The 250,411-nt window shown below is 39.0% G+C and overlaps 2 protein-coding genes, 2 long non-coding RNA genes and 1 pseudogene across 7 annotated transcripts; 3 read left to right on the top strand and 2 right to left on the bottom strand.

Moving 5' to 3' along the window:
- The first annotated feature begins 727 nt into the window (after window positions 1–727).
- Window positions 728–194,718, top strand: LOC137244027 (zinc finger protein 737-like). Of its 4 annotated transcripts, XM_067772455.1 has the most exons (8): window positions 728–1,512; window positions 93,053–93,214; window positions 101,935–102,243; window positions 109,725–109,868; window positions 109,947–110,246; window positions 135,597–135,707; window positions 142,921–143,208; window positions 194,294–194,718. In XM_067772455.1, the coding sequence occupies exons 1-8, from the start codon at window positions 821–823 to the stop codon at window positions 194,295–194,297; spliced, it is 2,010 nt and encodes a 669-aa protein (XP_067628556.1). In that variant the 5' UTR covers window positions 728–820; the 3' UTR covers window positions 194,298–194,718. The 4 variants fall into 4 exon arrangements, with proteins under 4 accessions (XP_067628556.1, XP_067628557.1, XP_067628558.1 ...); XM_067772456.1 differs by lacking the exon at window positions 142,921–143,208; XM_067772457.1 differs by lacking the exon at window positions 101,935–102,243.
- On the top strand, window positions 117,939–120,522 carry LOC137246476 (uncharacterized). Its single transcript, XR_010951513.1, has 3 exons — window positions 117,939–119,287; window positions 119,346–119,748; window positions 119,816–120,522. It is a non-coding gene; the product is annotated as an uncharacterized lncRNA (long non-coding RNA).
- On the top strand, window positions 121,683–124,826 carry LOC137247270 (gamma-tubulin complex component 6-like; annotated as a pseudogene).
- An 11,986-nt stretch (window positions 194,719–206,704) lies between the features above and the next one.
- On the bottom strand, window positions 206,705–207,535 carry mago (mago, exon junction complex subunit). Its single transcript, XM_067777571.1, has 2 exons — window positions 207,197–207,535; window positions 206,705–206,989 (listed from the first exon to the last, which is right to left on the bottom strand). The coding sequence occupies exons 1-2, from the start codon at window positions 207,455–207,457 to the stop codon at window positions 206,807–206,809; spliced, it is 444 nt and encodes a 147-aa protein (XP_067633672.1). The 5' UTR covers window positions 207,458–207,535; the 3' UTR covers window positions 206,705–206,806.
- Window positions 207,536–235,698: 28,163 nt separating this feature from the next.
- On the bottom strand, window positions 235,699–237,762 carry LOC137246478 (uncharacterized). Its single transcript, XR_010951514.1, has 3 exons — window positions 237,641–237,762; window positions 236,424–237,076; window positions 235,699–236,309 (listed from the first exon to the last, which is right to left on the bottom strand). It is a non-coding gene; the product is annotated as an uncharacterized lncRNA (long non-coding RNA).
- Window positions 237,763–250,411: the final 12,649 nt, after the last annotated feature.

Below are 250,411 nucleotides of genomic sequence, written 5' to 3' on the forward strand. Positions count from 1 at the left end.
TATTCGGATAATTTTTATTCGGATAGTCCCACCCCTACAAAATACCAAAGTGATTGGATCACCTGATTTGTAATTGTCTATCGCTGTCTCAGTCTGTATCTCTTTCTATCACCCGCTGAAGATAGGCGCCGCCATATTGAACACCTTGTCAAAACGTTAAAAAGTAGCCATATTGAACATCCTGTCAGGCAGTTGACAGATAAGATATCACACTTATGGCATCATCCGGTGGCTAAATCCTGAGCCAGATAATAAATAAATGCAACAACAAGGATTTGAGACAGTAAATCTAAATAGAAGTCTGGTTCAATTTGCGAGCCAAATAATTTGTTAATTACTTGTCTTTAGTTTGGCAACGCTGCCTTTAATAAACCTACTTTTCCAAAAATAGTTGTCGCTGCTTGGCCTTTCGCCGTATGAGTTAAATGAAAAACAGCGGCGGCATCTGCCTATCACATTTCACGTGTGCGAAAATTTCACGACATCTGCTTCTCAAATCTCTCAATGATCCAGAGCATTCCTGTGAGAATTGAGCGTGAGCCGGAGCTGTAAAACTCACGGGAAGACGGGATTAGTTTCATTCACAATGGTATCGTGTGTTTGTCGATACTGCCACTTTTTCCGATACCTAAGTAGTCGATGCAAAATACCGAGTACTCTATGCAAAAGTATCGACTACAAATTTTCTTGGTATCGGTGTGTGAAGTGTGAATACCTAATTGTATTTTCTAGTATCGTTTCATCCCTAAGTCTCTTCACTGGTTTTTCTGTGGTTTTTTTTTTTATAATTTTGCACTGACTGAAGCAGATACACGCTGAAATGGATACAGATGATCTACATATCGATTACCTGTGTCGGACCTGTATGTTTAAACTGGAAGCATTCACATCTGAAGGCAGCGCTGAACCACAACACCAATCTATCTTTGAAATAATTGAGGAATGCGATGAATTACGAATAGCTGACTTGTTATCCAGCACAATACCCCAAATAATGGAAGTGCAGCTAAGTGACGACCTACCAAAAAAAATTTGTTGTAAATGCTTGCACCAATTGATAAGTGCATATCGGTTCCAAAAATTGTGCGTGCAATCCGAACATAAGATGCGAGAAATGGTTTCTAAAAAATGGGATTATTTAAACATGTCGATGATGGAGGCAGCAATTGTAGATGAAGTATTACCAAACGACACAGATTCATATCCGTTGAGCAGTTGCCAGCCCAAATGCACTGCTCAAAACTCACTTCTTCGAGAAACAGAAACGGCTCTTGAAGGCAGACAGCAAGCAATTGAGTCGGAATCAGCACAATGGAGTACTGCTGAGCATTTACTAAAAAACGAAAAATTGCTGGATTATTGTGAAAATTCGCAAGACGAGTTAAGCGAATTTATCAAAAACGAGCCCATTGAATATGATGAAGAAAATACTGAATATAGCGACACAATTCATTCAACAACCTTTGTGACCAAAGAAGAATTTACAACGGAAGAGCAAAAAGTAACTGTGCCGTAAGTATGATAAGAATTACATTGCTAACTTTTTGTTTTATGTATGTATATCGCGCCTATTAGCTCGACCCCAGCCAACATAGGATACCATAAGGAGCTGCGTTGGTGCTTCCCAAGGCAGTCGGTTCTATGTACCGGAGCGACGGGATTTTTCCCGACCAAGGATTGTCATTTCAGTGTGACCCCATCTAATTTGTTTCGTTCCTCCCACAAATTGTCATCCTCCCAACAGCTCCTTGCAGCAGGACTGCTCCATATTCTCTTACTCCGGGAAGGCATCGAATCCAATCCGGGTCCGTCTCCTGACGCCGGTCCTGAGAAATGGTTTTGCTGCATCTGCCGGAAAAGAATCTTTTTAGGACGGTCATACTCTGTTCAGTGCGTCTCGTGCCAGGGATGGTTGCATCGGACAGGTTGTTCTGGGCTTGATCCCAAAACCCGACGTCCACCTAACTTTTATAAATCTTTTGTGGCTCCTTGCTGTTCACGACCAATGGCGTCCCGTAGTCTACGCCTAAGCGCCCCCCACTACCTTCCAGCAGCCCCGCTGCTCAGCAAGCCACAACAAGTAGCCGCTGCTGCTCGCGCCCCACGGCGCCAACAACTCAAACAGCTGATACCACTCATAACTACTACCTTCGTAGTAGAGTTGGTAGCAATGCTGAGCATCAGCCCCTGCCCCCGCCTGCCCCCCCCCCCCTCTTTTCCGCCAGCAATCGTGCAGGTCAGGGAAACAGACTCTTAGTCCCTACCTCCGTTTGCACCGTCTGCCAGCACTGAATATATAGGTTTGCGACATCCGCCCAATGCAGCTCCTGCCTTGGGTGGTGCCACTTTCCTAGATGTTCTGGTCTCCGCGACGGCAACCCCCCGACGGGTTTCATCGCGCCATGTTGCCAGGTCGCAAACCCAAATCATCCGGGTACCCCAATGCTTGCCCAAGGACGCCCAGCCCCGGGGCCACAACAGCAATTTTTCATTTCATTTATTTATTACGGCAAAAAAGCCTAATTCATAAATTATATTACAATTTACTATCTTATTGCTAAGGTTTTACAATATTCATAAAGTTTTGCTTTAAAAGCTACGATTTCATTACAACTTTTTATATCTATAGGCAGTTCATTGAAACTTTTTAAACCTTTATAAAAAATATTTTGCTGATCTATTTCAGTTCTGAATAAAGGCAGTTTGAAATTGTGTTTATTCCTTGTATTAATGTTATGTGTTTGCTTAACTAATACTACGTTTTTACTTAGATATTCAGGTACATTTCACTTTTAATATTAAATATAAACTTCATAGCGTGAAAAAAAATCTTTTGCTTGACACTTAACCAGTTCAAACTTCTCAGCATATCAGCCGTACGAGTATCTCTAGGTTTTTTAAGAATAAATCTCATACATCTGTTTTGCATCTTTTGAAGTTATCTATTTCTTTGTCTGACACAATGAATATAATAGATGGGCAGTTTACAAAGTGCGGTTCTATAATCGACTTATATATAATTATTTTGTACTTTTTTTGAATATATTTGGATGTTCTCTGCATAACCCCAATTTTTGTCGCAACTTTCTGGACTGTGTAGTTTATATGTTCTTCAAACTTGAGTTTGTTATCAATTATAATTCCCAAATATTTTATACTGTCAACTTTTTGTATGCTTTCATCATTTATTTTTAAACCAATTATATCCTCATTAACGTTCCTCCTTGTTATTATCATAAATTTCGTTTTATTTATATTAAGTTTCAGTCTATTTCCGCACAACCATTTATACAGCTTATTCAGTTCATGTTGTATTTTAGAAAGTGCAGAATTAATATTATTCTCACTAATCATTATTAATGCATCATCAGCGAATAGTTTAATTTCACAACCTTCAATAGCGTTAACTATATCATTAATATAAATTAAGAACAGTATCGGTGCCAAAACTGAGCCTTGTGTAACCCTATGGGTACTTCCAATTCATCAGACATCACGGTATTTATAGCCGTTTTCTATCTCCTCTGCTTCAAATAGCTGCGAAACCAGTCAGTTTCTATACCAGTTATACCAATACGTTGCATTTTTTTGATTAAGATATCCCTATCCACTGTTTCAAAAGCTCGTTTGAGGTCTAGGAAGACTGAAACAACCACTTTTTTATTATTTAACTCTTCTTTCCAGTCATGTATCACCAAATTAAGAGCTGTCTCACATGAATGTTTCTTTCTAAAGCCTGACTGTTGGTGGGCTAGTATATTATTATCTTCAAGGTATTTCGTTAACTGGTTCTTAACATAAGCTTTAAGTATTTTACAATCACTAGGCAGGGTGTATGGGTCTAAGTTCTTCAGGTTTTACTGTCTTTTTAACTTTTTCCACTGGTATCACCGTTGACGTTTTCCACTTTTCTGGTACGAGACCCTCTTCTAGGCTGTTATTGATTATTTGTGCGTAGAAATATCCTGTATACGATATACAGTCTTTAAGTACTCCATCAGATAAAAGTTTTCTGCCGTCTATTTTATATTTGAACTCTTTCAGAATATTAATAACTTCATCTGTTGTTATTTTGGCAAACTTTAATCTAGAATTGACTTGTACATCACTTAGTGCTACACGGCAAGGTTTTATGATGTTATTAATTTCTATTACGCTATTTATAAAGAACCTATTTAGACCATTTGCCAGATCAGTTTCATTTTCTACCATCATACCATCTATTATCGCCTTTTTAATCCATTCGTTATCTCTCGTTAAGCAAACCACTTGCTTAAGATGTTTCCACATTTCTTTGGCGTTATTTTCATTCATTTCGACTTCATTTTCCATATATTTAACTTTCTTTATTTTTACTAGCTTTTTGTAGATACGATTTATATTTTTATATTCGTTCCAATCACCTGTTTGTATGCGTACCGCCGACTTCATCGTCACTGAAAAACGCACTTTCATAAACTTCAAAAAAGGAAAGTGGGAAGAATATAAATCCTTTACAGACAGCCGCTTTGCTGCCCTCCCTATCCCGACTGATGCCCGCCAAGGGGAGCGTGCCTTCCGTAAGGTCATTAAATCCGCCTCGGCACATTTCATTCCCGCCGGGAGAATTCCCGAAATCCGGCCCACTTCCCGGCGGAGGCCGCAAACTTAGCGAGAGAACGTGACCTTATAAGACAGCTTGATCCAGGCGACCCCCAAATAAGGGATATAAACCAACGCATCAGATTGCTTGTGGATGAACACAAGCGGGCGAAATGGGAAGACCACCTAAGAGGTTGTACCTCTCTACCGGTGTGGGTAAACTTTGGTCCACCGTAAAGCCCCTATCGAATCCGACTAAGCACAAAGACAAAGTTTCCATCGCCTTTGGCGACAAAGTGCTGTCGGACGCGGAAAAATGCGCGAGCGCTTTCTGCCGACAATATATAATGCATCCTACGGTCGACAAAGATAGACGGAGAGCCAATAGACACGCACATAAACACAAATTCAGCGCGTCACCAATCACCATCACCGCTAAAGAGGTGGAGGACGCCATTGGTCGTGCTAAACCATCCAAAGCAGTGGGCCCAGACGGCATAGCCATGCCGATGCTTAAAAGCCTAGGGAAAGAGGGTTTCTTCTTGTCTCTTTCCACCTTTGTCATACCTGAGAAATGGAAAATGGCCAAGGTGGTCCCGCTACTAAAGCCTGGGAAACCAGCTAACATAGGTGAGTCGTATCGTCCGATATCTCTCCCATCGCCAGTGGCAAAGACGCTTGAAGCCCATTTGCTCCCTTATTTCCAAGCAAATTTGCAGCTAGCCCCTCATCAACATGGCTTCAGAAAACTCCATAGCACTACCACCGCGCTAAATGCCATTAGCACCCAGATAAATTGCGGTTTAAATCAATACCCCCACCATAGAACAGTACTCGTAGCGCTAGACCTATCAAAAGCTTTTGATACGGTCAACCATGGCTCGTTACTGCAAGACCTGGAAGGGTCTACCCTTCCCCCATGTCTTAAAAGGTGGACCGCAAATTATCTGGTTGGTCGGCAGGCATCGGTGCAATTTAGAAACGAAACATCAAAACCAAGGAGAATTAAACAAGGGGTGCCACAGGGTGGTGTCCTATCCCCACTTTTGTTTAATTTCTACATATCTCAGCTACCTTCACCACCGGAAGGAGTCGCAATCGTTTCCTACGCCGATGACTGCACAATAATGGTCACAGGCCCAGGTCCAAAGATCGATGCGCTATGCAATAAAATAAACGGCTTCCTCCCTGATCTCTACAGTTTTTTCGCCTCACGAAACCACCTGGCATTATCACCGACTAAATCTTCCGCGACATCCACGTCGATGGCACTACGCTACCGACTGTCCTACACCCCAAAATCTTGGGTGTGACGTTTGATCAGGATCTACATTTTGGTGAGCACGCAGCCGCAATTGTTCCGAGAATTCAGAGCCGTAACAATTTCCTCAAATCCCTCGCTGACAGTACTTGGGGAAAAGATAAAGAAACGCTCATGACTACATACAAAGCAATTAGCCAGCCGATTACGTGCTACGCGTCACCCATATGGTCGCCAAGCCTAAAAATCACCCACTGGAAGAAACTACAGGCCTGCCAAAATACTGCTCTCAGAATCGCCACCAGCTGTCTTCTTATGTCCCCAGAACACCATCTGCATAATGAGGCGAGAATACTCCCCATCAGGGAGAGAAATGAGATGCTGACCAAACAGTTCCTGTTGAATACCCAGAAACCTGGGCATCCCAACAGACATCTGATTGATGAACCAGCACCGCCTAGAGGCTTAAGGAGTCATCTCCGTAAGCATTTTGAGGAAATACGGCACCTGAGAACCCAGCCGTATGAAGTGAAAAAACACAAGCAGGTCCTTGGTGAACTCCATAAACAGTCGTCGGACCTTTATGCCGGGAATTGCCCAGTGAATCCAGTACTTAACGAAAATTATCAAAAACTCGCGGAAGAGTAACGCATACTCCCCAGGGAAACGCGTGTCACTCTTGCTCAACTTCGTTCTGGATACTAGGTTAAACTCTTACCTATCCAGAATCAACCCCGACATACAAAATGTATGCCCCGCTTGCAATGTGTCCCCACATGACACCAACCATCTCTTCAATTGTAATGTGGAACCAACGCCTCTAACATCCCTTTCCTTATGGTCCACCCCTGTTGAAACGGCAAGTTTCCTTGGACTCCCGTTAGAGGATATTGATGACAATTTGTGATCGGTCGCGGCTATTAGGTGGGGCGAGCATTGCTACAACAACAACAACAGGAGCTGCGTTAGGATGCCCAGCGTAATGTCCGCATCATCTTAGGGTGGCTCGGAAAATGCTTGTTGTTCTTGTTGTAGCGATAAGGACAGTCTCCAATGCGTTGTGGGCGGCGAATCCTGCTTCATTAACAGACGGGGCTCTGGCGACCCCAAGTTCCTCATGGAACTAGGGGGTGGGGAGGGTGGGATGGCCTGAAGGTTTATGTGGTCATACAAATCGTTCCCGCGATGGTCGGGCTAGTACCTTAAGGGTGCTTTGTTACCGGAGCGTGCCGGATCTATATGCGGCAAAGGACCATCACATCGATAACACTCCCTAAAGCCTTCGGGGAGCGTCTTTATCGTTAATACAACAACACCATCTCGGGAACGATTTGTTATGACCACATGCGACCTTCTACGCCATACCCCCCTCCCACCCCCTAGATCCTTGAGGAGTTCGGGGTCGCCTAAGCCTCGGCTGTTAATGGAACAGGATTCGCCACGGATTGGTGAAGTTGACAATTGGATTTGGAGAAGCTACACAAACCCCTTGAATCCTGTACTTTAATCGCCTCTTACCACAGGCATACCTACCGCGGGTATATTCTAACCCCCTAACCCGGTGTGGGTCTTGGAAAATGCTCGAATTGGAGCGTATTCGACGTAGAAAATATTCTTTGAAAATGTAAGAAAAAGGTGCACCTTTATAGAGACTCATTACTTGTACTTTGATAGACTAAAATTGAGTGGACTACAAAACTGGGTAATTCTTTAATTTAGCTTACAACTGCTAAAACTCGTCCAAAAATATCGGGTGATGTTTGGACCCAGGATCACGAATCCGAAAGCGGAAATTGGAAATTTTACTACATTTCGGAGATATTTCCAAACAAAATAGAAAATTTTCATGTGGTTGTTGTAATTTTGATAATTTTGAAGTACCCACAAGAAAAACTGTGGATAAAAGTGTTTTGCGTGGATTTAGTTTGGGTCTCCGGCCGCCCTTATTTAAATAACCCTGAGCTACGCCATGCCAAGTCCGGGTGGTTGCCTGAACCGTGGCAACATGCCACGGTACGCACTCTTTTGCGCGTTTTTAGGTACAGCCTAATAAAATTACCACAACCATGTTTTGAAAATGGCAATAAGGCCATACTGGCTTTATTTCCATTAGCAATTGGAAATAAGGCCATATGGCTTTATTTCTCAATCTGATTGGAAATAAAGCCGTATGGCGTTATTGCGTATGGCTTTATTGCACCCCACCGTCATCCACAGTATTTCTGCGCAGAATACTTTCATACTTTCCCAGCCATTTTAAAAAATGTTTTTAAAGGGTCAATATTAGTAGCCTTGCAATGCCGCAAAAAATTAAATTTTGCCAAATAGCCGCAAAAGAATTGCTTTTTGCGGTGGAATTGGGGCATAAAGACGTTGGCATGCCTCCATAACCCTTCGATCGTATTTGTATGCTGGCCAGTTTCGGGGTCTTTAAAGTTGAGCGAGTGGTTCACTTTAAAATGTACATAACCCTCATCCTGCAAGCAATCATATGCCTTTAAACGATATACATAAATGTATATTTATAAATGAATGAAATATATAATTATCAAATCAACGTACCTTCCAGAAATCGGACACAACTATGTAACCGGGTAAAATCCATTCTTTTATGATTTGCAGCAAAGTATCTTTGTCCCTTTTCTCCACAGGTACCATAAAACATCTGTTAGTTCCCCTCTCCACCCCACCGAACACCCATTGCCCTTCTACACGATGACCGCGGTGGTACTTCCAACGAACAAACTTACTTTCGTCGATTTAAACAATCACCCCGTCCCCGCCAATCTTAGTCTTATTTATGATCATACCATCAAACACCACCTCGCGACAACAGCTGCTCCAATCGACCGCCGTATGTTTTGCTATCGTGAGCTCATCCATAATGAAATCGAGGGTAGTGTTTTTAATCCATAAATACGCGAAAGCTACCATTTTGAAAATGGGAAGCTTTGATTTATCGAAAAATGTATTCTTTCTTAACGAGACTTTTAACGTTACATCTACGTTTGCCCTTGCCCTTCTTGAGAGCACAACACCTAAATAATTTTAAAAATTAACACATAATCACATGCTAGCATATATAACCTAACCTCCAAGAGTAACCGTCACCGCTATCAGCATTTTCAATTAACTTGAGAACATGGCCTGCACTACACAAATACTCGCCCTCGCTGGGAATCAATCCCCACTCTTGCAGTGTATGCAGGGCTGACTCACTTATGGGACCACTTTCACAGCACTCAAATATTTGATAAATTTGCAACAACTTTATATTTGCCATAATAATTTGCACTTGTATTTAACAGTTTAAATTAACACTTTTCAATAAATTGAAATAACGGTTATTTTCCAAACATCTGTTAAGGTATATGCGTAATTTACTTAGTAAATATAGCACTTTTAAACATCGAATTTTTTAAGTATTTTACGGGATAGGAATACAAACAGCATATCAAATGAAAGGTAATTTTACTACTATACAATGAAAAAAAAATTTTTTGAAAATCGGTTCGATACTTAAGGAGAAATTTAGATTTAAAAAAATGCTTTATATGAACTTTCACCCTTAATAACTCCTGTTATTGTCATTTGCCCACAAAAAAATTGTGTAGTTATACTCACCTTGACCATGTCTATCAATCCTTATACTTCTTTTTTTGATTTTGGAATTGTCCGTATACTGCACTTAAGCCTTACCCAAAACTGCATACTTCGAGACTTTTCTGCAAGTTTGGATACTTCTCGATTATTGAATTTTTTCGAAACCTTTTTTGGTTCGCGTAGTTTCGGCTAATAATTGAGCAATACACGCCAAAAGGGCTGGACAATGTTATGTTTGTATTTCTGTTTGTGATAGAAACCGACAGGGCAAATATCGTCGTATGTTTAATTGTAAATTGATTAGACTCAAAATTTTGAATTTTTTTGATCCTCCGATATACTAACAAAACCAACTATTATGTCGAAATATGGTATTTCTTTATTCGGTATTAACAAATATGCACAATCATGCTCAAAGAATAATTAAAGCTGATACCTAGCCATTCACATAAAGATGATCGAATTATATCGAATACATTGATGTTACCATATCGTTCTACATTACCTAACCTAATTGAAATAGATATATAATATTCTCCCACGCTAATAAAGGACATGGTCTTTAAGTCGGACTGGTTGCTTCCATTGCCTTCCCGAACGTCTAACCTGTTCGTTCCTTGGTTCGGGTTCTTGTTCTTCATTCGGTTCTATTGACTCGTCTCTTTCGGTTTGCTGCTGTGGCCCCTCGTATGGAGCTCTCCGAGTTTCGATCATTACCTCATTTGACTGCTTTGGCTTTTTCTCCCTTTCCACAACCTCTTCTCGTTCTTCTCTGTTAGACACGCTTTACTTATGGAGTTGGTTAACGTGTCGCTTAAGACTATAGCCATTATCCAGTCGCACTTGGTAATGTAGTTTACCGTACTTTTCCGTCACTATGCCGAAATTCCATGTTGCTTTATTTTTGTTAAACCATTTTACCTGTACCCGATCTCCCACGCTAAAATGAAAATCGGTTCGATACTTAAGGAGAAATTTAGATTTAAAAAAATGCTTTATATGAACTTTCACCCTTAATAACTCCTGTTATTGTCATTTGCCCACAAAAAAATTGTGTAGTTATACTCACCTTGACCATGTCTATCAATCCTTATACTTCTTTTTTTGATTTTGGAATTGTCCGTATACTGCACTTAAGCCTTACCCAAAACTGCATACTTCGAGACTTTTCTGCAAGTTGGGATACTTCTCGAATATTGAATTTTTTCGAAACCTTTTTTGGTTCGCGTAGTTTCGGCTAATAATTGAGCAATACACGCCAAAAGGGCTGGACAATGTTATGTTTGTATTTCTGTTTGTGATAGAAACCGACAGGGCAAATATCGTCGTATGTTTAATTGTAAATTGATTAGACTCAAAATTTTGAATTTTTTTGATCCTCCGATATACTAACAAAACCAACTATTATGTCGAAATATGGTATTTCTTTATTCGGTATTAACAAATATGCACAATCATGCTCAAAGAATAATTAAAGCTGATACCTAGCCATTCACATAAAGATGATCGAATTATATCGAATACATTGATGTTACCATATCGTTCTACATTACCTAACCTAATTGAAATAGATATATAATATTCTCCCACGCTAATAAAGGACATGGTCTTTAAGTCGGACTGGTTGCTTCCATTGCCTTCCCGAACGTCTAACCTGTTCGTTCCTTGGTCCGGGTTCTTGTTCTTCATTCGGTTCTATTGACTCGTCTCTTTCGGTTTGCTGCTGTGGCCCCTCGTATGGAGCTCTCCGAGTTTCGATCATTACCTCATTTGACTGCTTTGGCTTTTTCTCCCTTTCCACAACCTCTTCTCGTTCTTCTCTGTTAGACACGCTTTACTTATGGAGTTGGTTAACGTGTCGCTTAAGACTATAGCCATTATCCAGTCGCACTTGGTAATGTAGTTTACCGTACTTTTCCGTCACTATGCCGAAATTCCATGTTGCTTTATTTTTGTTAAACCATTTTACCTGTACCCGATCTCCCACGCTAAAATGGCGGACGCGCTTTGAGAACGTATCTGATGGTGTGGAATGGCTATGTTGTACGGCCTTAATGGCATATAGCTTGCTTCGAATTTTCCGACCTACATAAATTTCCGCCGGAGTCTTGTTATTTTCTAACGGAAATTCTGTAGCGGCTGACAATTTCTTGTACCTTCTTACGCATTGGCGCGTTGATGTTTTGCATTGCTTGGAGTTTGTTCTTCAACGTTTGAATGTGTCTTTTCGCTAACCCGTTCGTAGCAGGGTGGCCTGGTGTAATAAATTTTTGAACGATACCATTACTTTGGCAGAAGGACAGGAATGTTTTACTATGAAAAATAGTAGCGTTGTCGGACACGAGCACTTGTTGAAGCCCGTGTATTGAAAATATATCTTGCAATAACTCGATCGTGCTCTCGGAAGTGGGTGCGTTTCCTATTACTTTTACTTCTGGCCATTTTGACTTTGCGTCAACGAGAACGAAAAAATAATGATTTTGAAATGGGCCCGCGTAGTCAATATGAACCCTTTCAAAGTTTTCTTGCGGCTTCTCCCAACAATATTGTTTAATTTTTACTATTCCTAAATGAGTGAAGTGTAACTCCTTTAGGATTTCGTCACGCAAGGTTTTCGGAATCATTACCCGTTGTCCTTTCAATATAATACCATTTTGTAAGGTGTATTCTGGATCATGAATTTTACCATTTATTAACCCTGTTTTCACTTCAGCTAACTCTGGATCCCTTTCAGTTTCTTTCGCAATTGATATCGCTGTAACTGTGTTAGTGGATATTGTATTGACTGTTTGAGTTTGAATTGCAGTTACCTCATCGTCCAGAAAATGTGTCAACCTATTCGACGTATCTTTTGCAGGTGCTCTAGACAAGCAATCAGTGTGTGCAATTAGTTCGGATTTTCGGTGCTTCATCTTATAGCTAAACCCTTGTAGGAACGAGGCATAACGCAGAAGTTGAGCCGATGTCATTGCCGGGATTTTTTCGTTCTGGTGCAAGATTCGTGATAGGGGCCGGTTATCCGTTACCAGCGTAAACTATCTTCCATACAAGTATTGAAAAAATTTGTGGACTGCGAATATTATTGCTAGTGCTTCGCGATCTAACTGGCTATAATTTTGCTCTGCTTTAGTTAAGGCTCGTGATATGAAGGAAATGGGGTGTTCAACCCCTTTTATTTCATGGGCAAGTACTGCCACAACGCCCGTAGGACTCGCATCGCACGTCAAAACTACCGGCAATTTGTCATCGTAAGGCATTAATACTCGGTCAGTTAAAATTTCGCTTTTAAGTCTTTCGAAAGAAGATTGACATTCATCAGACCATTTGAATTTTGTACTTTTCGTTAATAGCGTCCTTAATGGGGACGTAATGGTCGATAAATTTGGGATGAAACGTGAGTAATAGGTTATCATTCCCAGAAATCTCCTTAGATCATCTGGACTCTTTGGGGTAGGCATTTTTTGAATGGCCCTTAATTTTTCCGGACACTTTGTAATTTTGTTGTATTCTACCATGTACCCCAGGTACTGTATCTTCTCTTCGTAAAACTGACTTTTTTCTCTGTTAACGTGCAAATTATATTCTTTTAACTTATCTAAACACTTGGTTGGCCTTTCCTCGTACTCTTCCTTTGTTTTTGCGCACACAATAATATCATTGAAGTAGGACGACGTTCCTGGTAAGCCACGCAAAATCTGGTCTAAAATACGATTGAATTCACTTGGAGCTGTCTTAACTCCGAACGCAAGCCGGTTCATGCGATATGTAGCTCTGTGTGTCGATATTGTTTGCATATGCTTACTTTCCTCATCGACACTCACGTGCAGATATGCCTTATACAAGTCAAGCTTACAGAAATATGTACAATCTTTAAGTGTATTCAGTATTTCGGCAACTCTTTTAATAGGGTAGTGAGCTGGCTCCAATTGTGGATTAACTGCTATTTTGTAGTCGACGCATAACCGAACTTTCCCATTCGGTTTCGGAATAACTACTAATGGTGACCCCCAATTGCTTGTGTTTACTTTTCTAATAATGCCATCGCGCTCCCACACGTCGAGCTCGTCTTCTACTTTTTCTCTCAATGCAAAGGGCACTTGGCGCTCTTTCAGGAATATTGGTTTCGCTGCTGGTACTAGCTTCAGTGGCACGACAAGTTTGGAATGCACCCTACTTTTTCTTCAAATACTTCCGGGTATTTTGTTATTAAGCTTTCAACGGAATTTATGTTGCATAGGGTTTTGTCTTTTGTATGTTTATCAACATCTTCTAGCTTTATACCTAGCCTGCGAATCCAAACTCGACCTAAGAGGGGAGAATGCTTAGAAGATACGACATGATTTGTTATTTTTGCATTGTACATTAACTTTAGTAACTCCCTTTGGCAGAAATATTTCTCCCGTATACGAACGGAACGCAACGTTAGATTTCTGTAGCTTTACATTTAGATTCAGTTTATTAAAATCACTTCCTGGCAACAACGTGTACCCGGCGTAATTTCGTAATCTTTCCCTTTAGCTGTGATTTATTTAACATCGTTGGCAGCGGTTCCTGATGCTATTTCCTGACTATCGCTTTTCGCTGCTTCCAGCGTAGATGCCCGCTCAACTAACTTTGCAAAAGTATCCCCAGGATTTTGTAGTGGTTGTTCTCGAATGTAACTATTGTATAGCCCCCTTATGAATTGCGCGCGTATAAATAAGTTCGCCACTGACTTGCAACATTCGTATGAGAACTCGCAGTCTGTTGCCTTTCTTTGAAGTTGGGCTGAAAACTCTGCGATTGTCGTTCTCGTTCTGAACTTCAGACAAAAATCTATGCTGCTCTACCAGTACATTCTTTTTGACATTGAAATGATCCTCGAGGAGTTTTATGACTTCGGCATATTGCAATTCGATCACTACACGTGGCGTTGCCAACGTCACTAAGAGTGCATAGTTGGATGCACCTATATATTGCAATAACAATTTAGTGCATTATTCTTTATTGTCGAAAATACCTTTAGTTTGAAAGTGCAGCTCCAGACGACTCTTGTAGTTCCTGATCGACTCCGACTTTGGGTTAAATTCTTCAAATGAGGTTAGAATGGTAACACTCTGGGTATTTGCCCCACTATTTGATTGCTGTTGTTGCATCGCCGTCGCCATCGATGATAATGCGGTTATGAGGTTATTTAGTTGCTGGGGATCCATCTTGGTACGCCAATTTTTTCTCGTCGCCAACGATTATGTTGAAATATGGTATTTCTTTATTCGGTATTAACAAATATGCACAATCATGCTCAAAGAATAATTTAAGCTGATACCTAGACATTGTATTGTATTGTATTGTATATTCTTTATTTTCTTATAGAAATGATCGAAATATATCGAATACATTGATGTTACCATATCGTTCTACATTACCTAACCTAATTATAATAGAGGTATAATACCAACTAAGAAGATTATGCTAATATTTCTAGAATACTCGAATATCAATTATATTATGAAAGTCTATGAAAAAACAAGTAAGGAAGACTAAGTTTGGGTGTAACCGAACATAACATAGTTGAGAGCTTTGGAGAAAAAATAAGGGAAAATCACCATGTAGGAAAATGAACCTATGGTAGCCCTGGAATGTGTTTGTATGACATGTGTATCAAATGGAAGGTATTAAAGAGTATTTTAAAAGGGATTTTGCCATAGTTCTATAGGTGGACGCCTTTTCTAGATATCGCCATAAAGGTGGACCAGGGGTGACTCTATAATGTGTTTGTACGATATGGGTATCAAATTAAAGGTATTAATAAGTGTTTTAAAAGGGAGTGACCCTTAGTTGTATATGTGAAGGCGTTTTCGAGATATCGACCAAAATGTGGACCAGGGTGACCCAGAACATCATCTGTCGGGTACCGCTAATTTATTTATATATGTAATACCACGAACAGTATTCCTGACATGATTCCAAGGGCTTTTGATTTCGCCCTGCAGAACTTTTTCATTTTCTTCTACCTAATATGGTAGGTGTCACACCCATTTTACTAAGTTTTTTCTAAAGTTATATTTTGCGTCAAAAAACCATTCCTAAGTTTAGTAAACATACATCGATTTTTGCTCAAGTTATCGTCTTAACGGCCGAGCGGAAGAACAGACGGTCGACTGTGTATAAAAACTGGGCGTGGCTTTACCCGATTTCGCCCATTTTCACAGAAAACTGTTATGATCATAGAAGCTATGCCCTTACCACATTTCACAAGGATTGGTAAATTTTTGGACGACTTATGATTTTAAAAGTATTGGGTCGGCTATACATTAAGGGACCAATTGGTTTTATTCGTAAACGAAAGCGGTTTGACCCTTGCAATTTTGCACATAGGTTCTCAGGGAGTTCCCCAACGAGAATCAGTGAGTAATTTTTAATTGTTATTAACAATTTTACTAGTAATTAGTTGTTAAAGTTACCATGGTATAACTATCACTTTTTATCTACGTACGAACACTTTCACAAGAATTTTATACATAAGTACACTTTATAATGTTTATAAAACCACAAACAACTATTTTCATTTATTTAAATTTACGTATTATTGTAAAATTTAATAATTTATTTGTTTACTTTCCGCGAACACAAGCATACAGCCATTTTATCTAATTCACTGCTTGCATGGTGCTAACAGATACTTTAAATTGTTCCAACGAATGAACAATTTTTAAATAGTACCAACGAGGAAAATGGACCTTTTTCATTCAACTCCGTCTATTTATTTTATGAAAGAATAGAAAATTTGGAATAATAAATCTCGCGATGTTTTATTCCAAATTTTCGCCTGCGGCGCTTTTTATTTTTTAAATAATTGTTTTTGTTTTTATCGGCCTATTGATAAATGATTCAAGGTTCGATTCGAGCTCAAGGCCAGAACAATACTTTTTTTCTAATGATAATTATTGTTATTTTTAACATCCGCTGTATAGCTAAATGGTTAGCGCAGCATGCCTAAAGCGTACTGATGATGAAGGCTTAGCACCCTTCGAAATGGATCTATCTGAGCAGCTATGGCAGGTTGTCTGAAAAATTTTCTACTTACTATTCCAAAAACAAAATACAATTTTTCAAATTTAGAAAAATTAAAAAATAACAATAATTATCATTAGAAAAAAATTATTGTTCTGGCCTTGAGCTCGAATCGAACCTTGAATTATTTTTTAAATATTTTACGTATATTTTATAAATACTTTTAAATTTGAAATAAAAAATTGCGCGAGTTTTTATTCCACATTTTTCGCCTGCGGCGCCTTTTATTTTTTTTTTAATAAATTATGTTTATTTCATAAAAAAATAGAATATTTGTAATTAAAAGAAGCGATTTTTTAAAATAAATTACGTTTACTTCATAAAAAAAAAAATAGAAAATCTGCCTTCTGCCTTTCTGCGGGTGGGGTGGTGTTTTTAGGAAGGGGGAGTTGCCCCCTTCTTTTAAAAGTGGGCCGTGCCACGCCCATTGTTCAAAATTACACTAATTTTCTATTCTGCGTCATGAGGTCAACCCACCTACCAAGTTTTGTTTCGGTTTTTCGATATTTTCGATATCGAAAAAGTGGGCGTGGTTATATTCCGATTTCGTCATTTTAAATAGCGATCTGAGATGAGTGCCGAGGAACTTACATACCATCATTAAGATACCTCAAAATTTACTCAAGTTATAGTGTTTACGGACGGACGGGCATGGCTAAATGAATTTCTTTTTTCGCCCAGATCATTTTGATATATAGAAGTACTAGCAGATCCGTCAGACGTTGTTCTGCCCTAAATTTGATCTATCTGCATACATTTTAATAAGCTTTTTCCGTCTAAATCTGACCCCCCGCCCCCTACCCCTCCTCACTTTTTCTTAATCCTTTTATTCACTCCCCCCTCCGTCTTTTCGCTTCATCTATCTATATCTTCGTCTCGCTCTGTCTCTTTCTCAGTCTCCTTTCCTCTTTTCTCTTCTCTCAAGTTTTTCCCATTCTTCTTCATCCATTATTGCCAGGCAAATCGAATAGGACGTATGTAAATAGTTATGTGGGTATTATTAATTCATGTCTTTATTTCGGCTTCGCATGCATATTTATCAGTTTTGCCAGGTTGATGCGACTAAAACGAATATCACAATGAAAATTACTTTAAAGCTCTCAGCAAAAGCTTTCATTTGATATCCATATTACACACATATTCTAGGGGTATCCGGGTCCAGGTTTTGGCCTATATCTTGAGGCCCTAGTCACCCAGCGGTATAAAAATTACTCTGTACTAAAGCACTCATCAACAGCTTCAATTTGATACCCATAATGTAAAAACACATCCTAGTGTTACCCTGATCCACATTTTGGCCTTTATCTCGAGACCCTAGTAACAAATTGGTATGAAAACTCCCCTGTTGTTGGTAAAACATTAATAGTAATTAAAATTTTCGTTACCTCGTTTTCAGGTTAAGTAAAAACGCGTGCGTAAGTTTCAGTATCCAGAATCCAAGAGAGTTAATTTTATTACATGTATAAAAGTTTCGTATATGTCACAGGGTTGCAGAATAATAAAGTAAATTGGTAGTATAATGAACAGAGTTGCATCAGAAGGAAAAAATGTTAAAAAATAATTAAAATATTGTACATTCTCCCACACGAAAACGAAAGTTTTTTTTTTGTTTAAGATGTCAACCGAAAGCAAGCTGTTTATGTTAGCAAAACATTGCTAGTAGTTTCATTGTTGTCTTTGATAGGTAGCAAACAGACTTTGGAAATTGGCCTCTTCAGCATTTTTCCATTGCAGTACAGCGTCACGACCCTTACAAGACCATCTGCGCCCGGATGCACCTCTTGCACTCTTGCCAAAGGCCAATGGCCTGGAGCACTTCGTTCATGGAATAGTAAAACGATATCGTTGACTCGAAGATTTCGATGAGATTCCATCCACTTAGATCGAGTTTGCAGGGTATGCAAATATTCATTAGACCACCGATGCCAGAAATGTTGTTTTAGGCGCTCAACTAGTTTCCAGCGCGTAAGTCTCTCAATAGTGGAGTCGAGTATACCTGCCTCCGAAATGCAGGTTGTGGGTTCCCCAACCAGAAAGTGTGCGGACGTGAGTTCAAGCAACTCTCAATTTTTGCAAGAAGAGTACTAAGCTCTTCAAATGTAAGTATTCTATCTCGTATTATTCGTATTAAGTGATGTTTAGTCGACTTGACTGCCGCTTCCCATAAGCCCCCAAAATTCGGCGAAGCTGGCGGAATGAAATGCCAGGTCGTACCTTCATTTGCCAAAGTAGCAGCCAAATGTTCAGGTACCGATGCCGTTTGACGCTCAAAATTAATGTTTAGTTCTTTGTTTGCTCCTACGAAGGTAGTACCGAAATCAGAGTACAAGTCGGAGCATCGACCTCTCCTTGATATAAATCGCTGGAATGCAGCTATAAAGGCATCCGTGTTTAAAATAGAAACTAATTCAAGGTGTATGGCTTTCGTGCACATACAGATGAATAAACATATATAGCCTTTCGTTGTTAGTGCTTTCCGCAGTGTTGACAACTTTATAGTTATTGGGCCAACGTAGTCGAGCCCACTGTGCTGAAACGGTTTAGAAGGTCGAAGACGAACTGCTGGTAAATTACCCATTTGCTGTTGCTGCGGCTTCGCTTTGTATTTAAAACAGATTACACATTTACGAAGCACTCTTTTCGCCAATATGCGGGCTGAAGAAATCCAATAATGTTGTGATACAAACGATAGCATCTGCTGAACGCCACCGTGTAGTGTTTGGTGATGAGCGTCTGTGAATATAAGAAACGATAAAGGTGATTCTTTTGACAATAAAAGTGGATGTTTCACATCAAATGTAGCTTTTGCCTTCGAAATTCTTCCACCTACTCGTAGCAACTGTTGGTTATCCAGAATAGGAGCTAACTGAAGAATTTTACTGCCTTTGTTAATAACTTCTTTATTTTTCAGCGAATTTATTTCTTGAGCAAAGTCAACACCTTGCACTTGCTTTATTGTTACAATGAGCGCATTCCTAATCTCATGTGACTTTAAACAACCTATTTCGAGTAAATTATTTTCCTTGTTTTGTTGCTGCAGTTTTGCTCTTAAGCTATAATAAAATCGTAGAATATAATTTGTTTGCATCTTCTGCCAATGTAGTTAAGTGAGTAGCGACATATGACTTTCGTTCTTCCAAACACGGTTTGAGTGCAATGTTCTGAGTCGGCCAGTTAGATATGGACTCAGTTATAAATGTCGGACCGAACCACCACAATGAATGAGACTTAAGCTCTCTTGGAGTCAATCCACGCGTTAAGCAATCTGCCGGGTTATCACTAGTTGGCACATGCCTCCATTGACTTACATTAGATTGGCGTTGTATTTCCGCTACTCGATTGGCGACGAATACGGCCCAGCGTGCGGAATGGCATCGTATCCAGCTCAAGACAACAGTGCTGTCAGTCCAGTAGAAAATAAGGGAATCTTTGTGGAAATAGGTTTTCACTCTCGCCATTAGTTTCACCAGTAAAGCCGCCGCACATAACTCTAACCTTGGGATGGACACAGTCTTGAGAGGTGCTACCTTTGTTTTCGCTTGTATGAGTGATGTTACAATAGATGAGTTGTTGTAAACGACGGCATATATAACCGCACCATATGCAGCCTGTGAAGCGTCGCTGAAACCATGCAACTCAATTTTGTCAAACTTTTCGCATCCAAACCATCGTGAAATATTTATACCTTCGAGTTCATGAAGAGAATCTCTGTACAGTAGCCATTCAGCATTTAATTTAGTTGGAAGGGGGTCGTTCCAGTCTAATCCTTCAATCCACAAATTCTGAAACATGATCTTGGCGATAATAGTTGTAGGCGCCAGCCAGCCAAGGGGATCGAACAATTTAGATGCATCAGACAGCATACTGCTTTTTGTTTTGGTGGAAAAACTAAAATTGATTTTAAATGAGAATTCATCTTCTTTAGGACTCCAAAATAGACCCAATGCCTTTGCAAAATTCTCGGATTTGAGTTCAATTCGATCTGTGTTCTCTTTATTCTCAGAGGGAATTGTTTGTAGCAGCACATCAGAATTCGAGTGCCACTTTCTGAGATTAAACCCACCACTATTTGAGAGCTTAATGAGTTGTTTTTTGTAGCTCCATTGCTTCTATCTCCGCGTCTGCGCCTGAGATGATATCATCAACGTAAGTGTCGTTTAAGTACACTTTACTCGCGAGAGGATATTTTGTTTGCTCGTATATGGCCAATTGACGCAAAGTACGGATCGCCAAATATGGAGCCGATGTCGTTCCGTAAGTAACAGTGCAAAGTCTATATAACTTAATTCTCTGTTTAGAATTCTTTCTCCAGAGAATGCATTGATAATCTTGATGCTCTTTACAGATATTGATTTGCCTAAACATTTTCTCTAAATCAGATGTAAACGCTATTTTGTGTGATCTCCATCGAGAAATAATACTTGGCAAATCGTTTTGTAATGCCGGACCTGCGGCTAATTCCTCGTTTAAAGAGGTTTGTGGAGAACAACGATGCCCCCCATCGAATACAACACGTAATTTGGTTGTAGTGCTGTGCTGGCAAATGACTCCATGATGACAAAAAAAGTATGAATTATCTGGCAAATTTTCAGGGTAGCAGCCAATTTCTTGCTTGTGGCCTAAATCTCCATATTCTGCCATAAAATTTTTATAAAACTTTGCGAATTCATGTTGCTTTTCGAACCGCACTTCTAGCTGTCTTAGTCGCTTAACAGCGTTGTAGTCAGTACCACTAAAGGTTGGCAACTTTCCTTGTGCGATTAGGCTTTTAAAAGGTAAACAAAGAGTGTATCTTCGGCTTCATCTCTTTTGTGAGATTGCAGAAAGTGATTTTTGCAAGCTATTTCATCTGCGGAGAAAAGTCGTTCCTCGCGCAACTCCTGCTCCCAGAATAAACGCAGCTGATCATTGAGTGTACATAAATTTGCTTGCAAATGGTGTTGGGAAGAACATGCAGCAGTTGGGCCGGAAATCATCCAACCAAAGTGTGTTTCTTGCAGGAAAATGCTACGTTCATATTTTTTCATACCAAAGAGTAATATATCGCCATAGACATCTCCGCCTAAAACTAAGTCGATCTTGACGGGTAATGCAAATATAGGGTCGGCAAGAAAGATGTCAGATAAATTTGGCATACCCCGCCATGTATGAGGTGATGGCTTGTAAGAAGTTAATTTTGGTAAAATAAACGTAGTACACTCCATTTTAAAATCTTTCTCGTAATTAGAGCGCAAGCAAGGATATGGACTTTCTGACTATAAAATCTTTAGCCCCACCAATTCCCGCTACCACAACGTCGGTGTGTCGTTTTGGCAAGTTGAGAAGTTGAGCGGCATCCTCAGTAATGAAGGAGGCTTGAGCGCCTTGATCAACTAGAGCTTTCATTGATATCGTCGCTCAGGTAATTCAACAATCACCTGCACAGTAGCGAGAAGGATTTGTCCGTTGTTTGTTGCAGAGGGTATTTCAGCAGTGTTTTGGGTATTAATTGCAAGATTTACAGAGAGTTTTTCTTCATTAGTTTTGTTGTTGTGAATAGCGTATGCATTGTGTAGAACCGTATGATGAGGTTGTTTGCACGCCTGGCAGCGTGAATTTATTTTGCACTCACCATAGGTATGACCCTTACCTAAACAATTTAGACATAGTTTATGTTGTAGAACAAAGTTTTGTTTTTCAGCAGCAGGTAGTGCAGAAAACTTAAAGCATTTATATAGAAGATGATGCTTTTGACAACAGGGACAGACAGAACTGGAAGGTGTGGAATTAGCGGCAGTAGCGGCGGCGTTAGCATGTACAGGTTTGCGAAAGGCTTGTTGCTGTTTTTGTTTGTCGCTATAGCAGCGGTGTACAACCTTTTTTGAGGTGTCCTCTTCTTCGATAAATTCAAGGGAACGGTAGGTAGTTTCGTGAAACTTGAGCAAAGTTTTTACTGAAGGAATGGCACTGGAACCGCCTAGAGATTTTTCCCATTCCTTTCTGGTTTGTTTGTCAAGCTTTTGGGTAAGTAAAAATATTAGAATCGGATCCCAATTAAGAGTGCATATGTCTAAAATTTTCGAAAGTGCGAGGCTGTTTCGAGTGAGATCGAGCAATAATTTTACGCTTTGCAAGCCCCCGTCAGTAGTTTGGCTATTGATAAGCCTTTTAAGAATTTGATCCACTAATTTCCTTTTATTGTGAAACCTACTTACCAGGGCTGCCCAGGCAGGTTCATAGCTAGCATCTGTTGCTGAATATTCATTCAGCATTTCCTTAGGTGTACCGGTGCAAGATCCCTTTAGGTAAAAATACTTATGTGCGTAAATTTGTTCGTGACCGCGCTTAAAGTCCTGAAATACATTGTCAATCTCTGTGAGCAGGCTCTGAACGTAGCCTCTCGTTATTTCAGACGACTGCTTTGTCTCGAACGTAGTCTTGATTCGAATTAGATGGGCTTGAGTTCTGCGCTGGTCCTCAATAGCGCCACTTAGAGAATCCACCATTTCTTTTATGTTTTCAAGTGAAGTTTGCAGAAAGGAAATTCTTCAACAAGCTAAGCGTAGAAATAGCTTGTAATTGCTTGTGTTTGTTTTCCTTCCCGGGTTTCGGCACCAATTTAATGTTGGTAAAACATTAATAGTAATTAAAATTTTCGTTACCTCGTTTTCAGGTTAAGTAAAAACGCGTGCGTAAGTTTCAGTATCCAGAATCCAAGAGAGTTAATTTTATTACATGTATAAAAGTTTCGTATATGTTACAGGGTTGCAGAATAATAAAGTAAATTGGTAGTATAATGAACAGAGTTGCATCAGAAGGAAAAAATGTTAAAAAATAATTAAAATATTGTACACCTGTACTAAAGCACTTATCAACAGCTTCAATTTGATACCCATAATGTAAAAACACTATCTAGGCGTTCACGGGCCCACGTTTTGGCCTATATCTCAAGACCCTAGTCACCAAGGGGTATGAAAGTTACCCTCCACTAAAGCACTCATCAACAGCTTTCATTTGTTATCTATATTCTATAAACACATTCTAGGTGTACCCGGGTCCACATTTTGGCCTATATAGGTGTTACGTACCTTCGGTTGCCTGCTTGTGTCCTTCGGACGAACGCCATGTGGCGCTCCCTGCTCGGATATGGCTATCTTGGAGGGCGCCGCCTCCAAATTCGTCGCCATGGCATATATTGCCGTTAAACCACTAAAATTTTGCCTATGTGTCGTGGTGGCCGTCTCCGCCACACTTTCACTTCCATTCAAACAAAAGCTAAACCGAATTTACTACGATTTTAAACAATTACTTTATTTTTAGGTTACTTGAAATTAAAGAGTACCTCGTTTGTCAAAGCTGCCGAAAATTATAATGGCCGTGAAACATAAAAATGCCGATGGCACTGTTGCCATTCGTGATTTTTATATTTCATTTTACACAACATACTTTGCCTACTGTCTTACACATTGTATTACAATAGCTGACTACTTATTAGAATATGATTGAACATGTTTCTTACTCTTTCTTACAGAGTGCACCATTCACAATGACACATCTTGTATTGTCAGCAATGGCGTTGCCAGATGTGTCGCTATGTATTAAATTGGGGAATTTTATCATTTGTATTAAATTGGGGAATTTTATATGGGAAAAAGAAAAATTGACAAAGTGATCAGTTTTGTCACATTCTTCTTGCCCATAGACTTGTAAAAATTGTTGCGAACAAACGAATATATTTATATTAGGGTGTACCACGCATTTTCGAATTCGTTGGTTCGGAACCATTTTTGCTACTGATTATTACAAATGAATGAATTTGATTTTAATTTAGTAAAGTATGTTGTTTGTTCTTTTTTTTCTCTTGTAAATATTTACATTTTAATATATATTCAACTTAAATTTGTTAAAGTTTTACATTTTTAATCTTTGCTGCTTTTGAAATATGTTTTTTTTTTTGTTTTGTTTTTTTTTTTCTTTTTTGTATTTGTAACTTAAGAAATACAATTTTGTTATAAGTTATGAACAATTTTTATGAAATAGGTTTTTTTTCTCTTTGAATATACAACATTTTGTGTTATTTTCTTCTTTTTTGTTTTAACAGTTTTTGAGCCTTCGCGGCTGCTTAAATGCTAGTACTAAAAATATTTTGGATTTATTTTTCGATCAAATTTAAAGTTTAATCAAAATATTAAAGTAATGTTAATTTACTTTACTTAGGCAATTTTTGTGTACAACGTGTTTTTTATTTTTGATTTCATCGAAAATAGTTACATTAGGTTCGTTAATTTCAGTTATAGTAAACGGACCTTCATAAATATTTTCATGTTTGTGTTGTGGGTCTTTTCGTAAAAGAACTTTATCACCGATTTTGACAATTAAAGCACCTGCCGTTTTATCATATATATTTTTACTTTGTAATTTATTTTTATTAATTAGGTTTTGTGCCATTTTGGGTGCTTTCTGCATCCTAAACTTAACTTCTTTGGCATAGTTTTCGACATTATAAATTGGGTAAATTTTTTCGTTTGTCAATTCATTAGGAAAAATTACCTTTTTCCCAAAGACTAACTCGAAAGGCGAAAATTGGTTGTCGAAAACTGTGCTACTCGTAGTATTGTGTAGGAAAGTAAAGTATTTTAAATAAACATCCCAATCAAAAAAAGTGTCTTTCAAATATGCACGTAAGTATTCATTAAAAACTCTATGATTGCGTTCAATACAGTTTCGTGATGGTATACAGTTGAAAAGTTATGTTTAATATTTAAAAGTTTTGTTAATTCTTCGAATAATTCATTTTTAAATTCTGTACCTAAATCTGATTTTGTGGCATTCATTGCGCCGTATGTTAAAGCGAATCCTTCAAAAATTGCTGAAGCGATTGTTTTTGCCGATTTGTCTGGCACAGCGACTCTTACCAGGTATTTAGTCATGTCGCAAATCATGGTAAGTGCGAACTTGTTACCACATTTGGACTCAGGTAGGGGTCCTATTGTGTCGATTACTAGTATATGGAATGGTTTACAAGGAGTTGGTGTTAAAACAAGTTTTTCTTTTGTTTTAGGTTTAACCTTGTTTAAAAGACAATCATTACAACTTTTGATATATTTCGATATATCACGAGTCATATCTTTCCAATAAAATTTTGTTCGTAGTTTTGCGTAAAGTCTTTTCATTCCGCAATGTCCACCAGAAATGGGATCGTTATGGTAAATTTTCATTAGCTTTAATTTTGTATCCTCGGATCTGTTTGTTCGATTCCTTAATCTCATCGATAGTAATGCGCGGTAGTGCATCAGCACCAACGTTTGATTTACCCTTAATATATACAATAGTAAAATTATATTCAGCTAGTTCCAGCCTTATTCTTGAAAGTTTTGAAGATGGGTCTTTCATATTGAAAAGGTATAATAGAGGTCTATGATCTGACTTTACAATAAAATGTGTGCCATAAACGTATGGTCGAAATTGCTTTATTGCGAAGTAAATAGCTAAGAGTTCCAATTCTATAATTGGTTTTTCTGCTCTGCTTTATTAAATGCTTTAGAAGCGTAACAAATTGGTAAATCACTACCTCGCTGTTCTTGACTCAAAATAGCGCCACATCCAGTTGTTGAAGCATCAACGGTAATAATGAATTGTTTAGTAAAATCTGGATATTGAAGTAATTTTGGTGAAAGTAACGCTGCTTTCACAGATAAAAATGCCCTTTCGCACTCTACATCCCATACAAATTCAACTCTTTTTCTGCTAAATCGATTTAGAGGCGCTGCCAGAGACGCAAAATTAGGTATAAACCGTCTGTAATAGTTTGCGAACGCGACGAATCGTCGTACCGCGTCTTTGTCAGTCGGCTTTGTATACTTTTAAAATAAAATTTGTATACTTTTGGTTGCGTTTATTTTGGAGTCGTCTGGCAACAAACCGTTGGCTGAACATTTGTAACCTAAAAATGTGACTTCTGGTCGTAAAAAGTTGCATTTATTTGGGTTAAGTTTGAGATTGAAAGACCTACAAGTATTGAAAACTTTTGAAAGATTTTTAATATGGTGTGCTTCACTACAACCTATGACGATAATATCGTCGACGTACAAAAATGCGACATTGGGTGGTATGCCCGAAAAAGCTATTGTCATCATTCGTGAGAATGAATTAGGTGCTATATTTAAACCGAATGGAAGCACTTTCCATCAAAATGCACCGACCGAGGTGCTGAAAGAAGTAATGTCACGTGAGTCAGGATGCAAGGGGATTTGATGAAATCCCGAAAAAAGATCTAATGTGGAAAAATACTTTGCCCTGCCAAGATTGTCTAAAATATCGTCAACTCTAGCTAATGGAAATTTATCAGCAATGAGTTTCTTGTTTACTGCGCGAAAATCTACGCACATACGATAAGCTTTTTGACCATTAGTATCCTTCTTTGGGACTACAATCAAAGGACTATTGTAATTGGAGTAAGTGGGTTCAATCAAATCGTTGTCTAACAATTTATTTACTTGGCGATTTATTTCTTCGCTTTGAGAGTATGGCAATCGATAATTTTTAACATATACCGGTTCGTTGTCTGTCAATCTTAATTTTTGCTCGTAGAAGTTGTTTAAAGTCATTTTGTCCGTGTCAAGAGCGAAAATGTCGGCATAATCTATGCAAAGGTCAATTAATTTACTACGAGCATGTTAAGGTATTTGATTTTAAAATTTAAGTTAGTTTTTTCTTACGTTTATCTTCTGTTTCTGTCTTGTTAATTGTATAAACATTGTAGTTTGAAAGTTTTTCTGTCCGAATACTTTTTCTTTTCACATACTTGAAATCATCCGTGGTGTTTATGACTTTAATTATTGGGTTACTGGAATTAACAATGAACCTAGCTGTGAAAACACCTTTTTCAATTTACTGCGAGTCCGCGAAAAGTGGCTCGGGTGAATCTCCTATATCAAAAAGTCTGAATATTTCACATCTGGGAGGAATGATACAACTGTCGCTTTCTGTTCCGTGCAGGATTGGTATCGCGAATTTTTCTTTACCTACCCAAAAGGAAATACTATTTCTTTCATAATTAATAAGCATTTGTTAATTTTCAGAAAATCTTTACCCAGTATGCCATCGGATGGAATATTAAAGTCTTCATTTACTACATGTAAAGTATGTTTAATAGAAAAGTTTGAAAAATTTAAATTTGCTGTAATTTTACCTAAAGTGGAAACTGAATTGGAAGTAACACCGGTAATGTTGATAATATCGTTTGTATTTAAGAAAATATTACTGTCTAAACATGATATCTTTACTAAAGAAATGTCTGCTTGAGTGTCTACTAGGAAAGAACAAAATTTTTGTGACGCGTTAAGTTGTAATTCTATGAAATCTGAATAATTTAGGTTTAAACAATAGATGCCTATTGGTGGGGGAAATTCGCTTACTCGGTTAGTTCGTCCTCCCCCAGTGTTCGCTCCTGAGGGGCACTCGCGTTTAAATCGCGAACGTTTGCGTTTCTACCTCTACCGCTTGACGATCTAGAATTGTTACCTCTGTTGTTATATTATTTGTATTTGGATTGGAATTTGGACGTGTATTAGTATTGTTGCTATTCGGATATCTATTTCCGTTATAATTCTCATATCTTTGAATATTGTTACAAACCTCGATAACTACCACGTGAATTTCTGAATGTATTGTTACCACGCGTTCGAAAAGCTAAAACCTGACGCTCAGTTACTTCGTTGTTTTGTTCTACAATTAATTTCGCTACTACGTCTTTCGGATCAGTAAATGCCGTTGAGGCTAAAATGGTTTTGACTAAATTGGATTTTGCGTTTAAACGACACACGTTAACAGTTTGTTCGACTGCCATTTCATGAGCTTTCGCTTGAGTGATCCCTTCAATAATAAGAGACCGCTCAAGTGAGTCAGCTAAAGCTTCAACTTTTTTTTGCAAAATCTGTGTAATTGTTATTGCTAACGTGCAACGCTGCAATTCTCCCTGCTACAACTTTCAAGTTGTCCGCTTTGATCCTGCTACGTATGTAGAGCTACTTTGATTTCGTTGACTGAAGTTACTTGTCTTGGTATTGCTTCACGGGCTTTACCCTCAAGTTTTGATTTTAAAAACGCTATAAAGGTATTAGTTAAATCTGCAGTAGCGAACTGTTCAAGTAATTCAATTTTGTCTATGAAAGTTTCAAGTGCTAGAGGATCACCACTGTAGTTTTCTCTAATAGAATTAGCACATGTGTTAATGAAAATTCTCTTTTCCTCAGGTGTTGCCATGATTTGATCGTTAAGATCTGAAGATGAATTAGAAGGAGGTGAGGCCACGTTTGCACTAATTGGATCGTTAAGATCTGGGTTTATGTTAGAAGAAGGGTTAACTAAGGTTGTACTATTTGAGTCGTTAAGATCTAATTTATTTTAAAGTATAAGAAGTTGAAGTTAATTTTGCACTGTTTGAATCGTTAAGTATTTGAAGCTAGATTAGAAGATAAATTTTTACTGGAAGAATCTTCGAAGCCTGGAAAATCTGTTGACAAAGAAAATCTATTTTCCTGGTTTGTGACTTCTTCGGTCGCAGATGAAGCTAAACTTTCGTAGCTTGAGGCTGAGTTATCGGAATTGGATTCTGAGTCTGAATTTTTTTGCACTTGCTTACCACTTCTTAGGTACATATGTAGTTATCAGAATAGTAAAACGAATTCAGTTCATACTATGAAATTAATGAAGTACTTGTTTGAATGTCTGAATTTTTTCGAAGCTGAAATGTTGAGGAAAAAGAAAAAAAAAATTTGTAAAAGGGAACTGATTTGCAGGTGAATAGTCGCTACAGAAATATTTAACACTTTATTGGAAGAATTAATTGAAACTGCAGTATACTTGTATGAAAAATCTGTAAAAAAAGTAATTGAATTCAAAATGGCTCAAAAGTATTTAAATATGAATTGGTAAAAATTTCAAAATGTGGCAATCACGGATGCACCGCTTTATTCAAAAAAATCTAGTTTGGTTTTTCACGGAACCACCGCATATATCAAAAAAATCTTAGTTGATTTTTCACGGAACCACCGCATATATCAAAAAAATCTTAGTTGGTTTTTCACGGAACTACTGCATATATCAAAAAAATCTTAGTTGGTTTTTAACGGAACCACCGCATATATCAAAAAAGTTAGTTGGTTTTAAACGGAACCACCGCATATATCAAAAAATTCAATTGGTTTTCCACAAACCACCGTTAAATCAAAAATCCAAAATTTATATGAAATGCGAAATTATTTTAATTGAAATGCGAAGGCACCGAATTTAATAAAAAATTTGAATTTTCAATATACATACTTATATACGTTTAAAGAAAAAATGTTAAATACATATATATATAATATACTTATTGTACTGCTTCGCTGCTGCTAAAAAAGATGGCTGCCGCTGATGTCGCCAATGCTACTGCTGCCGGAGTTGTTTCTGCTGCCGAAGTCGCTGCCGGTGTTGTTGCTGCTGCTGATGTTGCTGCTGGCGGTGGTGGTGGTGTTTAAAAATGGCGATGTTTTACAGTTGTCTAGTGGCGTAGGTACAAAATTGTCTGTTTTTGACTTTATATTACATTTGTATTATATCTGTACCGTTTATTTGTAGTTTTAGTACATTTTGTTATTTAAAAGAATTTTTGTATTATTTCTGTTTAATTTAGTATTAGAGTTAGTTACCTTGTTAATAATTGTCTTTTCCAAAAGTATTTATTGTAACGAATTTACTGCAATTCCCCTTATTTGGCAGAAGCAACGTTCGTATCGCTAAACTGTTGAATAAATAACTCCAATATTGAATAATGGAAAAATGGCCTTTATTAAAGTACTTTGCAACGAATAGCTTGCTTAATCAATAACTGATTGATAGCTCAAATGAAACTGACTCTCGCCTCCACTGTTGTCGCCCTTTTATACTGTCCGACCTCCTCGTTTCATATTTCTAGGCTTTTATAATTCGAGAATTTACTAGTTAGTTATAAATTTCTCAGCTACAACTACAGATGTATAATTTTTATAGCTTCTCTCATACCCCATGCGCTGGTATGTGTGAGCGACACTTCCACAATCACAATTGCATACCTGTAGGAGCATTTCAGATAAGATATCTGCATGTGCTTGTGCGTTGCTCTCAGCTGCGTGTACCTACATATGTGTAGACATAATGATTGATTCGTTTATGTAGATACATAATGATTGATTTATGGATGTGCATGCAAGGCGCTGCTTAGCATCGGCTTAGAGGTGGCAGCACCCCTTAGTTTTGCTAATATTCGTGACACTGCCCTCCACCTAAGTCTGATCGTCTCGATCAGACAAATCTCCCGATCTAAACGCCGCTAGCATCTCCAAATGTACCACTCTTCTACCAAGTGGTTTCCCAGTTGTTTGTATGCGGTAGATGGTATCACTGATCTTCTTCACAACTTTGTACGGGCCTTCCCAACTGCACCGAATCTTGGATGGAACACCTTTTCGCCGGTGAGGGTTGTATAACAGTACCAAATCTCCCTCCAAGAAACCTTCCGAATTATTGTTCTCATCGTACCTGCGTTTCATCTTACTACTCATTATCCTTGATCGTTCCCTCGCACTCTGTTGTTTGGCCGATGAACTACTTTGTAGAGCTAGCTCTTGACGGATTGGCTTCACATACTCAGTATCGTTCCGACGTTTCCCAACAGAAGTGCGCGATGGCTTGAAACCCCCTTGCATTCTTTCTGGAAAATTCGTTCAGTCGTTTTAGTGCGTCCATTAGGTTTTGTCAATGCCAGTGTTTCTCTCGCAGGTACTTTTGATTTCGCTTCATTTGGCCCATTCGATCCATCAACCTTTGCTCGATCTACTTTCCTTGACTTTCGTGGTCTCTGTCGAATCTTCTCCACCACTACCCGATTACTGCTGAACCCTTTCTCCAAACTAAAGTTAAGTGGTATATCCTGGTTCTTATAGCGCATAGTCTTTCTCCGCATATCGATCCTGATGTCATGGTAAACTAAGAAGTCCACTCCCAATATGACTTCATCAACAATCTCCGCCACAATGAATTTGTGTAGAACCATGACCTTTCCAATTAATACCTCACATACCACTTCTCCTTGGACTTGGTTATACTCGCCAGTGACCGTACGCAACCTTGCTCCAGGTAACGGTTTTACTCTCCTATTGACCAAGTCAGATCCGATTAAGGAATGAGATGCCCCCGTATCTACAGTCAGTACACGCTCCTTGCCATCCAGCTTTCCCTCGACGGCAAGACTGCTCGATTTTCTTCCAATTTACGACAGAGATATCACAGGACATTCAGTAGCTGGGGAAAGTTTTCGTTCTTTACATCTGACATGCTCTTGATCATCTCCTCCAGCTTTGCGTTTACGGCCACCCACATTGTTGGAACTATTAGGACCAAGATCGCAATGACGTGCAATGTGACCGGGCTTCCCGCATTTGATAACTCTTCCACTCCGCTTTTGCAATCCTTTCAGACCCTACAATATTGCGTCTACCCACTCTGGCCTTTCTACTTCCACGCGATAAGCTTTGTACGCTGGCTTACTCAAAAGTGAGGCTGTTTCCTGAGTCAGTGCATGCGATACCGTTTCAGCAAATGTTAGTTTTGGATTCGCAAATGTAGCCCGCTTCGTTTCCACATCTCGTATGCCATTTATGAAGCTCTGGATTTTTACCCTTTCAGTGTATTCCACGGGTGCGTGCTAATCTTTCAATATCTGAAGCAAACTCCTGCAATGTCTCATTTACTTTTTGGTAGCGGTTTTGCAACTCAATTTGGAATATCTGTTTTCTATGCTCGCTTCCATAACGTCGTTCTACAGCACCCATCAATGCTTCATAGTTGTTCCGCTCTCCTTCGGGAATGGTCTGTAGGATTTCGGCTGCTGGCCCCTTCAATGCCACGAACAGTGCAGCAACTTTATCTTCCGCATTCCAGCTGTTCACTGTTGCGGTCTTCTCAAACTGTAGCTTCAAGACCTGGAAAGGAACAGAACCGTCAAAGGATGGTGTCTTTACCTTCGGATTGCATGCTGAAACAGCTGGGCGATTTAGTTGTAACTGCTCCATACGACCTTTCAAATCATCGACTTCTGCCTGAAATTGAGCGATTTTTGCATCCTGCGCTTCCAGTTTTGATGATACCCTTGCTTCCTGTTCTGAAAGTTGCGAAGATATGCGAGATTCTTGTGCTTTCAACTGCTCAGCCATATATGTCTTCTGTTCTTCTAACTGTGTTTCCATCTTAGATGTTTTACGTGTCTCCTGTGATTCCAGTTGGGATGCTATACTTATCTTTTGTTCTTCCAGTTGAGATGTTATATCTGTCTTTTGCGATTTCAGTTGAGATGCCACTGTCGATGTTTGAGCAGATATTGCAGCCAAAATCATGTTCAAGTTTGTGCTCGTAACTGTCTGCGTAACTGTCTCTTCCATTTTTGTTGTTTCCTCGCCATCAAGATGAAAGTCATACTCTTCCACGTCATTTCCTTATAATTCCATTGCCTGGCGTAGTCGTTCCTGAAGTTCTAGTTTAATGCCGGTTGTATTCAATCTACAGCTCTCAAACTCGTTCTTCAGTTGCTGGATCTTCAAGTCACTTAACTTTGGCATGTCCAAGTTGTATTCGAAGTACTCGGAATTTATTCAACAATTCCTCTTCTGACACCAATTGTAACGAATTTACTGCAATTCCCCTTATTTGGCAGAAGCAACGTTCGTATCGCTAAACTGTTGAATAACTAACTCCAATATTGAATAATGGAAAAATGACCTTTATTAAAGTACTTCACAATAACACTTATACTTTGCAACGAATAGCTTGCTTAATCAAAAACTGATTGATAGCTCAAAGCTCCATTGTTGTCGCCCTTTTATACTCTCCGACCTCCCCGTTGCATATTTCTAGGCTTTTCTAATTCCAGAACTTACTAGTTAGTTATTCATTTCTCAGCTACAACTACAGATGTATAATTTTTATAGCTTCTCTCATACCCCATGCGCTTGTATGTGTGAGCGACACTTCCACAATCACAATTGCATACCTTTAGGAGCATTTCAGATAAGATATCTGCATGTGCTTGTGCGTTGCTCTCAGCTGCGTGTACCTACATATGTGTAGACATAATGATTGATTCGTTTATGTAGATACATAATGATTGGTTTATGGATGTGCATGCAAGGCGCTGCTTAGCATCGGCTTAGAGATGGCAGCACCCCTTAGTTTTGCTAATATTCGTAACATTATTTTTGTATTATTTCCCATATATTTATTTGTAGTTTTTAGGCAATTTTGTTATTTAAACGATTTCGTTCCTTTGTATTATCTCTGATTCATATCAACGTAGTATTAGTTGTCGTATTAGTTTTATTTTATTAATAATTTTCTCTTTGTATTATCTCTGCTTCATTTAAGCGTAGTATTATTTGTCGTATTAGTTTTATTTTATTAATAATTTTCTCTTTGTATTAAAAAATGTTTATTTCACTGCCACTGCCAATTTTCCACCACTCTACTCACCGCTGCTGCCAAAATTGAATTGACCGGGCTCCAGCGTCACGGTCGCCATGTTACGTACCTTCGGTTGCCTGCTTGTGTCCTTCGGACGAACGCCATGTGGCGTTCTCTGCTCGGATATGGCTATCTTGGAGGGCGCCGCCTTCAAATCGTCACCATGGCATATATTGCCGCTAAGCCACTAAAATTTTGCCTATGTGTCGTGGTGGCCGTCTGCGCCACACTTTCACTTCCATTCAAACAAAAGCAAACCCGAATTTACTACGATTTTAAACAATTACTTTATTTTTAGATTACTTGAAATTAAATAGTACCTCGTTTGTCAAAGCTGCCGAAAATTATAATGGCCGTGAAACATAAAAATGCCGATGGCACTGTTGCCATTCGTCATTTTTATATTTCATTTTACACAACATACTTTGCCTACTGTCTTACACATTGTATTACAATAGCTGACTACTTATTAGAATATGATTGAACATGTTTCTTACTCTTTCTTACAGAGTGCACCATTCACAATGACACATCTTGCATTGTCAGCAATGGCGTTGCCAGATGTGTCGCTATGTATTAAATTGGGTAATTTTATCACTACATTGGTATGAAAACTACCCTGTACTAAAGCACTCATCAACAGCTTTCATTTGTTATCAATATTCTATAAACGCATTCTAGGAGTACCCGCGTCCACGTGTTCGCCTATGTCTCGAGACCCTAGTCACCCGCGGGTACGAAAAATACCCCGTATTAAAGTACTCATAAACAGCTTCCATTTAATACCCACATTGTACAAACATATCCCAGGATTACCCAGGTTCACGTTTTGATCTCAAGACCCTAGCCAGAACGTGATAAAATGTCTGTCTCCTGGTTCTAACATTAGGTTAGGTTAGGTTAGGTGGTAGCTGCCCTGATAAGGATAACTCACTTGGACAACACGAAGGTCCGTTGTGATCACATACACCAAAAATAACGGTGACTTAGATCTAGCTACTTAGAGAATCCTTGGGTAGCAACGATAAAGCTCCGAATGATACCGATCTCAACTTTGGATAAATCCTCGGGAAATCCAAGTGAGTCGCGACCGTAGTACTTTCGCCTAGTTCTGGCAAAATCTGGGCAATCAAGCATAAAGTGATTTGGTGACTCCCCCTCATCATCCTCCATACAGCTGCAGCAGGATGGATTTTCCAGTATATTGAGACGTACCGCATGGATATCCATGGGACAGTGCCCTGTCAATACCTAAATTAACATTGATAGGTGAGCTTTAGTGAACGCAATTATTTCAGCAGACCTCCTGCCATCCACTTTCGGCCAGAAAGATCTTTCTACCCTGCAAGACGTGGTGTCCGCCCAACGTTTGCTGAGCTGACTCGAGGCCTAGTTATGGAGGAGCAATCCACAGGTGGCCAGCGGAATCCCGAAATCCCTACAGCCATCTTCATCCGGTTCAGTTGTACCGATGCGGGCGAAGAGACCCGCTTGACAGTTACCCGGGATATCACTATGGCCCGGGACCCAGATAATCTTAATTGTAAAATAATTTGATGCAATCGCAAGCGAGGTCAGGCACTCCCAGACCACCCTCGATTGCACTTTAGTTGAGCTCAAGGCCTTGATAGCCGCTTGGCTATCAGAGTAGATGTTAAATTCCCTAACCGTAGTAGCATTGGATAGCATTTCATCCACCACATCCTTAATGGCAGCAACTTCCGCTTAGAACACACTGTAGTGATCAGCCAACTTAAACTTGCGGCTTACATTTAGCTCTTGACAAAAGACCCCCCACCAACCTTTCCGTCCAGCTTCGACCCATCCGTGAACAAGTTAACCGGTCCCATGCCCCAGATAATTCCTCTTCCCCACTCCTCGGTGGAATGAATGGGGTGAAGGTTGTATAGGGAGCAGTTATCGGCATACCTGGTTCTAACATACCCCTCCAACAATCTTCAGCCAAATATCTTCATCCGTTCCTTCCTCTTCAGTCACTCTTTATCTATTAAAAAAAAGCGCATCAAAATCCGTTGCGTATTTTTAAAGGTTTAAGTATTCAAAGGGACATAGGGACAGAAAAAGCGACTTTGTTTTATACTATGTAGTGATGTACATCCATACAAACCTATAAACCTACGCCCGAAGTTAAATAGCACAGCGAATGCTATATATATATGTATGTGTCGCATCATGCCTCACTCAAAAGCAATTAGCGCACACAGTTGACAGCGAACAACCACCCACACGCATTTTTTGGTAAAAATGTTACTTTTATTTAAACAATTTGGCTGATATAAAAAAGGAATCAAGTATTTTTTTGATGCAGATCGAAGGTAAATATTTCAAAGGTTTACTGAAAAGTAGAATTTTTTAAATCCATCCCTCCGTTTATGAGTTATCGCTGTGTAAACAAAAATTTTATGATTTTTTACTACATTTTGGCAATTTGCCACGTCCCTATAATATATACATTCAAATTATATTAACTGTACCATCTCACGTAGCTAAGCTTTCAAATGCAAAAAACCGTTACCGTGTACATGGCATTTAGCGACTTTATTTTATAAGATTTATATATATTTATATATATTTATATATATATATATATAGATAGATATATCTATCTCGATTAGTTTTTGCCGTTACGGGGTACCGTTATGCGAACAAAATTAATATACTCTGTGAGCTCTGCTTTTGAATTACATCTGTTTACAATAGAATGGGCTACATATTGGAACGAAGTTATATATACAGCAGTTTTGAGTTAAGTGCACAACAAGGCTATTTGTTTATATTGTTACGAATATTAGCAAAACTATGGAGTGCTGCCAACTCTAAGCCGATGCTAAACAGTGATATCATGCACATCCATAGATCAATCATTATGTATCTACTACATAAACGAATCAATAATTGCATCTACACATATGTACGTATACGCGCAGCGGAGAAACAATGCACAAAAACATGCATATATCTTATCTGAGTTGTCACAAGAGAGGGCAATAATTTGTGCAAGTATTACTCAAATGAGAAATTATACATCTGTAGTTGTAGCTGAGAAATTTATAACTAACTAAGTAAAATTCTGGAAGCGCCTAGAAGATGCCAAGAGGAAATCACAGAGTATAAAAGCATCAGCGGTAGAGGCGCTATGGGCAGTTTCGATTAAGACGCTATCTAGCGAGCAATATCAGTATTATTTTGATAGTAGAGTTTCATTTAAGTTATCAGTTTGGTTATTAAACCACCTAGTTGCAAAGTATGTGTTATTGTGAAGTACTTTAATAAAGGCCATTTTTCCATTATTCAATATTGGAGTTATTTATTCAACAGTTTAGCGATACGAACGTGGCAGAAGATTGCAAATAAGGAGTTTTGCAGTAAATTCATTACAATTGGTGTCAGAAGAGGAATTGTGGAATAAATTCCAGAGGACAACAAGGACATGGCAAAGTTCAGTGAATTGAAGATCCAGCAACTGAAGAAGGAGTTGGAGAGCCGTGGATTGAATAAAAGCGGCGTTAAACTCGAACTTAAGGCACGGCTACGAGAGGCAATGGAAGCAGAAGGAATTGATGTGGAAGAGTATGTCTTTCATCTTGATGGCGATGAGACAACAAAATTGGAGGATAAAAATGAAACACCACAGACAACGGCGAACACAGACCTGAACATGATATTGGCTGCAATATCTGCACAAACATCGACAGTAAAAGAAATGTCGTCAGAAATAACATCCAAGATGGAAACTCAACTGGATGAACAGAAGACATATATGGCATCCCAACTGGAATCGCAGGAGACACGCATAACATCCAAGATGGAAGAAAAAGAGGAGCCCTTATCATTGCAGGTGGCACAAATGTCTTCACAGTTAGAAGCATAGGAAGCAAGGGTAACATCAAAGCTGGAAGCGCAGGATGCAAAAATCGCTCAATTTCAAGCAGAAGTCGATGATTTGAAGGGTCGTATGGAGCAGTTACAACTAAATCGCCCAGCTGTTTCAGCGAGTAATCCAAAGGTAAAAACACCATCCTTTGACGTAGGTGACACAACTCTGGTTCCACCACCGCAACCTGTAACCCCACCACCGCAACCTGTAACCCCATCACCGCCACAACCACCGAACATACCGCACCACTCGCCTCCAGGCAATCAGAGGTTCGACCCCAACAACGTATGTAAGAGATGTGCTGAACAAGGACACTACGCGTATAGATGCCGAAACCCACGGAAAATTTTTTGCTGGGAGTGTGGCCGCAGTGATATACGCACAATCGAATGCTGCCGTCGACGTCAGAGGTCTTCACAAAGAACAAGGCGCAGTGAGCCCAAGGAACCCAGCGCCGAATCGGCAGTAACCATGTACCAAGGGCACGGCCGCCTTTACGCCGTAGCCAGGCTCGGCGCGGAATCAGCCGAGGCAGTCATCGATACAGGGGCGTCTAGAAGTTTCGTTTCGAGCAGCCTTGCAGAACGTGTGGTAAACTCTGGGAGCGGAGAACTGGTGAGAGTGGCCATCAAAATAACGATGGCAAACGGGACTAGCACCACAATCATCTGAGGTACGCCTCGGAGAAGCGTCACACCACACGGTTTTACACGTCATGCCCGGAGCAATCGACGACATAATACTGGGCCTAGATACACTAGGGGGCATGGGAGCCACCATATCCTGCGGAGGAGGTCACCTCGCGCTATCCAGGCTAGTCACACAGCATACATTGCCATCAGCCGAGCCGACACAGATCACGGAGGAGGTATCGCCAACAGGTGAGAACAGCAATAACATAGATGATAGGATCAACAGGATCAATGGGGCCTACGATGAGGACGAGGCGGAACGAGTGCACAGTTTTCTGGCAGAAGAACTCCGAAAATTTGAGAGCATGAGTGGGGTGACGACAATAGCCGAGCACAGGATTATCCTGACGGACGACCGCCCTATCAAGCAACGTTACTTCCCACGCAACCCAGCTATGCAGACCATCATCAACAACGAAATTGACGAATTACTTCAGAAAGGATGCATCGAGCCATCCTGTAGCCCACACAGCGCACCAATCGTACTAGCCAAGAAGAAAAACGGGAAGTGGAGGTTATGCGTGGACTATCGGCAGCTTAACGCCCGATCCGTACCCGACGCGTACCCCTTACCCAGAATACAACATATATTGAACAAGCTACGACGGGCGAAGTATATCAGCCGTTTGGATTTGAAAAATGGCTACTGGCAAATACCACTGGAGCCCCAGAGCCGTCCCTACACAGCTTTCACGGTACCGGGACGCGGGTTATTCCAGTGCAGCGTTATGCCGTTCGGCCTACACTCCGCACCTGCAACGTTTCAAAGAGCACTAGATCAGGTTATTGGACCGGAGATGGAACCCTACGTTTTCGCTTACCTCGATGACATAATCATCATAGGATCCACCTTGGAGGAGCACATTCGCAACCTGAAAGAAGTGATGCTACGACTACAGCGCGCCAACCTCAGAATAAATCCGGAGAAATGCGAGTTTTTCAAGAAAGAAATTCCATACCTAGGACACGTAGTAAGCGACAGGGGAATTCACACCGACCCCGAGAAAGTTGCAGCCATCAAAGACCTGAAACCACCAACGAACGCGAAAGAGGTGCGTCAATATCTCGGTATAGCATCTTGGTACCGACGATTCGTGCCCGACTTCGCGACGATCAGCCAGCCACTCACAACCCTGCTGAAAAAGGGCAAACACTGGAAGTGGGGAGCCGAACAACAGGAAGCCTTCGAGGTTTAAAGCAAAAACTAACGGAAGCACCGATACTTGCCTGTCCGGACTTCACCAAGACCTGCACCTTGCAAACGGACGCAAGCAATTTCGGGCTAGGCGCCATATTGACACAGGATTTGGAAGGCGGGGAACGCGTGATCGCCTACGCCAGCAGGGAAATCAACAAGGCGGAAACCAACTACTCGCCTACCGAGAAGGAATGCCTCGCGATCGTCTGGGGAATACGCAAGATGAGGCCATACTTGGAAGGGTACCGATTCAGGGTAATCACGGACCATATGTCTCTAAAGTGGCTAAACTCCATCGAAAGCCCCTCCGGCCGTATAGCACGATGGGCCTTGGAACTTCAGCAGCACACCTTCGACATAGAGTACAGGAAAGGAAAGCTGAACCTGGTAGCGGATGCACTATCACGACAGCCACTGGAGACCCTACGACTGGCAACGACAACAGAGCGACCATGCAAGTGGTGGCACAAGCGCGTGAATGAAGTTTGCACTAACCCCGAGAAATATTCTGACTACATGATACAAGATGGACAACTGTACCGCCATATTCCCTGCCGGTCACAAGATGAGGAAGCGGTACCTTGGAAACTTTGTGTACCCACACCACTGCGACAACGAGTATTAGAAGAAAATCACAATATACCAAGCGCTGGGCACATGGGCATCCGCCGGACAGTAGCGCGGATTGCCAACCGGTACTACTGGCCCTGCAGGTTTCGGGACATCAGTCGATACGTACGACAGTGCGAGTCTTGCCAGAAGTACAAGGAAACACAGCAAAAGCCGGCCGGAAAGATGCTCACACAAGTGGACCAAGAACCATTCGCCACGGTATGCGTCGATTTCGTTGGACCACTCCCACGATCAACACACGGGAACACGATGCTACTAGTATTTTTCGACCGCTTCAGCAAATGGGTGGAACTGGTCCCCATGAGGCGTGCGACAGCAGAAGGCCTACGCCGTGCGTTCAGAGAACCATCCTCGCAAGATTTGGTGCTCCCAAGATACTGATATCGGACAACGGCGTCCAGTTCACCAGCACAATGTGGCAGCGTTACCTCAGGGAAATGGGGATACGACAACAATTCACGGCGCCCTACACCCCGCAAGAAAACCCGACGGAACGGGCGAACAGTACAATCAAGAGTATCATAGCACAACTCACCAGATCACAGCACAACAGATGGGACGACCGTCTCCCAGAAATCGAGCTGGCCATCAACACCAGTGTGACCGCGTCCACAGGATACAGTCCAGCCTTCCTCGTACAAGGACGGGAACCGCGACTACCAGGGGCATTGTTTGACGAGGTCAACCTGGGGACGGGCACAGCTACCACAACGGCAGAAGAGAAATCTGACAGAATGCAAGAGGCATTCAGAATAGTGAGGCAGAACATGGAACGAGCGGCGGCAGATCAAACACGGCACTACAATTTACGGCGGAGAAAATGAACCCCCGTAGTCGGCGAACTAGTGCTCGCAAAGGAACACCATCTCTCCAAGGCCGGCGAAAATTTCGCGGCAAAGTTGGCCCCCAAATATGACGGACCCTGCCGGATCCTAGGATATGTATCACCAGTGATACTCAAAGTACGAAAAACCAACGGCGAGAAGGAGAAAACGGTAAATATTGGGAAGCTAAAGCCATATCATGCAGCAGAGACCATCGCGGGAAATTAAAATAAATTCAGGGAAAATAATCTAATTAATATCAAGGATGAGAGGATAAGCAAGCACCGGTCATTCTATCGCAAACCACCGAGGTGACAACACGTTCTTTTGCTACGAATTTCTTTTCCAAAAAAAAAAAACCCACAACCTAAGATGGAGAGCCATAACGCCAAACTAAACAACAGCGTCAAGCGTATGCGCCAGCATTACGAGGAGGAGGAAGCAAATCGCCCCAGGGTAGTACTGCTGGAAGGAGCTACCGGCGCCGACGTCAGCAACACGCGTGGAACCACACGCACAAACACGTATGCTGACGTCGCACGCAACGTTACACCACCAAGCGCTACTGGCGCCGACGTCAGCAACACGCGTGGAACCACACGCACAAACACGTACGCTGACGTCGCACGTATCATCACACCAGCGAACACCACAGGCGGCGACGTCAACAACATGCGTGCAACTACACACGCAAACACGTACGCTGACGTCGCACGCACCATTACATCACCAAACACTGCAGACACCTACACCAACACCACGAACACCGAGTCAGCCGCAGCCGCAGCTTATGCCAACACCAACATCAGACGCGCGGCGGAAGCAGCCAGACGGGCAACGGAACTCGTGGCACGCACCACGCGCATATCTAAATGGGAGGAAGTCGCGGCCAAGGCCCACAACAAGACCAGCACATCACCACTAACAGCCACACTGGGTAGGATAGACGTGGACGCAGGGCGGTTGCCGGCAGCCATCGAGCTCTCCTCTGGCAAGGACACAGGCCCACCGGAACAACAACAGCAAGCGATCATTGAGCTCTCCTCGAATGAGGACACAGCCCCACCAGAGAGGGAAACAACCAAAACAATATTCCCGGCAGGACCAGGCGGCATAACACTCTACGCGACTGACCTCAACGCCCTCAAGGGATCTAGATGGCTAACCGATACCGTCATTGACGCTTGGGAAAAGGGACTGGAAGAGCAACACGGACAACACAATACGACTCTCAGCCCTTTCGTTATCTGGCAGCTGACCCAGAAGAGGAACACGGAGGAAAATTACCTGTTTGGCAAGAGCGTGATCCTTGCGCCCCACAACGTAGCCAAACACTGGTACCTACTCGGCCTGGCGAACGCAGCAGTCACACACCACATCACTGACACGGAATGCTGGCAGGAGCGGTACGTATGGATAGCGGACTCGATGCACAGGGCCAAAGTTCCGCACGCAACACAGGCTTGGGTGGATTTCCTTCAGTGGGAGTATGTACAGCGGTACGGGTATGACGGATTTAAGGCCCAGGAGCTAGTACTCGAGGTCCCTCAACAATGCAACAACAACGACTGTGGCGTATACGTAGCCGAGAACATGGAGAGGGTATTGCGATACACAGGGAGCGGAGAAGGAGTACCCGGACTGTGCAGACAGCCGTTCATCGAGGAAATGGCGAGCCAGAAGCGCACGGAAATGTTGAACTGATTTCTACGGGACGGTCGAGAGTCCACGAAGACTACGCAAACCATAACCACCACATACAATCCTTACACAGTCAAACAACCAATCCCGGAAGACAACACTGAACCGGTAGCACCAGACGCCGAAACAGAGCCACAACAAACAACAGCAGGCCACCAAGAGGTGATAATCGAGGCCCACGACGCGGATGGACCAACGCTAAACCAATTCCCGAAAATTGCAGAAGGCGTGCGAGACATTTTCCGACGCATCGCCGAAGGCAAAGGACGCTCCCGCGTAAGTTTTCGCACACGGGAATACACCGTCACGGTGGTAAAAGGCAGGGCCCGCATACGAATACTGGGCACCGAGGGCTAAATTTCTGAAGTGGGGGGGAGTGTGAGGACCAAATAAATCCTCATTAGTTTGGCCCACACAAAACGACCCCACAACATATTTGACACGACATTAACACAACAAGTGGCCACAAAAGGCTCTAGCAACACGATCAACCAACAAGTCTCAGCAACACAACGAGCGGTCGCAACATTCAACAGCAACACGGTGACCATGGCAACGCAACCATTTGAGCTAGCAACACCAAACACAACAGCCATAAAAGGAGCGACACAGCAGCACAGCAGTCAGTCAGCACGGAGCTGTGGTCGTGACCAGAGCTACTAGCGAAGTATATCCCTATTGCAGTTGACCTTCTCTATGCAATAGGAATCCACTTCATAGGAGCGAGTCGTGGAATGGTTGACCTTCTCTACGCATCACCCCCAGAGACCAAAGGCCCCGCCACAGTAACGCCCAACCGCGACAGGTGACACCCGCTCACCTCCGTCAGTAGAAGTACGCCGGCAGAGGCCGCAACAGAGCGGCAACGCACGTAAACCAGCGCAGAGCGCGACAGCAAAGCGTAGCAGAGGTCCGCCGACGCACAACGTAACCAGGGTAAGCCAGCGCGAACCACGGCAGCAGAGGTACGCCGACAGAGGTCACGTCAACGCGGCGACGCATAGCGCAGCCAGGCTAAGCCAGCGCCAAGCGCGGCGGCAGAGCGCACCAGAGGTACACCGACAGAGTAATACAAGTAAGCGCCGACGTAGGGCGCGACAGAGTATCGCCCAGCAAATACGAGTAGACGCAGACGCAAGGCGTGGCAGAGAATCACCCAGCAACCAGCAATACAAATAGACGCCGACGCAAGGCGCAGCAGAGTAATACAAGTGAACGCCGACGTAAGGCGCGTCAAGGCACCGACGCCACATACTAACGGTATCCGTCTAACGGAACACGGCGACAGAGCATCGCCTCAGCAATACAAGTAGACGCCGACGTAAGGCGCGACAGAGCACCGCAGCAGAGAGAGACGCCGTCATAAGGCGCGTCAAGGCACCGACGCCACATACTAACGGGACCCAGCTAACGGAATACGGCCGGACCGCTAAGGCCCGCCACCGCAATCAAGGATACCGCAAGATAATCCAAGTGAAATTGAAAATGAAGTATACAAACACGTTTTATTTTATATTATAGAATTTAGAACCAATAAAGAGAGTGAAGTTTTTTATATTAAATCGATTTGCAAGGTGCCCCTTTAATACAAATTTATTGTAAACGAACCCTGGGTACGGCGAGTATACCCCAGCAAATATCAAAGAAGCAACGGGGCACGAAAAAGCTTCGTCACAACATAAAAATAAAATATAAAAATTTCAAAATGTAGTTATATGAATGGATGACTTGAAAGCATCTCTCGACATGGAGAAATCAATATTTTGACTCTTAGAGAGCTTATTAAATTCAGACAGAGCACGGAAAATAGGGTTCGATTGAAGAAAATTGACTCTGCATGTACGCAAAAAAAGGTAAAAAGAGCGAAGGGATCTACTAGGTACGTTAAACAATATCGTTTCAAGGAGAGGTGGACAGTCAAGAGTGCCAGCGATAAGGTCATAAACAAACATGAGCAAACATGAAGAACCTTCCTTGTTTCGAGTGTAGATTGATAAGTTTATAGGGTTCGATTGAAGAAAATTGACTCTGCATGTACGCAAAAAAAGGTAAAAAGAGCGAAGGGATCTACTAGGTACGTTAAACAATATCGTTTCAAGGAGAGGTGGACAGTCAAGAGTGCCAGCGATAAGGTCATAAACAAACATGAGCAAACATGAAGAACCTTCCTTGTTTCGAGTGTAGATTGATAAGTTTACACCGATAAGAGGGAATTGGGTCAACAGGAACCCTTTCTATTCTCGCTGAGTGACAGCTATATAAGGGATTCCAAATGATAGAGGCATACTCCAATTTTGAGCGCACTAAAGAGATATATAGAGATTTTCTTGTATAAGGATCCACAAAGTTGTTTGCTTACCTACGAAGGAAAGTAAGATTACTATAAGCCCTTGGAAGCACATAACACATGTGGTGCGTGAAAGAGAAGTTGGTGCCGAAAACAACCCCTAAATAAGCATACTCATTAACTGAGACCAAATGGCCGCCTTAAATATCGTAGGAAGATGAAAGAGAGCTATGGGAATAAAGCAGCATTTTTTAACATTTAAAAACAGGTTATTGGCCTGACACCAGACAGCCAAATTATTAAGGTGGAATCAGATGGGCCATTAATTTTGCAAAAAGCTTAAGGTGATCAGCGTACAGAAGAAAACTAGAATACTTAAAGCAGGAACCTATATCATTTATGGCAGAGCAACCCTCAAAGGGTTAGGGGGTCAGAATATACCTGCGGTAGGTATGCCTGTCGTAAAAGGCGACTAAAATACCAGATTCAAGGGGCTGTGTAACGCAACCCTTTCAGGTTGCCAGCGCAATATATAGCTTATCCAAACCCATTTGTCAACCTCACCCATCCGTGGCGAATTCTGTTTCACTAACAGACGAGGCTCTGGCGACCCCAAGCTCCTCATGGAACCCATTCCAGAACTTGAAGAGTATGTCATCTCAACTGGAATCACAGGAGAACTGTATAACATCGAAGATTGAAGTACAAGAGGCACGAATATCTGATATGTTGACGCAAATTTCAGCACAGATATTATCGCAGATCTCTGCTCAATTGGAAGAACAAGAAAGACGTATTTCCTCGAAGTTGGAGGCGCAAGATACAAAAAATGTTCCAACTCGAAGACAAAATCGATGCCGAGATTGAAACATTGAGAGGTCGTATACAGGAGCTGCAACTAAATCACCCAGCAGTTTCAGCGAGTAATCCAGAGGTAAAAATATCATCCTTTGACGGGTCTGTTCCTTTCCAGGTCTTTAAGCTACAGTTTGGGAAGACCGCAGCAGTGAACAACTGGAATGCTGAAGATAAAGTTGCAGCTGCTATATTCGTAGCATTGAAGGGGCCAGCCACCGAAATCCTACAGACAATTCCCCAAGGAGAGCGGATCAACTATGAAGCACCGTTGGCTGCTGTCGAGAGACGATACGGAAGCGAGCACAGAAAACAGATATACCAAATAGAGTTGCAAAGCCTCTACCAAAAAGCTACTGAGACTTTGCAGGGGTTTGCGTCGGATGTTGAAAGGTTGGCTCATTTGGCAAATGCCGACGCACCCGTGGAATACACCGAAAGGGTAAAAGTTCATAGCTTTATAAATGGCATACGGGACGTCGAAACGAAGCGAGCTACGTACGCAAACCCAAAGCTAACATTTGCTGAAACGGTATCCCATGCACTGACTCAGGAAACTGCCTCTCTATTGAGTAAACCAGCGTACACAGCCCATCGGGTGGAAGTAGAAAGACCAGAGTGGGTAGACACAATTTTGGAAGCATTGAAGGGAACGCAGCAGAAAAATACTGGAGTTATGAAATGTTTCAAGTGCGGCAACCCAGGTCATATTGCACGTCAATGCAGCACCGGCCCTAATAGTTCCAACAATGTGGGTGGCCGTAAACGCAGAACTGAAGGAGATGAGCAAATCTCCAACACCACTCAATCGTTAAACTAAAGCGAGTCAGCCGCAAGGGGCGACAGCTAACTCCCGCAATTGAATGCCTCATAATCTCTATCTCGCATATTGTAAGAAGGTCAAGCAATCTTACTGTCGGAGGATATGTGGATGGGAAGGAATGTTTACTAACTGTAGATACGGGTCCACCTCATTCCATCATTCGATCAGATTTAGTCAACAAGAAGATAAGACCATTGCATGGAGCAAGATTACGTACAGCTACGGGAGAGGACACCCAGGTAATTGGAGAAGTAGCATATGAAGTAGCAATTGCGAACGTCACGGTACTACACAATTTTATAGTGGCAGGGATAGTTGATAAAATCATAATTGGAGTAGACTTCTTAATCGACCAAGGCATCAAGATCGATATCCAAAGACGATGAGATATAAGAACACTTAATTTCGGATATGAGAGAGGCTACAGCAGTAAACGAGTGTTGGTGGAAGAGAGTCAGCAAATACCACCGAAATCAGAAGCAGTCATCTGGGCAAAGGTTGATGGAGATTGTGGGACAAACAAATTGTGGGTTGTCGAAGCAGCAAACAAATCAACACCGAACGTACTTGTAGAGAAAACCCTGGCTATGATTAAACAAGATGGACGTATTCCGGTAAGAGTACTCAATGAGTTCAAGTCACCACTCAAACTGACCAAAGGAGCTATATTGGGAAGATGCCAAGAGGCTGAAGTAGTTATTAACTGTGAGCAGCTCCAGGAGCACGTTTCAACTAGCAAGACTAATCTTTCAAATGACATCACGGCATGGACGGAGGGGCTAGAGGAAGCCTATCAGAGTAAGGCAAAACAACTGCTCATAAAGTACGCGAACATATTTGACCAACATGGCTCCAAACCAGGCCGCACCAACATTGTGAAACATCAAATTGACACTGGAGATGCGAGGCCGATCCGTCAAGCTCCTGTTGTTGTTGTTGTTGTAGCGATAAAGTTGCTCCCCGAAGGCTTTGGGGAGTGTTATCGATGTGATGGTCCTTTGCCGGATACATATCCGGTACGCTCCAGTAACATAGCACCATTAAGGTGCTAGCCCGACCATCGCGGGAACGATTTATATGGCCACAATTAACCTTCAGGCCATCCCTTCCCGTCCCCAAGTTCCATGAGGAGCTTTGGGTCGCCAGAGCCTCGTCTGTTAGTGAAACTGGATTCGCCACGGATAGGTGAGCTTGACAATTGGATTTGGAGAAGCTATATATTGCGCTGGCAACCTGAAAGGGTTGCGCTACACAGCCCCTTGAATCTGGTATTTTAGTCGCCTCTTACGACAGGCATACCTTCCGTGGGTATATTCTGACTCCCTAACCCGCTGGGGACCGTCAAGCTCCTCATAGTGTTCCACTGGCGAAGCGGGAAGTTGTGAGTCAAATCCTACAAGAAATGAGCGACAGCGGCGTCATCGAACCATCAGCTAGTCCATGGAGCTCACCGTTGGTACTTGTGAAGAAGAAGGATGGAAAATAAGGTTTTGCGTGGACTACCGGAAGTTGAATGACGTCACGAAAAAGGATAGCTACCCATTGCCAAGGATTGACGATACTCTGGACTCGTTATCTGGTGAGAAATGGTTGAAAGCGGCTACTGGCAAGTGGAGGTGAAGGAGGAAGATAAAGAGAAAACAGCCTTCAGTGTCGGTGATGGTCTTTGGCAATTTACAGTGATGCCTTTTGGACTTTGTAATGCACCATCTACTTTTGAGAGACTCATGGACCAGGTACTGAAAGGACTACATTGGAAAACATGCTTGGTGTACCTGGACGACATCATCGTATTGGGGAAGAACTTTGATGAACATCTTAAGAATGTGGAGGAAGTTTTCCAGAGAATAGCTGGCGCTGGTCTGAAGCTAAGTCCCAAAAAGTGTTCGCTGTTTAAAGAAGAAGTAAATTATTTGGGTCACAAGGTAACGACAAAGGGCATCTGCACTGCGAACGAAAAGATAGCGGCTGTAAAGGATTGGCCAAGGTCACAGAACATACATGAATTGAGAAGTTTCCTTGGCCTGATATTACCGCCGGTTTGTACCAAACTTTGCCAGCGTAGCACATAGTCTCCACGAGCTTACAAGAAAAAATAAGGAGCAAGAAGTGGCTCTCCAAACATTGAAAGAGCGTTTGTGCACTGCCCCAATGTTGGCATATCCGATTCCAGGAGCAACGTTTATTCTAGATACAGATGCGAGTGGAACTATTGCGTTACACGGAGAGAGCTGTTGGCATTGGTGGAGTGCATTAAACATTTTCACAAGTACCTGTACGGCCAGAGATTCCGCGTCAGGACAGATCACGCAGCGTTGAAATGGCTCCTGCAGTTCCGTAATCCGGAAGGTCAATTGGCACGGTGGATCGATCGACTCCAAAGCTATGACTTTTTCCTTGAGCATCGAAAAGGCAATACCCATGGAAATGCTGATGCAATGTCACGAAGACCATCTAGTTTGGAATGCAAACACTGTTCAAAAACCGAGGCTAAAGAAGACATTATAGATATCCGGCTAATGACTATAACGTCTACGGATGAATGGGACAAGGAACAACTAAGGAAGTGTTAGCTAGAAGATACAGATCTGTCACATGTTATGCTAGGGCTCGAAAAAAAGGAAAAACCAAATAGAGAGATGTCAGCAGAGAGTCCCATTGCGAAGTCGTATTGGGCACAGTGGAACAGTTTAGAATTGATATCCGGTTGCTTGGATCGAGTATGGGAGAGTGAGGATGGTCAATATAAGAAGAAACTGATAGTTGTTCCCAGGAAAAGGATTCCTGACGTGCTCAGCGAGCTGCATAATGGTCCAAGCGGAGGTCATCTTGGAATCACGCATACGCTCGAGAAAATTAAGCAGAGATTCTATTGGGTTGGTTGCCGCCAATCGGTCACCGAATGGATTGCCAACTGCGAGGTTTGCAGCAGAACGAAAGGGCCCAAAACACGAAGTCACGGCCAGATGAAGCAGTATATTTCACGTGCACAATTTGAAAGGATCGCCATGGATGTCGCAGGTCCATTTCCTGCTAGCAACCGCGGAAACAAATACGTGCTGGTGGTTATGGATTATTTCAGTAAATGCCCAGAGGTATACCCAATCCCAAATCAAGAAGCGGAAACAGTAGCAGAAGTGGTTACAAATGATTGAGTTGCGAGGTATGGTGTACCAATGGAGTTACATTCTGACCAAAGTAGGAATTTCGAATCAGCGGTGTTTCAAGAAATGTGTAAGAATCACTTAAGGAGGAGCACTTAAGAAAAGTAGTCGACAAGTATACACATATATCATTATTCTAAATGGCTTACCGATCGGCAGTGCATGAAACAACGGGCCAAACTCCCGTAAAGGTAATTTTTGGGAATGACCTTCGACTGCCAGTTGATTTGAACTTTGGGATAGATGCCGATGAGGAGAGAAATACCAAGAAATCCATTGGTGTCTTGGAAGAAGAGATGAGAGAAATACACGCTCTTGTAAGGCAACGAACGAAGATTATGAGTGACAAGATGAAAGCCAGATACGATAAAGTAATTAATTCGGATGGTTTTCAGGAAGGAGATTTGGTGCTGTTATACAACCCACAACGGAAAAAGGTTTGTCCCGAAATTGCAGTGTAATTGGGAAGGCCCATACAAAGTTGTAAAACGGCTCAACGATGTAGTTTACCGCATACAAACCATTGGTAAACCACGAACCAAAATGAAAGTGGTTCATCTGGAAAGGCTGGCGGCGTTTAGATCGAGAGAGTTGTCTGACCGGACCGATCAGACTTGGGTGAAGGGCAGTGTGACGAATATTAGTAACACTAAGGGATAATATCATCTCTAAGCCGATACTAAGCAGTCACTTCTATGTACATAAACAAATCAATCATTATGTCTGCATATATCTACATACAAGCAGCGGAGAGATACGCACAAACACATGCATATATCGGAGATACTCACAAAAGTATGCAATCATCGGAGAGGTAGTACTCACTTATACACATGCGTATATGTATATGAGATACTCACAAAAGAATGCAATCATCGGAGAGTTAGTACTCACATAAAGGTACACATGCATATATCTGAGATACTCACAAAAGTATGCAATCGTCAGCTGAAGTACTCATATATACACATGCATATATCTGGTTACTAAGTAGTAAATTCTAGAAGAATAAACGCCTAGAAGTATGCGAACGAGACAGCAGAAAGTATAAAAGGAGCGGAAGCTGAGTAATCATGAATCAGTTTGATTTGAACACGCTATTAGTTGTGAAGTGCAGTATAATCGTTAAGTAGTCTAATAAAGTCAATTTTGGCATACAGAATATTGGAGTGTTTTATTCAACAGTTTAGCGATACGAACGTTAGTAGAAGGTGTAAAATAAGCAGGAATTCACTAAATTCGTTACAATATATAAAATTAACGATTTTATATGTATTTAAAGTCGATGACTAGAGATATTATTTCCTTGTTGAATAAAAGACGTGTTACGGTGTTCAATGTTCTTCCTCTTTTTCCTTTATTGCTCATCTCCATGTTTTGATAAGTTGGTTGTGGTTATTAATACTTATTATCTATAAAGATACTACAATATTCACCTCTAGGTATGTAAGCAGAGTTACAGTATGTTTACAGTACGTTTACAATTTGCATCTTTACAACTCAGCCAATCCTGATAACGGATCGACCTCGATCACAGAAAGGACTTAAAGTAACTAGTCAATCCGCAGGGGATCATGCTCTGGTTCGTTAGTACACTGTAATAAATTGGACCGAAAATGTTTTTAAACGCCGATGTATAGCGTTAAAATGCGATTGATTTTATTTTGGAATTGTCTTTCCTTTTATACAAAATTATCTATTCTACACATATGTACGTATTTACACTAATACTAATACATTACATTCTTAAGATTTACATACTGAGTCAGCATATTAGTTTGACCTACTTTAACAAATATAACTGTAGAAATATTTTGACAGGCGCATTGACGCGGTCACGCTATTAACAAACTCGTCAATGCGCCGCACAGTGTTTCGTGTAGAACAAGCTAGCTGGACAAGTGTAATGAGAAATGACAGAAAACAAACAAAATAACGGAATTTTTGCTTTTTTTTTTTTGATATTTTTGCTCATATATATTGAGTAGTTGAAGAAAGAAGGTGGGAGTGGCCGTAAAATGCATTGATTAATTTGCAAAATTCTTGTTGAATTTTAAGCTTCATATTTCTTTTAAGTGAACACTTTTATTTAATTTTTTTGATGGATTCTAAGCTCGAAGCTAAGTAAAATTTTTCAATAGTAATTCTTACACAATTAGAGTATTTTCAATATATTTAGCATTCCGTTATTAAGAAGAAAAGGTATTTTTTCTCTATATTTTTAAATTTAGGGACAAAAGAGTTACATACATCCGCAGACATCCGGGCTAAATTTTACATATGTTATAGTCGCAAGTGTTATCAAACATTCGAAAGAAACAACCATTGCGAATTCTTTGCATATCTATTTTTAATTTTTTTTTTTTGTAGATTTAGTTATCTCTACATATAAAATAGGATGTATGTACGTACCAGCTCCGACGAGATATTTGAACCTTTAAAGCTGATCTACAAACGGCAAAACCAATTCCCAGGTACAGGGAATAAACACGTAGCCATAAAACATACTAAAATAAACGAGTAAGGTCAAGAAGAGCACACCAAAAGCAAAAAGGCGAAGATCACTGACTTCAACCTGCCACAACCTACCGCACCAGTCACCAAGGCAAAAAAACAGGTACATACAAAGCAATCCTAATGCACAGGAACGCTACACAACACAACCCCATTTGGTAGCATATATATGTATTTATATTACATTGAGGTATTGTAATATAAATACTGCACAACTGATAACAAATCAGAACGATCAACAAAACTTAAGATGGCGGCACCACAATCATCAACTATTCACCCTGTCGGAAAATCAACAACACAAAGCAGTTTAGTTATAACCGTACCAAGAACGGAGGTTTTTGACATTTGGGTTCAACATTCGAAGTAAACCAGATATAAAGAATTATTGAGTTTTGTTTTACTTAAGTACGATTTAAGCGAAGGAGCCGGGTATTCGATAAAAAAGTTTAAGCTTACAAATATCGCCATATTCGTCGAAGCTGGATCAAAAGTGGAACACTTCTGGAAGACATAAGGAGCGATTTTTGAATTAAAACTCGGAGTGGCTTTCGGGTCCAGACTTCACATTTACAATAACGGTGGATTCAAAGTTGCCATCAGACCAACCAACCACTTCTTCAGGTAACCCCCGCCCCGGAAGACGAAATAAGAACTTTGTTAGCTGCAGTGAAAAAACCAAACGGCGTCGAGTGGATGACCTCTTGACGACTCATGGGTAAAAATCGACTCGGAAGTGGAGCATCAAGGCAGGCCATAAGGTTTATCCATCATTTTATAGTCTAAGAAAAGCTAAGGCAGAATGCTATCCAAATGAAATTGATGTGGGTGAAACACGTGCGGAAATTAAAGTACAGTCCGTATTAGATAAAACTGTTGAGCGTTTAGTTTTAGCAAATCAAGAAGTTTTTGTAAGTTTATTACCTACAAATTTGACGTATACTTTAATAAGCAAGTGGGGTTGCATTGGAAGTCTGGCCATAGCACATATAAGCAAAAGTTTACATGCAGTTCTGACACTGATGAGTTTTTGTTTATATTTTCTTTCGTTCCTCTTAAATTACAAGATGAAAAAGGTAACATTGTTTGGCAGAATCCTAGACCTTCTACCATGTATTGTCGTCCAATTAAATTTATTTTTTCTAAAGAAACAAAAGATTTTATTGATTTTGAAACGAACAAAGTTTTAGAGGAGATAAATGCGTTGTTGCCAACAAAGTACATGCTCGAAGAATACGAAGTTTCCGTAAATCACAATATGCTTCTAACAATGATTAACGGAAAAGTTTGCAATGCTTTGACTGAAACTTCTTCCGCCCAAAAGTGTTATATTTGTGGTGCCACTCCAAAAGATATGAATAATGAGTTACGGGACTTCACGCTAACCGAGACAATCTTGCTTTTGGTTTGTCTACTCTTTATGCATGGATAAAATGTTTTGAATGCTTGCTTCACATAAGTTATCGCCTTGAAGTAAAAAATGGCAGCTTAGGAATGAGGCAGATAAAGAGAGTGTATAGCTACGTTCCAACGAAATCCAGAATTAATTTAAAAGTGTACTTGGAGTGATAGTAGATAAACCAAAACCAACACTGCTCGTAGGTTTTTCGAAAATTCTGAGGCTAGTTCTGAGATTACGGGATTGGATGTAACGCTCATCAAAAGATTCGACACTCTCCTTCGCGAATTAGCATCTGGGTACAATATAAATATCCAAAGATTTGAAAAATTTGCGGTCGAGACTAAAAGACTATACATAGATCTCTATCCATGGTTTAATATGCCTGCTACAGTTCATAAAATGTTAGTGCATAGTACTGATATTATAAAATCAGCAATTTTACCTATTGGTGAACTTTCTGAGGAAGCACAGGAAGCCCGTAACAAAGATTTGAGACAATTCAGGGATGATAACACACAAAAGCAGTCGCATGAAGCCACGAATAGAGATCTTATGAATATGTTGCTTATAACATCGGATCCTTTAGTTAACAGTTTTAGGGAGATACCTAAGAAAAAATTTAAAAGTCTGACTTCAGAAGTCTTAAATTTACTGTCCCCCGATAATTTTGAGGAGTCAATAAATACCCCAGTTGTTTCAAGCTTTGATGCTCATGACTATTCCACAAGTGACTCATCGAATGAAAGTGATGATAGCGAATAATAACATAATTATAAAAGATAACCTACCCTATAACTTGTTGGATCAGGTTTTATTTAATTTAAATCTATTGTCTTTTCTACTTTGTATGATACTTTACTTTTAAGTTTTTGTAATAAGTAATTTTCACATAATTAATTTAATTATTTACATTGTTATTATTATTATTGTAATTCACTTTTACATTCCTGACTGGTACTATAAAATAATTTTGTAAAAATTGTAGTGCCAGGATAAATACTCAAATAGTTACAAAATATGTATGTACATATGTACAGTCACTTACATAAATAAGTAGACACCCCTTTTTGGACAATTCTTACAATTTTCGCTTTCGCAAATTTATTTTAACTAATTTCCCATAAGAAAATTCGTCAATAACAAAAACTAAATTATATTTAAAAATTGTTTGAAAAGTTCGACGAATTTTTAGAATTTTTTGGAGTATTGAGATTTGTAGTCCATTCAATTTAAGTAAAACAAAGTAACATTCTTAAGTCGTTTAAATTATTTTGGATCTATGTCACTTATTCACATGAGTTACTGTATATGAAATAAGCAAATGTATGCATATGAAGTAAAATTTTGGAAAAAAATAAAAAAAAGACCATATGGCTGAAAAAAATGACGTAGTTGTAATAAATGACTGCATATGAAACGGAAAATCTCATAAAATAATTTTGTCCAGCTGGCTTGTTCTACACGAAAGACTGTGCGCCGGTAGAAACGTAACCGTATACAGGTCTTGCTGTCGGCATTAGTAAGTGATGTTGAACTCCCGCTGCGTTGGGGTAAACGAAATGTATATAGGTCGATATTGCAATGTGAATGCAATATGGGGGTCTGCATAGAAAGTATATTGGCGTATTAGAGTATGCTGAATAATACTACAAACGTATTGACATGAGGAGGTACCGTGCATAATACTACACCATCCACCTTAAAAAGAAAAAGGCGTATATGACTTTCAGAGTCTTAATGACCCACTTTAGTTTTACTTGAATAAGAAAAGGATTTTAATTGCTTTTGGGTTATACTATAATTTATTGCATAGCGGTTACTTTATATGGGAAACAAAGAGTCTATTTACATTATTTTCTGTATACATTTGTTTCCAATATGCTGACCTTTGTTATTAACATTTTTTTTTGTATGTTTATAATTATGAGTAATGTTTCGCATCAAGTGTTATCTATTGAAATTTGTTGTTACATATCAGAATTTTAAGTGTGTCAATCCACTTAAAATCTGCTTATGTTTACAAATTTATTATTTAATATTTAGGAAGTAACGGTAACTTGATGCCAACATGAATTTTTATGTTTTTTTTTGTGCTTTTGTTTTTTAAATTTTCTTTCATATGTATCTATTGTGCTGATTTTTGTTTAGCGAGTAAAGTGGAATGCTTTGTGTAGGAAAAAAAATAGTTTGTTTTGATTTATGTGACTTACTAGCAGGTGTTTTATATTGGTTTTAGCCTATTCTTATAGACTATTATTTCCTTATTTTTATTATTCCTATCGCTATTAATGTGAAATTGTTATTTTTACAAATTTTTTTTTCCTTATACTGTCCCTTATATTTATTATCTAACTTATGACCCGGGTCATTTCTAACTAATACTAGGTCACCTATACTTATTTCCTTACTGTAGCTACTTCTATCATGGTTGGTTTTTTGTTTTTCTTTAGTCTATTGGACTAATTTCCTAGCTCGTTGTTGGGCTATTTGTAGTCTGTATTTTATTTCTTTATCATAAGTCTCGTGATTATACACTGGGCTTATTTTATTTTCATCTAGAAATTCGTAGGTCGGAGGGTTTTTCGCGAATATAAGCTCGTAAGGACAATACCCGTGTACGGTGGATGATGTCGTATTGTAACAGTACGCGAAATACCTGAGGTATTCATCCCAATCATCTTTGTCACTGGATATGTATGAACGTACATATTCATTAAACGTTCTGTGACTACGCTCTACAGTGCCCAAAGTTTGATGATGGTATGGTGTTGAGGCTTTATGCTCAATTTTCAGCAGTTTACCATGTCTGTTACGATTGTTTTCATGCAACCATAAGTCAGAATGAAGTGCTCGAAGCATGTTTGCTCGGGACTGGGATTGCTACCAAGTATTTGGTGAGATCGCATATAATGGTAACTGCATATTGTTGTTGTTGTTGTAGCGATAAGGTTGGTCCCCGAAGGCTTTGTGTTATCGATGTGATGGTCCTTTGCCGGATACAGATCCGGTACGCTCCGGTACCACATCACCATTAAGGTGCTAGCCCGACCATCTCGGGCACGATTTATGTGGCCACATTAAACCTGGAGGCCATCCCCTCCCTCCCCACCCCCAAGTTCCATGAGGAGCTTGGGGTCGCCAGAGCTTCGTCTGTTAGTGAAACAGGAATCGCCGCGGATAGGTGAGGTTGACAATTGGGTTTGGAGAAGCTATATATTGCGCTGGCAACCTGAAGGGTTGCGCTACATAGCCCCTTGAATCTGGTATTTTAGTCGCCTCATACGACAGGCATACCTACCGCGGGTATATTCTGACCCCCTAACCCGCTGGGGTGGTAACTGCAATTCGTTTCCATTTATCGATTTTGGTAATGGTCCGACCGTATCGATCTGTACTATATCCAAAGCCTTCGGAGGTGTCTCCGTTATTGTCATTGGTTCTTTTTACTTTTAAACAATTCTAATTACTTTTAAACAATTTGTCCCCTAAGGACAACTGTATTTGTACACAAGTCCTAAATTGGCGGCTTCTTTTTCAAACCTGATAAAGAATTGTCCTAAGTCAATTTTATCAAATTTTCTCTCCCTTTTTGAAATATAATTTCGGGGGATTGAAAACGAGCCTGACATGTCTTTTTATTTCAAATTTATTTAGCGCTTCTCTTGTGTGACTTTCTTCAATTTTAGCATTATTTTTAATATTTTTAGCTGTTGATCTTGTTGTGACTGTCATTATTTTGCATGCTTCCACTGACATTTCTTTTAAGTTTGTTATGTTTATGCGAGACAATGCGTCCGCGACGTGGTTTTCTTTTCCGGCAATGTACCTACTCCACTTCAAAATCATATTCCTCTAAATCGAGTCTTACTCGTGTTAATTTCGATGAAGGGCTCTTCATCGAGAAAAGGTATGTTAAAGGGCGATGGTCGGTTTTAATTAGGAATTTTCTGCCATAGACGTATGTATGGTCTGAAGAAAGTTATGGCCCAATGGATTGCGGCTAGTTCTTTTTCGATTGTGGCTTTATTGATTTCACCTTTTGTGAATGATCTAGAAGCGTAAGCAATTGGTAACTGTTTGCCATCGTGTTCTTGACTCAGGACTGCACCGCATACCCACTAGCGTCTGTTGTTATGCAGAATTCTTTATTGAAGTCTGGGTATTGCAAAAGTTTTGGACTAATTAATGCTTCCTTTAGGTCAGGCATGGACCTATTTTCGGCTCCCAAATCAGTTTCAGTGCCAGCGAGTGATAGGTGAGACGTTTGTGTGTTTTGGGGTGTTAGGGGAGCAAAAAAATACTGTAACGAATTTACTTGCAAATCCTCTTATTTGCCCTTCTGCTAAGTTCGAATCACTAAACTTTTGAATAAATAACTCCAAAATTGAATAATGGAAAAATGGCCTTTGTTAAAGTACTTCACAATAACACTTATACTTTGCAACTAGCTGGCTTAATAACCAAACTGATTGATAGCTCAAATGAAACTGATTTCTCACATCTACTGTCGCGCCTTTTATACTTTTTGATTTCTCATTGCATACTTCTAGGCTTTTCCATTCCAGAACTTACTAGTTAGTTATCAGCTACAAAATCGCCAGCCACAACTACGTTTATAACTTCTCATTTGAGTAATACTTGCACAAATTATTGCCCTCTCTTGTGAGCAATTCAGATAAGATATATGCACGTGTTTGTGCATTGCTTCTCCGCTTCTCGTTTACGTACATATGTGTAGACGCAATTATTGATTCGTTTATGTAGATACATAATGATTGATCTATGGATGTATATGATATCACTGTTCAGCATCGGCTTAGAGATGGCAGTACCCCTAAGTGTTGCTAATATTGTAACACTGCCCTCCACTTAAATCTCTCGATCTAAACGCTTCTAGCCTCTCCAACTGAACCACTTTCATTTTGGTTCGTGGTTTGCCAATGGTTTGTATGCGGTACACTACATCGTTGATCCATTTTACAACTTTGTATGGGCCTTCCCAGTTACACTGCAATTTCGGGGACAAACCTTTTTTTCGTTGTGGGTTTATAGCAGCACCAAATCTCCTTCCTGAAACCCTTCCGAATTAATTGCTTTATCGTACCTCGCTTTCATCTTGTCACTCATAATCTTTGCTCGTTGCCTTACCAAATCATGTATCTCTCTCATCTCTTCTTCCAAGACACCAGTGGATTTCTTGACATACCTCTCCGCATCGGCATCTATCCCATACTTCAAATCAGCTGGCAGTCGAAGGTCCTTGCCAAAAATTACCTTTGCGGGAGTTTGGCCCGTTGTCTCATGTACTGCCGATCGGTAGGCCATCAAGAATAATGATATGTAGCTAAGCGTGGGGCAGTTGAGGGCGAGCAGTTTAATATGAGTTATAAGGGAGTAATTTGATGCGCTTGTAGGCGTATGAGTCGTGGCACAGTGGATGACGTACTCGACTCACACGTTTGGGGTTGCGGGTTCAAAGCCCACTGCAAGCAAGCATTTTTTAAATTTATTATCTTTTTTTATTTTATAAATTATTATTTTAATGGACTGTATGTTATTTTACTTAGAGAGAGGTCACTATGTACCTGTTACACCTTGTATTTATTCATTGGGGGCGAGCACTGGGGGCTCCAAGGTATTGGCTGCGGGATGAGCCACCTTGTTTTGCTTTGAAAAACCCCTATTACACCGTGTATTTATTCATTGGGGGCTCCAAGGTATTGGCTGCGGGATGAGCCACCTTGTTTTGCTTTGAAAAACCCCTATTACACCTTGTATTTATTCATTGGGGGCGAGCACTGGCGGCTCCAAGGTATTGGCTGCGGGATGAGCCACCTTGTTTTGCTTTGAAAAACCCCTATTACACCTTGTATTTATTCATTCGGGCGGGCACTGGGGGCTCCAAGGTATTGGCTGCGGGATGAGCCACCTTGTCTTGCTTTGAAAAACCCCTATTACACCTTGTATTTATTCATTGGGGGCGAGCACTGGGGGCTCCAAGGTATTGGCTGCGGGATGAGCCACCTTGTTTTGCTTTGAAAAACCCCCACCTTGGGGTAAAAAATTTGAACTATGTCTTTAGAATATTTCACTAACAAGTTGAGGATTACAAGCACACTAAATGGCTAATGAAACAAACGAAAGAAAAAAAAGTCATAGTTTAAGTCGCTTAAACAATATGTGTGTATCCCAGTCCTTATGGTACTTGTTTACTACTTTCCTTAAATGCTCCTCCAATGTTCTATTGAAACGTTCCACCATACCATCGGACTGAAGATGCAATGCAGTTGTCCGTGTTTTTCAAATGCCCAACTTCTTGCAAATTTCCTGCCTTGGTCAGAATGTAACTCCATTGGTACACCATACCTTGCAACCCATTCGTTTGTAACCACTTCTGCTACTGTTCCTGCTTCTTGGTTTGGGATTGTGTATACCTCTGGCCATTTACTGAAATAATCCATAACCACCAGTACGTATTTATTTCCGTGGTTGCTAGTAAGAAATGGACCTGCGACATCCATGGCAATCCTTTCAAATGGTGAACCTGAAATATACTGCTTCATCTGGCCATGACTTCGTGTTTTGGGCCCTTTCGCTCTGTTGCAAACCTCGCAGTTGGCAATCCACTCGGTGACCGACTGACGGCAACCAACTCAATAGAATCTCTGCTTAATTTTATCGAGCGTCTTCGTGATTCCAAGATGACCTCCACTTGGACCATTATGCAGCTCGCTGAGCACGTCAGGAATCCTCTTTCTGGGAACAACTATCAGTTTCTTCTTGCATTTACCATCCTCATTCTTCCATACTCGATGAAGGCAACCGGATATCAATTCTAAGCTGTTCCACTGTGCCCAATATGACTTCGAATGTGACTCTCTGCTGACATCTCTTCTCTGTTTGGTCTTTCGTTTCGTTCGAGCCCTTGCATAACACGTGACAGATCTGTGTCTTCTAGCTGACACTTTCTTAGCTGTTCCTTGTCCCATTCATCTGTACATGTTATAGTCATTAGCCGGACGTCTATAATGTCTTCTTTAGCCTCGGCCTTTGAACAGTGCTTGCATTCCAAACTACATGGTCTTCGTGACATTGCATCAGCATTTCCATGGTTACTACCTTTTCGATGCTCAATGGAAAATTCATAGCTTTGTAGTCGCTCGATCCACCGTGCCAATTGTCCTTCCGGATTACGGAACTGCAGAAGCCATTTCAACGCTGCGTGATCTGTCCTGACGCGGAATCGCTGGCCGTAGAGGTATTTGTGGAAATGTTTAATGCACTCTACCAATGCCAACAGCTCTCTCCGTGTAACGCAATAGTTCCTCTCTGGTTTGCCAATTGAACGGCTGTAATATGCAACTACCTTCTCCGTTCCATCGACCAGTTGTGACAAAACGCCTCCTATAGCATGTCCGCTCGCGTCTGTATCTAGAATAAACGTTGCTCCTGGAATCGGATATGCCAACATTGGGGAAGTGCACAAACGCTCTTTCAATGTTTGGAAAGCTACTTCTTGCTCCTTCTTCCATTCAAAAGCTTTATTTTTTCTTGTTAGCTCATGGAGACTATGGGATACGCTGGCAAAATTTGGTACAAATTGGCGGTAATATGTGCACAGCCCAAGGAAACTTCTCAATTCATGCAGATTCTGTGGTCTTGGCCAATCCTTTACTTCCTCTATCTTTTCATTCGCTGTACAGATACCTTCTGTCGTTACCTTGTGACCCAAATAATTTACTTCCTTTTTAAACAGCGTACACTTTTTGGGACTTAACTTCAGACCAGCGCCAGCTATTTTCTGGAAAACTGCCCCCACATTTTTAAGATGTTCATCAAAGTTCTTCCCCAATACGATGATGTCGTCCAGGTACACCAAGCATGTTTTCCAATGTAGTCCTTTCAGTACCTGGTCCATGAGTCTCTCAAAAGTAGATGGTGCATTACAAAGTCCAAAAGGCATCACTGTAAATTGCCAAAGACCAATACCGACACTGAAGGCTGTTTTCTCTTTATCTTCCTCCTTCACCTCCACTTGCCAGTAGTAGCCGCAAGTCCAGCGTGGAAAACCATTTCGTACCAGATAGCGAGTCCAGAGTGTCGTCAATTCTTGGCAGTGGGTAGCTATCCTTTTTCGTTACGTCATTCAACTTCCGGTAGTTCACGCAAAACCTCATTTTTCCATCCTTCTTATTTACAAGTACTACCGGTGAGCTCCATGGACTAGCTGATGGTTCGATGACGCCGCTGTCGCTCATTGCTTGTATGATTTGACTCACAACTTCCCGCTTCGCCGGTGGAACACTACGTGGAGCTTGACGGATCGGCGTCGCATCTCCAGTGTCAATTTGATGTTTCACAACGTTGGTGCGGCCTGGTTTGGAACCATCCTGGTCAAATATGTTCGCGTACTTTAGGAGCAGTTGTTTTGCCTTACTCTGATATGCTTCCTCTAGCCCCTGCGTCCATGCCGTGATGTCATTTGAAAGATCAGTATTACTAGTATTACCGAAACGTGTTCCTGGAGCTGTTCACAGTTAATAACTACTTCAGCCACTTGGCATCTTCCCAAAATAGCTCCTTTAGCCAGTTTGAGTGGTGACTTGAACTCATTGAGTACTCTCAACGGAATACGTCCATCTTGTTTTGTCATAGCCAGGGTTTTTCCTACAAGTATGTTCAGTGCTGATTTGTTTGCTGCTTCGACAACCCACAATTTGTTTGTCCCACAATCTCCATCAACCTTTGCCTAGATGACTACTTCGGATTTTGGTGGTATTTGCTGACTCTCTTCCACCAGCACTCGTTTACTGCTGTAGCCTCTCTCGCAGCCGAAATTAAGTGGTACATCCATGTTCTTATATCGCATCGTCTTGCTTTGCATGTCGATCTTGATGCCCTGGTCGATTAAGAAGTCCACTCCAATTATGATTTCATCAACAATGTCTGCCACTATAAAATTGTGTACTACCGTGACGTTCCCAATTGCGACTTCACATGATACATGACCTTTATTAAAGTACTTCACAATAACACATACTTTGCAACTAGCTGGCTTCGCGCCTTTCATACTTTTTGATTTCTCATTGCATACTTCTAGGCTTTTCCATTCCAGAACTTACTAGTTAGTTATCAGCTACAAAATCGCCAGCCACAACTACGTTTATAACTTCTCATTTGAGTAATACTTGCACAAATTATTGCCCTCTCTTGTGAGCAATTCAGATAAGATATATGCATGTGTTTGTGCATTGCTTCTCTGCTGCTCGTATACGTAAATATGTGTAGACGCAATTATTGATTCGTTTATGTAGATACATAATGATTGATCTATGGATGTGCATGATATCACTGTTTAGCATCGGCTTAGAGATGGCAGTACCCCTTAGTGTTGCTTATATTGTAATAATAGATTGGAAATGTCGTACGCTCCGTCTCAAACGATATTCATCGCAAGAAGGTTGCGGAAACACTAAAAAACTGAAATGAAAATATTCTCTCTCAACCTCGAAAACCAATTCCCAAACTGTGTTGCAATAGTACGAAAACAAAAACATAAATTTTTTGGCAAGAAATACGCAAAACGAAATAACCATAGACTGAAGTCGACTTTATGTTAAGCAGCGTATTATTGACATTCATTTCGCCTTCACATACATTTAATTATATGCAAGCCGATTAATTTTGCAATATATACATAAAAGTGTAATTTATTAAATTTTGATGAGCTCGAGGCAGTTTAAAAAATTGAAACACAGTTTAAATGTTTATATTTCAATTTTATTTGGTCGATATTTCGATCTCATTCTGAGATCATCCTCAGGAAACAATTGAATATGTTTTACCGCACTTTTTAAAATACATAAAAGTGTTTAAAAAAGTATTTTTAAAGTCTTAGTATTAGAGGACGTAGTAGTAGAAAAATGTACTAATACACAATCGTGGGAAAACGAAAGCCTTTTCAGACCTGTTGGCAGTGTTGCCGTGAGCCTAGAAAGAGATGTACCAGTTTACAAATAAATAAAATAATTAAAAAAATTTAAGTTAAACGGTTTTATTTTAAACAATACTTACATTAAATAGTAATAATACTAAAAGATAAAAAATAATTAGGTAGGTCCTAGGTACTAGTCATCACACTCCTCATCAATCTAGGGCGTTGATCAGACAATTAAATAAAAGCGTTGGACGCGTAAAATTTCTATTGATAGTCATAAGTAAGACCAACTGAACCTTAATCAGGTTATGCTACGCCTCACATTTTCAGAAATTTCAGGCGCCCAACACTTATTTAATTGTCTGATCAACGCCCTAGAGGAGTGTGATGACTAGTACCGAGGACCTACCTAATTATTTTCTATCTTTTAGTATTATTACTACTTAATGCAAGTATTGTTTTCAATAAAACCGTTTAACTTAAAAATTTTTCTTTTATTATTTTATTTTCTATCTTTTAGTATTATTATTACTTAATGTAAGTATTGCTCACTAACAAAATTTGAACTTATGTGCTCCAAAATATTTTGATGTCACTTGCTACCGGACTGTATATAATATTTGTTCAAAGAGCCAAATCGGACAGACAAGTACGAGTTTTTTGAATATCTCAATTTTTGCGACGCCTAGCGTGAATTTTTTTTACTAAAGCGGTTTCTATTTCTGTATGTCAAATATGATTTCCAAATATCAGCCAAATCGGACCACAAATACGATTTTTGTGAATATCTCGATCCTTGTGCCACCTAGCGGCGATTTTTTTCTTTTTATTGCATTGTCCTCGGGTTCTGAACTATATTCCAAGTTTCAAGCTTGTAGCTTATCGGGAAGTTACTTAAATTTTAATTACAAAATTCGCGCTGGCCGGCCAGCCGTGCAGCCTGTCAAGTCAACCTAAATAAAACCGTTTAAAAAAGGTACCAATCGCATAAACAACGACTATTTTTACCAGTTTGATTATAAACATAACTGCTTTCATTTATAAATTTCAAATTATGGAGGAATTTTCAAATTTCTTCAGCTCACATACATATATCGTTAAATCCACACTGCAAAAATTGTTGGAGCATGTGTTGCATGTGCGTTGAATTTACGGCGACCATTTTTCTAATTTTAAAAATTGCTTTGTTTATGATTTGAATCATAAAAGAACTTTTCAAATAACAACTGAAAATTCAGCTCGAGTTGTGAATCACAAAAGCGACATTACATATTTGTGGCTTTTAAGGCGGTGCCACAATGACATTTTTCATATAGATGCCCTTAACACAAGCTTATGCATTCCAATAACATCGCCACAATCAACCAAGATGTTGCGTTTGTAAATATGAAGGAACTTCAGACGTGGCAATTGAAGTTTATTACGCCTTGCCCATTCACATACAAAATTTCGCGAAGCACTGGTATAAACATTATCCCCTTACAACAGAGATACTTGCTAACATATTTTGTGTCGTATTCATTTGTTATATTACAGTTTTTACCTTCGAAAAATGTTAGAAAATTTACCAACCAGTGGGAAAAATAATTTCAGTTGCAAAGTGTGTCAACATCCTTAACCAAAACAAATGTCACAATCTTCTTCTTATGCTTTGCTTGTAACAATATTTGGGAGATGGCTACTTTTCAATATCAGATGGCGCCAGTGTCGCTCATTCTACCGTTCTCCATAAAAATGCGTGCAATCTACTCATAATGCATAAGCTTGTGTTAAACTCATCTATATGAAAAAGTGCTTATGTGTCGGGGCTTTTAGTGCGAGCGAAGCCGCCGGTAAAGGCTAGTTTATCGTAAAACGCTTAAAAATTTGAACATAATAAGAGCGGTGGCAGCTCTATTTTCCACAAATACTCTCTCTTTATCAATCTTATGTGTGGGGTTTGTATATTTTTCTCTTCCTGTGTTCTTCGCCGCACATACCTGCACTTGATCGTCCCTCAGCTAGCACTTAAATGTGCAAAGCGTTCCCGTATGAGCAACAGGATCATACGAGCCGTTTTGCCCATCGCTGCTATAGGTAGACAAAAGCTTTTTGACATTCTTCCTTCCACTCAAAGGAAACGTTCTTTTTGCAAAGCCTACTTAGTTTTCTTGAGTATTCTGCGAAGTTCGGTACAAATCTACTGTAGTAATTGCAGAACGTTACGAACCTTTTAACTTCATCAGCTGTTTTTGGTGTTGGGTAGTTTTGCACTGTTTCAAATTTGCTTGGGTCTGGTAGTATTCTCGTGCTTGTACATTTATGCCCTAAATAGGTTACTTCTTGGCTGAAAAATAGACATTTATCTGGATGTAATTTTAGGTTGTACTTTCTAAGTTTTTTAACATATGTTTTTCAGAGCAACCTAATACAGCTAAGTCATCCATATAAAGGAACGTTTGAGATGGTTTGAGACCTGCAAATGCTAGTATCATCATTTTTTGGAATGAATTCGGTGCTACTTTCAATCCATAAGGTAGTCTTTTAAATCTATACGTGCCATTTTCAGCTGTGAATGAGGTTATATCCCTTGAATCTGGGTGTAATTCTACTTGATGAAAACCTGACATAAGGTCTAGGCATAAAAAATGTTTGCTCTTCCAAGTTGGTCTAAAATATCATCAATTCCTGGAAGTGGGAATTTATCAGCTGCTAATTTTTTGTTTACTTGTCTGTAGTCAACTACCAATCTCCATCTTTTTTCTGTGTTCCCTGGTAGTGATTTTTTAGGTACTAGTAAAATTGGACTATTGTACTCTGATATTGAAGGTTCTATAATGACATCTTCGATCAACTTATTAACCTGTTTGCTTATTTCCCCTTTTTGTGTCTCGGGCAATCTATAGTTTTTTATGTAAACTGGTGTGTCGTCTTTCATGTGTAGTTTTTGTTTGTAAAAATTATTAGAGGAAATTGATTCTGTCTCTAGTGCAAATATGTCTATGAATTCTGTGCATAATGATGTTAATTGAGAATTGACAAATTTTGGGAAATTTTTGGTTAATCTTTTTAATTTTTCTGTATCATTACTATTTTTATTGTGTGTACTTGTTTCAATTAGTGCGTAGTCATCCAAATTTTCAGTATAAATTTTGTAATTTTGAATAATTGAGTTTTTGTTTGTTATGTTAATAATTCTGACGAAAGTTTGATCTTTATTTGTGATGGTGTTTGCTATAAAAATGTCTTCAGATAATTGTTGATGGGGTATGAAGCTGTTTTTACTATCAGTGTTTACTGTTACTTGTCTAATTACTTCAGATCTAGCAGGGATCGTAATTGTATTGATGTACAGACAATTTGTTAGGTGCATTGTTATTGTTTTGGGGAAAATCGTATGGCCTTAGGATTAGTTTATCCTCTGTTTTGCCATAATCTAGAATGCAATTATATTTCTTAATAAAGTCTAAACCTATGATTCCATCGCATGGTATTGGAAAATCGTCTTCTACGACATGAAATTTATGATAAATTATAAGGTCATCACCTTTTAAGTCCGCTTTGACTGTGCCTATTGTGCTGGTGATGCCTTGACATATGCCCTTTAAATCTATTATTTGCGTTGTATTTTTTTTTTTGTATGATTCTCTATTTGATTCTTTTTTATGTTTGAAATATCTGCTCCTGTATATACTAGAAGGTTTAAAACTGAGCTACTTAGAGTCGTTTTAGTGGATATGTAGCTATTTAAGTGTAGGTTTAGTACACATAATTTTCGGCTTATTGCTCTTGAAGTGGAGTCTGCTGGTTTTCCTGGTGCGTAGAACTGCGTACATTACGTGTCTGGCTATAATTCATATTTCCATTTTGGGTTGCAACCCTTTGGGTATTATCACACTGAAAGAAATGGTGCTAGTAAAATCAACATATCGGTTCTGTTGTTCTTTACTTAACGGAGATTCGGTGAAATTGATCGAATTACGGTTAATTAGAGCGAGTTCTTTGTCAAACGAACAAATTAGTTTAGTCAATTCAACAGAAGAGAAATTGTCGCTCTTAAATTAACAAAATTCTGTAAAATTGACAGATTTCTGGTCAATCTAACTGATTTTTCTTAACGCAACTGATTTCACTGGTCATTTCAACAGCAATCAACAGTCAATACATGGGCAAATTTCAAAGAGAATTTTACGCTCACTGCGCTCTCTACTTTGTACTTATGACGATGGTGCCACTTGTTTAAAAAAAAAATACCAAAATAAGAAAACCACCAAATCGAAAAAACACACAAAATGGGAAAACAACAAAAAACTAGTTTTTCAGTAACGAAAAACCCTTTTTTGGATTCACTGTGCAAAAAATTATGAGATACCGGGACACCTATTTATCGGGTACAATACAAGAATTGAGAATCAGTTTTGTGACTACTATTTTCATTTCTATCTGCAAAGCGAAGTTCAAAACTATAAATTAAAGAAATTATAAAATATAAAATTTGGTGAAAGTGCGTTTAATAAAACAAAATAATAAAGTGTATAATGTTTAATGTGTGCCAGCATTTTTGATGTAAGCCCAATTGACGTTCTATTAGTAAGTGCCACCGTGGTGTGATGGTAGCGCGCTCCGCCTGCCACACCGTATGACCTGGAAAACTCATCTGCCTCGCAGATGCCTTTCGGAGTCGGCATAAAACATGTAGGTCCCGTCAGGCCAATTTGTAGGGAAAATCAAGAGGAGCACGACGCAAATTGGAAGAGAAGCTCGGCCTTAGATCTCTTCGGAGGTTATCGCTCCTTACATTTATTTATTTATATGGCAACATAGGTACTTTCGTACAAAGCTGTCGCAACAACTTTTTTTCTTCATTTGACTACTAAAACGGTCAATTACGAATTAACGATTTGTGCGCAGTTGATTCAACATCTTGTTGCAATGGATAAAAATTAACAGAAATTTCGGTTGAATTTACCCGTAGTTCGGTTGATTTTACCAGTCTTTTTCTTTCAGTGTTCTTGTGGTATTGTTATTGTTATACCTTGGTTGTGGTCTTAACCTTCTGCCTCTATAACTTCCGTAGTTGTTAGTTCGATAAACTCCACGGAAATTACTTCGATATTGATTTTGTTGCCGTATATTTAAAATTGTGTTCGAGCTGCCTGTGATTTCCGTGCAGCTGTTTGTGAACTTTGAAATTGCATCGTTCATTGTTGTGAACGTTCCCGCTTGCATGATCATTTTCACTTTCTTTTTGGAGCAGTTCTTACACATGGCTTTGACTGCTGCTTGGGTTGCATATCTGGTTGCCAAGTCTGGGTTTAAGCCATCCGAGATGTATGCTCCCTCCAATGACCTAGTTATCTTTTCTTTTTCTGCAGTGTATAGGTTTGCTGTTTTACTGCACTGTTGGATATTCAGGAGTTTTGCTGTCAAAACCTCCACTGATTCGCCTTTTATTGCAGTTCTTAATTTTAATTTTATTTGTGCAATTGTAGTTTCGTTGCTATAAAATTTCTTGCTGTGTCTTTTAATTTTGTTGTTATCAGCGTTATTGCTAAAGTTTCGTGATTATCATTGCTTTGGTCGAGGATATCAAGGGCGTCTAGGAAACTATGCAAATTTTCAGGCTTACCACCAAACTCTGATAGCACTGATGAGGCGGTTTTTATTAATTCTACTACGGTTTGTGCCATTGTGATATTAATGACTGGGATATTGAATGGTTTATTTTCTTCCACCGATGAAGTCTGGTCAAAGATGGTGATGGTGTGCGGTTACGGGAAAGTTCTATTAGAACTGAGCTAAAATCAACCTGGAATTTTTCTTCTACTGTGGTTGGTATAGATATTTCTATGTTGTATCTGGCTAGAGAAGATACTAATTTATCACGTACTTAGGAAAAGAATTGGTAAGCTTCTCTTTGGTGCTCTTTGGTGAGTATATTATTTACCTTATTGATCACCTGTCCTATATTATTTAGAGCTTCTACGATCGTGTTCAAATGTTTTATTATTGTTTCTGGTAACTTAAAACTTTTGCAAGCTGTAATTTGGCAGTCGTTGAAGATATCATGATGAAATTTGGCAGGAACGTTACTCCTATTACTATATGTATAAAAATAAATGTAAGGCGCGATAACCTCCGAAGAGATCTAAGGCCGAGCTTCTCTTCCAATTTGCGTCGTGCTCCTCTTGATTTTCCCTACAAATTGGCCGGACGGGATCTACATGTTTTATGCCGACTCCGAACGGCATCTGCAAGGCAGATGAGTTTTCACTGAGAGCTTCTCATGGCAGAAATACACCCGGAGCGCTTGCCAAACACTGCCGAGGGGCGACCCCGCTTAGAAAAATTTTCTTCTAATTTAAAAACCATATTTCTAAAATTTTGATGTTGCTTTGCCCGGGGTGCGAACCCAGGTCATACGGTGTGGTAGGCGGAGCACGCTACCATCACAACACGGTGGCCGCCGATGTATATGTATGCTTAATAAAAATTAGCAAAATCGGAGAACGACCACGCCCACTTTAAAAAAAAATTTTTTTTAAAGTCAAATTTTAACAAAAAATTTAATATCTTTACAGTATAAAAGTAAATTATGTCAACATTCAACTCCAGTAATTATATGGTGCAACAAAATGCAAAAATAAAAGAAAATTTCAAAATGGGCGTGGCTCCGCCCTTTTTCATTTAATTTGTCTAGGATACTTTTAATGCCATAAGTCGAACAAAAATTTACCAATCCTTGTGAAATTTGTTAGGGGCTTAGATTCTGGGACAATAACTTATTTCTGTGAAAAAGGGCGAAATCGGTTAAAGCCACGCCCAGTTTTTATACACAGTCGACCGTCTGTCCTTGCGCTCGGCCGTTAACACGATAACTTGAGCAAAAATCGATATATCTTTACTAAACTCAGTTCACGTACTTATCTGAACTAACTTTGTATTGGTATAAAAAATGGCCGAAATCCGACTATGACCACGCCCACTTTTTCGATATCGAAAATTACCAAAAACGAAAAAAATGCCATAATTCTATACCAGATACGAAAGAAGGGATGAAATATGGTATTTGGATTGGTTTATTGACGCAAAATATAACTTTAGAAAAAAACTTTGTAAAATGGGTGTGACACCTACCATATTAAGTAGAATGAAATGAAAAAGTGCTGCAGGGCGAAATAAAAAACCCTTGAAATCTTGGCAGGAATACTGTTCGTGGTATTATATATATAAATAAATTAGCGGTATCCAACAGATGATGTTCTGGGTCACACTGGTCCACATTTCGGTCGATATCTGGAAAACGCCTTCACATATACAACTACCACCACTCCCTTTTAAAAGCCTCATTAATACCTTTAATTTGATACCCATATCGTGCAAACACATTCTAGAGTCACCCCTGGTCCCCTTTATGGCGATATATCGAAAAGGCGTCCACCTATAGAACTAAGGCCCACTCCCTTTTAAAAAGACTCATTAACGCCTTTCATTTGATACCCATATCGTACAAACAAAGTCTAGAGTCACCCCTGGTCCACCTTTATGGCGATATCTCGAAAAGGCGACCACCTATACAACTACCACCACTCCCTTTTAAAACCCTCATTAATACCTTTAATTTGATACCCATATCGTACAAACACATTCTAGAGTCACCCCTGGTCCACCTTTATGGCGATATCTCGAAAAGGCGTCGACCTATAGTACTAAGGCCCACTCCCTTTTAAAATATTCATTAACACCTTTCGTTTGATACCCATATTGTACAAACGCATTCTAGAGTCACCCCTGGTCCACCTTTATGGCGATATCTCGAAAAGGCGACCACCTATACAACTACCACCACTCCCTTTTAAAACCCTCATTAATACCTTTAATTTGATACCCATATTGTACAAACGCGTTCTAGAGTCTCCCCTGGTCCACCTTAATGGCGATATCTCGAAAAGGCGTCGACCTATAGAACTAAGGCCCACTCCCTTTTAAAATATTCATTAACACCTTTCGTTTGATACCCATATTGTACAAACGCATTCTAGAGTCACCCCTGGTCCACCTTTATGGCGATATCTCGAAAAGGCGACCACCTATACAACTACCACCACTCCCTTTTGAAACCCTCATTAATACCTTTAATATGATACCCATATCGTACAAACACATTCTAGAGTCACCCCTGGTCCACCTTAATGGCGATATCTCGAAAAGGCGTCGACCTATAGAACTAAACCCCACGCCCTTTTGAAATACTCATTAGCACCTTTCGTTTGATACCCATATTGTACAAACGCATTCTAGAGTCACCCCTGGTCCACCTCTATGGCGATATCTCGAAAAGGCGTCCACCTATAGAACTAGGGCCACTCTCTTTTAAAATGTTCATTAACCCCTTTCATTTGATACCCATATCGTACAAACAAATTCTAGGATCACCCCTGGTCCACCTTTATGGCGATATCTCGAAACGGCGTCCACCAATAGAACTAAGGATTACTCCCTTTTAAAATACTCATTAACACCTTTCGTTTGATACCCATATTGTACAAACGCATTCTAGAGTCACCCCTGGTCCACCTTTATGCCGATATCTCGAAAAGGCGGCCACCTATACAACTACCACCACTCCCTTTAAAACCCTCATTAATACCTTTAATTTGATTCCCATATCGTACAAACATATTTTGGAGTCACCCCTGGTCCACCTTAATGGCGATATCTCGAAAAGGCGTCGACCTATAGAACTAAACCCCACGCCCTTTTGAAATACTCATTAGCACCTTTCGTTTGATACCCATATTGTACAAACGCATTCTAGGGTCACCCCTGGTCCCCCTTTATGGCGATATCTCGAAAAGCATCCACCTATAGAACTAAGACCCCCGCCCTTTTAAAATACTCATTAATACCTTTCCTTTGATACCCATATTGTACAAACGCATTCTAGAGTCACCCTTGGTCCACCTTTATGCCGATATCTCGAAAAGGCGGCCACCTATACAACTACCACCACTCCCTTTAAAACTCTCATTAATACCTTTAATTTGATACCCATATCGTACAAACACATTCTAGAGTCACCCCTGGTCCACCTTTATGGCGATATCTCGAAAAGCATCCACCTATAGAACTAAGACCCCCGCCCTTTTAAAATACTCATTAACACCTTTCGTTTGATACCCATATTGTACAAACGCATTCTAGAGTCACCCCTGGTCCACCTTTATGCCGATATCTCGAAAAGGCGACCACCTATACAACTACCACCACTCCTTTTTAAAACCCTCATTAATACTGTAACGAATTTACTTGCAAATCCTCTTATTTGCAACCCTCTGCTAAGTTCGTATCGCTAAACTGTTGAATAAATAACTCCAATATGTAATAATGCAAAATGGCCTTTATTCAAGTACTTCACAATAACACTTATACTTTGCAACGAATATCTTGCTTATTAAACAAACTGATTTACAGCTCAAATGAAACTCTACTATTCAAAATAATACTGCTATAGCTCGCTAGATAGCGCTTAATCCAAATCTCAAATCAAACTGAATTACTTCTTACTCGCCTGCACTGCTTTTATAGTTTACGCTGCATACTTCTAGGCTCTTCGATTTCCAGAAGTTACTAGTTGTTTCGGCTACAAAATCGCCAGCCACAACTACGGGCACAAATTATTGCCCTCTCTTGTGACCACTGAGATAAGATATATGCATGTGTTTGTGCATTGCCGCTCCGCTGCTCGTATACGTACATATGTGTAGACGCAATTATTTATTCGTTTATGTAAACACATAAAGATTGAATTATTGATGTGAATGTTTGTACTTTACAGTCTCTCGCGCGCACATAGCCGTATAAGTAAATGCATATGTGTGTGACATCTCTCTGGGCTGCCTTATATATGTGTATACTTGATTTGATTATTAACGTAAATACTGCTTGGCATGGCCTTAGCATCGCCTTAGTGATGGGATAACTTAGGGGTGGTAATATCCGTGACACTGCCCTCCACCTAAGTCTGATCGTCCCGATCAGACAAATCTCTCGATCTAAACGTTGCCAGCCTTTCCAAATGGACCACTTTCATTTTGGTTCGTGGTTTACCGATGGTTTGTATGCGGTACACTACATCGTTGATCCGTTTTACAACTTTGTATGGGCCTTCCCAATTACACTGCAATTTCGGGGACAAACCTTTTTTACGTTGTGGGTTGTATAACAGCACCAAATCTCCTTCCTGAAAACCTTCTGAATTAATTGCTTTATCGTATCTGGCTTTCATCTTGTCACTCATAATCTTTGTTCGTTGCCTTATCAGATCATGTATTTCTCTTAGCTCTTCTTCCAAATCACTAGTGGATTTCCTGACATTTCTCTCCGCATTGGCATCTATCCCAAACTTCAAATCAGCTGGCAGTCTAAGGTCATTGCCAAAAATTACTTTTGCAGGGGTTTGGCCCGTTGTCTCATGCACTGCTGATCGGTAAGCCATCAAGAATAATGGTATGCGGGTATCCCATTCTTTATGGTACTTGTCTACTACTTTCCTTAAGTGCTCCTCCAATGTTCTATTGAATCGTTCTACCATACCATCGGATTGAGGATGCAATGCAGTTGTCCGTGTTTTTCGAATGCCCAATGACTTACACATTTCCTGGAACACAGCTGATTCGAAATTCCTGCCTTGGTCAGAATGTAACTCCATTGGTACACCATACCTTGCAACCCATTCGTTTTTAACCACTTCTGCTACTGTTTCTGCTTCTTGGTTTGGGATTGGGTATACCTCTGGCCATTTACTGAAATAATCCATAACCACCAGTACGTATTTGTTTCCGCGGTTACTAGTAGGAAATGGACCTGCGACATCCATGGCGATCCTTTCAAATGGCGCACCTGAGTTATATTGCTTCATCTGGCCATGACTTCGTGTTCTGGGCCCTTTCGCTCTGCTGCAAACCTCGCAGTTCGCAATCCACTCAGTGACCGACTGACGGCAACCAACCCAATAGAATCTCTGTTTAATCTTCTCGAGCGTCTTCGTGATTCCAAGATGACCTCCGCTTGGACCATTATGCAGCTCGCTGAGCACGTCAGGAATCCTCTTTCTGGGAACAACTATCAGTTTATTCTTGTATTTACCATCCTCACTCTCCCATACTCGATGAAGGCAACCGGATATCAATTCTAAACTGTTCCACTGTGCCCAATATGACTTCGCAATGGGACTCTCTGCTGACATCTCTTCTCTGTTTGGTCTTTCATTTCGTTCGAGCCCTTGCATAACACGTGACAGATCTGCATCTTCTAGCTGGCACTTTCTTAGCTGTTCCTTGTCCCATTCATCTGTACATGTTATATTCATTAGCCGGACATCTATAATGTCTTCTTTAGCCTCGGCTTTTGAACAGTGCTTGCATTCCAAACTACATGGTCTTCGTGACATTGCATCAGCATTTCCATGGGTACTACCTTTTCGATGCTCAATGGAAAAGTCGTAGCTTTGTAGTCGCTCGATCCACCGTGCCAATTGTCCTTCCGGATTACGGAACTGCAGAAGCCATTTCAACGCTGCGTGATCTGTCCTGACACGGAATCGCTGGCCGTAGAGGTATTTGTGAAAATGTTTAATGCAGTCTACCAATGCCAACAGCTCTCTCCGCGTAACACAGTAGTTCCTCTCTGGTTTTCCAATCGAACGGCTGTAATATGCAACTACCTTCTCCTGTCCATCGACCAGTTGTGATAAAACGCCTCCTATAGCATATCCACTTGCATCTGTATCTAGAATAAATGTTGCTTCTGGAATCGGATATGCTAACATTGGGCAGTGCACAAACGCTCCTTCAATGTTTGGAAAGCCACTTCTTGCTCCTTCTTCCATTCAAAAGCTTTGTTTTTTCTTGTAAGCTCATGGAGGCTATGGGCTACGCTGGAAAAATTTGGTACAAATCGGCGGTAATATGTGCACAGCCCAAGAAAACTTCTCAATTCATGTAGGTTCTGTGGTCTTGGCCAATCCTGTACAGCCTCTATTTTTTCGTTCGCAGTGCAGATGCCCTCTGTCGTTACCTTTTGACCTAAATAATTGACTTCCTTTTTAAACAGCGCACACTTTTTGGGACTTAACTTCAGACCAGCGCCAGCTATTCTCTGGAAAACTTCCTCTAAGTTCTTAAGATGTTCATCAAAGTTCTTGCCCAATACGATGATGTCGTCCAGGTACACCAAGCATGTTTTCCAATGTAGTCCTTTCAGTACCTGGTCCATGAGTCTCTCAAAAGTAGCTGGTGCATTACAAAGTCCAAAAGGCATCACTGTAAATTGCCAAAGACCATCACCGACACTGAAGGCTGTTTTCTCTTTATCTTCCTCCTTCACCTCCACTTGCCAGTAGCCGCTTTTCAAGTCCAGCGTGGAAAACCATTTCGTACCAGATAGCGAGTCCAGAGTGTCGTCAATTCTTGGCAATGGGTAGCTATCCTTTTTCGTTACGTCATTCAACTTCCGGTAGTCCACGCAAAACCTCATTTTTCCATCCTTCTTTTTTACAAGTACTACCGGTGAGCTCCATGGACTAGCTGATGGTTCGATGACGCCGCTGTCGCTCATTTCTTGAATGATTTGACTCACAACTTCCCGCTTCGCCAGTGGAACACTACGTGGAGCTTGACGGATCGGCCTCGCATCTCCAGTGTCAATTTGATGCTTCACAACGTTGGTGCGGCCTGGTTTAGAATCATCCTGGTCAAATATGTTCGCGTACTTTAGGAGCAGTTGTTTTGCCTTACTCTGATGTGCTTCCTCTAGCCCATGCGTCCATGCCGTGATATCATTTGAAAGATCAGTATTACTAGATGAAACGTGTTCCTGGAGCTGTTCACAGTTAATAACTACTTCGGCCTCTTGGCACCTTCCCAAAATAGCTCCTTTGGTCAAATTGAATGGTGACTTGAACTCATTGAGTACTCTTACCGGAATACGTCCATCTTGTTTTGTCATAGCCAGGGTTTTTCCTACAAGTATGTTCAGTGCTGATTTATTTGCTGCTTCGACAACCCACAATTTGTTTGTCCCACAATCTCCATCAACCTTTGCCCAGATGACTGCTTCTGATTTTGGTGGTATTTGCTGACTCTCTTCCACCAGCACTCGTTTACTGCTGTAGCCTCTCTCGTAGCCGAAATTAAGTGGCACATCCATGTTCTTATATCGCATCGTCTTGCTTTGCATGTCGATCTTGATGCCCTGGTCGATTAAGAAGTCCACTCCAATTATGATTTCATCAACAATCTCTGCCACTATAAGATTGTGTACTACCTTGACGTTCCCAATTGCGACTTCACATGATACTTCTCCTAGAACCGTGCTGTCTTCTCCAGTGGCTGTACGCAATCTTGATCCATGCAATGGTGTTATCTTCTTGTTGACTAAATCCGCTCGAATGATGGAATGAGATGCACCCGTATCTACAGTCAGTAAACGTTCCTTTCCATCCACATGTCCTCCGACAGTAAGATTGTTTGACCTTCTTCCAATTTGTGAGATAGAGATTATGGGGCATTCAATTGAGGGAGCCAGCTGTCGCCCCTTGCGGCTGACTCGCTTTAGTTTAACGATTGAGTGGACTTGGAGATTTGCTCATCTCCTTCAGCTCTGCGTTTACGGCCACCCACATTGTTGGAGCTATTGGGACCGGTGCTGCAATGTCGTGCAATATGACCTGGGTTGCCGCACTTGAAACATTTAATAATTCCGGCATTTTTCTGTTGTGATCCCTTCAGTGCTTCCAAAATTGTTTCTACCCATTCTGGCCTTTCTACTTCTACACGATGAGCCTTATATGCTGGTTTACTTAATAGGGAGGCAGTTTCCTGAGTCAATGCATGTGATACCGTTTCAGCAAATGTCAGTTTTGGGTTCGCGTATGTAGCTCGCTTCGTTTCCACGTCTCGTATGCCATTTATAAAACTCTGGATTTTTACCCTCTCGGTGTATTCCACGGGTGCGTCCGCATTTGCGAGATGAGCCAACCTTTCAACATCTGAAGCAAACTCCTGCAATGTCTCATTTGCTTTTTGGTAGCGGTTTTGCAACTCAATTTGGAATATCTGTTTCCTATGCTCGCTTCCGTAACGTCTCTCGACAGCGGCCATCAACGCTTCATAGTTGTTCCGCTCTCCTTCGGGAATCGTCTGTAGGATTTCGGCTGCTGGCCCTTTCAATGCCACGAACAGAGCTGCAACTTTATCTTCATCATTCCAGTTGTTCGCTGTCGACGTCTTCTCAAATTGGAGCTTAAATACCTGGAATGGAACAGAACCATCAAACGTTGGGGATTTTACCTTCAGAGTAGACGTTGAAGTGATTGGACGGTTCAATTGTAACTCCTGAATCCGATCTTTCAAAGCATCCATCTCGGCCTCCACTTTATTTTGTCGTTCACTAACAGCCTCCAGCTGCGATGAGAATTTTGTTTCCTGTGCCTCCAGCTTTGTTGAGATACGTTCTTCTTGTGCTTCGAGCTGTAATGTTATGCGTGCCTCTTGTTCTTTTAATTGTTCTGCAATTTGTGACGCCATGTGTGTTTTCTGTTCTTCCAATTGTGATGCCATATATGTCTTCTGTTCTTCCAGTTGAGTTTCCATCTTGGATGTTATCTGTGTCGACATTTCTGAAATGCGTGCCTCCTGTGCTTCAATTTTCGATGTTACTGTCGACGTTTGTGCAGATATTGCAGCCAATATCACGTTCAAGTCTGTGCTGGTAACCGTTTGCGATGTTTCGTTTTTCTCTTCAATTTTTGTTGTCTCCTCGCCATCAAGATGAAAGACATACTCTTCCACATCAATTCCTTCTGCTTCCATTGCCTCTCGTAGCCGTGCCTGAAGTTCAAGTTTAACGCCGCTTGTATTCAATCCACGGCTCTCCAACTCCTTCTTTAGTTGCTGGATCTTTAATTCACTGAACTTTGCCATGTCCTGGTTGTCCTCTGGAATTTATTCAACAATTCCTCTTCTGACACCAATTGTAACGAATTTACTTGCAAATCCTCTTATTTGCAACCCTCTGCTAAGTTCGTATCGCTAAACTGTTGAATAAATAACTCCAATATGTAATAATGCAAAATGGCCTTTATTCAAGTACTTCACAATAACACTTATACTTTGCAACGAATATCTTGCTTATTAACCAAACTGATTTACAGCTCAAATGAAACTCTACTATTCAAAATAATACTGCTATAGCTCGCTAGATAGCGCTTAATCCAAATCTCAAATCAAACTGAATTACTTCTTACTCGCCTGCACTGCTTTTATAGTTTACGCTGCATACTTCTAGGCTCTTCGATTTCCAGAAGTTACTAGTTGTTTCGGCTACAAAATCGCCAGCCACAACTACGTGCACAAATTATTGCCCTCTCTTGTGACCACTGAGATAAGATATATGCATGTGTTTGTGCATTGCCGCTCCGCTGCTCGTATACGTACATATGTGTAGACGCAATTATTTATTCGTTTATGTAAACACATAAAGATTGAATTATTGATGTGAATGTTTGTAGTTTACAGTCTCTCGCGCGCACATAGCCGTATAAGTAAATGCATATGTGTGTGACATCTCTCTGGGCTGCCTTATATATGTGTATACTTGATTTGATTATTAACGTAAATACTGCTTGGCATGGCCTTAGCATCGTCTTAGTGATGGGATAACTTAGGGGTGGTAATATCCGTGACAATACCTTTAATTTGATTCCCATATCGTACAAACATATTTTAGAGTCACCCCTGGTCCACCTTAATGGCGATATCTCGAAAAGGCGTCGACCTATAGAACTAAACCCCACGCCCTTTTGAAATACTCATTAACACCTTTCGTTTGATACCCATATTGTACAAACGCATTCTAGAGTCACCCCTGGTCCACCACTATGGCGATATCTCGAAAAGGCGTCCACCTATACAACTAAGGCCCACTCCCTTTTAAAATGTTCATTAACCCCTTTCATTTGATACCCATATCGTACAAACAAATTCTAGAGTCAATCCTGATCCACCTTTATGGCGATATCCCTAAATGGCGTCCACCTATAGAACTATGGCCCACTCCCTCATAAAATACTCTTTAATGCCTTTCATTTGATACACATGTCATACAAACACATTCCAGGATTACCCTCGGTTCATTTTCCTACATGGTTATTTTCCCTTATGTTGTCACCATAGCTCTCAACTGAGTATGTAATGTTCGGTTACACCCGAACTTAACCTTCCTTACTTGTTATTTATGCATTTGTATGCTTTTTCTCCTTTAATTTTTTCTTCAGATAACGCCTCATAAATTTGTTCCCATTTGTAGTCCTACTGTGAAATGTTAATTGTAACCTAAATAAGAAAGAGAGAAAAAAAATTTCCTAATCAAACACGAAGTTTTAGCTCATAGTTTAACGTCCCTGAGGCCGCTCAATTCATTCTAAGGTTTGTTGTATACTTATAAATAATAGTCGCCATTCATGCTGCCCGTATCAGTTGTTCTGATTACAGCCGCCGGCCAAAATTATTATCCTTGTAATATTCCACTCCTTTTCATGCTGTGTCTACAATTTGATTTAATTTTTTCATCTCTATTCCTTTTCTTTGGTACGAAAAAGTGTCCTTGCAAATATAATTATGTAAAATGCTGAATTGCTGTATCGTATCTCCTTTAATGTCCAATCATTACTTGAAATGTCCTGCTTTTGTTGCATGGCAGAGTCCAGTTAGTATGTAGGAGGAGGACTTTTAGAAAAAGTTAGTCCGTTCTAATTAAAAAATTTTTAAAAATGTAGATTTCGAGGACTTTTAGAAAAAATTAGTCCTTTTTAATTTTAAAAATACTTCCGAGACCGACTTGGCAGGATCTCTGGTCAGCGAGATCTAGTGAATTTTGCTTATGAGAAAATTTTCAGCTAATTGAAGATCAGGCTGGCAGGATCGCCATGTAATGAATTGGAACGAAAATGTTTTTTAAACGCCGATGTATAGCGTTAAAATGCGATTGATTTTATTTTGGAATTGTTTCCCTTTTGTACAATATTATCTATTCTACACATACGCATTTACACTAACACTAATAAATTACATTCTTAACATTTACATACTGAGTCAGCATATAAGTTTGACCTACTTTAAAAAATTTTAACTGTAGAAATATTTTGGCAGGCGCATTGATGCGGTCACGCTATTAACGAACTCGTCAATGCGCCAGTAGAAATGTAACCGTATACAGGTCTTGCTGTCGGCATTAGTAAGTGATGTTGAACTCCCGCTGCGTTGGGGTAAACGAAATGTATTTAGGTCGATATTGTAATGTGAATGCAATATGGGTGGTCTGCATAGAAAGTACATTGGAGTATGAGTATGCTGCATAATACTACAAACGTATTGACATAAGGAGGTACCATGCATAATACTACAACACCCTCCGGGCACCTGCCGCCATCTCCTTGTCCGGTAAGCTTTAATTACCCCATCATAAGGTAGTTGGGTTAGCTCGCAATTATTTATGTCTCTAACGACATATCTATCGTTTCCTAATATTTTATGGATTACATAAGGGTTCTTATATAGTTTTTTATTACTCCAGACTGTTGTATAAACATTTCTCACGACAACGTAGTCACCTATATGTTTGTCTTAGCCCCGAAGTGGCCATTGCCGGAGCGTATGTTATCATATTCCTGCCTAGCTTGGATGGAATTCGATCTATCTTTGTGTATCTTCTCTAAATCCCGTCCACTATCTGGGCATATTTTGTTCTGAAAGAATTCAGTGAATTCGTCTACGACGACTCCTCTCTGCTCAACACCGAACAAAAGGTGACTGGGTGTACCCCGGCAGGTGCTATGGGTTGAGTTTATAGCATACTCAACCTCAAGCAATCTTTTAACCCAGTCATCGTGGTTTATTTCGTTTGTTAATTTCCCTAACATAGATTTTAATATTCTGTTTACTCTTTCCACTTGCCCGTTGGTCTGCGGAGAGGCAACAGCGACCTTGACATCAGCTATATTCTGCCTCGTCAAGAAAGCAACCACCTCCATGGATGTAAAATAGGTCCCTCTGTCACTTATGATCCGTCTCGGTCGTCTGTAATAGCTGAAGTATTTCTCAAGGGCGGCTATAACTTCTCGAATACTGGTGCAGTTGGTTGGGTAAAGTTTGACGAATTTCGTAAAGGCGTCAACTACTACTAAGGTATGTTTTCGTTATGTAAGGTTTTCTCCCTAGGAGGTGTAGCATACATGATGCATTTTAGGCAGTTTCTGATGAATTTTTCTGTTTTCGTTCAGATGTTCGGAAACCAATAATATAGGTTTCCCAAGGCAGCCGGTTCTATGTACCGGAGCGACTCGGGATTTTTCCCGACCAAGGACTGTCATTTCAGTGTAACCCCAACCCCATTTAATAGGCATAGTATATTAAGGGTTTTCGCAACCGATAGATGACCAGCTTCTCATGCATCAGTTGTATAATGTTATTCCCCATCTCGTAAGGTACGTAAAGCGCTCTCTTGCCATTTGGGTTTTTTCTATATACATATATGTCCGTCCACTAAATCATAATCTTTCAAATCTTCAATTTCTAAGCGACTTCTTATTGATTCAATTACTTTGTCGCGCTCTTGGTCAATCTGTAGTTGGAACTCAACGTCGTCTGCATTTATGACATAGGCGATTCGTCGTCTGCTCAGGGCGTCGACATGGCTCGTGGAGGCTCCCCGTCTTTGTAATTATAATTTTCAAGCTCAAGAGCCCATCTAGCGATTTGAGGGTTTAGTTGTTTTTTCTCCAGAGTCATTGTCAGTGAATTGCAGTCGATAAATATTGTGAAGGGTATGCCCTCCAAGTGCTAAATCATCTTAGTGCGTATATTATAGATAAGGTTTCCAGCTCGAAGCTATGGTACTTTGATTCGGCGCTGGAAGTAGTCTTGGAAAAGTATGAAATAGGGTGGAACTTCTTGTCATCTTGACGTTGCAGCAAAACAGAGCCAAAACCTATGCTACTGGCGTCGTAATAAAGTTCCGTTTCCCGTTCCGGAGAATATATTGCCAGGACTGGGCTTTTTACTTACGTAGACTTAAGATCGTGAAAGGCATCGATGCATTTTTCGTCAACGTCAAAATTTGAATTTCTTCTAAGCAGGTTTTGCAATGGTTTGGCGATCTGATAGAAGGCTTTCAATAAATCTTTGTGTTCTTCGAATTTTTCGGTTGCAAGAAGAATGTCGTCCATGTAAATGATGATATTTTTATCGTCAATCATATCTCGGAAAATGCTATTTATGAAACGTTGGAATACTGCGGCGAGTTTTTCAGGCCGAAAGGCATTTTTAGATACTCGTATTGGCCATTTGGAGTCACGAATGCGGTGAGCTTGATTGACGCAGGAGCCATCTGCACCTGGTGGAATCTACTCCAATCTCCAAGTAATCGATGCAGTCGTCTATCAGGGGTAATGAGTAGTTAAACCTCACGTTTACTATATTTAATGCCCGATAGTCCACACACAATAGCCGAATCCTACGACGAGTCACTGGGTCTTATTATCCCATCGTGCCGCAATTCGTCTACGATAGATTGCACTTGGCTTCGCTCGGCGTAAGAGAGCCTACTGGGGCGCAATGAAAGGGAACATCACTAGTGAAATGTATCTTCATTTCATAGTTGAGTGGCTCGGATATTAATTTATTGCTAAGTTAAGCATCGTCAATGATTTGTTTTAACTCGTCCCGCTTACATTTGGGCAGCTTGGGGTCTATGTCAACGTCGTTAGCATCGTGAGAAATGTCGATGCTGAAAATATCGGGCACTTCAAAAGCAGTGGAGTCAGTTGGCTCCTGAAGTTTATAGGATTTTTTTTACTTTGGTGGAGTTCATCGACAGGATGTATCGGCATAACGGCAGGGTTTACGTCGGAACTAATTACTGATTGAGTCATCATAGACTTACTAGGCTCATAGCTATCTCTTATGTCTAATAACTTTTCCTTAGTGTATTTCCTTACGCTATTTTTTAATTCAATATAGAAAATATGCAGAAAGTCAAACCCCAAAATAACTGGTATGTTCATATTCTCATTTGGTATAATATTTAATTCGATTTCGTTTGATTTATTTAAAAACTGTATTTTACGTTTCACTTTTTTTTAATATAACTAAATTATTTCCTCCAATGCCTTTGTAATTTGATACGACTACATTGGAATGCTCTCCTACCAAATTTTTTTGGGCCAAGTGACGCCTTTTTGAAGCTAACGGGACTGCTGGTGTCAAATAAAGAAAGTACTTTATCACATACTAGCCTTTACCCGCGGCCCGTCCGCAAGGAGAAAATAAGATATATGGGCTATTCACGCTAGCGTGCTTATCAAGTTATCTGTTAAAAATGTGTTTGCGTCTAATACATTTTATAGTTGTAATTGAGTAAAAAAAGAACTAAATGAGCTGATAACCTGATAGGATCTCCACATTATTCCGAAATTATCTATAAAAAGCCACGAAATGACCCCGACGCTATCGCTGACGGATCCCTAAACTCATCCAGAAATGCCCAGGAAGGGTCTCCAAAAGTTACCGGAATAGACCAAAAAAACACCGAAATGATAACGACACGATTCTAGACTTATCCAGAGAACTACACAGAAATGATCCCTGAAGGGTACTAAAATGATCCCGAAATACTCACGAAAAAGTTCCGAAATGACCCTGAAATGACGGGCTCCCGGACGGATCTCAAAAACAATCCAGAAAATATCCAGGAAGGGTTCACATAGTCCAGAAAAAGTTCCGAAATGACCCCGAGGGGATCCACGACGTATCGCGAAAACCACAAACAGAAATGATTCCGGAAGGGTCCCAAAATGATCCCGAAATAGTCCGGAAATAACTCCGATGGGATCTAGAAATGATCCCGGAAGGGTCCAAAACTATCCCGAAAAAGTAACAAAAGAATCTCGAAATTACTCCTATGGCATCTCGGATGAATCCAGAAATGACCTCGGAAGGTTCCCCAAATGATCCCCAAATTGTACCAAAATGACCCTGATGGATCTGGCAAGCCATCAAGAATTGATGCCGGAAGGATCCCCAAATGATCCCGAAATAATACAGAAAAAGTCATGAAATGACCCCTAAAGGGTCTCCAAATGATTCCGAAATAGTCCCGAAAAAGTCCCGAAATTACCCTGATGGGTTCCCGCACAGATCCCGAAATCCATCCAGAAGTGATGCCGAAAGGGTCCCCAAATCATCCCGTAATAGTCCCAAAAAAGACCCGGACGGGATCCGGAACGGATACCATCTAGACATGATGCCGGAAGGTACCCCAACTGATCCCGAAATAGTCCCGAAATCACCCCGACGGGATCCCGGACGATCCCGACAGCTATCCAGAAATGATGCCGGAAATGTCCTCAAATAATCTCCTTATAGTCCCGAAATGACCCCAACGGGATCCCGGACGTATCTCGAAAACCATCCAGAAATGATGCCGAAAGGGTCCCCAAATGACCCTGTATTAGTCGAGAAAAAGTGCCCTAATGACCCCGACAGGATCCCGGACGGATCACGAAGACCAACCAGAAATGATGCGGTAGGTACCCTAAATGATTCCGAAATAGTCCCGAAATGACTCCGTCGTGATCCCAGACGGATCCCGAAAACTATCCAGAAATGGTGACGGAAAGGTCCCTAAATGATCCCCTAATAGTCCCGAAATGACGCTGACGGAATCCCGGACGGATCCCGAAAACCATCCAGAAATGATGCCGAAAGGGTCCCCAAATGATCCCGTATTAGTCGCGAAAAAGAGGCGAAATGACCCCGACGGGATCTCGCACGGATCCCCAAAACCATCCAGAAATGATACCGGAATGGATCCCAAATGATCCCGAAAAAGTCCCGAAATGACCCCGATGGGGTCCCGGACGGATCCCGACAGCTATCCAGAAATTATACCGGAAGGTACCCCAAATTATCCTCTAATAATCCTGAAATGACCCCGACGGGATCCCGGACGAATCCCGAAAGCCATCCAGAAATGATGCCGAAATGGACCGCAAATGATCCCGAAAAAGTCCCGAAATGACCCCGATGGCATCCTGAACGGATACCGAAAACCATCCAGAAATGATGCCGGAAAGGTCCACAAATGATCACCTAATAGTCTCGAAATGACGCCGACGGAATCCCGGACATATCTCGAAAACCATCCAGAATGATGCCAAAAGGGTCCCCAAAAGATCCCGTATTAGTCGCGAAAATGTCCCGAAATGACCCCGACAGGATCCCGGACGGATCACGAAGACCAACCAGAAATGATGCCGGTAGGTACCCTAAATGATTCCGAAATAGTCCCGAAATGACTCCGTCGTGATCCCAGACGGATCCCGAAAACTATCCAGAAATGGTGCCGGAAAGGTCCCCAAATGATCCCCTAATAGTCTCGAAACGACCCCGACGGGATCCCGGACGGATCCCGAAAACCATCCAGAAATGATGCCGGAAGGGTCCCCAAATGATCGCGAAATGATCCCGGAATAGTCCCGAAAAAGTCCCAAAATAACCCCGAAAACTATACAGAAATTATCCCGGAAGGGTCCCAAAATGATCCCGAAATAGTCCCGAAAAAGTCCCGAAATGACCCCGGCGGGATCCCGGACGGATCCCGAAAGCCATCCACAAATAATCCCGGAAGGTTCTCGATATGACCCTAACGGGAGTACAAATAAGGTGAAGCTAATTATAAAACCATGTTAATAAGGCAGCAGGTGCGTTGGAGCGAATAAAAAGTTACAAAGAAACATACAGGTAAAGCTAATAAAAGCGTGCTAATAAAAACAATTGAAGGAGGGCGGATGGCGGGAGGAGACGGAGATCACCACCGACCGTTTTTCCAAAATTGTTTAGATCTCCATCTATATGAGCCAGATACCAGAAATTACTGATTTAGGAGAAAATTTATATTGAGTTATAACAATTTATAGATTTTACATCAGAGGTGGGAGAAGGGGGGAGGGGGACGGAGGGTGTCACTGCTCATTATGTAAGCCCTCGACATATTTGACCCATTGAGTCTGTAATATTGGTGAAGGCCCGTATAGGTAAAGTTATAATGTGTAAAAATTATTAAAAAGTATTTGTTCGAAGGGGGTCGTGGGTCCCTACCCCCTTTCTATGTTCGAAAAAAATTTCGCTAGTAGACTATTGTCTGTGTCCCAAATTTCATCAAAATCCGTGTAGCCGTTCTGGCGTAATTCAGTCGCAAAGACGAAAAAATACAATAATTAAATTATAACTGTTCCTAGGGGGCGGGGACCTCCCCCCTTTTCAAAAAAATATAGCTAGTAGATCCTTCTAGACTATTGGCTATATTTGTGCAAAATTTCATCCAAATCGGTCCAGCCGTTCTTGCGTGATTGAGTCACAAAGACAAACGTCTGGACAAACATCCAAACATCCAAACATCCAAACATCTAAACATCCAAACTTTGCCATTTATAATATACTAGCCTTTACCCGCGGCCCCGTCCGCAAGGAGAAAATTAAATATAAGGGATATTCACGTTAGCCTGCTTATCAAGTTATCTGTTTAAAAAGATGTTTCTGTCCAATTCATTTTATTTTCGTAATTGAGTAAAAAGAGAACTAAATGAGCTGATAACCTGACAGGATCCCCAAATGATCCCGAAATTATCCAGAAAAATCCACGAAATGACCCCGACGCTATCGCGGACAAATCCCGAAAACCATTTAGAAATGCCACGGGAGGGTCTCCAAAAGTTCCCGGAATAGTCCCAAAAAACCCGAAATGACAACGACACGATTCTAGACTTATCCAGAGAACCACAAAGAAATGATGCCTGAAGGGTACCAAAATGATCCCGAAATAGTCCCGAAAAAGTTCCGAAATGACCCTGACGGGCTCCCGGACGGTTCTCAAAAACCATCCAGAAAATATCCAGGAAGGGACTATAGGGGATCCACGACGGATCGCGAAAACCATACAGAAATGATTCCGGAAGGGTCCCAAAATGATCCCGTATTAGTTCCGAAAAAGTCCTGAAATGACCCCGACGGGATCCCAGACGGATTCCGAAAACTATCCAGAAATGATGCCGGAAAGGTCCTCAAATAATCCCCTAATAGTCCCGAAATGACCCTGACGGGATCTCGAACGACTCCTAAATGACCCTGACGGGATCCCGGACAGATCTCGAAATCCATCCAGAAATGATCTTGGAAACCCAAAATAATCCCGAAACAATATCTGAAAAGTCCAGAAATTACCCCGACGGGATCCCTCACGGATCCCAAAAACTATCCAGAAATGATGCCGGAATGTCCTCAAATGATCCCCTAATAGTTCCGAAATGACCGAAAACCATCCAGAAATTATGCCGGAAGGGACCCCAAATGATCCCGAATACCATACAGAAATGATACCGGAAAATACCCCAAATGATCCCCAAATAGTCCCAAAAAAGTTCCGAAATGACTCGGAAGGGATCCCGGACGGATCCCGAAAACCATCCAGAAATTATGCCGAAAGGGTCCCCTAATGATCAGATACCAGTCGATAAAAAGTCCCGAAATAACCCCGACGGGATCCCGGACGGATCCTCAAAATCATATAGAAATGATGCCGGAAGGTACCCCAAATGATCCCGAAATAGTCCCGAAATGACCCTGGCAGGATCCCGTACGGATCCCGAAAACCATCCAGAAATGATGCCGAAAGGCTCCCCTAATTAGCCCGTATTAGTCCCGAAAAAGTCCCGAAATGACCCCGACGGGATTCCTGACGGATCCCGAAAAGCATCCAGAAATAATGCCGAAAGGGTCCGCAAATCATCCCGTATTAGTAAAGAAAAAGTCCTGAATTGACCCCGTCGGGATCCCGGATGGATCCCGAAAACTATCTAGAAATGATGCCGGAAGGTACCCCAAATGATCCCGAAATAGTCCCGAAATGACCCCGACGGGATCCCGGACGGATCCCGAAAACTATCTAGAAATGATGCCGGAAGGTATCCCGAATTATTCCCGAAATGACCCTGACGGGATCTCGGACGGATCCCTAAAACCATCTAGAAATGGTGCCGGAAGGTACCTCAAATGATCCCGAAATAGTACCGAAATGACCCCGACGGGATCCCGGACGGATCCCGAAAACCATATAGAAATGATGCCGGAAGGTACCCCAAAGTATCCCGAAATAGTTCCGTAATAAACCTGACGGGATCACGGACGGATCCCGAAAACCATCTAGAAATGATGCCGGAAGGTACCTCAAATGATCCCGAAATGACCCCGACGGGATCCCGGACGGATCCCGAAAACCATCCAGAAATGATGCCGAAAGCGTCCCCAAATGATCCCGTATTAGTCGAGAAAAAGTCCCGAAATGACCCCGACTGGTTCCCGGACGGATCCCGAAAAGCATCCAGATATGATGCCGAAAGGGTCCCCAAATGATCCCGTATAAGTCGAGAAAAAGTCCCGAAATGACCAAGACGGGATCCCGGACGGATCCCGAAAACCATCCAGAAATGATGCCGAAAGCGTCCCCAAATGATCCCGCATTAGTCGAGAAAAAGTCCCGAAATTACCCCGACGGGTTCCCGGACGGATCCCGAAAAGCATCCAGATATGATGCCGAAAGGGTCGCCAAATGATCCCGTATTAGTCGAGAAAAAGTCCCGAAATAACCCCGACGGGATCCCGAACGGATCCTCAAAATCATATAGAAGTGATGCCGGAAGGTACCCCAAATGATCCCAAAATAGTCCCGAAATGACCCTGATTGGATCCTGGACGGATCCCGAAAACCATCTAGCAATGATGCCGGAAGGTACCTCAAATGAACCCGTATTAGTCAAGAAAAAGTCCCAAAATTACCCTGAAGGGATCCCGAACGGATCCCGAAAACCATACAGAAATGATGCCGAAAAGGTCCCCAAATGATCCCGTATAAGTCGAGAAAAAGTCCCGAAATGACCAAGACGGGATCCCGGACGGATCCCTAAAACCATCTAGCAATGATGCCGGAAGCTACCCCAAATCATCCCGTATTAGTCGAGAAAAAGTCCAGAAATGACCCCGACGGGATCCCTGATGGATCCCGAAAACCATCTAGAAATGATGCCGGAAGGTACCTCAAAGGAACCCGTATTAGTCGAGAAAAAGTCCCAAAATGACCCTGAAGGGATCCCGAACGGATCCCGAAAACCACACAGAAATGATGCCGAAAAGGTCCCCAAATTATCCCGTATTAGTCGAGAAAAAGTCCCGAAATTACCCCGACGGGATCCCGGACGGATCCCGAAAACCATCGAGAAATGATGCCGAAAGGGTCCCCAAATGATCCCGTATTAGTCGAGAAAGGGCCCCGAAATGACCCTGACGGGATCCGGACGGAACCCGAAAACCATCCAGAAATGATGCCGAAAGGGTCCTCACATGATCCCGTATCAGTCGAGAAAAAGTCCAGAAATGACCCCGGCGGGACCCGGACGGATCCCGAAAACCATCCAGAAATGATGCCGAAAGGCTCCCCAAATGATCCCGTCTTAGTCGAGAAAAAGTTCCGAAATGACCCCGACGGGATCCCGGACGGATCCCGAAAACCGTCCAGAAATGATGCCGGAAGGGTCCCCAAATGATCGCGAAATAGTCCCGAAATTATCCCGGAATAGTCCCGAAAATGTCCCAAAATAATCCCGACGGAATCCCGGACGGATCCCGAAAACTATACACAAATGATCCCGGAAGGGTCCCAAAATAATCCCGGAATAGTCCCGAAAAAGTCCAGAAATGACCCCGGCGGGATCGCGGACGGATCCCGAAAACCATCCAGAAATGATCCCTGAAGGGTCTCGATATGACCCAAACGGGATTACAAATAGGGTGAAGATAATTATAAAACCATGTTAATAAGGCAACAGGCGCGTTGGAGCGAATGAAGAATTACAAAGAAACATACAGGTAAAGCTAATAAAAGCGTGCTAATAAAAACAATTGAAGGAGGGCGGATGGCGGGAGGAGGAGAGTACCACTGATCGTTTTTCCAAAATTGTTTAGATCTCGATCTGTATGAGCCAGATACCAAAAATTATTGATTTTAGGACAAAATTTACATTGAGTTATAACAATTTATAGATTTTGCACGAGAGGGGAAAGGGGGAGGGGGGGGGGTGTATCACTGCTCACTTTGTAAGCCCTCGACTTATTTCTCCCATTGAGTTTGTAATATTGGTGAAGGTCAGTATACGTAAAGTTATAATGTGTAAAAATTGTTAAAAAGTAATTATTCGAAGGGGTCGTGGGACCCCCTTCCCCCTTTCCATGTTCGAAAAAAATTTCGCCAGTAGCCTATTATCTCTGTCCCAAATTTCATCAAAATCCGTGAAGCCGTTCTGGCGTGATCCTTCTAGACTATTGGCTATATGCATGCCAAATTTCATATAAATCCGTCCAGCCGTTCTTGCGTGATTGAGTCACAAAGACAAACGTCTGGACAAACATCCAAACATCCAAACTTTGCCATTTATAATATATATTAGATATTAGATTAGATATATTAGAGTCAAATAAAGAAAGTACTTTATCACATATTGTTTCCCTAGCCAATTTAAATGTTATACTTACAAAATTAAATGCGCCAATTGCAACTTCCATTAGGTCTGCTTCGTCTGCAACAAAGGCCACATCATCCCGTAGTTTCAAAACTTTAGCCGGATTCCGGCAAGAACGATGGTCATGGCCCATGCGCCAACTGCGGAAGCATGCTCCATCTGGGCGTAGTGGATACGGGCAGTTGGGCTTCATGTGCCCATGTGGCTAGCAATTAAAGCACAGCGTCGAATGTACTTCCGGTGTCGTTGTTCTTTGCCCAGTGTTTGTTGTTGTTGATTGTTGTTTTAAGTTTGTTGTGATGAGCTGCTTGGGAGCAATTCCAGTGACGTTGGTCGCAGTAAATTTTTGTTGGTAGCGAATTACCAATGTCTTCAATTCGTCGAGAGTGCGTGCCATCATGAAGAGTTGAATGCTCTGAACCGAGTTCCCCATACCGTCGATGATGAAATCTATTAGCTTAGTTTCGGCAATATTGGCACGCTTTGCGTTCGGCGGTCAGCGCCTTCTTTAGGGCGTCGTAATTTAGTGCGGTTGTTGTTGATAGAGACTCGTGCCATCCCTGTTAGCGAACGGCGGAAAGCAAGAAGCTTGAAGCTATCTCCGTTGAATTTCGGGAGAGCGTGCTCGATATATCCAAAGTCTAGACGGCGCTTGTTCTTGATGGAGACCCGACCGCCGAGATCCTCGGTTCTCTTGATTAGTGTCAAGATTTCAAGCCTCTTCTAGGATCGGCAGTGGCAGTATTAGCACTTAATAAATTGGAGACATCGGCAGCATTAGTGTCTATTATATTGGCGGCCACGGCAGTAGTAGTGGCATCAATATCGACGGCATCGCCAGTTTCGTCAGAAGCAGAGGCTATTGTATTTGCTACAGCTCCCACTACGCTCTGCAATAGGTTGCGTAACTGTTGCGTTGTGGTTGATGGAAGTTCCACCCCGGCCTCTTGTGGTGTATTCGTCAATTTTTGTTTTGGGTTGGCCATTTTAGTTATCCAATAAATATAAATTTTTCCAAATGGGGTATGTGGTTGTCTCCACACCTGAGTTATAAAATTAACGATTTTATATGTATTTAAAGTCAATTACTAGAGAAATTTGTTCCTTGTTGAATAAAAGACGTGTTACGGTGTTCAATGTTCTAGCGGAAGTAAGTTCTTCCTCTTTTTCCTTTATTGCTCATCTCCATGTTTTGATATGTTAGCTGTGGTTATAAATACCTATTATCTATGAATATACTACAATATTCAGCTTTTTGTATGTAAGCAGAGTTACAGTATGTTTACAATACGTTTACAATTTGCATCTTTACAAATAATTAAATTATGAATTGACTTTAATTCCATTGAGGTTATTGGACGTCATATTTTCATGATAATATGCATCTAACCTATTCTCATATCCTAAAACAACTTCGTTTCTTTGATTATCTGTGTTTTTTATTTATTCAGATGCAAAGAAAATCTTGAAGATGGCAAGCAACTTAAACATCAAGGCAACGAACTCGAGTGCGATATTTGTGGTAAATGTTATAGGCAAAAACGTAATTTAAAGTATCATAAACGACTTCATAGCGGCGAAAAGCTTTATAAATGTGATATTTGTGCAATGCGGTAAGTTTTTTTATGTAACATTTACACTGGACCAAAAGCGTCAGCTTGGGTTCCAAATTCCAAATGCGACGCTTTTTATAAATGATTTGATCGTATTTCATCGCATCTGGCCTGAAAGTACGATCCACCTATGCGATCTATTTCTTTATCGTATTTAAAGCTAGTGCATTTTCTTGCGATGCATTGATGTCCTGGCATTCGAGTGGGAAAGGTTAAATAAAATGCGAATGACGCCAATGTGAACGCTTTCAAATGGGGACTAACACAAACATTCCTAAAAAAATCACTAAAATCTTCCACCCCAACACGAAATCTGCGCACATTTTTAGGCAATGTCACAAGCTCGCAAACACAAAGTCCACGAAATGTTATAAATATTATTATATTTAAAAATCTCGCGTCACTTTGATTGTTTTGCATCCCGTGTGTAGTTTGATCTAACTTGAAAGATAGGATAGGTTATATCTCATAAATGTATGTAAAATTAAATAAGCACGTGCACAAACATATCCATACCAACTGAAAAGAGGTGCACCACTGCGTATACATAATATTTTATCTATATATATATAAAAGAAAGTGGCGTTAGTTACACTATTTATAACTCAAGAACGGATGAACCGATTTGGTTGAAAATTGGTGGAGAGGTAGCTTAGAACCAGGAGACGGACATAGGATACTGTTTATCCCGTTCTGGCTAGGGTATTGAGATCAAAACGTGGACCTGCGTAATCCTGGGATGAGTTTGTACAATATGTGACTAAGCCAAAACGTGAACCCGGGTACCCCTAGAATGTGTTTATAGAATATGGATAACAAATCAAAGCTGTTGATGAGTGCTTTAGTAGAGGGTAATTTTCATACCCTGGGTGACTAGGGTCTCGAGATATAAGCCAAAACGTGGACCCGTGTATGCCTAGACAGTGTTTATATTGGGATATAAAATTTTCTAACAAAATTAGGGAGGCTCGAAATTCATTTCAGACCTATGGTCCCATGGACAATATTACTCAGAATGACCCATAGATTCAGAAACTGGATGTGCCTTTTCAACAATAAATTTGCACCACCCTAATACATATGTATGTATTATAAAGGGTACATAGTAAAAAAATTCGAATAACGTACCGTACACGTTCTATTTACATTTTGTTTTCGAGGCTTGTTTCTATTCGATTGCAATGCTTATGTTATGTTATATTGCAAGTTTTATTTACAGCAGACACAGTGGTTTGGGTCTTCAAACACCATGCAAAGACGGTCGGTGCAATGCCAGATCTAGGTTTTCAATTTTTGATTCAAAAATATCGGGAGAGATGTCAAAAGACGCGTCTTGACCTCAGTATTAATAAGCCGAAGACGGAAAATGTTGAGTCGTTCAAAAGATATTAACGAAAAACCGAAAAATTAAGCCGGGTCCCTCCGAAACGGGGGTGAGATTCATAGTATTTTTGTGCACAACACTATTTTCTTATTTGGCGGCCTTCCGTGCAAAACCCCTCTGTACACACATTTTTTTCCTGTGTACAACAATATTACAAAAACCACATGAAAATTGCCAACTTTAACTGCAAATATCTCATTTATTTTCCGCCATCAGATTATTGTTGTCGATGTCAGTACGCGTCTTCTGACTCCTTTCCCGAAACGAGTATTAACAGTCGACCCCTGCTCTAGTCTTTTACCTTTTACTAACAAAGGCGAGTCATATCGACCGATATCACTCCTTTCGCCAGTAGCGAAGACATTTACGGCATCTTTGCCTCGCCACGCACCAATATGGCTTCCATAAAATACACAGCACCACCACCGCACTAAATGCCGTAAACACCCAGATTAATTACAGACTAAATCAGGAAAAAACCCATCATAGGACGATGCTCGTGGCACTTGACATGTCAAAAGCTTTTGACACAGTCAACCACGGCACGCTACTCCAAGACATAGAAGGCTCACACCTTCCCCCTTGTCTAAAAATATGTATCGCAAATTATATGAATGGTCGGCAAGCGTCGGTTCAATTTAGGAACGAAATCTCAAAGCCTAGGAAAATTAAACAAGGGGTACCACAGGATGGTGTCCTTTCCCCGCTTCTGTTTAATTTCTACATATGAAACCAACAAGAAGGAGTTACAATCATTTCCTATGCTGACGATTGCACGCTTATGGCAACAGGACCTAGCCCCTCACTTGGTGAATTAGTTTCTAAAATAAACAGCTATCTCCCCGATATTTCTAGTTTCTTGACCTCGCGCAGCGACGAAATCCACGCCCTCTGCTTACGACGTGGAAGGAACAGATGTCGCAAATATTGGACTTCATGCCGATGGTGTCACACTACCGACTGTCAATCACCCAAAGATTTTAGGAGTAACGTTCGATAATACTCTGAGCTTCAAGACGCATGTCATCGAAATTTTATTTAAAGTACAAAGCCGCAACAAAATCCTCAAGTCGCTTGCCGGCAGCACCTGAGGAAAAGATAAAAAAAAACGTTGGAAAGTGAAAGTAGTGAGGTCACAGAGCTCAACATTCAAGTGCACAACGAAATGCTGAGCAGGCAGTTTTTGTTAAATTTCCACGAACCTAGCAAACAACTGCTTGATCTAGCCCCGCCTCCACGGGTGATACGGAACATCTCTATAAGCTTTATGACGAGAACCGGCACCTGCCAACACAACCGTTTGATCTAGACAAGCATAAGCAGGCCCTCGTCATTTGTCGCTACTTTCAGGTATTGGTATATTCGGGGTTTGACGCTGCAGCATAATTAGCGTATCCTCCGACTTCAGCACATGTGATATTCAAGCATGGGCCTTTGGAATAGTGCTCAGTGCCAGTATCAGTGCTGTATTCACCACCTTCATTCATCGTCTTTTCGGTGGAAGTCGGTGTGTCAGCGTTGGATCCCTTTAGTATCATCGAGTAAGCTGCATCACCCGTTAGCTTACTAGTCTGTTCGTCTTTACCTTTAATTGCCACTATTGCCCTCCTATTTATGCATTGCAGCTTTTGAGGAATGTGGTATTTCAGTACTTAGACTTCCCTCTTCGCTCTGCTTTGCAGATTTAGAGGTGTGGTTCTTGTTTACCCTTCCTCGTCTGTCTCTTAAAATCAGGGTGTAAAGTTGAGAACTGCTCACAGCAAAGCCTTTGTGAGTGAACTGTCTTCGACATTCTTTCACTGTATCATGGGGCCATGCGAAACGCTCGCTTTCGTCGACAGTTGGGTCGATCACTGCAGTCAAGCGCTGCATATATCTTAATGCTGCCCCGTGTTGTGAGAGGGTTCTCCTAAACTCCCTGTATCGCTTCCATCCCAACATTAGTTCTGCTTCCGAGTTGGCACATCGCTACTTTACCGAGCGCACTGACTATACAATGTCATGTTGTTGTAAATGACACTACCCGAAGGGTTTTGGAATTGTAATCGATGTTGATGGTCCTTACCGGATATAGACCCGGTACTTTCCGGTGACAAGTACCATTAAGATACAAGCCCGACCATCTCGGGAACGATTTAATATGACCGCATTGCACCTTGTAGGCGATCCCGCCTCCATCACCGAGTTCCATGAAGAACTTGGGGTCGCAAGGACCTCGCCTTCTATGAAACACGATTCGCCACGGGTAGGTTAGGTTAGGTTGCAAGGGCTGAGCTGGGCACTATGGTAACAGCTCACTACTTAGGCCACCAATGGGCCCATTGTAATACCCTATACGGTCTCAAAGAGGACCCCTACCCTCCCTAAAGCGGATCAAACCACTTCGTGGAAATTATATATTTTGCTAGAGCCTTTACTTCATAGCTAGAGACCTCAGCAAGGTCATGTAGAAAAGTTTTACCAAGGATGGCCAACCTACGCCTACTAAGCGCTGGACAATGACAGATAAGGCGCTGGACACACTCCTCCTCTTCCGTACATCCAGGTACCCATATAAGGCAGATACTGAAGTGCTGAGCCATCTCGTTAAGAGATCTGCGGCATTCAGTGACCGACTTTGCGTTGTCGACGAATGAGTCCAGGGCCTTTAATGCGGCCTGGCTGTCTGAGAAAATAAACACCCGTTTACCATCCTTAGGCATAGACCCGAGATGGTTCACAGCCCTGTGTATTGCCAGCATTTCCGCTTGGTAAACAATACAGTGATCTGGTAGGCGAAAAGAGACCTCTAGACCCAGATCCGGTGAAAAGAGGCCAGCTCCCACCTTCCCGTCAAGCTTAGAACCATCCGTGAATATGTTGATGACTCCCGGTACCGTATGTTGTCTGGTATTCCAGTCTTGTCGCGATGGTATATATATACTATAGTTTTTAACGAAGACGTTCTTTGGCGTGTAGTGGTCAGTGCGCACCAGTATTGGGACTGGGGCGTTCGTGCCCAGGATTGTTGCGTGTCCACTAGATCCATTTGACCAGAGACCTGTTTCCCTTATGCGTAGAGCGGCGATGACCGCTATTTCCTTCGTCACCAGATCAAGAGATGGAAGATATAGCATTGTGTTGAGTGGTTCTGACGGAGTGGAGCCGAGAGCCCCGGTGATGCAGAGCTCCGAACTTCGTTGCACCTTTTGAAGCATTTTAAGATAGGTAGTTTTAGCTAGTGCAGGCCACCATACCAAAGCACCATAAAGAAGAATCGGGCGCACAATGGCTGTCTAAATCCAGTAGGCCACCTTAGGGGAGAATCCCCAGGAGGTGCCAATTGCCCTCTTGCAGGTGAACAGCGCTGCTGCTGCCTTCTTGGATCGCTCCACTATATGGCCACTCCATAATAGCTTCCTATCCAGAATGACTCCCAAATACTTGACTTGATCTCTAAACGCTAAAAACGTACCCCCAATTTTTGGTGGTGTTAGATTTGGTACTTGTACCTCCTCGTGAAGAGGACAAGCTGGGTTTTATCCGGGTTGACTTCCAAACCTGTGGCTGTGGCCCAGTGCGAAATTTTGGATAGTGCCCCATCCATTAGGTTGCAAAGAGTTTGCGGAAATTTCCCCCGCATGGTGACGCAGATGTCATATGCATACGCGATCACTTGGTGACCTTCTGATTCCATGAGGCGTAGTAGTTGGTTGACGGTAACCATCCAAAGTAGTGGAGAGAGAACGCCTCCCTGCGGAGTGCCTCTGCCGACGGGTCTGCGGATCACGCATCCACCTAGCTCAGTTTTAATCTGCCTACGCGTAAGCAGATTGTATATAAACTCCACCAGGCACGCGTCGACCCCCAGATCGGTCAGCGCCGAGGTGATGGCCTCCGGGAGAACGTTGTTGAAGGCACCCGCTATATATAGAAATGCCACCAATGTGTATTCCTTGAGGTCTAGTGACCTTTCGATAACGGATACTAGTGAGTGCAAGGCCGTGTCAGTTTTCCTGCCCTTAGTATAGGCATGTTGAGCTTGCGAAAGAAGCGACGGCTCAATCCTCCTCCTGATGTAGTCCTCTAGGATTCTTTCGAGTGCTTTAAGCAGAAAAGAAGATAAGCTTATAGGCCTATAATCATTTGGTTTGGAGTGGGAGGGTTTCCCTGCCTTGGGGATAAAGACCACGTTGACTTCCCTCCACGATACTGGTACGTAATTGAGCCTAAGACAACCTATAAACATCCCTTTTATCCTGGGCCTTATAAGTTCGGCAGTATACTGTGGCCCCGGCGATTTATAGAGCTTGAAGGTCTGTAAAGCCCAATCTATCCTTTTATCATCTGTGATTTCGCTTATTAGCTGATCATTAGGTGACCCTCCGCTGACAATATTTGAAGACACACCCGCGCTTGCTGGGAGGTGTGTATCCATAAGCAAGTTTATGGTTTCAGCGCTGGAGTCCATCCAGTGCCCATCCGGCTTTTGGACGTAACTTAGCTGGGTGGAGATTTCGATAGCACCTTCCTTAACCGGGAGGCCGCGGAAGTGGATTCAATCCTGCCGCAGAAATCCCTCCAGGAGGATCGCTTTCGAATTCGGATTGCTTTTTTTATATATATTTATTTTCGTTTTATAAGCAGCCCATAAGGATTCATGTCCATCATGCTTTGCTTTATTAAAGGCCGCCCTACATGACTTCCTAAGCTTATCAAGATCGGACGACCACCATGGTGGTTTGTGAGTTTCCATAACCTTTTTAGTCGGGCAAGCCCTATCTAAAGCATTCCTACATTTTTGGCTGACATTATTTACAAACACGTCCAGCTCCTCCTCGCTTTCTGGGGCTCGCACCTCTTCAGATAGCTTTTTACCTATTATCTTCTTATAGTAGCCCCATTTCGTTATTCTAATATTTTGTATGTACTTAGGACTTGTGTGCGCCTGTGATATAGAAAAGCCTATATCTCTATGGTCAGAAAAGGAGTGCTCGGCTCCTCGTAATGAAATTGGGGTAATTTCCCCTATTACATATACTTAGATTAGTGCCTAAAAGATAGTTAAATAAAGACAACTCGGTAATTTGTATCACTGCTGCCCCACTGGGCGCGATGAGCATTGGCATCGCCTCCGAGTAGGATGAAATAATTTTGTGGATTTGCTGCTCTCACGAACTCCCTGAAATTATCCGGTGGTAATGAGCCTTGGTGATCGTGCCCTAGGTAGAAGGAAGCAAGTTTAAAGCTCCTCCCTAACACCTCGACGCTAACCGCTGTCAGATCCTCGTCGCTAAAATTGGGTAGAAGAAAACCATTAAGAGTAGACTTAGCCAATATACATGTGCGAGGCTTACCCTTTTCCTGAGCGCTATAAAGCTTATACGCTGGTGTCCGCAGGCCACAGATCCTTTTGCCAGTTATCCACGGCTCCTGGACTAGTATGATGTCTACCGCACCTGAAGACAGGTGCAGTAGGAGTGCAGCTGATGCTGCTTTGCAGTGATGCAGGTTTATTTGGAGGACCCGAATCACTGTTTTTTGCGCTCTCCTCCGTCGCGTCCGAATCGCCATCCTCCAGAAGCTGACCCTCAGAGTACAACCCTCTGAGAGCCAAGCTTCCGCTCGAGCCTGACGAAGCGTAGCCACCAGTTTCTTCGCCCTCGTCTACCTCCATCTCGTCTTCACGGGGGGGGGGGGGGGGGGGGGGGGAGTTCAACCACCTCCGTACTAGACTCAAGGTTTACCAAGGCTTCAATGTCAGCCTTGAAGCCGTAGCTTACCAAGAAATCCTGCCATTTCAGCGCTTCGACGCTTGCTCTGTCGAGCAGCAGGACTATCTGCATTGTAGCCCGTTCAATCTTCTCCACGTTAACCACCTTCCAGTTTTGGGTCGGTAGACCCGGGTTGTACTCCTGGACCAGCTCCAGGATGTCAGCTGGGTCCGTTGGCGTCACTGGAACCCAGGCTCTCGCCCTTGGTCGTGAGGGGATATCACGCGCCTCCACTACCTTGAGGCGAGCGCCCGGATACACCTCACCTATCAGCGAGACGGTGGCGAGCGGTGAGACCGCTGGCGCTTCGAGACTTCATCGCTCTCGACCCAGTCCAGCCTGAAGTCCGGCAACATTTGTTTTGCCCAAGCAAGGTTACGCTGCGCCTTTGCCCAGTCCTCCGCAGAAACTTCCCCGAGGCATTCCTGCGCAGGATCCGGGCAGCCCAGTGCTTGTCCTGGTGACTGGGCTTTTTTAGTCCCTTGACCCTAGAGCCGGCCACCCCCACATCCCTGGAGCCCCAGCATCCAAACCGCCAGACGCTTGACGCTGAGTGGCAGCCTTGCTGGTGGCTACGAGTTGGGCGGCAGCCGCCCCAAAGGCCACCCGGTCGGTGGCGCCTCCCCGAGAGGTACCGGCCTTCGGAATACCCAGGCTGGATTTTCCCTCCGCCCTACTCTGCCTAGCTCGGCCCTTGGCCCTACAACCCACGAGTTCTATCAGCTAACTTAAGGCCCGGCTGAGCCGTAGCCTTTGCGGAGCAAGCTCCTGTCGACTTCTTAACAGGAGAGCCGCCCTCCTTATTATTTCTAAAAATGTTTCCTCCATACTAAAAACATCCCACGAGTAGCGGATAAGGGGAAAGGTCCACCCGGACAGAGATCTGCGATGTCCGGGTAAGGCTTAATAGCATCGAAGGTCGCCCGGTATTCGATGCACTCCGTTTGCGACTGGGCTATTTATGGGCCCCCAGCCAGGCTGATCCTCGGCACGGGTCGTAGAACACCTTGGTCCAGCCCATTAAGGAGGAAGGGAGAGAAAAAGGAAGCGAAAAAATAAAAAAAGATAGGGTTAAGGGGGGGAAGGAAGGTCGCCGTTCGAATTAGCCGCCGAAGCGTTACCAGGTGCCATCAGGAGGAGGCTCCGCCCCTACATGAGGGAGGGAGGGTGTAAAAACACCTACGAGTCGACGTTTTGGGCTGACGCCGGTGAGTGCAAGGCGCAACACCCCCATGAAAGGCACCCTTCGCCTCGGGTAAGTGAGGTTTATAATTGGGTTGGATAAGCTATAAATTGCGCTAGCAATCCCTTGAGAGGGTTGCGCTCCGCAACCTAATGAATCATTTGGTTATTTAGTCGTCTTCATTTGGGTATTTAGTCGTGAAAGTTTCCCATTTTCTGTGTGAATGTATTTCAGACAAGGAATAGGGATTTCGTGTTGGGTATTCTGATTATGGGGATCTTGATTTTGGTGATGAAGAGGGTAACCTCAACTCATTTTGCGGTACGTATTTGGAGCTAGTGTAAATGTAATATTAAAAACATCGTCATTATTACAACTTTTCATTCTGTCTTTAAAATAGCTTTACTCTCGTCCAAAATCTATCCGCCCACATGCGCACTCATACCGGTGAAAAGCCATACAAGTGCAAGTACTGCGAAAGCGCCTATAGGCAAATGAATGCACTACATAGCCATTTACGTATGCATCTGGGTGTAAATATTTATAGATGCAAGTTTTGCCCATTGGCGTTTCCTTTAGCTTCGAAGCTACGATTACACTTAACGTCTCATAAAAACGAAGATGCAGAAACGCGTGAACGAAATATGACAGCTTTAAAGGAAGAAGAGGCCAAATTAAAGCAGAAACTTTTTGAGAGAAAACCTAAAAGGTAAGAAAATAACGTGGCATTAACAGAATATTTGATCACCGTAATGTAGTGGTAGTCAAACAGTTTCAAATATGACCGCTTTTTTTGGGCGTGTTATTAGATATCGGACAAAAAAAAAAGTGAAGAATTTTATAATGTATTATTTTCCCTTCCCTTTTTTGCTAATAGAATATGCTCGCAATGTGTTTTGAATTCGAAATCATCAGATGGTTTTTTTTACCTATGAAAAGATCTAATTTAAATGAAACTATTTAGTTATATTTGATAACAATTTTATTAATAAGAAGGCATATTATTTACATATACACGGAAACGTATTAACATTATTGGTGTGGAAAAAAATTAATTTTGTCAATTTTTTTCGTACATATGTATGCTTTATCTTCGGTTTGCTTTGTACTTTCGTAAAAAAGGCGTGTGTCCATATACATTACTTGCAAAGTTGACATCGGTGATCGTTTAATAAGTCATTGCTGAAAAAGGTTTCAACTTCAACGTGATCTTCCATAAAATGGTTCACAAATACCTCCCCAATGCTGTTCATAACTTGAATAATTAAATACAATTTAATATTAGTTTTATCAAGCTTTCGTACGTTTTGTCTTATAATTTTTTCGCTTTGTAAACATAGACTTATAACATCGCTCGAAGGCGGAATATATGGGCCCTGATTTTATAAAGCCGATAACCTACGCCAATAAGCTGTTCACTGCAACTTAAGCATATTAATTTGTGCTATAACATCCAGGATACAAAACCGGCTATATAACGTACGACCTCGTCGACAAATGGAGAAAGTTGCCACAAGGTGTCAACAAATGCATAGTCAAATTCACCCGTCGTGTCAAATTGTAGTTTCGATTTTTTGCTTATGCCAAAAGAAACACTTAAAATTTCTAAATTATCAAAACTACAGTTTTCGTTTTGAAATTCCTTTAATTCATGTCGAACTAAAAGACGTTTATAGGCACTCTTGAATTGCTCGGAATTCAGGTTATTGTTAAAACCACCTCTTCCACGAATGGCGCCAAAAAAGATCTCTAGAAAATCCTGAGAGGGTTCATACGTCAACTATGCTAACCAGGGGGGGTTAAGATCGTGGCGTATGCCGACGACGTGGCGATCTTGGTCTCTGGTCCTTTCCCCTCCGTAATGAGCGAAATCATGGAAAGGGCCTTGGCTAAACTCAGCAGGTGGGCACAGGGATGTGGCCTTAGGTTAAATCCCCACAAGACGGACCTGCTTCTCTTCACGAGAAAGTACAAGCCACCTGCCTTCAGACTACCATTCTTAAACGGCCAGCAACTAACCCTGTCATCGAGTACCAAGTATCTGGGACTAACAATTGACTGCAAGTTGAATTGGGAAGTATGCATCGAAAAGCGGGTACGGAAGGCCTGCATCGCCTTCTATGCCTGCAAATCAATGTTTGCTAAGAAATGGGGACTCAAGGCAAGCATGGTACTTTGGGTGTACGAGGCGGTGGTGCGACCGTTGCTTACCTATGGTTCCATAGTCTGGTGGGAAGCTCTAAGTAAGAGCTACAATCTCACCAGCGTGCAAAAAGTCCAGCGCACTGCGTGCGTTGGTGCCATAGGTACCGGACGCTCTTGCCTCACAGCTGCTTTATACCCCATTTTGCACCGCCTTCCGATCGACTTGCATATACTTTGTACATCGTCACAAACCGCACTGAGGGGAGTCTGGGTGCTGGAAGATACTCAGCAAGGGCATAGTAGTATCCTAAAGAAACTTCCGCATGGTACATGTAGTACCGAGACAGATTACTACCCTCGCAAATTGAAGTTTGAGTACGGTTGTAATACCGCCGACGACATCCAAATCTACACTGACGGCTCCAAGATGGAATCGGGAGTGGGGGCCGGAGTCTTCTCTGAGTCCCTAGATTTTTCTGCAACATTCAGACTCCCATCGCACTGCAGCGTGTTTCAAGCAGAAATCCTCCCGATTTGGCAAGTCTGCAAATCACTGGAGGGCTTGAATGTAGCTGGTAAAGTTTGCATCCTGTCGGATAGCCAAGCAGCGATAAAAGCGCTTTCCTCGCCACACATTAACTCAAAATTAGTGTGAGCTTGTAAGCGACTCATATCCCAGTTATCCACCAATCTAGAACTACGCGTTATCTGGGTCCCGGGTCATAGGGGGATAGAGGGTAACGAGAAGGCCGACGAGCTAGCACGCAGGGGCTCATCGGAGATGAACGAGGAAATAACCAGTGTCGAAGTAGGCATACCCTTAGCAGTAGCCAAGGGGAATATCCAAAGCTTATACTTGAAGAAAGCACAAACAAAGTGGAACAACATCACCACCAATATCAAAATCCATTTGGCCAAACTATGATGGAAAGAGGACGAGAAGTCTTCTGAACAAATGCAGGACTAACACACGCAAACTGATAGCAGTCTGCACCGGTCATTGGGCAGTAGGTACGCATGCGGAAAAGATTGACATTCCGTATAACGACCACTGCAGAAGCTGCAAAGATCCAAATGCCAGGGAACAGTAGAACACTTTATGTGTAAATGCCCAGCTCTAGCTAGAGCCCGGCTGAGGTTCCTTGGAACCCCGTTTCTAGAAGACCTCAGAGGGTTAGCTGTGATAGCAATCCCGAATATTCTTAATTTTATCAACAACTCTGGCTGGTTATAATACATTGACCGTAACATTCCGTAGGTTTTTAGACGAGTTACATGGCATCAAAACGGCTTTAAATAGCTACTTCGGCGACCAGGGTCGCAGCCATTTCACCTTCCTTATACGTCAACAAATAGTATTGGCCAAACGCCTTAGGTTTCATATATAACTCCAACATTTTTTGAAAATCAATAATTAGGCCAAGAAAACCAAGTTTTTACCAGTTCTTATCAGAGGAATATTATCAACGTTGCGCAAAGTTAATATATATTCTATAAATACTTCCGTCCGCGCTTTTAATTTAAAAAAAGTCTCTTCAGTAACGGGTCCATCAAATTCCTTCTTAGAATATCTATTTTTACAGTTCAAAATGTCGCCAATATTATTAAAATTCATACAAAGTTCTGCAATAACATTACTGCCGTCAAATTTTGTATTTATTACGTGGTCTGGTAAGATATTTTCTAAGAATAAAAGCGGTTTACCCACACTTCCGCTCAGTGTTTGTATAGCCAATTTAACGTTCATAATGCTATTTTTATAATTAATATGTTTCTTTGTTAATTTATTCGCTATACGCAGTCCTTGTTTTTGAACGTTGTACAAGTCAAGCAGAAATTTCCATTCAATTAGTTGTCCATCTTCCGTCTTTATAACTTTTTGTCGCCCAAACAATTCCGTACTAATTTAATCATGTGCAAAAATCAAAAAAAATATATACTTTATCTTTCGTAGCAGGATTTATGAACGTTGGATTAAATTTTGATCTATACGTGAAATTGGCTCCTAAACTAGTACACATGGTAACATTTGTTGGTGCACCATTAGAAGTAATGGAATACACCCGAGCTCCGCAGCTATGCAATGCATAAAGTGCTTCGATCACTAGAGAGACCTGCCCCTCATCACGTTGAGAACGTATTAATAAATATCCATTTGGTATCTTCCAATTGTAAAGTGAAACAGCCATTATTACTAAGACGCTGTTGGCGATGGGAATGGAGTAATTTTCTTCATATTCTTGAATTATACCCATATCTATTCTATATCTATTTGCTCCCTAATAGCCATTTCATCAATTACGAGACTCACCAATACGATTGTCTTTTGTCCTCAAGGAAATTGCCTCTAAAGCCTGTGTTATAAAACCAGGTGAGCCATCAATAATTTGATACCACCTCCTTAATGTAGATGGATATTAATATTTAAAGGCTGCAAGTGTCGAAAATATGCTTGCGATATCAGAATTGTAGCTAAGTAGTTACAGCATCCCACTGCTATTAAGAAATTCGAACTCATTTTTTTCAGATTGAAATTATACACGGAAATACTTTCTTACTAGAATCAATAGTCATGCTTGGAGGTAACTCAATGAATTCAGTGATTGGTGGCAGCGGTTGATAATGTTGCGAAAGGTGATGCGGATCGCTCACGGTAACAATATCTAAAATATAAATATAAAATCCTTTTCTGTAAGTATATGGAAAAATGGATGTGTGGTTTATAAGAAAATTAATTGTATGAACCGGATAAACATAAATAATACACTCCTACCGAAAGCAATATTCATGCTAGTCGTAAGCTCCATGATTGTACTGGGTGTAAATCCAACTTCTGATGTTCTGACATTCATTATGTATGTATGTATGTAGTCGATGTAACTATATCTAAAATAAGATAGCATAATTGTTATGCAAATAAAAAAAAAACAAAAATAATCCTTACATACTGGAATCAATATCCATGCCATCAGTTACAAAACTCGTTGTTTTAAAATGTTTAGAACAAACGTTAATCATATGCCGGTATGTATCTTCAATACCGCATGCTTCCATCCACTTTCTCCCAAGCCCAGCATTTTGGGTATACTGAAATAGAAAATGTTTTAATTATTTCATAAACCGATGTAATTTACTTACTCATCTAGGCGCCTCTCTTTATGTGCATGATCTTTGCAGAGATAGCATAATCTCGGCAATTTTTTTTTTGAATAGTTTTTATTTTAAATTATTTTCCAACAATAACCGATTTCACAATGAATACTTGATGTGCTCATGTATTCTTCAAAGCTAAATTGTCATTTCAGGTACATTCGTTCATCGAATTTCTTTTTCTAATTTTTATATTTCTGTACTTTGATGTTGGGGAATGTACCTTGTGTTTTCTAGCAATATAGGAGTATTACATATATGAAGAATAAACTAAAATAAAATAGATCTTGGATTTTAATGTTATAATCTTTACATTAGTAATAATTTTTTTTATTAAATGGCTGGGCTGCGGGATTAGAAATACGACAACTCGAAATCGAATCTAAGCACGGGGAGGATCATTGTTTACTATTGTCACGAATATTAGCAACACTAAGGGCTACTGCCATCTCTAGGCCGATAATTCAATCATTATGTATCTACATAAACGAATCAATAATTGCGTCTACACATATGTACGTATACGAGCAGCGGAGAATCAATGCACAAACACATGCATATATCTAAGATACTCCTGAAAGTATGCAATGAGAGAAGCTATAAAATCGTGCAATTGTAGTTTCAGCTGAGAAATTTGAGAGCTGATGGACTAGTAGATTCTGGAAATGGAAGCGCCTAGAAGATGCGAACGTTGAAATCAGAGAGTATAAAAGGCAGCAAATGTAGAGGCGCTGGAATTCAGTTTGAGTTGAGCTATCAAGCAGTTATTGATTAAGCACGCAATCTGTCGGGCAATAGTAGAGTTTCATTTGAGCTATCAATCAGTTTGGTTGTTAAGCAAGCTAGTTGCAAAGTATAAGTGTAATTGTGAAGTACTTTAATAAAGGCCATTTTTCCATTATTCAATATTGGAGTTATTTATTCAACAGTTTAGGGATTCGAACCTAGCAGAAGGGCAAATAAGAGGATTTGCAAGTAAAATCGTTACACTATATAGTTTTGCAGCTTAAATTGAGGTTATGTTACGAATTGAGTGGAAGGCAGTCGAATGGGGTGGAATGAAGAATAGGAGGAAGAGCAGAGATAAATTCATCAATATACCTTCAATCTATGTTTCAATATTACAGATAAATGTAGAAAAAATAACTAAATACTTGAATATAAACAAATATTTTCTCTTCACTACTGCAAATAAGGTGTCCTAAGTGCTATATATTCCAAAATTATCACGTATATATCTGTTTAAGAATTTAACTTGAATTTTCTGAAAGATTCTCGTAATATGGGCATTAGTTTGTGTGTGTTAGGTTGTGTGTGTTTGTGTGTGCTAATTTTGAGCGGTCAGCTGTTAGTTGCGCTACTTGTTAAGATTTACAATGGGGAGAATCAAACTTCTAATTTAAAAAATACAAAGACATTTGATGGAATCTTTGGCGGTTTAGAAATAGGTATAATGACAGCTGATATGTTTAATTCCTTTGAGTTTTTCTGTCATAATAAGGCATAATAATTTAATAAAAAAAACTAAAATTCACTAAAATTTACAAATGTATAAAATAAAATAAAATTAAATAATATGTTTTTAACAACGAGACAGGCTCATTTGCTTCATACAATTCCTTTTTCTCTAACATCAATAACTAAAACTATGAAAGGACGGGAAGAAACGGAAGCAAGCGAAAGAAAAGGAAAGGAATGAAAAGGAAACGAAAGGAAGGAAAATTAAGAAAAAAGGGAATAGAGAGAAGACAAGGGAAAAGAAAACAAGAAAAGAAAAGGAAGAAAGGAGAAAAAGGAAACTATGCGATTTTACAAGGCGTCATGTTCACAACAATTTGGCGGCAACCGTGGTGTGATGGTAGCGTGCTCCGGCTACCACACCGAAGATCCTGGGTTCACGCCCCGGGCAACCCAACATTAAAATTTTAGAAATACGGTTTTTCAATTAGAAGAAAATTTTTCTAAGCGGGGTCGCCCTTCGGCAATGTTTGGCAAGCACTCCGAGTGCATATCTGCCATGAAAAGCTCTCAGTGAAAACTCATCTGCCTTGCAGATGCCGTTCGGAGTCGGTATAAAACAAGTAGGTCCTGTCCCGCCAATTTGTAGGAAAAACTAAAAAGGAGCACGACGCAAATTGGAAGAAAAAGTCGGCCTAAAATCTCTTCGGAAGTTATCGCGCCTTACATTAATTTATTTATTTAATTTCAATTTGCAGATGCCGTTCGGAGTCGGTATAAAACAAGTAGGTCCTGTCCCGCCAATTTGTAGGAAAAACTAAAAAGGAGCACGACGCAAATTGGAAGAAAAAGTCGGCCTAAAATCTCTTCGGAAGTTATCGCGCCTTACATTAATTTATTTATTTAATTTCAATTTGAATAAAGAAAAGCTCTGTCTTATAAACTATATTAAACTGATTTTAAACAACACAACTTATTTGAATACACATAGCGATTTTTCATCACTCAGTGCTGTACTTCATATTTTTAGCAATTCACAATATAGCTGTCAAAACTGTTTTTTTGCTTTTGAAAAACTATGTTTTTGCTGAGAGAGGGTTTGGATATAAGCCGAAGATGTTCTTTAAGGCTCTTTTGCAGAACGTCAAGTTTAGTTTTTTAACTCAGACTTAACCTAACATGAGGGGTTAAACTCATACATTTTGGAAATTAGCTCTGAGCTAAAAAAATAACCTGTCATTCTGCAAGTGGGCCTAGAAATACTAAAAAGTTTTAAGACCGTGTTTAAATTTTAGCATACTCGACTTTTTAGTAGCCAAAAAATTGTTAGTTTAGTTACAAAATTCAAATCCTCGCTTCCTTTTAATATCAAAAAATAAACTCGTTTTTTTATTGTCGTGATTACTTGTGTTTTTGTTTTTTTTTTTGTTTTTTCAGATACAAAAACATATGGGACAAGAAGAACTACCAATTCCCGTGCGATGTTTGTGGCAAACGATTTAAAACAAAATCGGTCTTAAAAAGACATAAACGAGATCTATGCGGCGAAAAGCCCCATAAATGTGATATTTGTGAAAAGCGGTAAGTTATCATAAAAACCTCCTCCCAATATATTTCACCAAATCTTTTCTAACTTTATTTTCTACCTGTATTAAATAGATTTGGACAAGCTACAAAACTAAGCCAGCATATGCTTACTCATACCGGTGAAAAACCATATAAATGCAAATACTGCGAACGGTACTTTTCTACAAAAGATTCACTGAATCAGCATTTACGTGTAAATCATTTTGGTGATGATATACACAGATGTGAATCTTGTCCCTTAGCTTTTCGTTTTGCTTCGGAGCTACGGTTACACTCAACTACGCATAAAGACGAAGATCCAGAGACGAGTGAGCGAAATATGAAGGCCTTAATGGAAATGGAAGCTAAATTAAAGCAGTATGCATTGGAAAGGCAAGTTCACTTTTTTATACATGTGTCGATAGGCATTCTCAAAGAGCACATATGTATGTTAAGCACGTATTAAATCTATGAGACGCTACGTGTGTACGTTCTTGTTGTGTTGAGAAAACCAGCAGGTCTCATGCAAATGAACTCAGATTTGATCTCACGAGCAAATTAGCGAAGAGTACATAGTTGTTTTGTTGGAAGTATAGCGGGAAAGTAAGCAAATATGTGTACATATGTAATTTTCTTTGATGATATTCAAAGTTTTTACAAAAACAAACGAGAATATTCAAGTTACACTGAAATGTTAACCATATTGGACATCCACGTCGATGGAATTACGCTACCGACTGTCCTACACCACATCAAGATCTACATTTTGACGAGCATGCAACCGCAACTATACCTAAAATCCGGGGCGTAATAAAATCCTCAAATCTCTTGCCTACAGCAATTGGAGTAAAGACAGAGAGGTGTTCGTTACCACTTACAAAGCAATTGGCAGGCCGCTTGCATGCTACGCGTCCCCGATATGGTCGCCAAGCCTAAAGGTTACTCACTGAAATAAAATACAGGCCTGTCAAAACACTGCTCTCAGAACCGCTACTGCCTGTCTTTTTATGTCTTCTTACACAGTCGAGAGTACTCCCCATTAGGGGGAGAAATGAAATGCTGAAAAAACATTTTCTGTTGAATACCCAGAAACTTGGGCATCCCAACAGACATCTGACTGAATAGGCCAAGTTAAGACCTTCCAGGGACTTAAGTGATATCCATAAAAAGGCTTTGGACCTCTATACCGGGAATTGCCCAGTTCTTAAGATAAATACCCTGAGCACTCTCCCTAGGGAGACGCGCGTTACTCTAGATCATCTTCAATCTGGGTTCTGTAACAGGTTAAACTCTTACCTATCCAGAATTACCCCCGACATACATAACCAGCCATCTCTTTAATTGCAATTTGGAACCAACGCCTCTAACACACCCTCTCACTCTTGTCCAGCCCTGTTGAAACTGGACTCTCGTTAGAGAATATTGATGACAATTTGTGAGTTTTAAAGCCTATTGGGAGGGGCGAAGCACTGCTACAACAACAACAACAATAGAATATTCAAGTTGAAGTGTTTATTCGTTTTGTTGGTTGCAACAATTTGGTGTACTGTTTTGTTAATTAATAATCAGACCAATTCTAAATATTCTCGCGGAATTTTGTTCTCGCGGATTTTTTTATTCCCGCGAAAAATAATTGGAGAATAGGAATTTCGAATTTTCCAAGTCAGCTGTTTTGTCAATTGAAATTTCGTTGCGCATCTCTTATTTTGTTTAAAAAATTTAAAAGTTTAATTATTGTTGCCAATTTGTTTGAAATTAAGAAATAAGGTATAAACAATGCACATTATTGCATTTCATGTGGTATTCACTGAAATGAGTAATGAATTGGTGCCACAGCAACATCAACAGAGGAGCATAAGAAGAAGACGGCCGGAAACAAATCCGCCGGAGTTGCCTCCTGTCATTCAGCAAAGCAATTTTCTGGCAGCCAAGTCGAGTTGAGTTCGCCTTTCGCCATATACCAAAATATATTTAAGCCTTCTTAAAAAATTATTGCACAATTTCTGGATGGCTGCATCAAATATGTATACCAAGAGCTCTGCCGTTGCTTATGATATACTTTTCGACTTAAAATAAAGAATATTGTGGTTGTAGTTGTTGTTGTATTAACAGTGAGAATATTGTGGTAGAATGTAAATACATATTTTAGCACAAATTTGTACAAATAAGTGTTCTTTCTTAAAATAACAATTTCCTTTAACTATTTTGATGCATTCCCTTTAATTTAACTAGTGAAAAAACTCCTATGAAATGGCAGAGAAATCTCCCTCTCCCGCACATTCATAATACCTACTGTTCTCCCATAACCGGTTTCCGCTTTTTCGAACATTGTTCAGAATAGGAGGAAAGGGAGAAGTGAAAAAACTCACAAGGAATTTTTATTTAGAATACGAGGAATGGGAGAAGGGAAAAAACTCGCACGGAATTTTCGTTTAGAATTGGGCTGAATATAAAATAGACCTTGGATTTTAATGTCTGTTCATCTTATACATTAGTAGTATTTTTTTTATTAAATGGCTAGGCTGCGGGATTAGAAATACGACAACTCGAATTCGAATCTCACCAAGGGGAGAATCAAATATTTAAATTGAAAAATACAAAGGCATCTGATGAAATCTTTGACGGTTAAGGATTAGGTCTAATGACAGCTTGATTTTTGCGCAATTTCATCCCAAAAATTATGAAATGAAGATTGCTTTTTTTAATTCTGAAACGTTTGCAGCTTATAAATTTCTTTTGAACGTGTAAACTAACCATATAGGTTAGGTTGCTCTCACCTGCCCAAACATCCACCTTGGGGGGCGCCGCCTCCAAACGGTTGCCCTTTTGTCAATTAAAATGTTCGGCGTGGGGTTTCTGCACCACGCATTCATCCAGAAAAACAAAGATTGTGTTTTACTTTTTAAAGTCACTTTTATTCACGGAAACTAACTGAAGCACCTCCGTCTGCTTCTTGTGCAAAATTTTATTGTGGAGTTATGTACATCATTTTTTATGTAAGTGATGTGGGCCGCAGTTGTATTTGACACGCGCGTTGTCACCTGTACGCGTCTGTCAAATACAACTTAAGGCCCAACCACATAGAATACCTTATTATATTTTTGTGTAAGGCTTATGTTCCTTATATCATCCTTCCTTTAAAAAAAGAATTTGGCAATTCGGCCGATCGCAATTGCCACATTATTCTTTAATACTATATAAATTGGTTCGAATGAACGAAAATTAGGGTGTACCTTCCTTTTTTGCGATTCGTTCATTCGAAGCAATTTTTCATTTTATATAGTTAGGTTAGCCTTATTTAAGATTTTTAGCTCACTAACATTACATTAGTATTTGCTTATCTTCTTTTTTTGGTTATAATAGGTTATAATACAATTCAATTATGAAATCTTCAGTTTCTTATCTATATATTAGAAAAGTATATATATATAAGTACTTATTAGAAAGTAGTTTTCCATATAGAATATTGTAGGTTTTATTTTTGCCTTATTGGCTGTTTATATAATATTTTATGTACATCTATCTATTTTATTTATTCTGTTTTTGTGTACAGTTTTTTCTTTTTTTTTTGTTGTTTCATCAAGAATTGTAACATTAGGGTCGTTAATTTTAATTACCGTAAAAGGACCCTGGTATACATTTTCATATTGTGGCGTGGTTATTTTTGTACGAGAACTTTATCGCCTATTTTAATAGCTAATGGTCATGCCGTTCTATCATAAAACGTTTTGGTTTGTATTTTATTTTTAATTATTAAATTTTTTTGCCATTTCATGTGATTTTTGCATTCTAAATTTAATCTCTTTAGCATAGTTTTCGGCATTGTAAAGTGGATCAATTTTTTCCTTTCGTAATTCATGAGGCAAAGTTGCCTTTTTACCAAATACTAACTCGAAGGGAGAAAACTTATTGTCGAAAACTGTGCTAGTTGTTGTATTGTGTAGGAAAGTAAAGTATTTTAAGTAAATATCCCAATCATAAAAAGTATTGTTTAAATATGCACGTAAGTATTCATTAAAAACTCTATGATTACGTTCAATTGTACCAACAGTTTCGTGATGGTATGCAGTTGAAAAATTACGTTTAAAAGTTTAGTTAATTCTTCAAATAATTCATTTTTAAATTCTGAACCTAAATCTGATTTTTTTTTTTGTAATCTGATTTTATGGCGTTCATTACGCCGTAGGTTAAAATAAATGTTTCGAAAATGGCTGAAGCAATTGTTTTTGCTGATTTGTCTGGTATAGCAACTGTTACCAGATATTTGGTCATGTCGCAAATCATGGTAACTGCGAACTTGTTACCATGTTTGGACTCAGGGAGAGGTCCTATTTTATCTATAACTAGTAGATCAAATGGTTTACAAGGAGTTGGTGTTAAAACGAGTTTTTCTTTCGTTTTTGGTTTAACCTTGTTTAAAAGACAATCATTACAACTTTTGATATATTTCGCTAAATCACGAGTCATGTTCTTCCAATAAAATTTTGTTCGAAGTTTTGCGTAAAGTTTTTTCATTCCGCATTGTCCATCTGAAATTGGATCGTTATTAAATAACGTAATTTTCATTAGTTTTAGTTTTGTGTCTTCGTCTGTTACTGTCTCCACTGGATCTGTTAGAATAATTTCTAATGATTTTAAAATTTTATTTCCAATATCTTTGAAATTTGTAATAATATAATGTTTGAATAAAGTAGGCCATTCAATTTGTTAAATTTTGCGTTTGCTGGCTTCTAATTCAAGCCTCGAAAGTAATTTTCATAAAGTCATTATTTCTTTAACAAACTCAAAACTAAGTAACTCGAGCTTTTTATGTTTTATATGCGCAATAATTCCCAATTTTGTTGATTTATTATTTTTATCGTAAGTAAATTTCAGATCTTATCCGTGGTACTTTTTTTTTGAAAGATTAAATGAAAGTTTGTCGTATACATGTAAAGTAAGTTGTTTTTCGTCGTTTTTGTCTGTTTTCCTAGGAAGGTTTTCATCGTCTTGCCGTTTTGTCATTGATCTTGTCTGTACTGCTAAAATTTTTTTGTTCGATTCCTTAATCTCATCGATAGTAATGCGCGGTAGTGCATCAGCACCAACGTTTGATTTACCCTTAATATATACAATAGTAAAATTATATTCAGCTAGTTCCAGCCTTATTCTTGAAAGTTTTGAAGATGGGTCTTTCATATTGAAAAGGTATAATAGAGGTCTATGATCTGACTACAATAAAATGTGTGCCATAAACGTATGGTCGAAATTGCTTTATTGCGAAGTAAATAGCTAAGAGTTCCAATTCTATAATTGGTTTTTCTGCTCTGCTTTATTAAATGCTTTAGAAGCGTAACAAATTGGTAAATCACTACCTCGCTGTTCTTGACTCAAAATAGCGCCACATCCAGTTGTTGAAGCATCAACGGTAATAATGAATTGTTTAGTAAAATCTGGATATTGAAGTAATTTTGGTGAAAGTAACGCTGCTTTCACAGATAAAAATGCCCTTTCGCACTCTACATCCCATACAAATTCAACTCTTTTTCTGCTAAATCGATTTAGAGGCGCTGCCAGAGACGCAAAATTAGGTATAAACCGTCTGTAATAGTTTGCGAACGCGACGAATCGTCGTACCGCGTCTTTGTCAGTCGGCTTTGTATACTTTTAAAATAAAATTTGTATACTTTTGGTTGCGTTTATTTTGGAGTCGTCTGGCAACAAACCGTTGGCTGAACATTTGTAACCTAAAAATGTGACTTCTGGTCGTAAAAAGTTGCATTTATTTGGGTTAAGTTTGAGATTGAAAGACCTACAAGTATTGAAAACTTTTGAAAGATTTTTAATATGGTGTGCTTCACTACAACCTATGACGATAATATCGTCGACGTACAAAAATGCGACATTGGGTGGTATGCCCGAAAAAGCTATTGTCATCATTCGTGAGAATGAATTTGGTGCTATATTTAAACCGAATGGAAGCACTTTCCATCTAAATGCACCTCGGCCAGTGCTGAAAGAAGTAATGTCACGTGAGTCAGGATGCAAGGGGATTTGATGAAATCCCGAAAAAAGATCTAATGTGGAAAAATACTTTGCTCTACCGAGATTGTGTAAAATATCGTCAACTCTAGCTAGTGGAAAGTTGTTTAAAGTCATTTTGTCCGTGTCAAGAGCGAAAATATCGGCATAATCTATGCAAAGGTCAATTTATGTTGAGTTATTTGGTTTTTTAAAATCGAAATTAGTTGTTTCGTACGTGTGTCTTCTGTTTCTGTCTTGTTAATTGTATAAACATTATAATTTGAAAGTTTTTCTGTCCGAAACTGTTTCTTTTCACATACTTTACATCATCCGTCGTGTTTATGACTTTAATTATTGGGTTACTGGAATTAACAACGCATTTTTCAATTTCCTGCAAGTCCACGATAAGTGGCTCGGGTGAATCTCCTAAATCAAAAAGTCTGAAGATTTCACATCTTGGAGGAATGATACAACTGTCGCTTTCTGTTCCATGCAGGATTGGGATCGCGACTTTTTCATTACCTACCCAAAAGGAAATACTAATTCTTTCATAACTAATAATGCATTTGTTAATTTTCAAAAAATCTTTACCTAATATGCCATCGGATGGAATATTAAAGTCTTCATCTACTACATGTAAAGTATTTTTAAGAGAAAATTTTGAAAAATTTAAATTTACGGTAATTTTATCTAAAGTGGAAACTGAATTAGAAGTAACACCGGCAATGTTAATAATGTCGTTTGTATTTGAGGAAATATTACTGTCTATACATGATATTTTTATTAAAGAAATGTCTGCTTGAGTGTCTACTAGGAAAGAACAAAATTTTTCTGACTCGTTAAGTTGTAATTCTATGAAATCTGAGTAATTTAAATTTAAACAATAGATGCCTATTGGTAAGGGAAGTTCGCTTACTCGCTTAGTTCGTCCTCCCTCAGTGTTCGCTCCTGAGGGGCACTCGCGTTTAAAGCGCAGACGTTTGCATTTCTACCTCTACCGTTTGACGATCTAGAGTTGTTACCTCTATTGTTACTATTGTTTGAATTAGAATTTGTATTTGAACGCGTATTACTATTGTTATTATTTTGGTATCTATTTCTGTTATCATATCGATATCGCTGACTATTGTTACCGTTACGGTTGCTGTTGTATGCAAATGAACTATTGTTTCTATAACCAGTATAGCCGCGGTTTGGGTAAAAGCCACGGTAACTACCACGTGAATTTCTGAATGTATTGTTGCCACGCGATAGAAAAGCCAAAACCTGACGCTCTGTTACTTCGTTGTTTTGTTCTACAGGTAATTTAGCTACTACGTCTTTCGGATCAGTAAATGCCGTTGAGGCTAAAATGGGTTTGACTAAATTGAATTTTGCGTTTAAACGACACACGTTAACGGTTTGTTCGACTGCCATTTCATGAGCTTTCGCTTGAGTGATCCCTTCAATAATAAGAGAATGCTCAAGTGAGTCAGCTAAATCTTCAACTTTTTTGGCAAAATCTGTATAATTGTTGTTGTTAACGTACAACGCTGCAATTTTCCCTGCTACAACTTTCTAGTTGGCTGGTTTGATCCTACTACGTAGAGCTAGTTTAATTTCATTAACTGAAGTTACTTGCGTTGGTATTGCTTCACGGGCTTTACCCTCTAGTTTTGATTTTAAAAATGCTATAAAGGTATTAGTTAGATCTTCAGTAGCGAACTGTTCAAGTAATTCACTTTTGTCTACAAAAGTCTCAAGTGCTAGAGGATCACCGCTGTAGTTTTCTCTAATAGAATTAGCACATGTGTTAATGAAAGTTTTCTTTTCCTCAAGTGTTGCCATGATTTGATCATTGAGATCTGAAGCTGCATTAGAAGAAGGTGAGGCAACGTATGTACTAATTGGATCGTTAAGATCTGGTTTTACATTAGAAGAAGTGGTAACTAAGTTAACACTATCTGAGTCGTTAAGATTTGATTTTAAAGTAGAAGAAGTTGAAGTTAATTTTGCACTATTTGAATCGTTAAGATTTGAAGCTAAATTAGAAGTTAAATTTTTACTAGAGGAATCTTCGAAGCCTGGGAAATCTGTTGACAAAGATAATCTATTTTCCTGGTTTGTGACTTTTTCGGTCGAAGATGAATTTAAACTTTCGTAGCTTGAGGCTGAATTATAGGAATCGGATTCTGAATCTGAAGTTTTTTGCACTTGCTTACCACTTCTAAGGTTGTACATATGTAGTTATCAGAATAGCAAAATGAATTTAGTTTAAACTACTACGAAATTAATGAAGCACTTATTTGGATGTGGGAATTTATAATTGAAGCTGAAATGTTGAGGAAAAAGAGAACAAAATTTTGGGAAAAGGGGATTGATTTACAGTGAATAGTCGCCAAAGAAATATTTAACAATTTATTGGAATGTATATAAGTATGAATTGGTAAAAATCTCAAAAATGTGTTAATCACGGACGCACCGCTTTATTCAAAAAAATCTTAATTGGCTTTTTGCAGAACCACCGCATATATCAAAAAAATGTTAATTGGTTTATAACGGAACCAGCGCATATATCAAAAAAGTTAATTGGTTTTTCACGGAACCACCGCATATATCAAAAAAAATGTTAATTGGTTTTTAACGGAACCAACGCATATATCAAAAAAATGTTAATTGGTTTTTAACGGAACCACCGCATGTATTAAAAAAATCCAAAATTTACACGTTACATGCAAACTGCTTATCTAGCTCAACAGTCTTATATGGTTAAAATTAATATTATGTTGGAAAATGGGCGTATAAATAAAAAAAATTTTTTTTTCTTTTACCTGAAGTAAAAATTTTAAAAATGGAAAATCCGAAATTTGAAATTTTAAATAGAAGGTTTGTGAAATGAATTGTAAATTTGAAGAATGGAAGCTTGAAAATATGTGAATTTGTAAAATAAATTGATGAATTTTTAATTTAGAATTTTGAAAACATGAAAAATTTTAAGAAATTGTAAATTTGGGAAATGAATTTAAAAATTTGAGAAAAAATGAAAATTGCAGACTTGAAAATGTTGATATTTATAAAATGGTTTGGAAATTTTAAAAATTGTTGAAAACTGAGGAAGTATTAGTGGTTCAGTTTAGACGGACGCACCGTTTTGGTAAAAATCCAAATCCGTTGTAATCAAAAAAAATCCAAAATATTTTATACGAACCATGGTACAATTACCAGGTAGAAGCATTAGCGAAAATGCAACCCTCCCGTGTATTTTGTTGTTGCCGCTCGAACATAAACTGTCAATCCGTCTTTCAATTTCTACTGTCAAAAGTGATGTATGAAGAGATATGACACTATTTTTTCCGTCAAAAACAAAAAACAAACAACATGCTGGGAAAAAAGAAAATCAACTAATAAATGTTGATTTTCGGATAAACAGACTTATTTAACGCAAAAGAAAGGTAATGAGCTGTTTCTTTATTCTTAGTCTTGTTTTATTCACTTTTTGTCATTTTGCAGATACAGATGAATTTGTGCAAAAATTCGAAGAGAATGAAAATGAGTTGCAAGCAATTTGTGACCAAACGACAGCAGCTAAGCAAGTTAGTGAGCCAATGGAGCCAGAATCGGATGGGACATTAGTTTTATTTGAAGAGCCTGCTGCAAGCGCGCTCAGATAACAGTACTAGGCTGTTAGCAAATGCATCCAAAACCCCATTTTTGAAGCGCAGCACCTCTGACGTGCTCAATTCAAATGAGCCGCCCACAGGTGGAATGGCGAAAAATATCAGTAGCACCACAATGACTATTAATGCAGCTACACACGCGCAAACATTGACTTCAAATATAAGTAGCACAACATTTGCTATTGGTCCAGCACCTATAATCACAGTTGCCTCCGCTGCAGTTACAAAATAGAAGCGTAAATGTTTGCATTTGCGTTCTTTTTATCGCCCACATACCTTACATCCTTTTTTCTTACTTTGCAGCGCTCACTGAGGCACAACGCAACAAGATGCGCGTACTTGCACACGAATATGGCACATTTAGCTCAAGTGGCAATACTAAAATCATTCGACCTGATATAAGATCACACATCTGACCACAGATCTGATCAATGCCAATGTACCGGCGCCGTTAAATAGGAAGACAGTTTTAAAAATTAATGTAGAGTTAGCAAACGAGCAACAAAAAGAAGAGCATGTGCAACAAGCTGCAGACCGTTTGTTAATGTGACAAATTGCAGACGCGCATGATTATTTAATAACCCCCGATTGCGCTTTTAACACCGCCGGCTTGCAGGCCAAGCAACATGGCTTCAATTTTGTAGACGCTGAGCGTCTAAAGAAGCAGCAGCAATTAGCTCTGCTAGAGGCGCCTATACAACCTGTGAGGACCAAATAAAACACCATTAATTTGGCCCACACAAAACGACCCCACAACATATTCAACACAGCTTTAACACAACAGCCAGTCACAAAAGGCCCTAGCAACACGACAAACCAACAAGTCTCAGCAACACGACTAGCAATAACAACACTTAATAGCAACACAACAAACTAACAATTCTCAGCAACACAACGAGCGTTCGCAACATTTAATAGCAACACGGTAACCATGGCAACGCAACCATTTGAGCTAGCAACACCAAACACAACAGCTATAAAAGGAACGACACAGCAGTTAGCACGGAGCTGTGGTCGTGACCGGAGCTACCAGTGGAGCGTCCCTCGAATGTGTCGGTTATACCACCAGGAGAAGTCGTTTCGTAGGAGTGAGTCGTGGCCTCAAGTGGTGAATGTGTCGGTTATACCACCAAACACCGCATGAGACTTCGTAAGCAACGGCCCTACCGCAGTAACGCGCACCCGCGAACAGGCGACGTCCGCCCGCCTGCGACGACGCTGGCCGCAATAGCGAACACACTACGTTGGCTCCAGCACTACGCCAGCATACGACGCGGGCCACAACAGCGCTACGTAAACACACTACGCTGGCCGCAACAGCACTACGAAAACGTACTACGTTGGCCACAGCAGTCACGATAACCTACGACGCTGACCGCAACAGCGCTACGCAACCGCACTACGCTAACATACCACGCTGGCCGCAACAACGCTACACAAACACACTACGCTGGCTGCCACGGCACTACGCAAACATACCACGTGAACCACAGCAGAGTCCGCTAACCTACGACGCTGGCCGCAACAGCGCTAAGCAGGCATACTACGTTGACCGCAGCAGAGTTACACAAATACATGACGTCAACCATACTAGAGTTACACACACGCACGCAGACGCACCGACATAAGCCGCAGTAGAGACAGCGCAGTCGCTAGTCGTACGAGAGACACGCCGACGCAGGGCGTCACAGAAATACATTTACACACACCCAGGCAACGACCTGCAAAACGTCCTAACGGGACGATCCTAACGGGACACGAGGACCGTTGGCCCACCACTAACCATAGAAGAAGCACAAAGCGAAGTGAAGAATACAAATACATCTTTATTTTATTACATTATTTTCATTATAGTTATAAAATATATAGAGTTAAAGAAATAAAGTGAATTTTATATGAAAACGATTTGCAAGGTGTCCCGAATTACAAATTTGTTGTAAGTGAACCTTGGACACGGCGAGTATACCCCAAGCACTTATTGAAGAAGCACCGGGGCAGGAAAAAGCTTCGTTACAAACCATATACATTATCGGTCACCTCTTCTAATACAGAGGAGGAGGAAGAGGTCGCGATACCTTTGCAGGACTACAGCGATCCGTATAAACGTAGTCAAGAGTTGCTTGATAGTAATTTTACCTGTTCAACACACAGGCCATACATACGTTTGAATATGTCGCACACACCAATGATTGTTGCAGCAATGATATCACGCGAATCTTTACAACAACTGAAAGTGAATAGCATAAGCGTTATAACGCTCACGGAATTTCTGCAAAAATCTGTAATACTACCGATGACTACACATTTGGGTTTGGTTAACAATGAGGTGATGCGCCTGTTTCTCGAAGAACTGCGAATACTTGACCATTTGCGTAGTTTGAGACATTATTTCTTTTTGATGGATGGCGAGTTTGGTTCGATTATATGTGATGGCATGATTGGCAAGCTGGAGATTGGAGCAACGCCTGCCAAGCTGCTTAATTATCAAATGTTGCACTCGGGCTCAAGCATAACAGGTAAGCAAATGTGATGCCATGTCGCAAAGAACGAACTAATGGCTATTCAGAATGAAAGGCCTAAAAACTGCAAAATATTATCAAAGATAAAAAGCAAAAAAAAAGATACAGATATAAAGAAGTTCGAAGTGCACTGAAAAAAAGTACTCGCAGCATAGCAAAAAAAAAATCATATTCATTCATTCCTATTTGTCACTCTTTTATTAAAGAGCGGAATGTTAATACAACTACAACAACAACAGGTTAAAAATGGAAAGTTTTAGTATGGGTCAGACATTTTTTGTTGTGTTCAAAGATCTTAAGTATACACAAGAAGAAAATCAAATATGCCCCTTAAGATATGCAACGTCTTTTTGTTATGCTTATGAAAATGTTGAATATTTGATATTTCTACTACTAGGTTAGGTTAAAGTGGCTGCCTCCGCTGTCCGAGCGGAGACTCACGTAGGCCGTTGTGGCGCGTTGTGCTACCACGCGGGGGCCCCTATTTCCTGTTACCCTACTTTCGAAGAAGAAGAAAGTTTAGACCCCAGTGAGGCTAAACCAGCGCGTTTGTCTGATGAAACGCAAGATGTCGTTTGGGTTTGTAGATTCAAGCTCCGCAAGGCACCCAAAGTAGTGTCTGTGGAGGCATTGGTACCTGGTTTTTGACAGTGCGGGACAGTGGCACAGATAGTGCTCTACGCTTTCTATCTCCTCTTCATCCCTACAGCTGCGGCAGAAGTCATTTGTCTGTAGGCCCATATAGGCACCGTCAGTGCCCATGAGACAGTGACCTGTGAGAAGGCCCACTAGTAGGCTTATGGAGATACGGTTTAACAATATCACCGATTGCGATCTCTTTTCATCCAGCTTAGGCCTGATTTGCTTGGATATACTACATGTAGGTTCCTTGGCCCATCTGGCGTTTGCTTGATCCATGAAAAGAGATCGTAGGCAGTGTTTGCAAGTGTTTAGAGGAGGGCTGGCCCAACCAGCGGAGGTTATTGTTTGCAGGTTGGTGCCTTCCCTAGCTAGCTCATCCGCGGCGCAGTTTCCTGAGATGTCACAGTGGCCAGGAACCCATATTACCATATTTATGCTACTAATATTTTTCGAAAAATGGCAAAGAAACAACACATATAACGGATGTCAATTCGATTTGGGAGCAAAATGGCTGCAATTGTCAAAAAATGTGTCAGTCGAGCAAACCTCTTGTGATTGAATCATGATGATGTTCTATATTAATAGATTTTCAAAACTTTCAGGCAACGATAAAAACGGTGAAAATCTCTCATTCACCATCAGCGATGTATCTTTGAAATTTTATCTCAGCAGTCCGGGCGTATTAAATGTACTCAGCTTCAGTTATCGCATCGAATGGCCTCTAAATCTTATACTCACTCCTGAGACACTCGAACAATATGGCAACATTTTCAAATATCTGATTAAAGTGCGCCGAATTAGTTGGGTGCTAGAGCGCGCTTATCAAATCCTTAAGGAGGCTGTGAAAAAACAAGGCAAAGCCATACTCAAATAACCACAGTATCGCCATATTCAACTGATGCGTCATAAATTCTATCATTTTGAACATGCGCTACAAAATCACATCACAGCAAATGCATTGCAAGCATCATGGAAGACCTTCAAAGATGATTTATTACAAGCGAAGTCAATTGAAAATATTTATCGCAAGCATGCCACGTATCTGAAAAGGATACTCTTTCTTTGCATGCTAAATCGTCATACCGCAGAGTTTTATAATACTATTGAAAATATATTTAAAATATCGTTACGGTTTTACAAGTAAGTTATCAGTACAAAAGTTTATAATTTTTCTTTTATAATTTACACATTTCTTTTATTTCTCAAAGTAATCTAAAGTCACGCGAATTTAAGAAACGCAGCGGCGATGAGCGAAAAACTATCCAATGATGAACAAAAATTTGATAAATTTATCAAATTTACAATTTATCTAGGTAACAAAATTGTACGTCATGGTTATCAGGAGGAGATTGGCCAATTCATTGCCTTAATTAATTTTAGTCAGTACTATAGCGCGAGCACAATCGTTTAGAGCTTAAAAAAAAAAAAAAACAAGTAAGGAAGGTTAAGTTCGGGTGTAACCGAACATTACATACTCAGTTGAGAGCTATGGTGACAACATAAGGGAAAATAACCATGTAGGAAAATGAACCGAGGGTAACCCTGGAACGTGTTTGTATGACATGTGTATCAAATGAAAAAGGTATTAAAGAGTATTTTGTGAGGGAGTGTGCCATAGTTCTATAGGTGGACGCCATTTAGGGATATCGCCATAAAGGTGGATCAGGGTTGACTCTAGAATTTGTTTGTACGATATGGGTATCAAATGAAAGGTGTTAATGAGCATTTTAAAAGGGAGTGGGCCTTAGTTCTATGGGTGGACGCCTTTTCGAGATATCGCCATAAAGGTGAACCAGGGGTGACTCTAGAACGCGTTTGTACAATATGGGTATAAAACGAAAGGTGTTAATGAGTATTTCAAAAGGGCGCGCGGCTTAGTTCTATAGGTGGACGCCTTTTCGAGATATCGCCATAAAAATGGACCAGGGGTGACTCTAGAATGTGTTTGTACGATATGGGTATCACATTAAAGGTATTAATGAGGGTTTTAAAAGGGAGGTTGTATAGGTGGTCGCCTTTTCGAGATATCGGCATAAAGGTGGAGCAGGTGTGACTCTAGAATGCGTTTGTACAATATGGGTATCAAACGAAAGGTGTTAATGAGTATTTTAAAAGAAAGTGGGCCTTAGTTCTATAGGTGGACGCCTTTTCGAGATATCGCCATAAAGGTGGACCAGGGGTGACTCTAGAATATGTTTGTACGATATGGGTATCACATTAAAGGTATTAATGAGGGTTTTAAAAGGGAGTGGGCCGTAGTTCTATGGGTGGACGCATTTTCGAGATATCGCAATAAAGGTGGACCAGGGGTGACTATAGAATATGTTTGTACGATATGGGTATCAAATGAAAGGTGTTAATGAGTATTTTTAAAGGGCGTGGGGCTTAGTTCAATAGGTGGACGTCTTTTCGAGATATCGCCATAAAGGTGGACCAGGGGTGACTCTAGAATATGTTTGTACGATATGGGTATCAAATTAAAGGTATTAATGAGGCTTTTAAAAGGGAGTGGTGGTAGTTGTATATGTGAAGGCGTTTTCCAGAGACGAGCAAAATGTGGACGAGGGTGACCCAGAACATCGTCTGTTGGATACCGCTAATTTATTTATATATATAATACCACGAACAGTATTCCTGCCAAGATTTCAAGTGTTTTTTTTTCTCCCTGCAGAACTTTTTCATTTTATTCTACTTAATATGGAAGGTGTCACAGCCATTTTACAAAGTTTTTTTCTAAAGTTATATTTTGCGTCAATAAACCAATGCAATTACCATGTTTCATCCCCTTTTTCGTATTTGGTATAGAATTATGGCATTTTTTCATTTTTCGTAATTTTCGATATCGAAAAAGTGGGCGTGGTGATAGTCGGATTTCGGCCATTTTGTATACCAATACAAAATGAGTTCAGATAAGTACGTGAACTGAGTTTAGTAAAGATATATCGATTTTTGCTCAACGGTCGACTGTGTATAAAAAATGGGCGTAGCTTCAACCGATTTCGCCCTTTTTCATAGAAATAAGTTATGGTCCCAGAATCTAAACCCGTACCAAATTTCACAAGGATTGGTAAATGTTCGACTTATGGCATTAAAAGTATCCTAGACAAATTAAATGAAAAAGGGCGGAGCCACGCCTATTTTGAAATTTTCTTTTATTTTTGCATTTTGTTGCACCGTATCATTACTGGAGTTGAATATTGACATAATTTACTTATATACTGTAAAGATATTAATTTTTTTGTTAAAATTTTACTTACTGGTCGTTCTCCGATTTTGCAAATTTTTATTAAGCATACATATATTAGTAGGAGTAACGTTCCTGCCAAATTTCATTATGATATCTTCAACGACTGCCAAATTACAGCTTGCAAAAGTTTTAAAATTACCTTCTTTTAAAAGTGGGCGGTACCACGCCCATTGTCCAAAATTTTACTAATTTTCTATCCTGCGTCATAAGTTCAACTCACCTACCAAGTTTCATCGCTTTATCCGTCTTTGATAATGAATTATCGCACTTTTTCGGTTTTTCGAAATTTTCGATATCGAAAAAGTGGGCGTGGTTATAGTCCGATATTGTTCATTTTAAATAGCGATCTGAGATGAGTGCTCAAGAACCTACATACCAAATTTCATCAAGATACCTCAAAATTTACTCAAGTTATCGTGTTAACGGATGGACGGACGGACGGACATGGCTCAATCAAATTTTTTTTCGATCCTGATGATTTTGATATATAGAAAACTATATCTATCTCGATTCCTTTATACCTGTACAACCAACCGTTATCCAATCAAAGTTAATATACTCTGTGAGCTCTGCTCAACTGAGTATAATAAATAGTACAAAATGTTTATTTTAAATGTCTCAAATGTAAGCGCTGAATTTACTTTTTAAAAACTCGAATTTTTAATGTTACTATGTATGTGTATATTGTTGTCTATACAATATGTTTGTATGTATATGTATACATGTAAAAAATAAAGGGAAAGTATAGTTTTGTGATTTACTAATCACTATTAATATAATTTAATGTAATTCAATTGTTCAGTTCACAATAAAATGGTTTTAGTTATAATATTGATTTAATTTTAACACATTAATTTAGCATATTAATTGAAAATAGATATTTGATTCAGCTTTGTTTCACACGGCTTGACTGATGTTAACAACGGATTTCTTGACAACCGACGGCGCGCAACTTGACTTTAAGACTGGTTTGTTAGGCCCACTGCTACTTGAAAAAAAAAACGACTGTATCAACTGCTTGTAGGTACAACGGATCAACTGAGAGAGTAAAGGCGACTGGAAGTCATATGTACTACTTATTGTTGTAAACTAAACGGAGCAGCATTGAGTGGTTGTTGTTGGCTACTGTGGTTGGCGACTGTTGTTAGCTAATGACCACTGTTTACATTCGGCCATTCTGATCTTCGTCATCTGACCCATCTGACATCAATTCTTCCGAGTTACAAACATAGCGCCACAATTTCATATTGTCAGCGGATGTTGATGTCTCAAATGGACCTTCGCAATTTTCAGCTTTTTTCACATCATACCGGTCGTTACGTTTAACCTTTGTGACAACGTAGGGTCCAAGAAATTCGCTAGCCAATTTTTTGCCAGCTACAAATTGGGTACGTTTGATTGCTACAACGTCGTTTACTTTGTATATAGGTGCATTTTTTCGTTGCTTATCGTAGTTTTTCTTATATTGAGCTTGGGCTTTAAGGATTTGCTGCTTCACGTCACGGCGTAGATTTTGCCGTTCATCTTCAAACCCATCGATCAGCTCATTGCGTAATATATCCAGCACCCTGTTACTAATATCACCCCTCATCTTCACTCCAAACATGATCTGGAATGGTGAACGTTTTGTTGATGAGTGCACATGAGAATTAATGGCTTTTTGTACTAGCCCGACGTATTTGTACCATTTCGCAGGCTCGTCAGTTGATAGTTTTGACAACACCTGCAGAACGGATCGGTTGACGCGCTCAACCTGGCCATTGCCACGAGCGACACCTGTAGTGATAGTAACATGAGTGATTCCATTTTTCTTACAGAAATCGTTGAAGTTATTGGAGGTAAAACCCGAACCCTTATCGCTGATTATTCGTGCTGGATTGCCAAATACGGTTGTCCATTCATTCATCCTACGTATTACCTCTTCAGCATTCGTCGTCTTTGTTGGAAAAAGCCATGTAAATTTGCAAAATGCATCCACAAGAACTAGGATGTATTTGTATTGCTTTGCCGTGGCGTCCATTGGCCCGAGGTGGTCTATGTGCAGCGTTTCGAGCGGTTGATCTCCCTTTTCAATGCAGTTCAATAAGCATTCTTTTTTACCCAGCTTTTTATTGTGTACTATGCACTTTACACAATTGTCTATGCAACGTCTTACTTTATTTTGCAAATGTGGTATAAAATAGTTTTGCTGTATAGCGTGTACTGTTTTTAGTTCGGCGAAATGACCAACGTTATGTGCATCACGAATTATGTCAGCTTCTAACGATCTGGGCACCACTAATAATTCGTGTCCATCTACTGATTTGAATAATAAATCGCCTTTTACTATGTAATTTTGGTATTGCTTAGTTTTGAGTATTTCGCGCACTGCTATCAAGTGCTCATCTTCTTTTTGGGCTTTTCTTATACGTGTGGTAACATCTGACATAACAACAAATATATCTACAACTGGGTTACGACTAAGGCTGTCGACATGCCTCATTTTTGGCGCTATACGGTGTTCAACTTTAAATCTGAAGTCTTGGAAATTCATAATCCATTGCGCAACTTCTCTCGGAATATTTTTTTTCGACGTGGTGCTTTTAAAAGCGGAGCAATCTGTGATTAGTGTGAAGTCTACTCCAAGTAAGTAGTGCCGAAACTTTTGCATTGCGAGATGAGCTGCTTTTACTTCTAACACATAGCTGTGTAGCCTAGACTCTTGCGGTGTTGTTTTTTTGCTCCAGAAGTATACGGGATGCAGTTCACCCTCGAAAACTTGCATCAAGGCTGCACCAAAACCCTCTTTGGAAGCATCAGTATGTAACTCTGTTCTCGCGTTTCTATCGTACAACTTGAGCACTGGTTCTTCTGCTAGCTTCTTTTTGAGTTCATTAATCGCCGCAAGCTCGACTTGGCCTAATTTGAAAGTACTGTCTTTTTTCAGCAAATCGGTAAGTGGACGTGCTATTATGGAATAATCTTCCACAAACTTTCTAAAAAAGCCGGTCAAGCCCAGAAATGATTGTATGTCTTTGACGTTCTTGGGCGTTGGAAACTGCTGTACCGCCCTCGTTTTCTCACTGCCAGGTCGCACTGTCCCACTTTCGATTACGTGGCCCAGAAAATTAATTTTTGTTTGCATAAACGCACATTTTTGCCACTTTATTTTAAGGCCGTATTCAGAAGCTTTAATTATCACTTTTTGCAGCTTTTTCGTACATTCGTCTGCCGTAACACCGAAGATAATTATATCGTCCATATATAGCTGCATAACACCTTCATTCACCATATCTTGAAAAATGTAATTTATGTACCGTATAAAAACGGCTGGCGAATTACAAAAACCAAAAGGTGCATAATTAAATTCAAATACGCCTTCTTTAGTAACAAACCCGGTATATTTTTTGGCAGATTCTTTAATTGGGACATGGAAAAACCCATTTTCCAGGTCCATTACACAAAAATATTTAGCTTTTTGTAATTTCTCTAAAACATCGTCTATTATTGGTAGTGGAAAAGAGTCTTTAAGCACCATCGAGTTTAGTTTTCTAAAATCGATACAAACACGATATGAACCATCCTTTTTTTTCACAACTACCACTCTACTTGCAAATTCAGAGGTAGAGTGCCTAACAATACCTTGTTCTAGCCACTGATCAACTTGTTTCCTCACCGCCTCTTGCTCTTCAAATGGAAGCCGACTTGGCGATTGGCGAAAGGGTCTAATATTATCACCAATAATGTCCATCGCAATAGGGCATTCGCGATCACCTTTTATTGGTTTATAAAGTTTAATAATTTCCACGATTGCGTCTTTAAAACAAACTGGTACTACGAGATCGTGCTGATATTCACTTATATTATACACTTTCAATTCGTTTTCAAAGGTTTCATCAGTAAGCTTACTGAAATTATAACCACTTTTATCAAAGACAACCTTGAATCTGTTTAGGAAGTCAAAACCAAGTAAAATGTCAAATTTTATATTCTTGTCACACACTACCAAAAAGGTTTGCTCACAGCTCAAATTATCAACAACAACATTACAGCAGCAACTGCCTTCAACTTTGTTTGATACATTACCAAGTCCACAAAGTAATTTGTCGGATTCTTTTAACAAAATGTTTGACAAGAATTTTTCATAAAAACTTTTTCTTATAATTGATACGTCGGACCCCGTGTCGACTAAGGACTTCGCCTCGGTACCGTTTATGGTAATATATTTAAAACGGTTACAAACAGATATAACATTAACATCTTTATTTTGATTTTTAGCAGGGCAAACTTTCGCGTGGTGGCCACTTTTGTTACAATTAAAACACTTCATAGGCTCCTTACACGCTGGCCTTTTGTGCTCTGTAGAGCCACAGTTGAAGCAGTGTTCTTTTTTCGACGTATTATTATTATTTTTATTATTTCTCACAACCGGCTGATCACTTTTAAATGCATAGTCAAATGTTTCATGACGTTCAATTAATTCTTTCACAGTTTTGCAATTATATAATACAAATTTTATTTCGGGTTTAACGCGTAACCCATTAACAGCATAGAGGATTACCGATGCATCATCAACTGACCCAAGTGATGCCAACTTTTTAACACGCAGAACATACTCATGGAAATTTTCATCACTATGTTTTTTCATTTCTCTTAGTTCTTTATGCAATTCCGCACTTGTATAGTCTTTATGAAATTCGTCAATTAATTTTTCACGTAAGCTAACGTAGTTATTGACGCAAACCGACTCTAAAAATAATTGAGCCTGTTTTATCATTTTTCCGCGCGCTTATTATCATTTTTCCGCGAGCATATTAATTGAAAATAGATATTTGATTCAGCTTTGTTTCACACGGCTTGACTGATGTTAACAACGGATTTCTTGACAACCGACGGCGCGCAACTTGACTTTAAGACTGGTTTGTTAGGCCCACTGCTACTTGAAAAAAAAAAACGACTGTATCAACTGCTTGTAGGTACAACGGATCAACTGAGAGAGTAAAGGCGACTGGAAGTCATATGTACTACTTATTGTTGTAAACTAAATGGAGCAGCATTGAGTGGTTGTTGTTGGCTACTGTGGTTGGCGACTGTTGTTAGCTAATGACCACTGTTTACATACATATATCTAATTTTACTATTCATTAATATAAATGCGTTGAATTATGGTAAATGGTGCTTGTTACCGGGTCTATATGCGGTCATAATTTCATTTCACAGAAAGAAATTTTACTGTATTAATTCGTAAAATGTTTGAAAAAACTGCGAAATATGAAATTTTCACAACAAATCAAATTCGTCTTTGCTCTAACAACCAGGAGGCTTTTGTATCAATTTCGGTTTTAGGCCGGATCTGGTATCGGTACCTGCTATGGCAAAAGTTCGGTTTGGAGTGTTTCCGTATCGGTTATACTCCGGTTTTGTTTTCTTGTCATCCCCTTTTTTTCTATGTACTGCCCTGAAAATAACCATAATTTTAATAATATGGAGGATATAAATAATCCCAAAGTAAATTTATAATATGTAAAACATAATTGTCCAGCAAATTTTTCTCTTGGTATACTGTTTGTGGCTCTGATAAGGGCCGTTTTGCGTACGTATAATTGATTAGCAATTTTTTCTCTTTGTTGATTAGTGGTGGCCCTGATAAGGGCCGTTTTTCGTATACTTGTATAGCATATTTTTGCTCTTTGTAAAATTATGGTGGCCCTGAAAAGGATCGTTTTTCGTATCGTCAGGGTTGTGCTGAAATATAGATATAATTTTTATTTGATTTCTCTTCATGCTCCACTTTGAGCGTGGATATATATTGAGATACGAATTGCTCCGTCTTTGCTTTGGTAATGCCTTTAGCAATGAAACTTTCGGTTGCACTAATAAGACAGTGGACTTTATTACTTCACCGTTTTTGTAGCTGTTTGTGTTAGCCTTTGATATTATATTCTCTTGATTACTTTCATCGTTGCTGCTGCTAACAACTTCTATTATTTTTTCTTTAACGCTAATTACCTGCACATCACTTTCATCAGACGAATCGATTTGGGTACGATATTCTTGTACTGGACTTGCTTGATATATAGTTGAAGTTAATTTTTCTTTATAGCCTTTTCAAATTGCATACTATACCGAGCAGAGCTGAGCGGTGAATCGGTAGTTGCGATCATTGGTTAAGCGGTTGTTTATTCGGTGTGCTAACTACAACGGGTTTTATAGGTTTTCCAGTTTGGTTTGTTTCTTCTACATCACTCGCAGCACTATTATCAATAAAGCTCCTACTACTTTCTGCATCACCAACCGAACTTCTACCAGTTGCTTCAGATGCAGATTGTTCCAAAAATGCATTTTTATTTTTTTTCAACCTTCTTGGATTCATGTCTGCTATCAACACGCATTGTGCTTTGTTCTCGCACTGTAGTAACTTGACTTTTTCTGGAACTTTCTTCTACCTCTGGACGTGCATCCGAGTATTATATTTCACTTGAATCTGATAGATCCGATGGCCTTATTCCTGTGATACTCATACGCGTACGCGGTGAAAGCGCCTGTCTGTCAGATTCGTCATCTTCCTCTTCATCAGAATTATCGGATGATCTTAAGCCCGTAATACTCATACGGGTGCGCGAAGATAAAGCGTGTTTGTCAGTTTCATCCTCACCTGACGTAGTAATAACTCGTCGATTTCTGTTTTCAGCACTATTGTGTTTGCGGACCACAAAGCTTTCATCCGAGCATGTAGCAACAACAAGAATTAATTTTATGTGTGTAATATATAAAATGAAAAGTTTTATTTACTTCATTGCCGGACTCTTCAATTACCAGCTCGCCACTCGGTAACTCTCCATCTGCAAAACAAAAGAATGCATAACCAACCACGTTTATTAACCGTACAATTTTCTTACCTGCACCAAAATAAAATAAACAAAAAAAGTAAACATAAACTAAGTTTGACATTTTATGATCAGCTTCGAATGAAAAAACATGTAAAATGCAACTCTGATGCTTTTACCTGGTTATTGTACCATGATACGAACGGACGCACCGTTGTATTCAAAAATAAAAAAAATTATAATATTTAATGTGGACGCACTGCACTTAATAAAAATTGTAAATTTTTTTGTATACATATATGAAAAAAAACCCGTAGGAAAAATTTTATTAATAAATACATATATCATATACTTATTTTTTTCTTCTTCACTGCTGCTATGATGATGATGCCGCTGTTGTTAATGCTGCTGCTAGCCTTGTTGTAGCAATGCTAGCCTTCGCTGCCGACGGTGATTGCTGCTACTGGGCTTTGCTGTTGATGGCGTTCGTTGCTGCTGACGTTCGCTGCCGATGGCGGTGGTACAGTTTACGATCCTGTTATCTGAGTGGCGTGGGTTTTGAATGCCGCTATTTAATTGGCGTGAATTTTTATATGCCGATATTATGTATATTATAATTAAATGATTTATGTTATCTTTTGATCTTTTTAATTTAAAACTTTGTAGTTCGTAGAATTTAGTTCTTTATGTTATTTCCGTAGTGTTTAGTTTTTAGATAATTTGTTGTATTAGGAAATAGTATTTTGTAGATTTTTGTTATTTCGCATTTTAAAATTGTATATTTTTATTATTTCCGCATTTTCAGTTTTTAGAAAATTGTTGTATTAAGTTTAATAATTTTCCACACCGCACGCACTCACTCACCTGTACCACCAAAGACCATCACGGTCGCCATGTAAACTAACCATATAGGTTAGGTTGCTCTCACCTGCCCAAACATCCATCTTGGAGGGCACCGCCTCCAAACGGTTGCCCTTTTGTCAATTAAAATGTTCGGCGTGGGGTTTCTGCACCACGCATTCATCCAGAAAAACAAAGCTTGTGTTTTACTTTTTAAACAGTCACTTTTATTCAGGAAAACTAACTGAAGCACGTCCGTCTGCTTCTTGTGCAAAATTTTATTGTTGAGTTATGTACATCATTTTTTATGTAAGTGATGTGGGCCGCAGTTGTATTTGACATGCGCGTTGCCACCTGTACGCGCCTGTCAAATACAACTTAAGACCCAACCACATAGAATACCTTATTATATTTTTGTGTAAGGCTTATGTTCCTTATAAACGCATCGATTTTGCTGGTAATATTCTAGGACAGGGGTCGAATGCTAATAAACGACCAAAAATGTCCCTGATATGGTCGTCAAGCCTAAAGATTACCCACTGGAAGAAGCTGCAGGCCTGCCAAAATACTGCCCTCAGAACCACCACGGGTTGTCTCCTTATGCCCCCAGAACACCATCTACATAATGAGGCGAGAATACTCCCAATAAGGGAAAGAAATGAAATGCTAACCAAACAGTTTCTGTTGAATACCCAGAAACCTGGGTCACCTCCGCAAGCACTATGAGGAAATACGGCACCTGAGAACACAGCCGTATGAAGCCAAAAAACATAAGAAGGTCCTTGGTGAACTCCATAAACAGGCGTCGGACCTATATGTCAGGAATTGCCCGGTGAATCCAGTACTCAAAGAACAATACCCTAAACTTGCACACTCCCTATGTGTCAATAACCTGAAAGATTTCACTGATGCCAGAAATATTTGAAAAAAAAAACGTTCAAAAAAGTAATCTTCCAAAAAGAGACTTTGATCCTACCCCGGGTTTTGGAGCGACCCGGGGGTATTGTTCAGATTATTGGTACCGAGGTCAAAACGTGCCTTTTGAACACTCTCTTGACATTTTTGGACGTGTATTAATAGTCTACACCTCTTTTTAATATATTTCATGATGGGAAAAGTTATTCAACACAAAACAGAAGGACGGACAAGGTAGGAGGTATACTAATTTGGTGGAATATTAATTGAAGTTCTGGCTTTAGTCCTGATCCCTTAAACCTGAATTGTTTGAGCTGTGAGAAGATCCGTTTTGGAAACCTATCATTGAATTCGCCGCTGCGGCGAACTTTAGGCAGGGGCTCCGAAGCCAGATAGATCGTGTACACATCTGGCCAAGCCTACGCTGACAGTGAAGATACCAAGCGAGCTGCATGTGCATGTTCTTACGAGCATAATATCTTCATTATATAGCTCACGTTGTTGCTTTAACGACAATGACAATCCCCAAATGCTTTGGGGGAATGTTGGGTGTTGATAGTCCTTTGCCGGGTATAGATTCGGTTCGTTCGATTAAGGTTCTAGCACGACCGTCTCACACGGTAGAAAATCATCTAATAGCCATTCACCTGGAAATGATCATCATGGGCGGCTGACTTACAGATCAATGGGATCATTGTACAAACGTGTAATGTAACCATAATCCCCGTCCTGGGCTTTATTTGTTTGTATAGTCTTACATACATTTTTTCCTCTGAATAAAAAAGGAGTTTTGTAAAGTGACCACATTCTTATTTGTAAGGGCGTTCAAGATGGCGACGTTAGAGCGAGAAACTGCTTACATTCGTCACCTTCTATCATGACCTAACATGAGGGGTTAAACTCATACATTTTTTTTTAATTTTTGAAATTTGCCACTCTGCAAGTGGGCCAAAAAATACCAAAAATTTTTAAGACCGTGTTTTTATTTGAACATACCTATTCGACTTTTTAGTAGCCAAAAAGTTGTTAGTTTAGTTACAAAATTCAAACCCTCTCTTCCTTTTAATAATAAACTCGTTTTTTTTATTGTCTTGATTACTTGTTTTTTTTTTCAGATACCCGTGCGATGTTTGTGGCAAACATTTTAAAACAAAACGGGTCTTAAATATCCATAAACGAGATCATAGCGGCGTAAAGCCCCATAAATGTAATTTTTGTGAAATGCGGTAAGTTATCATAAACAAGTAAAGAAGTCTAAGTTCGGGTGAAACCGAACATTACATACCCAGCTGTACACTTGAAATGCTATTGTTGTTTGTTTTGTGTGCTTAATAGTGTTACAAGCTTGCGCAATGATACATATACATATAGTTCTTTTCGTTTGGTACAAAACTATTTTTCGCTAAGATTTAACTTATTCAGCCCAATGCTAAACAAAAATTCCGTGCGAGTATTTTCCCTTCTCCTATTCCTCGTATTCTAAATAAAAATTCCTTGCGAGTTTTTTCATTGCTCCCTTTCTTCCTATGCTGAACAATGTTCGAAAAAGCGGAAACCGGTTATGGGAGAAAATTAGGTATTATGAATGTGAGTGAGAGGGAGATTTCTCTGCCAATTCTTAGGAGTTTTTCAATTGTTAAATTAACGAAAATGCATCAAAATAGTTAAAGTAAATTGGTTCTTTTAAGAAAGAAAACTATTTGTACATATATATGCTAAAATATGTACATTATACCACAATATTCTTTATTTATGTCCAAAACTATATCATAAGCAACGGAAGAGCTCTTGGTATATTTGATGCAGCCATCCAGAAATTGTGCAAGGATTTTTTAAGAAGGATTAAATAGATTTTGGCATATGACGAAAGACGAATTCAACTCGACTTGGCCGCCAGAAAATTGCTTTGCTGAATGGAAGCAGGCAACTCCAGCGGATTTGTGTTATCCCGCCGCCTGCTTCTTATGTATGCTCCTCCGTTGATGCTGCTGTGGCACCAATTCATTACTATAGTCAATACCATATGAAATGCAATGTTGTGTATTGATCATATTTTATTTTTAAATTTTAAGCAAACTTTTCAATTTCTTAAACAAAAATAGAAATCAGCAACAAAATTTCAATTGGCAAAACAGCTGACTTCGAAAATTCGAAATTCCTATTCCCCAATTATTCTTCTCCCTAAGAGAAAAGAATAGGAGGAATTTTTCCGCGAGAATAAAAAAATCCGCGAAAATATTTATAAGTGGTCTGATTATTTTTGTCTACGACCCTTTTTAAAGTTATTTACATAAAAGTGGGCGTGGTCCTTAACCAATTTTATCATTTTTACTAGAAATATTTCCTGCCATAAGGAAAATATGTGTACGAAATTTTGTTACGATATGTGCATTTTTCTTCGAGTTATGGCTCCCGAAACATTGAAAATTGCTTAGACAAAAAAGGGCCGTGCCACACACATTTTCAAAAATGTTTGTGTTTTCCAATCTAATGTTATGATTCAATTTAGAAAGTAAAATTCTATTGATGCAAAAGCTCTTTTTCGCTTAGATATAGCTTATTATTTTCGTCTACGACCCTTTTAAAAATCTTTTATATAAAAGTAGGCGTGGTCTATATAAATATTTCCTGCTATAGGGAAAATTTGTGTACCCAATTTTATTACGATCCGTTAATATTTCTTCGCGTTATGGCTCCCGAAACTTATAAAGTTGCTTAGTCATAAAAGGGGCGGTGTCACGCCCATTTTTTTAAATTTGAAGTTTTTCCTATTTGTTGTTATAAATCCACTTGGGAAATGAAATACCATTGATGTAAAGCTCATTTTCGCTAAGATATAGCTTATTTTATTCGTATACGACCCTTTTAAAAATCTTAATCGATTTCGTTAATTTTTATTCAAAGCATTCCTTATAGTAAAGGCAACCTCTCTTCCGAATTTTGTTACGATAGGTTTACCGATTTTTTATTTATGATTAATAATATTTGTAAAATTGATTTTATCACAAGTGGGCGGTGCCACGCCCATTTTAAAAATTTTTTACAAATTTTTATCCAGAGTCTTATCAATATCAGTCCACACATCAGATTTCAACATTCTAGGTGCATTATTTACTAAATAATCATGTTTTTTGTGTGTTTCCAATCTATATATGTATATAAAAATAAGTGCACATTTTTGGTGTTACTTTCCAGCGTCCCAAATTGTTGTTCCTACACACTTACTAACTTTTTACTCTGATAACTTAAGAATAAAAAAATTAAAAAAAAGTAATGAAGAAATGTATTTATGATGTGTTGTACTGATTCATCTACATCTGATCGAGTTTTCTTAAACAAGAGTATGAACAATGAACATGGCTGCCATTTTGGCAATAGGGATTTTTCTGATACAATGGAAAGACATACACCACAAGACAACATATCTGTCACATCGTACTTTCGGTGTATATAGACATTAGGTCTTTTTGTTATGAACTATGGAGAATCAACACGTGTGCTTAATATTTATGTAGTTTTCGATTCGTAATTGAGTATTTCTTCATTTTCAATTGAATTCATATCAATATTTATAATACATTGGGAATTCCTTCTGTAAGTATGTCGTATCGTTGAACAAAAACATAGTAGAAAATTGTGGCAATGGTGTATCATGTTTTTCTCTTCAAATTTATTTTTTCAAATGTTCTTCGCTCCTTTTACAAAATACATTTAGTGATTTCAACTGCATCTAGTCGTGCGCACGTGTTTTATTGTGTTTTTCATAAAAAGTTTTGCACGGTTTGTATTTTCGTTTTGTCTTTTGTTTGCTTTTCTTAAATTAAATTGCTTGCGGTGAACATGGAGTTTTAGTGAATTTTTGCAAATATATTTTATCTGAGATGAAAATCGTGAGTTGGGTGAACGTTGCATAATTGGCTCACATACAAAACGAGCGATTATTTGCGATCTCCAAAGATCAGAACAATGAATTGGTGAAATTATTCAAAACCGTTCTCGATCGTATGCCATCTGATAATCACAAAATCACAATGAGAGCGGATAAAACGCCTTTTAGTGAGCATGCCAGAAGATTTAATGTACCGACGATTGATGAAGTGGCAATTGTAATTGTTGGCGATCAGTTTCAATCTCGCGATATTGGTCTTCATCGTAGAAATGAACAATTACAGCGTGTTTCGGAGCTTCATCGCAGTTACGACGCATTACAATATCCAATTCTACATTGGAAAGGTGATGATGGTTCTCACATTAATATACCACTGATAGATCCAAGAACCGGTAAATAATATACTAATTATATTAATCAGATATTAAATAAAAACTAAAATTTAAAATCGAATGAACATATTTTTTACAGGTCGAGATGTTCAAAAGAAAGTTAGTGCGATGAATTATTATTCTTATCGATTGATGATTAGTGCACAAGAACAAAACTACATTCTGACATGTGGTAAAATTTTTCACCAATACATTGTAGACATGTATGCAAAACTTGAAACTGAACGTCTCAATTTCATCCGATTCAATCAAGCCAAATTGCTATCTGAAGAATACATACATTTGCAAGAGGCAATAGCGAATGTGAATGAAATCGGACGTCTGACGATATTACCAGCTTCTTATATTGGTAGCCCACGCCACATGCACGAATATGCACAATATGCTATATCATATGTTCGAAAATACTGCCGACCAGATCTTTTCATCACTTTTAAGTGTAATCCGATGTGGAACGATATAAAAAACAAATTGTTCGACGGTCATTCACCAACAGATCGACACGATGTTACAGCACGTGTATTCCGGCAAAAATTGAAGGCACTGATCGATTAAATTGTGAAATTAAGCGTTTCTGGAAAGGTACAATGTTGGATGTACTCGATTGAATGGCAAAAAAGAGGGTTGCCACACGCACATATATTGATATGGCTGGTACGTAAAATAACACCGAACGATATTGATAGCGTCATATCAGCCGAAATACCAGGTCAAACCATCGATCCAGAATTATTTGAAGTGGTAACAAAAAACATGATTCACGGACCACGTGGTGAAATAAATATGAATTCACCATGTATGGTCGATGGGAAATGTTCAAAGCGGTATCCGAGAGCATTAATTTCCGTTACTATAACAGGCAATGACGGATATCCATTGTATCGACGTCGGTCATTTGAAAATAATGGTAAAACGGCGATAATAAGAGTGCGCAATCAAGGCATCGAAGTTGACAATCGTTGGGTCGTGCCATATTCACCGATACTGTCAGAAGTTTTTCAGGCTCATATAAATGTTGAGTACTGTAACTCAGTAATGTCTCTCAAATACATTTGTAAATATGTGAATAAAGGAAGTAATATGGCTGTTTTTAGAGTAGATAGTGAAAAAAAAAATGATGAAATCACTTAATATCAAATGGGGCGATACATAAGCAGTAATAAAGCAGTTTGGCGCATCTTTTCGTTTCCTTTGCACGAAAGACATCCTGTTGTTGTCCATTTGGCAGTTCATCTGGAGAATGGTCAACGAGTTTATTTCACTACTGAGAATGTACAGCAGAGATCAGCACAATAACCAGCAACTACTTTAACTCCTTTTTTCAATTGTGTGAAATCGACACATTTGCCACAAATTTGATATATGTTGATATACCGCAATATTACACCTAGAATGCATCATCGAAAAAATTTCAACGGCGTAAACAAGGAACACCAGTTGATGGTCATCCAGGTATTTTCCAAACAGATGCCTTGGTCAGGATGTATACGGTACATTCCAACAATGCTAAATGTTTCTATTTGCGAATGTTGTTGGTAAACGTTCGAGGACCAAAATCATTTCAGGATTTAAGAACAGTTCACGGTCATTTTTGTCAGACATATCGCGAAGCATGTAAGCTCTTGCATTTGTTAGAAGATGACACTCATTGGGACGCAACACTTCATGATGCATCGATTTCATCTCATCCACAGCAAATACGAATGTTATTTTCGATTATAATATCAACATGCATGCCATCGAATCCAATTGAATAAAGATTACACGACTGAAGATATTGTAACGAATTTACTGCAAATCCTCTTATTTGCAACCTTCTGCTAAGTTCGAATCTCTAAACTGTTGAATAAATAACTCCAATATTTAATAATGCAAAATGGCCTTTATTAAATAACTTCACAATAAATAACTATACTATTGCCCGACAGATTGCGTGCTTAATCAAAACTGATTATTGCGCCTCTACCGTTGTTGCCTTTTATACTCTCTGATTTCCTCGTTTGCATCTTCTAGGCGCTTCCATTTCCAGAATCTACTAGTTGGCCATCAGCTATCAAATTTCTCAGCTGTAACTACAGATGCACTATTTTATAGCTTCTCTCATTGCATACTTTCGGGAGTATCTCAGATATATGAATGTGGTTGTGCGTTGCTTCTCCGCTGCGTGTACATAAATATGTGTAGACTTAATGATTGATTAATTTATGTAGATACATAATGATTGATTTATGGATGTGCATACAATCACTGCTTAGCATCGGCTTAGAGATGGCAGTACCCCTTAGTGTTGCTAATATTCGTAACAATATTTTAATTCGGATGCGTCGTAGAGCAATGGATCCTGATTTGCTGATTACATTGGAAATGTACAATGAAGCTTTGATAATAATTGAAGACGTGTATGTGTCTTGCGATTGCCAATAAAGCATTGGGGCAGTTAGCTTTGATTTCACCAAATCGACCAGTGCATGATTTATTTGATCGAGAGTTGCAGCGTGAACAACAATTCGATTGTGACGATTTCCGTACATTTGTTCAATCCAGCCCTGTCGGCACGGGAAAACATTTGTGATTTCATTGATTTTAGCAACTATTTGATCGCAACAGAAAATTGCTTTGGCACTCGCTTCTTCTGGAATTGCGGCAACTTTATTGGATGGAGGACGAACAGCTCATTCAGCTTTAAAATTGCCATTGAATATATAGGTGGTTGAAACTCCAACCTGTGACATATCCAAAAATTCAGCGATGGCAAAAGTTTTGCAACAAGCAGCGGTCGTTCTATGGGATGAGTGTACAATGGCAAACAAAAAATCATTGGAAGCATTAAATCGAACGATGCAAGATTTACGTGGAAACCGAAGGCTTTTTGGTAGTGCCTTAATTTTATTGTCAGGTGACTTTCGACAAACATTGCCCGTTATTCCACGATCAACACCGGCAGATGAGATCAATGCATGTTTGAAGTGTTCCCTTTTGTGGCGATACGTGAAAAAATTAACATTACACATAAACATGCGTGTTCAGTTGCAAAATGATCAGTCTGCAGAGCAGTTCTCGAGGCAATTGTTAAGGATCGGAAATGGCAAAATTCCAATCGACAAAACAAATGGTTTGATTACATTGCCAAACAATTTTTGTACAATTATCGATTCGAGAGAACGCGCAATACTGGCACCAAATCATCACATTCTGAAAAAATTGCCAGGTGTGGTGACAACACAAGTCAGTGGATACCGCAATGAATGAAGTTGACGCAGTAAATTATCCAGTTGATGTTTTGAATTCATTGGAGCCGTCTGGTATGCCACCGCATTGTTTAAATTGGAAGGTCGGCTCATCAGTTATATTATTACGGAATTTAAATGCACCAAAATTGTGTAATGGAACAAGACTGAATGTAAAAAAGTTGTTGACGAATTTAATTGAAGCAACAATACTGACCGGCAAAGCGAAAGGTGAATTTGTGCTTATACCGCGAATCCCACTGATACCAACAGACATGCCGTTTGAATTCAAGCGTTTGCAATTTCCAGTGCGCCTGTCATTTGCTATGTCAGTCAACAAGGCGAAAGGACAAACGCTTCGAGTATGCGGATTGAATTTGGAGGAACCCTGCTTTTCGCACGGACAGCTATACGTTGTCTGTTCCAGAGTAGGCATTCCAAATTGTTTGTTAATCATATCCCAGATGGAAAAACGAAAAATGCAGTGTATCCAAATGTTTTGGATTAAAAATTGAAATAAAGATTTAAAAAATTCTATGATATTTTATTCTTTTTCCAATATTTCTATTGGTGTAGCGAAGCAAACCGGGGTCCCGCTAGTGTTATATATATAAAAAGTGGGCGTGGTTATCATCCGATTTGGCTTATTTTCAATACCTATCTATTCTGGGTCCAGATAAGCTCGTGTACCAAATTTGGTGTAGATATCTCAATATTTACTCAATTTATAGTGTTAACGGGCAGACGGACGGACGGACGGACATGGCTCAATCAAATTTTTTTCGATACTGATGATTTTGATGTATGGAACCAACTGTTATCCAATCAAAGTTATAATACCCTGTGTACAAGTACAGCTGGGTATAAAAACGTCGTCCTAATATATTTCACCAAATTTTTTCTAACTTTATTTTCTGCCTGTATTAAATAGGTTTTCACGAACTACGAACCTAAGGGATCATATGCGTACTCATACCGGTGAAAAACCATATAAATGCAAATACTGCGACCGGTGCTTTACGACAAAAAACCTACTGCATAGGCATTTAAGTGTACATCTGGGTAATTATATACACAGATGTGAATCTTGTCCTTTAGCTTTTCGTTTGGCTTCGAAGCTACGGTTACACTCAACTACGCATAAAGACGACGATCCTGAGACGCGTGAGCGAAATATGGCAGCTTTAAGGGAAGAAGAGGCTAAATTGAAAGTAAATAGGTAAAATGGAATTCATAAACTCCGTAGACTGTGATCTTATATTAAGGTTAATTACTCCGTAAATCGTGGAATTAAGGGCCGGTATTGTGTTATACGATACGTGATCGAAAACAATTTTTGACATCGCAATATCTCTTAAATGGTGAATCGGATTAAATAAATACTAGTATCGCCCGTGGTCGAAACTTGTGTTTTTTTTCAACTCACTCTATGCATCCAGTGTTGGGGTATTGCACTACCCCTACTATGCGTTAATAGTTGAGCAGTGAGTGGAAATATAGCAAACTGATCTATCTTACTTAAAGTTCTCAATAAAATTTTGAATTTGACCTAAGACGTTGTAATCGTTGATTGCATTTTCTTAAATTTTCTACAAACTTTTCAAATGTAATTATAAGTTTTGGTATGGAGCTCCGTAAAAAAAATATAACAAATATGTAAAATCAAATGAAATTTACATAGAATTGTGGTGAAATTACTTGAAATTGAATTGAAAATTTGCTTTTTCCATACCACCCGGGAGATACGCCGTTGGCGCGCTACCGAAGTTAGTTTTGGGTGCTCGGTTCCCCAGTAGGCTTATATCACCAATATAAACTACATATACATATATCGCCCATTTACTTCAATAGCGTCATAATTCAAAAAACTCGAATTTTTAGTTAAGGACGAAGAAATGTGCTAAAGGAATTTAACCTATTTCACACCACCCGTTAGGTATGCAATTGGTGCTCTACTATTACATATGTATTTATCATTAATTAAATTAAATTATAATTAATTAAATTAGTTAAATTAATTATAAATACATATCTAATATGTAAACGAAAACGAAAATTTCGAATAGAATAGAGGATACCTTCATAAAAAATAAAATAAAAATATAAAGTATGTAATGGAAAAGAAAGCAGAGTTTTCTAAACAAATTTAAAGTAAAAGAAAAAAAAAATAAGGTACTTAAAGTGCAAAAAAATTAAATAAAGGGAATAAGCAGTTCCATATCAAAACGCAATAAACGCACTTAAATTTTTTCGGCGATTTAATGTTATCATTGTGGGAATATGAAGATTCTAATGCTCGGATATTTAATGTGAGAATTCCAATGTTGGGATGTCTAATTTACAAATAGTAATATTGAGATGTTTTCTGATATTTTATTTTATTTTATTTTTAAAACCAACTGGTCTAACCTACTTAAAGTTTCCATTAAAAATTTGGTCTTGACCTAAGACGTTATACTTTTTGATTGTATTTCCTTAAATTACATTTCAAATGTAATAATTACGTTTTAGTATGGAACTCCCTAAACAAAATATTAGAAATATGTAAAATCAAATGAAATTGACATTGAATTATGGTGAAATGCCTTGAAATTGAATTGAAAATTTGCTTTTTCCACACCACCCGGGAGGTACGCAGTTGGCGCGTTACCGAAGTTAGTTTTGGGTGCTTGGTTCCCCAGTAGGCCTATATCACCCATATAAACTACATATACATATTATGTATATATATATATATATATATATATATATATATATATGGCAAAAATTTTAAATAAAATATTCCAGATAAAATAAAGTGTCACAGGTAACTCACAAATTAATATAAATAATAAATTAAATAATATAAATAAATTAAAAACTTAACACAACAACAAATATATACATATTTAACATTACTGGTCTCTTTTCGTCAGCATGATTATCAATTTATTTGTTTAAAAATTATTTGCGAAAAATATAACCACATAAGCAAATAACCTGATAAGCAGGCTTTCGTGAATAGACCAAATATAATTAAATAAAATTTTTAAGTGCATATATACACTTATCACCATGCGCCATGCCATATATAACTGCAATATGAAAATTTTAAAATATAATTTTACACAATATTGAAGAATATCTTGATTTTAACTAACCTCGAGTACTGCCCATTTCTCAAGTATAAAAGGGAAAAAGAGTAAAGGAGAGACGCCAAAAAATCTATACTTAGATAACTTAATTCGTCTACATGCAAATGTTTTAAAAACTTTTCTCAGTTAACGCGAATTTAAATTCATGGATTTGCATTGCTTACATTTAGCAGTTTGGATTTATAACTTCGGGGAAAACAATATTTTTCGTGAATACCCTTTCATCGCCAGCTAAGTGACCTTGATTATTATGTTCGCTTACATAAAACTTTAGACTGTCAAAGGACCTGACTCTACTTGCAGCTACGTATAATTGCCCATGTGTAAATACAGGCCGCCTCAACAAAATTCCAACTTTTTCAAACGTTTGACCTTGCGACTTATTTACGGTCATTGCGAAAGATGGTATTACTGGAAACTGGGTCCATTGAAAATTAAAGGGTAATATGGTTCCTGAATAAGTTAATTTGATGCGCGGAATAAGAATTCGTTTGCCTTTTGAATATCCGGTTAAAACTTCACAATCAATGGCGTTGTTGTGAAGGCACTTAACCCTCATTCGTGTCCCGTTCACTAAGACATCCTTTGTATTAAGGTTTCGAATGAGCAGTACGACGCAATTAAGCTTCAGTGAAAGCTTATGCGGTGGAAGTCCGCTCACATTGAGGGAATTCAGAAACTCAGTGGGATAATTATTGACTTCTCTTTCATCGTCGCAAGCAATTTTATCAAAACTATTATATGTTTTGAATTAACCAGGTATGCGGATTAAGTATGTCATTATTAACCAGGGAGCAGTCCTCATTGGTTGCTGCTAAAATTGCAGAACTCACAACTTGATCTGACAATAAATTTTCTTCAATATTTCCAAATACGTCATCAATTAGGTTACTTCATTTCCCACTAATTGCTGTGGTATTTCAATGACATTATCTCCAAACTGTGGATATAAAGGTGTTTGACCATCACCAATTTGCTTTAAAAATTCTACAAACTGCAGCTCGTGTGGTAATTCTCTCATGTTTTGGTTTAATGTTTCATGATGAAAAGAAGCAAATTCATTCCAACTAATAATACAGTTTTCAACCAAAACAGCACGTGATCCATGAGGAACAACGGGTAGAATTTGTCTAAAATCGCCACAAAAAAGTATTGTTTTCCCAGCAAACAGCTGGCATTTATCATTTTCATCGGAACACAAATCACGCAGTAGTCTATCTATAGCTTTCAAAATTAAAAGTGGGCACATGGAAATTTCGTCAATTATTATCAGCGCAGCTGAATTTATATATCTTCCTTGAGCACTGTTTGGGGTGATATTCGGTACAGAATTTTCGACAACAGGAATGGGTAATTTAAACACATTGTGCACTGTTCTTCCACCAATCAAAAGAGTTGATGCTATGCCACTAAAAGCAGTCTCAATGCATGGAAGATTAAGTGAATTCAACCTGTGAATTAAAGCAGTTTGCATAAAAGTTTTACCGCAACCTGCATGAGCAGTAACGCAGAACACATTAGAACCAGTATCATGAAACTGTATTTCCTGGATAACGCGGTCTATTATTGTACGTTGCTCGTTGTTTGCTCGTGAGTAATAGTCTTCAAATAAAATTAGCTCATTTTCAGGTTGAGGAACATCTATACTTGTTACAGCAGGATTTGCTGTGGGCACTGGTAATCCAAGGCTGTGACATGTCACGTTTTGACTAAGTAGCACATCTTCGATTTCTAACAGTGCACCATTAAATGAAAATGTTTCATCGCTTTCTCTCAGGAAATCTTCAGAAAGAAACTCAACCAAAGCATTTGCTGGAACATTTAGCGCACATATCACACCAAATAAGTGACGCATTTGTTTAGGAGAATGAAATTGTCGCGCTTCTTCTAAGCACTCGTGCCATTCGTTATCATTTGAGGCGTTCCCCTAGCACGCTTCCACAAATGTATTATATATAACCCCATTATATGTTCGAACGTCCATAAACGATTTTGGCCCAGTTACATGTAAAAGGAGCAAACGTAAATGGAAGAGTTCAATATCCTTCGGCGACACAACATACATGCGAGCAATAGTTTTATCACCGCCTCGCTGTCTTTTTTTTCCATTTCTTGGTTTTATCTTCCCAAGTATAATGCAATGGAATTTCTATATATTCATATGAATTTGCCGAAGGATCTTCAATATTCAAATGAAAAAATGCCAACAACCTGGTTTTTCTCATATTCTGAACAGCTCGTTGTGCCTGACCATTAGTAAACACAACTTTGCGGTAAGTGAACGTCAAGTCGCGTTACTGAATGGGACTGACAGTGCATAGGGAATTGGAAAATTCGCCAAGCCGCTTCAGTGGAACCAACGTAACGTCCATTCAAAAAGTTTTGAATCTCGTCACAATTGTCTACTTCACCAGCATTAACGTGTTCAGTAGCTAACCTGACAGTTGCACTTTCATATCCTTTATATACATATTTATAAATGTATTTCACACTTTTAACCGTTGAGCAAACCTCAACATTAATGTGGCAATTAAATTTGGCAAGCAAATATGGATTATATGGTACAACATAACGGTTATCAAGAGACGCACCACGAATATCAACATTAACACCATTACCACGTCTTCTATACATTGGAAACCCATTCACCTCTTCTCGCGTGGACTCGCAAAAATTTTTGGGAAAACTCTTGGAACAATTACCATTTCTCATGCAAACTGCCTTAACATTCAAAGCACCACATGGCCCATCCATCATATGTTTCGAAACGTATTCATGCAATTTTGGGTTTATTTCAATTGTCAGGAATTTCCGCACATACGGCTTTGTCTATATCACTAACACCTTCAAGTTTATCCCTTTGATCTAATGTTAGCAATATGTGTGCATGAGGCAAACCTCTCTTTTGAAATTATATTGTATAAATATAAGCAGCAACAGTAGGTGTATTTTTTTTCAAGCGAGCTTGAAGAAAACGCTTCAACTAGCTACACAGTTTCATTATGCCAAAACCATACAGATGGTGGAGATTTATCAGCTAATTGTTACTTTTTTTCGCTGCTATGACATTTCTACTTCTAGCGCAGTATGTTTTTGACACTCAACCAGAGAATTGCAAAAACAAAATACATGAAATGCGTGTGTTTGTTTGTATGTATGTCACCCTGCCGCCACGCTGTTATTTTGTTATTTATGTTTATCTGCACATTCGTATGTTCATTTCATTCGCTCGTTCACAATAGTGCCCTATTTTTGAATATGCAACACTACACAACACTATCAATCAGGTCGACAATTACCTAAGCGGTTTCAACTGAAAGCGCTTAGCCAACTCAACTCGATTACTTTTTATTGTTGCTTTCCATGCAATTCGGTAAGCTAGCTAGTGTTTTAATTGTACTAGTTAGCAACGAAATACAGCTAGTACCAAAAACTTTTTTTGTAGTTATTGTGCTTATTAAATCATTTAGTTTCGCACTGAACACGCGAACTATAATTTCTGGGCGATAATTTGGTGTTTCATTGAAATCAACACTCCTGGTAATTTCTGGCCAATTTGGATTGCATGTCATTGTAATAAACAGAGATGGTTTACCAAAATGACGGACTATATGCATAGCGTTCAAATAGTTTTGGTACATGTTTCTGGGAGAGCCGGTGAATGAAGATGGCAGAATAATTCTTCTTCCAATATTTTCATGTCCATTACTATGAGGGTTTGTGATCAGATAATCTGTTATGTTATACAAAACATCACACCTCAGGTTTTCTTGATTAAGTCTTAAAAAGTTAAGTCTTGTTCCCTCAACTCGAACATACATATCTACAATCCACTGTAGATAAAGCTTTTTAGAATGATGTAGAAGACTGAATTCGTCTCTGATCGCAAGCCGAAATGACGCGAACTCAAGCATAGTAGTTTTAATTCTAGCTCGACTTAAAGTAGACGTACTTTGTCTGCTATGCAATATATCAGGATTCCATCCCGCGTTTCCATTGGGAAATAGTAGTGGATAGGCCAACGGATCCAAAGATGAATCTAAAACGGAAATATTCTTTACCGTACCACTCCTTTTATAAAATGATACCATCCTTCTATCAAATGGAGGTTCACCATCTGTTGTACTAAATATCACGGCAACATCTGTTGCAAGAGCATCATTAAATCTACCCATCTCTATATTCGGCATCTCACGATTAACCGTAATGAGTAAACACATTTCCTTATATAAATTAAAATATTTTATTTAATTTTTTAAATAGTTTTATTTATTTATTTAAACAAGGTCTACTGATACTAATACTACATATATCGTAGCGCACGACCTTCGCATTCAAATTGCAACCAAAATCTGATCAGAAAGAATTCCAATAAGAATTGGCCTACCGCTTACTTGCTCTCCGCTGTAACAAGAAACTGGTTTTCGCTATGAAACAAACATTATACAAAAATACTGAGGTTACCGCTAGCTTACTCCATTCTACCATGCATTATACTCTCCCAGAAGTCAACGTTGTTCACCGCAAACATTATACTCTATTCGGTGAACATTATTATCATAATGAGAAAGAATTCAAATAAGAAATGGCCGTTATCATACAAACAGATAGCTCTCCCAGCAATAACCCACTCTTACATTGCAAGAGATGGCTATGCCGTTAAGTATTGTACTAGTGATGTTAAATTGTGCATCACTTAATCTTACATTGCAAGTGATGACGATGACGCAAAGTGTTGTCCTCGTGATGTCAAACTGTGCATCACTTATTCTTACATTGCAAGTGATGTTGATGTCGCGAAGTGTTCTACTCGTGATGTTAAAGAGTGCATCACCTACTCCTACACTGCAAGTCAAGGTGATGACGTTATGTATTGTACTCGTGATGCTATAGAGTGCATCAGAAAGCAGATCGAACTACATGGGTGGTCATTGTGACTTAACTTATATATTTTCGTGTCTACTACAGTGTTCTTTCTGGAAATAAAAGACCGAACAAAAGGGTTAACTTGATTCAATTGGGCAGATATTTCTGTCATCAAGCCTCCATCGCATAATGCATTTGATGGTTCTCTCAGTCTAAAAGTATTTGCGGTATCAACATCATAGAAATATAACTGAGCATAGCAGGGATTCGACCTAGCATTTTGCTCATGCGTTAAAGGGCCAGCTCTATGATAAAAGATATTGTGAATTTTAAAATAATAAGCACCTTTCGTAACATTCTCTGCTATTTCCGCTTCAGAACTAACCATCGCAAAAGATGAATTGAAACTACGTATATTTTCAAAGCAATTTGTTGATCTCCGCTTTAAAACCAGGTTATTGGAGCGTAAACCCTCATATAAATTATTGAAAAACTGATTTTGTGTTAACGGTGCCAAAGTTACTTTTCCCTTTTGACAACACAACGAAAAGGAGTTTCTGCTTCTTGCAGTAATTTCTTTCTCGAAATGCATTGCATTACAATGCTCACAACGTAAATCCATATTTCCAATATCCAAGCTAATAAGATTAGGAGGTACATCGTTCAAAGCACCCTTAAAACTATCAACCAATGCGAGAGATGTGTTAAAATTAGGACGGCTATCCCTATTACTATCCCTCTCTTTTCTTCTTGTAAGTCGTGGCATTATATATGACTAAAAATAAATTAAGAAATTAATTTAAATTAATTTCAAAATGCCCATGAAAATATTTCAGAAATGATCATGAAAATAATTTCACATAATCCGGTAATAATTGTCGAAAAACACAGTTCTGTAATGGAGCCTAATCTGCAAAGGTAGTGAAAATTTCTACATGATTCAGTTTTTAGTAATGCGTTTATGAAAAATTATTTTCTTGGAAATGCATTCAAGTTATTTGAAAACATAATAATAAACATTTTCTGAGGCCTTTTTACTTGCCCTAGGATACGAACATGGGATTTTGTTGCTGTAACAATAAAAATTACTCCCCGAAGGTAGGCCTTTACCGAATACGAATCTGGTACGATCCGATACTTGCACCTTCTGGTATTAGGCAGGCGGGAACGAATTTTGGCCCCTTGAACCTACGGGTCTGTGGATTTTGGTAGCCTCTTACGACAGGCATGCCTGCCGCGGGAATTTTCTGAGCCCCTTAACCCTCAGGGGGACGAACCTGGGATCTTCGGCCAGGGTTGTTGCTGTAACAACAAAATTTACTCCCGAACTTTTACAGGAGTTTTACGGACATGGGTAATCCTTTGCCGAATATGAATCCGGCACTTGCTCCTTTTGGTATTAGCCAGGCGGGAACGAATTTTTACCCCTTGATCCCTCAGGTTTGTGGATTTTAGTCGCCTCTTACGACAGGCATGCCTACCGCGGGAATATTCTTAGCCCCTTAACCCGCAGGGGGACGAACCTGGGATCTTCGACCTGGGTTGTTATTTTAACAGCAAAAATTACTCCCCAACAGTTTACGGGAGTTTTACGGACATGGGTAAGCCTTTGCCGAATATGAATCCGGTACTTGCTCGTCCTGGTATTAGAGAGGCGGGAACGAATTTTTACCCCTTGATCCTGCAGGTTTGTGGATTTTAGTCGCCTCTTACGACAGGCATGCCTACCGCGGGAATATTCTTAGCCCCTTAACCCGCAGGGGGACGATCCTGGGATCTTCGGCCTGGGTTGTTATTGTAACAGCAAAACTTACTCCCCGACAGTTTAGGGGAGCTTTACGGACATGGGTAATCCTTTGCCGAATATGAATCCTGTACTTGCTCCTTCTGGTATTAGCCAGGCGGGAACGAATGTTTACCCCTTGATCCCGCAGGTTTGTGGATTTTAGTCGCCTCTTACGACAGCCATGCCTACCGCGGGAATATTCTTAGCCCCTTAACCCGCAGGGGGACGAACCTGGGATATTCGGCCTGGGTTGTTATTGTAGCAGAAAAAAAATAGTCCCCAAGAGTTTACGGGAGTTTTACGGACATGGGTAAGCCTTTGCCGAATATGAATCCGGTACTTGCTCCTTCTGGTGTTAGCCAAGCGGGAACGAATTTTTACCCCTAGATCCTCCGCGAAGGTTTAGGAGAGCTTTACGGATATGGGCAGGTCTTTTTCGAACACGAATCCGGTACGCTCTGGTACTTGCACCCTCTGGTATTAGCCCACTGGGAGTGGGACCAGATATGGGCAGGTCTTTTTCGAATGGGTTGGTGTGGTGGTGCGGGTAGTAGTGGGAGTAGCAGGGGAATAGTAGTGGAGGTAGAAGTAGGAGTAGCGGGAGTGCGGGTGGGAGTGGAGTGGCAAAAGGTGTGGGAGTGGAAAATAGGAGTAGGAGAAGGAATAGGAGAATAAGTGCTGATAAGGGAGGGGTGGGGAAGGAGTGGGAGCGCCCACATATGTACAAATATTTTAAATAAAAACAAATTTAAAAAATGCATGTGTATATAGATATAATTAAAATTCAACATATGTATGTAGGTATAAACCGGGTTGTATCCTAAACGGTTTGACCGATCATAAAGTGGGAGTGGGACAGCGATCGGGCGGGGGAGTGGGAGTTAGAGTAGTAGCAGGAATGGAAGTGAGGGTAAAGAAAAGGGGTGAGGGCAGTAGTTGGAGCAGCCATATAAACGCTTTGACTGATCATTAGAGTGGGAATAGGAGTCGGAGTAGGAAAAGGAGTAGGGGTAGGAGTGGAAGTAGGAATAGGAATAGAAGTAGGAGTTGGAGTGGGAAAAGGAGTGGGAGTGGGGGTGGGAATAGAAGTAGCAGAAGTGGGAGGGGAATCGGAATGGGGGTAGGAGTGGGAGTGGGAATAAGAGTAGCAATAGTGGTAGTAGGAGTGGGGGAGTGGGAGGGGGATTGGGAGTAGGAGTAGCAGGGGATGTGCATGGCAGTGAGAGTAGCAGGAGTTGCAGTTGGAGTGGCGGTGGGAGTGGGAGTTAGAGTAGGAGTATAAGCGGGATAAAGGACGGGTGGGGTAGTAGTGCGAGCGCCCATATATGTAAAAATTAAAAAAATGCATGTGCATGTGCAGTGGAATTGTGAGTGGGAGTAGGAGTAGCAGGAGTGGTAGTAGGAGTGGGAGTGGCGGTAGGAGTGGGATTGTAAGTGGGAGTAGGAGTACACGAAGTCGTAGGGGAATTGGAGTGGGGATAGGAGTGGGAGCAGAATAGGTGTAATAGGAGTTTGAGTGGTGGTGAGGATGAGAGTGGGGGTGAAAAAGAGTGCGAGTGGGAATAGGATTAGGGGTAGTGTGGGCAGGAGTGGGTGTTGTCAGGGGTAAAAGGATAAGGCTGAGAGTGGGAGTAGGAGTATCATGGGATTAGCAGTGGGGGTAGGAGAGGAAGTAGGAGTAGAAGTAGTAGTAGTTGTAGGAGTAGAAGTAGGAGGGGGTGGGATTGGGAGTTGGAGTAGCAGAAGTGAGAGGAGAATAGGAGTGGGGGTAGGAGTGGGAGTGGGGATAGGAGTAGCAATAGTGGTAGAAGGAGTGGGGGAGTGGGAGTGGGATTGGGAGTAGGAGTAGCGGGGGGTGGGCCTATGCAATATTTCGACCTAAAATCGAAAACGTTTTTGGGTCGTTTTTTTCGTTTAATATACAACGTGAAATTTTCCGATTCAATCAAAATGCATTTAAATAATAATAAACTAAGTTGAAATAAAAGATAATATAATAAAATAAAATAAGAAATATCAAAATAAATTAGCATAAAAGACAATATACAAATTTTAATGTAATATCTTTGCAGCAAATTTAATATACAACGTGATAAAAGATAATATAATAAAATAAAATAAGAAATATCAAAATAAATTAGCATAAAAGACAATATATGTACAAATTTTAATGTAATATCTTTGTAGCAAATTTATTTATTTTTTGTTCACTATAAGACGTGCCATATCTAAAATGAACATAAAATCTGGAAATGCAAAAAACATTTGGGTCAAATTTGCAATTAATTGTTATAAATAAATAAATTTAGTGAGTTTGAACAAAAGTTGACTCATTATTTCTGATTTCATTTTTTTTAAAGCAACTCAAATGAAAAACAAAGAATCTGTAAAATAAAGACCTATGCTTTTACGTGTAAGTTAAATTTATCCACAAAAATAGGCCGGTTAAGTTATTACTTCTCTTTAAAGTTTTTTTGTGCGCTAACAATTATTTTAGAACAATTTTTTAAGGATTTTGGTACAGACCAATATAGGTAATTGGCAACAATGGGAAACAATATTTTATTTGAACTGAAAATGAGCGAAGCAGTAGTTCTCTCACCGTTTGGCGTGTACAAATATATACATATGTAGTAGGCCGGGTCGATTTATGGGGAGGCAAAAAAATCGCCCATTGCTCTGTGAAAATCATATTCTAGGGATCAAAATAAGAAACTTTGCCGAAGGAACCATACCTCTAAAACGAATTATGATGTCCCCCCCTTTGGGTCGTAGGGGCAAATTTTGAAAAATTCCATTTTGAAATGCCTATGTTCTTCCTTTTTGGAGTTTATTTTTCTCTTTAGAAATTTATTTAGTCAGAACATATGTAAATGAAAAAATGAATTTATTAATAGAAAAGACATTAAAAAAAATGATTAGAAATTAGCGTTTTGACAACCCCCTTTTAAAACCAAGGCATCACTGTTATGCATTTGCATGTCGTAAACATAGTTGTGCGGGCTTTTTATTCAACCGTTTTAAAAAATGAAGGTATTGTGACACAATTGCAGATCGTAAAATTGCTTGTGTTGTTTTTTTTAAGCCACCACAAGACACAGCAGGTAGAATTGAAATTACCCCTACCCAAAAGTTCGACCCAAAGGGGGGGACATCAGAATTCGTTTTAGAGGTATGGTTCCTTCGGCAAAGTTTCTTATTTTGATCCTTAGAATACGATTTTCACAGAGCAATGAGCGATTTTTAAATCGACCCGCCCTAATTTGTAGAGATGAAACATTTGAGCAACGCGGCAATTGAGCATTTGGAGCTATGTACTCAGGGGGGTTTGTGAACATAATGCGTCCTACAGATGGCAATTTCGATAGTTGCACAGATTTTAATTTACAAAAAACTTTTTCTATTAATTATAAACCAGATGGCAATTTCGATAGTTGCACAGATTTTAATTTACAAAAAACTTTTTCTATTAATTATAAACCAATAGAGTAATATTTGTTAACAAAAATAGGCCTATGCACTGCGGCTGATCAATACGAATCGATTCATATAACTTTTATATGATTTTACGTATGCTAAGTATGCGAAACAGCCTGTCAATTGATTGTAAGGAAATTTTGTTAGCGTATTAATATATAGATAGTGGGTAATATACTGCCTATGCAATATTTCGACCTAAAATCGAAAACGTTTTTGGGTCGTTTTTTTTTTTCGTTTAATACACAACGTGAAATTTTCCGATTCAGTCAAGTTACATTTAAATAATAATAAACTAAGTTGAAATAAAAGATAATATAATAAAATAAAATAGCAAATATCAAAATAAATTAGCATAAAACACAATATACAAATTTTAATGTAATATATTTGTAGCAAATTTATTTATTTTTTGTTCACTGTAAGACGTGCTATATCTAAAATGAGCATAAAATCTGGAAATGCAAAAAACATTTGGGTCAAATTTGCAATTAATTGTTATAAATAAATAAATTTAGTGAGTTTGAACAAAAGTTGACTCATTATTATCTATACTATAATAAATCTCTCGGCGGCCACCGTGGTGTGATGGTAGCGTGCTCCGCCTACCACACCGTATGCCCTGGGTTCGCACCCCGAGCAAAGCAACATCAAAATTTTAGAAATAAGGTTTTTAAATTAGAAGAAAATTTTTCTAAGCGGGGTCGCCCCTCGGCAGTGTTTGGCAAGCGCTCCGGGTGTATTTCTGCCATGAAAAGCTCTCAGTGAAAACTCATCTGCCTTGTAGATGCCGTTCGGAGTCGGCATAAAACATGTAGGTCCCGTCCGGCCAATTTGTAGGGAAAATAAAGAGGAGCACGACGCAAATTGGAAGAGAAGCTCGGCCTTAGATCTCTTCGGAGGTTATCGCGCCTTACATTTATTTTTTTTTTTTATAATAAATCTCTAGAAAATCGTGTCTGTACATCCAAGATTTCTAAAAAAAAAAAAACGAGTGTACTTGACGTTTGGAATGTCGTAGAATCCATCGGCACCACTTTTTTCTGTTTGTCTGTTTGTCTGTATGATATCGATAATCTCGGAAACTAACGAATGGATTTTTATGAGACTTTCACAGATGGATAGCCTGTAATCCAGAAGGGAATCTAGAACTTATTTCATTAAAATCGCGTGAGAAACAAAAAATATATAGTTGTTTAAGCTATAATTAAGCTACTTTTAAGGATTTTTTTTTTGAAAAACGAAGGAAAATGCACTTAGTTTCCAAACAAATATCAAATAATGCCTTTGCAAAGTTTTTTTTCAATTTCATATAAATTAAAAATCAAATTCATGAATAGATACAGTGGCGTACCAAAAAAAAATTATTTCAAGCTGCCATATTACGATAATCGGTTAAAATGAGGTTACATAAAACCTCTAAATATGCGTACAATATGGGCATCAAACAATAGAGGAAGATCACAGGTTTCATTTGAATTTTGTGATATTTAGATAAATTAATCGATAACTGAGTTATCGGTCAAAATGTATTTGCTCCAAATCTATAAATTTACCTACAATCTATCTATCTATCTTCTATCTATCTATCTATACTATAATAAATCTCTAGAAAATCGTGTCTGTGTATCCAAGATTTCTAAAAAAAATGAGTGTACTTGACGTTTGGAATGTCGTAGAATCCATCGGCATCACTTTTTTCTGTTTGTCTGTATGATATCGATAATCTCGGAAACTAACGAATGGATTTTTATGAGACTTTCATAGATGGATAGCCTGTAATCCAGAAGGGAATCTAGAACTTATTTCATTAAAATCGCGTGAGAAACAAAAAAGATATAGTTGTTTAAGCTATAATTAAGCTACTTTTAAGGATTTTTTTTTGAAAAACCAAGGAAATCTATCTTCTTCTTCTATCTATCTTCTATACTATAACAAATCTCTAGAAAATCGTGTCTGTACATCCAAGTTTTCTAAAAAAAAAATGAGTGTACTTGACGCTTGGAATGTCGTAGAATCCATCGGCACCACTTTTTTCTGTTTGTCTGTATGATATCGATAATCTCGGAAACTAACAAATGGATTTTTATTAGACTTTCACAGATGGATAGCCTGTAATCCAGAAGGGAATCTAGAACTTATTTCAATAAAATCGCGTGAGAAACAAAAAAGATATAGTTGTTTAAGCTATAATTAAGCTACTTTTAAGGATTTTTTTTTTTTTGAAAAACGAAGGAAAATGCACTTAGTTTCCAAACAAATATCAGAGAATGCCTTTGCAAAGTTTTTTTCAATTTCATATAAATTAAAAATCAAATTCATGAATAGATACAGTGGCGTACCAAAAAAAAGTTATTTCACGCTGCCATATTACGATAATCGGTTAAAATGAGGTTACCTAAAACCCCTAAATATGCGTACAATATGGGCATCAAACAATAGAGGAAGATCACAGGTTTCATTTGAATTTTGTGATATTTAGATAAATTAATCGATAACTGAGTTATCGGTCAAAATGTATTTGCTCCAAAATCTATAAATTTACCTACAATCTACCTATCTATCTGTCTTCTATACTATAATAAATCTCTAGAAAATCGTGTCTGTACATCCAAGATTTCTAAAAAAAAAATTAGTGTACTTGACGTTTGGAATGTCGTAGAATCCATCGGCACCACTTTTTTCTGTTTGTCTGTATGATATCGATAATCTGTTATTTCATTAAAATCGCGTGAGAAACAAAAAAGATATAGTTGTTTAAGCTATAATTAAGCTACTTTTAAGGATTTTTTTTTTGAAAAACGAAGGAAATCTATCTTCTTCTTCTATCTATACTATAATAAATCTCTAGAAAATCGTGTCTGTACATCCAAGATTTCTAAAAAAAAATGAGTGTACATGACGTTTGGAATGTCGTAGAATCCATCGGCACCACTTTTTTCTGTTTGTCTGTTTGTCTGCTTGTCGGTTTGTCGGTTTGTCTGTTTGTCGGTATGATATCGATAATCTCCAAACTAACGAATGGATTTTTATGAGACTTTCATAGATGGATAGCCTGTAATCCAGAAGGGAATCTAGAACTTATTTCATTAAAAGCGCGTGAGAAACAAAAAAGATATAGTTGTTTAAGCTATAATTAAACTACTTTTAAGGATTTTTTTTTTTTGAAAGAAGGAAAATGCACTTAGTTTCCAAACAAATATCAAAGAATGCCTTTGCAAAGTTTTTTTTTCAATTTCATATAAATTAAAAATCAAATTCATGAATAGATACATTGGCATACCAAAAAAATTATTTCACGCTGCCATAGTACGATAATCGGTTAAAATGAGGCTACCTAAAACCTCTAAATATGCGTACAATATGGGCATCAAACAATAGAGGAAGGTCACAGGTTTCATTTGAATTTTGTGATATTTCGATAAATTAATCGATAACTATGTTATCGGTCAAAATGTATTTGCTCCAAAATCTTTAAATTTACCTACAATATGAAATACTTTTAGCTAAAATTTTAAACCTTTTACACGCGTTAATCAGGGACTCAAACCTTTTGGTGCAATTCGGTTTATCTATTCGCTGACAGGTGGCGCAAAGTTTTCGTGTGTACTGCGATGCTTTGGTAGGTGTGCGATTGGTTGTCGTACACATACACTAAATAAAATTAAAAAAAAAATAAGGGCCACTTTAATATAAATACGAATCCCGAACAACGTCGGGTACCCTGCTAGTAAATAAATAAATTTGGTGAGTTTGAACAAAAGTTGACTCATTATTTCTGATTTCATTTATTTTAAAGCAACAAAAATGAAAAACAAAGAATCTGTGAAATAAAGACCTATGCTTTTACGTGTAAGTAAAATTTGTTCAAAAAAATAGGCCGGTTAAGTTATTACTTCTCTTTAAAGTTTTTTTGTGCGCTAACAATCATTTTAGAACAATTTTTTAAGGATTTTGGTACAGACCAATATAGGTAATTGGCAACAATGGGAAACAATATTTTATTTGAACTGAAAATGAGCGAAGCAGTAGTTCTCTCACCGTTTGGCGTGTACAAATATATACATATGTAGAGATGAAACATTTGAGCAACGCGACAATTGAGCATTTGGTGCTATGTACTCAGGGGGGTTTGTGAACATAATGCGTCCTACAGATGGCAATTTCGATAGTTGCACAGATTTTCGAATTTACAAAAAACTTTTTCTATTATAAACAAATAGAGTAATATTTGTTAACAAAAATAGGCCTATGCACTGCAGCTGATCAATACGAATCGATACATATAACTTTTATATGATTTTACGTATGCTAAGTATGCGAAACAGCCTGTCAATTGATTGTAAGGAAATTTTGTTAGCGTATTAATATATAGATAGTGGGTAATATACTGCATATGCAAAATTTCGACCTAAAATCGAAAAAGTTTTTGGGTTGTTTTATTTCGTTTAATATACAACGTGAAATTTTCCGATTCAATCAAGTTGCATTTAAATAATAATAAACTAAGTTGAAATAAAAGATAATATAATAAAATAAAATAAGAAATATCAAAATAAATTAGCATAAAAGACAATATACAAATTTGAATGTAATATCTTTGTAGCAAATTTATTTATTTTTTGTTCACTATAAGACGTGCTATATCTAAAATGAGCATAAAATCTGGAAATGCAAAAAACATTTGGGTCAAATTTGCAATTAATTGTTATAAATAAATAAATTTCGTGATTTTGAACAAAAGTTGACTCATTATTTCTGATTTCATTTTTTTTAAAGCAACTAAAATGAAAAACAAAGAATCTGTGAAATAAAGGCCTATGCTTTTACGTGTAAGTAAAATTTGTCCAAAAAAATAGGCCAGTTAAGTTATTACTTCTCTTTAAAGTTTTTTGTGCGCTGACAATTACTTTAGAACAATTTTTTAAGGATTTTGGTACAGACCAATATAGGTAATTGGCAACAATGGGAAACAATATTTTATTTGAACTGAAAATGAGCGAAACAGTAGTTCTCTCACCGTTTGGCGTGTACAAATATATACATATGTAGAGATGAAACATTTGAGCAACGCGACAATTGAGCATTTGAAGCTATGTACTCAGTGGGGTTTGTGAACATAATGCGTCCTACAGATGGCAATTTCGATAGTTGCACAGATTTTCGAATTTAGATAGTGGGTAATATACTGCCTATGCAAAATTTCGACCTAAAATCGAAAACGTTTGTGGGTTGTTTTATTTCGTTTAATATACAACGTGAAATTTTCCGATTCAATCAAGTTGCATTTAAATAATAATAAACTAAGTTGAAATAAAGGATAATATAATAAAATAAAATAAGAAATATCAAAATAAATTAGCATAAGAGCCAATATACAAATTTTAATGTAATATCTTTGTAGCAAATTTATTTATTTTTTGTTCACTATAAGACGTGCTATATCTAAAATGAGCATAAAATCTGGAAATGTAAAAAACATTTGGGTCAAATTTGCAATTAATTGTTATAAATAAATAAATTTCGTGATTTTGAACAAAAGTTGACTCATTATTTCTGATTTCATTTTTGTTAAAGCAACTAAAATGAAAAACAAAGAATCTGTGAAATAAAGACCTATGCTTTTATGTGTAAGTAAAATTTGTCCAAAAAAATAGGCCAGTTAAGTTATTACTTCTCTTTAAAGTTTTTTTGTGCGCTAACAATTACTTTAGAACAATTTTTTAAGGATTTTGGTACAGACCAATATAGGTAATTGGCAACAATGGGAAACAATATTTTATTTGAACTGAAAATGAGCGAAGCAGTAGTTCTCTCACCGTTTGGCGTGTACAAATGTATACATACATATGTAGAGATGAAACATTTGAGCAACGCGCCAATTGAGCATTTGGAGCTATGTACTCAGGGGGGTTTGTGAACATAATGCGTCCTACAGATGGCAATTTCGATAGTTGCACAGATTTTCGAATTTACAAAAAACTTTTTCTATTAATTATACCCAAATAGAGTAATATTTGTTAACAAAAATAGGCCTATGCACTGCGGCTGATCAATACGAATCGATTCATATAACTTTTATATGATTTTACGTATGCTAAGTATGCGAAACAGCCTGTCAATTGATTGTATGGAAATTTTGTTAGCGTATTAATATATAGATGCTAAATAGTGGCTACGTGTACTAATTACAATTCGTTCTAATTTTTACGAATAGCTTGGCAAAATCATATTTATTATTTGAATGAAAGCGTTTTTCAATACGTGATCGTATTACACGATACGTACCCAGATCATAAGAGCAGCATGGCTTGGAAGTAATTTTATTTAAAAATATAAATTTTGCTTTTATTTATTTACAATTTTCTTCATTTCGTTAAAGATGCGATTTTCATGCATTATGATCTGGATACCGCGCTTAACTATAAAATTACAAAAATAATTATTGTCCTATTGGTATTTTTATTTAAAGTGGGTATCTCTTTATACTGACAAAATTTAGGTAGACCTAATCAAATATGCAATATCATTTTCACTACGTCTCCATGTCAAGCTTTAAATGTTGAGATTTATTTAATCTCAATTTTAACCTACGCTGCATCCACTTGAAGTTTATTTGACTGACAATTTTTTTATATTGGAAAATTATAAATAACAAGCACTGGATTCATGATTCAATTACTAGAGGTTTGTTCTCCAATGATGACAGATCTTTGACACTCCCAAATTGAAAAATCTGGACGGGTTGCTTTTAAGAAAAGTATCTTTGGTAGTATATTAGTTTTTAAGGAAATGATTAATTTTCTACCAAATATTTCGTGAATTGATAAAGTTATGTTGGTTTGGTCATTCTTTCAGAAATAGTTTGAATAATGTCGTACGTTAGAATTTTAATTAAAAATGCACTATCTCAAAATTTGTTTCAAAAACTCCCTATATGAGCATAAGTTCAATGCATTTTGTCATAAGAGGGAGTTAATGAAAAGTATTCTGAGATGAAGCGTTCTTCAGTCTAACTCTAATATAGGGCGGTTTTGTGCAAATCCTGAATTGGGAAATTTTTGAAAAATATTTTGAGAAAGCACGATTTTGAACAGGGAGCCGACATAGGGTGTTACGCTACAGAGAGCCGCAGTGAACTGACAAAAATAAAAATAAAAGAAAATGGCTTATTGTCTTAGAACTTTATATTCCTACCTCCACTTTGACAGAAGAGTTAAGCTTTTGTGCGGTCCTGCTACACAGGGAGTATTCACCTTTTTATTTTGAAATTTCGGACAGCTCTTTTCCGTTAAGTATTCATGAAAGCGTTCCGGATAAACCGTTAATTTAGAATATTCGGAATACGTTCATTTGATACTACCTCACGAGATCCGAATATATCAAATAAGTATATACAAAATATTCCAAATATAAACCGATTCCCAAAATTCTTAAATGGAGACGAATGTTCCGAACATACGGAATTAATAGAACAGAAGGTCGACTTTTAATACGCACCCAAAAATATCGAGAGAAGTGTCAAAAGACGCGTATTGACCTCCATAACAATAATTCGAAGGCGGAAATAAAAATTTTATCTCGTTCAAAAGATATTGACGAAAAACCGAAAAATGGCCCCGGGTTGCGTTGGCGGCCTTCAACCGAGCTTATAAAAAATAACCCTGGGCGGTCCACCAATGAGGTTGGATCAAAATTAAATGCGTGCAAAATCCCTTTGTACACAATATCTTTTTCAGTGCACAAAAACATTACAAAAATCGCATGAAAATTGTCAACTTCTACTGCAAATATCTCCGGACAGAGATACAATTTTTCTTTTCCGCCTTCGGATTATTGTTGTCGAGGTCACATCTCTAGATATATTTGGACGCGTATTAGCAGTAGACTACTGTTCTAGACTTTTACCTGAATAAGTTAACATGCCCAATGATTACATTTCGTTATGACATCTCCATTATTTACTAATGACATTTTTACATGAATCGAATTGGTTTAGGTTTCGTATATTCATAGGTTTACGTAAGTGCACGATTTCTTGGTGTTCTCTCTTTTCATAAAATTACCTATGTTCAATGTTCAGCCATACTAATGGATCGAGGCATAGTTAATAAATTCACTATAAAAGTAAAAGAAATGTTCTAAGGAATTATGCAGTTTAGTACGTATCCGGTATTTGTAAACTGATTGCTTCCTATTTCTTATACTAATATTTTTCGAAAATTCGCAAAGAAACAGCACAGTTAACGGATGTCAATTCTATTTGGGAGCAAAATGGCCACAATTGTCAAAAAATGTGTATGTCGAGCAAACCTCTTGTGATTGAATCATGCACTGGATTTTATTTTTTAAGTTTTCAGCCCTAAAATAACTAAAATATTTTGGAAAAAAAAACACATCTAGGCAATTCACAAGGTCGTCTTCGTCGAAAGTACTATGATTTGAAAACCCTCATGAATGTTTTTCTGTTGCTTCTCATATAAAAGTTGGATTTAAAAATACAATTCACAGCGTATGTATATCACATGTGCTAAGTTCTTGTTAAAGAAAGCTTCGACACTATTCATTCCGACCGGTAGAATACCTGAAATCAAACTACACTTCCCGGCCGAAGCTGCAAACCTATCAAGAGAACCTGACCTAGCGAGATAACCCGACCCTAGAGACCTTCACACTAGGAATCTCAACTTGGACATAAAGCGGCTGGTAAAGACCCCGACTACTTAAAAAAAGGTGCTTACAATTTTAATCTTAACAAAATTTGCAATATATACATTATACGCAATAACACTTACCAGTTCTGATCCCCTTCTATTTAGTTAATATCTCCACAAAACGTTTAGTGCGATAAAAAAATACTTAACTCGTTTTACCTCAGAGGAGATTTGGACGAGCTTCTTTTCCAATTAGCGTCGTGCTATTTTTAATTTTCCTTACGAATTGGGTGAACGAGACTTTCATATGATATATTTTGGAACGATTTTCGGCCATCCCTTGTCAAATTTGGTGTGGAGACAAACCGGTTTCGGCGTTGTGCCATCATCAGTGTCGGTTTTCGTTGTGATCTGTTGTCGTTTGCCTTGTATTTATAGTTCGTAGGTACATGAGCAGGTATTGTCAAAATTGATTAAAGAAGTTTGCCAATTTATATGTTGCTTTTCCAGTATACATATGTCATAGTCGTCCAGGTTTTATTAAGAGTGTTTTTTCAAGTCTATGTACCAACTATTTTATGCCGACTCCGAACGACATCTGCAATTCAGATGAACTTTTACCGACAGGCTTTTGATGGCTTAAATATACTCGAAGTGCTTGCGAAAGCACCACCGAGGACGACCCCGTTCCCCCAGCGGGTTAGGGGGTTAGAATATACTCGCGGTAGACATGCCTGTCGTAAGGGGCGACTAAAATACCAGATTCAGGGGTTGTGTTGCGCAACCTCTTCAGGTTGCCAGCGAATATATAGCTTCTCCAAACCCAATTGTCAACCTCACCTATCCGTGTTTCATTAACAGCCGAGGCTCTGGCGATCCCGAACTCCTCATGGATCTTGGGGGTGGGAGGGCGGTATGGCGTCCACCTATAGACCTTATGCCCACTCCCTCTTAAAATGCTCAGTAACACCTTTCGTTTGATACCCATATCGTACAAACATTCCAGAGTCACCCCTGGCCCACCCTAATGGCGATATCTCGAAAAGGCGTCCACCTATAGACCTAATGCCCACTCCCTCTTAAAATGCTCAGTAACACCTTTCGTTTGATACCCATATCGTACAAACATTCCAGAGTCACCCCTGGCCCACCCTAATGGCGATATCTCGAAAAGGCGTCCACCTATAGACCTAATGCCCACTCCCTCTTAAAATGCTCAGTAACACCTTTCGTTTGATACCCATATCGTACAAACACATTCCAGAGTCACCCCTGGCCCACCCTAATGGCGATATCTCGAAAAGGCGTCCACCTATAGACCTAATGCCCACTCCCTCTTAAAATGCTCAGTAACACCTTTCGTTTGATACCCATATCGTACAAACATTCTAGAGTCACCCTTGGTCCACCTTTATGGCGATATCTCGAAAAGGCGTCCACCTATAGAACTAAGGATTACTCCCTTTTAAAATACTCATTACCATCTTTCATTTGATACCCATATCATACAGACACATTCTAGAGTCACCCCTGGCCCACCCTAATGGCGACATTTCGAAAAGGCGTCCACCTATAGACCTAATGCCCACTCCCTCTTAAAATGCTCAGTAACACCTTTCATTTGATTCCCATATCGTACAAACACATTCTAGAGACACCCCTGGTCCACCTTTATGGCGATATCTCGAAACGGCGTCCACCTATGGAACTAAGGATCACTCCTTTTCAAAATACTCATTAACAGCTTTCATTTGATACCCATGTCGTACAAACATATTCTAGAGTCACCCCTGGTCCACCTTTATGGCGATTTATCGAAAAGGCGTTCACCTATAGAACTAAAGCCCATTCCCTTTTAAAATACTCATTATCACCTTTCATTTGATACCCATATCGTACAAACACATTCTAGAGTCAGCCCTGGTCCACCTTTATGGCGATATCCCTAAATGGCGTCCATCCATAGAACTATGGCCTACTCTCTCTTAAAATACTCTTTAATACCTTCCATTTGATACACATGTCATACAACCACATTCCAGGGTTACCCTAGGTTCATTTTCCTACATGGTGATTTTCCTTATTTTGTCTCCAAAGCTCTCAACTGAGTATGTAATGTTCGGTTACACCCGAACTTAGCCTTCCTTACTTGTTTATATCTATTTTTGTTGTATTTTAAGGAAATATATGCTTGGTTACAAAATTTGCACAATTGTAAGTAAATTATTTGTTCACTGCCAATTCGCAATAGAGCATCAGCTGTTTCGAAGTGAACTTTTGTTCGCCCGAAATTGCCGATAGGCGGAAAAAGTTCACCCGAACAAAAGAAGTGAAGGCGAACACTTTTCCGCGTGAACTTCGCGATAAGGGTGGATATTTGAATATGTATAACTAGTTTCTTATAAATCATTTCGTTCGTGACGTTTCTCTTTAAACGTATCCTTAAATTATATGGCAGCAGACAACTGGGTATATAATGTTCAATTTTGTCCAGCCTTAAACTTCCTTACTTGTTTTCTCCTAAATTCGAAACATACCATCGCGTTTTAGAAAAAAGTTTCTTCCAGGGGTGATTCTAGAATGTGTTTGTACGAAATGGGTATCAAATGAAAGGTGTTATTGAGTATTTTAAAAGGAAGTGGGCCTTAGTTCTATAGGTGGGCGTCTTTTCGAGATATCGCCATAAAAGTAGACCAGGGGTGACTCTAGATATAAGTCCAAGCGGTAGAAGAAGAGGAAGAAGCAGAAGAAGAAGTGTTAAAGAAGGGAAGGCCCGTCCAAAGTCAGGGGGAGTCTACCCACCCTCTTCAGCGTGTTGTACGCGAAGCCATCGGCGCTGTGCTGACTCCTGTTAATTTACAGCGCCCCCAAAACCTGACCCAAGTCCGTCCGTCTGAAGGTCCCTCAAGTCATGTCGACAGTTGCCCGGTCGTCACCCCTACGTCCCCTCCATTACACAGGTTCAACACCCTCACCAAAGGCCTACGAAAACTTAGCCTTCCATCTTTTCAAATGCAAAAATTTTCAGATATGGGATTTCATCTTTCTAATATGTACAATTTTTATTTATTTATTCAAGTTATTAGTATTATCTCTACCCTTTTCTCACAAAAATCCAAATGTGATTCTAATCTAACATTTAAATAATTCAATTCCAAATTTGATTCTAACCTAGTATTTAATTCAATTTTCTTAAACTTAACCGTACAACTAACTTTTTCCCATCTTCATTAATTCAATTTCTTAGACAAAATAAAAAAAGGAAAAAATAATTCAAACGCAAAAAAATTTCAGGAAAAAATTTATAATGAAAAGAAAGAATGAAAAGATAAAAAAAAGCGCGGCCAGCCAAAAGTTCAACACCCTAATGTGTGCGATCCTTTTTCCTTCCTTGTTCCTTTTTTATCTAGACTCTTACCCAAGATACGTCCTTTTAAGATAAATCGCCCACATTCATATGTATCTTGTCGGACAAATAAGAATTCATTTGAAATTTTTCACACCTCTAATCCCTGACCTTGGTTCGTATGTTCTTAATGTGTATATAAATGCCAATGTGCATAGGTACATAAAAAATGGAACACACAATATCACTCACCTGATCACTTCAGCGTTGTTGGTACCAGCAAGCCGCAGAGAATCTGTGGAGGAGAACAAAAAAAAAATTAGTACACATACCTACATACTTCGCCCACGCAGGGTTCAGTGGGATTCAGAGTTGAATGCCGGTCTCATTCACTCGTGATAGCGGGCAACGAGTGAATCATCCACGGCACTCAGCAATAAATACGAAAAAAATTTAAATTAGCTAAAATAAAAAACGGAAGAAAATGCGGGAAACTATTACTAAATTATTGTAATTTTTTTTTTTTTTTGAACGCTGCCGTTAGTAAATCGAGAATTTATTATATTTCATATGGATCTGTGACAAAAAAAAAACTCGAAGCAAAAGTGACGAAAAAACGGAAAATTTGGAAACCAAAATGAGTGCACGTCGACGACCATGTGCTGAACCAAAAAACGTAAGCAAACAAAGAAGTCGTAAATAAAATCATGTAGATTATCGAACGAAAAAAAATTTGTGCGGAAATTTTGAAACTCCAAAAAAAATGTGTACAATTCCAAATAATAAAAAAAGGAAAGGAAGAAAACAGAGTTTTATTTAGTGGCTCCGGTCAAAGAGGATAGATAATAAGAGACACCAGATGACAATGTCGGGCAGAATTGCAATTTGCCAATGTACCTACTTCTTGGGCTCGGCCATTCCGTCTCTTCCTATTTTTCGTAATTTCTTGTCTCATATTTTTTGTTTCGCCTGACGAAAATTAAGTAAAGAATAAGTCAAAATGAGTGACATTGAGACATTGAGTTATTTTCTGCATTTGAGCTTTTTGAAGTTTTGTTAACTTTTGTACAAATGCTTACAAAATGCGATTTCATGCAAACTATCATGTTAATATTTTTGGACAAATGACTAGAATATTTATGCACAATTTATGTTCAATATTTATGCAATATTGAAAATTATAATTTAAATAAATAAATTATACCATATTACAATTTAATTAATCGGGGGGAGGTGTTGCGTTTTGCCGACGGCAAATCTTAACAATGGCAACCAAAATTTACATGGTTTCAAAATGTAATTTCATGCAACATAGCATGCACGATATTTATCCAACAAATATATAATAAATTATATAATTTGTATGCAACAATATACACTTGTACATATATCAAATTTCAAATACCTAAATATGTTTATAATTTATGTCAAATATTTTAATATACTTTTCTTTGATATTTAGTTTTGATAGATATGTAGTGCCAAAGTAAAATGCATTAAAATAAATTGTAGATGGCAACCCTCTTTAGAAATGTGCAAGATGCAACCATACATCAGATGCACTTGGCATCACTAAAATTGTTAGAGTCGAGCAATTTGGAGAGTTTCTGATTGGTTGAAACTGCCGTTGTTCGACGCCATGATTTTATTTTGGATGCCATCATTAATTTCGTTGCTAAGCAACGAAGAGAAAAACTGCCGAGCTACAGGTTGGCGTTAGCGGCAGTTTTCAGTTTGAAGGAAACCGGCCGCCGTGTCTGACACATAAAAAGGGAAAGCGTAACATATAAAAAGAAAGCACAAATTATACCTAGTGAAAAACTAACACATAACTAAATCTAAGTGACACTAACGAAACTAAAAGCAAAAGTGTTAAGAAACTAAGTTAGAACTATGTGTTAAAGAATTAAGACAAAGTAAAAGTTGTTAGAGAACCAAAGTTAAATAAAAAAAGAAAAAAACTATATTTAAAACGATTCGAAGTTTATTGAAAAGAAAAAGAAAACACGAGGGACTAAAATAAAACGTAAGTGTGTGTAGAGAGCGGCGTGTGTTTGCGCAGTACATTTTATGGGGTCCAGGATGGATCCTCCACAGATATAAAAATATTGTCAATTGAAAATAGTTCTAATCTATCAAATTATAATACTTAAAATAAAAGAACATTTCAAAAATTTCAATCAATTTCATTAATCAGGCGGAGATGTACAAGATTTGCGTTTTGCCGACGGCAAACCATATTATTGGTCACTAAAATTTACATACATTGCATAAAGTACATATGTATGTATGTATGTACTTGTAATAAATAAAAATGTAATTATTTTATATGCAAACAATACGAATTAAGCATTTTCATTGGGATTGGGGGTGGTTGCATGGCTGCATTTAAATATATGTACATATGGACATGTGTCAGATGCCATTGAACATATACATATGTATGTACGAAAACATATATCTATTTATAAATACAAAATTACGTGAACGAATGGCGAATACAATCGAATACGAAGGGCTGGCAAAGTTGTCGGCTGTCAAAAGTGTTGCCGCTTTCAGCTTTCAGAAAACGGGAGAGAAAAAAGGGAATTAAATAATTGCAAGAATTAACTTAATTCTAGCTGTTTTCATCAATAAGGCTATTTAAGTCATACATACTGTTCTGGAAAGACTGTTCGCAACCTTCTTTTGTATATTATATTATAAAATTAGCGCAAATATGCTCTTTTAACGAAAAAATAGCAACAAATGCAAATTTTGACGGCGACGTGTCAGTGCGAATTTATGCCATAAGAGGGCAAACTAGAAACTCTTCAGCCGCAACAGCAACATTGCCGCATAAAATCATGGCAAGAATAAAATAAGCGTATCCATTTAAAAGATGAAAAATATGAAGCGGTGAACCCGCGAAATTATGCACTTTAGATAAATATTTAAAAAAAATTTATTTAAATTATTCGCATAATAGGGGGGGGGAATTTATTCATTATTTTTTATACATATTTGCTATGCGATAGCTATGCTTCTTTGTGTGATACACTTTTTCCGAAATACTTACTTCCACACAGCCGTATGACCGTATAATCATTATTGCTTTGCAAAAATCTTTCATTTTTAAAGATAACTTTGTTTTATATTAAAATAATTTACCTTTTTTCTTCGTTTTACATTTGAAAAGCTTTGTGTAGTAACACCGCACGTAAACCATACATTGCATTCCCTTGGTAAAGTGAACATCTCAGCTAAACCTTGCTTGCGTATTTCTAAATTAATATCTGAAATAAAGTAACGTAGCTTCATATGCGCGGTTTAGTGAAAGCCCCTAATATGAAGTCAAGTTGGAAATTATAAAAATCACAAAATTGGAATTTTGATGATTTTGTAAGAATGCTGTGTTGCAAAGTTTCATCATGAAGTTTTTGGAAGTAAAGAAGAAGCATTTTTATGAATCAACATTCAAGAGGAAGCATCTTTATGAATGAAATGTTTGGACTTTTGCAAGAAGCTATGTTGCAACATTTCTTTGTTCCTCACTAATTTATTTCATTTGCAAATAAGTAAAAATGATACAGATTTTAGTGGTTGGTTGAAGGAATGTATGTATGTATGTATGTTGCATGTTGGAAGAGGGGTTAGTGCGGTAGAGGTATATTAAACGACATTTGTACAAATATGTGCAAATGTTTGTTGGTTTTGCCTTTGTTAACGATTTTGTAGTTTGGATATTTTTTGATAAGTCAATATGAGTTTAGTTAGGTGTATGTACATATGTAGGTATATGAATGTGTTTCCATTTGTAATTTAGGTTGCATTTTGCTAAACTTGAAGAAATTGTATACTTACTACAAAACTTATAGGTAACCATTGAATTAAAAGATTTTTTTTGATGGTTTGAATTTAATTATTATTTCGATAATAAAAATTTAACTTACATCTTAGCATAACGTATTAGATATAAATTTGTAGCGGAATTACGAAATTGCCACCAAAAAGCGACAACTTCTCACACAACTTAACCTTTAAGAAAGGTATCATGATCATAAGAAAATGCCCAATAAACTTTTTCTTTTCTTCTATATGTATTTTCTCATTCTATTATTCATTTCCTTAATTTCATTTATTATCAATAACAAAACTAAACTTACATACAATTTTAAAGAAAATTATCCATATTCATATAAATAAAAATAATTTATAAAGTCTTTTAAAATTATAACTGAAACTTTCTTAAGGAATTGAATATGAAGAACGAAAATAACATATTTTATAATAAAAAATTTTCAAATTTGGCTTAAAAAAAGAAAATAGAAAATTTCTTCAGTGTTTTCTTGTGATCTGGATACCTCTTTTAAACGTTAAATATTTAAATTTCACCTGTATTGGAAAGCATTATGTGGCTATTTCTGTAATTTTGGATTAAGTATATGAGCCGTTTTCTTCATGGTTCGCCGTGAGAAAACGGACTTTAATGTTTTCCAATACTAGGCTCTGATGCTACCCAAAGTTAAAAGTTAGTAGCTACCAAGCGCTACTTGGTTGCACCCGAGATGAGGTCCGACCAAAGGTCAGCAACCTACTCGCACAGCCCCTGAATGCCAAGGACCACATTAACCCGCCAACTGGGCTCTGGATGCAGCATGCTAAAAGGGTGGGAGGGAGATTACGGCGAGCGAAGCATATGGTGAAAAAATACCTCAAACTACAAATAATATACTTAACAGGCCAGAGTATGTTGCGGCTTTTAACTCCCCTGCGCAGTGCACCACCCCTATTTGATCTCCTGCTGGGATCTCGGACAAACTATGAGAACATCGCGTATCACTGAGAGAAATGTTATCGCTTTCGCCATTAGAATTTATCCGCCACGCAACTGCGTGCCGTGCTGAAGTGCGAGCATAAATTCATATATGTATCAGGCGGGAATGTGGGTGATCATCCGGTAGCTCCGAACCGCCATCCGCGGTACTCTCGGTTTGCCCCGTCCAATGATACACAACCGCAAACCTAAAAATGCCGTCATTTACATGACAATTTATGTACAGCAAAGAGGGAAAGGCGATGACACTCCTATCTGTGCCTTTTTCCGGTAACTTTACTAATAATTTTCTAGCGATGAGGTGGGGGACAACGCAAGCGGTAAGGCACACAAACACACTCAGGTCAGTTATGCTTATTACTATCACTAATAAAACTAAATCAACTGCCAATATGATTCGCTCTCCGCGGGGGGTTTGGTGAGGGATTTGGTGGGGTGGGGGTATAGGAAACAAAAGAAAAGAAAATTTAAATGTAAAAATTTTAAAATGTATCGCCAATTTTGCGATGACTAAAAATTTTAATGGTTATGCATTATAGCAATTTTACCATTTTTCGAAAATTTTAATGTCGAAAAAGCAGTGTGGTCATCGCTTGATTTCGAGCATTTTTAAATTAAAAATTTTTTTTTTTAACTGTGGCAATTTGAAAAAACAACCTAATTCGAGTTAGGATAAAAATGATATTCTGGCTTCATAACACAAATCTGTTACAGATTTCCCTGTGTTACTTACTCACAGCCCTAGCGCCAAATGGCTGTTAAAAAATATAGCAAGTTACAATGTTGAATTGTGGCTACGTTTTCAGATAAAGGTCTATGCCGAATTAGTTTGTTTTTTTTTTTTTTCAAATGGCCACAGATATACATAATCAAGTTATAGTGTTAATAGGCCGACGGACGGACGAACTAATAGTCCGGAATGACGAACGGACTGACGGACGGATGGACAAAAGGACTAACGGACAAAATGACGGAAAAAAGAGCGGACGGACGAACGGAAGTAGTACCAAAGAGTTTTTATTTGTTAAGAGTTGTCATTCGATACTTCGACAACAACAAAACAACCAATTAACATGGAATGTTTTTTCAAGGAAGTTTTGGCAACTTTTGTTTGACTGCCTCCGATATATTTATGCGGTGTAATGACTTATCGTAATTGCAATTTTTGTAAACAGAATTAGTCAATTATTTTAATACAATCATTAAAATAAACCCAAGTACATATATGTAATACTCCTATATAGCTACAAAAGGCTAGGTACATTCGCAAACATAAATGTGCCGATATATTGATGTTTGTTTTTGTATTCAATAATCGAATGTACCTAAATTTAAATTTTTTCTTGTCACACTTATCACAAACATTATATAGGCTGTCTTGTTTTGATTTCGAATTCAAAACACATTGTGAGTATTTTGTATTAGGAATATAGGAGTATTACATATATGCTCAAACACGACACGAAAATGTATAGAAGGCATTTTTATAAAAATATCTGAAAAAAACCAAGCGACTAACTTGAAAGTAATTTGCCAAAGTATGGACTGACGGCTCTTAAGAAGTAAAATCTCTTTGTTACTATCGCGATTCCTTTATGCCATACTACCATTACTGCCATGGATTGGAACATGCAACGTTGGGTATCTGTAAAGTAAATATACAAAATTACATTAAATATATAAATAGTAAATTTGCATTTTATTTAACTCATATTACCAAGTCTATATCCATCAAGTCTATATCCATTTCCTTATTATTGTTTTCCTTATTATTGTTATTGTTGTAGCAGTGATTCTCTCGATTCCTCCATGCCATTATCCAATCCATGTAATGTCGGGTATCTGTGAAATATATATAAAAAATTGCATTAAATACATAAATAGTAAATTTATATTTCATTTAAATCAAATTACCCATCGCTTCATATCACGCTAACCCTCAACAGAAGTCGCGTAGGATCTTAGGTTCTTTTATGTTTCTTAGCTGCAGCGTTTAATTTTTGTAATTTGGCCTCTTTTCGTCGTCTTCGCTCTTCAATTTCTTCCGCCCTAGCCATCCATTTGGCATTTTTGTAGAGGAGGACCGTGACCATAAATTCCAACAATTGTAACCGATGGTCTGCGCAATCCCCTGAGAACCAGTCAGGGAACGTTTCATCGGTTTTTCTTTTTATGTAAGCCAGGATCTGTTTTTTTATTTGAAGGGTTTGTGCAGATCCGGAACATTTCGAGGTACCATTTCAGGTGCGCCGTACTTACTTTGAAGAACTCGTCCGAAGGATTTACAAGTCGTAAGTCTTCGTACGGTTTATAATTCTGGGCTACTATAAGCGCTTCTGACGTATTTTCTGGATCGACAGAAGGCTTGCACATGAGATTTGCACATTTTTCACATTTAACCTTCCCCAGTACTTTGTGATAAATGGCATAGCCAGTATAGTACCTCTGTATCTGCTCCTCTGCGGTTCGCGCAGCTACTTCTTCCACGAGGAGCTCATTGGGATTTTCCAGGACATTGTCTTCTTCGTCAGATGGTAGTGTGTCTTCTGTCTGTTGTACGGCGGCTGCTGGTGGTGGTGAAATATTTCCTAGTTGGACCTCCTCCTGGAGGTCCATGCCTGCTGCTGGTGAAATTCTTCCTTGTTCCACTTCTTCCTGGAGGTCCATCCCGCCTCGCCCCGGACGGGCTTCCCCGAGGAGACCCTCGCCGGCAGTTCGAATGAGAGTGTATCCTGGTTGCACCTCCTCCTGGAGGCCCTCACTGACGGTTGTTCGTAGTACCATATATCCTTTTTTGCTATGTCGCAGTACCATGTATCCGGGTTGGAGGTTCCCTGGACCAGTAGTTGTACGGAGTACGATGTATTCTGGTTGTGTTTTAGTCAAGTCGATGTCCTTTGTTGGTTGCTCCTGTTCTGTCGCTTTGGTACTGTCAATTAGTTTATCTACTTCTCCCACGTGTTCCTCCTCTCCGATTTGTCCAAGTAGGTCGGATATCGTATCGTATGATATTGTATCATGGGATTTTGTCTCGTCTGGGCTTTCTTCACCGACAATGACCTGGCTTGTCTTAAAACAGTACGTGTGGTCGTGTTCTGTCGCGTTGATAGTTGGTTCGTCCCATTGTTCGTCCTCCTCCGGTAGCTCCTCCTCTCCCATTTGTTTTAATAATACGGTTAGCTTATCTTCGGATTCATCTCCTGGATCGCGGGCTTTAGTCTCGATTAGTTCGTCCTGGGTCGGTAAGGGTAAGTCCTTTTGTGCAACTCCCTCTATGCAGCTGATTGGAGCGCCATCTGCGGCCCGCTTCCAATCCAGGAAGATGTCGTCATCATCTTCGCAGTTGCTGCCCTTGCCCTCGAAGTGGTGTCTCAAAATACTCATGGACACCAATCGGGCTACGATGTACTGCATTTCGTTAGCAGTGGGATGCATGTTGATCCCTTGGCTTGCTCGTAACTTATAAAAAAAAGTTCTCTAACGCGTCCTGGTTGAGCTTGCCAAACATCACGAAATCCAACGCTGGGTATCCTTTGAATAAATCCTCTGATAATTTTAACATCGATGTAATGGTGATGATGAATCCGTCAATACAGCTAACCTTGTGTGCAAATTCAACTGTCTCCAAGTATTTAATATGTTCCAAAAGTCGTTCCTTCTTCTCATCGTTTCCTCGCATTATGGGCTTCCTCAAGGGGTTTTTATCCTTTAAATTTTTACAATCAAGCTCGTCAAACAAATCGTTCATCCGCTTGATGAAGATCTGTGTTGGCTTGACCGACTCTAAAACCTTTGGCTCGTCTCCAAAGAGATTTAGGTCTTCCGTCATTTTGAGACCGGCATAGACTGAGTTACTTAACAACTGAGTAGCTCGCGAAACACTCATCTTTTCGAAGTTATTTGGGTGGAGGTGTGCATCGGTCAGCTTTGGACATATCTTAAAGTTCTCGTTTGCTCTGTCCAAATTGTAAAGTTTTTCGACTACCACCTTGTTTACAATGCCATCTCGCGTTGTTACATTGTAATTCTTAATAAAATTGTTCTTCATATTTTTTATTAAGTGGCAGTAGTCGAACATAAAATGAATCATTACCCCATTATGTAAGATGGAAGTGCTCTCCTTGCTAATACCAAGTTTATTGTAGGCTGCTTGGTTATTGGGCCCTTGGTCACATACAGCAACTTTTACGGTCAGCCCAATCCTGAGGGCGATGTCGATGTTTCTCCACAGTAATTCTATAATGTCATCCGTCTTTGCTGCATATTTAACTATATAGTAAGACATCACGTATTTCCAGTTGCTGCAGATTCCTTTTACCATGAAGAAGAGGCATTTGTCCGCAACTCGATTTTCACGACAGCCCTCTCCTCTGTCCACAAACCCGTCAATGACATCAACTGTGTTGTTGTATGTCAAGTCTTTTTGTCGTTTAGCGAAGTACTCAGGATCGGGTACAATGTCCTGGTCATCGTCTAGACCCTCATATTTATATCGGATATCTAGACGCCTGCGTTTTAAATGGAGGTCCGAGTAAAGCTCGAATTCCTCCTATGTTATGTCAGTGGGCTCAGTCTCTTTGATTGTCGTTGATCTAAGCTGCTGCGCAAACAAAGGACCACTTTCACCTGGCACTTCATCAGCAGCTTTCTGCACAAATGAAGTACCACTTCCACTTGGCATTTCATCATCAGTCCCCCCGAAAATTGTTGGAATAGCCCCCTCCTTAAGTTTTCATCCCATTTTTGTATCCTTTTCGAAGTGTAGGTCGCAAATATACAAATGTTTCGTACTCATGGCAGATATTGGCATATTACATGCCAGAACCCAAGATCTCTTAGCTTCTTCTGCCTTCGGGAAAGCGTGGAGAACCACTCCAACTCGCGAAGTGAAGCCAGCTATACAGCATACCCGTCGTCTACCGTCGTATCCTTAAATTTTTTAGAAGTAATAAAAAAATACAACAAAAATAAATATAAGTAAAATTTCAAATAAAAAATAATAAATTTAAATAAAAAACAAAAAATTATATAATGCAACAAAATAAAAAAATACATGTAAGTAATATAATAAATAAAAAAATAAAATAATAAACAAAAACTTGAACAAAAAATAAATAAATTAAAATATTAAAATAATATAATAAACAAAAATGAAAATGATAAAATAATAAAAAAACTTGAAAAAATATTAATAAAAAAATGAAATAATATAATAAATAAAATAAGTACAGCTGGGTATAAAAAGTTTTTGAACAAAAAATAAAAAAAAAAATAAATGAAAATTTAAATAAAATATGCAACAAAAAAATATATGAAAATAAATGATGAATAAAAAATTCGCAAACAGAAAACCAATAAAAAATTTTGGAAATGAAAAGAATTCTATGCAAAAAATTTAAATGAAGCATAAAAAATCTTGAAATGTAGTTCACTTATTACATACCAAATATAACATAGACTGCCAAAGTAATTTCCGTCATACTGAATAAGTAAATATAAAAATACAAATATATAAATATAAAATAATACTCGCATCAACGTATAATTTATAATAATATATTTATATGTATAATATATGCATAAAATATATTTAATAACAGTTAGAATTTCAGATAATTTATTTTATTTTATATACTTTCTTTTTTATATTTATGTATAGGGGAAGTTCATATCAAAACGCAATAATTACAATCGAACATTTTCGAGAATATCACGAAATTATGAAAATTTTTTACCTGCACTTTATTGCCTTTTGATATTGAAATCCTGATATACATACATACCCACCCACCATTTGAATGTGTGTGTATATCGGTCAAATTAGTTATTGCTTATACCTGTTGTTATTAAATTTGATAATAAAATTAGTGTGAAAAGTAATAAAATTTTTTTCCAAAATGAGTAAAATACAATTTTTAAAAAATATCAGATATGATGAAAAGATTAATAAAATGTGTTAAAAAATATGAATATATAATACATACATTAATAATTTCGAATAAAAGTATATTTTTAAATTTTGACGTTTTTAATCATGTGATGATGATATTTTTTATCAAAATTTAAAAAAAAATTCTATCTGTGTATATTATTGGGTATGTGCAAAGATATGCAAGTATATTGATTGATTTCAAAACAACCAACTTCAGCCAAAAATATAAATAATTTGGATCAACCTAATGTAATTTTGTGTAATTATGTGGTATTTGCTGCAAATACATATATCTGTGATCACAAGTCATAAGAGCCAAAGTGTAAAATAATGTAAAATGAATGTAGAAAACGCTTCAAATTTCGAATATAAAAGTCAAATAAACCCAAATACCATTTTCAAAATCATTAGTCCAAATATGGTTATACATTATTACAATTTAAAATCATAAATGTTTATTTAATACCTATAAAATTTAATATTGTGAACTTAGGCGTTTATGACTTTTGCCCACATATATATATGTACATTAGACTGGGTCGAAAAAAAGTAGGAAAAATCCGCCTCTAAATTTGAAGCTTATGCCAAGAGGTCTCGAAAAAATTTTATTCAGTTGTACCATATCTACATATTTATGTTTTTTCTCACACAAACACAAATTTGAATATTTAATTTTCCACTCAGCATTTAGGTGACTAAAATTTGAATTTGCTTACATTTCAATACAATTTGATTACTTTTTTTGACTAAATAATAAGTTATGATACAATTGAACAAAATAAATAATCAAATATGAATACTTTTGATAATCAAAACTTAATCAATCACATTTTGGAATCATATTTGAATCAAATGTATTTTGTTAAAAATTTTTCAATCATTTTTTATTCAGTTTTCTGAATATATAGCTCACTTCCACGTGCGTTCTTCACCTGATTAAATAAGGTTATTATGTAGTATCTTATTTTGAATGAGATATGAGGAATAAATGCATCATAATTGGATTCAAAAATTTCAGTCAAAACTATTGAAATATGATCAGAAAATGTTTTATTTATGTATATTCAAGAAAGATTATCTTGTGATAAAAAAGGAAAAAGTAATAAGGGCGGTAAAATGGCGTTTTAACAAATTAAGCATTGAAAGTTTGTATTGAAATGGTAAAAGTGAGCTAATGTGAGTTGACTTCAATGTTCCCATAAAAGAGGGTAAAATAACCAGCAATCAACGTATGTATAATGAGGAGGAGGGAAAAGGTCTTGATGCAGGCGACGCGGAGGTGAAGGCTGATCCAGGAAGAGTAAAAGAGTTTCGTGAAAGTTTAGAATAGAATTTTATGTGCTACTTAACACCACCCAAAATAGCTTAAAATGGTTTAGGTGGGTTATATATTGCTTCAGCAAAATATTTTAATTCTTTGTTTAACCCGCAGCAGATTTTTCAAATCCTTCACCCAACATTAATCTACGCGCGCGATGTGCTGTACCAAAAACATCATTAACCAGTTTACTGAATTTACACAATCTAAAGCATCACAAATTTACACAATCTAAAGTATCACATAAAAATTCGAAAATAAAAAAAATTAATACTTACCTAAGTTGGCAGTAGGAACTGCATTCTCCTTCAACCTTTTATTTGACGATACGGCTTCAGGCCTGAAGTGAAGGGAACATAGAAAGTTCTCCTTCTTCTTCAGGCTTGAAATTTTTAAATTGTCTATCCATTTTCTTAATAGGTTGGGATCGGCCGGAAATGAAAAGAAAGTTAATCCTGGATCTGCCTTAGCATTTCTGCAGCACCCAAGAGCGGAGCACTTCCTTAATGAAGGCATAGTTCAATGTTGTTAAAATTTATTTTATAAATTTTTTTTGATTTTCACAAATTTCACAATTTTTTTACAGTTTAATTTTGTTCAAATGTATGTATGTATGTATTTTTTGTAAATTTTTTTTGATTTTCACAATTTTCACAATTTTTTAACAGTTCAATTTTGTTCAAATTTATTTAAAATTTATTTAAAAAATTTTTTTTGTAAATTTTTTTGATTTTCACAATTTTTCACAGTTTAATTTTGTTCTAATTTATTTAAAATTTATTTAAAAAATTTTTTTGTTAATTTTTTTTTTGATTTTCACAATTTTTCACAGATTTGGATTTGCGCAGAAATATAAGATTTGCTTCTACTTCGAAGTTTTCTGTATATTAAATGTTCATTGGAATTTTACCAATTTTGGCGCAATTTTCTTCCGATAATTTCCATTAAATCAGAGGTTAATAACTTTATTGCTGGAATCAAAATACATATACATTTATATAATATTGTATAGATTTTAAAAACACATATACAATATATATATAATACATATATAAATTTTGGAAAAACTTATACACCTGCATAATTCCTTTTAGTTTCTTTTATCACACACACATTTTTTTGAAATTATATACCACGATTTCAAACTTCACTTAACACTTTACAACATTTTTCACAATTTCCTTAACTTTCTGCACAATTTTCCGAAACAATTTTTTCTAAAATGTTTGTTTATATTTCCACTTTTTTGCACAATTTTCCGAAACAAATTTTTCTAAAATTTTTGTTGATATTTCCACTTATTTGCCTTTTGAGCATAAACAACACACACTTTTCACAACACAACACAATCTTCTTTTCACTCATTTAAGCTCAAATGAACAACTTCTTTTTTTGAAGAAATCTTATTTTTATGGCAATATTTCACTTCACCTAACTTTTTTATCCTTTTTTACACAATTTCATCTAATTTTTACACAATTTTAATCACTTTTTTACTAATTTGCACAGAATATTTACGTGTTTTTATTTCTTCACTTTTTATCCTGTGTTTTTTTTACATTTTCATTTACACTGACATTTCACATTCTCACTCAATTTATGCTTTAAGCTCAAACACAATACTTTTTGCACAATTTCTTACTTTTAAGCCAATATTTCACTTCACTTCACTTTTTTATCCTTTTTTACACAATTTAATAAACTTTTTACACAATTTTAATCACCTTTTTACTAATTGGAACAGAATATTTACCTGTTTTTATTTCTTCACTTCTAATCGTGTGTTTTTTTTTTTACATTTTCATTTACACTGACATTTCACATTCTCACTCAATTTATGCTTTAAGCTCAAACACAATACTTTTTGCACAATTTCTTGATTTTAAGCCAATATTTCACTTCACTTCACTTTTTTATATGTTTTTACACAATTATATTAAATTTTTTTTGGCGGCCACCGTGGTGTGATGGTAGCGTGCTCCGCCTATCACACCGTATGCCCTGGGTTCAACTCCCGGGCAAAGCAACATCAAAATTTTAGAAATAGGATTTTTCAATTAGAAGAAAATTTTTCTAAGCGGGGTCGCCCCTCGGCAGTGTCTGGCAAGCGCTCCGATTGTATTTCTGCCATGAAAAGCTCTCAGTGAAAACTCATCTGCCTCGCAGATGCCGTTCGGAGTCGGCATAAAACATGTAGGTCCCGTCCGGCCAATTTGTAGGGAAAAATCAAGAGGAGCACGGCGCAAATTGGAAGAGAAGCTCGGCCTTAGATCTCTTCGGAGGTTATCGCGCCTTACATTTATTTTTTTTTTATATTAAATTTTTACACTATTTATTTGCCTTTTTTATTCACTTTTTACACTATTTTAACACAATAACACAATATTCACTTTACACTCACTGAGTTAATTCTTCACTGCTTTTTACCAAATCTTCGCGGACAGGCACAAAGAGGAATGGCCGAGCCCATGAATTGGTACATTGGCAAATTTCATACAGAACGCAGTCGGTTTTCTGAAATGGCGATATGACGCCTCTTATTATCTATCCTCTTTGGTCACACCGTGGGTACATGTAGATACCCTTTCACTAATGTTGCGCAACACGAGCGTATACCCGGTTGCGATACATTTTCATAAAAAAGGCTGTTGCCAGCGTACTTGCAGCATAAAGGCTGGCGTAACAAATGTGTTTTTACGATTTGGGTATCAAATTAAAGGTGTTATTGAGTATTTTAAAAGGGAGTGGGCCTTATTTCTATAGGTGGGCGTCTTTTCGAGATATCGCCATAAAGGTAGACCAGGGGTGACTCTAGAATGTGTTTGTACGATATGAGAATCAAATGAAAGGTGTTAATGAATATTTTAAAAGGGAGTGGGCCTTAGTTCTATAGGTGGGCGTCTTTTCGAGATATCGCCATAAGGGTAGACCAGGGGTGACTCTAGAATGTGTTTGTACGATATGAGAATCAAATGAAAGGTGTTATTGAGTATTTTAAAAGGGAGTGGGCCTTAGTTCTATAGGTGGGCGTCTTTTCGAGATATCGTCATAAAGGTAGACCAGGGGTGACTCTAGAATGTGTTTGTACGATATGAGAATCAAATGAAAGGTGTTCATGAATATTTTAAAAGGGAGTGGGCCTTAGTTCTATAGGTGGACCCCTTTTCAAGATATCGCCATAAAAGTGGACCAGGGGTGACTCTAGAATGTGTTTGTACGATATGAGAATCAAATGAAAGGTGTTCATGAATATTTTAAAAGGGAGTGGGCCTTAGTTCTATAGGTGGACCCCTTTTCAAGATATCGCCATAAAAGTGGACCAGGGGTGACTCTAGAATGTGTTTGTACGATATGAGAATCAAATGAAAGGTGTTAATGAATATTTTAAAAGGGAGTGGGCCTTAGTTCTATAGGTGGACCCCTTTTCAAGATATCGCCATAAAGGTAGACCAGGGGCGACTCTAGAATGTGTTTGTACGTTATGGGTATCAAATGAAATAAATTAATGATTATTTAAAAGGGAGTGGGAATTAGTTCCATAAGTGGACGCCTTTTCGAGGTATCGCCATAAAGGTGGACCAGGGGTGACTATAATGTGTTTGTACGATATGGGTATCAAATGAAAGGTGTTATTGAGCATTTTAAAAGGGAGTAGGCCTTAGTTCTATAGGTGGACGTCTTTTCGAGATATCGCCATAAAGGTAGGCCAGGGGTGACTCTAGAATGTGTTTGTACGATATGGGAATCAAATGAAAGGTGTTAATGAGGGTTTTAAAAGGGAGTGGCCCTTAGTTGTATATGTGGCGTTTTCGAGATATCGAAAAAATGTGGACCAGGGTGACACAGAACATCATCTGTCGGGTACCGCTAATTTATTTATATATGTAATACCACTATCGGTAGAAGTCGAAGGCAGTTCAAAAGGTTTGCTGCGAGAAACCCTCGATTCTGCAACCGGTACGAGGAGGAAGAATCGTCGAATAGCAGAATGAAGAGGCAACGTTCGGCGGAAGGCGACAAGCCTGCTTTCAAGAGGCAGAAAGGACCTTCTGCTGTAAGACAGATGGGCCCCAATAGCGTGGTAGCAACTACCTCGAAAGCTGCGAGTCAGAGGGAAGTTCCAACTACGGAAGTAGGAGAAAAGCCAAAGGGAGATAACGCTAAGACTCCGGCTTTCTCAGAGATGCTAAAGGGAGTTAACGCTAAGACTCCGGCTTTCTCGGAGGTGCCAAAGGAAGATAACACTAAGACTCCGGCTTTTCCCGAGAAGATGATTGATATGCCAGAGCAGTCTCTGACTGTGGCGCTGGTTGATCGTAGCAGTCTTTTCGGACAAATGACTACTGAAAGGTGGAGATCTGTGGAAAGGGAGCTTATTAGCTTAATGCTTAAGATGAGACGGGAACAACCAAGTAAGTTCCTTCCAACCTTTGATTCGGGGGGATGGTAGAATGGTGTGAAGATGATAGCGTGCGACATCGCGAGCTTGCGGCGGCTGGAGGAAGTGGTTCCAAACCTCCAAAGGCAAGGCACGAACGCGCGGTTTGAGGTGGTGGATAAAGCGCAAATCCCCACGGTTCCAAAAGTTAAGGTATGGATACCATGCGTGATGAAGTCGGAGGATACACTGCGACTTCTGCAGAATCAGAATCCGAACATACCGACACAGGATTGGAAGGTACTTACTGTATCTCGGCCTGCCGAGGAAGGTCAGTTCTACATCTTCCAAATAAACAAGCAGGCGGAGGATATTTTGTACACGCAGCTTGGCAAAATGTCCTTTGGCACTGGCAAAATTTACATGCGACTCAGGAAAAGAAGTCCCGAGGATAAAAATCCTAACACGATAGAGGTGTGCGAAGTCGAAAAGGACCTCAAAAGCCTAAGGGAAAAAAGGCAGGTGGATGTCCCTGACGTCACCACAAAGGTGCTAGAAGAGGAGCAACCGCCAAATGGCGCTGTGACTCGCACAGAGGAACACCCGGCACAACAGTTACGAGAGGCTGAAGGGGGCCTCGAATACTCTAAACCAAAAGGGCAAGGGGAGGACGACGACGTCACGACGAAGGTGCTGGAGGGGGACAAACAGCCCAATGGTGCTGCAAGTCCTACAGATAAACCTCCAACACAGTAAAGTGGCGTCGAGCGAACTTCTCCTAACCCTTGAGGAGAGTTCGTTTGATGTGGCGCTGATCCAGGAGCCGTGGCTCTCATCGGGAGGAAAGGTTTCTGGATTTAGCGCGCGCGGGTTTGGCGTTTACTACGCGCAAACGGAAGGACGGGTGCGAGCTGTAGTAATGACAAGGAAACAGCTGCATTCATATATGCTGCCTAATTACTCTACAGAGGACCTCGTAGTGGTGGGCGTTGAGCAAAAGAATAAGCAGGCATTTATCCTGGCGTCCTGCTACATGACCCATGCTGCGGAGGTTCCACCGATGGAGTGCAAAAGGCTAGTACAGGAGGAAGAGCGGAAAGGGCGGTTGGTCATAGGTGCAGATGCAAAAAATGAATTCCTAACAAGGACGCTTATGACTGCGTATAACAAAGCTTGCCCTCTAAGAAGATTCAGAGGAAATGCAAAGCCGCCATGGTGGAGCTGAATCTTCTAAGAAGACAGGTAAAAGAAATGTTTAAGCTCGCAAAGACCGCGGAAAGAGAAGCGTGTCGGGACGAGTACAGGGATCTACTGAGGATCTACAAGCGTGAAATTTTCAGGGCGAGGAGAATCTCATGGAAAAGTTTCTGTACGGACATAGAGCGCTCCAGCGAAACAGCACGGTTGAAAAAAGTCCTAGCAAGGGGAAACATAGTCCAGGGACTAATGAAGGAAGAGAACGGGGAATGATCACGTAATAGTGAGGAATCCCTTGAGGTGCTTCTCGACACACATTTCCCGTCGGGAGACGGTTTAGAAGAGCCAGACGGTATATTCCCGGCCATGCTACAAGTTTCAAGTATGGCGGTCGTGGAATGGCTTAAAATAATATTCGATGGGTGCATAAGCCTGAATCATGTACCGCACTCTTGGAGAACTGCTGGTGTAGCTTTCCTACCAAAGGCGGGGAAGATCGGTCACGTGTATCCCAAAGACTATAGACCCATACGCTTAACATCATTTCTGCTCAAAACCGTTGAGAAGCTGATAGATGTGTACATAAAGTCCAACGTGGATGAAAAGCTGCTCTCCACAACACAGCATGCGTACACCAAAGGCAAGTCGGTAGACACCGCATTGCATAGGGTGGTAATAAGCATAGAGAAATCCCTGGAATATAAGGAGTATGCTCCAGGAGTCTTCTTGAACATTGCCGGGGCTTTCAATAATGTTTCTAAGTGGGCGATTATGGATGGTCTTAATTACATTAAAGTACATCCCGCCTTAATCAAATGGATCGGCTGCATGTTAAATTGCAGGAAGATTACATCACAATGGGGATTGTACGAGGGCACGAAATCAGTGGACAGGGGCACGCCGCAGGGAGGGGTGCTGTGGACGCTGGTCAGCAACCAACTGCTCAGGCGATTCGATGAGGGACCCGTAAAACTTACGGCCACGCAGATGACGTTGCAATTGTCATAAGTGGAAAGTGCCTTCCAACGATTAGCTCTTTGATGGATCGGGCGCTTCGGGATATTCATACCTGGGCATATAATGTCGGGTTGAAAGTCAATGCGGAGAAGACGGATATGGTCTTGTTTACAAAGAGGTACAAGGTCCCAAATTGGACCCGGCCTAAGTTAGGAGGGGTAACCTTACAGGAGAAACCTTGCATAAAATATCTGGGAATCTTCCTAGACAGTAAACTGTCATGGAAGCTCAACGTGGTGGAGAGGGTGAAGAAGGCCTCAACGGCACTCTATGCATGTAAAAGAAAACAACGTACCACAAAAAATTAGAGGGGGTATGCACACTATCGATGCTTAGCATTACGGGAGCCCTGAAAACAACCCCGACGGCTGGACTGTATGCCATTCTGCACTTTGCACCTGTAGACCTGGTAGCAAAGAACATAGCATTAACAACTTCAACCATGCTCCGTGCCTCGGGGCAGCTTGAGCGCCGACCATATGGTCATAGTAGTATAGCGTCATCAATCACAAGACGAACATACTACCTGATTCCCTATCTGCGCTTCGAGGGAGATCTTAAGGCCACTATAGAGGTGGACGGTAGGCGCAAGGGTGCGCAAATGGCGACGCGGCGATACATGTGTACACAGATGTTTCCAAAGTAGTGGAAGGAGTAGGGTCTGTGGTATACTGTGCTGATCCGGAAATAAGCAGATCCTACAGGCTGCCGGATTACTGTACCAAAGCAGTATAAACCCTGGAAGAGAATAGCTTAAGCTGAAATCGTGTTAACTTTTATATTTACAGTCAAGCAGCAATTAAGGTAATAATCTCGCAAAGCACAGCATCTAAATGCGTGTCAGAGTGTAAGCAGTCTCTGGAGAGACATACATCTTTATTGGGTCCCAGGGCATATGGGAATAGATGGGAATGAAAAAGCGGACGAACTAGCTTAAAAGGGCGCATCCCTTGAAACTTGCTCCGTAGACGTCCCAATTAGACTGGGCGAGATTAAGCGAAGGCGAGAGGTGCACATGATCGACCGAGCGGGAAAGGCGTGGGTTCAAGCGCGGGGCTGTAACGTGTCGAAGATTATGTGTAGGTCTTAAACCTTAGACTAACAAAGTTGCTTCTATCATTATAAAGAGAGGACTGTAGACTCATGACCGGTATTCTGACTGGATACTGCCTTTTGGCGTCACATGCCTTTAAATTAGGCTTGGTCAGTGATAGCAGATGTAGGAAGTGCGGGTTGGAGGAGGAAACAATCGAGCACGTTCTGTGCTCATGCCCTGCACTTGCCAGGCTAAGACTCCATCTATTAGGAGTGATACAGCTGTCAGATCTAGAAGCAGCAAGTGGTTTAAGTCCTAGGAAGATTCTAGTATTTGCCAAGAGGACGGAGTTATTTTATAACATAGGTCCTGGTTTTTGATAGGGTTTTTCAGTTTGGTCGTTAAAACAAACTTCTGGTAACACTACCTACTTACTATGGTAGGTGTCACACCCATTTTACAAAGTTTTTTCTAAAGCTATATTTTGCGTCAATAAACGAATCCAATTACAATGTTTCATCCCTTTTTTCGTATTCGGTATAGAATTATGGCATTTTTTCGTAATTTTCGATATCGAAACAGTGGGCGTGGTCATAGACGGATTTCGGCCATTTTTTATACCAAGATAAAGTTAGTTCAGGTAAGTACGTGAACTAAGTTTAGTAAAGATATATCGATTTTTGCTAAAGCTATCGTGCTAACGGCCGATCGGAAGGACAGACGGTCGACTGTGTATAAAAACTGGGCGTGGCTTCAACCTATTTCACCCATTTTCACAGAAACCAGTTATCGTCATAGAGTCTATGCCCCCACCAAATTTCACAAGGATAGGAAAATTTTTGTTCGACTTATGGCATTAAAAGTATTCTAGACAAATTCAATGAAAAAGGGCGGAGCCACGCCCATTTTGAAATTTTCTTTTATTTTTGTATTTTGCTGCACTATATCACTAGAGTTGAATGTTGACATAATTTATTTATATACTGTAGAAATATTAAATTTTTTGTTAAAATTTGACTTAAAAAAAAATTTTTTTTAAAAGTGGGCGTGTTCGTCATCCGATTTTGCTAATTTTTATTAAGCGCACATATAGTAATAGGAGTAACGTTCCTGCCAAATTTCATCATGATATCTCCAATGACCGCCAAATTACAGCTTGCAAAACTTTTAATTTACCTTCTTTGAAAAGTGTGCGGTGCTACGCCCATTGTCCAAAAGTTTACTAATTTTCTATTTTGCGTCATAAGGTCAACCCACCTACCAAGTTTCATCGCTTTATCCGTCTTTGGTAATGAATTATCGCACTTTTTCGGTTTTTCGAAATTTTCGATATCAAAAAAGTGGGCGTGGTTATAGTCCGATTTCGTTCATTTTAAATAGCAATCCCAGCCCATAGCCCAGGAACGTACATACCAAATTTCATCAAGATACCTCAAAATTTACTCAAGTTATCGTGTTTACGGCCGGACGGACGGACGGACATGGCTAAATGAATTTCTTTTTCACCCAGATCATTTTGATATATAGAAGTCTATATCTATCTCGATTAGTTTATGCCTTTACAGGGTACCATTATGCGAACAAAATTTATATACTCTGTGAGCTCTGCTCAGCTGAGTATAAAAACGTAAACAAACATCTTGTTCTTCCTTTTTTTCAGGCGTACGTACGCTCAGCGACCAACATTGCGTACAGATTTCGCCTGCAGCGTCTAATACGCGTCGATGACGCCTAGCCTCGTGTGCACCTTGCTTTAGTCAATAAAAAATCAGGTGATCCATTCTATTTGTAATTTTGACGTCTGTGCAGAAGTTATCACACTTGTCTTATCCACAATGCTTATAGTTATGGCTCGCGAAATGTTAGAAAGTGCTTGGAGAACAAAGGGGAGGTTTCACCTCCATTTCGAATTTTGTGAATTTTTTTTTTATTTCCATGGAATAAATATTCTGTGGAAGTATTTTTTGCAGATATATATGTAACATAGAATACATATAGGTGAACATAGCTTTATATGTATGATTATATCTTCACTAAAAGTTATTATCGATAAATCCATACCATCAATGTATTCTTAATGGAGTCAGAATAAATGTAAGGTCATTAAAACACGCGGGCTTAAATATTTATTGGATGCCGACGTCACATGGTGTCAGAAAAAGTATAATTATCTTCAAATTAAAGAGAAATAAGCGGCACAATGGTAGACCCTCCAAATGTGACTCCTGAAGCAGGCGGAGTCTTTGGAATCAAACCACCGAAAAACCTAACCTTAACCAATGACATGCATACAAAGTGGAAACAGTGGATACAGTAATTCGACTGGTATGCATCTGCTATCCAGCTTAACAAGAAATCCGATGAGATTCAAGCAGCAACGTTAATGGCAAGTTTAGGTTCAGAATAAATATCTATAACAGCTTTAATTTGACCGAGCAGGAGTCGAAAAAAATCAGTGTAATAAATCACTTTAATCCTAAGTTAAATCTATCATTCGAGCGACTCAACTTCTTTAAAGCTGCACAAAATGAAAACGAGTCGTTCGACGACTTTTTGAGCAGGATGTAAACTTTAGCGAAAACATGTGAATTTGGCGTATTACATGACTCCCTTATTAAGGACAAAATCGCGTTCGGCATAAAAGCAAATCTCGTTAGAGAAAAATTATTAACAGAGGAAAATTTGACTTTGGCGAAGGCGACAACCATTTGCAGAGCCAGCGAGCAAGCAACCAGACAGGTAAGAGAAATTGAAATTTCTCAACCAGCGAACGTGTTCTCACTCAGAAAATCAAAAGAAAAAGACAATAAAAGTGAAAAAAAAATGTCTATGCAAAAGGTGTGGCACAACACACAAGGCTCGTTCATGCCCAGCATACAATAAAACTTGCATGAAATGTCAGAAAAAGAATCACTTCGCATCGCAGTGCGGATCGAAAAAAGAAATAAGCAGAAAAAACGAGGGTCCAAACAGGAAAGTAGACACTCTGAGCAGCACCGAAAGGGAAGAGACACTGTATGTATGCACTGTGAAGACCAACAGCGAAGAAGATTGGGTGGAGTTAGTAAAAGTCGGGTCAACTAAATTCATGGAGCGCAATGTAACGTTCTACCAGAGAGTATCGTCAAGAAACTTCAAGGGAACATACAGTCATCCCACACCAAGCAACTTATTAGCTATACAGGAAATAAAATACTTGTTGCTGGTGAAACAGAATTGACTTGCGAAATCAAAAACATGCAAGTAAGCGTCAACTTTAAAGTAGTGAAAAAAAATTTGTGTCCAGTACTAGGAAGAAAATCATGTGAAGAGCTTGGGCTGATAGCCAGAATAAAAATTTAACGTTGAATAAAGATGACGACATCTTCGAAGGACTAGGATGTTTAAGAAACTATGAATATGACATCGACTTAATAGAGAAACCAAGATTCGAAATAAAGCCGGCAAGAAGAATCCCGTACGCCATAAGGGATAACGTAAAAAAAGAGCTTCACAAAATGGTGGCCATGGAGGTTATCAAACCCGTAAAATAGCCCACCCCAGTCAGCCCTATGGTAATAATCAAAGGTAAGAAAGATATTCGAATATGTATTGATCCTTCAGACGTAAATAAGAATACCAAAAGGCGCCACTATCCCGTAAAAACAATAGAGGAGATCGCAACAAGAATTGCAAAATCTAGGTATTTTACATTACTTGATTTACGACGGGGATTTTGGCAAATAAAAGTCTCCAAACGAACGCAAGGCTATTTAACATTTGGTACTCCGTGGGGAAGATACTCATGCCTGCGTCTTCCTTTCGGCGTGGTATCGGCTCCAGAAATATTTCAAGAAATAATGACAGATCTTTTAAAAAACATAAGTAATGTAGAAGTCGCAATGGACGATATCCTTATTCACGCAGAAACTAAATGATACCACTGAACAAGTACTGAACATCCTTCGTCAGTCCGGATTGAAGTTGAACAGAGAAAAATGTATATTTAAAGCCACTCGCTTGAAATTCCTTGGGCACATCGTCTCATCGAAGGGACTGGAAGTTAACCCAGATCGAATTGAAGCAATTAAAATTCTAAAAAACCCTACGAATAAAACCGAACTTCAGCGTCTACTAGGCATGGTAACATATTTAAACAAATTCATCCCTAATATGTCAAAACTTACAGAGCCACTAAGAGAATTATTGAAAAATGATTCTGCGTTTATATGGGAAGTTCAACAAGAACAAGCGTTCAATAAAATCAAAGTTATTGACACAAGCCCTTGTTTTAAAGTTGTATGACGTCAATGCACCAGTACTCATTTCGACGGATGCAAGTTCCAAAAGCTTGGGAGCAGTTCTCATGCAAGATGAGCATCCAGTGGCCTATGCAACAAAGGCACTGACAAAGTCAGAACAAAATTATCCTCAAATCGAAAAAGAGGCGCTTGCTATAAAATTTGCGTGCAAAAAATTTCATGAATATATATGCAACAAAGAATTAACCATGAGTTAGATCATAAGCCGTTGGAAGTGATATTTAAAAAGAGCATTGATGTCGCGCCAGCCAGATTGCGCAGAATAATGTTCGATGTAATGCAATACAACCCAAAGATAATTTATAAAAGAGGTAAGGAAATTCCAATAGCTGATGCGCTAAGTCGCGACTGTGGTCACAAGTCAACCGAAACTATCGCTGATGTGACCTTAGAAGTCATGATCGTATTGTCTATGTCTAAAAAATCCGTCGACGAACTCACCCAGGCAACAGCGGATGACGAAAAACTTCAGACATTAATTAAATTCGTCTTACAAGGTTCCCAAATGAAAGCAGCAAACTTCCGATGGAAGTTAGACATCACCATAACTTTAGAGACGAAATATCTTATTATAATGGTATAGTATTCAAAGGTGACAAGGTTATAGTACCAAGAAAACTAGTCCCAAAAATGGTTAAAGCTATTCACATAGGACACTTCGGTATACAGAGTTGTGTTAAAAGAGCGAGGCAAGGTCTTTATTGGAAGGGACAGTACAGTGACATCCTAGAAATGACTAAAGGTTGTCCAATCTGCGAAAAAACGGAAAGAGCGAAAGATAAAGAAGAAGTCTTAGCAAGAGAAATCCCAACCCTTCCATGGCAAATAGTAGCCTCAGATATACTGTTCTTCAAAAATGAACCGTAAGTAGTAATAACAGATAGTTACTCAAACTACACGGATGTGAAAAAGCTGAAAAACCAAACAGCTCCGGAAATAATAGACCACCTCAAGAATTGGTTCTATGTACACGGAGTACCAGAAGTGTTCGAAAGTGATAACGACACATCATATAATAATAAAGAATTTAAAGAATTTGCAAACAATTGGAGGTTTAGTCACCGACCATCTAGTCCTCTGCACTCACAAGGCAATGGTTTAGCAGAGCGAGCATTACAACTAGTAAAGAATATCTTAAGGAAATGTAGCCTTGACAATACAGACTACCGAATGGCACTGCTCAACTGGAATAATACGCCTAGAGATATGATACTGGGTTCCCCAAATCAAAGACTATACAGTAGAATCACGCGATCACAAGTCCGAATAGCTGACCATAACCTTGAACCTAAAATAATGAAAGGTATATCTAACAGGCTTTATTCAATGCGGGAACAACAAGCACATTATGCAAATAGAAGCACAGTGAAAGCAGAAACCTTCCAACCGGGAGATCAAGTGCGAATGAAAATAGCCCACAGAAACTGGTCAGGTGGTAACATACTAAAAAATTATGAAAATAACCCAAGATCCGTCTTAGTTCAACTAGACGATGGTCGAAGATTCAGAAGAAACACATCTAAAGTACGTAAAGCATATGCAAAACTACCAAGGGCAGAAAAGGTAGTAGTACCTCAATCAGCAGACAGTTACCCGTCACAAGTAAACCCAGCATATAATGAATCACTCGAGCATGCTCAATCAACAAACATAGCTGAGAAAAGGGGAAGAGACGGCCAGGATGTTAATGTAGAACCGAACACTCAAGCATTAGACGAACCAACGCCAAATGCCGACGTCACAATATAGCCTGTTATATCACTTAACGGTCTCTTTAAATCTCTTCTATATATAAAACTGCAAGTGGACCCTTTACCAACTTCGGTAATTTTTCCAGACTCATTCCCTAAGGCAACGAAGTAGTTTACCAAGTTTTGTAATGGCAACTTAAACCGTTTTTGTATTTTGACTCATAATATTTTAAAAATTGATTTTTCAGAAATGAGCGGCGCTACGCCCCTTATTGAAAATTTTAAATAGAGGTAAGTGTTTCAACCAACACATGAAATTTGGTTATTGTGGCTGCATCATTTACTGAATAATCACTTTTTTTAGGTTTTCTAAAATGTATATACATAAAAAGTGGGCGTGAGTAGCGTCTAATGTCTCTCATTTTAAATAGCTATGAGAGATGAGTGCCAAGGAATCCACACATAAAATCTCAACAAGATATCTTAAAATTTACTAATGTTATCGGGTTCACATGGCTAAAAGAATTTCTTTTTCACCCGGATTATTTTGATATATGGAAATATGTATTTATTCTAATTAGATTGTTTTACTCAATCGTATGATAACGCCTTATGTAAGCTCGACTTTTAGTGGGTTATATCCTTATATAAAAGCTCGTAATACAAAAGTGGTATCTTTATCTACTTATGTAAGCCTTATTTTATTTGATCTATAAGCCTTATAACAAGGTAGTTATTTTTTACTAATGACTTCTAATAATTCCTTTTGTGAGCTTTATTTTAAATGAGTTATAAGCCTTATACTAGGTTCAAACACACACCAAATTGGCAATTTATACTGGTTTGGCAATTTATTACGCAATTTGTCATATAATAAATTGTAATAATAAATTGCCAATTTAAAAAAAATTGCGTAATAAATTGTTTCAACCTGCAAATGCAACATTGTAAAGTGTGTTTATTGAGTATATTTAAACGTCACTTACGCATGGCTGAACTATATGGTTGGCTCATTTCATCAGCTGATTTTATGCCTTTCATTTCACTGGAGTAGGTACTGTCAAAAGAAGATGGCAAAATCAAAATGAAACCAAAACATTGAACACATTTTCTTACAACACACAAAAATTTCAAAGTTTTATGTTTTCATTCCATTCCATTCACCTAATACCAACAAGCACATTTTGACAGTCTCAACAGAGATATGTTGTTACTGTAGAGATGAGCCAACCAGCTATCAAATTACTATTGTGTAAACTAAATAGAGTTGTATGAACACCACTCAATTTAAATCGAAATAGCCTCAATTTATTTTTCTGTTTGAACATAGTATTATACGTAACGTTATCTTTCAGATAAACCTTATGCCACACAGTACAGAACAACAAGGACTATTATAAAAATTACACCAAGCTCGTACTTATTGCGCTAAATTATCGAAAACAGTAATTTGGACAGTTGGTTGGAATGCAGCTGCTCGAAATCACGTCCATTCTGACAGCACTGATAATCAATTAAGAACAATACAGCGATTCTAATAACACATTCAATGATACACAAAACGGATTTACTATTAATTTTGTATGCTTTTGTATGAACGTTGAGAACTCTTGCTATGAGAAAGGGATGACGGAGTGGTAATGTATTATGTCATAGCTATCAACATCAAAATTTTGAATTTAGGCTAACAATGTACATAAATAACTAAATAAATATATGATATGATGTGTGGCTCGGAACCATGCCCATAACCTGCAGCAAAAAATTTGGAATAGTTAAATACAGCTGACTAATAGTTGACTACTTTATGGGATACCAGAGTATAACTCACTTGACTTCTGAAAGTTAGCTAATAACCGGTTGTAAAGAAATGCAACATTGCAATGGCAACCACTGTGGAATTAAAAAAACTCAAACCGAAATAATTCTAAGTGGGAAAAAATTTGTCTGACGGACTGATTTCACGCAACCAGAATAAAAGCCACTTGAGGTTGGCTTTCAGCTGAATGTGATGTACTGAAGATCGGGAATATTTTTATTATAACAGTTTACAAATGGAAATGGGCTAACTCACTTTTTGGTTTAAATTAGTTGAATCGTAGTTAGCTGAAAAATAATGCAGAGATAAATATCTCTGAATACTTTTCGGTTATTGCCGAAGCATGATACAAATATTACAAGGCATGATTCAATCACAAGAGGTGTGCTCGGCTGACAAATTTTTTGACAATTGCAGCCATTTCGCTCCCAAATCGAATTGACATCTATTTACTGTGTTGTTTCTTTGCGATTTTTTGAAAAATATTAGTAGTAGAAATAGGAAGCAATCAGTTTACAAATACCCTAAAAGTATTGAAGAGCATAATTCCTTAGAATAATTTTTTAAATTTTATGATGAATTTCTTAACTATGCCATGATCTATTAGTTTGGCTGAACATAGGTTTTATGAAAAGTACGGACTTCAAAGAATCGTCGTCTTTCGTAAACCTATGTATGAGCATAAGAAACCTAAACAAATTCAAAATTCATCGCTCAATGTCAAAAACTCGACTATTAAATCGATTAACGTAAAAATGTCATTAGTAAATAATGGAGATGCCGTAACGAGATTTACTCATTGAGCATGTTAACTTATTCATTCCGTATCTTCGTAACCTTCGTATCCATTTAAGAATTTGGGGAATCGGTTTATATTTGGAATATCGTGAGGTAGTATAAAATGAACGTGTTCCAAATATTTTGAATTAACGGTTTATCCAGAACACTTCCGGAATCCGTGTTATCAAGTCCATGCAAACAGTCTCGAATCAATACAAAAACAATATTACGCTTGCCCGATGATATCTCTTCTGTAGCTGAGCAGCCCGAGATCCCGACGCTTGACAAAACGCTGCCCATTAAAGGCTCGGAAAAACACAAAAAAATACTTAACGGAAAAGAAATTTCAGAATAAAAAGGTGAGTACTCCCTGTGTAGCAGGACCGCACAAAAGCTTGTTGTTGTTGTTGTAGCGATAAGGTTGCTCCCCGAAGGCTTTGGGGAGTGTTATCGATGTGATGGTCCTTTGCCGGATACAGATCCGGTACGCTCCGGTACCACAGCACAATTAAGGTGCTAGCCCGACCATCTCGGGAACGATTTATGTGGCCACATTAAACCTTCAGGCCATCACCCCCCTCCCCACCCCCAAAGTTCCATGAGGAGCTTGGGGTCGCCAGAGCCTCGTCTGTTAATGAAACAGGATTCGCCGCGGATAGGTGAGGTTGACAATTAGGTTTGGAGAAGCTATATATTGCGCTGGCAACCTGAAGGGTTGCGCTACACACCCCTTGAATCTGGTATTTTAGTCGCCTCTTACGACAGGCATACCTACCGCGGGTATATTTTACCCCCTTACCCGCTGGGGGTCGCACAAAAGCTTAACTCTTAAGTACGCCTTATCTCAGATTGCTTTTCATTAAATGCATTGAACTTATATAGGTGTTTTTGAAACAAATTTTGAAAGAATGACTAACATAGCTCTTTATCAATTCACGAAATATTTAGTAGAAAATTATTTCCCCTAAAACCTCTTGGCATTTACAAATTTATTATCACTACTAATATACTACTAAAGGTACTTTTCTACTGCAATTTTCGCTGAAGGGGATTTTTATATATGAGTGTTTATTTAATTAATGAAATAAGTTAATTGTTACATTTTAAAATTAATGCGTCAAAGTATATCAATTGAAAGATAAAAAAGTAATAAAGAAGAAGATAAAGAATGCTCTGGCAACACAGTTGCCAAATGTATATATAAATAATTTATAGTCGTGGCGCTGCCATCTCGTTTCATACATAACATTTTTCCTTCCTCTGCAAGGGCTAAGGTGAGTATCCGACAGGTGCCCTTCTCTGTCTGGTTGATCGCCGTGGAATTTGAGGTATCCTACATGTTTCGGGTGTTGTATGCGGTGTCGATGTAAGATTTTGCCCTATTGTACTATTGGCCGAAGCAAAGCCTTCAAAATCTTCCGATCCCAACGATTCGTTTTGCGCCGTTTCAGTAACCACCGGTTGCGTTATTGCTTCAGTGCTATCTACTTCAGATGATGCCTCGGTTTCATTAGTGTTGTCTTCGATTGACAGCCTCGCCTTGTAATAATCAACTTCCCGAGCTGTCTTATCAGGTCCAACCGGGGCTTTGCGTATTTGGTCCACATGCCGTTTTACACTTTTCCCATTGAAGAGTATTTCATAGTGCAGATCACCTAGACGTGCGTTTATGGTTCCCCTGAGCCACTTACAAATTCGTGGATTTCCAGACAAAAAGTAAACATTTTGATTTGGTTCAAACTCTCTAATAGTTTTCTTGGACTTTACGTATTGCTTCTCTTCTACCTTCTTTGAAATTTCCTCTGGTCGAATCAGATTCAACCTTGTGCGCAACTGTTGCCCCATAAATAGTAGTGCTGGTGATGGCCCTGTGGTTACATGCGGTGCGTTTTTGTATTGCCTCAAAAATTCATTCAAATTTGTCTTTAAGGAACTACTCGTAGTACCCATCGCTTTCATTGCTTTCTTGACTGTTTGTACGCTACGCTCTGCTTGCCCGTTAGTTGCTGGGTGATACGGCGCTGAATATTTGTGATATTTAACACCAACTGCTGTCAGAAAGTTGTTCAATTCTGCAGAAGTGAAATTTGTTCCATTATCAGAAACGACAGTTAGCGGCACGCCGTAAGCCGCAAACACTTCGTCCAACAACGCAATTGTCGCCGTTGCTGTTATAGATTTAGTAACTCTCACTTCTAACCACTTACTGTATGCGTCCAAGATTACCAGCAACATCGCTCCCTCGAAAGGTCCCGCATAGTCAATATGAATACGTTCCCATGGTTCCTTGGGGTATTCCCAATGATGATCCTCACTTTTTGCCGGTTTGTTTGCTTGTCTTACAGATGCATCACATTGGTTCGCAATATTCTCGATATCATTGTCTATGCCCGGCCAGTATATGAATGAGCGAGCAATCCCTTTCATCTTAACAATTCCTAAATGCCCCGTGTGTAAATTGTCCAGCAGTTTGTTTCGATATTTTGGTGGAATAACAACACGATGTTCGAACGTCGAACATCCGGAGGACAACTTATAATTGACTTCTGGGGATTTGTACCCTGCCCTTTTCAAGCACTGGCCACTTTCCAGTAGTTTAATTATTTTACCCATTCGTTCATCTTTTCTGGACTCTCTTGCTATGTGTGGTAATTGGTTGATTTGGCGAATCATGAAGTGGTCGAACTCATCATATTCGTCTAGATTCGTCATGGCTGCCTGCTGCAACTGCTTAATTTGTAATGATTTCGGTGACCGAAAGTGGGCGCGTGAAAGATAGTCGGCATTCGCGTTCGCCTTTGAGCTCTTGTACACTACCTCGAAATCAAATCTGCTTCAAAAGTCTGCGTAGTTCGTCATTCTACTTATGCATAATATTGGAAGCGATTTGTCAGGTTGTAATATTTGTGACAATGGCTTATGATCGGGGATTAGTGTCCAATGACGCGCGTATAAATATTTGGAAAATTTCTGAACCGCTCACACAATTGCCAATGCCTCTTTGTCAATCTGTGGATAGCGTTGTTCTGAAGCATTCAATGTTCGACTTGCGTATGCAATTGGTCGTTCGGTCCCGTTCTCTAAACGGTGTGAAAGCACGGCTCCTAGTTCTGTTGGGCTCACGTCTGTTGCCAGTAGTACAGGTAGTGTTGGGTCGTATGGCATCAACACTTGAGGTGAAACCAACGCCTCTTTCAATAGGGCAAACACTGTGTTTGCCTCCTTAGTCCAGTAAAATTTCTCTCTTTTCAGCATATCCCACAATGGCCGTGCACTTGTGGCCAAATCTGGAATAAATGCGCTATAATACGTGGTTTTTCCTAAAAACAGCTGTAACTCTTCGAAAGTCGTTGGCTTGGGAGCGTTTAGTACCGCTTCAATATGTTTTTCGGATTTATGTACGCCCTGTTCGTCGATGCGGTGGCCAAGGAACTCCACCGATGGTGTCGCAAAGACACACTTTGACTTGTTCAAATGTAAACCATGTGATTTAATGCGATTTAGTGTCGTTTCCAAAACTACCAGTAGCTGCTCGAAGTTTTCAGCAAACACCAAGATATCATCAAAAAAATTTAAAACATTTGGGACTCCCTGTAACACAGTCTCCATTTTTCTTTGCCAGATAGCTGGAATATTTGCAGCTCCATATACCGCACGAGTAGGTCGTATTTACCCATGCGTCACTGTATTTAATGTCAATACATGCGCAAACTCATCGTCAATTGTTAAATGCGTTATGCATCTGTTATATCTAAGTGACAAAATATTGTAGCGTTTTTCATTTTATTAAACAAATCTTCTGCTTTTGGAATCGGGTGTTCGTCGATGATCATTTTTGGATTGACAGTGGGCTTATAATTACCGGTAATGCGAATACCCCCATTCTTTTTTGCTACTACGTGTGTTGTTGAGGCCCATTCTGATTGCTCCACTCTCTTGTAAAAACCTGACTGAATTTTTCGATCTATTTCCTGGGCATACTCCTCTCTCAGCGCCATCGGTACATCGCGCGCTCGCGCGAAAACTGGTGTTGCTCCAGCTTTGAGCTTTACTTTTGCTGGTGGCCCACTCAACTTCCCAGCTGTCGTACTGAAGATGTCCTCAAAACGTGTAATGAGATGTTGCAGTCACGTTTGTTGGTTTATTGACAGTTTTGGTGCTGTTGAATTTATAGTATTGATTCGGTTAGACGACGAAAACAGTTCAGTGAAGTTCATTTCTCGTGCGAATTGCGATATCCATTCTCGGCCGCAGTGTATCACAATCTCCTTGAACGACATACAAATTAAGTCGTCGTGAAGTTTTCCCCATTGTCGCAGTTACTACGACCCGTCCAATGCAGTTCACCTTGTGGCCCGTATAGCTTGTAAATCGTCGATCTGTCGTTAACAACCTAAAATTTGGTTTAATCGAACGCAACGTTTTGCAATTCATTACTGCACATGGTGCACCCGTATCTAATTCCATCTGAATTTGTTTCCCATCTATATATATAGGAATCATTTTTTATCTACTGCATTGCATGCATTAACACTGTTTAGTTTTTGAACTGATTTACATTCATCCTCTGAAATCTGATCTAATTTGGTCTTGCACACTTTGGCGATGTGGCCCACTCTTCCACATGCAAAGCATTTGGAATTATTAAATTTGCAGTTTTTTCTAAGGTGCTGCCCCCCACATCCGTAACAATTGGACCCATTTCTCTTTTTCCCTCTGCATCGGTTTTTCGTCACTCGGGTTTTTCGAATTTGTATTTCTTTTTGTTTTAACTGGTGTGTATCCCAGTTTATACGTTGGCTCGCTTATTTGTATCACCTCTGTGCACTTTAGGTCTGTTGTAGCGTTTTGTATTAATTCGATTGTATGCGCAATTTCGTATGCTTCAGCAAATTTTTTTGGTTTCTTTGCAATATCTTCATTACAAATAACTCGTTATTCTACGCCATACAACAATTGCTCTAGTAGCATTCTATCTAAGAAATCTCCATACTCACAGTGTACAGCCGCTTCTCTTAACCGAAGTGCGAACTTGCAAATCGGCTCTCCCTTTTCTTGTTTGTTTTGCCGGAACTTTATACTTTCTGCATACTTATCCTACAGCCATCAAAATGGCCAATCAAGATATTTTTTATTTCGCTGTAGTTGAGCGAGTCTGGTGTTTTTGGGCTAACAAGAATTTTTAGCGCTGCATTAAGCTCTGCCCCCATGTGTACACGTACGAACTTGTGCTGTTCCGTTTCTGGAACCTTGCTCAACTGTAATGCCCAATCTACGTGTGAAATAATCCTGTACTGAGGATTTATCTTCTGATGTGTATTCCGTAATACTAAACGGTGGCGGTTTGGTTGACACCGAACGATTTACGTTTGTATTTGCCGCAGCATTCTGTGCAGCCTCCTCCACAGCTCCTCGGATTGCTCCTGCTAGCGCATCAAACACTGTTTTTAAATCCTCCGGTGTAAGGCTCATTTTTAAAATACACTTCTGACACCACTTTTATATGAGTGTTAATTTAATTAATGAAATAAGTTAATTGTTACATTTTAAAATTAATGCGTCAAAGTATATCAATTGAAAGATAAAAAAGTAATAAAGAAGATAAAGGATGTTCTGGCAACACAGTTGCCAGATGTATATATAGATAATTTATTGTCGTGGCGCTGCCATCTCGTTTCATACATTACAGGGATTCAATTATTCCCCGTTTTCCTTACTTCGCAATTAAAAGCAATACGTCCAAATTTTTCAATTTGGGAGTGTCAAAGCTCTATCATCATTGGAGAACAAACCTCTAGTACCTGGTGGAGTCACCAGGTGAAGTAAATAAAAAGACAGAAGATGTATTACTAGATGAAACGTGTTCCTGGAGCTGTTCACAGTTAATAACTACTTCAGTCTCTTAGCATCTTCCCAGAATAGCTCCTTTTGTCAGTTTGAGCGATGACTTGAATTCATTGAGTACTCTTACCGGAATACGTCCATCTTGTTTTGTCATAGCCAATGTTTTTCCTACAAGCATGTTTGGTGCTGATTTGTTTGCTGCTTCGACAACTCACAATTTGTTTGTCCCACAATATCCATCAGCCTTTGCCCAGATGACTGCTCTGATTTTGGTGGTATTTGCTGACACTCTTCCACCAGCACTCGTTTACTGCTGTAGCGTCTCTCGTAGCCGAAATTAAGTGGCACATCCATGTTCTTATATCGCATCGTCTTGCTTTGCATGTCGATCTTGATGCCCTGGTCGATTAAGAAGTCCACTCCAATTATGATTTCATCAACAATCTCTGCCACTATAAAATTGTGTACTACCGTGACGTTCCCAATTGCGACTTCACATGCTACTACCCCTAGAACCGTGGTGTCTTCTCCAGTGGCTGTGCGCAATCTTGCTCCATGCAATGGTCTTATCTTCTTGTCGACTAAATCTGCTCGGATGATGCAACGAGATACACCCGTATCTACAGTCAGTAAACGTTCCTTTCCATCTACATGTCCTCCGACAGTAAGATTGTTTGACCTTCTTCCAATTTGCGAGATAGAGATTATGGGGCATTCAATTGCGGGAGCCAACTGTCGCCCTTGTGGCTGACTCGCTTTAGTTTAACGATTGAAAAGATTTGGAGATTTGCTCATCTCCTTCAGCTCTACGTTTACGGCCACCCACATTGTTGGAACTATTAGGGTTGGTACTGGATTAACGTGCAATGTGCCCTGGCTTTCCACACTCAAAGCCTTTGACGGCACCATCGTTTTTCTGTGGCGTTCCTTTTAATGCTTCCAAAATTGTGTATACCCAGTCTGGCCTTTCCACTTCCACGCGATGAGCTTTGTATGCGGACTTACTTAAAAGTGATGCTGTTTCCTGAGACAGTGCATGGGATACCGTTTCTGCGAATGTGGGTTTTGGGTTTGCATATGTCGCTCGCTTCGTTTCTACGTCCCGTATGCCATTTATAAAACTCTGGATTTTTACACTCTCGGTGTACTCCACGGGTGCGTCCGCATTTGCCAAATGAGCCAACCTTTCAACATCCGAAGCGAACTCTTGCAAAGTCTCATTAGCTTTTTGGTAACGGTTTTGCAATTCTATTTGCTATATCTGTTTCCTGTGTTCGCTTCCGTAACGTCGCTCGACAGCGGCCATCAATGCTTCATAACTGCTCCGTTCGTACTCTGGAATAGTCTGTAAGACTTCCGCTGTAGGTCCTTTCAATGCCACGAACAGTGCAGCAACTTTATCATCCGCATTCCAGTTGTTCACTGCTGACGTCTTCTCAAATTGCAACTTAAATACCTGGAAAGGAACAGAGCCGTCAAAAGATGGAGTTTTTACCTTCGGATTGCTTGCTGAAACTGCTGGGCGATTTAGTTGCAGCTCCTGTATACGACCTGTCAATGTTTCAATCTCGGCATCGATTTTGTCCTCGAATTGTAAAAATTTTGTATCTTGTGCCTCCAGCTTCGATGATACCCTTATCTCCTGCGCCTCCAGCTGCGAGGATATGCGAGCCTCCTGTGCTTTCAATTGTTCAGCCAACTGAGATGTCATATATGTCTTTTGTTCTTCCAGTTGAGATTCCATCTTGGATGTAATCTGTGTCGACATTTCTGAAATACGCGTTTCTTGTGCTTCAATCTTCGATGTTATGCGTGTCTCCTGCGATTCCAGTTGAGATGACATTTGCGACGACATTTTTTAAATGCGTGCCTCCTGTGCTTCCATCTTGGATGTTACTTTACTGTCGATGTTTGTGCAGATATTACAGCCAAAAGCGTGTTCAAGTCTGTGCTCGTAGCTGTCTGCGATGTTTCGTTTTTCTCTTCAATTTTTGTTGTTGTCTCGTCGCCATCAAGGACATACTCTTCCACGTTAACTGCTTCTGCTTCCATTTCCTCTCGTAGTCGTGCCTGAAGTTTGAGTTTATTGCCGGTTGTATTCAATCCACGGCTCTCCAACTCCTTCAGTTGCTGGATCTTCAATTCACTCCGCTTTGCCATGTCCTTGTTGTACTCGAAATCTTCGGGATTTATTCAACAATTCCTCTTCTGACACCAATTGTAACGAATTTAGGGAAACTCCGCTTATTTCACACCTTCTACTAACGCTCGTATCGCTAAACTGTTGAATAAACCACTCCAATATTCAATTATGCAAAATGGTCTTTATTAGACTACTTTCACAATAACACTTCTACTTCTCAACAGATATCGTGCTTAAATCAAACTGATTGGTCGTGCCTCAGCTGTTGCTGCTTTTATACTCTTCGGTTTACTCGTTGGCATATTTCTAGGCGTTTCTATTTCTAGAATTTACTAGTTCGCTGAAGATGGCATATTTTTGTGAGTAACTCTCCGCTGCTGTATATACATATGTGTAGACATGATTGATTTGTTTATGTAGATACAAGTGACTGCTTAGTATCGGCTTATAGATGATAGTATCCCTTAGTGTTGCTAATATTCGTCACACTATACATATAATCTAATGCATTTCTAAGCGCCTCTGCTGTATGTACATATGTGCAGACATGATTGATTTGTTCAGGCATGCTTAACGAACGAAACGATATCATTTCGTTACGATAATCAACGCTAATAAACGGAACGAAGTCACTTCGTTTCGTTTATTAACGTTAAGATCGTAAAATTAACGTTAATTTGACGTTCTTAACGTTAATAAACGAAACGAAGTGACTTCGTTTCGTTTATTAGCGTTGATTATCGTAACGAAATGATATCGTTTCGTTCGTTAAGCATGCCTGGATTTGTTTATGTAGATACAAGTGACTGCTTAGTATCGGCTTATAGATGATAGTATCCCTTAGTGTTGCTAATATTCGTTACACTATACATATAATCTAATGCATTTCTAAGCGCCGGATTCAAATCCGCTATCATATATAGCGGAAAGAATTCACTGGCTAATAAGCTTTTGAGGTTAGGACCAGCAAATAATTATGCTTTTAAACATTTTTGGTTTAACTAGCATTAACCATTAATGAAAAATTAAATTTTGAAACAAGTTTTCCCATAATACCTTATATGTAGTGCGCTGAGTTATTTAGTACTAGGTCGATCATCTAAGGAACGATTGAATATGACCAAATTGAACCTTCTAGGACACCACAGCCTTGAGGAACTTGGGGTCGCCATAGCTTCGCCTGCTTAATTGTGTATGAAATATTCATATTCCTAACAGGACTTCCCTCGCGTATGCGAGGTTCAAATTTGGGTTTATCACACTCATAGAACTCGCCACTTCTTTGTTTTGATAACACCCTGAATATGGCACAGAAAATGTAATATTGCATTGGGTTTTGACAGATTTGGCAACGTGCTCGTCATCCAAATCAGCTATCTGGCGATCAACAGCAGGGAAACTGTGATTCAACACACATAAGAAAATTCATGCAAAAACAACCATAGCCGAGTTAGGGCGAAATTACGCCCCTTGAATTAATTTGGTATTTTAGTCGCGTCTTACGGCGGACATACCTGCCGTGGCTATATTCTAAAACCCCTAACCCGCTTGGATGTAAAAAGACTCTCATTACCACTTACAAAGCAATTGGCCCCCCGCTTGCATGCTACGCGTCCCCGATATGATCACCGAGCCCAAAGGAAAAAACAGGCCTTTGAAAACGACGCTCTCAGAGTCGCTCAAATTTCAATCAGTTTCTTAAACCCCCCGGGTTAGGGGGTTAGATAATACCCGCGGTAGGTATGCTTGTCGTAAGAGGCTACTGAAATACCAAATAGATTCAATGGGGTTCTGTAGCGCAACCCTACCAGCACAATATATAGTTTCTCCAAACCCAATTGTCAACCTCAGCTATCCCGGGCAAATCCTGTTTCATTAACAGTCGAGGCTTTGGCGACCCCGAACTCCTCATGGATAGGGGGTGGGAGGGCCTAGGTCGTATGTGGTAATAACAAATCGTTCCCGAGATGATCGTGCTGGGTACCGGATCTGCATCCCGCAAAGGACCATTAACATCGATAACACTCCCCAAGGCATTCGGTGAGTGTCCTTATCGCTACAACAACCAACGCCTATAACACCCCTCTCTCTGTCCCACCACTGTTGAAACTGCAAGTTTCCTTGGACTCCTGTGAAAGGATATTGATCACAATTTGTGAGTAGTCGCAACTTTTGGATGGGAGTTCTACAACAACAACATGAGACATAACAATGCGGCACCTCTGCTTAACCCATCTTGTCGGCCGGTTGTTGTTGTTGTTGTAGCGATAAGGTTGCTCCTCGAAGGCTTTGGGGAGTGTTATCGATGTGATGGTTCTTTGCCGGATACAGATCCGGTACGCTCCGGTACCACAGCACCATTAAGGTGCTAGCCCGACCATCTGGGGAACGATTTATGTGGCCACATTAAACCTTCAGGTCATCCCCTCCCTCCCTACCCCAAGTTCCATGACGAGCTTGGGGTCGCCAGAGCCTCGTTAGTGAAACAGGATTCGCCGCGGATAGGTGAGGTTGACAATTAGGTTTGGAGAAACTATATATTTCGCTGGCAACCTGAAGGGTTGCGCTACACACCCCTTGAATCTGGTATTTTAGTCGCCTCTTACGACAGGCATACCTACCGCGGGTATATTCTTACCCCCTTACCCGCTGGGGGTCGGCCGGTCGTTCTGCATGGTAAGAGGGATACAGTAATCATTTACTGCTGGTTGTTGTTGTAGCGATAAGGTTGCTCCCCGAAAGCTTTGGGGGTGTTATCGATGTTATGGTCCTTTGCCGGATACAGACCCGGTACGCTCCGGTACCACAGCACAATTAAGGTGCTAGCCCGACCATCTCGGGAACGATTTATGTGGCCACATTAAACCTTCAGGCCATCCCCTCCCTCCCCACCCCAAGCTCAAAGCTTGGGGTCGCCAGAGCCTCGTCTGTTAGTGAAACAGGATTCGCCGCGGATAGGTGAGGTTGACAATTGGGTTTGGAGAAGCTATATATTGCGCTGGCAACCTGAAGAGTTGCGCTACACAGCCCCTTGAATCTGGCATTTTACTCCCCTCTTACGACAGGCATACCTACCGCGGGTATATTCTGACCCCCTAACCCGCTGGGGTCATTTACTGCTGGTCGACTAGTACTGCGTTGGCGGTGGAGATGGACCAATAATAAACACAACTATAAGTCTACAATGTAAGCCTTACACTTTAATTAATGAAATAAAAGTAAATATTTAACAATATAAAATGTGAAATAAAATTCATAAATACTAATTATGTTATAAATTATTTATATTGGCTTAATTTTGAAATGTAATCCAATGAGGGAAAATACCAAGCATTTTAAATCTTGTACCAAATAGTAAAAGCAACGTAACCCTTCAGGATCTTTCGAGCGATTTACATCGACTAGAGAGCCAGTCTTGGAAGTTGTAAATGAAATGTGTTCATCGCCAATGACGATTTCCAACTCCTAAACACAAAAGTTAATATGACGTTGTAAATAGATATCATCAACGTTTTTGCGAAGCCATCCATGAACCTATTGCAAAGTCACTTAATTTTCTTGAATACGATGGCTTTCTAACATTTGATTTAGGATTACAGGTGATTTTGAGTTTGGCATATGGATCGCTTTCAAAATCATTGACGAACTGATGTACATTATCCTATAACTCACCTGTCTACCCACTCGATCCGGTGGTGGCCAAGGTGAATCATCTTCTGCCATTATTTCTGAGTCCAAAATTATTCTTTTTAATTCTTCCATGACTGCTTGATGTACAAACGCTTCTTTTCGAATCATAGTGTCGTTTTTGTAGTTGGAGTTGTTGGCATAGCGTAGTTTGCCGTCCGGCCGGAACTCAAATTCGAGAAACTCATGACCGAACTTACCTTTGTGACCCACGTAGTACCGTAAATAAAAATCTTCCGTAGACATTACGTTTACTTAATGTGTTATTTGTTGGAAGAAAAAATGTTTGAGTTATAATTTCTAACCTTAGCTTCTTTTTAGAGAATTGAGTTGAGTGATAAGACCTATCGATAAATTTCGATCACAATCGATACTCCTTGTAAGTCGTCATGAGTAAAGCGCCAAATACACGAAACGAACATTTCCGCGAACATTCCAATTATGTCATGTTTCTGCGACCTTTTCTATTGTGTATGGTGGTGTTTGCCAGATCGCGCAAATGTTCGCCAAAAAACAAAATATTTTAATTTTTGGCGAACATTTGCGCCAACTGTTCGTGTGTGTATGGCGAAATAGCTCGTAATCGTAGTAATTTCTGAACGGAACAGACGTGCGCGGAAAAGTAAAATGGACAATAAAAAATTTCTGAGTGAATTTATTGAAATGTATAAATCTTTGCCATCATTGTAGCAAGTAAAAAGCAAAGATTGTTGTAATAGAATAAAGAATAATGATTATGCGACTTTAATCGAAATATTGCTGCAGCACAATTGTTGTCCGTATTCATCGCTGTCTGAAAGAGAACTAATGTTCGGCCAAAAGTTCGTATGGTGTATGGCCAAAGCTGCGAACAAGATAGCGGAATGTTCGCGGAAAAGTTCGTGTCGTGTATTTGGCGCTTAAATTGCATGTATTTCTATGGGGAAGGGTAGATTGAGCGACACTGGCGCCATCTGATATGTAACAGTAGCCAACTCCCATATTTTGTTACAAGCAAAACCTACCTTGTGTTCCAATGACACATGAACCAGATACGGGTATGGATCACATTGTTGTTGCATTTGCATGTTAAATCTCTATCCGTATCTGGTTCATGTACCATTGGAACACGAGTGGTATGAACCATATGGATCACATTTATTACGATCCATTGGTGCGTGAACCAGATACGGATAGAAATTTAACATGCAAATGCAACAACAACGTCGCGATCCTCATATTTATCGGGTTAAATTTCTGATCCGTATAGCAGTTCTGTTCGTTTCGTTTTATGTAGTAGATTTTTTGACAGCAAACCACTTTTAAATTGGTAGCACTCATTGCTCAACTATATGGTTGGCTCATCTCTACAGCAACAACATACTGTTACGAATATTAGCAACACTAAGGGGTGCTGCCATCTCTAAGCCGATGCTAAGCAGCGCTTTGTATGCACATCCATAAATCAATCATTAGCCGTGTTTTTTTTTACACGTAAATGTCTATATGCTTAAACTTTATATGGACTGCTAAGCGGCAAACTTTAAATACACCTCTGAAATTGCTGCGCATAAAATGTGTAATACTAAATTTCAATACGCACTATACTCTGATGTAACTGAAATATGTGTTTTTGTTTCACCCTCTACACTAATTCTATATATTCTATGTGTGTCCACAATTCATCGCAACTGATTTAGCTATATGTTATACCCTACGGCCATCAGAGGATTGTGTCTCCACTTTTCGGTACACCCTGTGGCTGTAGCTAGTTATTTAACCACTGCCGCTAGATGGGTCTCCTAAGCATTATCTAAGCGAGGATAAGCGTTTTTTCTCATGCGCAAACGTAAACGTATACGCGTGTATAAAAAAACACGGCTATTATGTATCTATATAAACGAATCAATCATTATGTCTACACATATGTAGGTACACGCAGCTGAGAGCAACGCACAACCACATGCATATATCTGAGATACTCTCGAAAGTATGCAATGAGAGAAGCTATAAAATCGTGCAATTGTAGTTACAGCTGAGAAATTTGATAGCTGATGGCCAACTAGTATATTCTGGAAATGGAAGCACCTAGAAGATGCGAACGAGGAAATCAGAGAGTATAAAAGGCAACAAATATAGAGGCCCTGGAATTCAGTTTTGATTAAGCACGCAATCTGTCGGATAATAGTAGAGATATTTATTGTGAAGTACTTTATTAAAGGCCATTTTTCCATTATTGTTATGGTTTCGCATCTACAATGGAGCAGCAAGGAAGGCAGTCGGCATGATCTGGTGGTACACAGTGGCTAGTCATGTCGGCTGGGCTGGGTTCTTGCCAACCTTGCTGTCCTGCGCCATAAGCAAAAAAAAAATCCTATCATGCCTTTAAAGAAGCGCAGAACTCATTCAAAACGCTACAATTCAAACTAAAACAACATCCGGCCGAACAGGATGCCACGGACAGACCGTTACAACATTCAAATTCAAAATTCAAAAAAAAACTAAACGCAAAAAAAAAAAATTACCGAACCGGAAATGACCGGTTACCAAACGCTGAAACAAAAGAAAACTAAAAACGGCTGAAAATTAAAACAAGAAACATAAAGGCCGAATATACATAAGGGGCGCCGCGGGTGTTGCTGCGACGACCGGTGTTTTACCCACCCTCAAATCCATGGCCACCGACGCACCTAATTTTCGGTGGCCCCTTACGAGGAAACCCTATGCCTTCTGAATAAGGGAGAACGCCAGCATTCCCATTCTAATTTACAACTTTATTTAAAATTCATTATAATTGGAAAACTTAGTCAGAATGTATATAATTAAACAGTATGAGGTAAATTCCTGAAGATTTATTCTAACGAAAGATCAATCTTATAAACTCAACATCAAAAAAACTGCCTCATCCTTGATAGTTGATTTGATTCTATATCTTCTTCACGTCACATTAGTGAATAAAAGCCTTTATAAAAAAAAAAGGACAAAAAGGTGTAACCTGATAAAATTGATTAGTCTGTTCTGATGTTGACTTTGTAAGACAACCGTTCTGATATAGTCGTAGTCGATTGCCACAACTATGTGTAGGCATGGCAATAAATACAATACAACTAACCCTGTACTAAGGCTTATTCAAAAATATGATAAGGTGACCATAAGGCAAAAGGAAATTTTTCAATTTTATGTATGTATGTATGTATGTATTTATTTGAAAATTTGTACCTAGCACAACAATTTTGACAAATTATTTAACAGTGCTAGTCATGAATAGCATGAGCTATAAAAATTGAACATTTATAATAATAATAAATAAGATTAATCAAATTAAATTAAATATAACGGATAATAGTGAAATATTTATGTATGTAAATGTAAATCTTAAAACTAAAGAAAAGTAATTAATAAATATTAAAAGACAGCAGCAGTGATGATAACCTTTGGGTGGGTATAGATCGAATAGTAGTTAACAAATAAAGAAAGAAGACACAGAGAAAGAAAAAGGACTTAGAAATGCACACTTTAACAACAACAATTTGAGACCCAGGTTAGGAGTCGTTAAAAAATGATGTTAGTTCTTTTATGAAGTGCAGAGCATTACTTAAGAGTCGAAGACTTGTAGGTAGGGAGTTCCAAAGACGTATTGCAGTAACAAAGAATTGGCGCTCAGAGGTTAGCGTGCGGTATCTAATGTGCTTAAGAAGAAGCACCGATCTTGATGATTGCAGAAAAATAAGCTTACGATATAGATAGTCAGGTTCCTTTGTGTGTATCAATTTATGGAGGAAGGACAGTGTTTTGACTTTTAAAAGATTTTCGAAAGAAATGTTTAGCAACCTTTCAGCATGTTGTGATACGTGGTCAAGTCTTTTCAACCCATAAACATATCTAGAAATGTTGTTGTAAACAACATTTAGTTTGTTCTTGCACATATAGTCACAGTTTGAGTAAATCACACAACCATGGAGTAGCGTAGGTATTAAGTACGCTTTAGCCAGAAGTAGTCTAGTCTTATGTGCAAAGGTGTGAAATACTGTGTTAACCATAGTGTACGAAGCATTCCATACACTTTTCCAACCGTTCTAAAAATATGGTCTTTCCATATCAATGTTTTGTTAAAAATTACACCTAAGTTTTTCGCCGTATCTACGTATTCTATAACGGAATTGTCGAACACTACATTCTCTAAATCATTAGTGGGAAAAGACCTTCTATGAATAACAATACATTTTGACTTATTCGGGTTTATACATAAGCCATTCATAGTAGCCCATGAAAATATTTGATTCAAATCGTGGTTTAAGTTACTTATGCACAAGCTAGTTTGATAACGAGGACAACACGTAAACAACTCCACATCATCAGCGTAGATATGAACATTATAATACTTAAGGACATCGGGCAAGTCATTGATATACAAAACAAATAACAGAGGACCCAGGATACAGCCTTGAGGGACGCCTCTTAAGACATGTAGGAAGTCAGACTTTTCACCATCTATACATACTGCTTGAGTCCTATCGCCAGGATATGATCTTAAAAAGGCAACTGCATGACCAGAGAAGTTAAATAAGTTTTCCAGCTTCCTACAGAGCAGAGTGTGGTCTACAGAATCAAAATCTTTAGAGTGGTCAAGAAGTGTTAAGAAGGCAATGTAACTTTCATCCACTCGCTCACGAATTTCTTCTGTCACAGATAATAGTGCCGTTGTACAGCTTCGCTTTGACCTGAAACCGGACTGACCGTCTGACAGGAGCTTTTATTCATGTACATATGATATGATTTGCCCTTGTAGAATACGTTCAACGACCTTAGAGAGGAAAGGGAGTATGGGTATTTGTCGATACTCATTATTTTGTTTACGGATTGGAATAACTTTTGCAGCTTTCCTGTATATTGGGAAGACACCGGCCGTCAAAATTGAGTTGACCAAGTAAGTAATGTGGGGAAGGATTTTGGGAAGAATGACTTTTAAAAACTTTGAACATATACCATCAAGCCCCATTGCGTTAGACTTCACAGAAAGTATGGCTTGGACAACATCATAATTATCGACACAAACAAACTCGAAAGGGCTAGTGTCAATATTAACACGCACGGAGTAGTTATCAATACACATATTGTCGGCTGAGTTTGGTAGTCTTACAAAAGTATTATTTATTTCGTTGATGTCGACATCGGGGGGATGAGACAGGTCACTTTTGGGCTTACCAATTCCTATTTGTTTGATTTTGTTCCACTTTTCTTTTGTATTCAAAGCAGAACTAAACTTATACTTAAAATAATTGCCTTCGCCAGCCTTACGGCTTTGTTTGCAGTAAGCCAAGCTGTTTTAAAGCAGCTATGCGCTTCGACTGTTTTGTACCTTTTCCACCGTGAGTAGGCTTGGTTACGAAGGTGGATAAAGAGTTTTAATGTAGCATTGAACCAAGGGCTATTCTTGTATTTAGGTGTTTTTATTTTTAGTGGAACGTGATCATCGCATAACTTATTTATGTTATTCTGCAGAAACTTTGTCTGGTCATCAACCGATGTTAACGAACGAATCAAGCTCCATTCAACCAACTCAACGGACTCAGCAAGAGAATAATAATCTATACTTCTGTAATCGCGATACGCGAACGAACTTGGCCTACATGATGTTTGGAAGTTGTAGTTTAGGAATATCAGGTCGTGTTTTGAGAAGCAGGAGGCGGATAGTTGCGTGTAGTGAATCATTTTATGAAGATAATTGACAAAAAATAAATCTAATAGAGAAGAGTTAGTATTTGTGAAATGCGTTGGTATAGCACAGTTTGTGGGAAAAAGTCCCAGAGATTCCATGCTTTGTTTTAAAGTGGCATCCACCAGTAGGTTACTATTAAAATCTCTAGCGATGATAATATTTGCATAGTCTATTAGTAACGATTGAAGAAATTCAATAAACGCGAAAAAATCTACTAGTCGATTCGGTCTGTATGCACAGCCGATAAGAAGCCTACTATTATTCTCAGAAAACATATGAACAAACACATATTCCACAGGATCACCTGGACTAGAACAACAACACAATTTACAGGACATACTACTTTTTACATATATCGCAACACCACCACCATGACCACTTCTATCAACTCTGAAAAGTTGGTATCCATTTATCTTCACCATATCATTTTTATGAAAAGAAGAAAACCATGTTTCTGAAACACATATGACATCAATATCGGAGCCTTCTGACAGAAACCTCAACTCGTCAAGCTTTTTATAAAGGCTTTGCACATTGATATGAACAACTTTCAGCCCGTTGGATTTTTTGCTTACTATGCGTAACAAAGTAGATAGACAGGCTTTGGAACTCGGGGACTCACTATCGGAGACCAACATTATAAAAATAATTAAGTGAATGATTTACACTGAATCTGGCTAACAACATAATTAAAGATTTTGTGATGCTGTAGGAGGAAAAAAAGACAGAGAGGGAATAGATTAGAAGAGAGCAAAGAGAAATATTTATTAGCAGGAGGCTGTTAGTTAAGCCCTTGGTGGCTCTCCAGGGCGTTGTTCGCAACCGGCGTGTCGTCTTCACGAATGGAAGTATTGTTTTCCGGGTCGAAACTGTCGAGAAAACTCAGGCTGGGGACTGCTTCGGGTCGGTCGCTGATTTTTCGCTTTATATGCACCATACCCCCCATTGTGAAGACCGATGAAACCTTTTTCCCCTTCTTTAGATCGATCGCAGCCTTGAAGATCTCATAGTTGTTTTTGGTCAGCGATGCATTAACAAAGATAGGCTCATTGGAATTTATTCCCACATGCACGAGTCGCAGCCTTTTGGTGTTGTTGTGGCGCCTGAAGCTCGCAATCGTTTTCAACAGCGTATTTCGGTCCGCGGGTGAGTAAAATTTAATGATAACGGCCGGATCAACCGTACCGTGGGTTAGTTTACGTTTCGGCCGAAAAAAAAAATTTTAGGGGGGTGGCTGTAAGTTTAGCGTGAAGCAGAGGTGGTGGCAAATCTTTTGGAAGTTTTCCCCTTACTCGAAGGGAATCCCATGAACTCGGACGTCGCATGCAGCAATTTGGAGTTCTTGCTTAGATATAAAGTTTTCCTGCTTACATACTCTCTGTTTTAGTGTGGCTATTTCATTTTCGAGGTGCCCAATCCTCTCAAACATACCCTCCATGCGATTAATTCTACCACTTAACTCGTTTAACTCCTTCTTCATGCCTTCAAATTTATCTTCCAGTTTTCTGCATGCAAACTCCATCATACGCTTTTCTGCTTCCATTATTTTATTGGACAACGAGTCATTGTACTTTATCAGTCGTTGGTCGATTGTACGGATGAGGTTAGGAGATGAATAGCTTAGACGAGGAGCCTTTTTAATTATTTCAGCTTCATTGCCCAAGGTCTCGCCACGACGCTTTCCAGAATTTTGAGACATGGTGTTCCAAAAAAATACTCCGAAAAATAGATGAGTTGGAACCAGGTGGCAGCACAGGTGTAGATGGTATAATTTATTTTAGGGTATCAACCGATAGATGGCGCGAATGCGAATGTTGAATTACTGAAAGCTTTCAGCGCAGGAATTGGCGGGAGATTTTCAGTTGTTGGTAGCTATGTTGTCAAACTTTCTTTGTTGTACCACTGTTGTTATTGTATTATGACAAATATACTTGTGACTTTCATTAAATTCACTACAAATGATGAGTTTCAGCTGTACTCCGTGCTCCACACTTTGGGAGTTGCTAGAAATTTTGATACTTTTGAAAGTTTATATTAATCTTATCGACAGAAATGATAAAATGTTTGAATTATTTGCGCGCTCACTTTAAAACAATACTTCACACGAACAGAGTTGCCATTAAAACTGTATATGTGTATTACCAAATATGTAGTATGTAGTAACATATATTAGTTATTTTCTAATTTTATCCTATATATACTACTTTAGCTTATTTTATTTTGCTTGACTCTATTGCAATCTATGATCTTCTGAAGATTTAGCTAATTTTATTGAGAGTGCCTTTATTTTATTTAGCTTAATTCAGTGTATCGTAGTTCTATTTAATTCAATTTTATTTTATTTCGGTTAATTTACTTGAATTGATTTAATTTTATGCCGTTGCAGCACAAAAGTTCACTAAAATTACTAATCGGTTCTACTTGTAACCTTTGTTTATACCTTTATGAGGCATAACATAAAAAAAAAAAAAATAAAGTATTATTATTGGTCTTATCGTATACAATATTGCTACTGACTATTTATTGCTTACTCAGTCATCAGCTTTATCATTACATTTATCCCTATGCTGGGAGAAAATAACGTACATTCTAAGAGATTCAATGGCTTAGACTCAGAAGCAAAACAAAGATCTTTTTCCCACTATTCAGAGTTACGCTTTTGACAAGACCTGAGGTAAGTTTTGGCAAATCTTACAGCTAAACCGGAAGCAGTTGTCTGCGCAGCTAAAATGTAATGCATATTCTTAAATTTCATAAATGGTAATAATGGAGGAGATTCATAAAAGATCACCTATCGCAACAAAATTAACTTGAAGCCGCATAAAGTACAGTAATTATAACCAACCGCTCCCTGCTTATACGCCAATTACACGGCTCAAGTATGCTTGTGCCAATTACCAATTTGCACAAGGATTTTCCCGGTGTGTGCACTGGTTGCGCAATTTGCGCAGAGAACTGCGCTAAAATCAAAACGATTTTGATACTTACGCATGTCTGCAAATATTGCACATGCTTTTTTCTTCATGTGTGGTGAATGTTACACAGTTTACCTGTGATTTCTGATAATATAACATCAGTAATTATTGCTTAAAAGTGTTAATATCGAAGGCGTAAGGATCATCTCTAGCTTGTAGCAGGAATTAACACTAATTCAATAATATATAATAATTTTTTATACAATTAGAACACATGTTTCATTTGTTGTGCTAGTTGAAAAATGAATATTGCGCAGTTCTGCAATGAATTGAGCTGGTCTTGCAATTAAAATATATATATTATAAATACAATGGAAAATAAACGCTTCTGGTGCAAGTTTTTCGACTTATACCGTGAATTACCAGCACTGTGGAAAATGAAGGGTTTTTTTTTTATACAATTAGTGCCTTTTTTATACAATTAAAACACATGTTTCATTTGTTGCGCTACTTTAAAAATGAATATTGCGCAGTGTTTTTGAACCGTGTATGTCAAAATTTTCATTTGCACAAATTTCGTCGTTTTATATTTGCGCATGGCTTTTGTGTCATGTATGGGCCGTCTTATGTGATGTCGTTCGGCTTTAACAAAATCTTCTTCCAACATGTATTAAATTGTCGATACGGTCTTGAATTCTGCTAATCCCTACCAGTTTTACGCACAATCAATGACCTCAGCGGAATAGAGTTCGTGCTAAGGGCTATGAATTTCTAAATCTTTCGCCAACGAGCTTTACCATGACAGGCTTGGAAAGTTGTATAGTCCGCTTACATAACATAAGCTGGATACCAAGATATAAATGTAATCTTTTATGCATCGCTATTTAAAATGTATGCTTTCTATAAAGAATGCCGTATACAATTACTTATTCGCTTATAAATAAAAAAAAACTAATAAATTTTCACATTCTTAGTTTGTCCGTATTACGGAACGAACTCACAGCTTGTTGTTGGTAAATTTGGGTGTTTGTTGATGTTGGTAATATGCTGTCATTGCCGGTAAGTTGTTACAGCGGGCCTATATTCGGTGGCCCTGCTGGTTGTTTTTACTAACGCTGGTGTGGTTGCAGCAGGCCTATATACTGCGGCCCTGCTGATGTTGTTGTATCTGGTGCGGTTGCAGCAGGCCTATATGCGGCAGCCCTGCTGTTGTTGTTGTACTAAAGCTGGTGGTATCAGCACCCGTGGTTGTGGCGCGCGGTTTTGGCGTGCGATGTTGTTATCGTGACCGCCTGTTTTGCGGTTGCGCGCGATTAATGGTGGTAGCGGTAGCGCGCGATGTTCGCACTGCTGGTGGTATTAGCGCCCGTGGTTGTGGAGCGCGGTTTTGGCGTGCGATGTTGTTATCGTGACCGCCTGTTTTGTGGTGACGCGCGATTAATGGTGGTAGCGCGCGGTTTCGTTGGCGCTATTGGTGGTGGTTGTGCGCGAATTTGCGCGCGGGTGGTGCTAACGCGTGGTTGTTGGCGGTAGCGCGCGGTTTAAGTGCGCTGGTTGGGGCCGCGATTATGGCATGGTTTAAAGCTGGAGTCATTGGTGCCGTATGTCGTATCGCTGTATCCGTATCCCTATCAGTAATCAGCTGTTTATCGTTACGACGGTAAACCAAAACCCAATTGGTTGGCTACGATACGGTTACGATCTTAGCGGCACCAATAACCGATTGCATTGATTATCATAAGGTTGGTCGAATCAGCTGTTATAAGGTAACCGATACGGTTACCGATACGGTTACCGATAAAGCACCAATGTCTCCAGCTTAATTCAGCAACTGTCGTACTTTTACTAGCCGGACGCCCTGAGCTAACCCGCCGGTGGCTGATGTTGAGGAGCGTATTGTGGATTTGCGGTCTAATGTGAGCAGTTAGAGGCACCGCCTATAGTGTCTAGGCAGAGGCGCCTCTTGGACGTTGTTATTACCGATTTAAACGTTGTATCACGGGGTCGTTTACTTATAAATTTTATTCGAGATTTTCGTTCCTATTGTGGTAGCAAACCTAAGGTGCACGAAAAGGTTGCTTCTACAACTGGTTGTTGTTACTGACTTTGAATTTTTAGTTATTCCGGAACACGGTCAAATTTTGGATACAGGTTAAGCCAAATTTCACTAGCACTGGTGGTGTACCTTGAAATTGCGTAGACGTAGTGCGAACAATTCGTAATGCGAACATTAATATAGACCCAATTAGACGGAGGCCGATGAATACTCCAAGAGGATTATGCTGCATTAATTAGCTATAACCAATTGTCCCGATTTACTCCCTTTTACACCCACACAAACCTTTTAAGAGAGGATTTGCACTAGCATGCAGATTATTGTATTTTGGTTTTGATAGGCTTATGAATTCCGACATTTTAACTCGCCACCATTAAAACACACGTATCTATATATTTACACCGTTAAGGCAACCAGGCGGAAACTTTTAATAGTTGACCATTTTAGTTAAAAAAATTTTAATTTTTTTGGTAACCCCTTTGCTCCGTTTTGGATTTTTGCCTGCTGATCCGTTTTTGTATTTGGAACTTTGGCCACACACGCGTTTGCCTTCTATCGTTGATACCTTGTTGATTTTACCCAATCTCTGCTAGGGATTACTATTTGGCACGTCACAATTTTGCAAAAGAATTAGCAAAGTAGTTTAGATACAATTTTTGGTTCACTCATGTTCTTTTGGTGATGAAATATGTGGACTAGAAATCCAGTTTATAGCGGCACCACCTACGACACTTAGCCACTTTTCTTTTCCTAAGCGAAACCACTCACACTATTTGTTAACACTTGTAGAACACCATCATTTCCAATGTACGACCACTTTATAGTGTCTTCATCACATAACTATATTTGTAGCGTAATTACGCCATTCATTTTGTCCTTTACGCTAGTTTTCACCGTATGCTGCTTTTAACCGCACTCTTTCAATCCGTTGTCCAGTTTTTCTTTCTATTAATAGGCTTTTAAACTTTAATTGGAAGCTTCACACCAAAATCATTTTATTTCGCAAAGACACTACCGATCAGGACGCTGCAAACTACCTTTTTGATTTTTCTTTGCCCAAAATGGCCAACCAGGCCATGGCATTGTAGAAAATTTTTTCCTTCCATCCAAGGATGGAAAAACGCAGTTATCTATCTGTGGCAGCGATTATCGATTGGTTCATTGTTATGGTTAGCTCATCCCTACAGCATTATACATGTCGCGTTCCGGCTGTCAAACCTTTGTGTTGATGTTAGGTGAATGGAACGTAGAGAAAGCGTAAAACTTTGCAACTTTTTCGTGTTGTGGGAACGTTGTGCGCTAAATTAGGTAAAATTTTACCACCACGACAGGGGATAATTGCTAATGCATCGGTTGCATTTTGCGTTTGCCATCTTTTGACAATCTCTAGACCAGTACAATGAAACGAATAAAATCAGCTGATGAGATGAGTCACCTACACCATTGAGCCAGGTGTTATTGAAAATTCGTCAATGTCATGGGAATTTTTCTTTTAACCACTCCAGGCAGACATGAGTGAGGGTGAATCCTACCTTTTCCCCTATCACTAGCCAACTGGTACGTTTCAAGGTTGAATCTCCCAAGTGTACCATAACAAACCTGCTTCGCTTTAAAGACCTGACGATGAAGCGAACAGGAAACCGGTTCATCTGTGGGAAGCCACTACCAGAAACCTTCGATGCCAAGCAACGTGGGGCACGACTCAGCCCTATTATAAGAGTCTCAAAGTTCTACCGCGAAGCTAGCCGGGCAACAGGGTCCATCAAAAAAAAGTTAAGTCAATTTGTGAATTAATTTTGTTTCTTTGTTTAAAAAGGCTATGCGGCAATTAGACATTTGTTATGGAGAACTCGTCAAAACTCCGTATGGTTCTAGTGGTTATCGCCCCCACAGAAAGGCAAAAAAAAATATAGGTATGTAGACATTTTGATAAGGAGAACTCGTCCAAACTCCGTAAGGCTAGTCCAACCCAAGCGTGGACTGCCAGGCTGTTCACGGTTCTCGGTGAGTACGCGTGTGAACAACCTATGATATAATTGCTCGGGGAGAATACTGGGCGAGATGTCCCCGACCGCCAAAGCGCCCACACAAAAATCAAATTTAAAAATTTTTTCAATTAAAAAAAAATTTCTCATAACAATAATAATGATAAAAAATTATTGTTAGGCCTTGAGCTCGATTCGAACCCGCGATCTTACAAATCAGTAGGCCGATATAACCACAAAAATTGTTAATACATCCCAGAGCACGGGGAAAAAGTGTCAATAAAATATGACACTATGGCAGCATTGCCATCAAACAAGTCCAATTTTCACATCCATTCTGCAACAGATGTCGCAGTGTTGTGAATATCAATTGGCACGAACCAGAATGGAAGTAGGATTAATGAAGACAAACAAAAAACCGCTGTGATGGCTGAATGGTTATAGCAGCGGCGCCTAAACGTTGCCGATGAAGGAATTTAGCTGTTCCCGAAATGGATCTATACAACGAGCTTTGGCAGTTGTCTAAATTTTTTCTTTCTTCTATTCTAATTTAAAAATTTTTTAAATTAAGAAAAAATTTCTCATAACAATAATAATGATAAAAAATTATTGTTAGGCCTTGAGCTCGATTCGAACCCGCGATCTTACAAATCAGTAGGCCGATATACCAACAAAAATTGTTAATACATCCCAGAGCACGGGGAAAAAATTGTCAATAAAATATGACACTATGGCAGCATTGCCATCAAACAAGCCCAATTTTCACATCCATTCTGCAACAGATGTCGCAGTGTTGTGAATATCAATTGGCACGAACCAGAATAGAAGTAGGATTAATGAAGACAAACAAAAAACCGCTGTGATGGCTGAATGGTTATAGCAGCGGCGCCTAAACGTTGCCGATGAACGAATTTAGCAGTTCCCGAAATGGATCTATACAACGAGCTTTGGCAGTTGTCTAAATTTTTTCTTTCTTCTATTCTAATTTAAAAATTTTTTAAATTAAGAAAAAATTTCTCATAACAATAATAATGATAAAAAATTATTGTTAGGCCTTGAGCTCGATTCGAACCCGCGATCTTACAAATCAGTAGGCCGATATAACAACAAAAATTGTTAATACATCCCAGAGCACGGGGAAAAAAGTGTCAATAAAATATAACACTATGGCAGCATTGCCATCAAACAAGTCCAATTTTCACATCCATTCTGCAACAGATGTCGCAGTGTTGTGAATATCAATTGGCACGAACCAGAATAGCAGTAGGATTAATGAAGACAAACAAAAAACCGCTGTGATGGCTGAATGGTTATAGCAGCGGCGCCTAAACGTTGCCGATGAAGGAATTTAGCAGTTCCCGAAATGGATCTATACAACGAGCTTTGGCAGTTGTCTAAATTTTTTCTTTCTTCTATTCTAATTTAAAAATTTTTTAAATTAAGAAAAAATTTCTCATAACAATAATAATGATAAAAAATTATTGTTAGGCCTTGAGCTCGATTCGAACCCGCGATCTTACAAATCAGTAGGCCGATATAACAACAAAAATTGTTAATACATCCCAGAGCACGGGGAAAAAAGTGTCAATAAAATATAACACTATGGCAGCATTGCCATCAAACAAGTCCAATTTTCACATCCATTCTGCAACAGATGTCGCAGTGTTGTGAATATCAATTGGCACGAACCAGAATAGAAGTAGGATTAATGAAGACAAACAAAAAACCGCTGTGATGGCTGAATGGTTATAGCAGCGGCGCCTAAACGTTGCCGATGAAGGAATTTAGCAGTTCCCGAAATGGATCTATACAACGAGCTTTGGCAGTTGTCTAAATTTTTTCTTTCTTCTATTCTAATTTAAAATTTTTTCAATTAAGAAAAAATTTCTCATAACAATAATAATGATAAAAAATTATTGTTATGCCTTGAGCTCGATTCGAACCCGCGATCTTAAAAATCAAATTTGTAAGTTAAAAAAATCGGTTGGTAAATTTAGCTAAAACGCTCTTGTTGGTTTATTGTGGACGAATATCCGAAGCATGGAAGCGACCTATCAATTTCCCGTTTAGGTCCTTGAGATCATACAGTGCATTGCCTATTTTTCGGATCACTCGACACTTAAGTTATTTTGGCAGGAATTTGGCGTTAATACCCTGTTTGAAGTTATTCAAAGCAAAGTTTTTCCGGAAGACTTCCTGACCTTCCTTGTAGTTGACTTGCCTAGAGCGCTTGTTATAGGTGTTTATTCCCCTATCCTTTGCCTGATATAAATTCTTACGAATTAGCTCGCGAATATTAGTCAACTTGTCAGCTCTGCTCAATATCATAACCGGGTCTTCCCTAAGGCTGCCAAGTTTCTCTAAAATATTGTACGTTGAGGCATGTTGAACCATGTTCTGGCCGTATAATGCAAAATATGGAGAGCACTGAATCTTCGTATGAAAATCACTTCTCAAAACTGATAAAATCTGGGGTATATGCTTATCCCAGTCGGTATGGTCTGGTTTATCCTTCAGGAAAATTCTAATCTTCGAAACAATTTCTCTATTAACGCGCTCGAATGCATTCGCTTGAGGAGAATATAACCCCGTCCTCACGTGCGTCACCCCGTAATTTACTAAAAATTCGTTCATTTCCTTCGAGATAAACTATTTACCATTGTCACAATGAATAAACTCAGGGACCCCTACAGCTTGAAAAATTTCTGAAGCGAAGTAATTTATAACATTAACAGTGGTGGCTCTCTGCACGGGCTTTAACCAAACGTATTTTGAAAGATGGTCTAATACTATAAAAAGAAATTGGTTTCGCCGCTTAGATCTCGGATAAGGCCCCAGAAAGTCGCAATATAATCGCTGAAATGGTCTCTCGGATGCAAAGGTACTCCCTATAGGTGGTCTCGACTGTTGGTTAGTGGGTTTTACAGATTTGCAGGTGTCACAACGCTGGACGCAGTCCCTGACGTCCTTAGCCTGCTGTGGCCAGAAGTACTTTTGTCTAACACGTTCTAAGGTTTTCTGCCACCCGCCATGGTAACTCCGGTTAGCGTCATGGGCTAATCTCACTGCTCCCTCAGTCAACCCTTTCGGCAACCACAAACTTCACGGCGAGTCGTCTTCCCCTTCCACCCCCTTACGAAATTTAACTCTTTTGAAAATTACACCGTCCACCACTCTCAAGTCCGGAAGAGACTCCTCGTTTTCGGTGACGGTCCTAATCAAATCTAGATATTCGTTACTGCTAAATTCGGGAGAGACCAAATCTATTTCCCCGGGTGTGGTAGTGAAAGTCAATTCATCGGCATCAAACCGCGAAAGCGTACCGGGTACTACATTCAGGGTGCCTTTACGATGTTCCATTTTAAAGTCGTATCTTTGCGGCAGGAGCGACCACCTCGCCAACCTCCCGCTCAAGTCCTTTTGTGTCATCAACCACTTGAGGCTGGAGTGGTCAATTGGTAATAAATGCCCTGTACCAATTCGCCATGCCCACAAACCTACGCACCTGACGAGGGGATTTAGGGATCGGAAAGTTTTGCATCGCTTCTATTTTTCCTGGATCCACTTTCAAACACCCGCTGCCTATCAAGTACCCTAAGTATCGTATTTCTTTCTGACAAAATTTGCTCTTCTTTACGTTTGTTGTCAGCCCGGCATCGGTTAAGCACTTTTCCACTTCCGCCAGCAACTTCAGGTGGTCCTCAAAGTTCGTACTGCATACCATCAGGTCGTCCAGGTAGACGAATACATTCTCCCGCAGACGGGAAGGGATTGTCTTGTCCATCAGCCTAATCATAGTCTCCGGTCCATTGCACAGACCAAAGGGCATTACCTTGAAGTGGTACAGAGGCCTCCCCGGAACCGTGAATGCTGTTTTTTCCTTGGAGGACTCCGTCAATTTGATCTGAAAGTACGCGTCCTTCAGATCAATGCCACTAATAAAGTGCGTATCTTTCAGTCTGCTCAATAAGCTGTTAATATGAGGCAGGGGGTATGAGTCATTCTTAGTTACGGCGTTGACCTTCCTGTAATCTTTGCACAACCTTACTTTACCTGGTTTCCGGACCAGTACCACAGGACTACACCACGGAGAGTTTGATTCTTCTATAACTCCCAGTTCGAGTAACCTGTCTTTTTCGCTAAAAGCTTCGGCTTGCCTCGGTGGCGAAAGAGGGAAATGTTTGCTTTTTATAGGAGCTGCATCATCGGTGTCAATGTGATGCTCCACTAACTTCGTTTTCCCCAGGCCTAACTTCTCCAAGGAAGGAAACATCTTTATGACCTTTTGTAATTCTGTTCTCCGGGTTGGTGACAATCATGGAGGTTAAGTTCTTCGTCCTTTTTGTCTCTAACCTCTATGCACTCTACGCTTGGGAATATTTCGGGAGCTAACGCAAATGCTCTCCAAAAATCTACCCCGAATTAAGCTTTTTGGAGAAGTGAAGGAACAAAGTAAAAACGAATAACCTTTATGGTATTCTTGAAGGTGACCGGTAGAGATACTGAGCCCAGGATTTTTTGCTTGTGGCCACCCGCGGTATATACGAATGCATGTAGGGGTTGATAATTGAAGCCCTTATCCTTTAAGAATTCTACACCATTCTTCCCCAAGATGGAGACATTGGCTCCCGAGTCCAACAACCCTACAATAAAACTATCCCTGATTTTTTCCTTTACAAGAGGCCTTTCATCCTCTGTGAGCGTTAACGTGGTGGCTTGCAGCAATCTACGCTCCTGTACTCTCCTGTGGTATCTTTTCCTGCACTTCAAAATATTTTCTGATACTGGTTGTTTTTCAAAAATGGCATGTCTTATTTGTTCATACCTATGTTCCCTTTCTTCTAGATTAAGTGAGAAATGCGTTTGGCAAGCGGCATCCCTATGCTGGCGTTGCAGAATTCTGGTCGGTTCGCCCATCGCGGATGATGACGTTTGACTATCGGATTCAGAACTATTGGAATTGTCCGTGCTGTCTGGGAAAGTTATTATTACATTTGGGTATTATTTCGCCAGGATACTACTGCACCTCGGTAGCTCACCACCTCCATGCAACCCGGTACCTGCGAGAGGTCCACCCTCTGGTTCAGCGCACGGGACGACGCCTCGCGCACTGGCTGGTGTGGGAGCTATGACGCCGAACGAGGTTCCCCCGCCTTCTCGCTCGGGTACTGGTTTCCCTGCCTGCGATGGTCCCTAGGGCATTTAGGAGTAAGTACTCCCTTATACCCACATTTAAAGCAAAATGAATTCCTAATGGGTTCCTCACAGTAAATATAGGAATGCCCCATATCTTGACAATTCCAGCATTGGATTCCTGAATAGTCCGGTTTCCTGTTGCGTCGATACTCCAACGCCTCTATCTGCGGGTCAGCTTCGCAGTCCTCGTCTTCCATCCTCATGTCCGGGTTTATCGTGCGGGCTTCGTTCACGTGCCGTCCTGTGTAAGTGGCTCCCAACAGCTTGCTTTCTTTCAGCACTTGTTCTGCGTGCTACATCGCGTAGATCATGAAGGTTTCTCACTTCCGCGTTGATGAGCATCAGCTTAAGGTTACTGTTGACGTTCCTTTTTATGATGTCAATCAGTAAAACCTCTGACATGGGTTCCCTTCAAGCATGGAAATCTCCATCATGAACTCTCTCTTTAAGGAATAGCATAAAAAGGCATATGTCGCATTTGGGTTTTGTTTCATAAATAACCAGTACCACTCTACGGCCCGCCCAGAAAGGAATAGGTGCAAACTAGCCATTATTTGATCGTTAGTGCATTGAGTACGCTCGCACAGGGTGTTTAGCTTAAATAGGAAGTCCGCAACACTCCCAGTGCCGTCGAGCGATATTTTCCACTCCTGGGGTTTTACTACTATGTTGCTCGGAGCAGGGTTCATTGGGGTTAGAGCCGCTGGAAGTGGGTTATGTTCCATTCTATTTGCGTTCCTGTTCAAATTTATGGATTGCTCCGCAGACTCGAGAGCGGCGTTGAGCTAGTCCATGTTGTTTCGGATCGTCCCCATCTCCCTCCACATCTCTTCCTGCGAGGTCCTGAACAGCTGGTGTAACACTTCCACCCACGAGTCCCCACGAGGGGCTTCGTTATGGATCCCTGGGGTATTCGCCCGGTCGCTTGCAGCTTCTCTAAAATTTCCAGTTCCATGATTTAATGGTAAAGCACCAGCTCCATCCAGTGCGTAGGTCGACACATTGGTCTTTAGCTCCGAAATATCATGCGCGTTTAATAGGGGCGCGTTCAGATTACTGGTGCTTCCCGGCCTATCCAATTTTTGTGCTGGTCATTTAGGTCCGAGCCTGCATTCGTCCCCGCGGGATATCCATATTGCCTACCTAATGGCGTATGCATCACCAGGGGACGCTTAGTTTTCGAAAAAGCCCCCCTATTATTACCACCCCGGTGCTGGTTCCCTCTAAAGTTTCCCTCGCTCCCGAACGGACATATAATCAGGAAAAAAAATGTAATTTGTTAAATAGTACTTTTGGTATCTCAAAAAAACTTCTGCCTAAAGTAAAACGCAAGGCAGTTAGGGGTTAAGGGAAAAGGTCAGCCTATATCCTAAACGATGATTGGTATAAAAAAATGTATATAAGTTAAATTACTAAAGGTTATTTAGTTGAAAAAAAATGTTTTTATTGGGAGCTATGGCTCCTTTATTACTCAATGTCAGAATTAGAACTAACTTTTACAAATATTGTTTTCTTACAACTAACTTATTTTGTCGCCGCTCTATCGACTGCGCTGCTGTTGCCGCTTTGTGAATTCGCTTCCCACCGCTTGCTGCATTTCTGCTTATTTTCGTGATGTTGTGACTTGGTTGAAATTGTTGACGATGCATTTCCCACCGCTTGCTGCATTCTTAATTATTTTCGTGGTGTTATGTTTCGTTATGGAATTTTGTTTACCAGCTTGTGCAACAAGTGTCTTCTTGCTTTACTATTTGGCGTGCGTCGTGCTAACAGCTCCCCCCTGAAATTCAAACGTCCGCGTTTGAGGTGCTGGGTTTTGGAAATATTTGATTTAGCCCCTCTATTGCAGCCTCTGTCAGTTCGATGGGCTGCTGCTGGTTGACCTTTTTGGGGGGTAATCTTGACCTTGTAATGGATATAATAATGATTATAGCTACCAGTGCGATACTGATATTAGTAGCATAGTTGAAATGATTTGCAGATTTTGTGTATTCTATTAGTTTGGTGTTATTTATGTTTATCTGCTTTAGCAATTGTAGGGACAATATTTCCTCGGTTCTATTTGATTCCGAAAATGGCTGAAGTATAGCGGGTAGGGGCTTGCTTGTGCGCTTTTCTGTATTGGAAAATTTTTTCCCGTTGATTATAATTGTAGCGTTGTTGTAGTGTATTAGAAATGTGCCGTTAAGGGATGTAGTTTCTTCGTTTATTACGATTTCTCCTTTAAAGTCGTTCGAAAATAGGATGTCTGGTGAGAGTGCTTCAACTTCCGGTATGTGTTGACTGCTGGTCACTGTGCAGTTCGGCAAGCGGCTGTTTAGGAGATTACTTATACAATAGTCCCTACTTAAATCTAACAAATTATTTTTTGAACATATTTGAATTGAGTTGTATTGTTTACATTCTTTTTGTATACCATAAAGGTTTCTTTCACAGGTAAGTATTGATTCGAAATTTATTTTATTAATCTTATTGTTTTTCTTTATTGCTCTAATGTCTATTGTTTTACAAGTTTGTTCTTCTACCATGGGTAGACTTATGATATAAATGATAATTTTGCCATTTGTTGCTATTTTAATTTGTGAAAATTCTAAAGCTTCATCCAAATTTATAAACGGAATATTATCTTTTTCGAAAATCTGTTTGGCAATGTCTACTTCTTCACTTGACATAATATATGAGTTTACTATATTGGCTTTAGCCCAATGAATAGCATATGCTATATTTATGATTTCTTCCTTTAAAATTTCAAATTTTTATTTCAATTTCAAAAATGCTTCTATTTCCCTGCTTTTGTCATTTTGCAATTCCTTGGTAATATTGTTTGTAATATTTGTAATTTATTTATCTTTTTTATTGTTAGTTTGTTAATAATAACCTGATTTACACATCGTTTAATTAGTTGCGTATCCTACTTTTGTGTACTATTTGTCCCTTTTCGGTAATTACTGTACTATTTCGATCCTCCTTAACTATTTCCTTAGTATATGGCTTACTTAATTTAGTCCCTAACCTCCTGTTTTTCTTGACGTAAATGATTTGACCTGGTAAATATGATTTTACGTTATGTTTCTTTCTGTTGTGGTATTCTATGTCCTTTCTCTGCTTAAGTGCCAGTTTCTCTAAGTTACTTTGCCTACTTCTTTCTATATCTTCTGGAGTAAACGTAACGTTTCTACAGAAATATAAATCTACTGGCCTCTTTTTAGTCACAGAATGGATAGTATGATTGTATTCCGACACAGCTCTTTCTAGGAGCTCGTCAAAGTTCCTGTGTCCTCCATTCTCTTTGAGGCAGCGCATTATTTCCACCAGAGTAGAATGGAACCTTTCTACTTGCCCGTTTGCCTGGCTTTTGTATGGTGGTGTTGTGAAAACTTCTATTCCCAACTCGTCCGTCATCATAAATTTAATTGAACTAGAATTCAATGAAGGTTCGTTGTCGATTACAATCAGTTTTGGCACTCCGAAATAGAAAATCAAGTCTCTTAAAGGACCTCTAACGTCTACTATTGCCCTGCTTGAAAGCTTCCTTGTTTGTGCGTATTTCGTAAATTTGTCCAGGGCAGTCATAATTACTTTACCTTCTGTTAAAAAAATGTCTATGTGGACCGTGTGTCCGGGATATGTGGGTAATGGCGTCTCGCCAATTTAGGGTTGGTTGGGATGGCGTTCGTATTTGTTTTCTTTGCAAGTTGTGCAATTAGTTACAATTCTGTTTATTTTGCTGAGCATTCCTGGGAAATAGCTTTTTTCCAGAATCTGTACTTTGTTTTCAACTGCATTTCTGTGGGCGCGTTTATGTATGTCTAAAATGGTGTTTTCCTGGTCCTGTTCGTTGGTGATGTCGTCAACTAATTTTTGGGTATAGCGTATCTTATAGTTACTAAAATGTAGTGGATAGATGTTTTGGATCATGCCCATTATCCTTTCATCTGTGTTGATTCCGTTGATGACGGAGGGGTTAAGGTATCGTTTTAGGTACGTAGCGAGAGTTTGATCGTCATATTGGGGTTCTGTAATTATGTGACGATGGATTGTTGGAAATATTATTTTAAATTGATATGAAGATGTTTCGTCTTGCTTGAAAAATAGTTGATTTTTAAAGACGTTTATTGGGGCCTCTGTACATGGTATGAGGTTATGGCTTGAGCTCTCGTCACTGTGGATTGTGGGAGTGAGGGAATTTATTTGGGGAGGTATCCTTGATAAGGCGTCTGCGATCACGTTGGAGTACCCTGGTTTATACTTCAGTTCGTAATTATATTCCTTCAGGACTGCTTTCCATCGTTTCATTTTGCTATTCGTATTCCTTGTACTTAAAGCGTATGTAAGCGGTTGGTGGTCAGTAAATATATTTACTTTTCTTGACCCGTACAAGTAGTTCCTTAAGGAGCTTAAGGAACATATAATGGCCAGCATCTCCTTCTCATTGGTTGCATAAGATTCTTCGGTTTTGTTGAGGGTTCTGGATATGTATGTTACGGGTTTTTTATTTTGTGATAGTACGGCGCCTATTGCGAAGTCGGATGCGTCCGTGGTCAGTTCGAAGTCCTTTTCAAAATTCGGATGGGACAGAACGATGTCCGGTGAAGTAAGGGTGTTTTTTATTTTGTCGAATGCATTTAATGCTTCCTGATCTAGGGTAATGAATTGCTTCCTTGATTCGTTTTTGGAAATATTTCCAAATTCGCCTCGCAAAATGGCCGTAAGTGGCTTGGCGATTTTGGCAAAGTCCTGAATAAATCTTCTATAATAGCCTGCCATGCCAAGGAACGAACGAAGTTCCTTAAGATTTTTAGGAGGAGGCATATTAACTATGGCTTCTACCTTTTTTGGGTTTGTTTTTATTCCTTCCGGGGTAACAACGTACCCCAGGAATTCTACTTCCTGTTTGGCAAACTCGCACTTGTCTAGCTGTATTTTCATGTTTGCTCTCTCTAGGGTTCTGAACACTAATTCAATATTTTTTAAGTGTTCCTCTTCGTTTTTCCCAAATATTATTACATCATCGATGTAGACGTAACATCTTACACCGATATGTTGCCGGAGGATATCATCCAGTGCCCGTTGAAATGTGGAAGGGGCATTCTTAAGCCCAAATGGCAATCGGAGAAATACGTACTTTCCGTTGTTTACGGAAAATGCCGTTTTCTCGATATCGGACTCACGAAGTGGAATCTGATGAAATCCGCTTTTAAGATCAACAACGGTAAATAGTGAATTATTTCCGAGGTTTGCAAGAACCTCATTTATTTCTGGTATAGGGTACTTATCGGGGATTGTAACTGAATTGAGCTTTCGATAGTCGGTCACAATCCGGTATTTCTTTTTACCAGAGGCGTCCAACTTTTTGTCGACTATCCAGACTGGTGAGTTATAGGGGGATTTTGATCTCCTAATTATCCCGTTATCTAGGAGTTCCTCTATTTGCCTTTCTATTTCCTCTTTAAGCGCCATTGGATAAGGATAAGGCTTGGAATATACGGGTGTGTCGCTGGTAGTGCGGATTTCGCCCTTCACTAAAGTAGTATATGTTAGTTTTTCGTCGGGATCCGAGAACAGATTGGGACATTTCCCAATTATGCCATTAATTTTTGATTGAATTTCGGCAGAAAGATGTGGTATTTTTATTCCTACATTATTCACTTCTTGTGACACCCTTTGTTTTAGAGGGATAACTATATTTTCGAAAATTGTCATCATATTTTTATCAGTGTGGATTGTTGCTTGCAGTTGTTTGAGCGTGTCGTTACCTATTATTCCGTGAAAGGAGTTTAATGTTGGTAAAATGAAAAATTTAATTTTGCCTACGCCGTGTCCAAAAATATCCACGTACGTGTGGTGAGTGATCTCTATGTCTCCTGCGACAGAGTTAACTTTAAAAGTATGCTCATTAGGAATTGGATTTCTTATCCTCGAGGATTGTATGTAATTTTTATTCGAGCCGGTATCTATTAGAAAGTCTAGTCCATCTCCGCTCCTAGTAATGAACTCGTAATAGGGGAGTGAAGATGGAGTTAGTCTAAAAAATTAATAGTATCTAGTTCGGTGCAATCCTGCTCGTTCAGGGCTGGATTGTTGTTTGTGATTAAATTAAGGTTACTTTTTGGTATGTGGTCTGGTTGATTTTCATTTCCATAATTAGTTAGGACGGGATTATCCTCGTAGATTTGGTGAGGATCTGCCTGATCGTAGTATTCATCCGGTTTAGTGTAGTCCGTATTGGCGTAAAAAGTTCTTTGCATTTTATTTGGTGCGTGAGGATGTTGGGTAGAAAGGGGACGCTTCTGCGCGAAATTGTTTTGGTTATTCTGCGGCCGGTTTTGATAGTTGACCTGCCTGGAATGTATGGATTGGTCTACATCCATGGGTACTGGTGGTTTTTGTGGTAGATTGTTTCTGTTATTATTGGAGTAATTATTTTGATTGTTGTACCCTGTTGGGTTTGAACGGAAATTTGGGTTATACTGGGGATAATTGGTTTGGCCGTAGTATCCCGTGCGGAATCCTTGGTCGTATCCGGGGTAATTGTAGTTGCCAGGACGATTTGGCTGTGTAATGAATGGATTATTTGGGTACCTATTTGGTTGTCGGTTAAACTGTTGCGACCTCGGTGCAAAACTAGGTTTTGGTGCTAAGGAATAAGTCAGCTCGGGATAGAAGGGTCTGTTATTGTTATAATTTGTGGTATTTCGTGGTGGTCGTGGCGGTCCGTTGATAATTGATCTATTCACAGTGTTCGCGTGGTTCATTCGGAAGGACATGTTATCAAGTTTTTGACACAAGTGCAAGGCCTGTGGCAGGGTGGTTGGTTCACGGATACTGAGGAGACGGGGTAAGTCTCCATTAAGCCCGCGAATAAACGTATCCAGAGCTTTCTCTCTGTAGGAGTTTGTCATGGCTCTGATAGACTCTTCGCCCAAGTCGAGACAGGAAATTTGGCAAGGATTAGTGAAAGATGTTGTTAGACCTTCTGATAGAAGGTAGAGATATCATCGTGGCGCTGGGCCAGTGTGGTCATTTGGTATTCATAAGGCACTTTCTAATATGCATCCAATCTAGTGGAGTACTATAGGATTCGAGAGCCGTGTCGGCATCGCCGACAATTTTGTGTCTGATTGTATGTAGTATGGCGAAATATTTAGGTGTGTCTTTCAAAGATTCATATGCTTTTAGTATTCTGTCGACACTTTTTCTCCAGGAGCTAAATTCCCCTGGTCGTCCTGAGAATTCTCTCAGGCATTTTACCATATCTGGTACCCTATCTAGATCGTTTATATTTTGCGCATTTAATGTAACACTATGGTCTGGTGGCAAATCATTAGGGGAAGTCCTATTCATTCTATCTAACGCTTCTATAGCTGCTGATTCTACTGCCGTCGTATTAGAGACGGGAAGATTTCCCTGACGGGTATTTCCGTATTCCAACCTAAGTTGGTTCAATTGATCAACGAGTTCCTCCGCGGATCCTGGCATTTTCTTAAAGATTTTTTTTTTTTATATTTAATTGCTAATTTCTTTTAGTTCTTCTTTTATTTCACAAGGCACAACTCTGTTTACTTTTCACAATAATTTCTGTAAAATATTTTCTTTAGATTTTATGGATTTGTTTCCTAATTTCTAGTTAATTTTTCTTTCACAAAAAGCAATTAAATTTACTTTTCACAATAATTCCCTTTTCTTTTTTGTTTCACAAGCGCAACTCAATTTACTTTCTCGCAATGATTTCTGTGTAAATTTTTATTTTTGATTTTATGGATTTGTATGCTAATTTCTCTTTTAATTTTTCTTTTCTTTCACAAAGCACAATTAGATCTACTTTTCATAATAATTTCTTTTTCTCTTTTTTTTTCAATTGTTATTATTATTTTTGTTTTCAATTATTTACTTATTACTATTTAATCTTACGCTAGTATCATGTCCAACGCTGGATGTGGGGTTTTCGCCGCTTCGGTGTTCGTCCTTTTCCCTCCTGGTACTTGGGTACCTCGGTCGTACTGCTTATTCCACTTCCCGGTGCCGCTGTAGACGCGTGGCCTTACTTGTTATTTTTCAGGCACTTTTAACGTTTTTTTTTTTTTTTTTTTTTTATATACGTCACTCGCGTGGCCTTACTTTTTGATTTTCAGGCACTACTACTTTCCGACACTCGCGAAGGTGCCTGCTCGGGCGCCAGTTAAATTACTGAAGGTTATTTAGTTGAAAAAAAATGTTTTTATTGGGAGCTATGGCTCCTTTATTACTCAATGTCAGGATTAGAACTAACTTTTACAAATATTGTTTTCTTACAACTAACTTATTTTGTCGCCGCTCTACCGACTGCGCTGCTGTTGCCGCTTTGTGAATTCGCTGACGATGCACTTCCCACCGCTTGCTGCATTTCTGCTTATTTTCGTGATGTTATGACTTGGTTGAAATTGTTGACGATGCATTTCCCACCGCTTGCTGCATTCTTAATTATTTTCGTGGTGTTATGTTTCGTTATGGAATTTTGTTTACCAGCTTGTGCAACAAGTGTCTTCTTGCTTTACTATTTGGCGTGCGTCGTGCTAACATATATATGTATATAAAAAAGTTGCGCGAGTGAATACGAAAAAAATTCGCGAGCATAAATACTAAAATATTTGATCGATAGTCGTATCGAATAAAAAGAATTCAAAGGCTGTAAAAAAATGATTAATTAAATATATGTCTTATGTAATCAATGGGAATGCTGACATCCCATCATTAGAAGGCAGTAGGGCTACAGGAGAAAAAAAGCAACACAAATCCATTCATACTTGTCCCTAGTGCACCCAACCGCAGGGGGTCTTAAGGCCCCCGAGGCTGGTTGGGGCCACTAGGGTCACTCCAGGCACACACAGGTTGGTCTCAACACGCCCAGCCGCAACGCAGGGGCGGTCTCCAGGGGCTCACCCCTGGGACTGGTTGGGGGTGTTGAGGCCTCCCGTCCATCCGCACAGGACACCCCTCCTGCCTCCGCCGCAATGGGTGGAGTGGTTTCCGAGCCGCTTCCCAGGCTGGTGGGACAGGAAGAGGTGCTTTGAATCCCAGCTCAACCCGTCACAATCCAGGTGGTATTCTGAGTTACCACCTGAGACGTGGGCTGAGTTGGGGTCCTACCATTCGCTCACACACTCACACCAGACAGCACAAATTCGGCAAAGTAAAAGAAAAAAATTTAAACATTACAAAAAAAATTTATAAAAATCCCCATTAGCGGACACATGTATACCAAGCCGACTACGGACAACTTCCGGGAAAACTAAACCCACAATTACAAAAAAAAAATTAAAGTGTGTGCAGCACTGCCTCATCGGGTGAATACAAAAATCCGGAGGACTGACGTTAAGTCTCGTGGAACCCTCCGCTACTGCCCCCGATGACCACTCCGGACAACCTGATCCATACAACCATCCCACCGCAACGTAGGTGGCTGCTCCTGCGGCTGCTCACCCCGGACTGGTGGGATGGTCAACTTCACAAGTCGACCCGAAATGGCCCTCGCGACCAGAGCTTCAGGTGCCACGTTGGGCGCCATCTGTTATGGATACAAATCTTCAATGGATCAGCAAGGAAGGCAGTCGGCATGATCTGGTGGTGCACAGTGGCTAGTCATATCGGCTGGGCTGGGTTCTTGCCAACCTTGCTGTCCTGCGCCATAAACAGAAAAAAAATCCTATCATGGCTTAAAAAAAAATCCGTCAAAAAGCGCAGAACTAATTCAAAACGCTAATAAATTCAAAATTAAACGACATCCGGTCGAACCGGATGCCACGGACATACCGTTAAACATTCAAAATTTAAAATTCAAAAAAAAAGGCAAACGCAAAAAAAATTACCGAACAGGAAATGACCGGTTACCAAACGCTGAAAATCCAAAAAAAAAAAGCTGAAAAGCTGCTTCCTTGCTGATTCATTGAAGATGCGAATGCAACACATTATTCAATATTGGAGTTATTTTAATCAACAGTTTAGCGATACGAACGTAATCAAACAAGCGGAGTTTCTCTAAATTCGTTACAATACCTTTGTTCACATTGGCAAAATCAGCGTGTTGGTGTTAGACGAATGGAATGGAATTAAAACATAAAACTAGCAACATTTGTAAGTAGTAAGAAAATGTTGTAAATTCGTTGGTTTCATTTTAAGCTTGCCATCTCCTTCTGACAATCCCTACTCCAGTGAAATGAAAAAAATAAAATCAGCTGGTGAGATGAGCCAACCATATAGTTGAGCCATTGTAGCATTGTGAATGATGACTAAGTGTGTTATCTTATCTGTTAACTGCCTGACAGTTGTTCAATATGGCTACTTTTCAGCGTTTTGACAGGCTGTTCAATATGGCGGCGCCTATCTTCAGCGGGTTATAGAAAGAGAGACAGAATGAGAAAGCGATAGTCAAATACAAATCAGGTGATCCAATCACTTTGGAATTTTGACGTTTATGCAGGAGATATCACACTTAGTCATCATTCACAATGCATTGTAGCACTGAACTAAATACGTGTATATTTGTGTATACATAGAAGATTTCCCCATATTTAAAAGCAAAACCACTGGAAAAGTAAACGACTTGAAGATGATGTAAGGAAAATAAATAGTTTGCTTACGTGCGAAACTATTTAAATGTTAATAATTCTATCAGTATCTTAAAATTTTGTGTACGTTTCTTCTTATTTTCAACAAAACAGATGTTTTATATTAGTGCTGCCAGCTCTCATAAAGTTGATCCAGATCGTTCCAATGAGATTTGAGCCAGAGCCAGTGCTCGATATACCAATGGAACGGCCCTATTGTTGTTGCACAACTCACTATTTGGAGATTCCGCATTGCGCATGTAAACAAAAGATCAGCTTTTTTATGGGCAATTCATACGTCATTTTCCTTTAACTCTTGTTTTTTTCTCTCTTTCATTCGCTCAAGCAGTCAACTGTGACGTAGTTCGAAGTTTCTGAAAATTTAGCCTCCGCTGATGATCAACGAGATTGACTGAGTTTCGTGTGTTAAATCTTAGGACAAAATATTATTTGTGTGCATTCTTATGTAGCTGTCGCTATATGTTGTACGGCTTAGCATTGTTTACTATATAGCTATGGCCAAAGAGAAAAGATATCTAATCTATTTGTCTTTGCCTATTTAATCACCATTAGGGCTGATCACATTCAACACGGTGTCTACAGACCACAACCACAATAAAGCAAGGCTTGACGACAACCGTAGCCAAGCATTGGCTTCTTGATTACTTTCAAAGCGGCAGCCACCAATATAAATTACAGCAAACAGTAGCGAAAAAATTTGAAAAAAATATTAATTATATTTTAAAAACGCCCAAAAGAATGATTTTAGCTATTATTACCTGTTATTTACTTATATTTTAGTTTTTATTGCCAAATAAAACGGACGCCATTTACTGTCGCTTCCCAAAAATAGAATTAGGTTTAACCTGGCTACAACAGCTGTCGTGATTGATTGTCGGGCTACTCTGTCGCGCCGAAAATAGCGACGCTCATAAGAACATGTGTAAAAATAGTATGACAGGTGTGGCGACTACAGCGCCGTCGTGAATGTAGTCAGCATTGTGAATGATGACTAAGTGTGTTATCTTATCTGTCAACTGGCTGACAGGCTGTTCAATATGGCTACTTTTCAGCGTTTTGACAGGCTGTTCAATATGGCGGCGCCTATCTTCAGCGGGTTATAGAAAGAGAGACAGAATGAGAAAGCGATAGTCAAATACAAATCAGGTGATCCAATCACTTTGGAATTTTGACGTTTATGCAGAAGATATCACACTTAGTCATCATTCACAATGGTAGTCAGCTCTATTACCCGTTCATGGACGCGCGGCGCAGTGCTGCTCCCTCTAAAGGGCCAATTAATGGTGACTTATAACCATAACCAGATAAACAGCTGATCGAAACTATCAATGTCTGCGATTAATGGTGCCATACCATAACGCTAACGCCATAATCAACCAATTGGTTTTTGGTTTCTCGCCATATCCATAACCTAAAAATATTTGAATAGGTGAATTTAAAACTTTTTGTAGATTTGGTAAAAGTCTAGTTGAGGGGTCGACTGCTAATATGTTACCAAAAATATCATGAGAGACATCAAACGACGCGTCTTGACATCAGTATTATTAATCCGAAGGCGGAAAATAAAAATTTTAACTCGTTCAAAAGATATTAACGAAAACCCGAAAAAAGACCCGCGGGTACCTCCGAAACCGGGAGTGGTATCCATAGTATCTTTCCGCAGAACACCTTTCTACGTTGGTGCCCTTCAGCCGCGCTTATAAAAAATTACCCTGGGTGGGTCCAACACCGGTTTGGAGACCAAAACTATATCCGCGCAAAACACTTATGTTCACAAATTTTTTTTGTGGGTATCCAACATTACAACAACCACATGAAAATCGCCAATTCAACCGCAAATATCTCCGGACGGAGATACAATTTTTATATTCCGCCTTCGGATTGTTTTGGTTTCGAGATTAATACGCGTCTTTTGACACCTCTCTCGATATTTTTGGTAGCGTATTAGCAGTCGACCCCTCAACTAGACGTTTACCTTAGATTTTATTCATTGATTTGGATACGTTATGACTCATAGGTCCTACACATAAGCAGTTTTTCATATAGATGAGTTTAACAAATGCTTATGCATTATGAGTAGATTGCGCGTATTTTTATGGAGAACGGTAGAATGAGCGACACTGGCGCCATCTGATATTGAAAAGTAGCCAACTCCCCAATTTTGTTTCAAGCAAATCATAAGAAGAAGAATTTGAAATTTTCTTTGGCTAAGGGTGTTGACACATTTTGCAAGTGAAATTATTTTTCCCACTGGTTGGTAAATTTTCTAACATTTTTCGCAATTAAAAACTGCAATATAACAATCGAATACGACACAAAATATGTTAGCAAGTATTTTTGTTGTATAGGGAGAATGTTTATAACAGTGCTTCGCGAAATTTTGTATGTGAATGGGCAAGGCGTAATAAACTTCAATTGCGACGTCTGAAGTTCCTTCATATTTACAAACGCAACATCTTGGTTGATTGTGGCGATCCCTTCAAAAAACGCGAGTACTCCATAAATAGTGTAAGGAATACTGCTTTAGGAGTATAGAAGTGTTCCAAAACTAATCTGTATTCATACAAAAAATGTGCTCCAATTAACATTGCGATGTCCTAGGAGAGGAGTAGGTGATCCCACTCTCGCTTTGTTTGTGAGTATTCCATAGAGTACATACGTGAGAGTACTTTCCAAAGTACTTTCACTGTAGTATTCCATGGAGCACCCACAGAGGATCATATGCGAAAGTACTAAAGAGGAATTGTGTCGGAAAGAATTATCGGAGTGAATTTAATTGAAAATGAGAGTAAATGAAGAGGGGCAATACAACTTTTATATTTTATACTACGAATATTCTTATGTTATTTAGCATTTGCGTGAATAAAGAAACTAATATTTCTCTATACTATAGTATGCGTACATAAAACTAGTGCACGGTTGCATTTTATCCAAGTTGCCATAGTATAATTTTATTATCAGTTATTTGTATGCAATATTTTACTTTTGGCAACTCTGTTCGATCGTCATCGTGGCGTGATCACGGTCGTTAAAAACGAGCAATGATCGGCTGATGGTGGTCCGCAAACGCATTGCAAAGGAGTATTGTTAGAGTACTCCAACATGAAGAAAATGGAACACGTAATCCAACAATTTTTGCGGGGATGTTATTGGAATGCATACGCTTGTGTTAAACGCATCTATATGAAAAATGTGATTGTGTCACCGCCTTAAGAGACTTATTTTTTGTGGAATTTGTTTATGAAATATTCACGATTTTTAGGTTAAGGCGCATAGGAGATGGAGGATTGGATGATAGGACTGGCTTGCCGGTTACCTTCTGTCAAATCGCTTTTTGGATGAATGACACGCGTCCTTTTTGTTTAAATAATATTTAATTATTAATAATTCATATTGACAATGTTTTTTTACAATTTAAATTATTTCCTTATTACTCTAGTAAGCTTTACATATGTGTATAATAATATGTACAAGCTACATAAATACATTAACGTCTATTTATAATCGTGCCCTTTTTGAAACCTTTTTTCGAAGCTCAGAGTGATGCTGCTCAATTTTCCCTGCGCTGCACAGTGTTTCGTGTAGAACAAGCTAGCTGGACAGAATTATTTTATGAGATTTTCCGTTTCATTTCATTCATTTATTACAACTACGTCATTTTTTTCAGCCATATGTTCTTTTTTTTATTTTTTTCCAAAATTTTACTTCATATGCATACATTTGCTTATTTCATATACAGTAACTCATTTGAATAAGTGGCATAGATCCAAAAAAATTTAAAGGACTTAAGAATATTACTTTATTGTACTTAAATTGAATGGACTACAAATCTCAATACTCTAAAAAATTCTAGAAATTCGGAAAAAATATTAAAATTTTTTATGAAAATTCGTCGAATTTTTGAAACATTTTTTAAATATAATTTAGTTTTTGTTATAGATCGTGACAAATTTTCTTATGGCAAATTAGTTAAAATAAATTTGCGAAACCGAAAATTGTAAGAATTGTCCACCCCCTTTCTACTTATTTATGTGAGTGACTGTACATATGTACATACATATTTTGTATTTATTTGAGTATTTATCCTGGCACTACAATTTTTACAAAATTATTTTATAGTACCAGTCAGGAATGTAAAAGTGAATTACAATAATAATAATAACAATGTAAATAATTAAATTAATTATGTGAAAATTACTTATTACAAAAACTTAAAAGTAAAGTATCATACAAAATAGAAAAGACAATAGATTTAAATTAAATAAAACCTGACCCAACAAAAAGTTATAGGGTAGGTTATCATTTATAATTATGTTATTATTATGTATGTATACTGTGAAAGCTTGAAACAACTGGGGTATTTATTGACTCCTCAACATTATCGGGGGACAGTAAATTTAAGACTTCTGAAGCCAGACTTTTAAATTTTTTCTTAGGTATCTCCCTAAAACTGTTAACTAAAGGATCCGATGTTATAAGCAACATATTCATAAGATCTCTATTAGTGGCTTCACGCGACTGCTTTTGTGTGTTATCATCCCTGTGCTTCCTCAAAAAGTTGACCAATAGGTAAAATTGCTGATTTTATAATATCAGTACTATGCACTAAGATTTTATGAACTATAACAGGCATATTAAACCATGGATAGAGATCTATGTATAATTTTTTAGTCTCGACCGCAAATTTTTCACATCTTCGGATATTTATATTGTACCCAGATGCTAATTCGCGAAGGAGAGTGTCGAATCTTTTGATGAGCGTTACATCCAATCCCGTAATCTCAGAATTAGCCTCAGAATTTTCGAAAAACCTACGAGCAGTGTTGCCGTCATTGGTATTGCCGAAACCTGGTTTTGGTTTATCTACTATCAATCCAAGTACACTTTTAAATTTATTCTGGATTTCGTTGGAACGTAGCTTTACACTCTCTTTATCTGCCCCATTCCTAAGCTGCCATTTTTTTACTTCGAGGCGATAACTTATGTGAAGCAAGCATTCAAAACATCTTATCCATGCATGGAGAGTAGACAAACCAAAACCAAGATTATCTCGGTTAGGCGTAAAGTCCCGTAACTCATTATTCATATCTTTTGGAGTGGCACCACAAATATAGCACTTTTGTGTGGAAGAAGTTTCAGTCAAAACAATGCAAACTTTTCCGTCAATCATTGTTAGAAGCATATTGTGATTTACAGAAACTTCGTATTCTTCGAGTAATGTAAACTTTTGCTTATATTTGCTATGGCCAGAGCTTCCATCGCAACCCCACTTGCTGATTACAGTATACGTCAAGTTTGTAGGTAATAAACTAACAAAAACTTCTTGATTTGCTAAAACTAAACGCTCAACAGTTTTATCTAATACGGACTGGACTTTAATTTCCGCACGTGTTTCACCCACATCAATTTCATTTGGATAGCATTCTGCCTTAGCTTTTCTTAGACTATAAAATGATGGATAAACCTTCTGGCTTGCTTTGATGCTCCACTTCCGAGTCGTTTTGTACCCATGAGTCGTCGACTTGCTATCTACGTAGTATGCTAAAGCTTCTACATTGCTCAAGCATCTTGCATCTGGCTCACATGTCACCTTTTTCCCGGATATTTGAGTGGTTTCCTGTGATTTTTTTTATAATGTTAGCAACATTTCTGTTGCCGGACATACGCGTTGATACTTCTGCCGCATAAAGTAACTCACCAGGACTTCTAGATTGCAAGCGGTCGTCCACTCGACGCTGTTTGGTTTTTTCACTGCAGCTAACAAAGTCCTTCTTTCGTCTTCCGGGGCAGGGGTTACCTGAAGAAGTGGTTGGTTGGTCTGATGGCAACTTTGAATCCACCGTTATTGTAAATGTGAAGTCTGGACCCGAAAACCACTCCGAGTTTTTATTCAAAAATCGCTCCTTATGTCTTCCAGAAGTGTTCCACTTTTGATACAGCTTCGACGAATATGCCGATATTTTTAAGCTTAAACTTTTTATCGAATACACAGCTGCTTCACTTAAATCGTACTTAAGTACAACAAAACTCAATAATTCTTTATATATGGTTTCCTTCGAATGTTGAACCCAAATGTCAAAAAACTCCGTTCTTGGTACGGTTATAACTAAACTGTTTTGTGTTGTTGATTTTCCGACAGGGTGAATAGTCGATTATTGTTGTGCTGCCATCTTAAGTGTTGTTGATCGTTCTGATTTGTTATCAGGTGTGCAGTATTTATATTACATTCAGGTATTGGCGTAGATGCTACCAAATGGGGTTGTTTTGTGTAGCGTTCCTGTGTGGTTATACCTGCATTAGGATTGCTTTGTATGTACCTGTTTTTATGCCTTGGTGACTGGTGCGGTAGGTTGTGGCAGGTTGAAGTCAGTGATCTTCGCCTTTTTGCTTTTGGTGTGCTCTTGTTGACCTTGCGCATTTATTTTTGTGTTTTATAGCTACGTGTTTCTTCCCTGTACCTGGGAATTGGTTTTGCTGTTTGTAGATCAGCTTTAAAGGTTCAAATGTCTCGTCGGAGCTGGTACGTACATAAATCCTATTTTATATGTAGAGATAACTAAATCTACAAAATTAAAAATAGATGTGCAAAGAATTCGCAATGGTTTTTCTTTCGACTATTAGAGAATACTTGCGACTATAACATATGTAAAATTTAGCCCGGATGTCCGCGGATGTATGTAACTTTTTTGTCCCTAAAGTAAAAAATATAGAGAAAAAATACCTCTTCTTCTTAATAACGGAATATTAAATATATTGAAAATACTCTATTTGCGAAAGAATTACTATTAAAAAATTTTACTTACCTTCGAGCTTAGAATCCATCAAAAAAATTATATAAAAGTGTTCTCTTAAAAGAAATATGAAGCTTAATATTCAACAAGAATTTTGCAAATTAATCAATGCATTTACTCCTGCCTTCTTACTTCAATTACTCAATATATATGAGCAAAAGTATCAAAAATCCCGTTATTTTGTTTGTTTTCTTTCATTTCTCATTACACTTTTCTTGGAATAAGAACTTTGTTTTTGTCCAGCTAGCTTGTTCTACACGAAACACTGTGCGCTGGTGGTGTCATTCAACATCAGTTTGCAGAGCAATATGAGTTTTGATGTTGAGCCTTTGGTCTTGACCCTTTCCCATAATATACTTGTTAGTGCCTTATATGTGGTACTAAAAAGTCGGATGGATAGTTGTCGCAGTTTTCGTGTAATTTGAGCAAATGTATGTTCTTCTTACAGCCACAGCTTGAATATTTGGGATATTGCTATATGCACATCGTCAAAATCAAATTAACTAGAATGAGAAAGAAACTAATATCAGTAAGGATAGATTAAAAGCGTTTAATATATGTAACCCGAAAAGTTTTCTATAAATAGGGCTCCACAATTAGGTATTTTCTGAGAGGCAGAGCTGTAAATCTGTGCAATCATTTGATGTTTTAAATCATTGATTTAAGAATGCTTTCTGTTCATTCATTCATTCTTTGCTAAGGAATGTGGCTTAAAAGTCAACCCATTCTTCATTCAGTAGTGGAAAAAAAGAATGCACTCCTTAACTCATTCGAAGAAAGAAAAGTAATTGAATGAAACACAAACATTTTTCAACACAGAATAAGCATTCAAATAAATGCAGCCTTTGCTGAGTGTGCACACACTTTTCTAGTACCAATCAATTATGAAAAATGTCGTACATGCACAAAACCCGCTCAAATATCACATAGTTGCATTTAATTAAAGCCACTTCAAAATTCCACCACAAAAATTTAATTATTGTCCGTGATGGCAAGTTTTTTCCATATTTAAATGATAATAAAGTACGAAGAAGTTAACTGGAAAAGTATTCATATTGAAATTTTCCTAAGGCCCCTATTTTGAGCATTATTCGATCTTCGGTCTTCGCTGACTATCGAACATCGAAAATCGAATTTGAAATTGGTATTATAACACCTCATCTCTGTCGAAATTTTCGTTTTGTATCTAATTTTCAAGCGAATAGAAATTTGTTGTCGACGCTGTATCGAATAGAAAAATAATTGTTTAAAATGTAAGTTTTTTGTATTTATATTCTACTTTCTTACAACCTAGTAGTAATTTTAAACTATTTGAATTAATTTTATATAGGTCCAAGGTCGTGAATACAAAACAACAGCTTGAAAGACTGGTTTCAATTATGGAACAAAATCCCCATATAGCAAAAAGAACTTGCACCTTATAGAAATGCAACTTTGCTTGATGCAGCTCAGCCTCCTCGTAATTCAGTTTTATCCATCTTTCACAAATAAAATTTTCCAAGACATTCAACACCTCTGATAGTACCACAGACACAGTCGGGCGGGCAAGTACGAGTGCATTTTCGTTTTAGGATATTAGGCATAGACTTGGCCCTTGTGCATTGCTGCAGCAGTTCATCTGTACTGAACAACAAGTCCATGAACGTTTCTTTGGACAGTCTGAAGTTTTGAATAAATCTATAAACAAAACTTATAATTTCAACAATTAAACAACTTATTTAAAAAGCTACACTTACGTGGTGGAATTCATTTCCAAAGGATTTGAAGCATCCCTCACCCGTCTTCTTCTGCTGGCTAGCTCCAGTAAGCTTTCTTCCTCATCTGCCTAATCATCAAACCACAATTCCGTCGTAGTCATACTTTTATTTTTAATATTTGTATTTAATAACTAGTTCTGCTTTTATGTATTTTATTTTATTTGACAGAGTATTGGAAATGTGCTATTGTGAACTTTTGAATTTATCGAAATTCACAATAACGCTTGCCTTCATCGAACGCGCGTCATAATACCGAATGAAGGTTCGTTCGATCAGCTCTTTCGACCACAGTCGAAGATCGAATTTGTCTCATAATAGGGGCGTAAAAATTTATAAATAAATAAAAAATAAATTGTCCATGATGACCACTTTTTCCATATTTAAATGACAACAAACTACGAAAAAGTTAACTGGAAAAGTATTCATATTGAAATTTTCCTAAAAATTTAATAATAAAAAGAGCAAATTACAAATATTTCAACAATTGATGATTAAACAATTGAAGAAAAGGCAATACATTCAGACCAATTCTAAATATTCCCGCGGATTTTTTTATTCCCGCGGAAAAATTCCTCCAATTATTTTCTCCTAGGGAGAAGAATAATTGGGGAATAGGAATTTCGAATTTTCGAAGTCAGCTGTTTTGTCAATTGAAATTTCGTAAAGTTTAATTATTGTTGCCAATTTGTTTGAAATTAAGAAATAAGGTATAAACAATGCACATTATTGTATTTCATGTGGTATTCACTGAAATGAGTAATGGATTGGTGCCACAGCAACATCAACAGAGGAGCATAAAAAGAAGACCGGCGGGATAACACAAATCCGCCGGAGTTGCCTGCATTTATTCTGCAAAGCAATTTTCTGGCGGCCAAGTCGAGTTGAGTTCGCCTTTCGCCATATGCTAAGATCTATTTAAGCCTTCTTAAAAAATCCTTACGCAATTTCTCGATGGCTGCATCAAATATGCGAAGAGCTCTTCCGTTGCTTATGATATACTTTTCGACTTAAAATAAAGATTATTGTGGTTGTTGTTGTTGTTGTATTAACAGTGACAACATTGTGGTAGAACGTAAATATATATTTTAGCACAAATTTGTACAAATGAGTGTTCTTTCTTAAAATAACCAATTTCCTTTATCTATTTTGATGCATTCCCTTTAATTTAACTAGTGGAAAAACTCCTATGAAATGGCAGAGAAATCTCCCTCACATTCATAATACCTACTTTTCTCCCATAACCGGTTTCCGCTTTTTCGAACATTGCTCAGAATACGACGAAAAGGAGAAGTGAAAAAACTCACAAGGAATTTTTATTTAGAATACGAGGAATGGGAGAAGGGAAAAAACTCGCACGGAATTTTCGTTTAGAATTGGGCTGATTATAAAAGCTCTTAAGTTCCTCCATATATTCTTCGTAGCGGTATATGGTCAAATACTGTATCTATACTTGTTTGTGAGTTAATTGCAATAGCAATATCCTATTTTCTAAGAAAAATATTCTTATTAACACAATAGTTTTGGTAGGTAGTTGTAGCTTTGTTGATAGCATGGAAATTAACTTTGAATACAAATCTGCTCAAGTAAGATAGAATTCAACCAAAACAATTTCAATCTTTTACCAATGCCGCGCAAATAGGCAGAGGTGGTCCTTCTCAACCACTCGGGTCCTACATTTATATTTCGTCAAACACTGTTAAAATATCAGCTGTAAAAAACTGTAGTCCGATGGAGCTAGTCAATTCCTTTGTGGGGAGGGAAATTAATAACCTCTGAAGAGGTTCTACCGGATTTTTTTTTTTTTGGCACAGATGAAAGAAACGGGGAAGGTGAATCAGGTGAATAGAAATAGTCTGAATCAGGACGATGCCATGGAAATAGACATATGTTTATCGAAATTCTCGGAATTAGGAAGCTCCAACGAAATCGCCGATAGATCTATGCACTTTGATGTATTTAAATGACTTAAACACAAGTATATGTTTTTGTTACATTATCGACAAAAAATATCCAAAATTTACTCTATTTGGTCAATGCACAATGTGTTCATTTACAAACTCCATTTTACAACAATAGCAAAATAAGTAGTAACATTTTGACATATAGCAAGAAAGCAATAGATTGTCTTTGCGAAGTTTCAGCCAAACTCGACTATATCTCCATGCCTTTTGAATACTTTATATAATCAAGAGCCCTATGGTTTTATGTAAGCGTGTTATCCGCGAGATTTACCTAAAAAGGAAACCAATCAACTCACAAGAGCCTAACATTTTTTGAGCTCACACGATTAATTAAAAAAATCAACCCAGTTACGAAGTATACAAAATCTGCTATGAAGTACTATTTCTTGTATGTCTTATGTTCGGACACCGTGAAAATGATTTAAGACTTTCCTGGTTTATAATTAACTACTTGTTTATTTGTTTTCGAAATGGTACCGTCGCAATATACCAGTAAATTCTTCTTTCTTTTCAGTTGCTCTTAAACAAACATAATAATTCATATTCAATAATTATAACCCGGCGTTAAGCTCATGAATTCTTAAATATTAAACTACTTGAATAATTAGAAGGGGCTCAATTTGCTATTGACCAATATTACGCCTTTTTTGCACCCAACTCCTAAATTGATTTAACATATCTGATGGTAATGAAAGTATACAAAAAATAACCTTGGGGTAAAAGTATTTAGTACTGAATAAAAAAAAAGTGTGCATTCATTTCAAGTTTACATTCATTAATTCATTCATGGTTCTTACCATGGTACAATTACCAGGTAGAAGCATAAGTGAAAATGCAACCCTCCTGTGTATTTTGTTGTTGCCGCTCGTACATAGACTGTCAATCGTTCTTTCAATTTCTGCTGTCAAAAGTGATGGAAGAAAAATGTCATTTGTATCAACAAACCGAAAACTAAAACAGAATATTAACTAGTAAAAGTTGGTTTACTGATATAGGAGCTCTTTGCCTCCACGAAATATATTCTTTCACACCGACGCAGCTCAATCACAAAAAAAATTGTGCATCACCGTGGCGGTAGCCCAGGGTTATTTTTAATAAGCGCGGCCGAAGGCCGCTAACGCAGAAAGGTGTTCTGCGCAAAAATACTATGGATCCGACCCCCGGTTTCGGAGGTACCCGCGGGTCTTTTTTCGGTTTTTCGTTAATATCTTTTAAACGCGTTTCCGCCTTCGGATTATTAATACTGATGTCAAGACGCGTCGTTTGACACCTCTCTCGATATTTTTGGTAGCGTATTAGCAGTCGACCCCTCAACTAGACTATTACCAAGAAATGTATAGAGTTTCTTTCGCAACGTTTATATGATAGCATCACTTCAAGATTATCACATGTTATATGTAATTGTGATCCGGAGCAAACGTATAGTGGTTGTTTAAATTTATAATTTGCCTATGTTGAGGGTGAATCATTATTAAATGTCTTAAAAGATGTGGCATTGTCTAGTGGCTTAGCATGTACTTCAACATCACTGGAACCTTGCGATTGGAACTGATGGCGATTTGGCACATAGTTCAATGAAAGCAATTTATTGTCTATAGGTTTGGTATTGGTCGTTTTACCATCATTGAAGAGGTTGATTATATTGCCGATAAATGCATCAAATATGTCGAACGTTTACGTGAAATGTCTCCTTTACCTATTGATTTGGAAAATATCCAATGGTCGCAACAATAATTTTGTTTATGATATATAAATAAGGGACTGTTTTCTATTGTATACATCTTTTTATGTATATATTTAGATATTGAATGTAAGTTCCAATTTAATGTAAAACAAGATACAACTTTTTAGGAAGTATGTAGTTCTTACTTTATCTGCCTAAGGTCGTTATTTTGAAGTAATAAAATGAGATTGGAAATGCTATCACTATTGTTAACTGTTTTTTCTAGTGGTTTGAAAGCCGTGCGAATGTATTTCTGCCTTAAAAAAGTGAAAAGCAGAATACCACAAACTGGATCTTACTCTGCTTAGAGGTATATCGTACCAAGGTTTTTTATTTTTGCCCCACTGCGCTATAATTTTTTGACTATTATCGGATCAGTGTAACCCCATTTAATTTGTTGTGTCCCTACCATAAATTGTCATCCTCCTAGCAGCTCCTTGTAGCGGGACTGCTCCATATTCTCTTACTCCGGGAAGGTATCGAACCCAATCCGGGTCCGTCTCTTCACCCCGGTCCTGAGAAATGGTTTTGCTGCATCTGCCGGAAAAGAATCTCTTTAGGACGGTCATACTCTGTTCAGTGTGTCTCGTGTAAGGGATGGTTGCATCGGACAGGTTGTTCTCGGTTTGATCCCAAAACCCGATGTCCACCTAACTTTTATAAATCTTTTGTGGCTCCTTGCTGTTCACGCCCAAGGGCGTCCCGTAGTCTACGCCTTAGCGCCCTCCCCGCCCTACCTTCCAGCAGCTCCGCTGCTCAGCAAGCCACAAGAAGTACCCGCTGCTGCTGTTGTTGTTGTTGTAGCAGTGCTTCGCCCCACCTAACAGCCGCGACCGATCACAAATTGTCATCAATATCCTCTAACGGGAGTCCAAGGAAACTTGCTGTTTACACAGGGGTGGACCATAATGAAAGGGGTCTTAGAGGCGTTGGTTCCACATTACAATTAAAGAGATGGTTGGTGTCATGTGGGGACACACTGCAAGCGGGAATACATTTTGTATGTCGGGATTGATTCTAGATAGGTAAGAGTTTAACCTGTTACAGTATCCAGAACGAAGTTGAGCAAGAGTGACATTTTGTCATACAAATTGACATTTATTGATTATGATGCCAGATTGTATGCGCTAAGTGGAGTATAATCGTGGCTAAAGGCCCCATTACTGATACTTAGCATAGACTTGACTTGGCTTGAGAACTGTCACTTACAATTCTGTTAAATGAACATTGCATGTTACTGATTACTAAAAACTTAGCAACACTTAACTTGACTTAGAAGTCTGTTGAATTTTGATTTTCTATGTAAGTTCTAAGTGACGTTTACATTTTGAGATGCCATTTGTTTATTTCCATTTCATTTTGACATTTTGTCATACAAATTGACATTTATTTAAAAATAAATTTCAACGCTGATTATGATGCCAGGTTGTATTCGCCAAGTGGAGTATAATCGTGGCTAAGTGGCCAAGTTAAGTCAAGTCTATGCTAAGTATCATTAACGGGGCATTAAGTTGCCAAGTTTACGCCAAGTCAAGTCAAGTCTATGCTAAGTATCAGTAATGGACCTTTTGAATGTGTGGGTGAACTACCCTACAAGACGGAGGTAACTAGTTCACCCACACATTCAAAGCTTTTTTCGCTCTCCACTAACACATCGATGTTTCATGCTGTCATCGAAATGACAGTTCATTAATTATTCCGGGAAACTTTGAAACGGAGAAAAAATATCATTGTTTACAACGAAAAATATATTCAAACCAATTTTAAATATTCTCGCGGAATTTTGTTCTCGCGGATTTTTTTATTCCCGCGGAAAAATTCCTCCAATTCTTTTCTCCTGGGGAGAAGATTAATTGGGGAATAGGAATTTCGAATTTTCGAAGTCAGCTGTTTTGTCAAATGAAATCATTGTAAATTTTACCAAGTAGCGCAACTAACAGTTGATCGCTCAAAATTTGCACACACACACAAACACCACTAATGGCCACATTACGGAAATCTTAGGGAAATTGAAGTTAAATTTTTAAACAGACATAAAATGTTATAATTTTGAAATATATAGCATCTAGGACACCTTAATTGCAGTAATTGAAAGAAAATGTTTGCTTATACTCAAGTATTTAATTATTTTTTCTAAATTTATCTTTAATATTGATGCAATGATTGATCCAATGCAACTCTGGTCTTACTAGTGTTCTTCATTCCACTCCATTCGAGTGCCTATTTTCACGGCCTGCGAGTGCCTTCCACTCTATTCGCAACATAACTTCGAATTAAGCTGCCAAACTATATATTAAACAATGATTAAAATTTCGTTGCGCATTTATTTTGTTTAAAAAATTGTAAAGTTTAATTATTGTTGCCAATTTGTTTGAAATTAAGAAATAAGGTATAAACAATGCACATTATTGCATTTCATGTGGTATTCACTGAAATGAATAATGAATTGGTGCCACAACCAAAGCCAACGAGGATAAATATAATAAGAGCCGTCACTCGTTATTTTTTAGGAAT

The sequence above is a fragment of the Eurosta solidaginis genome, chromosome 3, assembly GCF_040869045.1.
Source record: "Eurosta solidaginis isolate ZX-2024a chromosome 3, ASM4086904v1, whole genome shotgun sequence".
Taxonomy (NCBI): domain Eukaryota; kingdom Metazoa; phylum Arthropoda; class Insecta; order Diptera; family Tephritidae; genus Eurosta; species Eurosta solidaginis.

Excerpts from the sequence above, each read along its gene's own strand:
- LOC137244027 (XM_067772455.1), top strand. The coding sequence starts at position 821 with ATGGATACAGATGATCTACATATCGATTACCTGTGTCGGACCTGTATG. Across the intron at positions 93,215-101,934 it reads TGTGATATTTGTGCAATGCG|CTTTACTCTCGTCCAAAATC; the intron begins GTAAGTTTTTTT and ends TCTTTAAAATAG. Across the intron at positions 102,244-109,724 it reads TTTGAGAGAAAACCTAAAAG|ATACAAAAACATATGGGACA; the intron begins GTAAGAAAATAA and ends TTGTTTTTTCAG.
- mago (XM_067777571.1), bottom strand. The coding sequence starts at position 207,457 with ATGTCTACGGAAGATTTTTATTTACGGTACTACGTGGGTCACAAAGGT. Across the intron at positions 206,990-207,196 it reads CGGATCGAGTGGGTAGACAG|GAGTTGGAAATCGTCATTGG; the intron begins GTGAGTTATAGG and ends TTTTGTGTTTAG.